This window comes from Bombus pyrosoma, linkage group LG2 (assembly GCF_014825855.1).
Source record: "Bombus pyrosoma isolate SC7728 linkage group LG2, ASM1482585v1, whole genome shotgun sequence".
NCBI lineage: Eukaryota > Metazoa > Arthropoda > Insecta > Hymenoptera > Apidae > Bombus > Bombus pyrosoma.
Window position 1 is genome coordinate 5,474,086 of NC_057771.1, and position 278,717 is coordinate 5,752,802.

Below are 278,717 nucleotides of genomic sequence, written 5' to 3' on the forward strand. Positions count from 1 at the left end.
TATTATACGAATAAATAAAACGCAAAGCGTAATTAAAAGATGGCCTGGTTCGGATGCGCGAATACTTTTCCTAGCCACCGTATATCGAAAGGAAACATAATACTGAGCAACGCTTTGATCGTTCTAATTTAAAATGGGAATTAGGGGTATCGGTTGAATTAGGTTTGACTGCAGACGAAGAGGTAATTGAAGCTAATATAGGTAAGTTGGTATAAGTAACGAGAGTGTAAACGATACTACGAGTAAAATGTCGAAGATAAATTGAAAAATGTATTTTTCACGACGTATTCGTATCTCTTCTTAAAATACGTACGAAAGATCGTATTTAAGGAAACGGCGCGAACGTCTCGTGGTAAGTAAAAAGAGGATCAAGTCATAGAAAACTCAAACTTAACAACGACTAATTATTGGAGGTAAACGTGAATATCGCAACGACGATTCGACAAAACGATAAAATTCCGATCGCTTTCGCGTTCTACTTTCACATTCCACGCAGAAGAACAAAGACGTCGACGAGAAATATGAACCGCGTCGAACGGGCTGCCCTTCCTCGTCTCCGCATTTGGAAGGGAAGATCGACGAAGGCCGGCGAAACGGCTTCGTTCGTTGGCGACGACAAAAAAATTCTGCGGGCGGCTGAACGAACGCCTAACGAACGCAGGTAGCCTTCAGAGGTCGAGACATTGCGTACGGAAAATCAACGAACTTCACCAAGGCTGACTACTTTGCCTATGTACGAGCATAAAAGGCTCCCACCTACTTTTATTTCGCGGATAAAAACGCTCACTTTGTCTTATACACAGCAAACGCGACAACACGAAACACGTACTGGCGAACATAAGCGTACTCCGCGACAGAACGCATAAATCATGGGGAAAAAAAATTGGCCAACTGACGTTACCAAAGTTTCGTTAATTCGCCGTCGTAAACGTTATCCGATGACACGTGTCGAAAGCTAGCCGTGGCGTTCGAAAATAACAGAAATCGGATATGTCTGTTTCTGAGAAAAAAGAAAAAAAGTTTCCTCAATACGACGACGCGTCATTTCGTTGACCAACGTCGAGTTGACGTTTGTCGCTTTTGCTTTACAAAGTGTCCGTCGTTATTTCTCTAACAAGAACGCCACATACAAAATATAAAATGTCATGCATTCGCTTCAACGGTTCCTTTGCCTGATTTAACGAGACGCCTAAACGCGATACGTTATTCTCCACAGACAGCAAATTCAAATGCCGAGATCCTGGACGAACGGCAAACAGCGGGAAATAATTCGACTTTGTTAGCTCGACTTCTCGATCGTTAGGAATATCGGGGCTGATGGTAGAGACGATGGAAACGAGAGAAAGAGAAGGGGACCGTCGTACTCGCGATATCGTTCTTCCGTCGCCGATCGAACACGTCGAGAACTACGTTCCAACGAAACTATGCACTTGGCTTTGAATCGAAGTCGCCTTCCTTCCGATAGAACACCGTCCTCGCTGTTCCACTTACATCGCCATACTAATATCACGCGATACGTCAATGAAGTATTCGACGGATGGAGAACGCCGTTACAATTGCGTCGTCGAATATTCGCAATCAAAACAGTTCCTCGCACGCTTCTTGCTCGAACGTAATCTTATCTGGTCGCGCGATCGAAAATCGTTACATCTTACGAGGTCGTTAACGGTAGCGCGTTCCCGCGATATCTGCGACGGCAACACACGTGCGTCGATAAAAGTCAGAAGAGTCGAAGATCGTGTTCCGTTTAATCGACCGGCAGGTAGAAAAATATTTACACGTATCTAGAACGAGAAACGAAAGCAAATAGCTGTCTTAGATCTTGCTCTGGCAAAAATTGTCAGGCAATCCTCAAAACTGATTGGTTTTGTCCCGTTTGCGCGAGTTTACGAAAAATCGGCGAAAAAGAAACGCGACTGAATATTTTCCGAATATAATTACACGCGTATTACATCGCGCGATAATTACCAATCGACCAACCAAATATTATTTCCAAGAAAAATGATAGGATTTCCTGGTGTTTGCAAGTTCGCCCGTAAATGTTCTACGATAGCCAACACCACGTACGCTTATCTATTACGCAATCAGACAACGACGAGCTAAATAAACGCGCGATAAGCAGCGATAGGAATAGAACGGAATCGAAGAAACTGGCGAATTGAAACGCAGACGCCGTCGTTTAAAGTCGTATTTACGGATATCGACGCAACTAATACGTATCCGATTAAATCAGAATACATTTGTACATTTAAGAATTAAATGTTTTCAGATTCTACTTGCTACGTCGTATTCTATCGTTTATTACGAGGATGAAACGCGTACAAAGTGGATCTTTAAAGACGCAATAACTCGAAAACGAGCGAAACTCGGTGATAAATCCTGCGAAGCAGATGCTTTCGTAGAGCAAGAAGAAAAGAAACGCGCAACTATAGATCAGACTACTTGGAATTCACGAATGCAATTCCTTCGAAAATCCCAATCGCGATAAGAACTAAGGAAGCAGATCAAACTATTCGCCAAGGGAATTCCTGTGGACGAAGAAAAAAGAGGTCCATATTGCTACGACGCACAAACGCGTGAAAATCCCGTGAAAATCTTACGTACTTGGATTCTAGTTTTCTACGTCACACATCGGACAGAGGAACATTTCTAAAGCTGTGTTCAGATTCAACGGTAACCGTGTCATCTCATTCAGAACGCCGATGTTTCACCGTCGTATCCCACCACTTTATCAACTTGTATGCGACGTTCGTTTTGGTCGTTGGTTGCCTAATGTTTATAACGGTCGTGGAAAAAACGTCGTTCTCTCTGTATCGATCGAGTGTCGATTTAGCGCGTTATCGCACGCGATGGTGTACGTGTTTCCAAAACTAGGAGTCGCGTGATTCATCGATCAACGAAACGCCCGACACGCGCGGATGGAACCAACTGTCGATGTTTCAACCGTCATCTCCGTGTTTCACACGGTCAATGAGAAACGGGGAATGTCGATGAAACGGACCAGGACACGCGATACGAAGAAGCTTCTTCGAACGCGCTACCAATTGACACAGAGCTTACCGAAAGAAGAGTTTCCGTTCTAAGAGACACCTGGCCGATATCCTCCTAAGATTCACAAGAAACGGTGCAACATCACTCGCTGATCACACGCAACCCCCGAGTTCCGGCGGAACTCTTGGAACTTAAACTTTTTCACAACTTTTGAAACCTTCTCGACGTTGCGTCGATGCCGATCGCGTTCAATCGACGATAACTGGAATCCGATTCGATCGGAACTTACGACGCAATCTCTTCTTTCAGGCTGGTTGCATCGTCGCGTGGTCAGCTTCGACGCTTGTCCGTTCGATAGACAAAATGTCAACGAGAAGAATGAACTTGGCCAAGGGCGGAAACTGCCACCTCGACGAAGCCGACACTTCCGACGCCGGTTAACGGATTTTCAGTTTGACGAATTTCAGTCTGACGAACGAAACTACGAGCCAGCAAGGAGACGAAGTTTGTTGGCCGTGCGTGTGGAAAATTGCGGTTCCTCGAGATGTCGGCGAGAATGTCACGGGGACGTTTGGTCCCATAAACCGGGAGACGCGCAACGTAAATAACCTGGTACGCGTAACCCTTGTGCAACTAGGAAGCGGATCGGAGCCTCGCTCGCTAACGAGCGTCACTGGTATCAGCGTGAGATAACGCGGTTTATTCGCGTCGAAAGCGTCGATAGCGACTATCTACATATCAAGACGAGCGACGATAACATCCGAGAAGCAGAAACACTATCGTGAGCACAGCCACAGATGAGGAACGTCGGCTGAGAGGACCGACGATTAATTTACTACGGATAGTCCTTCTTTGCGCGCTTGATAACCTCGCTGATCGAATAAGTCGGAATTACTTCTCAAGCCGGATCAAATAATCTTGTACTTGATATAAAAGAGACACGACCCTACACTCGCAACGGTATTGCCTGGGTCGGTGGAAAGTGGATTTCATCGCGTAATTCCCGGGATAAAAGGAAATAACGTAGTTTCGAATTGCATACGGTAAAATTAGTTGGAGCTCGGAAACTCTTACGAATTTCAATTTCAAGAGATCGAAGATGAGCGACGGATCGTATCGATGCGAAAGTTTCGCCGCCTTTTCCCCTCTATCTATCTCTCTGGAACGCGTGAACGCGCTATAGATTTCTACGAATCGAGCAACTTTAATAGATTTTCAACGATAGAAGAACGTCCATAGACTTTTATTTACAAATCTATTTTCATTAAGGCGGAATTACATCGGCAGAATTTCCGATCTAATCCGGTAAAACGAACGAACGTAGAAGAGAAATTCTCTAAATGATGATGAATAAAGATTTTAATAGAGAAGAGGGTTCGATGTTTCGTCAAGTAGCAAAGTAAATTCAAGATCCGACGTAATTTTAATTTCCTTTGATCCCGCAATTACAGACCTATCGAGACGTACTGTGCGTTACGACGTGCACTGTGAATACTCCAACGAACGAAGCATAACCGTGACGCGGCAATCGCTATCCGTTACAACGCAGAATGAGTTTCGCGTCGCAGGCGAAACAACCGAAAAGAGACGAAACCTTTTTATCAGAGTCGAATCAAATAGAACCGCACTCCACGAGAGCAATTTAGGCCTCTGAGTTTTCATTTCATCGATCGTAATTGCCACGCTAGACACCACCATTGCCTTCGAATTCCTTGATTTCCATCATCTATCCGACGATGAGTACCGAGAAACGAAAGAGGCAAAACGACGCGTTCGCTTTGGAACAAAGCAGCCTGCAATTATACGCGAGAAGTATAAATGGTACAAGCGTATTTCTGCGATTCTTTGTATCACATTACGATTCCCTGTGACGCAATATCGCGGCAATCGGCCGCCAAAGACAAAATAAAATACCAGAATACCAACGAACGATGAACAACTTTCGATATTAAGCGACAAAGAGACGCGTAAATCGTTGGAAACGCGGGGCAGGAAAATTGAAGATCTGAAAAGAAGAGAAGAAAAAAGAGGGGAAAAAAAGAAAGAACGCATTTAGTTAAAGCTGGCTTCTTTCAAAGCGTTTCATTCCACAACTTCGCTCTTCGTCTTCCGATCAGAATTTCTATGCTACGAACAATCGAACGTTTTACTTCGAACAATTATAAAATACTCGACGTTGGTCGCTAATAAAAAACTTGGCGTAACATCGGACAACTTTTTTTTAAACGACTTGTTGAATTTCACAAATTTAAGCTGATCGGACAGCCGAACGGAATTCTCAATGCCGATCGAACAACTCGAGCGTGATTTTGCGATTTCAAAAAATCGATACGAATTACCCGCGCAGTTTTACGTATTCCGTCCGACCGTGTTCCACTAGGCGAGCAGCAACGATCTATCGCGAACTCTGCAGAATTCGTAAGAATGTTCCCTACGCTGATTAGGAAAAAACGTGATTACGTGTTCCCTATCTAAAATTACAATATGCAAACAAAGAATCGACCAGACATCGCCGTTAATGTAAAACGGATATTACAGCAATAAATACGAAACGGAATTTTGATCGATAAATCAATACCGCGCACGGTTTACAAAGCTCCATATGAAAATAATCTGCGAGCACGTGATTTTAAAGAAATCTTTATACACTGCAAGTTATTTCCGAAGAATGGCACAACCGCCGCGTAACTACTGCCACGTTCGCCTTGTCTCGAACCAAATCGATCGTTAATAGCCCAATCGTAACGTTTACGAGCGTGGTTTGTCGTAGATGTACCACATGTGGTACACGCTTCGCTCTTCAAGATCATCGTTCTCTTTCGTTGCCTTCCCCTCTGGGCTTCTCCCTTTTTTTCTTTTTCCCCTTCCAAACAGCAATGCTTCTTCGTTCTACGTAGAATCAGTTTGCATATTATAACGGAATTTACTCGACTACTTTATCGAACTTCACTTGTGCGCGCAACAATCTCGCAACGTCGATGTTTCATATAAAAATATGAACGTTAAGCGTTTCTGATAGCGACTCTTACGAGCAGAACAAGTAACCTTCGAGGATCATCGTCGTATCTCTCCTCGTAGAAATATTTTGACATAATTATCGTCGATACAAAATACAAATCGATAGAACACGTAACGACGCAAAGGAAGATATCCTCCTATCGTATTACGTAAGGAATAAACTATAAAGGATAAACGGTAAGAAAGTTGGAATTTTAAAGACTGGCAAAAGATACGCAGATAGACGCGTGCTAATATCTCGTATATATAAATTACTATTGCAGCAGTTATTATTCGGTGGATTTAACAAGCTATAGAGCGCAAGACAAACACATCGATTTTCGAAGAAACGACAAAGGTAATATCAATTACCGTTGAGTTCGCTAGTTGATAAAACTACGATGATGGGAAAATTTCCAAGTCCATATATATTCGCCGACGTTCTATCGTAGCAGTTCAATATTATCGAGTACTCTCTTAACCTCTATATCCCCCTTCCTTCTTCGTTGATTCTCTTATTAAAACGTCGCAACAGTTTGTCTGTTACACGAAGAGGCAAGAACCAATGTGTCGGCTAAGAGAGAGAGAGTGTGTGTGTATGTGTGTGTGTGTTTGTGTGTGTGTGTGTGTGTTCGTTTCATGAATATTGAATTTATTAATTCGAAACTGCACCGTCTCCACCAAACCTGATATTTCATGCCAATATTGCCCCAAGCTCTTCAAAGAGATTTGCTTTTACCAATACTACCGTTATGGTGAAATATAAAAATACAAAAGTATCGGTGAACAGTTGATCGGTAGGTATTTTTACATTTATAAATATTTCACTGACACGTGCTCTGTCAAATTTTCCTTATGCCTCGATTCGAACGTTATTTCATATACTTAAACATCGAAATCCTTCCCTATTCTATGTAAAAACAAATAGCTTCGAAGATACTAACTGACGCGGATAAGCTGATCCCTTTGCTCATTAACACGGTGTATAAATCGTATAGAGAAAAATTGATAAGGGTCTTTATTCGACCGGGCCATGTTGAATATGAGATAGGATTTCGAGAAAATAATAATAATTGCTGCGGCGCTTGAATATTCTAACGTAAAAACAGATCGATGAAACAGGTCAAACCTTGTTTTAATTTTGGATACCCATAGGACACTGCGCTACCGGTTATAAAGACGTTGGCTTGCTATTTTTGAGATGCAAAGTCACCGTGAATATCCGAAATCCGTTTACCACGGTGATTCGGATATTGCCTTTCCGAAGAAACAACCACAACAAAGTAACATTATATCAGAAGACGAACGTTCGTAAAATAACACACATAGCAAAGAGGAACCTACTCTCGGAATTAATTTGCTGGGAAATGAAATTATTTGAAAATATCCGTTTGTTATTTTCGAGCGATCACGAGGTATTTTAACCCTCGACCGAAACCATCGCATGAGAAATGGCCACGTTAGCCTGACATTTATACAAAATTGTAGGACATTTCGTTCCAATTTGTATCATACTTTGATCATCGATCGACGCTGGTTCGATCGCTGACTATCTTTATCGCGTAAAATACAAAATACAAATTAAGATAAAGTATCCTAAAATTAATCCACCTCGCTGTGAATCATCTACGACCCAGCGATACCAATCGAAGACTAAGACATAAAATTATCCAATGCTAATCGTACCGATTACATTATACCGAGTTATAAGCCAGGCCACCGAGAACGCTACGATCATAGATACGTATAGAAACGTATCCAAAAACGAACTGCCACGATTCCGATCGTTATGAATTTCAAGAAATTCACTCGAGATATTTAAAGCGGCGATTAGATAAGTCGTCTTGTTCGATCCGATTCACTTCCTGCGCAGAATCTTAGCTGCAAGCAAAAACGTTGCGACTGTTCTGTTCTCTGTGCAACGATATTTTAATGGGCACCGAAGGCAAACCGTTACATGACAATGGATGAAACAATAAAATAACGCAATTGACCGCTTTCCATGAGCGGAATTGCACTTGATTTACGTTCAATAAATAATTAATTCCAATTCGAGAGCATACGGGTAACAGACGGAAAGTAACCATCGATACGCATGTACTATCAGTCAGAAGTTTAAGACCGCTTACAAGCCACGCTTAATAACAGCAAGTGACACCGGATATAATTGATTTTCAATCTTAAATTAAACAATAATACGATGTAACGTAACAGAAGTAAACAGCTTTGAAAAACGTATAATTAGAAAACAATCTTTCGATTACATGATTATCGAAACTGTGGGAAAAAACGTTCCCCTGTTCCAGGAAAATCAAATTAGATCTCGATCGATATAAGAAGGAATAAAAAAATATGTAACGAATTATATGAAATAAAGTAACATAAAAATCATTGCGCACAATGTTGTTTCATTTATACGAAATAATACGCGCCACCTCTTCTATCTCTTTCTTCAATTCATCTTCTTTTCGTTTTTCGTTTCTTTTCGGCTACGGAGTGGTCTGAAACTCGCAGACGTTAAAACATCTCTGTACATTCGAGCTTTTATAAGTAGAGTTATACTCTCTTATTTGCCAAATTATCCTCTCTATCGTCGATTAAGTGACTTTACAGAAGAGAGAAGAAAACAGGATTGCTTAGTGGTTAATAACGAGTTGTAAAATAGATGCTTGCGTTCATCGACGGGTACAATCGTGCAAAGAGATAGCAGACAAAAGGCAAACGTAAAGTACTAAACACAAAGCGGAACAAAGTGTTATTGCCGGAATGTATGCGTCTGTAACGCAGGCAATTTACCACTTACGATATGAACTTGAACGAGGATACTTTTCATACGATTACGTAAGTATTTACACGTGTGATTGTTTAAAATTTTATCGACACACGTGGGTCAACGATCGCGAAACGATTATTCAGAGGAGCAAGGGACCGTCTATTTACGAATAGAGCGATAGCGGCACGTATTGCACGTCGAGTGGAAGAAGAAAAAGTGGAAATGGATAAGGTTGACGAGTGCGATACGTAATTGAGAATCGACTTAACCAGAAAGAATCGCTTAACGCGGCAAAACTACGATAAACATAGCGGTATAACGTGGCTTTAAACGATCGCTTACAACTAATATTTACAAAAGGATCTTTGTACACTCGACGATCGTACGCGTTCTTCGAGATTTTCAAAATACAATGAGACTATCCCGTGTAACTTTTATTGCACAGATACGACTCGACGGTTATTATTCGCCGAAAATAAATATTGTTCGAATGCATTAACGCTACATTAAGATGCCGTGATCTACGACCATTCGTAGAGAAGTTACAACGCAGAAAATAATACGCGACGGTGAAAGAGGCCTTATCTGCTCAAATCCTCACGTTATGGCGATAAAGCTTAGACGATTGCCTCGTAGTTGTCCTAGGACAGTTACGAACAATCAATCGGATACAGAGGTCCGTGACAAGAAGCGTAGTATGAAACTCGTTCGTACGCGTAAGATTATCCGATTTATAGAGGTGCCACGATCGATTAAGAACCTTTCACAGCGTGCCGTCCTTACCGAACCGGAGAAACGTACGAGCAAACATCCTCGAGCTAAGATCGATAAAATATAAAAGCAATTGCTCTAAAAATTGATAGATCTGATCCTGCTCGTATGACTCGCAGTGTATCGAGCGATTCAATGTGCGCTAAATTTACAGCGTTCGACTATAGCTATATATGCGCATAGGTGAGATAACGCGGAACTTTTACGAGCAAAGTTCCAACGCGAATCATGGCGATTTGCTCCAACTTGGAGATTAGAATACCGAGCGAAATGAATTTGTGCCATTCAAACAACTTTACCGAGCCATAGGTTCACCTTTCTTTCTGAATACATATCGAGAGAAACGGTTTTTGTAAAATGCAGAAAAAAGACGAATTCGATACGCGTTAGAAGCGAAACCAGCGATCTAACGACTCTGCAAATTACAAATATCGAAGAACAGGAATAAACGACAAGCTAATCGCGATACTGGTGGTATAGTCGTGTCGCCGCGATCAACGTTTCATTGTATACATGTGTGTGTATGTGTGTGTGTGTATATGCGGACAGAATACCAGCCAAAATTGGACGATTTGAAAGCATAACCTGTCTCGATCGCGCAATTCCTTGCCAACAACTTCCGTGCTACTTTGTTCGAACCAAGCCTATTCTTGTTTTTATTTATTCAACGCTGCAGCATACGCGAGCGAACAATTGTACACGTGTATGCTCAAGGTAGGGAAGGAATATACATCCTAAAAGTCAGCAACGCGACAAAAAAAAGAACGTACATTCTTTTCTCTGTCCAGTTCTTTGTACTCGCGCGTTGCTATGACGCGCTCGTTTACCACAATAGAGAGAGAGAAGATTTCGCGTTTTCCAAACCGCGATCTTTAAACGTCAGTTTTTTCGTGGATCGATAACGTCGATCGATAAACCAGCTCGTTCGATTTAGAAAAACGAATACGTATGGTTGTTAATTACATTCTTGTTGAAAGAAACTCTATTCGAAAACGGACACGTATCTTTTACGTTATATACATATACATATATATGTACATATGTATTATATACATATATATATATATATAACTCTTATCGAGAATATTCAGATACGAGCACGTTCAAAGCACGCGGAAAAGTAAGCCTCGTTATAATTTGACTTGTTACCCGTTACGTTTCCCTTACTCCCCCCCGTTCTACCTGTTTTTGCTCAGTTGCAACTTTGATCGTTAAGTTTCGTCTCGTTTGCAAAGAGAACGAAACTGGACGAAGCTAGAGGAAACTGGAAACCGCAGTAATCGTATACTCGATGTTACCGCAACGTGGGCCACAGATTTATACGAATGTTTCGCATTCTCTATCCTTTTCTTATTACATATACGTAACAACGGTTAGCTGATTAACTAAAGCCTTGACCAATTCGCCGAAATCGGATGGATACGACGTCCCCGTAATTTAAATTACTTCGTGCCAACCTGATCAACCTTATAACTTTTCTTATCGCGTAATAATCGAACAGCCCTTTGAATTCGGATCAGAAGTGACAATCTTATGTCACGGCGAAACCATTCGCAGAAAGTTTCGTAATGTCTGTACATACGCGCACTGTGTGTGTCTATGTGTGTGTGTGTGTATGTGTGTGGCTTGGAACGAAGCTACGCGTGTGGCGGACCTTCTCGTGCGTGTTTCATTGTAAAATCGATTCTCATTATACGATCGACGCGTGTCCAATCGTCGACGCTCAGGGCTCGTTGGTGTTGGTGATTCTCTGATTCTCGCGTTCCTTATGTTAACTGGTCATTGAATTTCATTACCGCCGAGATACGACGCCGTAAAGTATCCCATATGCTCCATCTCGAAAGGAGGTGGTTTTAATGGATTAAAGAAAGAAAGAAAGAAAAAAAAAAAAAAAAATTAACGAACGCGTCTTTCAGCGATAATACTCTCGCTGTCATTGCTACTGCTGCTGTTCTTCGTTTCGTTATCGTGTCCCTTTGTTCTCCTTCGTTTACATTCCTTCGTTTGTTTTTGTCCCTGGTTTCGTCGTTCGTTTTATTTTTTTTTTTTTTTCTTTTCCTTTTGGACAGTCTTCTCGCGATTATGTTTCAACACGCTTCTGTATCCCGTTCAATGAAATTTTCACTCCACGTGTACGTAACACGCGCAATTTCCTTTGGCCATTTCGCGCGTGTGCATCGTTCGTTTCTCTTTCCTCTTGCACAAATACAGGATTGTCCATACGTTTACATTTCGTGCTAAAAGTGCAGCTCTATATAAAAGATAACGTTGCTTTTTTTGCATACAGCAACTTAAGGCGATATAATTATATACGAATACTCTTATAACGTATCTATGTACGAACGCCGGTGGTCCTCTATTAAAAACGTTCCAAAAATGAATCCTTATATTTTGCTCGTACTCCCGTCGATCGCATTTTCACAAATACTCTCACTTTCTCGCTCTTTCTCTCTCTCTCTCTCTCTTTCTCTCTGTCTTTCTTTCTCTCTCTCTCTCTCTCTCTGTCTTTCTTTCTCTCTCTCCCTCCCTCTCCCTTTCGTCTCTTCGTTCCTGTTTTTCCTGTATCATTTATGCAAGGTACAATATAATTCAACAACGAGCATCTGTAGCCAGTATATAACGAGTATTTTTTCATTTTTTTTTTTCTTTTAATAAGATTCATAATATGCTATAATAAAGGTCTACCTTTCTCTCTCTCTCTCTCTCTCTCCCCTGTTCTCCCCCGCCCTCTCGTTCTCCCCCTTCTCGATCGATGAAAAACGAGTCATATAAATATATTACTTCAGCAAAATAATCGTGTGACGACTAGCTATTATAAATACGGTTCGTATCGTGGCGAAAACTTTTCTCCCAACGAGAATGAAGAGAAAAATGCTCGTAGACAGATAGACAACAATGCACGACATGACAATTAATTGTTGGTGTATTTTATATCCATTTTCTCCCGTCAAGTCCCTTTTTATAAACTTTGTATGCGGTAAAAGAGGCAGGACGATGGAGTAGAGGGGCGTGGTGTAAAAGGGGATCGGGGAACATTCATAAAGATTACAGGGACAGATAGATGTATGTACAAAATAATCCCGGCAAAACCACGTTTTCCGATATTAATAGTACTTATCGAGAGCAATCTTTACACACGCCGCCTCTAGTAATCCGGATAATAAAGCCATCTTAGGGAACACACACATATACGTGTAAATATATACATATATATATATATATTTATATATAATAAATAGATAAATACATATATATATATATATCGTCATTCTCATACGTCAATAATGTCAGTTACTTGGCTGAAAAAAAAAAAAGATGTTTCTCTTGTAAAAAGTCGTAGTGGTGACAGTGACTATGAGTGTGAGCACACGCGTACGCGTATGTGTATGTGTGTGTTTATATATGATATCTGTGTATGCAATATATCGTAATTTCATCCAATATATTATATCTCTTTTATTTCTGTCAATCTCGATACGTTCAACGACGCCGATTACCGTGTTTCCTTCGTATACTCTTTCCGTTTCCGCTCTCCTCAGAAGTCCACGATCACAAAATAAAGCGCAAAATCTGCCATCAGCTTGTTACGTGCTCGTCCTTCTTAGCTTCCTTTCCCTTTCTCCGCTCTACTAAGCCACCTTCCTTCCTTCCTTCCTTCCTCTATAAAACTATTGCATCGAGCGTGCCCGCAAACGCACAGAATCATACACGCGCACGCACACACCTGTATACGCTTTCTTTCTATCTTGCATACATGTAATACATTCTCTCGTTTACACTACTCGCTCCCATCCTCCCGCTCTCTTACTTCATCTATATTCCTCGCCCGAAGAAAAGCGAGCAGCGAGCGACGAACCATCGTGTATGAATGTATACGCGATACGTGTGACCATCTTGAATCAATGCGGGAATTCAAAATTCGGCGAATTCCTTGGCACACTTCTCCGTCAACGAAATCCTCAGCGTCTCCTCCTCGTAGTCGTCGAAATTGCTCGTGTCTCCCGGCCCTTTGCATTTCGGTATGAACGGGGCCTCGATTTTCTTTTGGAAGACGGCTATCCAATCGGTACTGGCGAACCACTTGTGACCCTTGATATCGTTTACACCGGCCTTCAGATTACCGTACCTCTTGGTAAGATCGACTTGCAGCAAATTACGTAGTAAGTCTTTCAGATCGGATCCAAAGTGCGAGGGAAATCGTGGCTTTCCGCTCACGATTTTCTCGTAGATTTGGATTGGTTGATCAGCGAAAAATGGTGGATAACCGGCAGCCATCTCGTAGACGAGGACACCGAGCGCCCACCAGTCTACAGCTTTGTTGTATCCTTTGCTGAGAATTATTTCGGGCGCGAGATATTCCGGCGTGCCACATAAGGTCCATGTTCTACCCTGTACCCTTTTGGCAAAGCCGAAATCCGTGACTTTCAGATAGCCCTGTGAATCGATCAACAGATTCTCCGGCTTGAGGTCCCTATAGATTAAGTCGAGGTAGTGAAGGTACTCGAACGCTAATACGATTTGCGCCGCGTAAAAGCGCGAGTGTGGTTCCGAGAAGCGACCAACCTTTCGTAGATGGCTAAACATTTCCCCTCCTGGGACATATTCGAGGACCATGTAAAGATAAGAGTTATCCTTGAAGTGAAACCGTAATGAAACCAGGAACGGGAAGCTAATCGCCTGCAGTATCCTCTTTTCGTTAAGCGTGTGTTCCACTTGCTTAAGTTTCACGACCTTCTGCTTGTCGAGTATTTTCATGGCATAGTACTCTCCGGTCGGCTTGTGTTGCACTATCATCACACGGCCGAACGAACCGGTGCCCAGTGTCTTGATTCGTTCAAAATCGTCAAGGGCAGCAGTATTTGTAGGGTTTCTTTTCCATTTGTCCTCGAACTCTTTCTTCGCCTTGTCAAGAAACTCCTTGACGCTCTCGGCAGCGTCAACCTTTTTGTTTGCAGTCGCGGCATTGTTGCCCATCTTAGCAGCCGCGCTCGTACACGAGCCTGCCAGGGCTCTACACAGCTCGAGAAGTTCCAGAAGACCGCGTCTTCGTTTTCGTTTTCGTTTGCCCTCTTCCGTAGTCGAGCCTACCACGGCCCTGCCAATCTCCGCTCTCTTCAAAATTGTTACTACCTTCTACTACTTTCCTCCACTATCCGCGTACTCTCTCCTATCGTCACCGACGATTCCCAATGTTTCTATCCGATACTTGTCAATGCTGGCCCTACGAGACCTATAGACGTCCGAGAGAGCACTCACACTTACGCAAGAACAGGGCACACGCGCGCACTGCACGATGGATACACTCCTACCGATGGCGGACTATCCTTCCCTTTTTTCGCCAGTGTTCGATTCACTTAATAACAACCGTACGACTTCTCGCACTCGCTACGAACCTTTGTGGTCCCTTAATTGTATGACAAAGTGAGACCGAGCGATTTCGCGCGGAAAAATGGGTCAGCATTAATCCTCGTCCGCACCTTGCGCCATCTTTCCTGTCAATTGTACTAGCCCGTCGTTCTCGTCGTCTACTAGAGCTGTCTCAGTCTTTCCTTTCTTATCCTTCTCTCTTTATTTCTGCCTTAACTTGTCGCCGTACTCTCGTACACCGCAGCAACTTTCTTTGACGTGTTCTCGTCCCACTCGTTTGACAAATCAAAACACTAAACACTAGTCGGTTCTCACAGTAATAGTACCGAGTGGCTAAATCGCAACTCGAGAACGACAGTTTGAAACAAGGGTCGAACGGAACGAGAGAATGACGTCGGTTTCGATCGCTCTCAACCCTCGGAACGCTTGCGAAACGTCGTCTGCTCAACTTACACGACACGCACACCACAAACTTTGACTCGGACGTATTAAATGAACATCGCGAACAAACGTGTATCGCATCTTCTCGCGATAGAAAACAAAGTACGCGCTATCGCACTAAACACACGAATTCTTTTACTATAGTCGCGGACTGATTTTAAGCTCTCAAAGCGAAGCAGGCGGCGATAGCGGAGATAGTCGGTACCGTTCCTAAAGATGGCGACGCGGCTCGCTCCGCTCGTTCGTTCGGGATTTCGCACGGATGCGAAAATGACGAAGTGTCGCTCTACGAAGCGAGAGAGCTACTGTAATGCACAGATCGGATATTGCTTCCACTTATCGCCGATAGATGTAGCATTGGAAGGTTTAACGACTTCCTCGATCAGTGCTGCCACCAAACGAAAGCGTCAACGTACTTTCGATTCAAAGTAAACCCGTTCTTGCTTCCAAATCCTCAAGGTTTTCGTATATACTGAATCACGAAATGTTTCGGACAACTGCCTGTGTCGCTGTTTCAATGGGCAATGTGATTCTCTGAGTCATCGCGAAAAAAGTTACGATATCTTGTGAATTATCTGCCGGACATATAATCGAAGTTCATCCATTTAATAATACTAATTATTAGCTTTTAAATTCTTATATTAGCTCGGCTAGATTCTATGGTTACCATGTAAACTTAGGGTTCGTTCGTTGCACTAATACTTCAGTGGTGTCATCCTATATATTTTCTAAAATTTTTTATTATTTTTACAAACCACGTATATAGATAGTTTTATGATATTGATATTTGTAGTAAAGATAGAAGCCTGCTTGTCTTAATGTGTTAAGCTATTTTTACTCGCTCGGCATTGATATACGTATTTTTTAATAATCTAAAACAACTGCAAGATTATCACTACGTTTTTGTCATTGTATTTAGTGTATTTTACTTAACTAATATAATCTATATTATAGTTATTTTGCTATAAACTAATCTTACGTTGCGTTTACTATTAATTTGGTAGTCTCATGGTTATTAATAACAATCGACCTGCTTGTGGTATTGAACCGTGGTACGCACACGGAAGGTTGAACACTCGCTGACCTGTGATAATCCTTTGGCAATTAGTTTCTAACTGTAGGTAGGCATATAGGCACAATTTTAGAGCGGTAGATACGGTCGAGAAAGCTAGGTGGAGTCGGTGGGGGACGGGACGAACCGGTTACGATCGGAGTCAAAAAGGTACGACCAGGTCAGGCCTTTCGGATATATACAGTATTTTTGTGTGCAGCCCTGGTGCATTGCACATCAGACTAGACAGAGATGGCAAAAGACACGTCCATCGAGGTTGCAATCGGATGTGTTACTTATATTAACTTTAGTTTGCTTCTACCCTATGGGATGCGCGCGACCACGCGTTCTATTGATTCCATGACCCGAAGCTGAAAGTGGTGTGCCAATTTGTGGGAAGAAAGTAGAATCGACTCTGCTATTTCTTGAGTACTCTTTTCGAAAAATTCTATATACAGTATACTTTAGTAAATTTGAGCCCCAAATGACGTTAACCTGTTAAAAGATTGAATATTTAATACTAAAAAAAAAAAAAAAAGCACTGTCTACATATAAATTACAAAAATTGTGTATATATTGGTATAAAATATAAAAGAAGGCGTATATAAATAATTGTTACTTTCACATGTGTATATGTTTAATACTTTTGAAATGTCTCGTTTCCTTTATTCGTTTTGCTTCTCGACACTTTCTAATGCACAAAGAAAATAACGAAACAGACGTAATAGGCAAAATAGCATATAGCGTGGTGAGTAAGAACGCATCAAGAAAAGTGGGAATTTAGTCCAGCGAAATGAAAATTTAGATGCGTGGATGCTATCTTTAGTTTGACACTGCAAAGCCAGTGGAAATATAGGTTACTGTCATCGAAATAGCTTGTGGCTGAACACTTCCACTGACCCACTAAACGAAATTTAATTTTATCAAGTAATACTGCATGTCACCAGCTACATGGTTATTTTCGTTAATAAAACATCTTGAAACATTGAGAAAGTTCTACAATAGTTACCAATATATATATATATATATATATGCACGAAGAAATTTGCTTATTGAAATAACTTTGTTAGAAAGGACAAAAATGTATATATAAAGATAAACCCAGTTCACAACGTTTTGAACAAAGAAAAAAAGACGTATATATATATATATATATCGTTTCTTTCCTATGTAAATATCGTGCACTTATTTGTTCCATATGTATCATAAATAGAAGTGCACTTGAAACAGCGAGCACCTTACTTTTGGAAAGTTTCATTGAAAACCTAACTCAATCTGATATAAATGTGTCTTCAAGGTTTTACCGTGTAAAGGATATTCAAAAAGAAGCATCTGCTTTGCACGTCTTCACCTGCATCGTCTATAGCAGCTGCTTGGTGTTATCTTCGTGCTTACGTAGACCTCTGGCACGTGGCATGTTCGGTAGGACAAAAAATACATTTCTTAACAGACTAAACTAACACGTTTGCATGATTTTTGCAAATATGAAGATTGATAAATCATCGAATATTCGTTTTTATAGATAAGATTATCGAAAGAAAAACGGATCTTTACCGTCGTTTTCGAAATTATTACATTTCGATGTAACTATAGGATAGATTATTGTATTTAAACTTTGTACAGTGTGATGGAATAAATTTTGAAAACGAATTTATTATCTACCTCCTCTTCATTTATAGAAAAAATTAAAATATATTTATATATGTATATATAATCATATATAAAAGTATTAATTATATTTCCCTACTCTAGGTAATGAGATTTCGATATATATATATATATATATGTATGTATTAATTTTTATATGTGTATGTACATCTATATGTATACCAGCCTATACATAGTATCTAATGTATCCATATTATGTATCATAAGGGCATTTAGAGTGTCATCATGAGTTAAGTTACACCTCTGATAAAATGCCCGTAAGACTTTTAGAACTAACGTCGCAATAAAATAATACTGTAGCGAACAGGAAATGTGATCTTTTACTATTTTATGGCTAAAAGCAACCTGTAACATGGACGTAAATACAGCAGAGCCTTTTAGACGGGTGCGTGGATCAACCTGAAAGCATCGCGCACCTTTTAATATACACCGGAAATAGAACCATACGCGAAACTTCTAGAACTTTCTGCACCTTGCTTCCGTTTATATCTTGTATATTATTCATAGTATACATTAAATTTCATTAGAATCGAGCTAATATCTTAAATCATACATAAGATTTAATAGACATTATTTTGAAAGTGATGCGGGACAAAATACATGTTTCTCAAACAATACAACGCTAGCGCCGGAAGCACGGGGATTTTTTACGAGCTTCGTAAGACAGGATCCAATTGGCTAGTGTGTTATTTGGAGGGGCATTAACAATGCGGTAGTGGCGAAGCTACCACTACCATGAACCTAAAACCACATAATCATTGACAGATTTAGATAAATGTATTGTACTTCACATGTGTGGTATTTTTCATTTGAAAGAAAGTAAAACTAATACCGTAATTAATTACCTGCATTCCATATTTTCTATGATCTACAGGCATTTTTCTAAGAAACTTCATTGAACCATGATTCATGATTAAAATATAGCGGCAAATTATTTATACGTATTCTAAGGTCATATTCATCGGAAAATAAACTGAGATTAATAAGTACCATTGATAATATTATTTACTAAACATATTGCAGTAATTCTTTGCTCTTCTGTGAAAGAATTATATATTAACGATTTCTAGTCATTTTAAAATTATATTTACAACGAATAGTTTAATAAGTGACCGAATCGTGCGCCATCTGTAAACGAGCGGGAAAGAAAAGTGTTTGAAGGCCGCCGGCCTGCCGGCCGGACCGAGTAACTCGGGTCTTGGGCGAATCAGTGTGCGAGTCTCTCTGCCATTTGCGCGTCGGTACGCGACTACGCGGCAGTGGTGATACCAGAATTCTACGTCTGCTTACCGGTGCGTAAAAAACGCAGGCCTTATTAAGTGCGTTTTGTATCTAAGTGCTTTATCGATCACACGATTAAATTGATCAGCATGGCGGATACGGAAACTAAGTAAGTACTACAGATTTTTTTTATTGATCTATCGTAAGGAAATCACACGTTTTCACTGAATGCTTTTGTTATGTTTCTTTGCTGGATACAGTAACGGCGGGTCAACAATGCTTTATAATCCCCATTTTTTACTTAACTATTTTAAACGATTCAAGTTCGAAGTTGATTCTCTTGTTTTGATAACTTTATTTGTATCGCAATTGTTTGTGTACTTTTGAAAGCGTACGTAGTTTGTACAGTCACGAGAAAGGGACCACGGTGAAGGAAGAGGGGATGCTCTCTCTCTACGTGATATTCTCAGCTTGATTCGTAAGGCGCGTTACGTTCTCAGGATTACCTGCTTTTGCCATGACATGTGCTCTACTTGTAGAGCCGCTTTTCTGGCGGTATCGTTTACCCTTTTATTTTCCCCACTTGTAGCTTCAGTTATACGAGACACGCGATAAGAAACTACAACGCGTGTTCGTCTATTATTAATATTTATTTTATGAATATTTTAATCGTAAATACCCCAGTTATTTGTTGTCTATGAATCATTCGATATTTTTGCGAATATAATGGATAAACGTGACTGCAAATTAAAATAGAATATTTTATAATGCGTTAAATTGTAATTTTTCAACATTAACAATAGTTCGAACATTTTTATATAAGCACATAGAATGTTGATTACTCATGTATAAAAAGAACTCTCGCTCTCTGTAGAAATATTTTGCGGATGATTGTACACGTATCACCTTAAAAAGAAAATGGACAACGTATCGATCTGTTCTCCCTTACCGACTAAATGTCAGGAATACTCGCATTTTACTTTTTACTAAACATTTCTGAGAAAAAATACATGATATTTGTAATAATAAACATCAGTAATATTTAGGTTTATTTAAGTTCCGATAATATGGGAATAAAATACATATGTAGCATTGATGTATATATTACGGTCCACGAACATCCACGGTTTGCCGCGCCGAAACAGTCTGTATGTATTGCGTACGTATACGTGTGTAACGTTCTGTTGAAAGGAGTATTTTGCGGGAAGGGGAAGACGAAAGCAGGATAATATTAACATCGGTAGGTGCCGCTACGGTTGGCGTCCTATCTCTATTTCTTTTCCTTGTCATTCCATCTCTGTCTGTAGCTATAAAGTTTAGCCGCTCTAAAGAATCACGTATCATGATAGAAATAAGTATTTCATTCATACAAATATGAATGTCATGGGTATTTTCAGTACAGAATATATTACATATTATGTTTTACTCTGTATGAATTATTTGAAAATTAACGTAGGCACATAATATATCCCAATTTTTAGAGACACCAAAGTTGTTACAACCCCAGAAAAGAAAGTGGTGGAGGAAGAAAAGAAAACTGTCCAAGAAGTTGACGAAGATTCAAAAGCATCTGAAAATGGAGATGCCAAAGAAACCAAAGAAAATGGCTCAAACGAGGAAAAAGAGTTGGAGGAAAAAGAAGCAGAATCAACAGAGAATGGGGATTCTACAGGTAATATCATGAAAATTACAACAAAAAATTTTTTAATTTGTGATTAAACACTTAATATGTTCAATTGTATGCATATTAATAATTATACTAAGAGTAAACTATATAAGTAGTGATATATTATCGATTATAGAAAATTCCACTTACATTTATAAGAATAATATTAAAATGATCGATTCTATTCGTAGATGCTCCCATTGATAGTTGTTGTATAAAGAGGAAATCAACGACTTTGAGTGAAACAACAGAAGAAGCCGCCACTGATGGTGCCAGTCCTGAAAAAAAAACAAAACTTGATGAGAAGAGTGCTGAAACGGAAAGCAATGGAGAAGCAGAAGCTACGGCCTAATATTTTTTATGTTTACTGCAGATTTAATCTATAGATGCAATTTTAAGCTAACCGACAAGTCAGAACACCTGAAATTTGTTATCTATGCATCGTCATGGTAGACGAGCATTAAAAACGAAAATTTCAATATTGTATTAATGACTTTTTGTGTTCAGACATTTTATGTGTGTTTATTGCAACCATTTTTATGTCTTTGATTGGCAATAGTATATATCCATAACATCATTACAAATTACAATCTTAGATGACTACCATTCATGTTTCCTAAGTTCTCCATTGACGTCCATACATTACACGTATATACACACGCAGATTTAATCTTACAAAATGAGGAGATTACAGATAATATAAATAATATATTTCTGATACGTAATAGTAGATGATAGTGTGGTGCTTGAGAATGATATTTGTACGAAGATGTTCCATATATAATTCTCATTCTTTCTGATGCACAGACATATGTTAACACTTTATATCGAAGATGGAAGAAACAATATCTGTTTGCAAATCAAAATACATTCCTAAAATACCTTGAAACTCACCCAGTGTTCATTAGTATTTTTTGACGAAAGGTGTAAAACGAATCCTATTTGTAAATTCCTACAAATACTTGTTTCACACATGTATATACATATATAATTTAACGTTTACCAAACGTAAAACAAATTACACAAATTGTAAAATGTGTGAGTGCGTTGACATTAATACGATATATAGTTTAAATGATTTGCAATTAAAATTTAAACTACATTTAATAAAAAAGATATATATATATACTATTACTCAATCATCAGAATTATCGAAATACTTAATATATGTAATAACTTGTATGTACAAAAAAATACTGGTGAGCAAAAAACACGTAATGTTATTTGCAATAACAGCGACGGAAAATACAATACTAACAGTTTTACTTTAGTGAAAAGTTGCATATCAAAAGTTTGAAGTTTATGTGTGAATAAAATAATATAATAGCATACTTTTAAACGCAAAATTAAAAGCAATCTAGTGTATATGTACCAATATAACCAATTGATTAATAATGTTAAACACGAAGATGTTACTATATCATCATTAGTCTTCTTTAGTTACTATCTAGTACAAATTGTTCTCATATAAAGTATGATAAAATCAGAATAACTCTGTAATATTATTTCTTATATAATAAATATTACATGTGAATTGGCAAAACTGTATAAAATTATATTAAAACATATCCAGGGACAAGATAAAATTAATTAAAATGCAATGTTAGTATACTTGTGTTAGATTTCTATATTCTTATAATTTACACAGAATACGAGATGGTTGTTATTAATAAAACTATTTGTGTACAAAGTAATATATCTATCTTTGTATATAATATTGCAACTTATATATAATTCAATAAAAAGTTATTTACTGTTAGTTTACAGAATCTGAAAAATTTTAACATAATACATCGAAGAATCTTTTTATACTATTTGTATTTTTATTTCACATACATAATATACATATTCCTACACGCATGTATATACAATGTCATATATCGCTATTGATTTTAAATCTAAAGGAACTATATATAATTTCCATGTTTATCGTTTCATTTACTTTCGTACTATGTATTTATGTTATATCAACTGAAATATTATATTCATGTTTTCCTATACTAGGTCTTCAATTTTTTTTTATATATTGTTGGTCCAGTTTAGAATTGAAATAAAATTAAATAATTTGCTGAAATATATGTATGTGTGAGGGAATGAAATTGAAATTTCTGATTCGTTCAATTCAATTAAAAATAATTAAAAGTATTTCCTACCAAGTGGATTTTTTCCTACTGTTTATATAGCTGAATAATATAAAATATAATAATAATAAATATTCTTATAGTTAGAATTGTTTAAATATTTTCAAATCATATACAGGGTCACCTATAGGAAAACTACAGTTCAAAGGAATATGACAGGTGTGAGAAATATATATATATGTACTGCATTGTTCGTAAGTGTCGTTATTAATTCGAATGGCATAGAGGCAAGAAAAGTACTGCATTATATCGCTCATCGTCATGCGTTGCTATATTGCTTTATTTGTTATGTGACACTTTCGGCCAATACGCATGTTTATCTTTATGATTGTGTTGAGTCTATCGGAAATAACCAATTAGGTCGGCATTCCTTCCGTCTGTCAACGTACCAGTAACGCATTATGTGTATTTACTTACATATATATCGGGCGGTAAAATAGTTGTGTTTATTTGAATTGTGTGGTTATTATGTAAATATAAGAGTTTATAATCTGATGATATATTTGACAACTAATTTTATCTCGTTGTACTGTTTATATAATTATATAAAATGAATACAAAACCGACTTTTTCTAAACCTGGTAAGTACAATTGTTTTTGAACATATCCGTACAAACATGTAAAAGGATAATGTTTCCTCTTTCTTTATTTTTATTTCCCAATATTGTATTCTTCTTAATTACAACTGTTTTAAAAGTAGTATTATACGCTGACATTATCATATGTTGTAAAACTTATTCTTACATATACATACAGCAGTTGTATAACATAACCTATTGAATTTATGAATTTTGTACATATATGTACCTTATCTGCATATGTTTATATACATTATATCGAGAAAAATTTTATATTCATCTGATAATTTTTTTAATTACAGGTGATAGTATGTGGCAAGAGGATAAACCAGATACAGAAGCCCATTCGTCCACACAATTTGTATACAATGCGCATCATTCGCTTGCACTTAATATGCAACGTCAACGATTGCCTACATTTAAGTATAGAAGTCACATTATATACTTACTGGAAAAATATCAAACATTAGTCTTAATCGGTGAAACTGGATGTGGAAAGAGTACGCAGTTACCTCAGGTATGCCTCTATTTTGAAGGAATTATATTATAATATAAGGAGGTGAAATTTAAATAAATAACATTGTGATGATATGGATTTTATTGTATGTAGTAATATAATTCTACATAAATTTATGATATAAAATATAACGTAACATATACATATACATAACATATTTGCTATTGCCACTTATATAATCTTTTACAGTTATACATATTTCAAGCGTGCACTTATAAAAATTGCAATATTTTCAATGTGTCATAATTAAATTTTTCTTGCTTATTTTTTAAACTTTATATAACATTTAAAGTAGCTGTGTAATATTTTTGAGCGAGAGTTTTGATTTTTTTGATTGAGAATATGAATATACATGATTTTCCAAATAACTTAATTGATTGTTTTTCATATACATAAGATGACTCGTTTTGAATCTATAAACGTAAACTACTCGTACACCATTTGATGTAAATAAATAGTTTTTCACTGTATACGGACACATAAAGCTCATACGAAGATGACACGTTTTTGTATTATCTATATACCATATTACCTATATATTACCTATATACCACATTAGCCTATTTATATCGAAAAACCACTAGTTTAGCAGATATCTTAACTTTAATTTAGTCAAATTTAATGTATGAAAGACAAGGAAAGACGCGGAGCGGTATTCTTGTGTTTACGTTGTCCTTGGTTATGCGTCGTCTTTAAGAGAACTACTTACACCAGCTTATGGCCCTCTCGAAACCATTCACTTCTTATCTGAACTATTTTTTTGTACAATTGATACATTGTTGTATGAGTAATTTGCGTATATAAATTAAAATCGGTCACTCTGTATATACAGTGTTATTGAACTGGTAGTACAAACCGAAAGGAAGTGAATCTACATGAAAAAACAAGTCAAACACATGTAATAAAATCCTTTCATAAGAATTACATTCTTTTTTTTCCGAGAAAAATAAATTTGAAAATTTATTATGCGCGTGTACCAAGATAGCTCTTAACTAAACATATGCAAACTCTATTTTCTTGAAGACAAGGCTTGAAACAGAAAAATTTTATTTTAAAATGTATCATTTACGCATATTTAGTTCATAATTAAAGTTTAAGCATACTTGACAAATTTTTTAATTCAATTTTCTCGAAAACAATATGACAAAATTTTATTCTATATATTTTTAACTTTACTTTTCATGCATTTATTTTCTTTTGGTTTGTACCATCTGTTCAGTAACACCCTGTATATTAGATTTACTTATTTAGGTTTTTATCTATATGACATATATACAAATATCATAAAAATGTTATTTATATATAATATATATATATAATAGAAATGTTGAGTAATATATAAATTCGCGCACGCGCACAGATAAAGATCTTGTTGCATCGCCATTCTGTTGTGGTCAAACAAATTCGACAGTACATCATCATCTTTTCAAATTGTAATGTGTGTTAGTAAAATTTTTCGAGAACAACAATTTTCATAATAGTTATACCTAATAACTTAGTGAATAATAATGTGTCGTAAAAAGAAATATCATGGAATAACAATTTTTACAGTTCGCTATTTTGTTACCGAACTATTAAAAAAAGAAATTATCTGACAACAGTGCGATTGAAATATTATTATTATTATAAAAGAAACTCATGCTATTTTGATAAATAACGTAATAATGTATTAATTAAATAAGGTATTTGAAAAGTTTTCCAATCACTCGAATAAAATATACCGGCATGGTATCAGTTAATCGATCAAAATAGTATATTCAGAATCTGCAGATTTCATCTAACCATGTGCAGTCACGGCACACTGATCCGTGTCCCATGAATACGTCGTCCATGAATATTGCAACATTACTAACAACGGAGCAAAGTACTGTTAATTATAATGATAATTCCACTGTACTCGTAATCCTGCAAAAAAGTATGGTACAAAAATCATCGTAATCAAATTAGCCACGTGATGAGTTTAAAAGTTGAAAGACTGTATTTTTTATTTGCCATACACAATTCATTATATCGAAAAAGTGAATATCACAATAATATTATTGCTTCAAAATAATAAACGAACGTGTTTTTTTTATTCGTGTTATATTAAAGAAGTATTTATAACAAAATTACTGAGCAATGAATTTATTGCTAATATTTAATAGCAGTGTGCATTTACGTTAACTACATATCTCTAATATATTTGAATCTATTATAAAGAAAGAAAGTGATGATATAACATAAGGAACATGTTATAAAGATATAACGATATATTTATCAATTTATACAAACGTGCCAAATTTATATGCAAAATGTTTGGTTCAACAACTCTAGTAAGCAGGTCATTCCTAGCAATTTTGATATTAATGACATTATACTTCCTTGGAATGGATCTTCTATTGTATTCTAGAACACAAAATTATGATATAAGACCTACATCAAATGGTACACAATATGTTTCAATCATACCTTGTGATTTTAATCCATTGTGTACAGTGACTATAAAAGGATTAATGCTTGATCATCCAAACCATTTTCTCTTGAGTCCTCTCGCAGCTATCATGGATGATCTATTGCATATAAGCAGTTCTTGGATATGGGTGACACCAAACACAATCAGTTGTTTCCATGTATTAATAGCAGTGCTGGCTGGTAAATGTGTTTCCAGTGATTCGTTGTCTTATAGACGTTTAGGTGTAATACTGTTTCAAGCAAGAACATGGTTGGATGATTTGGATGGACATGTTGCTAGAAAAAGAGCAAATATTAATGGTGAACGATCAGACATTGGCTCATCTGGTTACATTATCGATGGTATTTGTGATGCTTTTGGATGTGTTGCTTTTATTATTGGCTTATATCAATTTCTTGCTCGTAACTCAAGTAGACGTGGAGGTTACGATAAGCTGCCACAACTTCCTGTATCTTCAGTTTTGGAACCTGGAAACGTAACTTTGAAAACTTCAAATGCAGCACTTCGTAACATATTACTTATAGCCGTCCATTTGTTCCTCAGCAGTGCCGCCTGGAATCGATATATATATTTATATCAAGATCTTCTTGAGACTGAATATAGAACAACACCGATTAGTAGAGAACATTTTTATGCTAGACAAACAGTTATATTTAGAAGTTTATCCTTTACAATAATAACCCTTTGTTGGAAATTTTTGAATTTTCATGCTATCATGGATTACTTGCTTTTGGCAATATTTTTTGATCGTATGCGGGAGTATATTAGACTTGTAAAGTGGTCTTTATATGTTGTTGTATTATTACTTGTTTATGTAACTGAATTTCATTATTTACGGGCCTATACATACATGCAAGATGTACCATCATTGATCGATGAAGAGATATCTTCATCTGACGTCTATACTCAGGGATGACAGTGTGAATCTTGGAAAACATTGTTTTCTACTATTTGTTACTGGTGATATAATGACTAAGATGACTATTGTACACTGAAATTTGCAAATTTGTCTACGAAAGCAATATGTTGATAAAACTTTTTGTATTTTCTATTTTTCTGCATGTATTTTATATACACAGCAGACTGATGTATGAAAAGATGTGTATAACCCCTTAAATGGCAATCTAATCATACTTTATTACGAATTAGCTTTACAAAATATATGGTATGTTAATGTTCTATTATAAACAGTAATTTTCAACAGTAATTTTCCCAAATTATTTGTAGATCATAATATGTATTAGTTCACGTGTTGCTCTTTTAGATAAACATAATTATTAGTAATAATTAATACTGATTTACATCACTAAATATTTAATAATACATTTGTCTTCCTAGTTAAGCATTTATATAATATGTCTTAATTTCATATTTATAGAATATGATTATTAAAATATATTGATTGATTGTCATAGATTATTGATTTTGGTGGTATTGCTGTGATGTTCGATATTATTGGGATACTTGAGGATAATGTTAATATCTACTTATACAATAATAAACAATAACTTACATATACTATTGAAAAATGGTATGACGGACCTTAGCGTAAATTTTCATAAAATGTTTCTAGTATGTTTTTTATACCTGTACTTCAAATTATTGCATATTTTGACTGTCATTATTATATACAATAATACTGTATATATGCAATAAAATTGTATTATATGCATAACATAAATATGTATTTATATTAAATATACGAGTTAAGTAATATATGTTGATACGTGATAATTATTAACACTAAGTGCATCAAAGTATACAATTTTGTATTTTTTATTTGTAATAATTAATAACTTCTTGCCTTTATTCGTATTTCTAGCGTGATGCAATGTCGCGAGTTACCTACTTAGAGTACTTGTAAGTTTGCTGAAGTCGAAGTAAACCGTTATAACAAGCTTTCAATAAAATCCGATATAAATATGACATTAAACCACAAAGACGTAATACATGTAATATTCCGCCGTTACCGATGTGCGCTAATGCAAGATTAAGGCTGATAGTAGATTTCAGAGAATAGAACTTTGCGTTGAACTTGAAAAACGATCAGTGCATTCAACAGTGTACTAATCAAGTTTGTGTGAAATATAACTTTTGCTTATCTGACATACGGTGTTACTTTACTTAGCCTTAGTCACTTTGCAATAAAAGTATCAATTGATTTTTATGTTAGGTAAAGTTTCATAACTATCGAATATTACGTAATAACACATCAATGTCTATTACAAAACCTTTTGCCTAAAATAAATGCAGAACAATAGTTTATTTATATTGAGGCAATTTACTTTTCATAGTTTTCGGAAAATGTATTTCGTATCTATTTGGTAGCTCCTCTCAAATATGAGTAGAATTACATAATTAGATAAGATAAAACCGTATTACTATTTTCAAGAATATAAATGCAATATTGGATTTTTTCAACATTCATTACATATTTCTTTATTATGCATTTTATCATTATTCGTATTATTCATATTATATCATTCATCATTTTATTATTATTATCATTATTATTTTAGAACGTTTCCAGTGTTAATAAGCGTTTATTTTATCTTTTACTGTTTCTTTTGTATTTATTATTAATAGTTGATATTTGTTTTATAAAAATTATTAGAAGCACTAAAATTTTGGTAAAAAATCAATAAGATTTCCAAACCATAAAATGTTTAGTATACTTTATAATATATTATATATATATATATATATATATATTTACTTATATATACGTATATTACTAATATAATATTCAATTAATTACAAATGTACATATATTTATTTTTATGAATTGCATACATAGGAAGCTTTATTTTCTAAAATGATTACAGTATCTTCTTGAAGCAGGATGGTGTACAGATGGGAAAATGATTGGCATCACGGAACCAAGAAGGGTTGCGGCTACATCTTTATCTAATCGTGTTGCTGATGAACGCAATTGTATTTTAGGCACCGAAGTTGGTTATTCTATACGTTTCGATAATTATACGGATGAAACGACAAAGATCAAGGTATTATTTTTAGACGTTAATTGAAGCAGTAAAGAAAATAATAAATTAAAATAATAGAGAATTTTAATTATCAGAAAACTAAAAAATAATAAAAGTTAAATGAAGCCAGTAATTATATAAAATTATATTATCGATAGTATATGACAGAGGGAATTCTGCTTCGTGAATTAATGAGCGATCCTTTGTTGACAAGTTATTCTGTAATCGTGGTGGATGAAGTACATGAAAGGACCCTTCTTACGGATATTATTATGGGACTTCTGAAAAAAATAATCCGGGTAATTGAACATTATAAAGCATTCATAAGCAATAAATTTAATTTAAGTCTAAGTAAAAGATATACTAATTATCATGAAAAATTTGTTTTATTTTAGAAACGAAAAAGTTTACGAATTGTCGTTTGTTCCGCTACGGTCGATGCAGAACAGCTTCGAGATTTTTTCAATACAAATACAACGAAGGATTCCGCAAAAGATACTGCAATTATACTTACCGTCGAAGGTAGACTTTATCCAGTGGATATTTTCTACATTATAGGTATATCTATATATATATATATACATATATAAATACATCACATCATTCTATAAATAATACGTTAGGTCAATTGATAAATAAAGCAATTGGTTTACAATTATTAATCATCAATATCTTCTTCTTGTTTTCTACAATGATTTCTTACTTGTTTCCTAATGTTCCAAATTTTTAAATCTGTTTTTTTATTTCCGTTTCGAGTTTTTGTAATACATATATTACCTATGCGACGTCTTACAACTATGTCATGAATATGTTCTCATTTTTGTATTTTATTTTAGAGCCAGTAGCTAATTACGTGACCAGTGTCATAGATACTGCTTTGAAGATTCACGAAAATGAAGAACCTGGTGATATTCTAGCGTTTCTTACGGGTTTGGACGAAGTAGACCAAGCAGTTTCTCTTTTATCAGAGCATGCAAAGCTCATAAAGGAAGGCAAGCGTGAGTAGAATACGGAATGATACCCTCGTCGTCATTGTCCTGTTATATAACTGTTCAAAGTTTAAGATAGATCTTATCAGTGCCTTCGTATTGTTCTTTTTCAGAGAAACTTTTACCTCTGGCTATGTACGGATCTCTTCCGAACTCAGAACAACTGAAAGTATTTTGGAGGGCTGCCAAAGACACTCGTAAAGTTATCGTAGCCACAAACATTGCAGAAACATCTATCACTATTCCAAATATTGTTTATGGTATGAACTTAATAAAACATTGATTTTGTTAGTTATATACTAAATAAAATATTCCTATTTTTTTTATTGTTATTGTTTAAGTATATATATATATAAGACCTTATATAAAAAAATTCAGTTTAAAAAAGATATTGAAATTTTTATCTAGTTATTGATTGTGGCTTTGTAAAAATTCCATGGTATGAGGCTGAAACTCAGACAAATTCTCTCGTAATTGTTCCTGTGTCCAAAGCATCCGCGAATCAACGTGCTGGTCGAGCGGGTCGTGTCCGAACAGGAAAAGCATACAGGTATGCAATACGTGTAAATGTTCAAATTGTTTAAAAATTCAATAAAGGATTTATTTGTTGGTTTATATTTTCATATTTTTCAAAGTTTCATCCAAAATCTAGATTGTACACAAAGGAAGCATACTCAGAACTATTTGAGGCAACGCCGCCAGAAATGCAACGCTCGGATTTAGCACCGGCGATCTTACAATTGAAAGCTTTAGGAATTGATAATGTATTAAGATTTAATTTTCCTTCTGCTCCACCAAGTAAAAATCTTCTTACTGGACTGGAATTACTTTATGCATTAGGAGCAATTGACAGTAATGGAGAATTAACGACACCATTGGGCGTAACAATGGCAGAAATGCCATTGGAGCCTGTTTTGGCAAAATCTCTTATAGTATCAGGTAAAGTTTAATGAACAGACTTAATTCCTCATAAATTTTTCATGTAAATCATCGAAAATTGTTTTAAATAATTTATTATGTAATTAGCTTCTACCCTACGCAGGTGAAATGGGATGTTCCGAAGAATTATCAACGATTTTAGCTATGCTTCAAGTACAAAATGTTTTTGTAAGACCTGCAGGAGGCCAAGCTGCTATAAAGGCAAGAATAGCGCATAGAAAATTCGAAGTTGAGGAGGGAGACTTATTAACGTTGCTCAATGTATATACCGCTTATGAGAAAAATAGAACACTTAGTTGGTGTCAAAAACAGTTTCTTAATAACAAAGCTTTACGCAGAGTTACGGAAATTCGAACGCAAATGCATTCTATGATGAAGAAATTAGATATACCGTTGGTTTCGGCTAATGGTAAATTAAACTAAATTTTATTGTTTTATATACAGTATGAATTATAAAAATTTTCTGATAATAGCTCATTTCCTTCAAGGAAATTTACAACAAATTCTAAAATGTATAACTGCTGGACTTTTTCCGAAAGCGGCGTACTTGCATTACACTGGAGTATATAAAACAGTACGTGGAAATAAGGATTTGTATATACATCCAAATAGCTGTTTATATACACTTCAGCAACCTCAATGGTTTGTACATCAACTTTAGTGTAACATCTTGTATATCTCTATAATAACGCATGTGTATATCATACTAAATTCTTGTTTTTTCTTTTTCAAGGCTACTATTTTACGAAGTTTTGCAAACAAACAAAACGTATATAAAGGACATAACTGTGATACAACCAGAGTGGTTATTAGAATTAGCGCCTCACTTTTATGAAAAAACATCTCTTGATCCTATTTAATATAATTTTTGTATGTATATACTTAAAATAATAATGTAGTATAAAAAAATAACAAAAGTTTATTCAATTCAAATACCTTTCTTTAATCTGAAAATTAGACCACTTAAAACAATGCTACAAACACAGAGCCACCTACTGATAAAGTAGTATAGTTATCATAACCAACACTAGACAAACTTCATGGTTTACGTTAGTTTTTGTTCCTACTGGTGCCAAAAAAGTTGCGTCTTTATACGACGCAATCTGATGAAACTCGCAGTTAAAATAAAAAAAAAAAGAAAACACGAGTTGGATAATTTTACACATCAAAATAGATAGTTAAAAATAAAAAGCCTAATAATCTCAATTTAGTTCAAAGTGGCAGATATTTTATATTTGAGAAGGCGTATGGCTACAATTCGAATGTGATATTAACCTTAATTTTGTGATATCTGCTCAGAATCTCGAAAACGAGCAGCATGGCTAAAATTGTTGAATCATTAAAAAGATTAAGTGTTGAACATGGTGCACGTAAGCATGATGACAACCGAACCGTCAAAAGAAAAAGCGAATTAATATCGTCGATTGAAGAAGCAGTGTCTCTTGATCATAATTATATTCTTGCTATCTGTGGAACTCAAAGGCAAATCTTATTTATCCTTATGGAGTATTTTACGTCAAATCTATTTTAGAAAAGTACGATGTTTAAAAAATTTTTTAAATTTTTAAGTGAATATTTATTATTATGCAGCGCTATGCAATTTTTCTCTTCATTTCATTTAGAACGTGCTGTTTAACAACTCCATAGGGAAATCAGTATTTTTAAAAATGTAATTTATTTAATATATAATAATTTTAAGAATTTATATTTAGGAATTAGTATTTTATCATAGTGAATGAAATGTTAATATTATAAATATATTTAATTTTTGAAGCATTTTAACATTTTTGCCTAATTTACAATACATCCAATTAAATGTGAAATTAAAAATACCATTTTTATAGTTACAGAAAATATATTTTCAAAGTATAGATATTAGATATTTAATATTAGACTTGGATTTGACGTGAATTGACTCATAATTATATATGTTTAAAAGATATCATCAAAATATCTGATGAATTAATGTTTATGTACAGTGATCCAGAATTTAGAATTGGTACAGCCTTATCCAACCATACATGTATAATATATTCTGTTGGGGAAAACTTAAACCAAACTGCCACACTAACTCATAATCAAACACCTATCGTCGGTATTAGGTTTAGCCCTACTTCTAGAAATATTTTATATACAGCTACAAACAGTGGAGAAATTACAGCATGCGACTTGAGAGCTAAAGGCAAAGTTGTTGCAAGGTTTAAGGGTATGTAATGATAAATTTTATAATTAAGTTTGTACATTTAATATACCCCTCTTTTATTCTTAGATATTACAGAAGATGGCAAAATGAAACCTCTCTGTAGTTTTGATGTCAGTTGTGATGAAAAGCTTATAGCAGGTGGTACTGAACATATTGGAGGAGATACATTTATTTTATTTTGGGATGCACGATATACCAGTTCAAAATTGGGTGACAAAAGTAATCTCCTTGGTGGATACTGGGAATCTCATGTGGAAGATGTAACCTCTTTGGCATTTCATTCTAGTAAGCAGGACGTCTTAGCATCTGGTAGTACAGATGGATTGATTAATGTCTTTGACCTTACACAGCCATCGGAAGATTCCGCATTAACTTATTCCTTAAACACTGAATCATCAGTGGTAAGTTAATATGCTTTATAAAATCTGAAATGTATTTATACTCTTAAAAAAAAAATTATAATCTATTTTAAACAAAAATATAGGATAGGATAGGTTGGTTAAATGATGACAATCTTTGGTGCACAACACATAATTCACTACAACTTTGGGACTATGATGGAGCAACACCATATGCTAAATTTGATCGTAGTAATTTAGTAGTTTCTCAGGTTAATAGGATATGTATAATTTATATTAATATTAATGTTTATAAAAATGATAAACTTTACATAATTTATATCATTCTTTTCAGAATGCTGATCCAGATGATTGTTACATAGTCAGATTTCATGCTTCAAATGCACTTGGGCAACCGTTTCTTCTTGCAGGTGCCAGTAATGTTAAAGGGTAAATTGCTATATAATTAAACAATTTAATAATGTCAGATAGCATAACATCAAAGTTAATGATATTCTTAACAATATTAATTAGAAACTTGAACATAAACAATTAGTTTTACATAAGTTTGACATTAGTTTGACAATATTTCTCATATATTCCTTATTAAAACATTTTAGGGAAAACTTGAGATGTTTAAATGTTATAAATGATCAATTAGAGACATGTTACAATATGATAGGGAATAAACAAATAGTACGTGATAGCTGGCTACATGAAAAGGTATAATTTTAATATAAATAAAGTTAAAATGAAATTCATATCATTTTAATTAATATTGTCTAATATCATTTACAGAGCGGTTCTTTGATAACAGTAGGTGAAGGTGGACTTATAAACATTTGGAGGACAACTGAAACTATACCCATTCAACAAAATTCTAGCCATAAATTGGTGGCGAAAATTGGCACTGGTAAAGTACGTGATCGCCAGCATAGAACCAAACCATATTAAAGTAAAAGTGATAGGATAAAAATTTGTAAATGCAAAGAAAGTTTTTGTAAGTAAATATAATAAACAGAAGAGAAATATTACGTGTAACATTAACATAATCGTACATTTCCCTCACGTTTTTCTTTATTACAATAACAGTTGTATGTACATTTATAATAAATAGATATTATTTCTTTATGCGGTTAATGATTTAACGGCGATTCATGTATCAATCGAAAAATGTAGCATATGTATATATATAAACGTTAAGGAATGTAAATCACATATCAGTATGTATATATTTGCATAGAATTGAAAGAGGAAGAAAAATATCGTAAATATTTGTTTACTCTTGCCAAGTAACAGATTAATTTCTATGGATATCGCCTTCCGGAAAAATCATTTCATTTCACAATATAAGGAGTTATTAAAATAAGAGTTTACGTGCATTTGTTATAGAATAGACGCATTTAGTGTATCGCGAATAAATGGTAATCTTGATGAAGTAATCAAGCAAATAACCAATAATAACAATTAATATTAGCATATAACCGACGTAACGGCCTTTAGTTTAATATCGTTAAACTCTAAGAGAATTAATTCTGATGTACCAAGTAAACGCGTCTTAAAACAAATACGCGTTTACTTATTAGGTATAATTTTATATTAACGTTTCCAAATACGATCGCAGCTGCGAGTATCACAATGATAACAATAATATATAGTTTTAGAGTAAAATAGTAGGTACAGAGTAAACGTACAAAAATACTTCCCATGAGCGTCCGGGACGTAAAGATTCACTAAAACGTGGAAAACCGCGTTACTAATAATTCTTTATATCCTCTCTTAAACTTATGCTATCCAGTGACCTCAAATATTTTAGATGCCACAAGACGCATGTAGGCCGCCGCACTACTCCTTAGTTGTTATTCCAATTTGATTCTTCGCGTTACCCTGAAGATGGTGTGCGACTTCATTGTATAAGGATAATATTTAATAACAATAAACTTTAATAGCATGAAGTTACATTTGACATGGTGCAACGTTCTTAATGTATATAAAGAATACATTCTTTAATATATATTAAATTATATATATATACATATATAATTATATGTATATATATACATGTATAGAATATATATATATTTGTAATATCTATTTGGAATGATTTCGTGGAATTACATTCCCAGTGTTAAAACTTACTTTTCGCATATGTTCTATGTTTTTTTCATAATGAGCATTATGATATTAAGAATATTCTAATTTGTGTTAAGTGTTTTTGAAATGAAGTCGTACACACATCCATGAAGGCTACTAACAGGTTAATACAATATTATTTGCGAGCTAATATATACTCGGCATTGTTTTAATAATAGATTTGTAAGAATTCAATTATATTTTTTTTTTCTCTCACGCTTTACATCTTATGGAAATACTTTTAAGAACTATTGTCATCACGATTGATTGAGACAAGTTGATAGCATTACTTACGTTTCTTCACGAAGATAAATTAATTAGTCACGTGTTTTATCATCGTGCCTCGACGACGCTGTCCTTTTATTCGATCATATTGCACGCTACAGCATCTTTTGAGGTAAATACGTGCGAAATTTAAACAAGACGTACGTATCAAAACAAATAATTTTTGACGTTATAACGACGATCTACATTATAGAGCCACATTTTCAAGATTACTTTTTATCTAACATCTTACAATTAGACGTGCAGTATGATCAATCTTTGTATAATACTTTCTCTGGAACATTTCCATCTTCACGAAATACTCAATAAGTCTTTTCATGAAAAAGTCTCGTATAAAGTATAAATAAAATAGTTTAAACGATCAAGAATTATCACTGATCTTACATAATGCAATAAATATGTTATTAAAAAAAAAAGGAGAAAAGAAAAAACGATTACAGATTAATGATAATGGCAGTGAATAATCTCGAAGAAAAGTATCAAATATAAAATATTGCTTGAATTGCTCTCGATTCAATTGAATTAAAAATGGTTTATACCCGTTACAGGAATGATGTTATGAAATTCAAATAATTAACGATTTCGATCTGTGGCTTGGCACACATAATAGCAATGCATTATTGTTAACAGTGGATCTTACCCGTCGTTTTAGCACGTATTAAAATACTTTTAAAGTTATGGTATAAGAATAGCTACCGCGCTCACACATTCATACACATACATGTACAAATACATATACACGTATACGTGCCGCAAAATGAAATTGTTACGTACGAACATTCAATACGTACATTCAATATTTCATTCATATGCACGATATACTTCCGCGAGTTTCATTCTCAACATACGTACACGTGATGTCATACATATGTCATGAAAAAGTATATATATATACACATCCACGTATATATGCCTGTATATGCAACCCTAATATAATGTATTTTCTCTATTTTGCATTTTCAGCAAACTGCAACAGATTTGCTTAAAATATCCGTCTAAAATCATGTTTCTAAAACTGTCAGTCGGCTTAATAACATAACGAGTAAGAATTTAACAAGATCGGCTGATCTATCTCGCTAAGCCGGCCATTTTAACATATTTCTTTTCGCAAATATTTCTGAGCACTAATCATTATCTCTTTATTTCTTCACATATTTTATAGTTATTCTCCCATTATGATAGGTTCTGTGAGAATTTGCATAAAAATGATATTATTGCCCTCAGTAGCAGTTGAAAAGTAACACTATCCTTTATCAATTCATTGAGAATAATATAGTATATTCCTTTTTTCATTTGACAATCACACTGTTATTATGGACACCATAAATGCATCACTTATATACTATGTTGCATTTCAATGTACAACACTAATAAAATTGTTAAGAAAAGGAAAGAGAAAATGAAGATACGGGCAAGTAAGAAGAAGAAGGAGCAAAGAAGAAGAAAAGAAGTGGTCAAGGAAGAGCTTATCATAAACATGATACGAACAAGGAAGAATTAAAGATAATAGTAATAATGAAGAGAACGTTAAAAATAATGTAAGTCTTACCGAGAAAATGTTGAAAGTCAAAATGACTTTACGCGACTTCTAGGTTGAGCATCTTTTGATTGGCTTCGAGAGGGAGTTAATGTAGAAGTCGGGGTAGCTTCGCCAGTTGCAGGACGAGAAGATCGAGAATGTTTCCGACCAAAACGAAAGAAACGTCAGAAAAAAATGACTTCTTCTTCCAATGGTTGCTGCTGTTCCGTTCTTTGATGCTGTTGCTGATGTGAATATTCCGGAGGAGATCGCGTAATTCTAAGTGAACGATTTGAGGAATGACTTTGACTTGTAGCGGCATGATTGTTTCCTAATTCTGGTGAAGAATACGTAGAGCCAGTTACGATTGCCGGGCTGCTTCCCGTTCGTGAATGCCGATCTGGACTATTATTACTCGTACTTCCACTTCTATATTTTTTATTAAATAAAAAATGTATATGCATGAAATATATTTCGTAATTTAAACACATAATTTCAAACTAATATTTATACTTGCCTAGTATTATTGTTGCTTCCACTAGCAAGTTTTAGAGGCAATTGTTGCTTGACTGGAAGATTACTTTGCACTTTTTGCTGATTAGTAGCACTAATTAAATTTAATGGTATTCTTTTAGCATCCGGCTGTGCTTTCCGCGTCTGCACAGTGGTATCAGTTCCTTGCGTCAAATGGGACAAGTGAATTGTAGAACTAGGTGCAGAACCTGTAACTACTGTCACTCCTTGCCGTTCTAATGCCTCGAGTCGTCGGTATAGCTGATCTCGTTGCTGCGTAACATCTCTCTGTTCTGCTGCTAATTGTTCACGTTGTCTTACCAATTCGGCTCGTTCTTCTTCTAGCTGCTTTTGTTCTTGTTGTGATGCGGCGCGAAACGCTGCTTTCTCTCGACTTAACTTGTCTTGTAAATTACGTAATTCCTCTAATTGGCGATTTGGGTTTGGTCTATTATTTGATTTGCCCATACTACCCTCTTTACACGCTGCTAATTGAGCCTGTAGACTATCAATTGTTGTCATCTGATTACTAATTATACAGACCAACCTATAGACATGATGAGACAGACGAATCGCTGCCCACTGTTGATCTTTATTTATTTCTGTATCTTGATTTCCTTTTTCTTCTAGACCTTCTTTTATAAATTCACTAACCTTTGGAAGAGAAATTACAGAATGAATTGCAGACTCTCGTAACGGATATTTTTCCTAAAAAAAGAACATAATATTATTATATTGATTTTAACTGCTATGTATGTATTGTGTATTTACCTTGTTATGATCAAAACCCGCAAATGTCTCAGCTCTTCGAGGAACACAAAGAGCAGACGGAACATAGGCCTCACTATGTCGCTCTCCCGCAGAACTCAAACTTCTCGAAAGAGTAGCGCCACCCGCAGTAAAAGATAATGAGCTAGCAAGTTTTGTTGCTTCTTGTACAGCAACAATCACCTACAAAAGGAATTACTTTTTCTTTAGTTTTCACTGTACTTATATGTACAGGATATTTAATTTAATTCTATACATATGATTAAGAATGAAATAAAAATGTTATATAAGTTTGAATAATATAAGTTATAATATCTTACAAAGCATATACAGAAATCTGTGAATACCCTTTATAGTTATAATTTAATTTGAAAACATATAAAGTAGTATATATAAAACATAGTAACCTCTTGCCGTAACTGTGTAGTATCTGTTCCTTCATTGTGAACTAATCTTGTATAATCTGCAATTTCTTTATCAGCTTTTTCTATTTTCTCATTATCACTACTTTCGTTCCCACTCCAAATATTAGCAGCATGTAAGAGTTGCATTTGTAAGCTGATTTTCTCTTCGAGTAGTAACGCCTGTTCTGCATCCTTTTTTCGCAGTTCACCTAATTATAATAATATAAAATGATTTAATAACATATTCACGTTTTTATTAAAATATATATATTTAATAATGAAATATCGCACGTACCGACTATCTTAAGAACATGTGACTCTTTAGTTTTAACTAAACGTTGTCTTTCTTCAACAGAAAGTAACGATATAGAAGAGGAACGTGTATCTCTTAATTCATTACTATTATTATTTTCAGTTAATATATCAGTTTCATTTTCAGATTCTTGTGGACAGGCTTCAACTGCCGATCTAATTGCTTGTATCCATAATTGTTTATCTTTCGGTTTTTGAATTTTTAACTCGAACATCTCAGGTTCAGCTGGATTACTACTTATTAAATAAATTCCTCTAGATTCTTGACCCGCTTTTTCACGAACTAGTAATTTCTGAAGTGATACTATACCAGCCTTATTGTCAGGCACAAAAAATGCATACTTCTGATCTCTCTCAGCCAAGAAAAATAATATGTCAGAAAGAACAACCACTACAATGGCAGTCATTTTTCCACGACCTTGCATTAAATATGCAGTACCTTCGAATTTTAAGATTCTATTGAATGCCATGATATCTGATTTTTTGAACTTGGCACCACGATATGTCGCAAAAGATTTTGCGTCGATCCTAATAAGAGAAATGTTATTAATAAGTATGAAAGCATTAAAAATATAATTTACAAAATATATAATTTTTTTTACTTGTTATAGATCTCTAATTTTCTATCTTCTCTTTCCTTGTCAGCAACACATGCATCTACATTTGCTAAAATTTCTTTAACAAGGACCAGGGCTTTGCGTAAATCTTCACCTTCTTCGTGTGCAATAACCGTTTTTATGAGTGGCTCAACGAGCAGTGGATACTTTGTTAAACGTTGAGTAACAAATAGAATGCACTCAGGAATTCCTTTCTTCTTCAGCAAAGGATGTGACTGTATAAACGTTAATTATATACATCTTCATGTTATTATACATGCAAATGAACAGAAGAATAAATACTCTACTATAGTTACCTGACATTGGAGTACGAATCGTGCAAATCGAGGGTCATGACGCAAATAATACTTATAAGCTTCAACAGCATCCCTGTGGCGGCTACAGAATTCTCCATAGGCACTCTTCATACGTTGCGCATTCTCTCCAGAGAATTGATCCACTAATATATCAGCAATTGTAGGAACAATAGAATTTGTGTTTTGCCTCTTACGTAACTTTTGCAGAAATCGTAAATGAATATCGATGAGATCGCGTAGTCTTGGGAACATGCGTTCCAGATTTGCTTGACCCAAACGAAAGTGACGTCGCAGACCTTCCGCGAAAATTCTTTCCATGGCGAGAAGTACTAAACAGTGATGTTTTTCCGTAAGTACAAATTCATAAATGTGTTCTTGTCTCTTCACTTTTCGTTCACAGTTATCAGCTAATCGTAATGCAACGTTATGTCCAATGGCAGCACTCCAAGAATCAGGTTCTTCTTTAGCTAGGCCTAATTCAGGATCCAAACCTTCCAGATCACCCACTGTGAATTGATAAGCGTCATCTCCAAAGTCAAATCCCTCTAATCCACTGCAATATTATTTTAAACAAAAAGCTCTTATAAATTAGATATTTTAAGATAAAGAAAATTTAATAATACACAAGTTTCTACAAACCTAGATATATCACGATGTTGTCCATCTCCATCTTTCTCCTCATTTATTGTTTGACTGAAAGAAAAATATAAGTCTATATTTTCAAATACTGCCTTCTATCATAAAGAAACAAATGTTGTGTTTGTTGTAGTATTCCATAATTAAAATTATACATTATAAAAGACAATTTTATTTTAATGCTGATTTGAAAATTAAACACTAGTGCCACATTTATCATAACTTGAAGTAATAAAGGGAATAGTGACACAAAATTATTAATGCAATTCTAATTAAACAAATCTATAAGGTCAATATGATGTCAGATATTTTGAACATGTTACAATTCTTTGATAGTTTATTTATCAGTTAGGGACAGATGTTTGTATATTAATTGGTCAGTACTGCGGGTACCCGAAATTAAAGTATGACCTGGTAACGAGATGATATTCAAGACATGAATTTTCATGTAGCCCAATATTTTCGGACTAATTTGGACCGATTCGTATCTCTAATTTTATGAATAACCGTGAGCTATTAACTTCGAGATTCAAAACCGATCATATCCAACCAAGTCGGATGACTTCTTTCTTTTAATCGACTTAAATCGGCTTGAGAGTGACAGGCTATCCGTTCATTCGTATGTCTTGGATATTTGTCCGAGTCTGTTCGACTCTTTTGAATCCGTAATCTCAGGTATCTGCAAAACTCGGATAAATTATATATAAAGAATTAGATACTTCTTGAATAAGATCTATTAGGTTGGCAACTAAGTGATTACGGATTTTGACATTAGGTGCTATTGACAAAATTCGCAATCACTTAGTGGCCAACCCAATGAAAATAAAGTGGCAGGTCTCATACCCGTCCCATATGTCATTTATACCTACCGAAGGGTTTCTTTAATGTCATTCAAATGAATATACAGAAGGGGAGTTGTGTCATATGATATGTCTCAACATAAATGTAGTCTATATTCACTTTATTTTCTGTTTAGTTGCGCTGCTAAACTTTGAATACTAAAGGAAAGGTTTAATATGGAGTTAATATGGAATGCGAGTAGTACGAACAACCGACCATAATAGCGAAGCATACAATCCGTTTACCTGAAATAAGGTGCACGTGTTGCACCGTCTTTAGAAGCTGAATCATTCAACATTTTCAAAAACTTCAACGGGGAAAGAGCTTATTTTTTAACTAAAATTTCAAGGAACATTTCATTACATCTTCTTAAACTTAAAAACGCACGATTTTCGGACAAATTAAAAGAATAGGAATATTTTAAATAACATTTTCAACATTACAATACGTCAAGTTCTGCGAATAGTTTGCGAAATAAAATTTTTTAAGTGTAACTCATTTTAATGAAAACAGGCAAAAATTGCAAATTTCGCAATATTTTTAAATAAATTAGAAATTAGCAAAATTATTACTTAAATCTCCCTTTCTCTGATTTCACGTGCACTACATCATATTTTATTTTGGAAAATACACATTACTAACATAAAGAAATAATTAATTTAACATGAAATCGCCTATCTGTGTATAATAATAGAATTTTCCCTAACTTGACACCTAGAATGTTTATTATTAATGTATTTCTACAAAAATTTTATGAGTGAACAATGCTGAATGTAGATTCTGAGATACATTTAGTAGCACGGGACAGATTGTAAAAAGAGCTACAAATTCATACTATGGAGGGAAAGTCAAAGTGCAGGGTAATAAAGAAATTTATATTAATTGGAAGCACGAGAGTACTAGATGTTCATTCTTGATGATGCTTGATAAAGAAATTACTTAGTTATTTAATAATTGTATGTTTATATTATAATGATTGGATGAAGTTACAAAGAGATGTATACACAAAATATATCATTGAATAATCAGAAATGATAGAAGCAAGCATATCAGAAGCATAGGCAGGGGCAAGGTGATGTCTCTGTCAATACAACACAAAGAGGCAATTCAATTGCCTTTTGAACAATGTGTGCAAGAAAAGAATCGAGAAACGATAGACGCGGGTCATCCTACTACTGTGTAGGATTTAATATACGAACAGAAACGTACGAACGCTTCGACAGAATAGGAGGAACACATCAGACTTCTGAGACTTACTTGACTCCGAGCTTAGTAGCAACTCGCCGCCAAGGACTGTAGCTTGTCACGGCTTTCTTGCTGTTAATTTCCCTTTAATCGTCGAACAATCGATCGGTTTGTCGTTGCACGAGAGGGAATGCACGGGGGAAGGAAAAAGCACACACTGCATTAGGGCAACCTTATTTTGCCTTTTGTTTCCCTTCCTTCTTCAGTTTTCTTACTCTATTACGTTTCTCAGTTTTTATATATCACTTGATAATACACGCTCTTTTACAGGTAAACATTACCTTTTCGAAAGCATACTTTAGTGCAATATAGAACATATAGATATGCATTTTTAAAAAGATTGTGTATACCCTTTTCGAATTGTAAACACTACCATTTTTCGTTAGTATCGTATCTATAATTTATGTTGAACTTGTAAAATCAATATCCGAAGAAGTTTGGGTATAGAAATTTGTATGTTAATTAACATGTATATGCAAATGTTTTTATCAGTTAATGTTAGAGACGCGAGGATAAACACGCTAAAGCTTGCCATACTATTTGGTTAAATTGCAAAATTAATTAGAAATAATAAGCTTTTGAGCCAGCCAAAGCTTTTGAATAATAAGCAGATACAATACCTCCTCTAGCATTTAGCCTATTCTATTTGTTTTTCATACAAAATGTAGAAATTCAGTAAGAGAGACTTCTCAGAGTAAAATGTGAAATATAATAGATTAACAGAAGTTTTAAATATATATAAATATTGATATATCAAAATTTTTTTGGCAATTAACTATATCAAATTATCAATTGATAAGTGGCAATTAACGAAGTTTAATTACTTCTCTCAGATGATACATTTTTATAAAAATCTAACGAGCAAAGAAAAGTAAAAAAAAGTTGCAAGTTTTTTGCTGTGCGCAAATATGTGTATGTATTCTTTAAGTTATACAGTACAGTAGAATCTCTAATATCCGAAGATCTATTCGCTATTAGAAATTTGTTTCTCCGATATTCGAAAATTTTCTCATCTAAACAATCATGCCTCCTTAATAATTCGGATGCTGGAAGTTCTCCTGTACTTTTGTTGAAAATAAAAAGAGTTTGTAATAAACTCCGAGTTTAGGCCTAGTCATGCCAATTGCGTGCGAATCTTGAACCACAGATACGCAGATCCAATGCAAGAAATCTATAATTCTAATAATAAAAGTTATTTACCTTCCACTTCCAGAGGACGCTGGTAGGGGTAACGATGCGGTAGATCCTCTCTTGACATTATAGCTATTCGAAGTTGTGGATATGCTTGATGTAGATTTGATGGAACTCTTATCCTGCAATTTCATTGTAATTTTTAGAATTATATTTTATCTATATACTTGAATCTTCTATATCGTAATTTTAATACCTTTTTTTTACGAAAAAAGATAGAACCTCGTTTTCTTCTAGTTTTTTCGGATTGATGATCGTCATATACAACTCCACTAAAAATAAATGTACATACATTTATTTATTATATCTACATATTATAATTAATATATGTATAAATGTAATTAATTGAAATAATTTACAATATAAAACAGTATAGTATGAAAATGATTAGCAGTAAATATTTACAAGCAGTACTATGGTGTATTTACACTAGTGATTACGATAAAAATAAATTATAAGTTATGACTAAATACGTACATTACTGAGCATTTGAATAAGAGAGTAAAATACACATAGAAAAATCTAAATAGTATTATAATCTGATTGTCATGTATACACGATATAAGAAAAAAATAATTAATGATAAAGCTGATACAAACCAGTTACTTTTTCCTTGTGCCTTGTTAGCAGAATATACTATATAAAGTGTTTGGTAACAAATGATACATAACTGGTTAGACAAACTAAAATAAGACGAAAATGCGGAATAAAAAAATCGTGTACACAATGTATCTCTTTTGTAATCATACAGACAAATTCGTGAATTAGAGGAGATGACAGTCTTTTCTACTTGGAAATTCCATAGGGTAGATTGATATTCTCTTATGGATTTTTGTGAGTAGGCAAGTTCTATGTTCAATCTATGATCTTTCTTAATAAAATGCATTATTTATGGTAGTAAATGTTATATATGTCTTGTCTTAATATTCCATATTATAGGGATATTGAAATTGATTTTTAAATGTCAATAACTAATAAAAAGAAGTTCAAACGTAATTTTCTTATTCTTCTCTTCTGTATTATATAATAGGAGCGCCCCTTAAATTGTTTTCTATCTGTTACCACACACCTTATATATATGTGAAAAACTGAAAATGTATAATACTCACTCCGTCAGTAACTCATCAAAGGATATCTGAGCATTTGGAGTGCCTTCTCTGTCTTCATGGAATTCATGGCTGTTTGGAGTGTGAAGATCCTCAGTTTCGGTTTCACTTCCACTACCCTTTTCGTTTCTTTCACGTCGGCTGTACCATGCAGGATGGTAGGAAATTATCAAGTACAAACACAAAGTATGCGACTATTGTGTAAAAGATGCAAATCAGATATTCTCGCGTGGTTTTCCACCGAAATAATAGTGCCACAAAGACGCAAAGTTAAACAGAGTATACAGAATATCATCTAAATGATTATTTAATGATTACTTAGATTATTCAACGTGAGATAAAAATTTTTGAAATAATTTTAGGAATCAAATATTATGAGGATGAAGTAATATTTTGACTTTAATATAGGTGCGATGTAGTCTTAAAAAATTGAAAATTGCTTAAGTATAGCAATAAATGGTGCAACCATGCTAAAATACTTTCATCTACAGGATGCAAGCATTCTTAAATGTAGGCAAATTTTGAAATCTTTTATAAAAGTATTAATAACCATGCAATTTGTTTTTACTATTAATTTAAAAATTACTTAAGTTAAAAGAAATATATGTATACACATATTTTATACTTCATATATACATAAAATATGTGTTACGTTATATGCTACTTGTATATGATATCTTAAAAAGATTGCAAGCTAGATCATAAAACATGAAGTATTTATAAACAGTTGTTAAAAATTGATGAAATTAATACAGAACTGAAAATAAAATCAAAATGTTATTAATATACTTCAATAACATTTCAAAATATAAGACTTACACTAATAACTTTATTACAAAAAATATTATTGCTATTTCTTAAAAGAAAATACAATAGTTTACAAATTTGCATCAGTACTGATCTAGCTGTACAATCTAAAAATATTTTTATTTAGCTTACTCTGTAAGTGACGGTGTTGTTCTAGTTACAGTTTCTGCCAAGTGAGCATTAACTTGAGGTGTAACAATTGAAGGCGTTGAAATAGATTTCTGAAGAGGTAAACGAGAACCTGTAAGACCAGGCATTAAACCACTGCTGTCTGCTAATCTTTGACTACCTTTGAATCGTTTTGTAACTATCTTCTGATATTCGCTCTGTTAAAGACAAATTTGCAACGTATTTCATTACAAATTAAACATATAAGAAACTTCTCAATATGAGCATCCATTACCTGTACAAGATCAGCTTCATTGAGAGAATGAGTACTTGCTTGCGATCTGCATGCTCGACTAGCAACTCCTACAGGTCTGGTACAAGATTTTCCATGTAATTCTATTTCCATTTCACTGTCTAAACTGCTTAAACTAATACTGCGTTGTCGCTGCAATTGTAATGGTTATACAATGAATATGATAATGGAAAGAATAGTCAAAACCTTTAACAAAACATATTAAAAAAAGCAATGAAGCTATTAAACTCATGCCACAAGTGTACAATGAATAATGTATTTCTTTAAAAATGTATCAGACAATATTAACCATGTTTTGTGCTTGTAGATGATTTTGCCCAGAATATCTGCGACGTCCACATCGAGTGTCTTCCAAGTCAGTCCAGCTGCGTCTTCTGTCTATACCTTGTGCATTCTGTGAACGAGGACCTACTGATGGAAAATGCGTAGGAGAGCTGTTGGTGGAACAGTTAGCAAGGAGATCAGGATCAGATCCAGTATCATTATTGCTTGAGCGTGGTGCAATTTCAGGTGAAATGAAAGGACATAAGGAAGGACATGATGAAGTTAACCGTTGAGGTACATCATTGTGGGATGTGCGATGATTATATCCCCAGTTGCTCAGCGTCAGATCTCTCATACGCTGAATACAATCATGGATTTCATGCAGATGCTGCAAGTTGTCCTCTGCAAGGAGGTGAACGAATTGTTAGCCACAAAAGCACATAAAATTTTGCAATGTCAAGTGATACTGAGATCAACGAAATGTAATGCATGGAGTTACATAAATCAAAAATCAAAAATATTTACCTAAAACTGGGTAGTTTTTAGCAAGACCAGGTGAATGAGGTGTAACACTAATAATTGGCACCAACGGATTAGTCTGAGCTTGACTATTAGTGCCAAGTGTAAGCAGTGAGTGCTGCTGTTGCTGTTCATCTCTTTCAGTCCCTTCAGACATTGTAATAGCCGTTTTCTCTGTATTGTCTTTGGTGTAGCCGGTCTCAGTAATTATATTTCCATGTAAATTTAAACTGCCAAGATCTCCATTGATAATAGGTATACGATCGCAATCAGAATGCGATGATCCCAGATAATCAGTTATTACATCTTCTTCACTATCCTCCCCACTATTTGGACATTCATCTATAAGCATATTAAGAACAAATCTTTTTTTATCATTTATGGCTATATAATACAGAGATGAAATATAACAAAATAATTATTATTTAAACGCATTCAGTGATCAGTTTAAGTAATAACAATACGTTATTGTATGGCACAATATAAATTACTCAAAAATTAGATTGTAAGATAATACTCTTTCACGAAAAAGACGGTACTGCAACAAGGAATATCGTACTTCATGAACTGCATCGAGATATGAGAAAACCGATATCCAAATGTCCTCGCGTCTATTGACTGCGAAGAGAACAAATAGGGGAACCGCTCGTGACAATTGCAGCAGCCTCCCGCTCTCATGTCAGTAATGTATAAAGATATGTTCAATGAAAACCAGGTCAAATTGTTGTATGGTATATATTTGTATTTTTAATTTTATAAACGTGTGAATATCAATGCGAATAATTTGCTCAGTTCTTTTATTAAAACAAACTTAATTGAAAATAGTAGCTATATTTTATTACATTAATATCGATCACAGATAATCCAAGGTCGTCTGTCAAATGTCACAATTCGGAAGCAAGTACGTCTTATTACATCGATTTAACGTTAATTGGTAATAAATAAATGTAAGACTATTATCTTGATCTTATCACTTCTACTGATAAAGCCAGTTTTCCTATTATATTTGATCGAACAGTTACATGTTCAATTTTATCAAAAAAAGAGAATCTAATATAGATGTTGATCACATGAATCACCCGGATAATGACACTCCTGATGAAAATATTCAATCAATTAACATATTCTATAGTACCTACATATTGATTTGATGAACTGTTTATTGTCATCCTAGTATCACGAATAAATAAAAGAGATTAAATCGTATCAAGTACTTTTCCGGGAAGCAAGGGGTAGACACACTGTTGCTTTTCCCCGTAGCTCCCAAGCGCGAATTGATCCGTTGGTCCGCGCGTGCCACCCCACCTCCATGCACCCCCGATCCTTAACCGACCTCCAACCTTCAACCTAATACTTTTATTACCACCCTTTTCAATAATTTTATCTTTTGTTTCCGTATTCATAATTCATATCTCGCGATTAAATATCGTTTACAAGAGTTATTAGGCTTTAATCAAAATATTTTTAAATCTAAATTGTATCTGTTTTGAGTCTCATCTTAAACTAACTAAATTATTATTTAATCCGAATAATGACGAATATTTTTTAATTTTTTGCATGTTTAATATTTTTTAAACGCTAAATAATTTTAACAAAAAAATTATCATATAAATTTGTTTTAATTTTTATATTTTTATTAGTAAAAATATTATACGCAAATTTCGAAATACTTTGATTATGACTTAGCTATGCTTGACTATAACTTATTTCAAATATTTTCTATTACACTTCTATATTATGAAGTATTGATAAAATGTATAATTTTAGAATGCCAGTATTGTATCAATTTTATACTCATGGAAGCATTGAATCCAATCATGTGAAAATTAAATATACATACATATATTCTCATCCTATAAATATAACAAATGACAAGTTTCTGTAGAAAATTGTTATTTTAGAAAATTTATTGCAACTAAAATATTAATTTAAACGAAACGTTACAGTTGTTGCAATTCGTTTTTAATTATTAAACAAAACCATAGTAATAACAGATTATTAAACAAAATAGCATATGTATAATATAATATTTATTCAATTTGAAGTCACAATTGGAGACTAAAGAGAATTAATAGCATTTTAATAAAAACAGTGAATTTTAAAAATTTATGAAAACAAGACACACATCTATACTACAACGTTAATTCTACTTTGAATTAATGTACATAACTGTATTTGTATATTAAGTCAATAACATTGAAGCAATATTGGCATATATATTCTATAACAAATATATAAAAAGTTATACATATCTAATATTTACATATAATATTTGTATGAAATATTAACAATAAACATTTATAATTTTTGCAGATGAAAGAAAGGCTTTAGTAAATAAAATATAGACAGGATATCAACTCTCTAAGAAATATTATGTTCCTTCTTTCAATATTTTATTGCATTACAGTGATGGTATCAATAAATGTATATAATATTGACAGACAGAGAGAAATTACTCATGTCTTTGTGTCAGTAGCAACTTACCAGAGGAAAACGGAGCCAATATTTCCTGTCGTTTTTCCATCTCTTTTATTTCCGACGATTAGCTGATTATTTAATTTTTCCGAAAGCGGATACTGAAACATTTGTAAATATTATAAATAGCGTTACATTAAGTTTATCGTTTCGAAAACATTTCATAAAAGCATATAAATTCGAGAATCTTTATATAGTTAATGAAAAAATTCGCAAATAAAAAGTATAACACAATTACGATATATTTTAGACTTATGAGTTAAGAAACATCAGTTATATATGCAATCTTTCACACTCTGATAAGGGCGACGTACACACTTTGCTGCCAAAAGAAGCCGTATTGACAGGTGAACGCTCGACTTAATTACTTTGCTTATTGAAAGATATCACTTAACATTAAAAATAATACACACCTGAAATGCAATAACCTTTATAAATCCATTAATATTACACGTAGTGTATTGTATCTAATTCCTTCATGAGGAAACAAAATGTTGTATCTACCAATCTGTATCATACAGTCAAGGCACGTCGACCATTTTGTACTAGCTGAACTATAGGTAGTAAGAAATCGTAGAGATGTGGTAACGCATGAATCGCTTGTTGGAAATAACAATATAGTATTAGGCGCGTACTTAAAATTTATGCGATGTAAATCTATTTATCGGAAGATGAAAATTATTTAAAGAACACAAGGGATACTGACAAATTAAAACGAAAACCTTATTTTTCAAAATATATTGCATTTTATTTTTACGTTGATATTCTCAAATATTTAACCAAAATATTCATTAATATCGAATTTTCGAAATATAAAACTTTCGAAATATATTTCGAATTAATACACATATTAGTTTCAATTATTAATAAATTCTGGATTCATTTGTTATTAGTTTTAAAATATATTATATTTATATTATAAGTTCCTAATTATAAATTCAATGCCATATTTTTATTAATCTGAATCAAGTATTTATTTAGAATATTTTATTGTTTTGTACAATTAAATTAGAAGAACAATTACAATATACGACCGCACTTGTTATATGTTTACACCCATTGTTGTGATAATAGAATTGTTTTACCGTCATTATAGTAAATATAATATACATACCTATGCGTACATATAAGAAATATGTGAAATTAAGATTGACTTTAAATTCTACAATAATATCAAAATAAATTAAAAATTTTTACATTCAACATCTTTTTATAAGTGGTATTATATACAATTCTTTATAAATTACATATATGAAATATTTTCAAAATTTCTGCAAATATTAGATTGCAGATTTGAAAAAAAGTACGAAATTGAGGAAGAGTAGATGGAGGAAACAGTAAGATGTCGTTAGGGTGGTTGATTCTTGTGGGGAAGGAAGGGATTGAATACTTTCAAACAAATTGCAAATAGGGAAATGTACTACTCAGTTGTACATAACCTCAATTGTTCTCGGGATTCGCTTCGCTTTGAGTTTCGTGTTTTCATAAATCTCTTGATTTATAATAATCACACATGTCCATTAATTAAATGTAAAGAAGAATAATGTTTGATACATAAAACAAGTTTACAAAGGTTGGTTTTGTTTAAAAGTCAATGTTCTAATATGACTTTGTACGATACCATTTGATCAAAGAATGAGCGATCGAAAGTATAAAGTATAATGAAATAGCTATGTTGCCTTCGACTGGTTATTTTAAAGCTATAAACTGTCCATTTTATGAAAATGGAGCGTGCGATAGACCTTACTGTCATTTCAAGCATTCGAAACGAGGTAAGTTCCTTTATTGTTCAGCTTTTCCTTTATCATAAATATATTACGCGTGATATTTTATATTGCTCGAGAAATTTATTTCGGTTTTATCTCAAAATTTTCTAGCATAAACAATTTATCTAAGAAATATAAGTTTATATATTGTTTCAGAAGATGTTGGAGTCACCACTGAGGCTGCAGAGACAGTGGAAAACCATTCCACGGGTCAAGTTGAAGACTCTAAAGCTGCTACAATGGTAACATCTGATTCAGGTGTTTTACAACAATTAGTAACAGAAGCTGTCAAAAAAGTCCTAGCTAATCGAAGTGTCACAGATGTAGATAATAAATTGTCTTGTCAGAATGTTGTTTCTCAGGTAGTTGAAGAATTAAAACCAACATTAACCACTGGATCATCTGGTACAGTAAACAATGTTAAGGCCACTATGGTGGAAGAAAGAACAAATGCACCAGCACCAGTTAATATGCAACCATGCGTTTATAATCCAACACCAATTGCAGAACTAAAGAAACGTCACATACCGATAGTATCCTATATGCCAACTAGGAAAAATACAGTAGCTGTGAAACGTAAATCTTCTCCAGATGAAATTAAACCTTGGTTAAATATGGGCAATGAATCTGCAGAACCTCAAAGTGTTGAAATTAAATACAAACCTACTGTGATAATCACACCTGAAGCTCGGGATACTATGCAGAGCTATATACCTACATGCAAATCGGACTCAGCTTCACTAAATTCATGTAAGGATGGTAGTTCAAATGAATATTTACTTAAACTCAGGGAGACCTATTATCCGAAGAGTAAAAAGAAAAGGGAAGAATATGTCCCAAAAAAAGTGAAAACTCGACTAAAAACGGGTGACGGATTAAATGAATCTGCACTAGATCATGTTGAAACAGATCTCAATATGATGGATAAAGTACTCACATGCTCTAAATTAACTTCTGATGTACAGTCTAGTGAAATATCTCCAGATTCTCCTATAGATATCGAACCAAAATTTTCTGACGATGAAGAAGAGAATAGTAATGATTGCGATAACACTGACGATCATGATGACACAAATAAAAATAATACTGCGCACATTGATCTTAAGACTTTAGAACAAAATGAATCTTATGCCGATATAAAAAAATCTGACTATGTGAACAATTTACAGGATACGTATTTTCCAAAGATAATAGATAGCACTGATAGAACTATTAACAAAGAAAATCATAATGAAAAAATATTGACATATAGCAATACTCTGAAACAAGAAACGTTCCCTAGTGATGAGAGTTCTAAATCCTCACAATGTGAGAAAGGAAATGTATCAGAGGTAGAGTCGAATAAAAGTACGGTTAAAGATGTAAAGGAATATAAAAGCAAGGATAGGAATAAAGACAAAAATCAAAGGGATCACAGTACATCTCATAAAAGGTACAAAGAGAAGCATGAGTCAAGTAAAAGGTCGCATTCCAGTTCGCATAGTAAAAGTAAAAATAAAAATCATTTGACACACAAAAGCAAAGAATCAAAAGATAAGAATCGTGATAAGGATAGGGGTAAATACAAACATCAGGAAAAGGACAAGACCCAAGATAAAGATGAGAGTAAACACAAATCTAAGAGCGATAGAAAGGACAATCATAGGTCTGGGAAACGTCATGGGCACTCCAAGAGTTCTTCGAAAGAGCACACTAAGAATAAAAGTGATAGAAGTAGCAAACATTTGAAAACGCATCGTAGATTCGATGATACAATAAACGAAAAATATATGGAGAGTAAGGAAAAAAAGAATTTAACCGAGAGATTCGGAAATTCTTTAGAAAGCGTTCGTCTGAATTCCATGAATGACAATGACGAAGAGAATGATGATCATCATAGTAGTATCATCGGTAATGATATTGATGTAACTTTCAGCATGTCTGATTCAGACCATGACGTACAAGAAGAGTGTTTAAAGATATTTCAGGTATGTGTAATAAATTGATCTTGTTAAAATTCTGGTGACTTAAAAATTGCAATACAGAATGTATCAATTGTGTATACTTATTTTTATTGGGAATGCTGTTACAAGGAATACCAAGTACCAGAACGATCAACGGTAACAGAACCATTGAAAGTCAGATCATCTGAATTGCATGAAAAAGAAAAGGAACAGGCAGAAGAGATTGGCAAGAAAAGAGTAGCACATCCTTCAGCAGCTGCATGTGTTATCAGGCAAGTTGGAGTTAATCAACAGGCGAGAAAATTTGTAAATCCACAACAGAAAATGTACGAAAGGTGGCGTTTGATGCGCGATACTGTAGCAGAAAAAACAATTTCTGCAAGTAGTAGTGCTCCCAAGGATGTACGTCGTAATTGTTCCGAAGCGATAGGTACAGCGAGTAACAGCGAATTGAAGTTAAATGGGAATGGTACGTAACTATTTTTTAAAGAAAGTATTTACATGAAGATATTTTAAAGTATAAATAGAAACTGTTAATAATTAATTACATATTCGACAGGTCGTGTCAGGATTGCACACGTACCGTATGCTAAATCCTTAGCACTAGAAAAAATAAAGGTAACAGAAAATGTAGGAAAGTCAGTGGAGCCGAAAGCCGCAGATAATTATAAAACAGCTGCACAAACGGCGAAGAGTGGTGTACGCATAGCTCACGTTCCACAAATGGTCTGTACTCCTTGTTTTTTAATTAATTATAAGCGTGCAGAGCTGTATAATGTCTTGGTTGTGTTTCAGGTTCCTCAGTTAATTCGTCCTGAACCATTACAAGTAACCACGCAGAAATTTCCTTTAAATGTTCGTCAGTATTATGTGAATATGATGCATGACGTATGTGTATTAATTTACACAAATTCCGAGGATGCAGCACAACGTGCGGTTAAAGAAGAATACGCCTGTCACGAAAGATGCAAAGCACTAGCTGTTTACAAAAGTTCCTGCATGCTTGCTACGCATAGATTGAGGAAAGAGGCTGATCAAAATTCATCTGTGGATAATAATGCAATAGTAATTCCAGGTAGCAGTACAGTTTCTCATGAAACAGTTCTGGCTGGGAAAACTAAAGGTTCGTGGAGTGTTCTTAAAACAAAAAGATCCGTTACGAAATTTAAAGGAGCAGCTTTATATGGTATGCTAAAAAAATGGATAATGACGGAGCAACAACTTCAAGATAACGGGTTTCCTCGTCCACATCCAGATGGTCAGAAGGTAAACCGAGTGGAAAAAGCTTTTGAGAAATACAGTAAAATATTCGTGAAAATATCGCTCAATTTCTTTCAATTGCAGGGTCGTGCCAAAGTCTATGTAACTAACACACGAAATCAAAGTGTTCTGTCAAAAGTGCCTAACGAAAGAATTTGTAGTCGTTGTGGTCAAACCTATATGATTGATAAACGAGGATTTGCTTCGCGATCACAGAACTGTATATATCATTGGGGCAGAAAGTTCACAATCAGAGGTGAAAGCAAATACAGTTGCTGTCAACAATATGGTTCTGCAACTGGTTGTTGTGACGCGAAGACGCACGTTTGGGATTATACAGACTACGAAAACCTACGTGGTTACGTGAGAACTTTACCGAAAGGTAATTTGTAAATGTTTATTTATCTCTATTTCCAACTCTAGTTTATATGTGTTCTATTATTTGTCCTCATTGTTATTGTTATTAAGATACGCCGGTAGAGGAACAAGGGGTGTATGCACTCGATTGTGAAATGTGTTATACAACTCAAGGATTGGAACTAACCAGGATAACAGTCATTGATGATGATTGCAGTGTAGTATATGAGACGTTAGTGAATCCTCAAAATCCTATAATCGATTATAATACAAGGTAAAAAATATTAAAATTTCTTCTTTCATTTTTTCCTGTTCCTTTCTCCTTTTTCTTTAAAAAAAGGTAATGCGTCAAATAAAAAGAAAAGTAATTTTTCATACAATGTTTATAAATAATCAAATCAATATTAAAATCGCGTATACAGGTTTTCTGGGATTACGGAGGAAAATATGAAAGACGTGACAACAACGTTATTAGATGTCCAAGCAACATTGTTAACAATGTTTTCAGATAAAACTATATTAGTGGGTCATAGTTTAGAAAGTGATTTCAAAGCTTTAAGGCTTTTACACGATACCGTCGTTGATACAAGCGTGATGTTCCCACACAAAAATGGCTATCCACAAAAGAGAGCATTGAAGAATCTTTGTTCTGAATATTTAAGAAAGATCATTCAAAATGACGGTTAGTTTAGAATCATATACTTTTTTGTTCTTTTTCTCATTCGCGGTATAGTTCAATAACGATATTTTATTTCGTGATTTCTTTGCACATTAAGGTTTGTGATGAATTAAAAACAATTCTTCTATAACTAATCTATTGTTTCATATTACAGTTGGTGGACACGACAGCAAAGAGGATGCTGTCGCTTGTATGGAGTTAATTCTTTGGAAAGCAAAGGAAGAAGCAAAATTACAATAAGCGAACGTACAAGCACTTTGTCAGACTGAATCGTGTACAGCTTATGGTTTTGTGGTTTATGAAGCGATGATAACTTTTTTTTTAAATTATCGTATGCGTTGTATTATAGTTTTTCATGTATAAATATGTGATATATATGTGCCCGGTTAATTCTACTATCGATTATTATATAATCACCGCTCATCTTCGAATTTCATTCATTATTCTAATTATGGTAGATACACGTTTGTTCTTTTGATTACGCGCAATTCATACTTTTATAAAATTCTACGGTAATTATTTACAAAGCAATTGACCGCTATCGATTTCAAGATATGGCCTTGAGATATGTTACCAAGCCAACGCGTTGAGTAGTTTTACTCTATCCACGTATAACTGTCAGTAGGCTTCAGTTCTAGATATAAAAGTGAAAGTATATAGATAAGCACAATACTGCGCGTAGAAGTAGTTGCAATCCGGAATCACATTTGGTTGCTCATCCGACAATGAGTAAGTATTTCGAGAATTCAAGTGACCGCAGCGGAAATAATAAGCGTTAGTGAGATATTGATACTTAACATGAACATACCATGTGTACATCGCTGACAACTCGATGTCATTATATGCACATTGAATTGTCTAAATGCATACTTTTTCACACCTGTCTCGGTGCAACATTGTTTCTATTTTTTTCAAAATCAGCTGCATTTACGATAATGGCGCGTTCGAAAAATATGTGTATATCCAATCAATACAGTATCATCGAATCTAAAATCAAGTGACGATTGTCTGGAATTACTCAGTCACTGAGCTTGACAATATATATTAAGGTCATATCGGTGAAGTATGTATTATTCTACATAATTCCAGATTAATGGTAATAATAATTTCATAAGAAATTATAATCATGTCTTTTATTTACTACCTAAATCGAACTTAATCCAGACTCAGCCAAATCCTTAGAAGACATGTAAAATAATAAAAGACGTAATGAGGTACATAGTATCGAAAGTACTTTTGCGAACATTTTGAAGGCTGATGCTGAACGGCGCCTGTATATATAGGCGATGTTACACAACATATTGACCTTGACGACATATCGCAAGGTCATTGAAACCAGCTGGATCAGGGTAATGGGCTTTGTAAATAATTACGTTTTCATTGTACTTTAAAGTGGTACCTGCGTTGCATCTGTCTCTTTAGTTGTTTTCGAAATTATACACGATATAAACTTATTTTTGGAGATTAAGAAACTTGCAATAAAGTAACGTCGATATTTTGTATGCGTTGAGGTTTTCAATTTCTTTTACTCTTCGATAATGTTTTAATATTTTGATAAGTGGAATAGAAAGATTAGGATAGGTAAAAAAATAATTTAAACGATAATGTAAAGAAGCACACTAGATTTTTTTTTTCATTTAATTTTATTATATAAAACTACTATCAATGTTTCATTCAAATGTGCGTTCAATCGCTTTGTACCAGCATGGCATCTCGATTTTAGTCTCACCATTAAAAAATGGTTAACGCTCCTTTTACTTGACTCGTTCGATCGAACTATGACATTTTAGAATGCGTATACTTTGACGAAGAACAGGTACCATGACGTGAATAAGCGAGCTCGTTTCGCCATTTACGTCTATAGTTCGTAGCAGCTCGCATGCGTTTTGCCGTCGTAAATCTACTTTCTTTTCAGTAGCACCGTATTAAAAAATAATTATGATTCCCTTTTCATCCTCTTGAAATTTATGTGTGTCCAAATTTAGTTTTGCCTCTATCTTCTCTCTTTCTCTTCCTCGTTTTTCCTCTGTTCGAATTTTGTTTTCTTTTCGTTCGAGTGTTAGGAGAGACTCGAAGGAAAATACTTCATCATTCGTATCATTATTGTTGGCACGTATGTAAATATATACATATCTGTTTGGGAAAAAAATTAAATTCACTTAAAAGATACCGGTTAAGCAATGAAGTATCTTCCTCCGAGTTTTCCTAGAACGGAACGTTTATCGTTCTCGTGAAATCTGTATCTATATTTGTAAAAGGAAGAGTTTTACTTTACACTTTTTGTTCGTGTTGGGTAAAAAATAGTCTATCTGCCTCCTTGAAACAAACATTATTGTCAAGATATATTTATAGCCTAATCTTTGGTGTGGTTTTCCTACTGGTTTTTACAATGTTTTTCAAATTTTAGGCATATGCTACGCTCGTGTACGCGTGTTAAGACAAAAAAGAGACAAAGTATATGTTTGTATTGTTTGCATTTCAACATGCGCATGTATCTATCGGCGACACTCCTAAAGAAACCTCCTATGACGAAACCTGACTCGTTTCGAGGTACATATTCAATATAATCTGTGTACATAGTGAAAATACATTTTGCAGTGTCGATAATCGTTTAGCTTCGGTGGAAGACTCGCGAAATTATGGACTATAGCAGATGTGTAACTATTATAGCGAAATATGAACTTCTACAATGCCGCACTGCGACAGATTTTATTGAGTGATCGAGAATGCGCTAATAGTTATTACAAGGAGGGTCGCTCAGTGTTCCGCCCCCTTAACTTCGTTAACAAGTTATTCAAAGCGTTCAAAAATAGTTCGTGTGGACATTACTCGATATTTAAATTACCTACTTAATTCCCATCGTATACGAAGGCAACTATTTGAAGACACGTACACATTGTATCGATGTTACAAATATTAGGTATGCGGATTTCGTTCAGTTCGTAACATATGCGATTTAACGATTGATCAACTAAAAATAAAATTCAGTGTAGTATCCAAGCTGAAATAATATCTCGAATATTCTTTTTTCTTAAACTCTTTCATATCCGGATTCTGGGATGCCTTTTCCTTCCTTTACTTATCTCTGATCACAATCTTCGCCAAAACGCGGATTGCCCATCGGTCTAAAATTATTTATAGCTAAAGACTATCATAAGACCTCGTGTACATACATAGTCCAATTATGATAAACTTAATTTCTTCACGACTAGATGAACAAGGAAAATAATATCGCGGAATCATTGTGGTACGGGACTAAGTAGTGAATCAAACCGAATCGAACTAAGTTGAATCGAGTCAACTGCATGCGAATTCGGTTTAATTCAAATGAAAATATTTCGGGCAACAAGGTATGCTCTATATTACTATACAATATATGTACCTCCGCAAAAGCACAGCCTTATTAGACATTGGCCTTCATTCAGTTACATATACATTTTTTCGATGTATTGCTTTCTTTCGTGCAAAAAAAGTATTACCTTTCCACATGGCGTACTAACAAAGCGAGTAACTAACTTGTAATTTTCCTTATACAAGGAAAAAAACATAGAATATTTAACGACGATAATAACCACGGAAACTATGGCGACGACGACGACGACGACGACGACGGCGACGGCGACTATGATGATGACGATGACGATGATGATGACGATGATGATAACGTTGATGATGATAATGAAAATAACAGCGACGACGACGACGACGACGACGACGATGGTGATGCCGGTGACGAAGACGATGTCAATGATTTTTCGAGAGAGGATATTTTGTACGACGCATCGATAACTATCGTCGCCTCACAGGAAATAATCGAGGAAATCTTTGCGATCTATTAGAATGCAATTTTTATGGAGCGATCGTCTGATCAGAATCCTGATCTCCAACGAGATAGAGGAATTGGAAAGCGATTGCCAATAAACTGATGCCTAATAGGTCCCCCATTGCCGTCAAGTACGGAATTGCTGAATTATCGGGATCGATTTTTCGCTTCCACATCCAATGTATCATTATGTAAGCAATGTACAGGAGAGCAGCAACCTGCAGCGTGGAGGCACACAAGTAAACAAAAACGAAGAGCGGCGTTAACGAAGTGTTGCCGTCCTTCATATAATTGATCAGGTAAATGAAAATGATGTGACCTGGTATAACCATCGCCATTAGGACTCTTGTTGTTCTCGCGTGCATACCTGAGAATCAAAGAAAGAGGAAGTAATTAATTCAGCCTTAGGTTGATATTAAGTGGAGACAGATGCATATACACCGTCGACAATGAGCATTGGGACAAAACCACGTGTTACGTTTACTGGGAAATTTTGCCGTGTTTCGCTTTACTATTTTATTAAAGGCTGGTATTTTTCTTAAAATACTGTTACAAGAAATTCCTTGTACTTCTCCAAATCACGGAAACATATCAAAGGTATAACTTAATTAATTATGAATTCGCATCACCATGGTTGTCGATTTGCCATACGATGACAATGAAACAACAGATTCATAATATAATAACAAGAAAATAAAAGCGGTAAATGGCAATCAATTTGTACTAAATATCGACAAGCGTCTTGATACTCGTGGTCGTCGGTGTAAGTCTCGAATCGTGAGTTTCCTTAATTACCTTTGCCAAAAAAGTTAGCGATAGGCGTAATGAAGATAACAGGATGTGTGTGACCCGGTGGAATTAGAAGCGTTCCCAGTTCAGCTTGCTTATGAAGGGCCGTCGATATCCTGCTTGCTTGCACAGCTACCAAATTTCCACCGACACCGTTGATCACCGGTTGGAAAACGGTCAGGTTTTCGAATCGCGACACCATGAATTCGAGTATTAGACCACCGCAACTGCTTGGTCAATAACAGCGGTCGTTCGTGTTCACTTTAATAGTTAGTTCGTGCCTTCTTTTTCTGTTTACTTTCCTGAGTCGTTCTTGGCACTTGCAATAATTTTAACGAAACGGAATATCGGTACTCACCTGCTGATCAACATAGCGATCATTACAGGAGTCCATCCGAAGTAAAGGACATCGTTGGTGTACTTGTTTCTCTTGGCGATCCATACCCAAAGTGGCGTGACAAGGATGTAACAAGCGATCACCAGTGGCGCGACCCAATCTTGTTTATTTATCGATTCGTAGAGAATCGTGGATATCCAAGAGAGCAGGGCTAAGGAAGTGATGTCACCGAGACTGGCGGCGATCGGTGTCGCGACGTTGTCCGGATTTATGTGACAATGACGGGAGAAAACAATCACACCTGCGGTGATCAATCCAAGGACGAAGGATGCCAGAGAGGCGGTAACTAGGCTGCTTGCACATAATAGGTATGCATGATCCAACGAGATGGTACCGTTTCGGAATGCTCCCATTACGATCGCCACCACAGAGCCCAGAAATCCAACCACTATCGCCTGGCACTGCCAACACGAACTGATCTTCTTTACACAAATATCACGCCAAACGGCAGAAATAACGGCTGTAGAAGATACATTACTGAAAAACTGTTGACCAGTTGAACGGGGACAAATAAAAGTGAAAATTACACGGGAAGAACACGATGAATCCATTTTTATCAACATTCTGAGCTTGATGTCGCTTGAAAAGGGGAATCTGGCAAATCTGGCAGCATCAAAATAGTCGATGAGCGTTGAAATTTTACAGAAAATCAATAAATGTTCTTAAAATGTCTTAAAATGTATTTGATCCGAAAACCAAAGAACAAAATGGTTTGACAGTGTAAGGTCGAGCGACGGTACAGCGAATTTGGAAACGAATCCTCTATAAAAACGTAACCTGTCATATTCTTCCCTTGTGGTCTTCGAATAGAGACGCGTTGCTCGCATTTTACCCATTTTCTGCATGATTTTCCGATTAAATATTCAAAGGATATATCGTGACTTTTACAAATATAGCAACGTTTCAAAGTATCAAGATAAGTCCGATAAATGATTAGAGAATCGTACAACATAGATATTTTTAATATTCTTCCAGTGAACTGCGAGTGTTTCCAAGATAAGGGATGTCCTGGTTAATAGGTTAATAAAAAATAAATATTGCAAATTAAAACGTGTGCATTTTGCGGCAAATGATCGCACGATCAGGTGAAAGAGCGCAAGTAACGTGACGTTTACACTTGAAGGTCGTTTACCGTTGACGCGTTGAACGTATAATCAAATAAAATTGTGGCGCCAATGATAAGGCACCTGCGAGTCGCGCGTCTTGTCAGTTCAGGTATCTGACATGGAATAATTTTTGTGGCCAATAACGGTAAATATCGTAAGATGTGTTGACAATTGCTAGAGTTTGTGGAAAAAGTCGTGGAATTAACGAGCACGGAAAAAACGAGATAAAGGAGACGACAAGATGCAATAAAGTAACAGACGACGCGAATAGAAAAATCGACAACGATGTGGAACGATCGCAAAAAGCGATAGGTAGGTGGAAGAGAGAATAGAGATAAAGAGAAAGGGAGAGTGCACTTGAGACAATATTTGCGGATAAAAAACAAGGAAAGATTAAAAATAGAATGTGAATCCGACTCACTTGAATCAAGACGAGATTTCCGACGATCATGTGCCACTGTTCTTTCGGCGCGTCCATGTGTCCGAGATTTGCTTGAGTCGAAAGACGAGATGCGAGAGTCATTTCCAAATTTCCTTTCAAACCCAACAGTGCTGGTACCAGAATGATAAGTTCGCTCACTTTCTCAAACACGACCCAATGCTGTGGAAAGCAGCGACGTGTAAAAAGGATGTTAGATCGGAAGCTGTATGGTATTAATCCGATTTCGATGGAAGAGATAGAGGACGATGAGGGAAAAAATGTTTTCATACTTGAACCAAATCTAGGACTAATCCAGCTCCAACCATGCCAAGGCCGGCAATAAGAAACGGTATAAAAACTTGAATAGTGATCGCTAGGTACGATTCGAGGGGTTCATCCCCGTTAACGCCGTAGATTTTACTCTCAGCGACGACGTCGGGGAGGCGGCCGCTATCGGTGGTTCCCTCGTCGAACATGGGTACCTCGACGCAATCTTCCTCGATGGATTTGTCGGTAGGATCGGTGGTAGTATTCACGCCGACAACGGTGTCCATCCATGCATTCGTATTCGTGCCCGTTCCCATAGCCGTCACCGCAACCATACTCGTGCCTGTGGCAGAAGTTGTGCCCATGATCGTGTTTCCGACTGTTGATTCTGAGATAGTGCGCGAACGAGCACGAACTGGCGTTACCCTGTGGGTAGTTTGTTTCTCGGAAAGCAAAGGTTCCTTACATTGATCACTGTCAACAGAAAGTTAATATAAAATGTATATATTCATAATATATATGTGTGAACGTTTGTAGCATATACATGTATTTATACTCGACGGTAGATAAACAGGTATTTTTATGAATGTGTAAACCGAATTCCAATGAAGAAGTATAATCGAGTCACAGATATGGCAAAACGTACGTCTTAATTCTATCAGCGATATCTCGTTCAAGATCATGGTTGTCAACTAGTCCGTAATTTATTTATTATCGTGTACGCTTCGAGGATGCACGAGCTGCGTATCAGATTTAAGATTGAAAATGAAATAATGTTAATCGTTGAACGTACTTTTCAATTTTGGCTCCTGTAACATCGATATGGGCGTGTTTGTCGGGAGGTAGTCGTACCGGATGTTGATGCACCTGGTCCTCTATCATCTTCTACTGAGGACCCCGTGTGACTCGCTGCCACGGATATATAGCCATTCTCCTTTCAGAATGATAACGCTTGTCTAAATGTTCGCTCGTTGTAGTTGTATTTCAGGACAAGAATCGAGCAAATTACGTAACCAGCGAGGGACGATATCTCTAGTCTGATTCGCTCGGAACCACTGTAAGGCACGTCGAAAATTAAAACACATCGACTTTTTAGCGTCGTAAGCAAGTCAGATTTGGTGTTACGAATTCTGCAAACTGTTCTTTTGCTCGTACCAAACTATCGATGATTCGATCGGTGCATTCATTATATTCGACACGTTGTCTATTGCCACTCGTTACTTTCGATATCACTGTTTTCTCTTTTCTATCCATTTTCACTAATCTGCATCTCTCATAATTTTTCATTGTCTCATTTATCTTTGTCACTAGTCACTTTATAAAAAAAGAAAAAATTAAACTTCGTTCTATCGAATCAACCTACATTTCGTTCGTGTTATATCACGTAAGAATATGATCGTCTTTAAAACGATTCTAATAGTCTAAAAGTATATTATAATTTTACGCGAAAATAGTTGAATATTATGGTTATTATATAAAATCCTAAAATACTTCTATAGTCGACGATCACAATTTTTATTCGAACGTAGTTTCTTCGGATAAAAATTGAGACAAAGATATCAAACGTTTGTTTTCTGGCTTGAAAAAGGTGTCAAACGAGAAAAAAGAAAAAGGAAGAGAGAAAGAGAGAGAAGGTGAACAACTCTAAAGTGTAGTTTGCGGATTATAAGATATCGATTAGCGTCCCTGCTGTTTACGTAACGAATACGTTTCGGTGAAGAAAGAAATATGAATTTTGGAAAGATGATGTTACATAAATATCATGCTTGGATTGTGCATCGATACTTTGACCATACCTGTACTTCTGTAAGGGAATCCTCGATGGTGTATCGAATCGTGGCCAGATTCATAGACTCGAAAAATCTGATTTTTAATGTTCTCAAAACTGTTGTATCGATTCTGATAAAAAAGAAAATCAACCGTCGTCACGCATCTGGTGGTGTAAGGCTGGTGGCCTGGTGCGAGGCCGTTTCACGCTATGGTTACATCGCGACTGATCTCGATCATGCATCACGTTTGTCTCCTTTAAACTCACTTAGGACTTTTACCGGGAACATACGGTAAACGGAGCAAGCGCGAATTTATCGATCGTCAGCCCAAGTAAACCTTGATTGTTCGTCTACCTTACCGTCTGTTATTCCTCGCCTATCTACCTGTCTGCTTTTCTGCTTTCTTGCTTGTCTGCCTAGCTGCCTACCTACCTGCCTGCCTTCCTATCTATCTGCTTGCTTGCATATCTCTCTTACTTTTCTGCCTTACTCTTCGTCTATTTACGTTTATCTGTTATTCTAATTGTCCGTTCACGCAATTAAATATCCATTCGCATGTTCGATTGATCATAGAATTATATTTCGTTCGCTCGACGAGGCTACTTTTTAAAACTTTTTTATCGGTTAAACCCTCTCTATGCCTCTTTCTTTCTCTCTCACCACCTTCCTCCCTTTTACCATCGCGTTATTTTGCTCGATCGACCTTCGCGCAAAGAATCGATACCTTAATCCGTTTCAGATGTAATCTCCTATCGAGATTCGATTTTCTGTCATATAATCGATCACTCGACGAATGTTCAATCACGATATACCGGGGACAGAATTTATTTGAATTTAGAATTGAACGTAGGTGCTTGTCTTGTTTCGGCTTCGAAACGCCGAATTTTACAATTTTTCTCGGTAAAAATCACGAACTCGATATTGATTTATCACACTTTGAAATCTCTAAATTTTAGATATTAATCAGTTCGCTGCATACATTACTAGATCGCCTATATTGAAACTTATTCATTCCGCGTTTATCATTTCGACGTAAGTTTCCACGACTGTATTACACGATTTAAGCCAGATTCCATCGCCACAATGTTTATTTACTATTTAATTGGATATCCTGCATGTGTACGTATTATTATATCTTTTATCGCACTATGTATTCTTATCTATTTCCTAAAAGACTGGTTATGTAAGATCTCTTACAATTAGCCGTCCATAAATCGAGTGATTCGCTATGACATTGAGTTTCAACTCCCGACTATGTCGTGATGCCACGACAATCTACGTTTCCCGTATTTTATTAACCCAATGTACTTTCCTCACTCACTAATTAAATCGACTTCCGTATTTTGTCTGCGAATTCTACTCTTTTTTTTCTCTCTCTCTCTCTCGATGAGTTCATTCAATTTTAATACAGTAACTCGGTTTAAACACATCTTGAATACGAATAATGTTGACGTCGGAATTAATCTCAAACACGTGGCATAGGGAACTAATCGCTGCAAGCATAAAATTACACTTGCATCTATGAAATGTGCGATCTTCGAAGGAAAAATTGTAGAATTTTCACATCGTTACGTATCCCACTTAGATATATCGTAATTTATAGATGTTAAAAATAATTAAAATAGTGTCGGTATTTCTTTCGATAGATTTAAACACTCTCGATAAAGTTCGAAACGAATTGATACAAATAACGTAAAAGAGATTGAAACGTATCGAGTAAAGTTTGAATAAGAATTAAAGATAGAATAATTGCGATTTATGGCACGAATATGCAAATGAGTAAATTTATAATGCAATGGAAAAATGGAGTGGAAAGAATGAAGAGGGTACAGAAGAAGGAAAAGAGAGAGGAATGCCGAGGGTGACTACTATTATCGTAATTGCGATACGTTATGATATCACGTGTACTTATAAGTGCGATATATCATTTTCGATCGTTCTACAGCCACGCGACATATTTCTTCAAATGTAAGTATATACTTGTTAAATCAATATCTAATAACCACAACGTTGTAATATTAATCGTAGACGTGTATCTGCAGATGAATGAAATAATAGAAATTGTCGATAAAAAGCGCTGTTCGTCTCATCATGTTATAAAGTCGGAAGGACGTTGGGTAATCAGAAGTATCTTAATTATAAAAATGAAATGATCGTATGCGGTCGGAAATCGAATATGTCCTGCAACATTCATGCATCGGGATTTGCAAACATTGCCGTTTAACGTTAACGGCGCGCGAGTACGAAGCACTTCCGTAACATATTCACAAATTGATAAATTACTCCACGTGTTTAAGTTCGACCATGAGGAGCAATAACTTAACATACGTTTTGATACTTGGTTCCCGTGACCCGTGAAGCGTGCATTCAATCGCATCTCTTTCGTTTATCACGGAAGGCCAAGAATTTCGTTCCTTCGTCCCTATAGTGCCCTCGTATCTCATGACAAAAGGGGTATAGTAGTTGTGTCGTAATTATACTTACACACGGTTGTATCGCGAGGCGGAACGGTAGTAAACAGCAAGGAAATACGTAAGAAGAAAATAGATCACGAAACAAAGATTCACGTTAAAACGTGCTTTACAATCGCATTTCTTCACACACCGTCAAATTGCTTTTTTCTTTCTATCCCAGTTAAAACTTAACGTGTTACGAAAATCAATGACTGGTATATAATTTTCTACTTTGATAGTTACTTTCGGTTCTGTATTTTATTTTGTCTTCTTTCTTTCATTCTTTCTTTTTCGTAATTGACGATGAGTAAACGAAGAATGAAGGACAGAGTACGAAAGACGTATGTATCTACAACGTACGAATGGGGGACGATAAAATACAAACGAAAAAGAATAACACGGATCCGAGACAAAAGTATAGTCGACTGTGCGGATTTTTATTTCTTCCGTTGCCCTTTCGTTATTACGTATTTAGTAGAAAAAGATAACCAAAAGAAATATAGAAACGGATATTCGATCGGTAACAATCGATCCAAGGTTCGCGACACTCTCTCCCTTTCTTCTTGAGAACTAGAAGCTACCGCGGCGGATGTAGGGAGGTCAGTACGAGAACAGTTTTAGAAAACGACTTAATCAAGCAACGCGATAGATAAAATCTAAAAGGCTCCGCCGAGAACGAGGCGATAGTTGGCACTGACAGATCTAACTATTTCATTGACGGAGACAGGCTGATCTGCTTCTCAACCACAGCTTGGTCGTTTCGTTTGTACGTTGTGCGTGTGCGAATCGTTGACTAATGTTGATGTGCACGTGCACGCATCATGATGTATATTCGTTGAACGCACACGCTCAGATGCTGCCTCGCTTATGCCATTACGCTTACAAACCTTTAAGCCCTATTCGTAACTCGATCGTACAATATCGTACGAAAGAAAGACACCACTGTTACTGTCCAAGTAGAATTGTGCTTAACTCGAACCATATTACAATTTGGCCTATCTGTGGCTGCACTCATAGCGTTCTTACCCCTGTGTATATCTTATCGTGAAGCCTCTATCTACTCATACTTCTCTTCTACTTTTCCTCACTTTTTTCTCCTTCTGCGTTTCCTCTTAATCCATTTCCCCTTTAACGTTCGTTCTGATTCTGGACTACGTGCTTTAATTTTTAAAGCAATTATAATACCGTACGTAATAAAAATATAACAGGGGGAAACCTGGAAATTGATGAGAAATAGTAAAGGTACAACGACGTATATATTTTAGTCGAATTTATTTCGACTAGTAAGTACAATATTTGGTACAAAATAGTTGAGCATGTTGCGTTATATACGATATGCTGGACGTGCTCATTTTAAAAATGGCAATTGAAATGAACGCTGTGTTCGTCAAATGTTATTAACGTTTGTACATACGTGTTTGCATGATGGTATAGAGAAATACAAACGATAAGTATGTATCTTTATACATTAATAACATACATGTAAAAATACGTAAATATTGATATTTAAGAATCGAACAATTCGATCACATATCGTGTAAACTTCACGAACGTATTGCCTATGAGATAACTGACTTTGAAACAATCCCAAGATTTGCTCCAAGATCAGATAACTTTCCTCCATCCATAATATTCATTATTTTTTACATTTGCATCAAAATCAAGGAAAAGTACTGTACAACGAAAAATGGCAAAGAAAGAAATAAGCTATAAGAAAATAGTAAAGAAAACAAAGGATAAAAGAAATAATAATATGACTTGTTACAGAATACAATATATAAAGATAGGAATTGCATGAAATATTTCAAGCTCAATTAAACATCACATAAAACCGTCAATGTTCTCCTCTCTATACGCATTCGGTATCTCACGCGAGCTCTGAATACAAAATCCAATCAGTCTCCAACATCAGAATCTCCATCTCCAATGGCATACAGTAGGTGAAACGCGATTCCTAGTAGTGCTGTTCCTATCAAATCACCTGCCGCAGTTAGATATGGTATTGCAGAACTATCTGGGTCCATTCCTCGTATCCACATCCATACAACCATCAATTGTGTGATGTATAACAATAATACTACCTAACGTTCAAACGAAAATACGAATGCAATGATCTAATTGTTCATTGCGTTTTTTGTTGATTATATAATACAAGCACTGATAAGAAATTAGCTGTATACCTGTACTAAAGCGGCAGTCAGATAAACAATGAGAAATATAGGCGTAAAGGAAGTATGGCCAGCTTGGAGGTAACTAATGGTATAACTAAATATCAAATGACCAGGTATTACCATTGTTAACAGAACTCTAGCAGTCCTTGCATGTCCGCCTGTAATACATTCCCGTTGTACCATATGGAAGACATCTTAAGTTTTGTTATAATTGACGTACCTTTGGTACAGAAAACGTAGAATGGGTTGAAACGAACGACAGGTGTTTCTTGATTATTAAATCGGCAATCCTTATGCAAAGACGTGGATATTCTACTAGCCTGAACAGCAGCTAGATTACCACCAACGCCGTTTATTACTAATTGAAATACTGCTATACCTTTGTAATTGGATACCGTATAATCCAGTATCAAACCACCCATACTAAAATTAATAGAAACATTGCTGTTAAGTGACCAATGTTGATTTAAAGTTGCATGCATTTCCAAAATGAAGAATATGTAAATACCTGCTAATTAACATTGCACATATCACAGGTGCCCAGCCATAATCTAATATTTCCTTGGTAAATGGATTTTTAGCTGCGATATAATACCAAAGTGGCGTAACAATGACATGAAATATTATTAATACGGGTGCTATCCATTGTGCATATTCTGAAATAATGTTGCGAATGTTTGGTTAGTGGAAAGTTATTCTACTTTTAAACAAATGTATACACTTTCGTGTTTACATATACATATATACAAATATACACATTTACCTGTTGCTTTGAATAGAAGAGATGCAATTCCTGAAAGAAGCATCAAAGTGGTTAAATCACCAAGGGAAGCTGCAATTGGTGTGGCTATATTATCTGGATCGATGTTTATCTGTTTGGATAATAATATAACTGCGACCATCACCAAGCTCAACAAAAAGCTTGCTATGGATGCAGTAACTAAGGCACTGGCGCATAACAAAAGCGCGTGGTAAATATCAAACTGTGCTTCTGGAATCCAACCAAGTATGATAGCAGCTAAAGAAGCCAATAAGCCTACTACGGTTGCTTGACATTGTATTAAAGCTAGATTTCCAACGATCAAAGTCCATTGCTGTTTCTTTGTATCCATGTGTCCAAGATTTGCATGAGTTGAAAATCGTGAAGCTAATGTCATTTCCAAGTTTCCTTTCAAGCCAAGCAATGCTGGCACCAATATATATACTTCGGATACTGTTTGATATACAGGCCAATGCTACAGGAAAGAAGGAAATCAACCGACGTGTGCGTTTAAACATTTTCTCAATGTTTTTATATTGCGCTCCTATCAAATTCGGTACCGTACGTACCTGCACAACATCCAGTAACATACTGGCAGCCACCATACCAAAACCAGCTAACAGAAAAGGCACAAACATTTGTATAGATATAGACCAAACATTCTCATCTCTGAATTGCCTAAATTGAGTGTCTCGTGTAACTGATTTTTTCGCATCATCGTTAATACATTGATGATCAATTGGCGATGGTATAAGTCGCTGTGTATGTTCTCCATCGCTTTCCGTTTCTTCATCAGTTTTAATTTCCACTTCCATGGTAATATCGGAAATATTCGATCGAAGTGATTCATCACTATCTAGTCCCACCATTCTGTTCGCGCGAAATTTCTTTTCTGATTTTCTCTGTCGTATGTCTGATAAATTACTTGCGTACACCTTCATTCCTACATTAGCATGGCTCATTCTTGATAAATCGCTTTCCAAGCAGTACTATCGAAAACTGTAACGAAAAAGATGATTGCTGCTATTCTTTTGAACTCGGACAAAGATTGCGAGTTTGCATCTTAATCAGAAGAATGTGAGTGTAATTGTTGTAACTGATGTGTAATTAACGAGCATTACTATTATTACTATTATTGTTATCATTATTGTTATTATTATTATCATCATCATCTACAGCATCAACGTCCTCATCCTCCTGTTCTTCATCATCGTCATTGCATTTATCATTATCATTTTCATTATCATCATCATAATCGTCATCGTCATCATTATCATTATCGTCATCATCATCGTCATCACCAACATCAATATCATCATTATCGTCATCATCATCGTCACCGTAAATGTCATCATGATCATCATCACTATCATCGTTTTCGTCATTACTACCACCATCGCTATTATCATCATTAACATTATTGGATTGCTCTAGAGTTTCCATCTTTGATATATTTTCTCTCTTCACCATATAATTAATAATAATTACAATGCTGTACAGTAAAAGAAAGATCTCTTTTCATTGCACATAGGACAGCTTATCTTTTTATTCTTGCTGTACAAAACTGTCAAACGAAAATTAGCATCGTATAAGAAAAAGCATGCATTCTGTACAGAAAAAAGTATTTATTGTGTGTTCATTTTGAAAGTACATAATATTTCCATATCTTACGCATCGGAATGACATTAGGCGTGAATTGACTAATTCTTAATGATCGATATCGATATTTGTATCCATTATCCATTTGGGATGAAGTCAAACGCATTGCTTTTTACCTGTTTCGTAATCGATCGTTTCGTAATCATGATCAAATGGAAAATTCGATGAAAACTATTCATAACGGAGTAACGAGAAAATGAAAGACAATGAAACACAATTTCATGGTCGCGCAGTTAATGATAGGATCAAGGTAATTGGCAAATATGATACGAGTAAAATTATGAAAGTCAAAAAATGGAAAATGACAGTGAAATTAATAGAATTCGTATAATGATACGTTTAGACATTTAATAGATATCTACCGATATAAAATTTTAGAAATAATAACATCCTGAGTAAATGGAGGTTCGTTATCTAAAAGATTGCCAAAAAATAGGAAATGGTTATAGCTTGAAATAAAAGTGTAATTGTTTATATCAATAATCTACCATGAAAAACGATATTATATTGTACAAAAAATTTGATCGAGATAGAGATGCTACAGGTTAAAATGCCATGTTTATGTGTAAAAAAGGTGTTTCCATTGTAATTGCATAATTGCGTAGCTTAATATTTTTGATTTTACGTACGAGATATTTAACATTGATACAGATATTCTGGCTGTTAGTGGTATTTTTATAAATAATCTTTTGGCAATAAAACAAGAAAATACTGTATTGCCAAATTGATGATGTTTCAACGTGGAAAACATAACCTCGATGCCGTATAACCTACCTTGAACGTATAATACGGCTCCATATTCGTTCGTCGTTCAACCACGTGGAGGCGTTCTCAGTTACCAGCGAAAAAGTATGAACAGCTGTAATACGAAACATTAGTAATCTAGTTATTGAACCGTGAATGATGTATACACTCTTTCATGGTACATATGTACGTGTTATATAATATTCACGCAATGTAATATGTATGTCGACGAGTTCAAGTTTGACGAGTTTAAAGTTGTAATTTCGAACTATTGAGTTAAAGATGTACCAAAGATACGCGAGATCATATAGATAAAAAACAGACAATTGGATAATAATTGGTTGATGATAAACGATATAACCGATTTTATTGTTTGTATGGAAGCGTAACGAAAAAAAGAAATTTACTTTACCGATACGTTTCAGTTTGTAAAAATGATAAAAAGCAAAACTAATCTGAGAACGAATTTTCTGAATGTTATGAAAATCTATAAAATAGGATTAGTATTTTATATCGCAAAGTTAACGCAGGTGGCGGTTGTCATGTACTCTTCCATAAATGAAATTGTTTCTTTCGTTAAATATAAGAAATTAAATTTACATAAAACAAACGGGAAATATATAACAGGAATATGCTGAACATATGTTTAGAATGCAAAAAGAAATTTTTATAAAGTGAATTGGAAAATTAAAGTAATAAACAAAAAATTATACAATTATTTATTTTCGTATATATTCTTTCACGTACGTACGACTAATGCAAGAGGAAGATACATGCTGAAAAAGAATGTAGTCTTGTGTTGAATAGTGGAATAAAGAATTTAACAAAAGCTTTGATGATTGTAAAATAATGCAAAAATATTGATTTAGGTGGAGAATTCAATAGGAAATCGAAGAAAGAGATAAAAAAGCACGCGGCTGCTTTGTAATAAATTCATCTTATTACAAACGAGGACTAATTAATTTAGATGCAAGTTACCCTGGGCATAAGGGGTATACACCGAGGAACGATGCTCGAAATACTTTATCTGGGCAATGGGCATAGTGCCCGTAAGAGAGTTCTGTCTAGACGATGCATGCGTATTATATGAGACTTCGACGAGTTAGTTTGCGTCCATTGTGCGCCCTTCTATTGTCAAATCGATCACACGTTATTTACGTGATATCGTTTGAAATAGAATCGGATAATTGTTTTTCTTTTTAATAATAATGAATTCATATACATCATAAATATTATTTCGTAGTTTGTTACTCTTATATTATCAAGATTTAGTGTAATATTACAAGGTAAGAGAGTTTCCTATTTATCGTTCGTGTTTAGTGAAAATTTTTAGTAAAAATTTTAATCTTCTTTTCTCGTATCCTCTGTTTTCTCTCTCTCTCTCTCTCTCCCCTCCCCGTGTATTCTTAATCGGATTCGGTTGCTCGTTCATTTGCATTTCTTCGTTACATGCTTTCGATCTAGATAAACTTAGATCCAACACTTGTATATAATAGATTGCATAATTAAGAAACACTTGAAAGCTCTTTGTTACATAATACATTCAATTAAAACAAAACCGAAACATTAAATATACAGCTACAAAACTGAAAAGGCGATCCTATTGATTTACCAATGTGATCATGATAATCGTATCACATTGTATGTACGTGCGAAATTTTTTGCATAACCCATATATTTAAAAACAGTTTCCATAAGGGTTCACATACCTTCGCGAGTGTTCGAACGTTTCCCACTATAGCTGATTAATATAATAAATATCAAATTATCGAAGAGAAAGAGAGAGAGAGAGAGAGAAAGGAAATAAGAGGAAAGAAGGGAATAAAACACGTCAGTATCGTAATTAATTTCAAATTTGAATAAAGTGACAGTGCACGAGCTTCGAAGAATCTGCGATGGGCCGCAGAAAACATCGGAGCAAAGGAAGCAAGTTACCACCGTTGAGATCGTCGAAGTGTAACGTCGCTTGTGAGAAATCAACGACTTGCGATGAAGCGAAAGCGAAGGAAGAGAGAGAAAGAAGAGGAACAACAGAGAAAACTATAACACCCGATGTTATGCGTTACCAGAAAGAAAGGACAGAGTGTTTTCACCAAACGAATGATCCAATCGGTGTACGTTCTCGATTAATGTATCCTTTGGTTCAACCGTCTCTATTTTTAATTAACTCATCGATATTATCAGAGGAGAATGAGAGCGTAGAGGACGAATGCATCGAATTAAAGGTAAAACCACGGTTCGTATTCGTGTCTAGCCTTTGTATGGTTTGCTCGAAGAAGTCTCGGTTATTCTGCGAGCGTTGCCAAATGGTGTCTTACTGCTCGATAATGCATCAAACGCAGGGACTGTCGCAGCATCGTGACTTGTGCGAAGCACTGACAGAGATTTATTCATCCATCGTCTTGACACTCTCTGATGGTTCGGGCGTGCAATTGGACGCGGACCAGTACCGTATTTATCGGCTAAAATTGCTGGCGATACTCGAGTCTGAGGTCAAAAGATCGTTGGATCTTTGGGAAAAGGAAATCATATTATATCCTAGAGTTTGTCGAGTTTGTCGTCGCTTTAGCGAAAAACTAATCTGCTGCGCGCACTGCGGGATGGAATTCTTTTGCGAGGAGCATGGCGACGAACATAAAAATTGGTGCGAAGAGTTCCGAGTTTATCAAAGAATTTTGCAGCTTCAACAGAAACACGGTTACGTTAATCCGAAAATTCCGAACGCTCATTTGGAAATGTTCGTCGCGCAGCCAGAATTCCATTTCGATGAATTAATGCATCGAATTTACGGGAGTTCCTTGTATTACCGTCAAATGGATTGTTATACGTACGCTCTATTATCGCATCTGTGCACGATTCCACTGACAGCCCTTTATTCCATGCAGATTTCTTGCCCCGAATGGCGAAATAGAACCGAATGGACTATTCATATACTTGGCGCGGAATTCCAATTCGAAGGTATACACTTAGACGTCTGGGAGAAACTGTTTCTTCATTTCTTACCGAACTTACAGAAGCTCCATTTGATCTTGATTGGACCAGAGTTACAATTACCGAAAGACGTGCCTCCTAGACTTTTATCCATGGTTCCAATTTGTAAGAAATGTAAATCCGCTGGTCGAGCTGTTATCGTTACGTTTAAACCGGAGAAGCTTTATCACTGCTTGGTGCGCGACCCATCGCAAACTCTTGCTACTCCTGATTTAATTTGTCTCTTCAATCCAGGTCTTTATCGGACGACTGGGTTTGCAGGGAAAGACACATGGCTGGAAACGATACGCGAGTTTTCCAAGACGTTAGCTCCAACCACCATCACGTCTTACACTGCGCAAGAAATGCTTTGGGAAATAAATCGAATAAATTCCGTCGCTGACGTCGAAGTTCTTTTACAACCGTGTAAAAATCCGTTTGCGTCGGTCAAGCCAGACCGAAACTTCGTTAGCGATAATACTAACCCTCTTATCTATAAGAATTACTACATTACCATTGTCAAAGGGAAATCCATTGTACTCTAGTCTTCCGTATCACACACGCGGATAAAGTATACACGCGCGCCTGTATACGCTCTTATCGTTGGGGCTATCAACGGCAAGGTGTATGCTTTTACGGCTTGAAAACTCGTCGGGTATACGTGAATTTGAGAAATTCCCAACTAGGTAGGTGCTGACGATTGGCAGCACATTATTTTTCATTCGAAAGTAGGTAAAAAATGTAGAGTAAAATATTTTCCACTTTGAAGAAAATAAAGTTGGAACTTGTATAATCGAGAATTAGTCTGATACTACGTGCGTGCTCGATGAATCGAAGGGCTCTTGACAAAATCGGCTCTAGCGTCTTTATGCATACTTATATGTACATTTTGTTACCGTTTTAATAAATTATCCTCACGAGACGCTTTTTCCTGTCTCCGTGTATTTTTGTATTCCCGATTTCCACATATTCGACGTCGATTCGTAGAACTTTTCAGAATTGACGTATCTGAGATGCTAGGACCGTGTTCTCGTTCCTCTTGCATTTCAGGATTTACGTTTAATTGCGTAGACGAATTAGTTGATTGAAATGTGTGTCAGGGGCATCGTTGATTCTTTTTAGAAAGGTCGAAGGGGGATCGGAGTGGAACGGAGGAGGAATCGACCAAGACGGACGAACGTTCTCGCCTAAGATCGAGTAAATGAAAACATATACGTGGCATTGAGCGCGAAAACGAGCTAAGCTACTTCTTTTCTAAATGCGAGTTTACAACATTATTTTACTCGCTTCTGCTCTCAATGTTTCGTATCGTCGTACATCGGAAACAGTTCTCCGTTCGATTTTTTTTTCGTTTGGTCAACTGTAAGCGAACCGCATACTTTTCAAAAACGAGTACAATTATAGTTATGGTTACGATTACCAGCTAATTTGCGTATATATCACAGATGAAACTGCATTAATTAAATAACTTACGTTGTCTGACACGCGCCTGCAAGGGCGTTAAGGCCCGTTCAGACGCGTTCGTTAGTTTGGTAGAACGACTTTGTCGAGAAGATCCGTTTTATTAGATTTTATTGCCATAATACTATGGATACGTTTGAAATACACGTACGTTCGAAACGGATCTTTCTACATCCATTAGAAGATCGACCAAATCGTTTCACTAAATTACTCGACTACACTTTCGTCCACACACGGTAAGTTACTAAAATTACTCGCCACTCGACTAAACCATTGAAACGTCTTACTAAACTACTCGACTAAATTATTAGACGCGTCTGAACGAGCCTTTACATTACGCACGCATACACGTACGCGAGTGTATAAATATACTATAGTAAGTTGAGCCAGACATTGAAATACAATATGAATCGTGAAAATTATATACAAAGGACAATTCGTATTGTCGATCATTGTATTCTAGATCAAACGTACCAGTAGTTATTTGCGAACATATTTGCCGCTTATGCGTATGTGTACACTACCGCTCATAAGCGTTCGAAACAACGCTTTAGTTGATTTGCAGCTTATAAAAATCCTTCTTATTTCATCTGTGTTTCAAAGGCGATAAAACCAACTTTATCGTGTCGTAAAAATAAAATAACAATAATACAGATCGCAGTCGTTATTTGTTAACACGTAACTTTGGCTCGTGATCCCGTAATTAAATTACATCCTGTGGCAAAAATAAGGAAAAGAAGTTCGAATACTTTCGAGCGGTGTACACGTGTGTCTTTTGTACTGCTTTCAAAATCGAAGAAAGAGATAGAGAAGAGAAAGAGGAATACAGAGGGGAAGTAACGAAAAATAGGAAAGGTATCAAACATATTTGACGCGTAAATTATAATTGGCTATGGAAGAATTCAACGATTGGTGAAGAAGATGGGATAGACGAGACCTAGGCAAAGGATATTTGAGCGAGAAAGAATAGCGAGGAAAACGCGGAAGTACGATCAGCAAGAAGAGGCATACTCGTCACGCGTGTTGTTCGTGTTTATGGTTAATACATACGATTAATCGAACTCGGTGACGATTAAAAACAGCACGGACGTCAAGAAAAACACAATAGGGGAACTAGTAGGTTGAGATACCGAGTTGTAAGAGTTATCACAGTGGGAAGGCCAGTTTTTGAGGCACGCCGCATACGCTACTACGTGAGCGATGTAATTTTGCTCGAAAGTGCCGCGAATCAAGTGGGAGTACGGACCTGAAAAATATTTAAGCGTTAATTATATTTCTTCAAGTAGAATATAGAGTCAGAAATTGAAGAATACAAGATTGATAAATATCGTAGAAATTGATAGCACAAAATTGTATCCTTTGTTTTATGTTTCAGAGTTATCGTAAAATATTATGACGCAATAAAGCTACTGGAAGTTAATCTGCAATAAATAAAATGGTATCTGTCAATGTCAAACATACAGCAATTTCGCCAGTTGAACAGTGCATTATGCAACGTTGATTGTCAAGTTATATAGATAAGATAGGGACGGTTTTTCAATTTGATGCGCTATCTTAATTAATTTTAGCGATATTATTTACAGCAGGCTAACTTCCACTTCATTCCACTTCATCATTCATATTCAATCGATAAGATTCTGAATAGACGATTTAAATTTCATACGACATAGTATCTGTTGATTTCATAAAAGCATAGTATTACTTTCGATCGCTGGTTCGTCGTTAATTTCCATATTTCGGTAACGTCGGTAGACGAAAGCAAGCAAGGGTAATATTATATTTTACCTATAGCGTAGACTCCAACGTCTTCGCCCCCGTGAGTTTCATCTTCCAAGTATATGCCAGCCATATGGGTGTAATATGGTTCACCGCGTTCCTTGTCTTGATCGACAGGTCTCCACGTTTCGTTAACGTTGTTGCTATCGTTTCGCCTATGATGATAGAATCCTGGACCATTGATGTAGCTGAGCGTCTCGTAGGACTGTATATTTGGCTTGTTTGGATCGTTGGCGAAACCAAGGATATCGTTTCCACGTTTCGGGTAACCATTGATGGTGAACGCGTGCGAGTGATCCGCAGTTACGATCACCAACGTTTCTTCCAGTTTAACTTCCTGCAGAGCGACTGATATCGCTTCTTCGAGTTCCGATAATTCCCTCAACGCTAGCTTCGCCCAGTTATGGTGATGCGCCATGTCTATTCTTCCACTCTCCACCTATGCCCGCAACGAATATTTTTAACCGTTTTGCCACGACATTGCTTCTTCACGCGAACAAACGATTTCGATAAAGTTCTGGCATCAAGTTGGATCTGTTTGATCATTCACTCACCATTAAGAGAAAACCTTTGTCATTTTTTTTAAGCAATCGAACAGCCTGCTGAGTCATCTCAGCTAAGCTCGGTGTTTGCTCCGTCTTCACAGCGTGGTAAGGCAGATGACTAGGAGCAAAAATTCCGAGAATTTTCGACGTATTAGCGATATCGACGGAGAGAAGCTGTTCGAGATTGGTCACCACTTTCCCGTCGGGATTATTCTCAGCCCATACATCCGCTAAATTTTGTCCATCTCCTCTGACACACGTATCGGGATCTATCGGCTTCATTGGTAAGCCCATATGTTGCGCTCCACCACCCATAATCACCTAACGTTAATTAAACGATCGTTAGACGAACGTTCGAAGCGGCAACGAATACGGATGGAAATGTGGTGGCTAGCGACAGTATCTGGACAACTCTGGATCGTGGAATATCTTTGCGAATATATTATTACGCGCGCTATATAAAACATTTTGAAGACGAGGGACGATCATCACGATTATAACGGTACAGAATTTGAAACGTACATATCGAAAATGTACATTGTACGATGAAAGTTACGACATCGTCATTGCGAACATGTACGCTTAACGTAAGTACGAATAGTAAATTACGTGTCCTAATACTTATGGCCAGCAGGGTACGCGAAATCAAGGGAAATGGCAAATACCCTTACCTTGAACTTGTTTCCTGGTTCGTCTTCGATTAGTTGTCTCGCGATATCCTTTACGCAACCTTTATATTGCGCCGGTATCGACGTATCGCATTCCCAGTCGCGGTTATTGGTATGAGCGTATAATCCACCCGGAGTAGCATGCGTGATCCGAGTTGTCGTGACAAACCCTGTATTTCGCCGAACGATCCAGCAAAAAAGGAAATGAGAAAATCATCCAAAATTTGTCAACGACCGAGTCGCTTTATCTTATTTTAACGCGTCTCTATCGTTTCATATTTGCGAGTTTATACTAGGAAAAAATATGTTTGTTCTCGCGTTTCCTTTATTCACTGACATATTGGAAAGTAATGGTGAAAAAGCGAGAGTTACGAGCGTTATGCCCTAGATAAAGCGGAAAGTTGGCTCGCGACCTTCTCTCTGCCGTGTCGTTTTCGAGCTCGTCCCGGCAAGGTCTATTCGATACTGATGTTTAATGTTTAACACCGGTAGCTGGCCGTGAGTAGGTCGTCGTTGCTAACGAGTCACGTTCGCGCCAGTCCCGGTTCTATCTATGCGTATCGACCATTCCATTCGGTCAATTATACGTATGTATAGTTACGCTTGATACGTGCATCTACATGTACCTATATATATGTATATATATACACACCACGCATACATACTAAATCTCATACATACTAAATGCAACGGATTATCAGCTCAACTCTTTCCCTATCATTTTCTTCTTTTCGCAAGGATAAGACGCGGCTTACCGGTATCCATGCCACTTTGTTGCGCCCAATCCGCGACAGTCGTAACTTTGCTCGCCTCGTTGGTTTCGTTGTTACATTGATTAAACGAAGCTTTCGTATCTAATCCAATAACCTTGTATCGGCATTTAACACCGGAAAATATCGCGGTAGCTGTTCCAGCTGAATCGGGTACTTGTTTATCGGTGTTGTATGTCTATAAAGAACAACTCGAATAGAAATTTGTTCGGCTACGAAACTTCTGCAAACCGTTGTACGTGTATACGCGTATAAGTACCTTGGCGAATCCAGTGTTAGGAAAATTTTCGAAAGCCAATTTGTATTCCTCGCCGGTGTTACCCTTGATTTGGCCTTTGTATATTCGACCAGCTGTGATCGTAGATATTCCCATGCCATCGCCGATAAAGATAATTACATTCTTCGCGCGATTTTCGTTGTTTCGATAAGCTAGAATTCTTCGAAGATTCTCTTGGCCGGATTTTAGCCAAAAGGACATATCTGTAAAGAGTAAAGAAACACGCTCGTTTGTAATATCATGGCGAATAACTACGAGATTACCGATGTTTACGTAAATTTGTATTTTTATCAGGGATCGTAACCGTTATGACCCAAATTTATGAAAGTCACGGAATACGAATTCGTATTTTATTTGGAACGATTTTGTCTAGGATTAACCATTAAACACGACTAGAACTTTCTTAGTTACCATTATCGATAAATATCATGGACGATACACGTTTTTATTGGTTATCGATAACTATTATCGATAGGAAAACTGTTCTTGTAGTAGATACCTGTAACGATCGCCGATAACGAAAAGTTATTTTTCTGCGTGCTTTCGATCATCGTCAATTTTTATCGAATTTGAACGAAAACCAATCATTTCGTTTCGAGTTACTCGAATTTAAATTGCCGGAATTCAGGAAACACGACCGATTTGGACGAAGCTCGAAGCGCGAGCATGCACACGTAGAAACGTGAACGGTGTTTAATAAGCGATTTAAAAGCGTGGAAAGTGGCGACCTTGGTAATGTCAGTTCACGAGTTCGTGAGTCTTGGATGCCACGTAATAGTCAATTCGAATAAGTATAAAGATAATCGATTCTTATCAACATGCCAGGACGTGTTTGTCGCAAAGAACGACAAATACCATTTTATCTAATATCCAAAATTTGCTTTTTGATAAAAGCCGAAATGGGTCGAATAATTTGGAAATATCAACAAACCTTCGTAATCGGTAGCATTTCGAGGTAGGGAATGTGCGAGCTCGAGAAATCCCAATAGAGAACACGCTAATACGGCCAGACACCTCATCTTCGTGGAATTTGTAGATCTGTAACAGATTTTATACCATGTTGAATCGTGTATCGTATCGTTGGCTCTTCGGTAACGCGACTTGTCGCGAAACGATCAGTTAAAGAATTTAAGTTATTTTCGTATATGTTACTTCCATATCGGTGGTCGATATATGATAATGCAACTGTCACAATAAATACAAAAGAACGGAAACAGAAGAACTTTTATGACTTATGAAAGATCCAATAATACGCGACAGAGGCAGAGAAAGAAAGAGATATAGAAACCAGAGGTGGTATTTACAACTACTGCATGATGGATTTCGTGGTCAATGACTGGCCGTTCTTCTAGGTATTTATATATATATAAAAGTGTATATATATATATATATATATATATATATATATATATATATATACATACACACATATATGTAACAGTAGTCGGCTATTGTAAGTTAATCGTGGCTGTTCGTTCATTAGTTATAATTTAAGGTTTCTTTGATTCGTGCATTGGCCGATTGAATAATAGGTGGCGAAAGAAAGATAGGAAGCGTTTTTTCTCGATGAGACGAGAACAATTGGTTTGGTGTTTGCGCGTATCGGACAGGTTGATAAAAAGGGAGAGGGATATGAGGTGAACGAGTAACAGGCAATGAAAAGGGGAGCTGGTATTCGGGTCAGTCAGCGGTGCAGCGAAAACGTGCCGATACACATCCTGACGTTCGTAACAAGGCTACTGTATAGGATGCGCGCGAAAAGATAGCAAAGATAGGAAGACGACTCGCGACCAGCGAATGACTATTGTCTTTAACCTATACAGCTACGATACACGATCACTGTGCATACCGACCGAGAATCGAGAATCGAAAGTCGATAGTCGAGAGTCGTTCGAATAGTCGTGCTCGATCGTAAAATCGTTGTCGTGCTTGACGGTTCAACGGTTTGAAGGTTTGGCGGTATTTTGCTGGCGCAATAAAGGGGAACGATACTCGTGAAAATTACCTACCCAAATAACTCGATCCGTAAATGGATCATGCTACGTGACAAACGTCTTCTTCCGCCCGTGTGGTACGTTATAGAATAGATTCTAGTTGTAGATCTCACGGCGTTTATTGTCGTCAGCAGGCACGTGTTTCGAGTGGGATCATCCTTCAATGGTTGACGAAAAGGATCACCGTGGACGAACGTGAGTTAGCAGTGAGAAGACGAATGGATTTGTCCGATTTGATTGAAATCGGTCGATCCTGTTCGATGGCGATGTCCCGAATTTTTACAAACACGAAGAGACAGCGATGAGAGCAGCAGCCAGCGATAGTAGCAACAGCAACGGTAACAGTCAATAGAAGAGTAACGGCGCGATGTCGATGATGCGAATTAAGAACTGTATCGTCGTTCGGTAGATTTTATCCGGCGATTATTACCTGACCGGAACGTGATGCCGTATTAACGCCAATACAGCGGCACCGAGGAAGTTTGTCACTTTATATAGCGTTTCAAAGGCCCTGGTAGATTGTGCACGAGGTGGAGAGCGTGCAAGGGATACTGAGAGTACAGATTCTCGAGGAGAGAAGTGGTTTGGGGAGAAGGGGAACCCCTCGTGTATTGCTAATCCGAGCGTAATTGAGCTGCTCGGTGCCATTATGTCTTATGTCCGCGAAAGATTAATTCGAACGCGGATCTCAAAGCATCTTGCGAGTCGCCAATTCTCCACTCTTGCTCTTCATCGCTCTTCATCGCTCTTCCTCGCTCTTCTTTAGCTTTGCCATCTTTTTTTCCCTTTCCTCCCGCCCCCTCTTCATCCAATTTTTCCTCTCAACGATTTTTCCACAACTGCTTTCGAGCCAATGTCGCCTTGATTTTCGTTCACGCCCTCCTCGCCCAAATTAATTTGTCGTATGAAAAACTGTAACAGCGATCGTTCGACGTTGCAGAAACTGATCATCGACCGATCGATCGACAGATCTTAACGATTGCCGATATCGAGTAGCGAATTCTCAATCGTCGCAAAGTGAAACGGCAAAGGAGAAAGAAACATGAAGCGAGGGGAACAGACACGATCGAGGAAAGAAAAAGACAAGAAGGGGAAAGAGAAGAAAGATTTTGTCTGCGATAAAAATCCCGATATTACATTATATGCTGGTATCCGTTTCCTTTTCTTCTTCTTTCATTTTTTGCTAGTTTTATCGCTTAATCTCACCTTGCAGCGACACATCCGACGCGAGATCAGGAAATGTCGCGAGCATGAGATCGATGTGCTCGCGCGTAATCCCACGAGTGCCGTGCGTCAAAAACAATGTAATTGTGACAGCAAAACGAAGAGGGATCCAGATCAGCCAATCACGATTTCCAAGTTGCCACGAGCCTTAAGAGGTGAGACGAAAGTTTGACGCTCGATTGGTTGGAGATAGGAACTCGCATGTTGGTTCGATGTCGATCTCCACGTTCTGTGCACGTGACGAGTACGAAATAAGCAACTTTCAAAGTTCTCACGACCAATGCGCGATCGGCGTTCACGTTTCACAAACACCGGCTCAGCATCGTGATCACTAGCTGATAGCGATAATCACGGGTATTGTCATCGTGCGTGTTAAAACTCTGTGCAGTTCTTCCTACTTAATCCGCTGCTTTTTTTCGTACCGCTATCTATCTTCTACGATATATCGTAGATTTCAGGGCACTTCGAATTTGTGACTCTTTCTACAACGCAAGATAGTTTATAACGTAAACCAGTTGACTTTTTTCTCTCGATAAGCTATCCAAATAGTTCACCGCAAGTCCAAATTGCTCAAAGATACATACATCTTTCTATTATCCGAAAGTAGTACTCCGTTTGTACGAATTTCATTAGCTGCAAGGAAATCGTAGTTGATGCCCGATTAAATAAGCTATCGTTGATCGGATTCGCTTACCTGAACGTGAATCGTTATTACGTAAACGAAAAATCATTGGTTGTGGGGATAATCAGAGGATTCTTGTTCTGTAAACTCCGATTATACCGTCGATTATACCAATATATTATCTTTGGTTCGGCAACTTTATATAAACGGAGTTCTACCATATATATCTGACTTGTGAAAAAGAGAGGAGATTAATTGATACGAGCACTTCCTACTTACTATTCGTTGTCGATGTCAGTACTGCATTTGGTATAATACTGGCATGGACAACGACTAAACTGAAAACTAAAACCATTACATGATCATCCATCCATGAAACGGTGAAGTCATAATTACGGCAACGGTTTCCATCAACACCTCATAATGCATCTATTATGCAACTTACGTTTTGCATCGTTTTTCACTAAATGTGATAAAAATCAAATAACATGCAAAGTTCAGTATTCTTTATAACTTCTTATATACGCATACTCTAATCCATTTTTCTTAATATATTATATAATAAAAATTGTAATTAATAACAGAGATACAATACTACGTATGCGGGATATATATTTTACGAATAGATAGTACTAACTTGTACGATACGGTTCGAGAGTAATCTTTACCTTCGTGTACATAAATAGAGTCGTATTGAAGAAAAATATACTATAAGCTTTATCGATACTTTGAGTTTCCAGTTAGCGAATTTCGATGAATTCTTACCTCTTTATTGCCTAATAATTTTATATCTTCTACTCATGATAAGGGAAATAACAACCAACTGCGATTCAAATATGATACAAGCAAGATTTCAAGCGACCGCGTATTCACGCGCGCTTCCGATCGTCAACATTCGGCCGTTTTCGGGCGATCTCGTTCGCCGATGAGAACTGCAGCACGCCTGCGCAGGAGTCGATGTAAGGACCGCGCGAAGTCGAAAAATGAACGCGATACTCAAATCGCAAATTATTTTAGACTATCCTGCAAATCACATTGAGATTCAAACTGTCGTTTATACATAAAAATTACAATGTTATTATATTATTTTATTGCGATACCGTGTTTCAGGGAAGTTCAGTATCTCGGCTCCAAGACCTTAACTTTTTAATAATAGACGATTAGTGTTTCATTGCTTATTATAAATAATATTATGCTATGGTGATCTTTACGCTAATAAGATTTTTCATTTGTATTTAAATACCAATATTTCATTCTAGATTGGTAGTAACTATAATATTTGGGTTGGATATACATAAATGGAAATAGAGAATTTGGAATGAATTGGCTAGTAAAACACAAGTCTTATATTTAAATTTTTATTCTGTTCAAAAATTCGTAAAAGTAATTAAGCGACATGAACGCTAGTAATGGAACTCTCACCATATTTCCAGTTTGCTGGAAGAACGCTCTTGAGTTTGTAATATCGAGCAAGTCGATGGATTCTAGGCTCCACAAGAATCAACATGCTGTTTTTGCCATCGTCGTCTCTTTCCAAACGTTTCCTAATGGCGACTGCATTTTTCTTTTTTTAATCAAATAATACGAATCTTTTGGTAAGTCTAGGTCAAAACCCAGCACACTTTTGACGATTCTGAGAATTTTATTCGCACTGCGGAAACGCATTTGAGCCACTTCATGAGAATCTCGAAGAATCACACCTAGATGATTTAATCACATTCTTAGTCATTGCTGCAATGATTATATATATTGTATTTTTCAACAAATAAATAAATTTAATAAATGTAGTATACGTTAACTTTTAACTGTTGGTGATTACCCATAATAGCATGACAAAATGTCATAACTATCTCAAAAATCATCATATTTTTAATATTGCAAACTATTGATAAGAATCAACGATAAAGCATTGAATCTTAATCAGTTTGCTTGAAAAAAATTAAATCCAAAAGAATTTTAAGAAACAAGGGGATGAAAATTCCTTTTTCAAAATTTTCACTAAATTAACTGTGTATCAAATAAAGTAAAAAATTACCTATTTGAGATGGATGCCCCTTTTTAGCTAGCTCAATTCTTCATAGCTTACTGGTATCAGTTTCAATCATGTTGGAACTTTGCGTCTGTAGAGTACAGCCGACTGGAACCTTTCTGTAATGTTATAAGCTTTTATTACTAAAATATATGGTTCTTTCAATAAAAATTATACAATCAATTATGTATAAACAAAGAGAAAAGTCACTTAGAAATATTAACTTAACTAAGGAAGACAAGTTGGAGTTATGCATAGAAAAGAAACAGAGATTATGACACATCTATAAACTACTAAGAATGTAGTTACATATCGGAACATAATTATCTTATATTGTTACTTCGAATAAAAAACACATGGCTACTAAGAAGAGACTGTTGTGATAACCTTTTATACTAGAAACTTATGAAATTGTACTACAATAATAGAAAAAATTCAGGCCATGCAAGACGAAAAATAACTTTTAAAGCTAAACATTATAATCTATGATGCTGGAATCTAATTAATTTTCCGACCTATACGACCTATCTCTTACATAATTTTTGTACATAACAGACGGCTAGTGGTCTTTCAATTCGTTCGGTAACTGGTAGAATTATAAAACAATTTTAAATTTGCCCGGGGAAATGAATATTCTAAAAATCATTACGCAGAAACGATCGGAAGGTATTGTAAGTGTAAAATATTGTGTACTAAACGAAAAGTATATGTTATTTTGGTTAAATTATTGACATAAATTTATCAGGTACTTGAGCCCATCGCTAAGATGCTAGGAAGAATATTGGGAATATATAAACAAAAGAAAAAGAAGAAAAGGAAAAGACAAAACGTGAAAAAATGATTAAACACTTTTTCTGTAACGTCTCTTTATATACTCTGTAGTTTCGCGCGGTCACCGTGAAGAATTATCACGAGATTCTCGCACGGTTTTCGCGGATAACAGTGAGCGAATAATACGCATTAACGAGGTAAAACGCGATAGTTACATATATTAAAAGGATCACAGAGCGACGGGAACAGCAATATTATTCGCGCGCACGAGACATCTCCATGGAATAAGAGCATACATTATTCACCAGTAACATTAATCACTTGCTGTTTCCGACGCAAAATACTTTAGAAAATATATATATTCTGTCGCAGGCTTTTCTCCTACGTAAGTTTTCGTCTTTCAATAAATCGTCTCCTCTTATCTTGTTTACAGCACTTGTTCAAGTTTTCCTTCGAGTTATCGAATCGTCTCTTTTCTAATTAATCGATTATCATCTTAGATCTACTTGTCAAGTTTAATTAGCCCGTACTCGCCATTATATATCTATATCTGAACGTACGTTCACTAATGTCTTTTTAAATCGAGAAATTTTATAGGAAGAAACGAACAATCATTAAAAATGGTCAACGAAATCGTTGCACGATGAAACACGCAGTTGATTCTCTTCGCGCATTACGAACAGCTAAGACAATGGGTAGCGAAGGAGAGTGACACAAAAAAAAATTAAAAGGCACTTGAACGAACCGGTTCGAGTATTGCAGTATGCTTTGCTCCTAATAATGCGATGAAACGCGACATAATGCAATACAGTGAAACGCTGACTGTAATCGAACTGGGAAAGAAAAAAATTAGAAATTAAAAGGAACATCCAAAGTATTTCTCGTAACTTTGGACAACTCCAAAAAGTATTTTAAAGTATATTTCAATTGTTTGTTTGTTCGTCAATGAACTCGCGACCTGCGCGAGCGCTTATTTATCGTAAAACTTCGGTGCTGATCGCATCCGTTATTCATTACGTATATCCCATAAGTATTTGAACTGTCCCTGTGAGGGATCGATGGTTGCCATCGAAAGCAACCATACGAATACGAGTTCGAGAACCTTTTTGCTTTTTGGAACTATTTGAATGCGTGAAAGTACGTGAATTTTCTGAAGAATTATTATACGATTATACTAAGTATCTTTTTACATAGACTTACGATTTATAATACGTATGTATGTAACGGCCAGCCGTTGAAAAAAAGGACAAGAACAACACATAACACGTATGTTGTTAATCAGACACAAGGATGCGACGTTCGCGAGTCGCTATTCGTCTATTGCATCGCTTAGTATCGATTATATTGCGTTTGTTACTTTCTTGTTACGATAAAATTCGAATGTCCTTCCGATTGAAAAATATATAAATTGATTATTCGGAGCGCTATTAACGCTCGGATCCTATTACGCGACGATGTCCATATCGGAGGAGGAATTCGGTGTGGTTGGCGCCAAACTACCAAGGGTATCTTCGTCTGGTAGGGCATGTTGACAGCCAGCCTGTGCCGGACTTAGTGGCGGTAAATGAGGCGAGGAGAGCATCGGGTCGCCGCTATGAATCGGACCGTTTCCATCGTCCTCCATCAGATCTTCGAGCTGCGACATGCTTAAGCTCGTTGCTTCTTCCGTAACCAATTCTGGAATCTGTTTAGTACACAAAAATAACATGTCTTTACAACGAACGATCTATCGTTTCTTTATTAAAACAAAATGAAGATCACACGAAGAAAGAACGATAAGTACATTCCTGTTTATTCTTTTGTATAAAATTCATAAGAATGGGAGGACCCTGCTATTAAAACAATATTATCTTTTAATTACGGAGGAGGTAGAAAGATACACACATGCTAAATGCCAAAATCAAATAAAACGACAATTTCGATAATGTGAGATTAGTTGAGACGATATTCTGTATTTTAAAACTGTTGTCTCGCGAAGGATGGAAAATGCGACTTATCGTGTCTTTCCATTGTAATCTTCGAGTGTGATAACCGAAGCTAATCGTCATGTAGTATCGAAATATTTTCAATTCACGCGAATGAACGATAGAAATGAATTGTACATGTATACACGGAGCATATTACTCGACACTTTCGTTCGATGTAATCGCGAACGAACAGCAGCGCGAGACGTTCGCTTTATTTCGTTGTTTGAACGTGCGATTCAAATTGCGCTTTTATCAACGTTCGCATTTCATCAGACCAACAAATCGCTTCTAGATATACCAACTAGATTTTATCTGCAACAATTCACCAATGTGTCGTTTCGATATCTGTATACGCGTTCGTGGAATAGTTCCGCCGTTTTCGTTTCGAAAATCTTCCCCTTCGCTTTTAAACTCGGCAGACTGACAGCCCGAACAACAAATTGACTCGTAGTCTTTTAAGACATTTACGACGAATCAACGAATTAGCTCGTTTGCGTGGTCAACAAGCGGATATTTAAGGAAAAAGCAATTAGATAAGAAAGAAAAAAAAATAGAATACCGAATGTAAAAATATACCTAATGTTTCCAAATCACGATAAGATAAGTCATTTCCGCAATTGGATAGTTCTGTAACGTAGGATTAGAATGCCTGATGTATGTGCTCGACGTGAATCCAAGAAACGCGATGTAAAGGACGAAGAGCGAAGCGATGCAGAGAGAGAAAGAGAGTAAAATATCGCAACCACAAAGAGAATGAAGAAAAGACAGACCGACAATAAGAATACGCGTGCAACGGAAGAACGAACGGAAACATGGTGCTTGGTGGAAACACCAGTAACAAGGGAGAAGAGGATGTGATATCGACGATAAAACTATTTATTTGTACACGCACACTCGTAAAAAAGGAGACAGAGAGATGGAGCGGGAGAGAGAGAGAGAGAGAGAAAGAGAGACAGACAGAGAGCAAGACGAGCGATTTCGTAGCTGGCAGTCTGATCGGAACACATGTGAATTATGAAACCAGTCTCGGGAACGAAGCGAGCGTTTATTCGGATCAAGGATCGTGAAACGATCAGCGGTACATATCGGTGTTGATCGGCATAACCTTGACGAAATTCATAGCAGCCGCGATATCGTGACAGTCGTCGTTGCGCGAGGATGCACACCATCGAGAATATGTACATATTCGCCTCGTTCCTGAGAGAAGACAAATGACGTTCGTGATAAAGCAAGAGAGAATAATACGGGCCGTCGAATTAGGACCACAAATAGGACAAAAATTGTAATTTCTTTTTATGCATACGCTTGTAAACTAGACTAAGAAGCAAAAGCGGTAGGAAATATTCAATTTTGTATTAAATATCAACGGATGTCCTAATTCTGTTATGACCGGCGGTATATATAGAAATTATCGATTACCTTGCGTTGTTCGAGCTTGTTTCGAGGAAAGGTGTTCAGCATGCTACCGGAAGTCGAAGCCCAGCTAAAATCAGTCACCGGAAGACCATGCGCCTTCGCTTGCAACTCCAACTCTTGAACTCGTAAAAGGAGTCGACGATTCTGATGTTCCAGTTGCTTGTGTCTCAGCTCGTTCTGTTTCATCCTTGTCAACTCGTTTTTCAACAATTTTATGTACTCGACCGAAGACTTCAGAATCGTTCCCTTGTTTGGCCTGACGTCTCGCACGATTTCATAATATCTGGAACAAGTGAAAATTAGTTGATTACGATGTTACGCCGTTCAAGTCGCGTTATTAAAGATTCGTCGTGTCTTCTTTTCTCGTGACATACATTCGATTAGACTTGCAATCCTTAAAAGCTATCGCGCAGGGAAATCTCGTTCGAACGAATAAAAATTTCGCTCCTCCTCCGAGTTATATTCCTATTTATTTTCGAATCCCGTTGATAAAGTTAGAGAAATGCGGTTCGATATTTTCCTATCGTTCCATGTTAGATGGAAAAGATAAAACAGTGCTGTAAAATTCGACTGCATAAAATCGAACACAATACGAGACGAAAGATACATACGTAATGCCAGCCAAGAGACATCGATCGGCGGTGAGAAAGAGAGAGAATTTTGGAAAACGGGGTCGTATCAGAATGTTTGCCATTGTACTTAGACTCGTTTCGTTATCGAGGTGAGACTCGAGACACGGTAACACGGTCTACACGCAGTTCCGTACATCTTTCTTTCGTACGATGCTAATCTTAGAAGGAGGCGATGCTTTGGTACTCGACCGTACCAAGTATCGCTCGTTATTTCGTTCTCCGGATATTTATTACGCAATGCAAGACGCAGGATACAGGTAGTCACGAAATCGAACGAATTTAGGTTCGACAAGTTGTTTCAAGAACGAAATTATCGTTCGTTTTTCGTTGCTCTTTCACCTTTCCATTCTCTGATCGATCTATTCTTAAGGTTTATAAGTTTAATATCGACTCATGACGAAGGAAGCGTAAGCTGAGAAAAGAAACGAGAGAACATGTCAAGAAGAATGACGTAAACGTCATTTTTGAGATACTCGGCCTACCGGCAATGAAAAACGAGCAGAGACTAAAGAAGACGATGAATAAGCGACCCTTTGATTAAATATTTCACGTCGAAAAATATTAACTACGTTCTCACTAGCAATTTGGTTTCCCAAAAAATTCTCCACGTACGTTTTTCGTCCGTGAACGATGTATTTTGCACGACGAGCAACGCTCCTCGTACATAATTCGTTTTACGAATCTTATCGAGCGTTTCGTTCTCTAAAAATTGCAAACGAGTTACGCGTGACATGCTCGTTGCTGTCTTACCGCTAGCGATACGTGGTAAACGATCATGAGATTGAAAAACGTACTTACGGGTCGTTAGTTTTAGGCAACAGAGTGCCGAGCTCTTTGATTCTATCGTTGATATTGAACCGTCGCCGTCTCTCGACTGAAAATCATAATAATAATATGAATTATAATTAGGATATCGCAGTTGCGTCTGAAAGTATTTTTACATATTTTCGTATCGAGTGCGGACGCGCGAAAGCTGGCGTTCAGATGGTAAGCAGCATCGACAGCAGCCGTGTTGATTAACGACAACCATGTCGGTTACTAATAATAAATGGACAAAATTATCTCCTACTCTAATTTTATAAAACTGCCATTCCTAGTTTCGCGTTATTCTGCAGATTTCCAATTCGCGCCTATACAACCTATCGTATTCTACGTTAGTATACTTTATATATTCGCCTACGTACGAACCAGTACACTGGCATAACAAAAAGAGTTATCTCGTTGAAGAAGCACGAATATCAGAAACGAAGCGCGTACGTTCCGCTCCATGGATATTTGACGTGGATATATCAGATTTTACGCGATCGCAGGAACAGGAATCCGTCTCTAATTCGTTTACAATTCAAATGACTGTTTCAGTTGTTTTAAGCGAACAACGAGCACCGAAATAGAGACGTACGAGTGTATTATGGTTTTTCGCATACTGCTAATAATTAATAGTAACAGGTTACCGTCACCGCATACGTATAGCCAATAGTCGATCGTATTTACTTACTCATATTATGATTATCTTTCTTTTGTCGATCTTTGGCAAGCGCGTGTATCTCAGCATCGGTAAGCAACAGAGGTTCGGGCTTGATTTGTAACTCTGGAATATTGGACAGACTTCCTGACTGGCTGTCTTTTAAATTATCGCCTAGGGAGTTGGCTTCGAACGACAAGATGTCGTCCAGAAGATCCTCCGCCTGTAATCATACAAATTTCATATGACCGAACGATTAAACTCGAAACATTCGGATCGTCTGTGTCGTCGGACGATAAATAAAAATTCCACCGCGATATGTGCTTTTACGCACGGCACAGGCTACACGATTCTATCGTATTTCAATCGTCTTCGAATGCCTTTTCAATTTACACTTTATCGATGTACCGATTGGAAGGAGGACTAGATGCAATTTTGCTTCGACGCGGGGTCAGCAAACGAGTTCACGTTAAAATCGCTGTCAGAGCTAATTGTCGTATCGCGTTTTCTCCGTAACATTTCCTTTTCGTGTTTTTCCTCTGTTGATTCATTCGCCGGGTATCTGATCCAACCTTTGAACGAAAGAAATATCATAGAGGATGTGATATTTTCGGAAAAACAATTTGATTATATCGCGCTTAGCCTGGCCTGTTAAGCGGATTTGATAACAGGAAGAACGTTCTCGCACCTATATCGTACACACTGCCGCGATTTTATCGAGTCTCGTCCACTTTATTCGCAATTCTTGATATTCTGTTCATTTACGATCGCCGATTCGAACGATCGTTGTCGATCGTTGTCAACGAATGTTTTAATGGGACAGTGGTAGATCAGGTTTGAAGAAACGAGAGTGAAATAGAGAGAGAGAGAGAGAGAAAGCGTTTAAGCCAAAAGAGAAAGACGACGAAGGCGATAAAAATGAAAGAAGAGAAACGTGATAGAGAGGTTGAACGGTTATGAAAAAGGAGGGCAGAGTGGTGCAAATTCAGAGGAAACGATATGAAACGGGTTGAGATCGCGAGCATTGATGCTCAGCGTACGGCGCTTATGGCTATTCAAGTTGCGTACGTGTAAGTTACGTAAATATTACGTAACAACAATAACCGATGTCTGTCCGTGGAAGAACGTGCCGATAGAACGTGTTGTGTCAGAAAGACAACGGTGGCAAAAGGCGGAGCCAAGGGATACATATAAGTTGTACGAGAGAAAGCGATCGAATAGATAAAAATATGAAAATGTCGAGAGAAAAGAAAGAAAGAAAAGGACGAGGTCGATTGACAAAGAGAATTAAGTAGGCGCCTTAATAAAGGGAACCTAGTTGATCGTTGGAATTTCATTTATGTTTCAGCTACCGATGATCTAACTGCGAGATTAAACGATAATATCAAAGATATCGGTAATTACAGATAGTCGGAGAAGCGCAATTGGAAAAAATGATCGAAATCGGTATTGTTTATGTCACGTCGGATAAAACAATTATCATAGTTGAAGTCGTGTCTGGTCTTACGTTCTAATGTTTCATCTCGTTTCGTCATATCGTGTTATATCTTTCGCTACGCAAGTGAAAAACGACGTTAGCATTGTATCGGATGCACAACGTTCTTTTTTTCATTCGTACGTTCGTTGAAAATACTGTACGCCTTAGTAGACCGCGAATATTTATGCAAATTCCTATCTTTACGAACGTAACTAAACAAATGGAATTCAACTAGAGCCGTAAAATATTATAGTCGATACTCTGCTCGAAATATTTTATACAATTCGCCTTATATATTTATGTATGCGCAATTCTGTACATTTTAGCGACATCGAGTTTCCCATAAATGCATAAAAATTCACAGAGTACTGGTTAGCTGCGATAGAAGTTATCCGTTGCGATCGGCTGAGAGCGATTAAACGAAAATGGTCGGAGGGCGGTTTCCGTAATAAATATGCTAACACGTTATACATATGTGCACTTCCATCACGACTGGCATCTTCTCGCTGATCCGCCGTCTATGTCTGCCTGTTCGTATTGGTATCGGTTATGTGTTCGCGTTTCTGACTTCGTATAAACGAAGTTGTTCGTTACGAAACGTAAGTATGGCATCGCTCACAAATATTAGCATCGCCCAGAATGTTCGTAGTATTTAGGTGTTTTTACCTAGATAAGCTGTTATCGAGGCGATTGTCGTTATCTTGAAAAGCGTTTTCAATCCTTGATCGAGAAAGATTTATATGCTCGCCCAAGCGGTCGGAAATGCTGACTCTTATCACGATTATCTTACGCATCCTCGCCGTGAATATACGTTGAATAGTAAAAGAGAACTAAAAATTCCAAATTATAGCGACAAAGTTTCGTAAGTTGAGAGGTCGCGATGTGCCGTTGCCAAAGATCTACCAGTTGGTGATTACGCGAACGACATCGATCGCTGCTGTGTATCCTATGTACATATATATATATAAAAGTATATGCATATAGGTATATGCATATGCAGAAAATACGAAATACAGGAAATTAAAGGTACGTTAAACAATAATCCATCGCCACTCGTGAATTTTTTTACATGTTACGCTTACGATGGTCTTTTGTTAAAACGATAAAGGATGCGATAAACGCCGATTACACCGACTTAATCGATATCGATCTTTGACAGTCGATTAGTTGGCAAATACGAATCGATTACACGTAAGCGTAAACGTATTAAATTTTCTTCGAATTCACGTTGCATCGTCTTGCCCTTCGCTTCGATCCCTTCAACGTCTCATCCGTCCGTCTACTCGTTTGCGTTGTGAAATGCAGCGCTGATAACGTAATAACGCGATAACGTGATAACGCGATAACACGAGTAACTAGATGCAATTAACGAAAACGAAGCGTGTAGAGATGCGCGTAAAATACGAGGAAAATCGGTGAACGAACGTATCTTGAGTCGCTTCGTTGCTAATAGTTTAACGAATCGAATGAAACTCACCTTACACCTTCGGGTTATTATATTGAACACTGGCATGTTGTCGTTGCTTGAAATGGATCCGATGAACGAAAAAGTAACAAGAACCGTATATTCGTGCGATCAAATACTACTAGAGACATGTGCGCACGTGTAGTACGCGTTCACGCACGTGGCTAGTAGCGCGCGATGGTGGCGTGGGGCCGCGTGGGTTCGAACTCACAGACGCAAAGAAGATTGGTAATTCAGTAAAATTCGCTTCTCCGCTGAATGTTAAAGAAGCGTATATACGGTGCGGTAATCATGCCAACCGTTAAAACTATCTTGAAGCGAAGCCGACGATGGAAATTAATTCCTCGCGATCTCAGATGAGTTTCAACGTCGTCGTCATCGTCGTTATCGTCGTCGTTAGCATCGTCACTATCGTCGTCAACGTCATTGCCACCACTTTCGACGTCATCGTGCTTCTTGTTCTCTTTCCTTTTCTGCTTCTCCGCCGCCCTCCGTCTGTTTTCTTCTTTGCAAAAGGAAGATCCTTGGCGTCGATCGTAACTCCTGATTAACGTTGCGTGTTCCGCTGACTATTCCCCGCTTCGTCCATCCATTTCCCGGAAATTTTGTCGTAAAATTGATCGTCGCTCTCCTCATGAATAATCGTTTTTCTCCGTTCGGTGGCTGGTACTCGAAACGTACACGCGCACGATAATCGAAACACCGAAACAACAGTACTCGCGAACGAGAACAGAAACGAATACGAGTAGGAGAAAAAGAAAGTGAACGTCTCTTAATCGATCGCGGTCGCGAAGGATACTCGAATATAATTGTAACTACAACCTTGATAACGGGGTGGATTGGCATTCAATAGGACAAACGATTCTTTCTGTGCGAGGAATACGTGTCAGAGTAACGGCGCTAGAACGAGCGCGAAAGCGAATACGAATGCGGATAACCGATCGAAGAACGAGTGCATTTTTCGGACTCGGGCTTGGACTCGAAGGTTTTGCCGATGCGACGACGTTGTTTCGCAGCAACCTTGCGTTTTCTCCTCGTACCGCCACTCCGTCGCGACTCGGCTACCTACGATTAAGCGTACCTCAAGGTTGCGGTTACCCAATAACGTATCTCACGATCTCGGCGAAGTGAAGTGGGATTCCGAGTTAAACGGGAACGGCGGGAGAGTTGGGAACAGGGAGCGGATGATAGATGACGAGCGACGAACAGGTGGAGTATACGCGAAGATAACTCGATATTAGTCGATAGTACGTCGAGTCGAAATACACGTATACGTCACGCTCTACAACGATCTATCGTCGAAAAGAGTCCTTATCGGCTGGAATTGGCGGCGATAAACTTAAAAATGATCAGCGTTGAACTCTATCCTTCTGCTTCGGTTCTAAATCGGATCTGTCGTAGCCAGAAAATCGCTTTTACCGTATCGATGGATGACAAGTTACGTGCTGGTCGTCGGCTTAAAGCGGATGCGAAACGAATATCGCGGCGACGTTGTTCTTAACCAGAGCGAGATCGTTCGGCGATTCATCGATCGCGGTTCTTCTCGTTGTGAAACATCGTTACCGGGTGTTGCCACTCGATGGACGCGTTGATCGCGTGGAAAATTTCCCCGTCGGATAATCTGTGGCGGGAAGATCTTTTCTCTTCCTTCTTCTTTCACCCCTCGTTGGCCCGTCGTGAAAACGTCGATCGCTCTGACCAATCGAAGAAACGAGACGACACGGAAGATCGCTTCGCGAAACAAACATCGAACCACCGTCGAGGTAAACGACGCTCCACGAAGGTTTGCTCTCGCGCGAACCCGAACCTCCACCGTCGATCGGCTCGTTTCGGTACTGCTCGCTACTGCTCGCTACTGCTCGCTACTGCTCGCTACTACTCGCTGTTGCTCGAATGCCCGCCACGCGCCACGAGCACCGCCATGCCCCACGCCCGCTGCGCTATCGGCTATCGTTAAGTTACCGCTTCTACCCATTATCCCCTACTATTAGGCTACAGCTATGGCACTACGGCCACATGGCAGCCGCGCATTTTCATTTCTATCATTCGTCATTTAAGCCTCGTTCAAATTAGTCCGGTTAAACCGAATTCAAACCGCTTGGATTCCAGTAACTCGAAACAGCTCGACTAGCGTGAACTTGGTGTTTATCCGATTTCAATGCAACATATCCTTTCAAATTTCTACGCTCATTGGTCCAGTCAACCGCGTCGACTCGTTGGAATTCAAACTTGACCAATCTAGACGAGGCTTCGGAGTAGGATATTCGCTTGATCCCTTTCGTCGTCATTTAGCCTTTCATCGTTTCAGCCTTTCGCGAGTCGCGCACGATATTTGTAAATATCTACCCGGCTACGCGAATTGCCAGCGATAACAAAATTTCTAGTTCAAGCTCGTCGCGAATATCTCGTGAACGACGTTCTAAGTTTTGGTTTTCGCCCCGGAGGTATTCGCTTCTCTGTGCGTCGTTTTTTTTTTTAGATTCTTCCTGTCTCCTCACCAACTCGCACTCGATACGTTCTTTGCTTAAATAATTTTACCACAGTTGTTGAACCTTGTGTCGCGACCAATTTCTCCTATCGTTCGGTACTATTATATATTCTACTCTCGCACTGGCCGTACGACGCGCCTTAGGTATTCTCCGTTAACCCAGTTGTGTTGCGGGATCGAAAAATATCGCATGCAACGACCTCGTGAGCATAGCTAAAAAATAGCAATGTAACAGGCTTCAACTGATAAAATTAACAGCAAATTACGAAGAGAGTTACGCGTTTACGTTCTTTGTTCGTTTCGACGGAGATACGTGTAACGTAATCCATTTCTGACGTAGACTCAATGCCAGTAGTGTTCGTTCCTCGCGTTATTCGTTTTTTAGAGCCTCGATAAAATGTTAAGTAAAAATTCCGGGAGGAAAATTGCCGATGTAATAAATAAAAAATAACTCAACGAATAAGATTTATGCATCTTATGAAAAGGAATCAATTGCAAATGAACCAGATATTCTCGCGGAGATATGACACGTGTCATCGTCGAGCAACTAATAAAAAGCATTATAATTTCCGTGCGACTTTCGATGCCGCACGAATAACAAAGAAAAAGAAAGTGAGCGAGCGAACGATCGATCGATCGATCGGTTCGACCTTCAAGCTGCCAAGTATGATCGCAACTATGATTTCCAGCCGTTTGATCGTTGTTACGTTTAACGAACGAAACAGGTGAAAGTACGTTCTACGATTTTGTTTTCGCTTTAAACAGCCAAAATACTGTTACGCTCTTATGTACGCGTACAAGGGCATTCGCATGATTCGGCAGATACGCGAAGGAAACAGAGCGACAGACGCCTGTGGCATCGATAGATTCTTTGCGGTTCGTCTCTGCTTCAATTTCCCTAAATCTCGTGTATTTCTATTACCGTTTTCCGATACTTTGTACGAACTGAGCGTCCTAGAGCGAAGCGAGATTATTCGTGTCGAGCTAAGCGATTGTAAGAAAATTGAATGGAAAAGATTGAAAATTGGATTGTAAGGAAAATGACTTTTGTCTTTTCAGATAACGGTACACTTTAGTAGCGACTCGAATTATCAAATAATCCTTTCTCTTATTCTTGCGCTTTGCAATCTTTTCTATTCCGATAGTTCCAACGGAATATTAAGTGTTGTACGAATTGAGAGCACGAATTTGATGACAATGATACATCGATAGGCAACAGGTAGACGTATTAAATTACCTCGGAGTTGCTGGTTGCGACACTGGAAAGTCCTGGTGACATGGCACCAGTCGCAGGATCTGGACTGGCCGCAAGCGGGTTAACGTGCGACAATACCGTGGGACCATGTGGATACGAGGCCAGGTGAGGATGCTGTGGCTTTGGATGGTGTACGGTTGGTCCCGGTGGTGCGCTCTGGACCACCATCGGCGCAGACGTCGGCACGGCTTCCACCGAGTTTCTTCCGAGAACGCTTTCGTCCCCAGTGGTACCATTGCCGCGAAACGACTCGTGAAGATACTGTCGCACTTGATTCTTCTGCTTCTGAACAACGTGATAACGCGTCGGATTTTCCAGTAGCGTTCGTACCTGTGAACAGAAAGTGGCGCGACTCGTTTAATCTATCGGCCCTCTTTCTCTTTCCTTAACCGCATTTCGTGTTTGTTTCTACTCGAAGAAACGACTACCAGTTTCGATTATTGTTACCAAGTGACACGTGTTTCTATTCTATTTCTGGTCTTATCGGCAGTGTTGGCTAAGGCTTGGAGAAGTATACAATAAGGTCGAATACTGTAGATTTCTTACGCTATTACTTGGAAAGTGCACCGGAATCGTATTAGTTCGTCTGTCTTTGTCGTGCCTTTAGCCAAGAAAGAGACAGTATTTTATGTTTCTTCCCCTCCTTCTGGCTTGAATTGTGCTACGCTGTGGAAACGTTAAAAGTTTGAATCATCTGTTTTTCTGAAACACGTGTTTGCACACACGTTGCATTGTTTCGCGTTCAAGCGAACACGAGCGCGTAACAAATATAAAAGAAAAGAGAAAAACGGGACGATACGTCGTATAAAAATAAATTGCACGTCGTACACAACGTCGAAGTAAAGTAGACGAAGGGCGAGGGTAGAATTGGAGTCGATGATAAGAAGATAAGAGAAACGATAAGAAGAATACATACATACATACCTGTAAGACTTGCGGTGGTACATCTACCCCGATAGTCGACAGCGTAGTAGTGGGTACGGGTCTAGGAGGGGCGGTAGTTGGTCTCTGTTGCTGCAAGTTCTGACGGAATTCAGCCTCTCGCCTCTCTTGCTCCTGCAGCTGCTCTCGCATCAGCTGGAGCTTCAGTTGCGTACGCGATGTGGGCGTCGCAGTTTTAAACGTCGGTGGACTGAAAGCCATCGCAAACAAATCGATTTTATGCATCAAATTTTAGCTTCCTTCTCCAAGCTGATGTACGAGCCGCTTATACGTTGGACACGATTAACGAATCTTCGTTAGAACCAGCTACTCGTTTTAGTACTTTGTTACTAGCAGCGACGACTAATCGATTTTCTTTCTCTTTTTCGTAGGTGTGAGAGGAAAGTGGCGGGGAAATGTCGAGGGAGCAGTACCTTCTCTGTCCCATGATCGTTTCGTAGTTTGCTCCACGCGTCTATTCTATTATCCTCGATTAAAATCAAGAACGAAATATGGAAATATTTGAAACGATGTCGCAAATCGCAGCAACACGCGCGCGATACAACCGTCGAAATGTAAAAAATAAATCAAAGAATGCGCGTATCAAGAATCAAGGCGTGGTTCATTAACATCAAAATCTACGACATATCGTCGAAACGATTTCCTTTTGCCGTTATTTCCGTAACTTGGCGCGATCGTGTTCGTGCTAATATTTATAATATCCGAACAAAAGTAAAGAGACTAATTCGGTCGATCTGATCGACTTGCATCTAGATTGTAATTGATACGAGGATCGGTAAATGACAAATGTGTAGAAATCTATGCCCGTTTACAGAGCAGGGTTCCATGCAAAAAATAGACGCGCAGAAATCGCATGGCGAATCGACGGTTTATCAAGAGGAGGTGGCACCAGTCGCCTAAAAGGTATTCCCGGTTTGGGAACACTGCCAAATTATAGCCATAAGAAAACCAAAATAGAGATATTGTGCAATTTGGATCGAGATGCGATTCTTGTCCTCCGAGTGGCGATCTCCTCTTCCGAACAATACATTGAAAGCGTAACGCGGTTCTGTCGCTGCTTTCTGTCTCGAAGCGATCGGGATCCCGTTCATTTCGCATGTTTGTCGCAACTGCGTTACGTAATCATCTTCGGCGAAAACTAACCGAGTTGCTCTATATCTATTCGTTGCTTCTCTTTCTTCCCCCTCCCTCTCTCTCTCTCTCTCTCTTTCTAATTGTAAGTCGTTCTTACGCTTTTGTGCCTTTCCTCTCTATCTCGCTTTTGTCGCGTCGTATTTTCATTTCTATTCATCTAGCCTTTACCATAGAGGGAAAATACCGACGAACGTTGTTCTTCTTCTGGGATTTTTATACACTTGTGAGAAATTGAAATGGTGAAAGATGTATACAATTTCTAAGGTAAACCTTCCATTACAATATTTAAAAAACGACAGAAATCTTACTCTTGGATTGCTTCTCTTTAGCTATAAAAGTATGAATTTGCATAAAAATCCGCAGTCTACTAAACGCATGTATTGAGAAATAACTTGACAGAGATACGCTTGGTGACAGTGAACAGATTTCGGAGAAGAAACAAGCAGGGATAAACGTAACGTAACGTGTACAATATATAACGAACGAACTGCGCACACGTAAAACGAAATTTACGATTTACCGGCCAACGATATCGAGTCGCTATAGCCACTGTCGCACTTCCTTTTGAGAAAGGAACATTGTTTTCCTTCGTCTGCGACAGGATACAGCGATCGAATCTTCTGTGTGTTTAGAATGAAACTGAAAAACAGGAAAAATATCGGAGACGAAGGGCACAGACGCAAGGAAACGACGAGACTCGTGTGCACGATACTTGCGGTACACCGCCAGGTTCACGAAACACATCTACGTGTAAGAACCAAGGACGCATTTATATTTAGATGCAATGTTTACAGTCGAGAAGAATGTAGACGTAGCGGTAAACGGAAATGGACACACATGTTCGGCGAGAAGAACGATCTTACGAGGAAGATCTCGCTATTTGGCGAGCAAGGTTGAACAAGCAAAAGCCAGAACGAATAAAAGATTTAGATAGATAGATAGATAGATAGATAGATAGATAGATAGATAGATAGATAGTAATGAGCAGACGAGCAAGCGCGGGAGCGAGATAGAGACGGCATGAGAGAGTGGGAGTAGAAGGCGTAACGGTAACTGGGCAGGAGGAGAGTAGCTGAAAAAAACGAAAGGACGTAACGTAATTGAAAAATCAGGTTGAACACGGATATGATAGGAAATGAAAAGATGCAAAGCGTTGAATGAAACTCGAACCGTTTTTAACAGTTCTGTACCAGCCTTGTGGGCGAGTAGATCGTAATGGTCGGGCAAACGCAACGTGACCGTTGTTCCGAGAATTGCCGTGCAACGGAGACGAAGTCAGCGTTCCGTCAACGATCGACGGATCCATTTCGAGGATCATGCGCAGATCCTCGTCGATACCGATGTTCACGCGCACGCGTTGCTCTTGCTCACGTTGTCCAACCTTCCCGTCTTTCCGTCGACGATCCAAGGTAGACGAGAAATTGAACGCTCGATCAACGACGGACTTTACGGCAGATTCGATGTCCGAATGCGCGGACGACGATAACGACAATGGAATCGGGCTAAACGATGGTGATTGCTGTTTGCTCGCAAACTCTACCGATGCCGACGTCGACGTTGGCGCCGACGCCGGCACAGGCACCGTACCCAATTTTGATACCGATTCCGATTCAAATTCAGGCACTGATCCCGGAGCTACATAACGCGGACCTAGCAACGAGCCAGTATTGCTCGTCCAATTGGACAACGACTTTGTCGTCGTTAACGTCGTTCTCGTTAACGTAGCCGTTATAGTTGTTGTTGGTAGTGTAATTGTGGTCCCGATTCTTCCTTCGATAACGGAACGGTTATTGGTCAACGGACGTCCAACGTCGTTTATTCGATTCAATCGCGACACTAAATCCTCGAATTCGACGATTTGCCGCACTGTCTCGGATATTTCTTGCATGTCCTCCGAAGGAGGTGAAGACGCTTTACGGCCAAACTAGCCGACGCGACGAGCCGCGACGCTACTAAGCCAGATGTCTTATTTTGTTATCTTCGGCATCGTCGACGACCACCACGCTGTTAGCTATGAAAAAACCAACGATCGTTGCTCTAAACCTGGATCCGTTACTCTTATCTCTTTTCCACCCTTTCGATTTCGCTCGCGCATCTCGCCACTGTCGCGCATTCGCGTATCCGCGCCAAATCTCGTTCGTCGCCTAAACACCAACTATCAACTAGATGTCAACACCGCCGATTTGAAGAATGCAAAACGCGGCAATTAAATTACCCGACCACCCACCTAAGGCGTTTCTTTTTAGGGATTTTTAGGTTTGTAGGGAATTATTTCGGAAGATGATTTGATCGACGAGCACGTATTATTTTCAATATCGACACGTGCCCATGTGTCAGTCACACGAACCAATTTTCCACGGGATCAAACATTTGCAAATGTTTTGGCAATAGAGATTTGAATCCTACGGAACGTCAGAGGTACGGATTATTCCAGAATCGAGAGATTTTTCTTCCGAGATCGAAATTAAGATCGAAAGTGCGAGAGCGGCGGTAGACGGACGAATCAAGCCGAATCGAAACCGAGTCGACTCGATGTACGACGAACCGGGCCGACTCGAGCCGAAGCAAGAAACGAGCGCACAGATGACGGAGACGAGTAAAGAATGTAACTTCAAGAAGTTGCAAACGGTGAATTGATATCGTGAAACTGTTCGGATTAAGAAACAATTTGAACCTTGACCCGTATAACCGTGCTCGTGTATCGTGATCATAAGTTTGAAGCAACGTACCTGTCGATATTCGGCGCTCGACTTTTTAATTCGTAGTACATGATGTCTTGCAGTGGTGTCGAGAGAAAAGATAGAGCTTGCTCCCAATCGTCGTGGTTGTTTCTATGCCCATTGTCTTGTTTATTAGCGCAATCCGATTCATCGATACCAATTATTCCATTCTGTTTCTCCTGACATAGACGATCGCAGAGATCCGCTTCGCGATGTTCCAAATCAGCGGTAATAGCTGCCAGATCGAAACCCATGTCGATTCCAGATTCGTCCATTCTTGTACTTTTACTACTAGCGGATAATAAAAAAAAGCCGCGACGCGACGCGACGCGTCGCGGTCAATAGCGTCGCGACGCCTCTTGCCGCGAACAAACTACGATCTTCGATACTTTTCTCGGTGAAACGATTGCGATTACGAGACAACGATGTTCCCGAGTTTTGCTTTCTAGCGTGGCGCCTCCCCACTGGTAGAAGCTAGGACGCGCGTGTCGAGCGATAATCGGACCAAGAGAGAGACGAGAGAGACAGTAGTCGCGAGTCGTGCGAGAACTTTTAACCGATCGGAGACGAGCGGGGGTCGCGTTCGTTACTCTCGCCTATCCACGCTACTCGATGCTCGATGCTCGATGCTCGATGCTCGATGCCCAATGCCCAATGCTTTCGATGTTCCATGTCCGATCTCGGCTCGATGCCCAACTATCTACGCAACGAGGGGATAAGAGACGAGCAGATCACGAGTTTCTCGCCAACATCCGCGATCTTTCTTCCTCCCCTCTCTCATTGTCTTCGCCATTCTCTCTATCCCGTCCCGCGCAACTACATCACCAACCACTATCACTGCTAATATGTATTGCAAGCGAAAGCGAATGAGAAGCGGCTAATAGATTTAGCTGGCGACCATGCATGCATGCGCGCGCGTGTACGCGCTCAAATAATTCAACCCTGCAAAAAAAATTTAATTCGTAAATTGGAAGAAATTAGATATGTCAGCGCAGAGAACGTAGAAACGCAAACTGTAAGCGAAATGTACAGTACAAGCGGTCGGTTATGCGCAAACGGTACGCGAGTTAATGAATTAATCGTCGGTCAATGCATGAGTGTGTGTGCCTCGAATTCCTTATTTCTAAAAGTTGCGCGACTTCTGCAAGTACAGCCATCTCACGACGAATTTCTCAATCTTTCCTGTCGAACGCTATTCACGATCTTACGAACTCTGTTTGAGTATTTGTTAGCTTTGCTTCTCGCGTTTCAATATCACTCGACGGTACAAGCTTAATTTCTCTGAAGAATATAGCTGATAATAGTCGAGTTTTCATGCAAGCTATATCTATACAGAAAAGCCTGCTCCAAGGAAAAGTGCAGGAAAGGTTGTGAAAGCAGATCTGTCATTTGCTCTTTGACCCATTTGCGGTGGAAACGATGTTCGTTCGTATCATATTGTAGAGGCATCGAATCGGCCACCGCAGATATTATTCTGCAGGCTGCTGGTAAATATACTTACATATATTGCACTTGAGATGACGCAAGTTTTACGGTTCAACTTCCCCCGTGCTTACGTACGTACGAAATTTGTAAAATTGCTGACACTGTAGTTACCAATTGGATGTCAAATGAGAACAGCCGTAAGGTCAAACTGCATTCGAATCGAAATAACGAACGCTTGAGTCAGTTGATCGAACTGCAGAAAAAACAACGATTCGCGTGTTATCGAGCCGATTTTTAATACGGTTGCATTCGCGATGTCTCTTCGTCTTTGTGTCCTTTTAGTTCTCCTTTTAGCTATATGGGGTATCCATGGCATCCAAGCGTTTGACAAACAAAATCGTTTTCCTCAAGAAGTATCGGAACGGCTAGATGAATATTGGAACTTGTACAAGGTACTATAAGCGTCTTATTTGAATATCTTCGATCAATATTGCAATTAGGCTGGATTGTAATGGAAATTAGTATGCTTACGAATATACATAAAAGAAGTGGACAATATAAATAAAGATCCGATTCGTTTATTAAATATTACGAGGACGTTATTGAATTATTAAATGTTTCAGCAAAATTTTGTACTCCATCGTACGTATCGTATGTTATAATACTTATAATACTCTAAGATATTACTGTTGCCGCAGACTCGTTACAATAAAAGTTACTCTGGAAATGTCGAGACTAACCGAAGGATAGCTTGGGAAGAAAATCTAATAACGATTTATAAGCACAATATGATGGCAGCTGCGGGTCATCACAGCTATACGTTGAGAGACAATCACATTGCCGATCTCGGAACTAGGCAATATATTCGAGAAATGGTTCGTATTCTAAGAGAGCTATCGTAAAACGGATATTATTATTGGGTAATAAATAAATTCTGACTAGAGATTTGTTTCATTTCCTAATCATACTATAGCCAACAGTATAAACTATCATCTATCTAGCGAAGATATTCCCCATATTTTTTCATATTATGCGCATTTTCACAAATTTCAAATTTCCACAAACATTCAGTTGCGAGAAAAATTGAGAGAAAACTCTTCTTTGTTGTATAACGGTTTGGCTTTTTCTTTTCTTTATTCTCTAGGTAAAACTAATTCCTAGTCGTAAGCGACGTGTATCGAATGAACCGATAGTTGGAGCGGTTTTGCACGATCCTCGAAGAATTCCACCACAGCTTGATTGGCGCGAAATGGGATTTAAAACGCCGGCAGAAAATCAAAGAGACTGCGGAAGTTGTTACGCGTACTCGATAGCCACCAGCATTCAAGGACAAATCTTCAAAAAAACAGGAATGTTGATTCCATTGAGCGAACAACAGTTGATCGATTGCAGTACGTCTACTGGAAATTTAGGTTGTTCAGGAGGTTCTCTGAGAAACACACTGAGATATCTCGAAAAGGCAAAAGGTCTAATGCCTCAAAGCCGTTATTCGTATACAGCGAAAGTACGTTCCTTTCTATTTTTCCTCTTCTTTGTCATTTTTTTTTTTAAGATAACACTGACATACGAAATATTGGAACAAAACGCGGACTGTTCTAAATCCTGATAATGCTATATTCGGAAAGACGTTCTTTATTTTATTCCATTATACTTCGACTATAACGTACAGCGGTTAGAAAAAGTGTTCGCACGACGTTATGTTTATGAATTATACGTGCAAATGCTTCTCGTAGCCACTGTAGGTAAGTTCGTTCGTAGACTATTGGTATCGAGATTTCCGTTATTCCGTTATCCCTCGTGTTTCATAATATAGCTTATCTCCAAATGCTGATTTAAGTATACGCTCGCGGCTGAAGTAACAAATATATTTTTAAACAAAATGTATACATTAGGAATTCGCGAATGTCAACAAACATGAGGCAATGAAATCAATATAGAAGAAAGTCCAAACGATATCGAATTACGCTCGGATTATGTGTTTTATGTATCGTAGATTAGTATGTATACATGTATATGTATAGGAGGCAAAGATAATTATCCACCAATGATATGTTTGCTTTTGGAGGATAGCAAGGTCCGTGTCGTTTTGTAGAAGACTTGAGCGTAGTTAACATCACTTCATGGGCAGTTTTACCAGCACGTGACGAAAAAGCTTTGGAAGCTGCCGTAGCGACCATAGGTCCAATAGCCGCTTCGGTAAATGCCAGTCCAAAAACGTTTCAACTTTATCAGTGAGTATTTTTTATTCCTTGGAAGCCAAGATTATCGGGGCTGTTAGGGCAAACAATATCGTGGCATTGCAGGTGATAGAAAAACGAAAATGGGGTTTGCAAGGGAGTGGAGAATTAAATAGAGCTGTTGTATGAAAAAAAAAAAAAAAAAAGGGCGTAGGAAGGAAACGGACAAAGCGCTTTTGACACGCGACCGATCCGTGTTTAATGAATGTTTACGCGAAAGATGAAAGTACGAAAACTCGTATCATCCCCCTCTGACAGATGTTCAAAGAAATTGGTCCACTCGTACGATAACCTTTGATGCATCGTTTATGCGATGACCCTGAAACGACAACGAACCGAAGTCATTGAACTGTCGTTTACGAATTAAAAAGAGGCGCGGAAGTTTTTACATACTCGCAAAAAATACTCGTTGTCATAAGTTTTTACGATTGGCTCTATCGAAATCTTAGTACGCTGTCTTCTGTACCTTCCATCCTCGCATTTCCTTTCTTGTAATTTCGTTTTATTTATTTATTTTCTTTTTTTTTTTTTTGTTCTTCTGTTCTTTCCTAGTTACAAAGGTAAGAAAATTTTGTTTCGCAGCACAGGAGTCTACGATGACGAAGTTTGTAGCTCGGACATGGTGAATCACGCTATGGTGATCGTTGGATACACGCCAACCGAATGGATTCTGAAGAACTGGTGGGGTAACGGATGGGGTGAAAATGGATATATGCGTCTGGCTAAAAACAAAAATCGATGCGGCATAGCCAATTATGCGGCGTATGCAAAAGTTTAACTCAATATGAATCGGAGAACGAACCCATTAAAAGATATTTATTAAAATCTATCATTTTTAAATTAACGACGATACCATTGTACATCTCTTCGTGTTACTATCGGTCATTAAAGGAAGAACGTATAGCGGCATGAACGTATAGATCGGCGTGTATGGGTGTGGATGATCCGAAAACACGATTAGGTCAAGGCTCGCCAATTCCTTCAAGACACCGAAGGGATTTACGTACTTTCACGATGTTTCCCACCTCCGAAAGAACAAGATAGTATAATAAGTATAAAACGGCAAGAGTTTGATCGCTCTCGGAAGCGATAGTTTAATCGGCCTTGAATTCAGCTACAGATTGCTCATTTTCTCGACGATTAATTTTTTTTTTTTTTTTGTTACTTCTTCTTATCTGGTAGACACTTGAAATAAAATTTCAACAAGGGGTAACCGTTTATCGAAAAGAGTAACGTACGCATGGGCAATCGTGTGCGAGGTCGGATGCGATCGTGGATCGAGAAAATTTTGTCGACGAAATTCCACGACGTTCCACGAATTCGTCCAGTGGGCATATCGTAGTGCGTATAACGCGTTTATGGAAAATAGACGACGGGCGCTTTCGCTTCACCTACCAAACGTTCTAGTAATTTCAAAATCTTTCTTACAAAGCCGAACACATAATTAAGAATTTAGGTGAAAAAGATGAAAAAACGGACTACAAAGACGACGAAGCACAAAGCATGTTCGTGGCGCGTGTTTCCCCCGACGATATCAGTACGATTCGTCTCCGTCCAATCCGCTGTATCCCCCGCTGATGGAGCAAAGTTCAGACTGTACCAAGAGCCGATGCGTGACTAAATAATGATTTAACGAAGTGTCTTCAGTCTTCGCGGGTAAGTTGCATGTGTAGTTGGATCAGCGAAAACGACCGAATCAATCGAAAGGTAGAACCATAGCGAATTATTGATTATTGCGTGGATCGAATAATAATTTTCGCTCGTTTATCGTTCAAGCGTTCTGCGTCGAGCCTGAGGACGATATAGTGATAAAAAAACAACGAAGAAAATAAAGAAGGAAGAAGAGAAAGAAGGAAGCGAGGTTGAGAGAAAGGGGGTAGAAAGGGGCAGAATGGGAGGAACCTGAGGAAGGAAGAAAGCTCGGTAACAAGAAAGGGAACTAAGGAGGAAAGGAAAGAAGGAAGAGGGAAAATAAAAATGTGGATTAATCGAAGAAAAATATTTTTCAAAACACAGTCGAATTCGAGCTAGTAGAATTACTGACGATTTTATTAGCGGTCCATGCATTCGATAGCTACCGATAGCGAGATAAAAAGAAGAGAAAGGAGATCGATGTGCGACTTAATGGAAAATCAGTGGGTATTCCTCGATCGATGAGATTCTTCGAAACAATGTTAAAGGGGTAAACGAACGAAAGAAAAATATCTGTTGGAAAACACGTGTGAGTGGGATATTCATACCCGATGCGAAATATCGACACGATGCGACTAATTCAACAGCTGGTATTACTTTCTATTCTGTTGTTGGATAATCAGGTCGAAGTCACCTGGCCCAAGGCCGCAAATCCTTTGCCTTACCTTCGGTGGGCATCTAATTTACGATCAAGCAGTTCGACCTCAGCGAGTTCTTCTTCCTCTTCCTCGTTTTCTTTATCGACCTCATTCGAGGAAGAGAATTGCGCCGAATGTACACAAAATAAGGTTGGCATACTAACCGTTACCGATCCGATTTTAACAGAGCTAAGAGTCGAGTATGTCAAACAACAAATACTGAAGAAGTTGCGACTTTCCAAGCCACCCGAGATATCGATGCCGCTGTCGACCTTGCCGAAGCCTCTGATAAATGGTCGTGTACTCGAACTTCAACCCGGAGCACCACTCGAACCGGAAAAATCAGCTGACAGTTTTTATGGAAAAACAGACCAAATTGTTGTTTTTCCGAACGAAGGTCAGTCCCCGTGAAATTGAACGATCCGTTTCACGAGACGCGTGTATCTCTATGAAATTAAAACGAAGGCGAAAAAAATCGAAGGAAGATACATCTGATCTTACGTTTAACGAATATAAATTTTCAAGCAACTATTTACGCAAGTTGGTATTTTTACGACAATACCACAACTAAATACCATTGTTTCGAATATTTCAGCGCGTTACGTCTATCTCGCGGATTTCTGCGTATCAAAGTTTACTTTAAATGCATAAACATCTGCAGTCTGCGAATTACTCGATCACTTCAAATTTCTACATTTAATTAAACGTTAATTAAAAATTTCGCATTTAAATTCCATCGATAAGATGTTTACGCGCGGCGATTAACTGACATTAGACCTTCTCTTCCGTATTTCGCTACTGTAAGCATCTTGTCGTCTTTATTCCATCGTTAACATGTTCGAATCGGACAGAGACCACTTTGCGTTTCTTAGTAACGGCGAACCGAATACGAAAATAAATGGCAAACGTTTCAGGTATTGCCGATTCGAAAAAGTGTCAACAGAAATCGAACCATCTGACGGGCTTTAATCCGGCAGCCTGCTTCACCTTTTATCTACCCAACGAAATGCAATTCGTGGATGTGACCTCGGCGCAACTTTGGTTTTACAAGGAATACGACGAAAATGACTATCTAAATCAAACTTTCGTGCTGTCTGAGCTCGATCATTGGGATTTGAACGGGCATTTCGAGAAAAACACGATTATGGCTATCTTTGAAACCGATATCGGAGGTAGGTAAATCGAGATACTTTCTTTTCATAGATAATCGCGCACAGGTCTCCGCGTAAAAGCTTCGTCTACTTCTCGTTCTTTCGTACATCTTTCGTGTTTTCATTTCTCTTAGACGCGGGATATACGACGTTATCGTAGAAATACCGAACCGGGTGAAATCGACCGCTTCTCTTGCTGCCTCTGCCCCGTTACATGTCATCGTTACAGCAAATCCATTTGCCATGTCGCAATTTTGTCGCGTTTACATCTGTCGACACAGTTTATCGTTTTATAAATGAACGCTTTAAGCTTGAAGATTGAACAACGGTTTAGAGTAACAACGTGGATACTTCGATCTCTTTTCTCATAAGATTGTAGAATTTCAGCGGAAGACATAGCGACGAGAGAGAAATTTAAGCGAATCCTTGGAATTCCCCTTCCTAGTCACGATGCTAATAAAAAAGGGAATCGATCGAAAAGAAATTGTCAATGATTGATCCTTAATGGGATAAACTGTTTAACCGAGTCGTCCTTTAATCGGAAACTTCTACAATTACCAAATCAAAATTGAGCAAAAGCAGATCGATTTCGGTCAATCTTTAGTCCTTGCTGATATAACTATGTATTATCTAATTTATTTTCGACAGAATGGAACGATAGATAAAAAGGAAGGTCGGAGATTTCTAAACAAATAAATGATTCCTCCGAACAGACTTACGACCTAAATAATCGGTTAATTCGACTTCCTCCAGGTAACAGATTAAAACGTTGGAAATGTTGGACCAAAGTCCATACACCGAAAGTACGCGACAAATGCTAATCTTAAAGCATATTTTAATGGATTTAGTTAATGGAAAAATTATAGGAATATGAGAGCGAAAGAAAGAAGATGAGAGAGATAGGATACACGAAAGGAATCGGCGAAACTGAGCGCAAAACTATGCAAAGATATTTGTTGACAGTTGGTAAGGACTTTAGACCGTGAAGTGGTGTGTCAGCAAAAAAATTCAACGCTCTCACGGTATAAAGTCACTTCATGCTGTATTGCTGCAAGATCGCGATTACGAATCGACCAATTTACAGGAATCGAACGCGAAATTAAGTCGGTCGCATCACGGAGCTTTCGAACGGTCGTGCGGTTGTTCGATCGAATTGGGAGGGGCGAGTGTCAAACTGGAAAGAACAATGGCAGCGTAGTCAAATCTTGTACCTCCCCTCTTCTCTCGTGCCACATGTACCATCGCCACCACCCTCCACCTTCCCACGCTTCTAGTCATTCGAAATGCAATTGTGCATTTAGAATCGCGATCGCATTGAACAAAAAAATGAAAAAAAAAAGAAAAGAAAAGAAAGGAAATATACGGAATATAGAGATAGTAATGGACAAAATATCGATGCTCGCAGATACAGCAACATTGTCGGTTGTGCGAACGAACAACGAAGTAGTCGAATCGAAACGATAAGAATAAGAATAAGCGAAATGGAAAGGAGAGGCGAGGCGAGTCGAGGCTAGGCGAAGAGAGGAGAAGAGGGACGAGGCGTGGCGCGACGATACGAAGCGATCACAGGTTAAAACGATCAGGACGATCGCTGTTTCAGAGGGATGGGTGAAGACCGACGTAACTTTCACGCTGAAGAAATGGGTGGAAGAGCTTCGATTGAATCACGCGATACAGATAGCTTGTAGCACCTGTTCGATAGATCGAGACACAGCGCCTGTATCCGTCGAACAAACATTAAAACCGTTCCTCGTGATACACACGTCGCCGTTACTGCAGAAAAACAGGCCCAAGAGGAACTCAAATTGTCTGCCGGAAATGAAGGAGTGCTGCAGGGACGAGCTCTATATTAATTTCAAAGACATCGGTTGGAGCGATTGGATTCTTCATCCGAGCGGATATCACGCGTATTTCTGTCGTGGATCGTGTTCTTCCGCAGCTTCGTTGACCATCAGTGGATCTCCCTACAATAACGTGATCAGAGTAGGCATCCTCTTTTATCTTCTCTTTTGCTCTTGGTGCTTGAATTTATGATTGGATTTATTGGATTTATTGCTTGGTTGAATTTATTACACAACGTAATGCTCTCAAACCTGACTTATTTTACGATCTCGCAGTATCCTTACCCGCCAAATAATCACAACAGAGACTATCGCCAACGATTGTATAGGGTGCAGCCGAATAACACGTGAGAAGTAAGATAAAAGATATAGAATACAATTTTTTCTCCTATGACGCTTCGTTTACAAGAGAATCAAGTTTGAACATTTTTCAGCTATACTTTACCCGCTGATAAGCCGACTGGATACGAGTCAAATATCGATAGAAGGTTATTTCATTCTAGATGCGAAGATAAGTCAAAAATGAGAAAAAAGTTTTTTCGTTGAATGCGTTTCATCTTGAAGAAAACAGAGTTTGAACATGTTTAGTTGATTGCTTACTCCTGCTCGGTCCACGAGTCAGAGTCCGTGTTCAAGTATACTTGATCGAATTTCAAACTCGATTTTCTCGAAAACGAAGCATCGTACGAACAAATTTTATTTTATATTTTCGTCTTACTTTTTCGTAGGGAATCGCCCGATGCCCGCTTGTGCGTGTTATTCGACCACACCCTATATGGAACTCCTTCGGAGCATTAATTTCTCTCTCTTTTATTGTTTCAGAGGTTATTGGCCAAGAATGGTAGCACAACGCGTCGTAAAAACGAGATCATTCCATGTTGTTCACCTACGCAGTTGTCGCCGATTCAACTGCTCTACGTTGATTCGAATAATACGATCACGCAAAAAACACTGCCAAATATGGTAGTGGAAGCCTGCGGTTGCATGTGATTTGCGAAAGTCGCCGAAATTCTCCCACGATTCCCCCGAAAATACCCTACGTCGGCTCGATCGATTCGAATTCGAGGTCCTATCGCACCTGATTCGATCGTTTCCAAAGCGACGAGAGTTTGATCCCCTTCGTTACCTGAAACAAGTTCCTTTTGAATAAATTTGCACATCCAACCTCTTCGTATCCTGAATTTCAAACGAGTAAAACTATATACTAAAGTGTATAGAACTCTCGAATGTTCGCCGTTTCGTCGAGAATTTATCGAAACATTATCGCGGAGAAACGTGATACTTCTGTCGAATCGAATGGACTTCACGCGTAGTTTCATGGTTCGCAGTGAAGAGACTAGGAAAACGTTTAAAGTTTAAACGTTGTGGACTGCAAATGCTCTCAGAAAGCCCGTGGAAAGCACGAATACAGAGTCGAGAAAGAATGTACACGGACGAGTCGCCTTTGATTTTAGTTTCCATGTCGAATACAGTTGTTTATACCTTCGCGTACAGAGGCTGAAGAAAGTATTTAAACAGTTACAGTAACTTCATATTACACAGAACATTTTGAAATATTATTAACACCACTGTCACAATTGGTAAAATTTGAAACGAATTTGAAAATCTATATATATATATATATATAGAAGTTAAAATATTTGAACAGTCAGTTATTCGTTGTATTAATGTGCCACGATATTTAATGAGATCATTTTTAGCACTAATTATACGTTTAACACGACTATTCATGCTGTATACATACTAATTTTTTAACATGTGGATCGATATATGTACAGTAGCGTTCGGATATATGGCCACGAATTTGTCCGCTCGTATGGCCACAAGTTATCCCCACCAATTCCTGGAACTGCTGGCGCGAGGCAGGCCTCTGCGTTATCTATGATCCGCATCGATGTAATTCAAATCGGAAGAAGAAAAATACAATGTTTTTTATTTTTTTATTGTATCGTTAGGAGATAGCCTCAGTCGGATTATTGAGATTTGTACAAACACGACTATATCTGATCAACAATTGTTAACTAAACTAATGAAATATGTAATATACGACTAGGAGTAAAAAATGATCTGATTCTACAGTATCTTATTACACTCTACCTATTCTGTCTCACTCGCATTGTTTACTTCTCCCTCTGGCCTTTCATGCACGGACAGCGAAGTGAGCAGGAGTCAGATAATGTGGGCAAATTCTCGGAAAGTAAACTCCCAGGATATATGGCCAAACGGGTCTCGATCGGTGGCCATGCATCCGATTTTCGTATTGGTTTCAAATTTTACTAAAATAATGACGACGATTATGTCTCGTTACTAATAAAATTTTAAAAAATTTGGTACAATGTACATAATACATTCATCAAAACTTTTCATTTGTGTTCAAATACTTGTGTTCGAATACTTTTGTGAGCAAGTGCACGTACAGCATCCATCTTTGTACACATATGTATACACAAAAATAGACCGCCTCTTAATTTTTCACGTGAGAACGGTGCTCATTAATAAGTTAAATAGAAAGTTGCGTAATGCCGATAAGAACGAACATTATTTGCACGTTAAGTCATGCGAATAATTGAAACAGTATTCGTTTTCTAGCTTTACTTACCGCTAGCGTGAAAATCGCGCGCACCACGTGCGTTTAAATTAATCGTTCCATATTTAATCCAAACGTAATTGCGTAATCACGCACATTGCTAGAATATATTTATTATTAAGTCAAATCAATTATATGTATATTCGAACAGACAAACAACCATCGAGGCGAGCGGTAAAGCTTGCTTCTTCCCTTAGTCAATTCAGTTAATACGCTTATTCACCTCAATGTCTCTATATTTACTGAGAGAATTACGATCAATATCCTCGCCATTGTTTATTGAATGCAAGAACCAAATAGTCGAATGATCGAATTGGATCCAATATACGTAGAATATTAACCACTGGCTAAGTTTAGGATAGATCTTACATCTTAAGGGACTTCGTGACTCGTAACAAATGTTCTGAAATGCAAAACATGTAAAAAATCAGAGGTCTCGCTGTACCCTCTGCGATTTAAAACGATGAGTGTAGAGCGATTATATTGAAACTATAAACAAGTTTCAATAGAAACTAACATTACGGTAACGAATGAAATAGACCTGACATCTTACGGGATTTGATATCCACAAGTTCTGAAATACCGACCGTTTAACTTAACTTAGAGTTCAGAGTTTAGGATAATAAATGTAGAAATTACATTTATAAACGCAGGAGAGGTACCTGATGAATTTTTAATGATTCGTATAACAAAACTAAATTTTACTATGAAATTATAAATAATATACAAGCAATGATATCTTACAATTGCAGTCCGAATACGTCTACAATATTCGTTTATCTTAACACAGAATTAAATGTAGAATTTAATACGTTGTACTTTACTCAACAACTATCAGTTAAAAATCTATGCTTGCATAGAAATCAGCGAAACTACTTAGTAAATATTCTAACTACATAACACAATCAACCAAGCAGCTCATGTTATTTGCTATACAATTCATAATTGTATCATGTATAGTGGTGTCTGTAGTTGCCTTTAGATGGGAATAGGAAAGAAAAAATATTATGGGAGTAAAGCAAAGTCAGCGTAAATAAAGTGATCTTCACAATCAATCAATGATCCGTGCAAAAGAAATTATAGTGCAAACTACTGGCGATTTTGACAATTAAGTAAGAGACCAATGAAATGCGAACAAGATGAGTTCGAGAAACTATTTAACTTCGATATAGCATTATATAAGAAACTATTAAATAAACATATATTCGTTAAACAAACCTGGTAGTAGTTTATAAGGGGCGAAGAATTACTACGTTATTGAAATCACGCACTTTTAAACAGGATAACACGCGTAGAGTGTAGATATCATGCTTTCAGACATGAAAGTGGTGCTTTGTCCTGCCAAATGCTCGCCTAATTGATCGCTAATTGGCTGAGGCCGCGCAGATTCTTATCAATTAAAACCGACTCGAGAAACTGAAATATTGCACTAAACAATTCTTTAACGAACTATGACATTTTTAGACCAGATAGGTGTAAGGAATTTTTAACGTTTAGCTTTCTGATTGATAATTAAGGAGCTCGTGTACATGCTAAGTGGACGATTCTTTGAGACAACGTTGAATGATATGAAAGAAAGAAAAAGAAAAGGGGAGAAAGAAGAAAGAAGCTAAGAGAGAGAGATTATCAGGAGTGAATAAAATAAAATATAATGACAAGAAAGAGGAGGGAACAAAAAAAGTCGAGAGGAGTAAAGATGGTAAGAAATGGGAAAGAAAATGGAATAAAAAAAGAGACCAAGGAAAAATGAAAAGAGAAATGATATGAAGAGTAAGGAAAATAAATTATACGTACTTTGTCTATAATTATAACACAGAATGGATTAGCTTACAATGCACATAATCTAACATGACACATTTTCTAACCTAACCTTATTCTACATTGAATCGATAACGTCGGAAGTGACATAAAGATGGTAAAGGAATTCTAACCCAGACGAGTAGTAAACACAGATCTGTATGAATACATAGACTACAGAATAGGCATATATTACCATTAATGAATTATCGTCTGTAGTTTTTAGGATGTATATATTATCCTTAATTAGCATATATCTCATTTATGGAAGAAGACGTTAAACGCAATCGATGATATAAATACGACACACCTAAAAGCTGAAAATGTACGTGATGTCTTGAATCGATGTGTGGCTAAGCCCATTTACGGGCCTATTTTTAAAGTGTGAAATTAAAAGACACTGTATCTTCGTGATGTTGTCAGAAGTCGATGTATTTATCAGTAATTATACTCTTGTCGATCCTGAGATATATCAGCTTTGGGTCGATGGCCATTCATGTAAGTTCGTTAAATACAGTTGTATAAAAATAGAACTCTTTGTTAAATAAAATTACTAGTCTACTTGGATTGCCGAGTATAGATATAAGTGAAAATTCACAGGAATTTTTCTTATCCGTTTAGCGAGCGAAGCAGTAAATATCTTACATCAACGAGGAATATGTCAACAAACGAATGCCTCGATCGAATTAATAGCTTCTGACATCCTCGATCACTATCGGACTTACGCACTTCTAGAAAAATTACTTCACACGCCTACTAAACTGGCGAGCGAACAGCTCGCGTTTCAAATAGAACCACAAACAAGTCAAATGCTTATTGAAATGTAACCAGACCTTTTTATTAACAATGTTACTTATGTATCTATATCTCTTTTTAAAACGCGTATTCTCTCGATTACAATTCGCAGGTACTATGAATTCGATGACGTTGTTATTAGAGAATTATTAGGTAAAAAATTAACGTCAAAAAGTAGAAAAGATATGGATGAGGTGTCAGAAAAAACAGGCATAACATTAAAGAGTTGTCGTCGACAATATGATAATGTGAAAAGAGTCTTCAAAGTTGTTGAAGATCTGCCAGGTTCTTTGGCTGCTAATATCGAACAACATTTCTTGCTCTCAGAAGATCTTGCCAAGTACAATATAAAATTATTACTTTGCATTGTTCTTCCATATACATGTAAAATTTGTCTTAGCAACTACATTTTTATTATCCATCAGGCGATATGCTGCTGTGGTGTTCATAGCGTGTCTTAGATTTGAGATGAACAAGAGAAAGCTTCAGTTCTTAACGTTTCCTGATTTATATCATTGTGCCAACAGTATGATGTCATCGTGGACATACCGTTGTGTTGGATCAGAATATTTTGACACTGATTTAGATAGAGAATTCTTGTTAGAGTTAGCAGAATGTAGGGTGCTTCTAGAAAATGATAAACATCATAAACAGTAAGATCTTTTTTGTTGGATATATAGGACACGTTGTGTTTAGTTTCTACTATATTCCTTTACAGTTTGGTGTGCATCAAGCTTAAACCTATGCTTTTAGAACGTTCGTTTCAAGAAATAGATACTAACTTTCGTTCATATACAAGAGCTATCCTAGGGATAGGATGTAATCTCCATCGCACCAGAGATTTACGATTTTTTTTTTTGGAACTAGTAGAAAGATGTATAGAACCATGGCGTCAAGTGAACTGGACACACGCTGACCTCAGAAATTTCATGTCAGTTTATACTCAATGTGCGCTAGATATGGATGTACTTAGGTAAAGGCCAAATAGATTACTATAAGAAGTAAAATAATTTTTTGGAGATATTTTACTGTGTCTAATTTCAATATTTTATTTTTCAGGGATAATGAACTAAGAGACGCGTTTGAACGTTATATGACTGTTGTTACATGCTGTTTATTGCGCATGTATCATACATGACCATTAACAGATGAGGAAAATGGAATACAAAAAATTAATATGATTGGGAATGATGACAAATGAGCCACAGAAAATGAATGGAATGGAGAAAATTGTAGTCATATTGGAATTTATTAAGTTTTCATAATAAATAATTAATAAACAAATGCGGCATGTTTATTCGTTCATTTCATACACGTTAAGAATTTACAATTTTGCCTATCTATGTAATACATTTGAAAATTACCTTTAAAGTTAATTTAAAGTGAGAGATTAACTCATAGTAGCATTTAATAAGATATGGCAGTATTTCAATGACTTATCTTTCATGTACAAAGAAGGACATTCTGGTATTGTTCCAGAAGCAGTAACGTTAATTTGTTTTAGTAAATAGTTATACTATTTCGAATCGACATGTACAAGTATACAAGCTTGTACGCACTAACGTCACACATTCACACACACGCATCACTTAATTATGTGTAGATCTGTGGATATAGTGTACAAGTCCTGCGAATTGAACTCTTTTTCTATCAGTAAAACAACTTTCTACCATCTTATTATCGTTAAACTTTGTACTTACTTTCTACCTCATGAGGAACCTACTAGAGGCCGTAACGTGAAATGATACAAAGACCATGTGAAATTCAAAGAAGAAACAAACAGCATTTTTTCATTTTACCTAGAGATCTATATAAATAATTACTCCAATCCCAATACTTTATTTACTGCGAACACAATATCATTTGTTTGCGGCAGACATGCGATTTCCAATGATTTGGCATAGGGCATAGGCGCGTCAACACCCGTGACACGAATTACCGGTGCGTCAAGATGATAGAAAGCCTCGCCTGAAAGCGAATGTGAAACGTGAATAAAAATTACACGCGATGATTAAGTTGCTTATATATAAATTGAATTAGGAAAACTTACTTTCTGAAATTTTAGCACTAATCTCCGCTCCGATACCACAATGTGGCCAACCTTGTTCCACAGTTAAACAATGATTTGTTTTCACTATTGACTGTACAATGGTGTCTATATCTAATGGTCTTAAAGATCTAAGATTTATTACTTCTGCTTCTATTCCTTTCCCCGCAAGCTCATTTGCTGCTTCAAGAGCTTGCTCTACTGCTTTGGAATGTGCCACTAATGTAACATGTTTTCCAACACGTTCAATCTTTGCTTTACCAATTGGTAAGACGAAGTCTTTCGATAAAGCCTCATCAGACATAGGATACTGAACACCATATAATATTTCATTTTCTAATACAACAACCGGGTCAGGATCTCGAATGGCAGCTTTTAGCAATCCTTTTGCATCTTCGCTAGTATAAGGTGATACTACTTTTAAACCAGGACAATGACTATACCAAGCACCAAAGCATTGAGAATGTTGTGCAGCCACTCCAGCTGCTGCACCATTAGGTCCACGAAAAACAACTGGTACGTTTACTCTTCCAGCAGACATGTAAAACGTTTTGGCAGCAGAATTGATAATTTGATCAATAGCTTGCATTGAGAAATTGAATGTCATAAATTCACATACAGGACGTAAACCAGCCTAAAACGTTTAATTAAACGAAGGGCATTAATTAAGAAAACAAGAAATTATAAGTTTTCAGAAAAATGGAAGAAATATTATACGAGAGGAAGTAGGAACATACCATAGCTGCTCCAACAGCTATACCAGCAAATCCTGCTTCTGTAATAGGAGTATCAATGACACGTTTGTCTCCATATTTTTTCCAGAGGCCCCTAGACACTTTGTATGCTCCATCGTACAGTGCCACTTCTTCGCCCATCAAAAACACTTTTTCGTCTCTTTCCATTTCTTCATCCAGGGCTGAGTTCAAAGCATCTCGAACCGTCATCTACATCGTAATTGTGAAATCAGTAATGAGAAAAAATACGTTAAAATTTAATGTTACCTCTTTTCGATAACGGTAGAATCATTGCGAACAACGTATAGTAAAATCTGTTATCATAAATTTAAACGCTTAAATCATAATCAAATAATTGACATCGGAAATAGATGACCTTTGTCGTCCTTCAGCATGTAACAACCAGATCGTATGATTTATGAAACGAACAATATAAAGCAAATAAAATCCATCAAATAGAGAGAAACGAAGAGCCTTACTTTAAGAAGGCTATTTTTATTAAGCGACAAGAAGGTCACACACAGGTACAATCTTGTCAAAGTAGAAAGAGGTTATGTCCGAACAAATGATAGAGAAAAAGAATAGTTGTACAATGTACAACAATAATTTTTACCTGCTGTGCGCCACTCCATTTTGATGTTGAAAACGATCGTCGAACAACCCTCCTTACCGCCGACTAAAAATAATGAATAATGAAAAGTATGAGTTTTTCATTTTTTCTTAAACTAACAATGTCATATGTTCCATAACATTTAAACTCGAAGTTGGTTTTTATAAGAACATATATTTACCGAGAACATTGTAGGCCGTTAATTGTTTTTAATAATCTTAAAATTTTGGATCGTTTCGATCGTTTTAATCGGTTCAATTGCTCCTACTCGTTATTCACGTGTGTCGCCAGGGCCTCTGGTTCGTGAATTTGTCTTTAGTCTTTACCATAGATCAAAATGCTGAACCAGAACAATTCAAGGTCAGTAGGCAAGCTCTTATGAAACATTTTTACTATAATTTATATCTTTACATTATGATTTTTAATAAATGACCAAAAAACGAATTATTAGCCATCTAACCTATCGCTTTTTTAAACATTCATATGATATTTTTTTATTTTACATAGAGTTTTAAGAAATTACACATAAACGTAATATATCATTTGATTCTCATAATAATGATGACGATAAATAGAAAGCGCCACTTTTTCAAGCCAATGATAGTTAACCGAGTTCATGATCTAACCAATCACGGCAGGATTTAATGAGTCGGTCTCTTTTTATTAATGCGTTCGAGCAAGATTAGCGGTTAGTCCTGCGTATGATGAACGCACGTGGTACAGCACGTAACAACATAGTAAAAACGGTCCAATTAAAAACATGCGAACTATTCAAACAAGAGAATTAATTTATTCCTCTTAATTTATATTTTAATCTCAGATTCTTATATTTTGTTTTACATATTTAAAACGATGGTTACATATATACTTACACGAAAACCACAACAGTGTGTATTATATTATCCACTTTGCAGTTATTTATTGTCGATCTCGATTATGCAAGGGAAATAAAAAAGAGAGAAATAGGGAAAATGATTTAATAATTCGTTCATCAAAAACTGTATTATATCATATAACGTATCGTTTAAGCATCTGCGGATGTATGCGAATGTACATGTATACATATACGTGTTGTCTGTATATTATACAATATGAATGAATGAAACAAGATCATAGAATTTAGGCAGTTTCGTGAATGATGGCGACGTGAACTGAACGTATCGATTAGGAAGCGAAAATAAATACAAAAATATCGTAATGTCGTATTGACGTATCGAAGTTATCGCGTAAAAAATATATCAATGGTATTATTTGGATGTATCGGTCGATAAGGAGTCCGCGTCAATCAAATCCGTGATTCGATCGATGATATATTTGAACGGAACGAAATTGGCTTACGAATCCTTAGATCAAGGAGACAAAGTACCAACATTAGCATATTGTTTATTTACAAAAAGTATTCGCTCATGGTACAATGACAATGCTATGTGAAAATGCGTGTTGCGTGCGTGCATGAGGATTGCTTTTATAGAAAATGCATACGTTGTTAACAATCATACAAGAACAATGTATGCGAAGACATTGTTTGCATCGTGACTGTGTTTAGGATCTTGTTTCGAGTATACGTACAGATTCTCAATAAATCGGCGAAAAGAATGCTCGATGAAACGTACTACATGAACGAATGACAATGAAACATCTCCGTGCATCGATATCTCGAGAAGGAAATTCAGTTTGGGTATACGTTCTAGACCGTAATAGCTTTTTTTCTTTGTCGGACTTTTTATTAACGAGAGAACAACAATTGCATAGAAGTTTAATCGAGTAAAACACTAGCTAGAGTAAAAGGTCTTCTGTTTAGTCTGTAATTAAAATTATGATAACACAATCGAGGTCAAGTGAGATAAGAGAACGAAGAGAAGGCCCAAAAATATGGGACTTGTATATATGTCTACTAACTGTTAGGTACTTGTTCTTTCTTTTGTGTATTTGTATCGATCTGTGTATGTATGTATATACGTGTATGCGTTTACGTGTATGCGTGTATGTGTCTGCGCGCAGATACGTCGCTTATGGCTATAAGAAGGCATAAAATGAATTAAAATAAAAGAAAGATACAAAAAGTAAATAAAAATAAGATCGAAAAGAGAGGTAGAAATAGTGGTTGATGTAAGAAGAATACTGCCGTCGGAGCAAAAAGAGATCCTTTCTTGATCATCCTAATCTAATTAGCCGTAGATTGCAGAAGAATCGTCGATAGTAAGAATGATAATGATCATAATAATTGTAGTACCGTTAGCATCGGCTGTAAGTACACTACAACGATTTAACTTCAGTTTTGATAACGTCCACTACTCTCGGTTGTACGTTTGTTCTTCCAATGTGCCCGAGTACCGAGATAAATGCCCATCTCGTTGCACATCTTGTCGTCGAATAAATGCTGGCACAATATTTTTCTGATTAAATCATAAACTTAACTCGTTCGATGGCATCAGAATCGTTTAATCGTTTTTCGCGCGTTTACTTCACGTTGATCGTTGTGTACCCGCGACAAACGATCGCAACGAATGCAAGCAAACCACATTCCAAGGAGGATCAAATTTTCCAGTGATTTTGACCGTGATTTAATCTAGGTATACATACTTAATAATTCGACGAGAGCTTGTCAAATTGCTCCGTGCCAATTGATCGCAAAACGCGTAACAATCTACGAGTACAGATGCATGTATACCGAGAGTACGAAAGGCATCTGTGATAAGAAATAACAAGGCATAACTGACACGTGTTTACGCGTCGAGAGAATCTGTCGAAAGAATAATCTAGGAAATTTTTTACACGAGTCGAATCGAACAATAGAGTTCCTGGCTAATCAGCGACACGTTGAAGCGCGCGAATGCGGGCACGGGCGCAGGCGTAAATGCGCGCGCAGACACAAGTTCAGGCGCAAGCGCAGTAGCAGACGCCAGGCCGGAATCGGCGCACGTGTCATACGATTGGACGCGTAAACATCATTTCAACGCGCTAATTTACACGATATAAAAATCTCCTTTCCTTTGTATCATTTTTCGCTAATGTATGTACAAATAAACGGCTACCGATAACTCTTTTCGAATGCAGCGCGCATTCTCTTCGAACAAAGTATTTTTAAATAGAGTTGTCGCATTTCGTTCGTCAACGTTGCTCTATTTATTTAATGACAAGCGTCTGTTTTAGTCTAAGAGTTGGCTATATAAATTTCAACGTTACTCGTCGTGATTCGCATCATGCAGCCGTGATCTCTACATGGAAAGGTTGGACTACCGTGGTCAGTAATAAAACCTACCAGGTAGAAGTTGGTGCGCAAAAGATGGACAAATGCTAGTGGTCGAACGTGTGAATTTTCAAAGGTCGTCAACGTTACGCAGTCTTGAAAATACGCGTAAATACAGTAAATAATAATACAAACGTGGAGAAGTATCGGCGGAAGTCTAGGAAAATAGATAAAATGCCGGCAGATGTCGCCAAGGTTGCTGAAAATTCGGCAAAGTCAATGATCGTACAAGAACAGAACGAGTACACGAAGCACTGTCAAAATCGATAGCGGCTAATCAATTACCGCTCTCGTTTTGTTCGAGCATTGGATTCCAAGATCTCATGTCCGTTGTTCAACCCAATCTTACATCGCGTAAAGAAGAAGCGATTAAAAGAAAGTTAGTTGTTTTAAAAGCATCGACCGAACAAAAAATAAAAGACCACGAAACGATTCGCAGTATGCGCACACTGTATACGCCGCGCTCATTATTAACCTCATTAACAACGATAATCCAATCTATTCAAGTAGAAATGACCGCGCCGAGTAACGTTAAAATTTATTATGTAGCCAACTCTTGGTCTATTTCCTTGTACGTTGAATGGGAACAAAACGATTAAACGTACGTGTATGTATTTGTTTCACGCACACTGAGATGGCCAAAGTACATGTCGATCGGAAGATACATCGAAATCTTGTTATACTTTTGGCACTACCCTTGTTTGTTCGTACGTTCGTTCGTTCGTTCGTTCGTTTCGTTCGTTTCGTTCATTTGTTCGTTTCTTCGACGATTCGGTGTGTTTCTTATTTCTTACGTAGGCTGAAATTTTCCGTGGCGTCCAGGTTACTTATACACGGACAATTTGAGGTAGTCAAAATATTCGAAGAGCTCGACGGTCAATGCGATGTTACCAATCGTTTAAAATTATCCATCATTTCGTGTTGATACGAGAAGAAACGCGATCGTCTATTAAATCATTACTACACACAGGTTGAGCCCTTTTGAACTGTCGCGTCGTTGAACGCTTATTCGTACCAAAAATAATATAGCTTTCGTTGACAAATCTTTGTTTTTTTGAAAACAATATCTATGTATATCGTAAACATGATTATCAAACAACGTTAGACATTTTTACGATAGTGGCATTAGTATGAGTAAAGTAGGGATTTGCAGAGAAACAGAGATGTGAAGAATAAAGAGCGAAGATAGAAACAGGAAGAAACACGAAAATATGGCAACAAATAGCTGTAACATAGACATGATTAGTGGATTTACAGATCGGTTTCTCTCGCAATGCGAACACCTATTTGAAATATTCATCCAACAGCAACAGCAACTGTATAGGATCGTTTAGAATATAAATACACAGTCGATCGGCGCGTTTCCTATATGTATAAATGAGAAACGTGAAACCTATAAAAGTTTTGAACGAAAGAAACGTTTATCGATGCACAGATGGTAGAGAAAGATAAAAGAGAAGACCTTTCGACCTTACAGCGGTCGCGTTCGCCAGTAGTTCTCGTTCGAGCAAGTGTATCAAATCGGTAACGATTCGAAAAAAGATGCGTCGCATTCTCTTTGGACGAACGGCCGAACGTAATCGAACAACGAAACGAAGTTTTGTCGAAAAGCCTGTAGAATCCATGAAAACTAACACAAACATACACGTCTGTGCGATAACGATAACGGTTATCTTTTCGATCGATTGTACCGAATAGTGATTCTTCTTCGAAGAATGCTTCGTTCGAACAAATTTCTAAAGTGTACTATGGACAATCTTGTCGTCGAAACTCTCGTTTTGTATGTACATATGTATAGACAAAACAATCTATTCGTTCAATGTAAAGTTGCCGACTGAATATTAGAAGTAATAGTAGCTACAATAATAATGAAAGTAAAGTGATAACGATAGTAAAAAAGAAAGGTATTAATAATCCGAACTGACGGTAATTATCATCGTCGTAATTGCTACTCAACAATAATAACAACGATACTGATGATCATAATGACAGAAAAGATAAGCAAAGTATGGAGGAAAAAAGAAGAAACAGAAGGAGAAATTAAGATAAGCAATAATACTAGAGGTAATAAGAAGAATGATCAAAACCAGCTAGGTCCGCCAAACTTCGTCGAAAGTCCACCAATGCCCTTGCCAAACATGCTTCCAACTTTTTCGACAACGTTCGAAGTAACGTTGCTGATTAGATTCGCGTCTTCGCTGTTGACCGTTTCGACGACCGTTACTTTTGGCTTTGGTCGTTCTACCTCGTCGTCGTTACCGTTCTCCGAAAGACCTCTAAATAATAAGGGAGAACAAGATTTTTACAATTCTGTCGTATCGCTTTCGTTTACTATAGGTATCATCGTTCGATCAAATTACGGGTACTCACTCTTCGTTCTGAACGCTCGTTAAGGCACAAGTCGCTTCTTCCGTTTGCATCCTCTTAAATATAGTCTGATATGTTGTCGAGTTGAGTTTCTCCTCTATGACACCTTGCAGCTCGAAGTCCGAGTAAATCTTTTTTACGATGTGGGCCAAACAGGTACACTGATAAAGATGTAGGCTGTGATCGAGTCTTTCCGAAAGCCATGTGCACAGCATTTGAATTTGCGCCGTATACCATTGCTAAAGGGAGGAAGAACGAGTAGAAAATAGTTTTACAGAGAAGAAAAGTTTGATCAAGCTATCTGTATGCATACCTCGAAGAACGTTAAAATCCATAATTCGTCCAAGACTTTTCCACGAATTTGGTCCATACAGTTTCTCGTAAAGCTCACATAGGCCTGTCCCATTTCTTTTCCGCTTCCCGATACCTTCTAAAAAGGAGTTTCGTAAATAGCTCGCGAACGAACGTGTTAATTTCTATCTGTATCGATTATCGGATTTTCATGATTTAAGAAAAAGATAATAAAGTACCGTTAAACTGAGAATGGAACCTATGAAAGATCCCTCGTCGTAACGAGATAGTTTGGATAAGGTAGTCTCTAGAACCGTGACCAGCTTGTTGATCATTCCTTGGGTCATGGAGGCCAACATTTTTTCTATCAAATCGTCGATATTGCCATGATATTGGTGCTGAAAGGAAATCACAATGACAGTCACTGTAGCAAAGGTTAATACAGTCGGATACGACTCGACGAGGAAACACACTGCGCCTCGTAACAACAAATCCAAACGTAACATTCACTTACACCGGTACGAGGTACAAGATACAAAATGTCGAAATCTGATTAGAGACGTACAAAACTTAACGAATAACTCGAAGTTGTTGCTACTATTTCATCTGCAATTGCATTCCGAGTTTCGTGTTAGCATAAACAAAATATTCTGCTATACTGGTTCTATGTTTACGAAACGAGAATATAATGTATCTTTTTTGCAGAAGGAAAAGACAAATTGCCTTTGAACATGATTCCTAACACGGCACACCTTGTTCTTTATCAGTGGTGTATTTTAGATAAATAAAGAACTTACCACGTCGACACCATCGATGGTGCACAATTCGAAGCTTTGGTTTTTTGCATCGAGAATAACGTTCACCATCGCGCACATTTCCGATGGTATGATGTAATCAGTCGAAATAAAGGTTACACCTTTCTTCAACCACTGTTGAAACGCGGCATCTGTTCGTTGCATGCAAGTTTCGATCATGTCGCATGCCATCAACGTTAATCTCTGTTCTAGATGCTGCCGAAATTCTTGGTCCGGCCAATGAAGGTCACGAATAAAAGATTGAAGCGCATCGAGTTTCCAGAACAATTCGCCGGACGTAGCGCATCCATTCCCTTTTATCTCCCAACGTTCCTTCTCGAAACCTTTTAAAACCGATTGTGCAATGGAGGTTTCCATCAAATCCACGTAACGCACCACCATCGGAGAGAAAGTATCGCGAAGATGCTGATGAAATCTTCCATTCTTCAAATTATCTACGAATCGAGATAAAGAAAGTTAGCCTTGATCGAAAGTTGACGGCGGTGACGACGACGATTAGAAGGGGAACAAAAAACAAGAAGAAAATGACAACGATAAATAAGAAAAAAGAGCTATGAATTTGTAATAAAAGAAAAAGAGAAAACAAGTTGTCGAAGTAGAGAATACAGCCGCTCGTTATTTATTTTTCATGTTTTCTGTACGTATCGATGAGAAAATCTAGGAAAGTCTCGTCAAAATTCGCATAATAAATATGACTATATTTTTATGTAATAGAAATAATAAAAGTGAAACGTTTTGGCTGTAAATTGATCAGAAAAGGAATAAAGAGTATGGAGGAACAACAAAAGCACACGTACCATCTTCCCTCAAGTAGTCGTTTAAGATTTTGAAGAGCGGAAAGCTGTCCCATGTGTCGCGCGGTTGTTCGGCAAGCACCTTGTCCATGTCGTCGGCGAACAAGGACCAGAAGATCTCGGCGTGCTCCACCATAAGATCGCTAAACCAGGCGAACGCCTGCGGTACAGTGTAGTAGGAGCGGCTCGTGAAAATATTGGACGTCACACATACATACGGCGGGTATGAGTAGTATGAAACTCAGGGCGATGGGACTTTCGCCCTGAGGAAAGAATCCTCGAGTATACGTAGATACCATAAGGCCTATTTGTCGTGATACGATCTTGTATATGTATTATGCATTTTGCCTACCGATTCTAAATAATCCAGGTGGCTCGAGGAATTTATGGAAAAACAGCAAGCTACGACTTAGTGTTTGTTGGACTTTTTGAAACATGCAGCAACAACAGGCAAATAAAAAAATTCTCGTTGTTGCTTCAGCGAGGACGTAGTCTGAGCGTGAACGCGATTCGTATGAAGATGAACGTGATCGTGATTACCAATACTGTTTGCCTTTTCCTTCTCGTCAATGATCTTACTTCTCGAGGATCCAGAAAAGATGACATTCAGTTGTAGAAACCCAACTAATACCTTCGAATAGTGCTCCCCGTTTTGTTGAAGCAGATCCACGCACATTTCGGCCAGATGAATGAGATCCTCGAGCTTCTTGCTAGGCGAGGCACAAACCTCACCGCTGAAGTCATCTTCGATCTTAGCTTCGGCAGAAAGTTTCGTATAATTAACAAGAGCAGCTTTCTCGAGGCAACTCTTGATCAAAGCCTTCACTTCCTCGGGAGGTACGGAACTCACGCCATCCTTCATCATTACTCGTTCCAAAAGAGACAGAGTAGCTTTCAATGCGCCCTCCGGCCGACCGAAAGGGAAACTGTATCTATGTATTTCGACAAGAATTCGATTTTTTATCGCTTCAGCAAAAGAACGAAAGGAGGAAAGAAAGAGAAAGACAAAAGAAACACGGAGTAATTGCTATTGACTACAGTCTCTTACCTAAAATTAGTAATTTGTTCCTCGAGGATTTGCCTGAGCCTTTCTTTCACCTCTTGAAATTTCTCCTTCTCCTCGTGAGTGATAGAACCGACTCTGTCTGTGCGGCTGCCGTAGACGTGGCTGGCGCAAAAGGCGAAACTGAAGTGAATCAGAGTCGGATCGATCATGAGTCCGCGATCGATTCTGTCCAGTAGATCGTTCAAGTAGCACAAATGTCGAAAACAGCCTCGTACTCCGTATCTGCGAAGGCAAGCGGACGAGAGCGCAAGTTCAGAACGTTCTGTTTCAGGTACGGGCAGATCTTTTCTCGCATCTCGTTACCTAGCGCAATATTCGTCCAGAACGAATAATTGACCAGGTGAAAACCAGCCAAGGGAACAGTATGGATCGTTCAATCGATAATCCAGAATCAAGTTTTGTAAAAACTTGAAGAGAACGTGGTGATCGAACTTGCAAGGATCCGCGCTAATGTAATCTTCCATCCCGTGCTTTTTCGCTCGATCGGCATCGCCCTGTATCTTGCTGATGGTGGAATTTTTGTCCGCGGAAACTGGTGGAGTGGGTTTGTGGGATTGGCCAGTTGCCCTGTACATGACCATCACCCAGGTCTGGCACTCGTTCTCATCGTCCGTAGCGAACACTATGCTGTCCCCTTCGCGAACGGCATTAAAATAAAATCTGCAAAAAGATGATGCGTGGTATTTATCACTTTACGCTCACTGTCGGTCCAGTTATTCCATCATTTCTGTATTTCTTTGTTCCGTCTATACGCGTCTCTTCGTTTGACTGAACTTTTTGAAACAAATTCTAACCCGTAACCGACATGTTTAGAAATTTACAAATGGTGGTATTTTTCAGATTAATACATGCACCGATAATCATTCAATTGTCCGTTGAAGAATATACTGTAACACCCGACAACGTGTACTTCCCGAATCAACACGAAAATCGAAATTCTTAAGGCTTCATAAACACATCGCAAGTCGAGTAACTACACGCAGATACTTGTAATCGTCGCGATTGCAATCGCGAGTATTGCCACGACCGTTCGTGTATTCAACTGTATCTGATCGTACATCGATCGTAATTCGCTTGAAATGTACAGATACAGTGGAGTGTACCGGAACGAATGTAATTGATTCAGGAATACATATAGCATATACCGAGATATCTGTGTGTATTTTGTTGTACCAAACTGATTCTCTTGATAAACCCTGGTCATGCGTGCTAGCTAGCATACGTTCGTTCCGATAACATACTCCACTGTACATGTACACAGGTGATATCTACCTTCCGTCATCTAGATCCATGCCAACCATAAGATTAGCAGAGGCAGGTTCGATATAGTCAACCGTATAACCATCTAGCTGCATCATCTCTGAGGGTTCGCTTCTCCTCTCTTTGTACGAGCACATTGCGAACGTGTACTGAGAAACTTGAACTAGCACGTGGTATCGTTTCTTCCACTTTTTCCACACAGACTTGCCCATTGCGTAAAGGTAGCCGCAGTGTTTCATGTTGAAGGGTTTGTCCATTCGGCAACCAACTTTGATGAGGAGATCCTGATCGGGACAGTTCTTCGGGACGGACATTCGATACCATTCCGGATGTTTGCAGGAGAACGGTGTAGGTCGCAGATGTACCTTGGCTAGCTCCTTATCCTCGAGCGCGAGCATCGCCGAATTTTCAGTGTAGAGTCGAACCTTGACCAGTGGCAGCGGTTGCATGGTTGTAAAGTCGCCCTGTGTATCCCACCTGTAAATCGACGCGGCCAAAGAGAGAAAGAGAAAAAACAGAGAAGAAACGATGTAAGGGCGAGTCAGTGCAATATGCCAAAACTTGGATGCAAAAAAAGAAAAGAAAAAAAAAAAATAAATCGAACTTTCGATTTAGCTCCGCAGAATTTAGCTCTATAGGTGGTCTACTTAATGCTCAGGCTACTACTCACATAGGTTTCGAAGCCTCGGCGTGATCGGTTTGCAGCTTTTTGCCACGATCGACTTCCATCGTGCAATAAACTATCTTGTTCGGCGGCAAACTCTTCAAGCCCCTGACCTCTACAACTACCACAGCCAGCTGGAAGGTCAGGCCTACGTCCATTTTGGTTAACTGCGGTTCCGAGTCAGCGGAGTCGCTCTCCAATTTAACGAGAGAACCCTGACCGCGGCAGCGGGAGCGCTCACGTCGATGGTTGCAGCGCTTCAGCTTCTGCAGGCCGTATTTGCTGTCTGTCGAACCTTTCGAGACCGGTAATGACTCTAAATTAGCCATCAACAGGTTGATAGACGACTTGAGTTCCTCGATGTAGAGCGACTCCATTTCTTTTAGAAGGAACTTGGGCATAAGCTTGCGGTTCTATCGAACAAGAGGAAAACAGCGATCGTAACGATCGTGCGTATGTGCGGAGTAGAATCTCGTTTATCCGAAGCTGAACATTAACTTGTTCCTATAAACGAATCGCGAATAAACGAGGTACTACCGTACTTGGAAACATATCAAACAAACGCAAACAGACGAATGCATGCAACGAAAAGCGTTACCTTTTCCATGTCATTAACCCTTTGGAGGCGACCATCCAGCTCCCTCCTGATGGCGGCAGCCTGTTCGTCGGCTGAGTCCAACAGGAGGGCGTTGAACAGAAGCTGATGCTCGAACTTCTTGATGCCAAGAATTTGCTGAAACATGTCGTACAGCTGCTCCTTCGGCAGAATCATCTCCGAGATCAAAGACTGCTGTTGCATCCTGGAGGGCCTCTTGGTCTCCTCGTCTCCCGAACCTTTCATGATACAATCGAATTTGGCCAACCAGGACGTAAGTACAGTCTCTTTGCTCAATCCGTCGATTTCCGGGAAGCGTAGAACACGTATCTTTATGTTCTCCTTGAACACCTCGCGGAAGTCGAGTTGTGAGCAAGCACCGCTTTGCACCATTTGCAGCACTCGATCCGACGTCAGAAATACGTCGTAATAATTCTGTATGGCATTGCGGAACGCTTCATCCGCCATTATCTGCGTTTCTCCCTTTAGAAAGCTCTGTAAATCATAACAAAGCATATGAGTCTTTCCTTCACCCTCTCCTTTCTTTCTCCCCGTCTCTTTTTCTACAGATTACGAAGTCGAGACGGATCGACTCGCGTCAATCGATCTCCTTCTATCAGCCACTCGAAGGTGAAGGTTACTCGTTTGCGACGAATTCGTGCATAAAACGACAGTATACGGCTTCTTTCATCGCGTTACATCTTCTTAGACGGGTTTCTTTCGTTCGCCCTTTGATCTTTCGATCGTTTATACGTATACTCGCTGGAAACGATATAGTATGATCGTTAATCGAAGCTTTAAAAGGAGACAGCCGTTGACATAGCCGTACGCAGGACGATAGAAGCAATTATCTTATTTAATCTTACTTGTTATCTTAAAATGCAAAAGTTATTTGTAAATGAATATTCTGCTCGCGATCTTTCGTTAATCTTTCAAAATTGATCCGTAATCGGCGAAGATTGAGACGTGTGCTTTCGAAGAAGACACGAAGAAACGGTCCTGAGTCGACATTCGCACGACTCTGAACGACCGAGTTATATCGTACGAGGATGGGCAGAGACAACGTGCGTATATCTGCATATACAACGGAGAACGGGAAAGAAACGAACAAAGATGGAATATCTGTCGGTTGATCGTTCGCGGAGAAGTCGATGAGAAGAAGAAACATCGATGATTACCTGAAAACGAGAACATATCGTTTCGAGTTGCTGCTTGGTCACTTTTAGCGAACGTTTCGTCATATCCAGTGGTTGTTTGGCGTTAAACGGATACGAAATGCATCTCGATACGAACACGTACAACTGTATCCTAGTCTTCCTTTCCTCTTCTTCCCGCTCTTGTTTATCCTACGCAGAGCAAGATCACGCTTCAACGTAAAAATCTTTCGAGCAAAGGACAAAGTGTAAATGAAAGAGACAAAGGGTATATAGATAGATACTTGGAGATCCGCTTCGGTCTTCTCGCTGGCGACGGAGGGCGAAGGGCTGGTAGGTCTCTGAGCGTAACTTGCCGCATCCTGGGCGGTAGACATCGACGGCGACAACGAGCTTCTCGCTGTGGTGTAACTAGATGCATCCAATGTGCCATCCTGGCTGGTAGCCGTGCCAGCACGAGGTGTCCCGACCGGTCCGTGGATCGATCCTCCTGGTGAGGCCAACGAGCTCACGCTACCCGATACGGGACCGCTCGCGCCACCAAGGCTAGCCCCAGGTCCGATCTGTCGCCGGGATCCGTACGAGCTACCGCTCCCTGTGCGAACTCCACCACTACCTCCGCCACCTCCGCCGCCGCTAACACTCCCGACATGCTGCGAACTTTGATCCTCTTCGCTTTCCGACTCCGACGAGCTCGGGTCGATCATTCTGTTTCCTCAGGATATACTTCCCGTATGGTCCAGGAAGCCTAACCTAACCCCTCTCAGTTACGGATCCGTTCTTCCTCCGCTTCTTCTTCTCCACCACACCTACGATCGAACCAGTTTCTTTTCATTTTCATATACCGTATATACATGCTCTATCTATCTCCGATTTTCGTCTACTTTTGTATTCTTTCTTATTTCCATTTCTTATTTACGCGAGACTTGAGAGAGAGAGAGAGAGAGAGAGAGAGAGAGCAAGTACATGCACGTAAATTCTAACGAGAGAGCATTAAAAGAGATAAAGCAACAACAAACGTTTGCCGGTTCAGATGCAACGAATATCGATTGTCCGCCGTTTGTTCGTCTTCGTTCGACTCTATTCTCTTTGTTGCTCTTTCGTGTCACTCCACTTCCTTTTCGATCAAGGATTGACTTGCGCGCGTGCTCGCGCGTCAGACACGCGACACGGAACGCAACGAGAAACCCGGCGACAGATTCTGATCAAGCAACGCGCCGATCATCGATCCTCTCGCATACTCGAGTATCGAAGAGGCGATACGGCACGACGCGAGATTCGGCGCCAGCACGGTAAAGAAGATTCACGAGTTCGTTATAATCACCCGTATATGGGTCTTAATTACATACAGATATGTAAATATTTCTGGCGCAACGGCGATAACCGGTGTCACAGTCCCAGCACGAGTTTAGATTCGAGTCGAATAGAATGTTTCGTATTCACACACATCTTTTTCACGACACTTTCGTTTCTCCTCCTTTTCAACGTTTTACCCACGTGTTCCACTTTTTTACGTTCCCGATTTTTACGTTTTCACAGATTTGCCATTCTACGAATAACGTGTTTCGAACGAAAGAAAAACTTCCTCCTCGATGCGTTTCATATCGATTCTTTTTATTCTTAGTGCATCTAGCGTTTACACGGATCGTTTCTCTTCGCCCGGCGTTCCTCGTTACTGCCTTTCACGCGCGTCAAAACCACGAAGTAAACGTTGCGTTTAATTAACTAAGGATCTCTTTTAACGTTCGAGAATTCGACGCAGGAAAGAGAAATACGAAATCAAGCCTATCTATGACCAAACGTTGCTAGGTTCGCGTTGCTCCTTCGATATTTTTTATCCAGGGTAAGTCGAGATAACAATGTGAACCAACGAACGCTCGTTTCGAGAAAGTAATCTGCATCGATACAGGGTAATACGCTTATACTATACTACAGGATATACTAGTTACCGACACTCCTCGACGAACAGAAACGCGCGCAACTACCGGCAGCGATATGCTTCGTTATCGCCACGTATCCTTTGCCTGCATATCCTTCCGTCGATTCAGATGTTTATCGTCGTTGTTAACTGCGTTCCTGCTACGTTCTATCAAAACCTGTTTTAACATTCGTGTACCGTATAGACGACCGCGAGCTAAACCAAGTTGAAGTCAGACGTTTCGGCGCGAACGTTATCTATTGATTTAATGCGAAACACGAAAACGAATTGGAAGAATGTACCGTCGTTCGGTGGTCGTTGGGTGTGTCACGGTACATAGAGGACTTTGGAAACGAATCTACTTGTTGGGGTGATTTTTTCTCTCTATGTATACCTATATATCCACCTATCTAGCTATGTATTTATCTCTTTTCCTGTTTCGCTTACTGGCGCACAAGCTCGCTCGTGTTCGTATTCTCGTTTGCTCTTTCGCACTCTCGTTCTCTTTCGTGCATGCGCACGTGTCACAGCTTTCGCGATCGTTATTGCGAACCCACTGAAACTAACCTTTTTTTTTTTTTTCAAGCAATACGCGGCCACAATGACCCTGAATATCGGCAGATCATCCTGCGTTCATGCTATCACGTTGCAGTCCACTCCGGGGTCTTCCTTTGTGTCGCGAATATATATTGGATCAATTTTCGTAATGCGTACCCGTAACGCGACACTGCGATCTATTGGCAAGAGAAAAAGGAAGGATAGCTGATTTCCTTTAATACACCGGCTACCGTACAAACATCGGCCGATATCTACAAGCGTGAACGAAGGTTAAAGAGAGTGAACGGAACGAATTCTCAACGAACGTGACGTACCTCAACGTACTCGACCGCCTTCGTTCGTCTACTAACTAACCACCGAGATCATAGCGCCGACGCCGATACTGACACCGACGCCGACGCCGACGCCGACGCCGACGCGGCTGTCCACACCATTATGGAAACACTCCGAAAGATAAAGACAAACTGTCGTAAAGCAGACGAAACAACGGATTGATACAAAAAAAAAAAGAGATATAAATACCCAGAAGTATGTGAAACTAAAAATGAAATGTGTTGCAAGCAAAATATTCAAAAGTATAAAAAACTAACGATGAAAGTAAGTACTAAATGGATTGCTATGCGTAACAAGGTGTTACACGTCTTCCTCTAATAAAAATGCCAAAAAAGATAAGGAAGTATGATTGTGAAGACAAACGAACGTATTTTAAAAATCAAATTTGAGGTAAAGAAGATAAGAAGGAAGAACAGTTTTTTATGAAAATAATTAAACGAAGTAAGGCGATAAAGATGAAGTGGAAGCATAAACTACATCGAGTCTGAGAACGGCAGGACAAAATGGAGAATGGGGTGTGTCGAAGAAGAGGGTTAAAAAGAGAGGTAAAGAGAAAGTAAGAAAGACAGGCTGTAGGCAGAAACGAGTGGCAGTGGGCCATCGATTGGGTGCGCGCGATTGTCAATGTTGCCGGCCATCCGGCGTTACTACCTTCGTTCTTCTCTTTTCATATCAATACTTTATATCTGCGCTTAAACATACTCTAATACGTAGTTAATTCTTCCTTCTTATTCTACCTTCTCGTTAACGTTTTGTAATTCTCACCTCGCCTTCGATTTTTTAAATTATTCGCTCATCGATTACTAGGCTAGATTGTCAAGCAGTATGTGAAGCAATAGCTTCATATTTTTGTTCTTAAGGAACCCTCCGTTTTGCAAAGAAACAAAAGTTTCACGTAATTTTAATGAAGAAACATTCTGTTCAACCACTTGCTAACGACCAGCTCGCTTGCTGGGTTTTTAAGGTCAAGTGACTTCTCTTTAGAATCTAGAGTCTAGAGGCTAGTATCCAGAATCTAGATGCTTAGAAATACTTTAAATTCGAGATAGAAACGACGCGTCTGTTTACGACACGTTATGAGACAATATATCCTAGCTCTATCCTAATCTAATATATTTCGCGTAAATGAACGTAAAACGCTTACATTGCAAACTCGTCTTTCGAACAATTGTCGTTGTCAACCGAAATGAAACTGTGTTGGACTAGAAACGTACCAAAGAAAATAATATTTTGTTCAAATAATGCAATAATATACACTACGATTAAACATACGTATACATGGTTGTCACTAGCTTCGCTTCTACTTCTGGTAGGAACGCATACGTATATGCAGATTATTGTAGATCGATAGTTAATCAAGTAAATTTGAAGTACTGTAATAACTTAGTTACAGCGGAACAATTCAACGATTCTGCCGAGGTCTCGTTATTAATTTCGCTGGTCCAGTAAACATGAAAACATTCGTGACCTAGGATGAAGTTACGCCATTTGCCTTCTCAGAGTCAGCGTATTCACTTGAAATCTGGCACTCTGCCAACTATGGAAAAATAGGTTATCGATCAATCGCTCGTATTTCGCACTAGCTGCGATTTTAAATTCGTAAAGAAACATTGCAAGATATTTTATTTTATATTTATTTTAATCTATCTTTGAATTTCATTCTTTTTTAGTTCATTATTTCCGCTTTTTATCTGTCTTACCTTTCACTCTCTCATTTCCTAATACCTCGTAATACCTCGTGATATTATGGTTATCCTTTACTTTACCAACACGACTACATCTAACTTCAAACGATCGGTCGATTTCTCAAATTTACCATATCAAACCGTACGAATGAAAATCGGTACTCGGAAGATTATTATCCGATTGATTTATCATTTTCCCGCTTTTCGACGAACGAACGATTGAATGAAAGTGCGTGAGTGACAACAACGACATCTCAAAGGAGAAAAAGGAAATACGACTATTCGATAGGTGTACTATTCGAGAAACGAATTTTACGATTTTCGATAGTATGTCAATTATAATTAATGATCGAAAATCCGATGTGATCGATATGACAAATATCGATATAATAATAACGAAGATGAAAGAAATACGATACGACGGTCAGAACCATAAAAAAGTACATAAACTATGAACAAAAAATATAAATTAGGTTTGGGTTAGGTGTCATTTGATCCGTCACGGACGCACAATTATAGGCAGAATTCACTGATTGGTACCGACAGTTTTTTTTTGCAAATATTTCGAAAACTAAGACCGAGCGGCAGAATAAGAAAAAATTGCTCAGAATCGTGCACCAACGATATATTCAAAAATCATCGGTATCAGTGCAATAAGGACAAACTGCTGTAATAGCAATAATAATAATATTAATAATAATTATCAGAAACTAATTACGCCTCCCTTGAAACCATTCAACTTCTATCTGAAATATTTTTCATTGAAATCGTTATTTATGTAGTAATCCAAGTGGTTTCAGATCGTTCTTAAATAAAGTAAGAAAAACTGCTATCGTTAAATCATTGAATATTCTAAGATGCAATGTAATATATACGTACATATTGTATGTACATATATCATCCCTGGTGTAATCGTCTAATCACGTGTACCGTGTAACCAGAGGGGTATTTTTATCACTTTATCACTTTAACACTTGTCTGTGACTTTACCAGCTTTAGTAATTGTATTGAATGTGATTCCTACACTTACCGCTGTAAATCGCAGAGGACGTAAGAAACAGTCCGATTTTTACACGATCGGTATTTCAGAACATGGGACATGATTCACGAAGCGCCATAAGATGAGAGGTCTGTGCTGCATACTCGTCTGGACAGGACCGTGTATTTACTTGGATCTTGGATCGGAACCACAGACTTCTATAGTATATAGAACATTCAGAACTTCGGAATAGTAGTCAGACTTTCATGTGCTCAAAACGATTCCTTCGTCCGGTGAATATGAAAGTTACGTAAATTCCTCTGTGTAAATATACTTGTCTATTTTTTGCTGGATTGTATTAAAAAAACTGTGCGTATTAATACATGGTAACGCATCGGAAATTGACGTACCTTAGTTAAAGAATGGTTTAAGGACATGAAGATTACAAAGGAGATTCGAACTGTTGTTGTACCGACCATCTGTTCTAAACATGTTTAGTACCATAAAAGAAAACTCGGAGGAAGATCGACATGTTACTCTTATAATAATTTCAAACGAAACAATATGAGGATAATCTATTTATCTAAATACTTGTCAACTTGTTTCGCTGAACTCGCCACTACGATGGAAAATTTCTGACGAACGAATTATTGTTTGTAGCGGATTGAATATCACGACGATGTAGATGAAGAAGAGGGATTCGTTTTAAAGAAAACAAGCGGAATAAACGGGGAATAAAAATGATCGCCATGTGTCAATTACTACATCTTCGTAGTCGCTCTTTGCGAACCCTTATTCTAGGATTGATCTGTTTGACTTTCTACGCGTATTATCGTACGACTCTCTACGATGTTCCTCAGTATACTGTACCACGAAACATTTGTAAGTATTGTTTCTTTGCTAATATTAAATAATATTTCGCTCACATACGATTACGAAATGATTTTAACATTTATTGCTATTGATAATAGTTGCATCAACTATTGATAATCGTTGGATAACAGTTGAATATGCGTCTACGTGTTTTAAGAAATTTTATATTCTATTCAGGTCGACCTGCATCTCTGGAGATTTACAAGCAACGATCAAACACCAGCATAGAGATTCATACAGGAGCTTTGTCCAAAAATGACTCTCCAGAATTATCTGTCATTGATCCTTACAGTGTACAAAATGCTAATCTTTCGAATGCTCTGATTACTACGCAGTCAACATCTTCTAGTTCTCAAACCGCGAACGTATCAATCGTTGTTTCCAAGCAAAGCAGCGAAAAACCACCTACGCAAATGGACAAGGTTATCAACGAGATGAAAGCAGTTTCTGTGCTTCCCAATGAATACTCTGCACGTGCTATTTATGAAGCTGGCCATATGGTACCAATACCGGAGAAATGTCCAAATTTTGGTAAAGAAATGGATCTGGTAATAATAATAATGTCTGCACCAACTCATCTAGAAGCTAGAATGGCAATACGACAAACATGGGGTCATTTTGGTCAGAGAAGCGATATTAGTATCTTGTTTATGTTAGGTGCAACTATGGACTCCAAAGTGGAAACAATTTTGAGAAAGGAACAAAAAACTTACAACGACGTAATACGCGGAAAATTTCTAGATTCGTATTCTAATTTGACGCTTAAAACAATTTCTACCCTCGAATGGGTAGATAGTTATTGTTCCAAGGTTAAATTTCTTTTAAAGACTGATGACGACATGTTTATTAATGTTCCACGTTTGCAAGCTTTCACGATGAAACATGCAAAAGAGAAGAATGTAATATTCGGCAGACTAGCCAAAAAATGGAAACCAATTAGGAACAAAAAAAGCAAGTATTATGTATCTCAAGCACAGTTTAAACATACAATCTTCCCGGACTTCACCACCGGACCAGCGTATCTTTTATCCAGTGATATCATACGTAAGCTGTATGATGCTGCGTTAGACCAAACATATCTTAAACTTGAAGATGTTTTTGTGACTGGTATAGTTGCAAATAAACTGGGTATCAAAAGGACGCATGCTAATGAATTTTTAAATAAAAAAATATCGTATAGTGCGTGTAATGTTCAACGAGGTATAAGTATTCACATGGTCAAGTACAGCGAGCAATTTGATCTTTGGAAAAAATTACTCGACGGCAAAAGCAAATGTAAATGATAGATATCTGATAAGATAGTAGATATTATATCATTGATTTTTTTCATTTTGCAACACGATTACTCCGAAAAAATCAATAATATGAAATCTTATCACTATGAAAGCTTGAAATCTACAGTAGATGTTTGAGGTTTCCAAGTCACACGACAAATAATGTTAGTCATTTATTGCAATATGAAATCTGTTAGACTGTGTTAAATCAATTTGTAACATTTATTTCTCTCCTTTTTTTCTTTTTCTTTTCCCTTTCCAAATCAATTAAGAACAGAAATCATGATTTCATATTGCATACTTGATACGTAATGTACTTTTGCGCCTCGTCATAGAAAACTGTCTCTCTAAATAATTGTACGTGAATGAATGACTCGTAGTTTCATGCATGAACTATCTAATATTTATAATATTCAAACATCATCACAATCAAACAACAGTACTCATAATATACTTAATATTTTAACATTTATGAATGTACGAGAAATAGAAGCTTCCTACATGCACAATTGCGCGATCATTTCGAGTAACATCTAAGTATTTATCATAAGAAGATCGAGAATTTAAAACTATTTTCTCCGATCAAATACTTTTCACAAAGCTCTCTGTTTGGATATAACGCGGAATGATTTAATGCGATTACGTAATCTATCATTTCGTTACGCAGTGGTATATATGTGAAGAAGATTTTTCCTTTCCCACGATGTAAAACGAACAATCAAATAATTAACAGCGTACCATTCAAACATGTATTGATATCGATACGCTATCGACGGTAGACATGTGAAAATAATGTTTCGACAGGAATCGTCATCGAGTAAACAGCGCGTTTAATTACTAAAGTACGTGATTCAGTTCATATCAACGATTTTTTTTTCTGTCTAAAAGAAAAACAAAGCAGAAAATAGCTGTACTTAAGATGCGTTTCAGAAAGAAATAAAGTAAAATAATTAGAATTCGAAGGTGTATACGAAAAAGCGCGTTTATCGTATTAAATATATGTACTCTGTATAAATCTGAGATTTATCGAATTTAAATTTTTATATAACTGGGGAAATGGTATTTTAAAAATCGTATGCGCAGTGTATTATTTAAAACAATTCATTTTTTTCTATAAAGAAAAGACATGAATGAAGTAATGACATTACTCAGATGAATGAAACGTACAATATAGAAATATTGTACATGCCAGTATTATAAACTATTATAATACGCGATACAATGAACAATGACTTAACGATTATGACATGCCTTCCGGGATGACCAATATCGTTTTATACCAACGATTGTGAACGTATGTACGGTCATGAGATACCTACATTCCATACTTTTGCTGACATAGTTACTATCCATGAACAATTTGCATTTTATTTTTATACGATTCTATTGCAAATATATTCTGTGAAATTATACTATAATATGTGTAATTGTTACGCGAACGATCCGTATACCGATTTTTCGACAAAATAATTGTTATTACTTCACAATAATTTTATTCTGAAAAGAAATACAAATCTAAATTTAAAATTAATATCAAAGAAACAGGTACCAGTGTGCTATCATTTTACAAAACGTAAATATATCTAATTTTCTAACGATATCTGTTCATTGATTTTTACAAAACATTATCAACCCTTAATTAAGTTCATAACTCGTCTATTAGAATCGCAGATCATCACATAATTGAATCGTGATTAATTATGTTGGTACATAGAATCAAGTACTACATGTATCATATGTTATATATATATAAGCCATGCTAATACAACTAATCATGTAATTTGGAATGAATTCGTCGGTGTAATAGAAAATTTGAACACGAAAGCAAAATATTATTCATTTTATTTATTTATGTTTCGATCTAGTAACATGTCCACGAGTAAATTAAATATTATAATCAATGGAAGAAATATAGGACGCCAGAAATAATATGTTCGTACAAATTATCAGAAACTTGAGAAAATTGGAAAACCAATACTCAGTCAGGGCCACATTAAGATATACAAATATCATGAACATAGGCAATGGCAAATATACATATGTACATATATATATACATATATTTTAATTTTGATTTCTATTGGAAAATTTCTACTGTCTGCGATTATAGGTCTCATTACAATTAATCAATACTGTTATTTGATTGTATAACGTTTACATCTCCAAGCTGTATTTCTCCCATTGTATGTACCCTACCACCAACCAATAAACAGGTTTCGACACTCAGGAAAATCATCCAAAAATTGAATCGTAAAAAATCAACATGAAAAACGAAAGTTGATTTTCATGACTCAATTTTCGGACGGTTTTCTCAAAGTTTCGGTATGCGAATATTGAGATCTGTTTAAATGATCATGGTATATATATATTTAATAAATACGTAAATACAATGTACATATGTATAGTGAGGAAAATTTGATTGGAGTTTACAATATTAGAAAGCGGGCGATTTATGCCTTGGCAATATTCTTTCCCATGGTAAAGGAAGTAAATACGAAATTTGTGAGCGATCACACTTGTTACTGACAAATAATTTTGACATTTAATTAATAAATTTGTTAAATAATTTCTATTCGTTGCCTCGGATACGCTGTTGCATCATACAGGATATTCACGCTAAAGAGAGCCTTCAGATCTAGGGACGAAAAAGTTGAAAATTGTGATGGCAGGTTTGGGCAACGTTCTAATCCCGCAGCCAACTTCAGGTTTATTGGCTATTTCTTGGCATGTACAATGTACAAGGTGGAACGCAAGTAGTATCAGTGGATAGAAAATGGCGACATCGAAAAGTCAGCGTTGGATGGTAGATTCGGGGATTCTGCGTAAAAAAAATGGAGAAGAGGAACCGCAGGAGCTGTTGGTGTTTGGATATAGCTGCAAATTATTTCGAGATGATGACAAGGCGAAAATGATTGATCAAGGAAAGCATTTGATACCATGGATGGGCGATAGCACATTGAAAATAGACAGGTCCGTTTCCCTAACCTAGACAAATTTATCATCTAGGATATTTATTCTTGCATAAATGCACCGTACATGTAACCTTTAGAAGAATGATATCAATCGAAACTAAGCAAAGTGCAGCAGTTGGAAAAATTCAACTATAAACGGTTAACGTACGGATAAGCAATCTGGAGACTGTTTAAGGTTTCTGCAGGTGTCTTGGCTGTGAACAGGCGGTGTGGAAGCGCGATATATACGCGCTTTGCACGGCCGTAGAGCAACGTGGTCTCATCACGTTGGTGTTTTGTGGCTGACCGACGGCGCAGCAGCAAGGTGAGACACAGCGTAGAGAGACAAACGGCAGCTGACGATTGTAGGTACTATAATCGTTCAGCATGGTATGTATTTTAGCGTTCTAGAATCAAGTGTATCTACCTACATAGACGCACAACGCGGTTCCTGTTGTTCGCCTCTGCTTCTGGATCTGTACAAGATCGAATTGAACGATGCTCAATGCAAACGATTATACATTCGCGAAACAAGAGAAACTCTAGTGTAATGTCATTCGTTGTCCGGTAATAATAAGTAAAAAAGAGTAATACCTCTTGCACAACTTTTTAGATTGATTACGGAAGTTTCCGCGATGTCTATAAATAGTAACAAATAGTCCGAATGAATAGAGCATTTGAAATCGAATTGTTATCGTTGTTATTATATCGTTGTCGTTATTATTTTGTAAAGTGATATAAACGGGACGTGTGTGGTATAACTATATTCTATTTCAGAGAAATTTTGAGGTTGACTGAAACAGGGTTTGCTTCGTGACACAATTTTCAGATGCCGCAATCGAGCAAATTGCTATCTGAAACACATAACATCTCTTCTACGTTTAAATCGATTTATGTATGTGTATAGGTACGATGGACGAGGTGCTCTGGGGGACTTACGGATATACGAACCACCGACAGGTGGTTTCGATCATCGAACGATCCTGACCGAGGATGAACTGAAAGTGGAGCAATTATGCGACGAAGAGCGGTATCGGTCTCTCTACAATAATGAAATGGAAGATGCTGTACATCATGGTAAATGGATCGCGTATATGGTACACTCGTATTTACTATCAATGCATGAAATCAACAACAAAATATATATGGTCGTCTTTCAGAGGAAGAAATAAAGAGGCTACATCAAGCTCTGGATTCAGAGAACACATACACTCAAGTAGCATATGATTACAACGAGGAAGGGAACGGATCGAAAATCGCGTGCGATGATTCACAAAGTCCAAAACAGTCTGAGGGTTCCCAGGAGGAGGATCAAACTTTTGTCCCACCGCCTGATTTGGAAATTCCAGAGGGTATTTCACTGGTTGGTAAACAAGCAACAATAGATGTGTTTATATATATAATTCATGTTTCTGTTCATCATGCTTAGTTATTGTTGTTATTGTTGTTGCTTCTTAACAGCCAGAAACACAAAAATTGAATGCCATCATAACGAAAACGGCGCTATTTATAAGTCGTCAAGGCGGCCAAATGGAGATTCTAATTAAAGCGAAGCAGGCGAATAATCCACAATTTTCCTTCTTGTCGATAGACGGACGGCTTCATCAATATTATAGATATATACTGGATGCGATCAAGACTGGAAAGTATAATCCTGAAAAGCAGCCGGAGAAAGAAGAATCCGGTACGCATATTGTTTTATTTAAGAGACCATCTTATCGCAACATTCTCGAATGTTGACATCATTATGTCGTGTTAAAATAATCCAAGAGATTTAAAGCAGGATTTATTTACCCACATCTACTTTGATTCTACTTAGCTTTTCCATCTGTAAGTATTTCTATGTTACATTTGTTAATCCATGTTAATCTCTGTAACTCATAGGAAGTATTAGTAAGCCGGTATACAACTGAACGTTTTATTAACTTGTATTCTTTTTAATGATAGAACACGAAGAAGGATCATCCGATCAAGACGATGAACCGTATCTTCATCCGAGCTTGGCGTCGTCCTTAACTAAGATAGAAGCGGTATGTAACTTGCAGTTAATGCGTGCAGTTCTCGTAAACTTGGCTCGAATACAAATCAATCTCGAATTCGTCGTTGTTTGCAGGCTCCCAGTATTCCAAGTATACAGTATAAACCATCAGCGGACTGTGCTTATTCGATGCTTGTAAATAAAATAACCGGAAAACCACCGCCTTCGAAAGCACCGCCGCTACATCGCGAAACCACGGTTCAATCAACAACTAGCACAGGATATTATCATCCTGTGCCAGGACAAGTAAGAGATTCGGATCACAAAATATGACAAACAGAAACATGGTTAAAGCGGAACGCAATGTAACGAGCACCCTCTGTTATTCTTTATAGAATTATAACCCTTATTCAACTTCGGTTACTGCGATGACTGCAACGGCTACAACGGCTGCCACACCTGTACAATACTCTCATGGCCCAGTAATATACGGACCAAACGGGCAGATACAATCACCATTACAAATGACTGTACCGAACTTATTAACTTCTACGAATGAAATGTCGACGACACAAATTACAACGAATGAGTCACAGCCGCAATTGGTACCGTACGGATCCACATCTCAGAAGCAATTAAGTAGACCTTCATTTATCGTTCCACCAGCGGATGTACAAATAATTATAGATAAAATGGCGAGTTACGTGGCAAAGAACGGTAGAGATTTCGAAGCAATCGTGAAAAATAAAGGAGATCCGAGATTCAATTTTCTCGAATTATCGCATCAGTACCACGGTTATTATGCGCATAAATTGACAATATACGAAGGTGCAGTAAACCCGAAAGTATTGACAGAGGAAGAGCTATTACAGAAACAAGAGCCACAAGAAGAAAAGCAGAAGAAGCTGGAGGAATTGCAGAAGAAGCAACAAAGAATGGAGGAAGTGCAGAAGAGAGTGAAGATGATACAAGCGAAAAAGAAGTGCGAGCCAAGGATGAAAGAAACAACTATGACGTCGTCGACGACGACGACGACGACGACGGCGTCGAACACTGAAGGAGTGAAACAAGTGACGACAGTTTCGTTTTCGATAAAAAAGCCAAAGGACGGGGATACCGGGGTGATCGAAAAGCGAAACGCACTGCCACTGGAAGAGAGTGACGATGAAATGGAAGCCGAGAGCAAAGATGGAAATTCAAAACCAAGCTCGCCACAAGATTCGAACGAACAGAATTCGCTAATCGGTGTCGGGATTTCAGTTGACAGAGATGGCAGTGGAGCGTGGAAGTCGGAAAAAAAATGGAAGAACGAGGAAAAGGAGTTGGTGGACCTTACGGACGAGATTCTGGAAGACTGTCAAAAGGAGATTAGGCACAAGCAGGCCGAAGATAGGATCAAGGATAAGCTAGTTGCTGCAGCACGTGACAAACTGGCTGCTACTTCGAGAGAGAGGCAGCTTCAATTGGAAAGGAAAAAGAAAGCGGCAGCGTTTTTAAGTCAAATACAGAGCTCCGGTTTACCGAAAGGTAGTGGAACCGTAGCGACTGTCGCGAATCAAGTAGGAACGAGAAAAGACGACTCGGACGAAGTGCACTCCGTCCCGTCGCCATCCCCCTCGCCGTTGTTGGAGGACGCAAAGTCCTCTTGCGACTTAAGGACCACAGGTGGAAACTCTTTGATGGACAGGCTCAAGAGCGCAGACTTGACCGGCAAAAGATCTAGACCGCGATCGAGGAGTCCGAGTGGAAGTCGAAGTTACACAGATAGACAAAAATTTCACAAGAAACACAAAAAGAAGAAAAGTTCTCACAGAAGGTACGCGACTTTTTCGATCGATTATCACGTCTAATACTGCGTACAACGTAGTGACAGTTTATCTATGCCTATTCGTAAATACAGCCAAAACCGCCGCTTCGATTATCCGTAATCGATCTCTTTTCTTCGCTCTCTCTTTTATACTCTCTTCCTCTGTTTCTCTCGCAATCGTTTCTTTGTCACAGCAACCACGACAGTCCGAGCAGTTCTCGATCGCATAGATCCAAGAAGAGCAAGAAGTCTTCGTCCAAGCATAGGTCACCGTCGCAAACATCATCTCGAAGACATCATCACAGTGCGCGACGAAAGGGAAGCAACTCCTCGTACTCGGATTCGTGCTCATCCTGAAAACGTGTTGTCCTTATATTCGCGTATCATCGATAAGCGGAAATATATACCTTACAAGTGTACATTTACATACGCGTATATATAGGTACACGCATACGAGATGTAAATATGCGAGTACACATGTATACGTAGTTTCGTGCGTATATCGGTAATTAAAGTGTCGGTGATAATTTTAATATGACGACTGTCCAAGGAAGAAACGAAAATAAGGAAAGATTGAAGAATAAAAAGGTTTTGCCAAGATTGTATATGACCAGCCGTAATTTATTTATTGCTTTTCCTTTGCCCGATTACTCGTAAATCAAATTACACTCGAATATTTTGGAGCTGGTTACGATAAAAATTGTAAACAAGAACAAATTTCCGTATCGAGGATACGGAAATGCATCGAATGTCGTTCGAAACGAGCTAAATTTGTTTTACATCAATTTCCGTAGATTATAAAAAGAGTGGGAAAGAGGGCGGATGGAGAAAGAACGTAGTTGCTAAGAGCAAAATAAAACTGATTATATAATAAGAGTTTGCCATTATACGAAAGAATGTCAAAGTAGATACCACCGTCATCACGGCAAACAGTCGACTGCCGTCACAGTTTCATCAGTCTGATGTAAGGAAAAGCGGAAACACTGTTGGCAACTCGCTTCTTATTTTCTTTTTTTTTTTCGTTTCTAGATATTTGAACGGAAAATATTTCACTTTGAAAACGTATCCTTTGCGTAATACCAAAGGTTATCAATTTAAAATATTCCATGATTCGGCATACGCGCGGCATCAATCGATTCAGTATCAATACGAAAGAAGCATTCACAGATATCAAACAGTAATCTATTCCGAGTTCTTTCCACTCTTTGTCTTCTCCTTCTTCCATTTGCTCGCCGCTTCCCTGCATAGTCGTTGAACGTTTCTATCGGCTAAATAAGTAAGCCAGTCGTTCTTCCTCGATAATTTGTGGTATGAAAATAGCATCGATGTGTTATGCATTTAACACCGATCGCATATAAACTGCCCCGAGGATTTATTTCCTTTTGCGCCAAATCAATCGTCGTCTAATTGAGTTTAATAAATCGAGAACGCGTCGCTTGAACTGCGTCCGCAGAAGGCACGTGTGCCGTCGCAACAAACAAAGAATAAAATACCAACAAACACCTGTTTAACGATGCTGTCGCATAACTGTACCAACTGTACTCGTTCGAAATGCAATTTTCGTTGAATTCTCTGCAAAAGTCAACAACGTAGTGCGACAGCAACAACGTCGTTACTTTTAATCCTGCTGCGGCTCTCAAACTTTTATATTTCAATTTCGATTTCGACAAATATCAAAGGCTTTTGATATTTTGAAGAAAATGTTTAGCAGGAAATCACGTATCAGTAAGGACTTTCTTCGTATTTTCTTCGAACTCGAGATATTTTCCAATGTTAGAAAAATACGAGTGGATCGAAGATGACTGAAAGTACCTGATAATTCGTAGATGCACAAATTCGATCGAAAGTAGAAACGTGTGCCACGAGGTAAATCGTTCAGTACTAATTTGTAATCCAATAGTGTTAAGCAACAATTTCCTCTCTTCAATTTCCAGTGAAAAGAATTCAGGGTCTATATCGTTACAGGCTAACAGAGTAACCTCTGTTTTTCTCCTCTTCTTCCTCCTCTTCATCCTCTTCCTCTTCCTTCTGATCCTCCTTCTCATCCTTGTAATTTCAACAAGGAGTTAATCGTTGATGAAATAGACTGTCTTTTCACTAGCTAATAAAAAAATACCGTTGCGCGAAACTTTTTCGTACCGTTCCTGGTACAGCTCGAAACATCTTTCTCATAGTATAAAGAATGTCATTCATGAGCCAGCACGATATCTCTATGCGTCGCTTTTCACGCGATTACGTCCAATTGTATGCTTTGTTAATTATATAACGTTGTGGATCGGTTCAAGTCGCGGAATACATTTTTATTTTCGTCCAAAATAATGCTCCTTTGATCAGATGACCGCCAATAAAAAGAGAAGGAAAAGTGTATTAAAGTAAAATAGTATAAGAAAATAGCGTCCCTTTGATAAAAAGACTTGCTTACGAAAAAAAAAAACAAAAAAATGGAGGAGAGAGAATTAAAAGAAGGAAAGAAAAACGCAAATGTTTGTTTTCATCCAAAATAATGTCTCTTTGGTAACAAGAACTCGAACGAGAAAGAGAGAATAATGGGATAAAAGGAAGGAAACTACACTTTTATTTTCATCCGAAATAGTATCTTTAGTGTCATCGCGAAACGAATTCCAGCAAAAAGGGAAAGATACGGGCAAAAGGGGAAAAAGAACGTTAAGAAAAAATGACGACAAAACATCGGTTGATCCAGCGAATCGATTATCAATGGCACCGGAATATTACGCGAGCCAAGTTAAAAACTTTCCAGGCTGGAACACTGACGATGAAAGAACCGTAAAAGAAAATATTATTCGCGAGGCATGGAGAGCAGAAGAAGGGAATGTGAGAGAGAGAGAGACAGACAGACAGAAAGATGAATCGGTACTGTGAACGGTACGGAAGAGATAGATAGATTGATTGGACGAGGAGTTCGAAATGGGGAGATCCGTAGAATGCATTACTGCTAAATTGCTAAATTCCACGAAATGCTTTTTATTTCGTGGGTTCGTCTGTTTAGAAACATACACGAATGTATTGGATCGAGATAACGCGTATCGAACATTACACACGTGACCATACTTTGATGATGCAGAGGTCAAGGGTTGAATTGCCTCAGATTTATAAGTTAACTCGGTCGCATGGGACTAGTTAGTCGGTGTTGCATACTCAATACCAGTTGGAATATAGCCGTATAGACAGATGTCGGTTAAAACGCTCGTAAGTATTAACAGGAGACGATGAATCGAGTAGTAACGATGATCGTTAGCTTGTTCGATCGAATTTGCCTCGATGATCGATCGTCTTGATCTTTAATCGTCGCCACGGTAATCGGACGCAATTTTCCATTTCTCTTTTTCCGAGACGTCTCCTTTTCGACTTCCGTGTCGTTCGTTGCGGTACAAAACTTTTCGCTTGTCGATGTACGGTGTACGGTATACAAAGGTAGATAAACCCTACGAAAAAAAAGGACAATATCGATAAACACGATCGACTTTCGCGCAATTTGGAGGCAAACGTGTTTGTCCTTTGCTCTAAATTTGAATTATGAGTCTTCCTTTCAACGGAGTCCTCTGACATCGATCGGAACGTAGGCAACGACCTCGGTATTTACTGTTTTTGAAATCACTGGACAAATAGGGGAAAGCGATGCAAAAACAAAAAATATTAAGTGTATTAATATGTGACGACAGGCACAGCCGCAAAGGCAAACCATCCTGGACCCTTCGGACAAGTATCGACCAGAGACTGTTTACGCGGGAAAACTGGAGAGCAACTTCAGGGATTACTCCGAGGACCCGACCGATCCGGTAAAGGAGCGGGTTCGAAAGACCTACGAAAAAATGCATGCTAATCAAACGGTCGAGTTTGTAAAGTGTGAGTAATACATCGTAATGTACATGTATGTACGTGCACTGACGTGAATATCAGGACACCTGTTCGTTACGTACAATGGAAAATCCTATGCAGTTTTACTTTATCTTATTTGGTTTAGCATTTTAGACTATAAATTACACGCGATACGAATGAAATAATTGATTTATAATAAAATAAACGTAGTAGGTAATTTAATTACCAAGCAAAAAATACTTGTACATTAACGGGTGTCCTAATATTTATAATCGGTATCGGGAGTGCGCCTAAGCTTTGCTTTCATGTCGCGTGTTTCCCGATTAAGTTTTCAATTACGAGCTACACCGAAATAAGTAGCGAATAAATAACGAACAAGTAGTTTTGAATAACGGGAACGAAGAGAAGGCAATGATCATCCGGTGAATCGTACTCGTAATCTTACGACTCTTACATTTCAGCTCGCATGAAAGAATGGCTGCGATTCGACAAGGCCAAGATGACTATAAAGGACTCGTTGATCAAGTTGAACGACTTGGTGGACGAGAGCGATCCGGACACCAGTTTGCCAAATATCGTTCACGCTTTCCAAACTGCAGAATCTATCAGAAAGGAACATCCTGACATGGATTGGTACCACTTGACCGGTTTGATTCACGACTTGGGCAAGGTAACGTATTCTGTAGCTTCTCTGGATCAGAAACCATCCTAAAAAATGGCAAGGAATTAGTTATTTCGTGCTTGAGATCGTATTCTTTAAATAAAATACTTCTCTTTCAAAGTAAATGCCAAGTTCCTCTGATCTAGATAATGGCGTTCTACGGGGAACCACAATGGGCGGTTGTGGGTGACACGTTTCCCGTGGGATGCGCTTGGGCCGATTCTATCGTCTACAGGGCAACTAGCTTCGAAGATAATCCGGACGGTAAAGACCCTCGATACAAGTAAGTACCGAAGAGGGCTGGTTCGCTCCTGGAAGAAAGACCGTGGTAAAACATTTTTCACGTTTCGCTTCAGCACGAAATACGGTATGTACAAACCAAAGTGCGGCATCGACAAGTTACTGATGTCCTGGGGTCACGACGAATACCTGTATCGCGTCCTGGTGCACAACAATACCAAACTACCGAAGCAGGCATTAGCCATGATTCGCTATCATTCGTTTTATCCATGGCACGCGGGTGGCGACTACATGCACTTTTGCACCACCGAGGATATGGAGATGCTGAAGTGGATCAACGACTTTAAGCGAGTATCCATATTCAATCACCGCGTTTCTCTTCTTCCTTCAAAAAGGCTAAAAATAATGAAAAAAAAAGAAACAAAAAAAAGAAAACAAAAAAGAAATAAGAAGGAAAAAATGGTGGAATATAATATACGCGGAATGTTAATATCAGTTTCTCGAATAATTTAGTGTCTTTGATAAATACGTATCGGGCAACCGTCGATTTTATCGTCTTCCAAAATATATATAAAAAGAAGAAAGATGAACGATACGCCTTGACTAACCGTTTGACCGTTTGCGTTTCAGTAAATACGATCTGTACACCAAGAGCGGCGAAGTCCCGGACATCGAGAAATTGTGGCCGTATTACGAGAAATTGATCGACAAGTACATCCCAGGTGTATTAGAATGGTGAAAATGGAAATCGTAGATTCTTGGGCCGTGCGTGTAACGCACCGATTACTGGCTATCGTTTACCTGCTTCCAACCATCGGGCATCGTGCGATCGACGAGCATTCCTATCTGCGATAACGATAGTACAATGGATCGGACGATACTGTACTTATCCTTTAGTCGCTAGCTTGATACGCAATCCGTTTCGCTTTTGTCCGTTGCCGACGAAACTCGACTGGAAGAAAGCGCGATGAAAGAGAAATAGTCGAGTCGAGTCGTAGAGAACGAAATCGGTTGAGCAAAGCGGTGGAAGAACGGAGAAAATTATAGCGTGCAGGAGCGAATGAATAACGGGGAATAACGATGAGCGACGTGTTTGCGTTTCGTTCCTTTTCATCGATTATACGACTCGTGACTTTCAAGTTTCGAATTTCGAAGAAAGTTCGCGGTATAATCGATAGGATCAGGGATCGGCGCGAAAGTAGGACTAATGTCGATTGAATAGAAAATCCAGCGACCGTGAGTTCCGAGAAAAGAGCTGACTAAGACAGGGAAAAAGAGGGAAAAGTTGGGACAAGCTGGAAATTGTCGTATCGACCGGAACACTCATAAAATTCTTACGTTTACTGCGCGTTTCTTTTCTTTCTCTCGTTTTTGTTTCCTTTTGCTCGATTTCTAGCACGCGCCCTCGTTTTACCCTTAGCTCTCGCCGCGTATATGTTTAGCCATTTCTTTGCTTCGATTCGCTCGATCGAGTATCGCTCTTTACCGTTTCGTATTCCAAAGGAACGGAGAGTCGTCAGCGCGAGACTCGGTGGTCGATATAATATAATAATTTATGCATTCTTTGCGACTAGTCTTTGTTTAATATTCGTCTAATAAAGAATTCTTGTTATACAATCGCAGAATCTCTCTTTGTTTTACGATCTTGGCAGATACTACTATTAGCGATGACGAATTAACCCTAAATGCTCGATCCACTATGGGCCGTTCACGTCAACGCCTGATACTCTCATCGTCATAGTCTTTCACACAATTCCCATTGAAGTTTTAAACATTGCGCTATCGATTTCTAAGTAGAACGTTCGAAACACCGTTTTGAAGAAATTCCAGAGTGAATGACGATACTTTACAAAGCAAAGATTTCGAGTCGAGGGAGAATTCCTTGGTGTACCCCGTGCTGCGACGCAGCCGTATCCTTGGTGCACGAAAGATAGTATGGGAAGCTCTAGAAACCACGGGTATGCGTGGTAATCGAAAACGCATCGACTTTCGAGAAGACCCATCGTGCACCATCAAACGGTGGTATTCGCTTAACCCGCCCGTCGCGTTCTTTCGTTCCCACGTGGTGCGATTAGCCTTCGCTAACTTGGTGCGCTTTTCAGACATTCACATGTTTCCCGCTACTGAACGTCAGATTGAAACGACTCGATTCGAAGATTCGGTCAAAGACTGGACCAGGAGAAGAGGGAGAGGAAGAGGGAGAGGGAGAGAGAGAGAGAGAGAGAGAGAGAAAAAAAGAGCCGGTTAAAACGAGAGAGATCGTTAAAACGGATTCCTACGTCTTTTACACGCTACGATGACATAGCGGCAAAGAATTTGGTTGAGAAAAATCCGGAAGTACGGTTTCGAAGGTTATTCGCGGGACATTCGCTCGTTTGGTCTTGGGAACGGTTGGTGTCTCGAGCCGCGTCGTCTCTCAAGTTCGTTGGACGCGAACGGGAAACACCAGTATGGGGCTTCTTTATTTTTAACGCGCGATTCATCGGCGCTCTCGTGTCGGCTGAGGATATCCGAGCGGAGGCGGTAACGTTCGTGTCGGTATCGGTGCCAATGCCAATGCCATTGTCGATTCTGATGATGGATATCGATACCGATGACGTGATGAACACCGACGATGATCACGACAGTGATCAAGTACGATACCATCTGGAAGGATTTGTCAGTGACGAAGAACGAACAATATCGCAGGCAACTCGTAACGAATAGCGCGTAACGGTGCCGAGAATCGGCGTTATGTAGTTCAGGATTTCCCATCGGCAGAGATTCCTCGAAAATAGCGCGAATCCTTCGTAACTCGCAACGATGCGCGTTACAACGATGGTGCGCGTAGGTTGCCTGTTGTCGAAGGAACTCTGCTCGCGAAATTGGCTTAGTCACCGACGTATTACGGGATATTACGGGGTATTAGCGGGAACAGCCGCAACGACCGGCAACGACCACGACTTTCTAGGCGGACGTGCACGAGGGGCGTGCAGGAAGGACTGGCCGTCCCCGGTACTCGTGAATCATGCTCTACCTTGCAAGTCCGCCGGTCGCCGTTTCCAAGAACAAACAACGCGACGCGATGTGACGCGAGGTAAACCGAAGAGGTAGGAGCATTTAGCGAGGCGCAACGAGGCAAGGCGGGGTAAGAATCAGCAAGCGTACCGCGCCGTGCGAGGTAGAACGAAGCGAAACACGAAGCGACGTGACGGAGCGAGGCGCGGCATCGTGCGACGCGGTTGCGGTATGTCGCGTTAAACAGGACAAACTAAATACCATTCTCGTACAAACTATGTATGTAGTTACGTATCACTCGTCCTTTCTCTCTCTCTCTCTCTCTCTCTCTCTCTCTCTCTCTCTCTCTCCCTTTCTGTATGTAGTGTCTCGTCAAAGTATTTCAGCTTATCGTGCGTTTTGTACGAAATATTTTAAAATTTCATTAGCGCTGTAGCGACATCCGACTATCACGATAACGTCGATAAAACCGAGGCTGGTCCGATAGGAGTTTGGAAAAGTGTGCGTACATTCGCGAGTAATTTTATCTGTTTCTCCGTCTTCTTTTCCATTCGGCCGCGTAAACTTTCTCTCGCGTTGGTTCGTCGATTTGGATGGACGGAGGGCTGAAACGTTGTTCCGACGAGCAACGAGATCCCTCGGATGACGCGTCCACTGCCACGAAAATGCGACGTGGTCGTTGCGTCGCGGTCACGCGAACTTTTCATTCCACGAAAAAACGTGCGAGCCCGGGGGACACGAACGCGCGCCTCTAGCGCGAATTCGTTTCACCGATCAATCGATTCCCCGAAATCGAGCAGCGTTTAACTCTACGAAGGGTAGTCTCCCGTACTCTCGAGGTCGCGTGCGTAACCGGTTAGCAGTTGCGTCAATGTTGCGAATCGCAGTTTCGTCTGCAAACCGTTGCCTGCGTCGAGATACGTATTTCGTTGATTGGATGGCTTGAAAAAAGGATATCAACCGTTTCGCGACCGAATATCTCGCGTCACAAAAACGAACAGGCACTCGTCGTTTGAAGGCGACTTTTGACCTCGCGAGCGATTATTCCAATCTCTTGGCTGACCGTCTCTCGATTTCCTCGTTGACGTTGTCCTATTTAACGGTCCTTCCGGTGATAAAGAAGCACGGACTAAGCGCCGCCTTTGCTTCCGTCACACGGACGCGTTTGTCGCGTAAAACTTTGATGGTTACCGACAAGAGCCGCCACTCGACAGGAATTCCTGTACTCCTCGTATAATCCTGTTCGTCCTAATTCCACGCAATTTGCAGAATCTCCATTCTGGCGAATACATATAGCGCACGGCGTTGATATATTCGCGCGTAACATCGAAACGAGACTCCATGTAAGATACGATCGACAATGTGTGGAAATAAAGTACCTCCGTATCTCTGTTACTTTTAAGCTGTTCTACCCTTTTATTCGCGCAGTAGATCAATTTTTCACTAGATAAAGAATATTTTCTGATTTGTATAGCTATGCATGTTCAGATTAGTTTCGAATATGATCGGCGTAATCGTCACGGCCGCGTCTCTTTACAGCGTTAACGATACTATAAAACGTTTTACGTGACACCCGTAACATATACATGAAAGATTTTAACGATAAGAAACGGGAAACTTTGGTGAACCATCGCGTGCTTCATTTTGTCAGATTCCATCGAGGAAAGATCGGTGCTTGGAAACGATAGACGACGAACACGAGACAATGTGGTCAACGGGGGCTACGACGACAGCAAGGATAGCAGCAGCGGCAGCAGCAGCAGCGGTGGTTACGACGTCGAACTGGACGCCGAGAGATTGGAAGCGCGATCAGCCGGCCGGCGCGCCGGCGGGGAGTAGTAAACGGGATATATACGCGAGTGCGTGTTGCCGAGTACGGTATTCGGCAGTCGACGCGCGACGTCCGAACGGAGCGGGTCGTATTTTCTCGTCCCGTTCTGTCTGAACCTGGCCGTGTCCAATAAGAAGTTCCTCGTGTCATTCGATATTTAATATTTCCGACGAATCAACGAAGAAGAGGGAGACAGGGAGCAAAGGGCGCCTAGAATCATTGAAAATCAGTCGACAATCGTAAATGTTCGACCAGCCTGTGTTTTAAGATGACCGCCTCGGCACTGTCTCCTTTACCTTCCTCTCGCTTTCTTCGATCCTTCTCCGCGTTCGGTTTTATTCCGTCCACGTCAACGTCGTCGTCGTCGTCGTTGTCGTCGTCGTCGTCGTCGTCGTCGTCGTCGTCGTCGTCGTCGTCATCGTCGTCGTCGTCGTCGTCGTCGTCGTCGTCGTCGTGGTCGTTGTCGCAGTCACCGTTACCGTCGCGTAGGAAGAAGAAACCAAACGAGCGGACGATCCATCGTGGTCGGCATTGTTTGACATTACGCGTTAAGAGGAGCGGATGAATCGTCGCGTGGCAGAGCAACAGTGGAAGAAAGTGAAAGAATCGAATACGGTTCGAATAGCGGTCGGACACTGTCGTAGTATTTGGAAATCTCGCAGACCTTTGCGTACTCGTTTCCAAGTCGATCGCCAAACACCGTTTTCTCCGATTCGTTGAGATTCGCGCGTGTCTCGGCTGACACGTTGGTCGGCGCGTTTAATGGTTGACAAAAGAGTAAAAGTTAAAGGTAAGAAAAGCGAGGTAAAGAAGATAATAACGGTAGAGACGAGAAAGATAGAAAGAAAGAAGGAAAGGAAAGGAGGTGAAAGAAGAGAGGCGTAGGAAATTAAATACAGAATCGGTGCACGATAGCGACGAGGTGCTTCCCAGGGTGGAGGTACCCCGGTGGATCGTGCTTAAACTCGTGGATCAGGAGCCGGCTATGGGAAAGCTGGCAACGGCTGGTCGACTCGTGACCCGTGACAACGAGCAGCAAGAGGCATCGGTGTGGTTGCTCGAGCGAAGCGGCGCCAGTTCCGGCCGCGCTCTCGTCGCGGTCCCTATCGGCGGGGTCGCAGTCTGTGGCGTGATCGTCCCGCAAGTTGAATCGGAAGCACCGATCGAGGTGACCGGCCGAAACGCGTTTACCGGCACTGCGTCCAGTTGCTTGGAGAACGGTGCTCGAAAGAGGAAGGAGGATCGCCGAACAATAGCCCTGGTTGGGATTTGTCGGACCAGACACCAGACGCTGATCGACGATCCAGACTCTCGATACTTGGTCGAAACGGCAACCGGCGGCGACGACGACGGTGCCGGAAGAGATGACGCGGTGGTTCGCCTCGAAGGTTCGTCGTTCGAGTCTTCTCTAGGTCGGAAATCCGGATGGTGGTTCGACGACATCGTTAAGCAGAATACAAAGGAGAAGAGAAGAGACACCGTTCAGGAATACCGTCCGAGAATTTCCAACGAATGGCGACAAGTGGCGCGTAAAGAGTCGTTAGATCGGCGAACGATCGTCGAGGGAAGGGCATGCGAACGATGTCGTCGACGTCGGTGGCTGAACGGAAGCAACGAATCTTCTCGTCTGTTTGGAATAGCGACGACGATCGTGGCGGTTGTGGTGGCAGTAGCGGCGGCGGCGCTTTGCGTGCCGGCCGCGTCGGCCGTGCCGATGCTGCCGCGGGAGAGTCCGCTCTCTCGAACCGGTCCTCGACACGACCTCGACCGCTCGACCGGTCTCGAGGACGTCTACGAGGACGCTTTCCGAGAAGAGGATCGACCGACGACGAGGACCGTTCTCGACGAGACTGAGCTGGATATTATCAGAAGGAGCATCGCGCGAGGTCTCGGCCTCAAGAGGATACCCGACCCTTCCAAGGTGAGTAGTCTTTCGCTTCTCCCTCTTCCTCCCTTTTTCCTCCCTTCCTCAGTTCGCTTTTGCTTCCCTCGTCTCTCGTCCTGTTCCACTCGATATCGATGCGGATACGGAAACGGCCACAGATATGCATATCCATGTCGATGTTTCACGTGACAACGTCACACGTCCGTTAGAACACGTTAGTTGCGTGATCCATCTCGAGTTTTGCCGATTAGAGAGTCGATTTTTGGCCTGTAAAAAATTCAGATAGCAACGTAATGTCAACGAGAAAGTTTCTTGAGCGAAGATAATTATTACTATTATTATTATTGTTGTTGTTGTTGTTGTTACGAGATTCTATTTATTTAATAGGCGGGATAAGCGAGAAGAACTCGCGTTCCCTTTTATATATTTTATACCAATCTTCTGCACGCTAATGGAAATTTATTCCCGTCTATGGAATGAGTAATAACAATAATAATAATAAATAGTAGGAGAAAAATAGTACGGGAAAAGCGGTTGGAAAGTGAAAAGAAAATGTGAAGGGAAGCCGGAACTCTACGTGGAAATAGAAGAATGCTGGACGTAAAGAAGGCAGAGAGTAGCGATGGTGGCGGTAGGCGGTAATGGCGGCGGTCGAGTTTCGCAGAGGGTAACGAACAATGAACGAAAAGGAAGAAAGGACTAAAAAGATAGAGAGGTTGCAGAGAAGGGGAACAGATGGCGAGAGAAGGGAATGCAAGAGAAAGGAAAGAAAGGGAACGGAAGGGAATCGAATCGAAAGGAGCAACCCGACGGCGAAAGGGTATTATGTGTATACCGTAGAAATCGCGGGAACGACATGGTGCAAGCGGCAAGTAGTACGTAAACAACGGCGAGTCGAAGACGAGGAACGTGGGTGGTCTGCGTTGCCCCACTTTCGCTACGTATGCACGAGCACGTGCGCATTCCTGCTGGTATGCAGAACCGGCTGTCCACGTGCGTACGACGACAACGCCGCCGCTGCCATGCTCTGTTCCTTTCTACTCTATTCAACTCTTCTTCTCCCCTCGTTCCTCTTCGCTTTTTTTCATCTGGTCCCTCGCTTTCTGCTACTAATGAAGATGCAGCACGTTGCCTATGATGAAACTGCCGGACCTGCCGGGGTCGTTGGACTATCGGTACGATCGGGACAGGTTACGTCGCATCGAATCGACTAATTCGTGTTGCGAAAGCAAGCGACGTCTCGTTTGGATCAATCAAGTTACGCGAATTCGAATTAAGTAATTCTACCGATAAAAATAAGTATAAGTTGTGATATAAAAACTCGACGGCCGCGGGATGATTTAGTTGGCGACGAATCGAGATCGACGGACGGTTAGCACGAGATGCAGAGTGATTTTAGACGTACGGCGTTTCCATCTAAATTAGGAGCGTTACGTGAACGTTGGCATCGATCGTTCGGAAATTCCCAAGCGATCCGAGACGATCGGTGAAATCGGAGGAACTTGGACTGGGGATTTCGGTATGAAAGTGGAAGGAAGGTAGGAACGGCGATTTAGTCGATGACGATGATCGAAAGAGGTCTCGTTCCGGATCTTGAAAAGGACAGGAGCGGGAGAAGAGGTGGCGGGAGCGAAGACGTCGCAAAAGAACACCTGTTGTCGCAGCCTCTATAGCCGGTAGGTTCGCCGTTATGCGCGCACGCGATAACGAACGTCGATTCTTGGCCGTCCTCGAAACTCGAGGACATCCTCGACAAGTGTGAGAGAGAGAGAGAGAGTACGCGTGTCTCGAACGCAAGCACCTACATATATACATACATGTAGGTATGTAGCTCTAATGCCAAAGGGAAGATAGAACCAGTTATCTTTCTGGTTTTCTAGTTTTCAGGTCTTCTCGTTGCGTGCGCGCGCAGGCATACATTCTTCTTTTACCTCGTTCGATGATCCGCCGCACTTAACGCGTACCCACCCATGTCCATCGTCGACATTTATATCCAGCTTCGTTGGTTTTTAACAAGACGAAAGAGTGGATCCGAGACGAGAAGAGACGAGGAGACGACGATAGGACGACGACGGGACGACGAGACAAGAACCGGCGACGTCGAGAACATAGAATATGTCCAATTAACTTTCTTTCGCACTCGTCGCAATCGATTTCCAACAACTTCGTCGTACTGATCAGAGATAATTTCAACACGATTGTAAGCAAATTACATATTGCGCTGTCCGCTGATCACTTCTGTAATGTCGCAAATATAGAACATTGTATTAGACTTTTCCTTCGGTTCTAGTAACGTGAATTTCTATTTTATACTCGTGCGATTTCTATGTACACTTTATACTTTTTGTACACTGATGACAGATAATTCGGTATACGAAGGAAACGTTGATTCCGTTTGCAAACGAAAGTAACTAGTTACGAAGCAGAAAAGTGGCGATCGTCTAAATTTATCCAACGGACTCGGATGATTCGCGGTTCGCGATTCGCAACGAACATTCTACTCGATGAACAATGAAATCGAGCGAACTTAACGATCTCGAAAGATGAAAATCGCAAATAGATATTTGTCTGCTTAACTTTCCGCGACTTTCACCGCGTTAGACCATCTCGACCTCGAGAAAGGATGGTACAGCGAGATTCACGGTCGTTATGGTTGATACCGGAGAGAAAGCTATGGGAGAAGAGCGTGATGGCATTGGGTCGCGATCGAACGTGTTACAAACGCGCACTCGACATCGAACGAAATCGAGTTCGATGAAAAACGTTCGAATCTCAAACACGATGACGCGCATTCCCGCCGCGTGTTTCGTCGAGCCCTCGAGCCTCGAGGCAGAGGGGCGAGGGTTACGCGAAGAATGCGGCCTGACTCGTCCGTCGATACACCTAGACGCGATGTGCGTTGCTTGCGAAAGATCTTTCTTCGAGACGTAGGCGTGGGAGGCAAACGAGCGAACGTGGTTGCGCGAACGTTTCTTCAAGGTCGTCCGCATTCGCTACAACGTCACCTATGCCCTCGTTGCGCGCTTACATACACTTGTTTCCAGATTTCTTTCCCCAAATATGTTATATCTCGCGAACGGATCGTGCAGTCGTTCGGTCATCGCACTGCACCGACCACGCGATTACACTCATTCGCGAATATTGAAGTTACGTCGAAGATACTATTTTCAAAGTGAATCGCTAAAACCAAGAATGACAAAGTTGCGTTGGATTCATTAATTTTCTCGGAAACGGACTTTGATTTTTCAGTCGTCCTAACTCCATTTGTACTAACTACGAATTTAGGCCCGCGGCGTACAAAAGATAAGTTTGGTCGACCGTTAACATCGTTCAAAGAACGTTAAGATTCATAATTCATGCAATATCTTACAACGAATCTGGTCCATACCGTTTCTCATAAAGCCTGCACAGGCCTATCTTATTTCCTTAGCGACGGTGTATTTTTCCAAGAAAATAATACAAGACTATCGATGAAAGTGATACGCGGCGTGGTTGCGTTTAGATTCTGTTCCTTTTGAATCCCGGCGCACGGTCAACGCTCGTTCGAGCAACATGTACATACGTACGTACTATGTATCGGAATCTTTCTACAATTTCGTTCGTGTTCGAAGTTCGCGCAGTCATACCGTGTCTACATCTTCTTACCCCTCCTCGCACATCCTCTCTTTACCCCGGATTCCCTCTCCTCTCCTCTCTTCTTTTCCTTACATTCTCCTACCTCTTTGCAAGTAGAAACATCTTCGAGTTTCGTGATAGCCATTGAGCAAGCGTGCGCCAGTCGAGTCTAGCTACAAACCAAGACGAAAGACCAACGAACACGACATCGATGACCGACACTGACCGACCTTTCGAACCAGTCAAGCGGTTGGACACGAGTCAACTCGCTTGGGGTCGGCAAACGACGTCTCGGTTTCAATCCGCAACGAGCGAAAACGCGTGTCTCAATCGATTTACGATTCGCCACACGAGTCCTTTTGACGGACTAACGATCTTGTGTCGTACATTCCGGTCGACGAGGGTTATCTTCCCCTCGAAGTATGCAACTTCGAAACCTTGGCGAATACTTGACGCACGAGTGACGCGACGACGGACCACCGTCTCGACAAACCGGAACTCGCTCGAATCCACTAACTAGCCGACTTTAAAGAAAACAGCCAGTTAAACGAGTCCATACTTATTCGACGTATTGCGGAGGCGTCCGTGTGTCTCCGTTTCACACGGCTCACGGCTCTGATAGCCCGCTGAGTCATCCTTAACGACACGATCCTTCAGTACTCGTGGTGTCCTCCTTCCTTTCAACCTCACGATCTGTGAAATTCATTTCATTTATATTTATTAAACGTCTTTTCACTTATTAATCGTTGCGTTGCGTTGCGTTGCGTTATGTTGGTCGGCTCGTGCGTTATCCCGCGTACCGCGGCTAGCTAGAGCCGCGCGAACCGGCTAATTTTACCGGAAACGTCTAGCGTGTCTGGACTTTCTCACCATGGAAATTATATACCAACACGAGTGACGGCGAGGGTAAAGTAGCGAGGGACGTGTTTCGAGTGGATCTCGAAAATTGCAACGATGCTCGAGAACGACAAAGGGATTTGAAGAATAGGAAAAAAAGTACAAAGGAGGACCGGCGAGCAACGGGGAAAGAAGGCGGATGACGAGTGGCGAGGAAAGAGAGAGGCAAAGCGAAGAAAGGTTGTTGAGCCGCGACGTTGGGAAGATGGCAGACACTATATCTGTGCCTCGTCCGCAAACTAATTATCCCGCTTGAAGATCGATTTCAGTGAAACGTAAAAGCGTACGATTCGGTGAATTTTTCCACAGGTCACCGGAATTTTGCTTTACGTGTCCAACAGAGATTCTATCGCGCTTTTCACGCAATCCCTCCGATATTCAACAACTTTATTTCCCTTTCCAAATTGATTCATGGAAGTACGCTGTCCACAACTCCTTAAACTAATTATGTAACTCTTGCGTGTTAGTAACACCCTTGTGATCCTCATAACCATTTCACCCGTATCCTTATTTTCCAATAAAGCGATATCGTATCAAATTCTACGTTCTATTTTCATAGCTTCAAATTTCTGTAGAATTTCCATTCCATTTCCATTCTCCATAACATGACTTTCGCTACGCTTACACATCTTTTTATGCATTTTACGCTAATTTCTTGTATGCTAATAAAATTTTATCCTGCATATGAAATAAATAAAACCATCATACCTACCACTGTGCTTTCATGAGCTGGTCGATAAGTCATCCTCACATATTTCCTTTTTTCTTTCAGGCAAACGTCAGTCAAGCCGAATACGAAAGAGCACACAGAGAGTACCTGATGAGAATGCAGTCGCCATTCGACGAGCGAACTTTTGAAAGCAAGAAGTTTCTACATGTGTTTCCCGCTACAGGTAACCAACGATAATTGATGATGATTGATTGATCGTGTATTGAGACATTCTTCTTCGTTCTCGAATCACTGATAATTTAGTATCGGTTCAACAGAACCGGCGATCTTTGGAAACGCGAAATATCTTACGATCTTTCTGAAAAAATATACATACCCACGCTATAATTACTACTTGTGTAAACATCGAGCATCCTAGTTTCCGCCAGTTCGGCAACGTCGACGAGATTTTACCAGGCGTATCTGGAATCGATGCGTATCGAACCAACCGCGATTATCGATCTTTCGCATTAACCTATAAACTGAGAAAGACAAGTCAATTTTTTACTTTGTTTGTTAATATCATGATAATTTTTATTATTTATGCATCTTCTGTTTTTTTTTACATGTCGTTTGTTTAAAATAAATTAAAAGAACGTAAAAGGAAAGTTACTTAAACTTGAAAATTTCATTGTAATTGTGAATAAATAATGTATCATCTGCTTTTCCCTAAATATTTAACTATTTCACTTTCTTCGTCCTTTTTTATTCTGTTACCACTTTAAGATTCGCTATTTTGTTAAATTTCTTATAGCTTGTTCATTTTACAACTATATTGTTGTTTAGATCCTGTAGTGATCAAAATAAACGAACATCTGTCGGTACTAAGTTTAGAGGATAGAGCGAATAACGCAACAATTTCCAATTACATCATTTTAAATAGTTTATCCAATGTTTTCTACGTGTGCTACTAATCATTCTCATAGTAAAACAAACCTACTTTCTGATTCATTGGTATTAATCTTTTTTATATTGATGTTATTTGCGATGTTTCTAATAATTAATTATAAATTTCGGTAGCTACGTATTTACCGTTTCAGTTTATCGTAGAAATTCAAAGTGCAAAGCATGACTGACATTACTTATGGAATGACACGGTATAAAGCGAATGAGTTTACAAATAAAACGCTTCGTTTCGCTTAACGTAATTCCACTTCGGTTTATCTCGATTCGATCAGATACCATCAACTCGTATATTCGCTCTATTTTCTCCTTTTCCGTTTTCGCGTTATTCCGCTTGAGAGACCTCGCCAGAAGCATCTGCGTTATTATGAAAGAGAAATTCCGATCGCCACGGAATGCCGAGTAACGAGTTTCCGAATGCAATAAGAACGAATCGTCGAGAAAGATCAATTTTTCGACGACTCTCACGCGTGACTCTCGACAATCGATTGCAGATCGCCGGTAATTTATACCGAACCGACCCTTACTGTTTCTCGTCACGAGCCCAGACTCTAGACTCTAGACGAATGGAGGCGTACCGATTCTACGAAAACTAAGCCAAAAATATCGTAAAATACTATTTATAAAAGATATACCCACAGACTAAAATATTTTAGATAGCAGTGTGGTGCAAGGTAAGCTATAATTGGTGCGAGTCAAATATTCAGAGAAACCGTAGAATTTCCATTCAGTGACGGAAGCATATAGGCTTGCTCGATTATTCACACAAACTGAAATATCGAAATATCACCAATTCCTGAATTTCACTTCGTTTCGAGTTACTTCACAGTTTGAATTTTCATGATTGATTTCTGTTATTGATATATACTTACTACGATAATCATGGCGAGACCATTTCTTTAGCAATAAATCGACTCAAAGATCTTTTTCAAACATTCCAAGAAAAATAGAAACATTACCGAATATATCTCGAATCGTTTGTTATACATGTACATAGTATGGACTGTTTCGAGACATCGAGTCGAGATAACGTTCGAGTCGAACCGTTGCGCGTTGTATATCGTTGCCGACATACGACGCATACCCAGATAACTTTCTCAATCTGTTTCGTCGTATTTTTACGATTATTCCTGACAGATTTATTTCCTAGGATCCGTAACGCGAGCTTCGTATTACACGATGTTTTACGACTGCTACCGAACGAGCCGATCTAAGTGACGCGACGCTAATCCGTCGGTGTTGTGTTACAAGAATGCCACCGTGTTTTCTCTTACCAAACCCAACATCTATTTTACAATTGGAGAGATCGAATATAGATCGAATATATCGAAATAATTTAACGAATAAGTTGCATCGTAACTGTAAGTATCAATTTTCTTCGAGATCGTTGCGTGCTTCAATATGAAGGTGACTGCGAACAATCAATAATATTCTCAATATTGTTAAGTACTTATCCACGAAAATTTAGATATGTAAATGCGATATAACACAACTTAGAACTTATTATATATTGATAATAATATTGAACCATCCCGTAAATAATGCGGTTTTTCTGAAAGTTAAGTTCAAAACAAAAGACAAGTTGTTACTATCGGACTTGTGTAAAATTGCAAAGGAAAATATAATATATCGTGAACGATATTGATCGTGTACGGGCCACATTACGCGGAAAGAGATCGAAGATCCGATACGCCCGCGAAGCGGAGAAAAAGCGAATAGGGACTCGTGCGTACGTGTACCAACGAATTACCCCTGAATTTAATAATTCCACTAATTAACCGATGAAAATGGAACGGACGAGAGTTGCCGTTCTCGTGATCTCTAGCCGGATACGCGTGAACACGTCCATTCTCATAGGTCATAGGCGGTTCTAACGATATTTTCGCGTCCACTGTCAAATCTCTTAACGTGCGTGTGGTTAAGTTGATAATCGCGACGGGAAAAATGAGAAGGTGAAAGATAAAAGACAGGTAGTTGAGAATGCAGAAATCGTGGATTCCATTTAGCGTCGACATACCAACAGGAGGAGAGAGAACGAGGAAGGAATGTAGCGATAGAAGATCGAAGACAATTCAAGGTTTTCACTTACGTAACGTTACGCGTTACGCGTATCAATTGTTCATGTTTATTCGTTCATGATTGTTACAGCGTATCCTGGAAACGAATCGAGTCGACTGGATGGAACGAGCGAAAAGGAAAAACCCTATCGTCACTGGTTGTTCTTTCCCGTGGAAATTCCTCAGAAGGATCTGGATCAAACGTCGGTGGATCACGCGACGCTGCGACTGCTGCTTCACGGGCCGACGACAGATTACTACACCGAACGTTCCGAGCTGGAGGTGTTGTTCTATCTCCGAATTTCGTCATTTCGTCGCTCGAGAAAGTTAATCGGTCGTAGAAAAATTCAGCTGCAGGACTCCCGAAATCCAAGATGGCTCGAACTCGACGTGACTCAGGCCGCTTCCTCGTGGATCGAGACGCCGCTCGAGAACCTAGGAGTCGAACTGGAATTTATGGTAGACAGCGAACCGGTGACACGTACCTTTTCCTTGCCGGTTCTCAACGTGTTCACCACGACGTATTCGGGCAGTGCCAGAGTAAAACGTTCTTCACCCAAAGATGTGATGTCTCTGCACAAAGGTCGTAGGACAAAGTGCAAAGGCGAGAGTAAAAAGTGTTGCAGACACGAGCTTACCGTCATGTTTAAAGACCTGAAAGGTTTCGAATTTATCGTTTACCCGAAAACTTTCGACGCTGGATACTGTAAAGGGCGATGCCCGCCTAGATACAATCCAGCTCATCATCACGCCCTTCTGCAAAGTCTGCTGTGGAAGGAAGATAGAAAAAAAGTGCCTAAACCATGCTGCGCGCCGAGTAAGCTCGACGAGTTGATGATCGTTTATTTCGACGAGAACGATGCTACTCAGTTGAAAAACTCGTACTGGAAGAACATTCAAGTACTCGAATGCGCTTGTTCCTAAAAATACATTGTCCTTTCTTCCCGAATGGACGAATCGGCTAAATGACCGACTGAGCAACAGAGGTAGAGAACTAAAGTCGTGTTTATAGTGGAAACTTATTCGAACGAACTCGAGTTCTAACGAATGAAACATCTGAAGACTGCAATGCATATAAATATACTCATAAAAATCTATATACATATTTGATTAGGCGGATGTATCTTCGTCAGAATGTCAATTTGTTCGAATACCCATCCACTGTAACCACAGTATAATTCAATCAACTAATTAGTATATGTACATGTGAACGAACAAACGAGTGGATGGGAGCGAACGATAGAATATATATGTACACGTTCGATCGAAACGACACGATGATACGGACCGGTAAATGCTGCGATTAAAAACGTTGGTTACAGAATGACGAAAGGACAAGGGTTTTCATAGTCGCAGACGACTCACCAAAGAATCGTCCGAATACTGTTCGGTTGTGTCACTTTTTCGTCGTTACTCGCGACATACCGAAAACACTTGCTGTTAACGTATCACGCACGCGAAACTTTCCTTTTCCGCTTGACCCCTTGTCCGCTTGACATGTGCATTTTTGAACGTTTCGATCGATAAAAGTTATTCCGTAAAACGAATGACGAAAGATTTAATCGTATCGCTGATAAACGTTCGATTCGGTTCGACTCGAGGCATCATCGAAAGTCCAGGCTCTTGATCCAGGCTTTCGCATTGACTGTGATACTAAAAGATATCTGGCGTTTCTGCTTGTAGTAATCGTATTTCACACTTTCATCCTCTTTTGCCTTATTCCCTCTTTTCTATCTTATTTTCTCGACTATTTTCTATATTCTCTCCTCCTCTTTCTTTTTCTATTTTGATATTGAAGAACCATTAAGTGTATAGAGTTATTGACAACGAGAAGAAAGAAACACCTCGACAGCAATGTTTCGATTATTTGGTTAGTGTCACTCTTAAATGAAGTCTTAACCGGAACAATTTAATTGCTTATAATTTATTGTTCGATCAAATATCGAGCGATGAAAACTGTTATATCTTTTTATATACTAAAATATTATCGAACGAATCTTCGAGAGATTGTGCGTATTTTTACCAATGAAATTATGTTAACGTTGTATAGAGGATTTAATCGAAACTTGGAACCATAACCGAAGTTTGTGCACGGCGGAAACCTCGCGAATGCTCCTGCAACTATATATATATATATATATATGTCTAACATTTATGGACTATCACCCAGAAGACTCCCCTGTTTCGCCTTCGTTGTAAATGTACAAACGCATAACCGCAATTATAATGGCCCCGCTGCACCCCGATCAAAAGTTTAAATGCGTTCTCATGTCGTGACGCGATCATGTATAGTTCGCCGAGTCAATTTCGATCACGCACCATAATCGTAACCTCGCGTTACATGTATTTGTCTAAACGACTAAGATCGATGATGTAAAATAAAATTTTATTCCTTATTTATAACCAAATAACCCATAACTGATCTTGATTGAACAAAATGTTTCATCCAACAGCCGGCATAAAGAGTTACGCGGTTTTCTAACGGAACAATGATATGAAGCAACAGTAAGCATTGCACAATATGACATATTCGATATAGGTTACACAGGAAGGAATACGAATCTACCAATAAGGCAAACTTTTCAATACCGTAGCATGTAAAAGGTTATCACCGTACGACAGCAATAAACTTTCGTTGAATGCAATGTTTTTTACTCTACGTACGAAGCCAAAGGTCGCTTTACTGGCACTAAATTATGCAATCTAAGACAATTCATTCACATTGTTTCGTTATCTTTCAACGAGTTTAACTAACCTTTTACGGATACTATCGTAATTACGAAGCAACGTCGATTTATTCACGCAATACATGGGAAATGAATCATCGATACAATGAAAATTTTGAAAAGATTTTAGAAAATAACAATTTCGAAATGTTACTATCTTCTGTCTGCTTTTCCAACACCTCGTTTCCCTGAAAATAAATGTTTTGGCATTTTCGTGCCGATGAATCGATCTGCTTCTCCTTTCAATCCCTTTTTCGCGATTTTTTTTTTAATGGCTCTATGGGCGATGTAATTCAACTTATTCTTCATTGTCGAATTCTTCACGCCCATTTCATCGCGAGCAGGTTTAGAGCTACTTCTTGATCGAGGTTCGGACTGTAGTCTCATACGTTTCCTAGCTGGTTGCGATAGAGACCTTGCACGTCCTCTGGTCTTGGTAAAGTGCGCCTGTTGGAATTTAAATAAATAATCATATACGCGAATCTTATACACATTTCGTTCCGTTACATATCGTTATTATTGGTATTTATTTTGATTATATTTCGATGCGTCACTCACATTTTCTGTATCTTCAATATCGATACCAAGATCTCCCATTTCTTGTTTCAATTTCGATACCGATCGGTATCGCAATTTCGCCGTAGCTGTGCGCGGCATTACAGGCTTTGTAGAAGCCTTCAATATCCGGCCTTCGTCTTTCATAATGGCCTTCTTTTCTCGAATTTGTTTTGCCATTTGTGCAATTTCTTGCATCGTATTGGACAACTCACCCCCTTCATAATCATATATTCCAGCATCTACGCGATGCTGCTCCTCTTTCTCCAGGTCATTTAATTTCTACCATAAAGAATAAAACTAAAGTTCTATCCAAGCAAAATGTCATACGCGTGTTTAAAATGAATAAATATTGTACAAACATTAAATATTTCTGGATCGATGTAATCAGCGATATTGTGTCCTTCCCAAATCTCTGGAATAACATCATATTTTTGATCGCCCTCGATGTCATAATTCTTCTTCAAATTAACAACGTAATCGTCTCCCATTTCTTTCTCTATTTCTCGCTCTAATTTTCCTCTTAACTTTATTCCATCCTTCCTCTTTCTTAAAACGGTCTCAGGAATACAAGGAGCGCGAATTTTATCATCTCTCGGCACAGGTTGTGCAACGTGTAAACGATTAAGCAGTCCCTCTACCTGCAGTCATAAACGTTCAAGAACTTGAACCAGTGTTTCAACGCCTTTTACATTACTACAAAGCAACGCAAAAGGTGTTTAAAAAATATTTAACTTACCTTTTTCGTTCTTATCTTCTGATCAACACGGAAAGCTAACAAACGTTCACACGCTTGTACTTTCACGTCCATTACACCAAAATCAGTAATTGTACTCATTTCCAACACTGGGACATCTTTATCCTCCAACGACTTTAAAAGAGCTCGTTTTTCGGGCGGAAGTTCATCCAGACGCAAAACATCCACTTTATTTGCCACAACTGTCAAAGGTTTGTTAGCAAACAAAGGTTTAATGGATTCAAATAATTTCACCTAGAAGATAAGAATGTTGAATCTCACTTGAATAAAATGTACACTTTGGTTAGCTATGGAGCCAATACTTTACCTGCTCGTCTAAACTGTGTCCACATTGTTCGGAGATATCGCAAAAGTAAAGAACAGCTGCTCGTAAATGCGCGAGTGCTGTTATTGCCTGCATTTCTATTACGTTTCTTTCTTCAAGTGGATGATCTAGAATTCCAGGTGTATCAACCACTTGCCATCTTAAATATTTGTAATCCGTATGACCAACGTATAACGATTTTGTAGTAAATGCGTATGGTTGCACTTCAACATCAGCGCGAGTTATCTGAATAGAATAATTAGCACAGTTCATAATGTTCCTTGGGCATAATGTGCATACATAATTTGTTAGTAATTATTAAAATTAAATTACCTTGTTAATGAAACTGCTTTTACCCACATTTGGGAAGCCACATATTATTATAGTGCGTGTATAGGGATCTATACTAGGTAATCGGGCTAAATGCTGACGAACTTGCTCCAAATATGCCAAATTTGCTGCTTGCCTCTTCATAATTGTTGCCATACGACCTAAAGCAGCTTTTTTCAACTCTTTACATCGGTAAAGAGAATCTCCGTATTTCATTAAACGGGCATAATCCTTGGCTACACTATTTTGACCATATATGTGAATTTCATTGAGAAACAGTGATAATTGAAAAAATACTATTTCAATATACTTACTTGTCGATTAAATTTCTTGCTACATTTATTTGACCAAGAGCTAGTTTATAGTGGTCTTTATCATAAAGGACGTTCATTAAATCGGCATAAAATGGATGAACATCATCTAGCTTAGGAAATTCCTGTATAATTTGAGATAATCTCTCATGAAAGTTTTGTTGCGTAAATTTCACTTTACGCAAATAAAATGCACGTATTCGTGCAATTTTATAATTTTTGTGTATAACGGTCGGAGTTTTGCGTTGAGTTTTTGATAATATTATATCAATAAAGTCCTAGACAAAAGGGAATATTCATTAAACGAAATTTGAACTACAATTGAATTAATTACCAAATAGAAGATTAAAAACAAAGTTGCTAACCTTTGCGGTGGGTACAACCGTGATTTTCTTGAAATTGTACAACGCCATTATTAAGTTGTTCTTTCNTTCTATTAAAATCTTACACTTGAATAGTTTGTAAAAACTGTTCAATGACCAAGTTTAAGAGTAAAATAAGTAAAAAATTCAGAAAGCGTATGCAATCACATGTACAAACCGAAATTTTATATCATTCACAATATGAACACAACTTTAGTTGCGATATCAGCGCTCTGGCGGCAAACGTAAGAGACTAATGGTACTCTCAGGTGCTAGTTACATGTTACATCAAATTACACTAGAAAGGTTACATTTACACCAAACATTTCTTAAATCACTAGTCCCTCGCTAACATAATTTAAGAATCTGAATGTAAAATTAATATTGAATTTCTTGGTTCTTCTTTGGACTTGCGTAAAAGCTAGTATATAATTTTTCAATTTACTGTGCTCTTCCAAACTTACGTGTACATAATGTATAGGTATGAGACTCGCATATATATTAAAAACATACTTATTTATATACGTACAGCTTAAATATTTAACATAAAATTTATTCAGCTAATAACTTTTATTAAAGAGAAAAATTGAAAAGTGGTGTTATATTCCTTCGTTAATTTTGTTTAGATATAAAATACTGTACGATTAAATAAATAACATAAATTTTGAATTTACGAATCGTTCGCGTAGCTCATTGAACGATAGTGGAAAAATATTTGACGAGTTTATTATTAACAAATATTTAGAATTAGCTGGAATGACCGTAGCCAAAACCTCGGTCATATGAACAGGTCTGAACATCTCTATACCGAAAGCATGGACGAAACTGTCTGCTTTTTGAGTCGAAAAAAGTCAAGTTGAAGGGTAAGAAAAGGTCTCGTTCTATGTACATGCAACATGTATATACATACATGCGTACATATATACGTGTACATATATAAATTCTATGAATGCTCAGACAGAGACAGACACTCCACTCATTTTATCTGTCTTGCAGAACGAGACCTTCTCGTGTCCCCCATCTTGAACATTTTTCACTCAAAAGACGGACGGTTTTCCCTAGCGAATGTGACTGTTTATATGATCGCGATCAGAAACGATAGAGAGGAAGAACAACCACCGATGAATGGGGAATTTCAATAATTTCAAAATCTTCCTAAATCAATTATCGGTATTTTTGTGTTAAGTAAGAAAACGTTGTACATGTTGATGTGGCATTATTAGTAAAAAGAAAAATTGAAATAACAAGAAAGTAAAATAGAACCCAAGAAGGAATGCGTCATGTGAGAAGTAAAATAATTTACGAACGATCATTAGCCACCGAGAATTAAGCTGATTCGTTCCGCCATCTTGAACTATACCGTGCTTTATCCTGGCAAAATATTCTGTTCAAGGAGGGAACCACGCAAGGAACTGTCAGTACATGTATACATACATCTGTAAATTCGTATTACGACGCGTGCCTTTCCACTTTCGTACCTCAATCGAACGAGGTACAGACTAGTTTTATAATTCAGATGTCATTTTTACCACTTACACCACATCTGCCGATTTAAATAGTAAATTAACTTTTACAAAAGTACACGTAGGTTACACATTTAAATCCGTATTCGTCTTAAGCTTTTTTCAAATTTTAACTAATATTACAAGGTTAATGCGAGATGTATCTTCACTATAGTAGTTTTATCTTACAATTATTCGATAGCCTGGTTATTGTGCAACTTATATATTAGATTGCATACAAATTGTAATTTACAAATCAGTGATCAGGAAGATTTTTAATCGTGTGGAATATCACTTTGAAAATAGGGAGGAAGAAAGATCTTTCGATCGTCTGAAAAGGTATATGATTGCTAGCTGCAAATTTGTATTCTTTGTTTAAAAACCTAATTAATTTTTTATATCTCTTAACATGTATATTGTATTCATTTTATTTGGTTTTCATTCTTATGATATATTTCATTAAAATCTAACTTTCATCTATATTTGATTATAACTAGATATTAATGAAATATAAACGAGACAAGTTGATCCATGTAATGCTTCATGTTATTTACTTTCTAGTTTTTACAATTTGTAATTGTCAGCAGTACGCATACAAAATTGTTCAGTACTTTATGTATGAACAAAATTTTGAACAGTACATATAATTACATCAATTTGTTTCTTGACTTTGTGAATAAATCTTAATTATAAATAAGAGTATTTTATGTTCATCACTTTTTTCCATTGCTATTTTAGTTCACAAAATAGATAACATCTGTAGCCTTCAAGACAATGTTTTTGTATGCAGAATAAGCAGAAATGGAAAACAGCTTTATAACGGAAAATGTACCTTAAGTGAAAATAATGTAGATAGCTTTGAAAACATGAAATACTCAATGTTGCAAGAACAAGAATACGGGGTAGGTTTACCTCAAAATCTGGTGTCCAGTGAAATGAACCAATGTGTGATGGTCGATACAGATCCTATGGAAGTAGAAAGCAGCTCTTTGGAGGAAGCTTCTGTGGTATCTAATCTTCCTCTTTTATTTGCCAATGGACATCCAACGTCATTGGAAAAAATTACTGTGGTAAGAATATTACTTTTTATACTTATACACTTAGAATGAATTTTAAGTAATTGTGTGATAATGAAACTTATATTTTGTAGTAAATTATTAGTAGTGTAAATATTATAAAAAATGTTTGATTTTAGACACAATTAGAACGTTTTGTTACATTCATGGTTAAATGCTCCTTGGGTCATGATACTAACGAAGTGATCAGTGAGCCCAGGTGGTGGCCAAAAGAAGTTAAATTTTCAAATCCTTTAACAAGACCTAAAAGAGTAAACGATGTAAGTTAATTATCTCAGTAAAAATATAATGATATAAGTAATTGTTTCCTCAATGGTAAGGTATTTAACTTTTAAAATGTACATTATATTTTAGAATTGGATGGCCAATTTAAAAAAATTAGTATTCAGATGTTATACATACCATAGAAGTGAATATCTCTTACGTTTTTGCTCATATCTTGCACGGTACTCGCAAGAAGATCTACAATATGTTAATAATTGGGACTCCACAACAAGTTTGTATCACAAAAGTACTGGCAAGCTATTAGTGACATTTCGCAATGAAAATATGGTTTGTTCTTCTATTCACATCTTACTTTGCTTTGTAGAATACTAAAAACTTTATAAAAAATAAATAAGGAAATTTTATTTCAATTACAGAATTATGATAGAACTTGTGAAAGTTCACGAAAGAAGTTGTTATCTTGTAAAGGAGTAATTTCCTCCTATACGAAACAGCAACAGCATTCCGTTATGATGAATCATACACCAACAGGAGATATTTATCTATGTGATAATTGTGATGCGGAATTTATAGGCCTAGAGAAAATGAAGGTACACACATCAAATGCGTGTGTTTATATGAATTCTAATAAAAAAGATAAATGAAGTTAATAGTAATTTTGTATATTATAGGAACATGAAAGTGTATGTTATGAACAAGAACATAACGGAAGTAATTCTCGATCTACAACTCCGGACTTGTCGATTGTAGAGCCTGAATTAAGGCAAAACCAGTTCTTGGAATATTTTCACTTGTGTTCAGTGAAATCGAAATCAGAAGCGAAATCAGAATCGAAATCGGTTGAAATTCACAATGATGCTACAGTTAATAATAACAATAATATCATTAGCCGAACTTCCCGCCGTGTTCGAGGGTTTGTAAATTTTACAAGATGTCCGACTATTCCTTTTTCTTCTCCTGCTGGTATATTATTAGCTAAAAGATCCAAGGCAATGACAGAAGAAACGCAACAAGAAAGGCTAGAAAGGATAGAAAGACACCTCATTGCTCCTGTCTTAAACAGCTCGTCTAAACCAAAGTGGTTGGAAGCGGACGTTGATAACGATAAATGGAGTGTTACATATAAACCAAATCGAGATAAACTGGCATGCGATTATGTGCACCAATATAAATTTATAAACTCTGTTAAAAAGAAACCAAGTAAGTGCGTAATCTTTGGGGGAGTTTCATAGAGTTTCGTTTTCCTTATTTCTACGTTTTTTAAATGTTATTATAATATGTTTTTTATGATATATATAAGAACTGTTCTTTTCCTTTTTAGTGTTGAGCATACAATCACAGTTATTGTATGTTGTTTGTCGACCTGTTTTTGTTATTCTAAATCGACTGACCCAGGAACAAATACATGATTTTAAACAAAATCAACCAAAATATCAATGTCTTATTCAAAATGTTTCTATCGTAAGCAAGAAAACGATAACACATAATGAAGGAAAAACAAGACCAAACGTTCCTTCAAAACGTAAAGCTCCAAGTGATGAAAGTGACATAAACACGATGAAAGAAAACGTAGAAAAGGTAGTTGGCAATGAAATTATCAATGTAGAATTAATTGATTTTGGATGTAAAAGTTCTTCTGGCGAAAATAATACGGCTACCATTCATTCAATTAAAGAGATCGCATCGTGTATAAGACCATCGGAAGCGATTGCAGTAATTGATCTATGCTCTTCGGATGAGGAAGAAAATACATGTATTCCTGCATCTTCGAACGAAAATAAAGATTCAATAAGTTGTTTATCTCGTGATGTCAAAGATGTAACAGAATCATTCTTAGAAAAATTTTCTTCAACTAAATTTCAGTTAAAACATGAAAAATGCGAGTGGCTATCGGATAATATTTTAAATAACGATGTTGAAAATTATACAGACAAGTACCATAGTACAATGTTAAATACATTTACAAATTTATCCCCAATCCTTAGACCAGCACCATAAAATAATGATTATTTAGTATATAGTATTCATTGTATGCGTGTTACATTTATTACAATATTTATTATTTCACTTTTGTATGATTTTAAAATGCGTAAAATAATGTTACATCATAATGTTTTATTATTTGCAGTAGACTGTTAATCATTACAAGGAACTCTCAACTGTAAAGTAACAAACTCGGTATTTTCATTAAAGGGAAATGTCAAATAATATTTGTTATATAATAAAAAATAAGCCTACGCATTTTGATATATTATATACTATAGAGAAAGAGAAGAAGTTAAGGAAAAGATAAATAAAATGGAGATGAATTGTTAATTTTCTTTATGATCAACTTCGTTAATGTACCTCATTGCAAGATGATTGTATTTGTATTTCGTTTCCATTTATATTTTGACAAAAATTTTTGTCTCACTTAAAAATGCATATATATTTAAAACCAAATAATAAATTACACTTTTCATTCTTGTTTCTTTTTTGATTTAACGATCTTTTTCATTAAAAACGATAATAATTTTTCCTTCCAATCCATTTCAACACGTTTTAAAACTAATCTTTTAGTTGAAATGTTATGAAGTGGACCAAATGCTAAGGCAATTGCTGTACAGGCTAAACAAATTACATTGTACGGCATACTAAAATCAGGCGTTGGTAAACTAACTAGTAAAGATTCAGTTCTTAGCTGAACCAGATAGCCTTCTCTTGAAGCATTGAAACTGAAAATTTAATTATGCTTTAGCAAAACTTGAGTGTTAAATATTATACATGTGTATTATTAATTACTAATGTAGACATTTTTAACCTTGATGTTATGGTACTTCCATCGAGTGGTAACGCAGTATAATTTCTTGCAATTGGAAGTAATGCAGTGATTATAGCAGGACCCATGTAAAACCCATGATTTGCATCTGGCGGGTATTCTTGCCACTTAAGAAATGAATAATCCATTTCTATAGAAAATTTAGTTACTGATTGCGGTGGCAAACGTAAAATAAGTTCCAAATAGTAAGGACTTTTTCGTTCCTTGCCTGGTAGATAACGCTGTGTCACTATATACAAAATTTCAACAGATCAAGACAACAAAGAAAAGCTCACAGAAACAAAAAAAAATACAAATAATTACAATGAATATATCACTGCCCATGATGAATACAATGATATATGATATATGTGAATACAACTACTCACATGGTATAATATTTTTTGCCCCACAAGTTATTTTGACAGAATGTAAATATACTGGCAAATACCATGGAATACTTTCTAATAAAATAATATCGAGTGTTTGCCAGTAATTATTGTAAATTTTTGTTACTAAACTACCTCTTTCTTGTCCATATCCTGTAGAAAAGAATTTTTATTTTGCTATTTCTCCCTACATATGTACCTATTATAATTTAAGTAGTATTACAAACCAATGACATATCTATTTGCATATAGAATTGAAGGATAATTTAAACCAGCTGTACGAGTAGTATTATATACAACTTCAATATTAAATATTCCTTTTGAAGAAAGCGATCTAATGTCATAAACGGCTATTTCATTTAATTGTCCTCCTCGAAGACTAACGATCTTCGCTCTTGGAGGAGGTATTAACTCATAAACTTGATTAGTATTATTATTAGATATGTCAATATATACATTGCTTAATGTAGCAAGAGGGCATGCCCCTCTAATACCCATTCCAAAAAATTTTCGAACTGACCAATTCTGAAGGAAAATTCATATGAATACTACAAATTTCTTATAACATACAAAATTTTGTTAAAGTTTTACCTGTGATACATCGGTTATTGTGTCATATATCAATGAAACAGACTGACGTAACTCTAATGATGTTTTAGTACAGATTGTGTTTGAGCATATAACTCGAAAATGTACTCCAATGGAATGATAGTTCGTGTTGTGAATATAAGCAGAGTTTAATAAGGTTGCCAAGCCTTTCTATTAAAACATTATATATATCAGTATCTGTTACACAAAATAAATACAAGTCTCTGTTTTTCACATATACCTTAGAATTACATGGCAATAATTTTTTAAATGGTGTTAAATTTTCAGTGCAAACTATTTCTTTTGGTAATGATGAATAGCGTAAATGACTAGAATTGATACTGTGATCTACAACCCCTGTAGGACGGAATGTAAATTCTGGAGACATACTGTTTGCAGGATTAACAAAATTCAAGGAAGCGCAAAATAAGCCAGCTAGTGCATTTGTTAAACCTTTCCACTCATCATCAACACTATAACAATAAAAAATAATTTTGTTATTAATATCATTCATACAATTTTTAGAGTAATACATTGTGTTTATTAAGTTCAAAGTGATATTCTACTTATTAACATCTTTGTGGAACCATGAATATATTTCAGCACCAGGACCAGCATCATGATAAGGATATCCCCATTTTTGATAATTCCATAATCCTTTGGTTAATGTAAGATGTAATTCATTTACATTGTGACGACTTATAATTTCACCGAGTCCTCTTGGAAATAAATGAGAATGTTGAACTGAAATATTAACTTCCACTTGCATAAAAAAGAATTTTATATTTGGTAACTTATGTCTTGTAACTTACATGTTGTTATGTCTTTTGTGGTTTCCCATACAGTAGTAAATTGAAAATATGCATAGACATGATTGCTTGGTAATGGTTTTAACATTAGTTCTTCATCAAAGAAATCATTTTGCGGATACACGCATTTCATAAGGGTGACAAGGATAAAAAATGATGGTATTTTAAAATGCATCATCATCAAATGATTTTGATATAGTTCAATTTAATATTGCTTTAACTATAAAGTAATTTTCAAACATTTTATATCTGTTATAACAGAGAAAAATAAAGATTTAGATAAATAAGTAACATCTGCCTTTTAGTACATTGAATAAATCATATTTAATTCAGTTATGAGTAAATGTGAAAATAATATAAACATGAGATCACATATTATGGTACATTATACCAAATGCTATTAAATCTTTCTTAATTTTCAGTCAACTAATCGGTTAACCGGTTTCAGTCAAATATTGGTTGTTCAATACTCACAAATGACAACAGAGAGCATATAGCTATGAATTAACTAATCTGAAAATTCGTATTTATATCAATATGATATCGACGAATATAATTTTTCGTTTAAAGGCGAGTTTTCATTATTACAGAGGATTAAGATAATATACCGTAATTCTAATGAAAAGTTTTTGAAACAGTTGTATAATTATTTCTTTATTTAAATTTATTTCTTAAATTTTAGGAGAAATTTGTTTCAGAAGAACTATCGTTTTAGTGGAAACGTCCTTTAAGGATCGATAATAGTGACAGTATTATTCCATTATATCACTTGTGACGTACGTCAAATAAAAGGGACGTTTGTTTTATTATAAAGGACTGGAAAAATATATTGTTTTTTAAACATGGAATCAGAGGAAGGGGAAACATATCCGAAACAAGGAACGACAATACGTAGTGAAAAGAATGCAGCTATCGACTACGATGAAGACAGAGTAAGGTTAGAGTTAATGAATCCTGTGTAAAAAACTGTTATTTATATTTGCAAAATGTGATTGATCGAAAAGGACAATACTAGGGACATTAACTATAATTATTTCAGCTACATGAGATGACAGCATCATATTCGGAAATATCATTCGATTCACAATCATCTCCACCCGTTTCGGAGTTAAGATCGCTGATCGATTCACCAGATATTGATGGAACAAAATTTTTAGATGGTAGCCTAGAGAAAATGAACGGAATTGGTGGTAGACCAGACCAGCTAAATTTAAGGAATAGAGGATCTAGTCCAATAGAGGACGACGATATAGATCCCCCAAGTTATCACAAAGCCATGGGATATTTGCAACTTGAGGGGACAGTAATGCAAGATGGTGATATGGTACTGTTTGTTGCGGAAGATTTAGAAAACAAAATTAAACTGTCAAGTCCTGTAACAAAAAAGGGAGAAACTCCATCTTTTCCGGGTTCTCGCAGTTCCACTCCCTGTTTGTATAGGCAAGCCTTAACGCCTCAGGTGCCTCTTCTTGATCATAATGTGTTAAATGAATTAGAGATGGAAGCGAGAAAAGTGGCCACCTCTGTTGATGCATTAACAGAAAATTTGGCAGCCATTTTGCATAGTGTAAATTATCTTTTCCAATTATATTTCTTCTTTTTTGCTTTGTGAAAATTTTTCCTTTCATTAAGTTTTCAAAGGGTTTTGCATCAAAGTTACTTTTAGGCATCTGCACTCACCGTAGGCTGTTTAGAAACATATAGGGATGCTGTTTGTAAAACGTGCGATGCAGTGGATCACAATATTAAATCGATGTATCAGCTAATGGCAAAATGTGAAGAATTATCGAAATCAATGGGACCTGTATATAAGCTAGCAGAACAAATGCGAGTATTAGAGTATCTGTCTTTACATTTGTATTATGTATTCCATTTCTGTAATCATACTAACATTTATCCGTTTTCTCAACTTTTAGTAAAGAGATGAAAAGGATGTTGGAGCTATTTGAGAGTGCAATGAATCTGTAATTTATAAAGGGAAAAGATTTTAAGCTTTTACTCTAATATGTTTATGCGATTAAAGCTCTTGTCTGTTATAGATCATTTTGGAAGTTGTCTCACTTTTTAAATTGTTTAGTTTGAAAAAACATATATTTGCTGAAATTCAACATTTGTTCCCTTTACACAAATATTATTACGTTGAATATATCGTCACAAATGGAACGCAGGAGTATTTATTTGATACAAATAAAAAGCTAGACAAATATGTTTATTTAATTATGATTTTGAGTGCCAGAGGCGTCTTTGATAACTTCCATTATCTACAATTGATACTTGAATAACTATGAGAATCAACAACATGGTCCTGACTGCCTGCCAAATCCCTTGTGATTTTCAAATTATCTTGCATCCCAACTTAACCTTGATCAAATCCCGAGGATTCCAAATGACACGATTTTATCAATCATTTTTATGAATCATAAAAAGACTTAAAATCATATTCGTATGATATCTTTTTTTTGGACAAATGGTTTTGGAAAAAATTACTTCTGGGAAGTGAATGATGCGAATGTATCCTAACAATCTTTTCACTCGATATACTCGTCGAAAAATAAGAAAATAAATTCCCTTGATATATAGTCCTGTATATAGTATAGTAAAAGATATATAGTCCTTATTTTGAAGAGAAATACTGACTTTCAACAATAATGTTTTTTCATAATCTTGCATGTATCATAAAAACATTTATTACAACGGATTTTATTATCCTAATGTACATAATTTAATTAAATGTTGGCAATGTTAATCAACCCTTTAAAACATGTATTTTTTAACCTTTAAATATTAATTGATATTTCGAATATGATATGCGCATAGTAGTCTTGCAATTATCACATAGTACGAGATCGCAGTGATATAGTATTCGATAATGGTCCGAAAAGGAATATCCAGTGTTTTGTTTTTATGCTTTATACGTATTCAGTGAGCGCTTCTTCTTTTTCAACGTGACGAATAAAATTTATTACCACACGTCGCATTTTATATCTCTTTTATTTCTTAACGTTATATACAATGTAGGGAGGAAGTAATTCGCGTGGATTGCGAGGTTCACTGGCGATCTATTGTAAATCAGAGCTGTAAATAACATTATCAAAAAGCAACAGTGGTAAATACGTCGCGACGCGCGCCTCATTTAACATATTCGGTCGGTATAATTATTAAAGGCAGAATGATTTTAATCCGGCTTGGAAAAAGAGTGGTGATAGCGGACAAACACCTCGTTAATTTATTCTCCTGGCCCGACGCCTATTGAGATTGCGGATAGGTGTGTATGTGTATCACTCTCGTACCACTCTCTACAAACGTGTTCACGTGTTCGCTCTTTTGCACGTTTTGAATTCCCGTCGATGAACACCGATTCCTCCTCCTCCTCCTCTTCCTTTTCCTCTTTCTCAATCCTCTTCCCTATTTCACATTTCCACGCGGCCTCAATGAAAGGGAGCACGTTCCTTAGACTATAAACGAAACGCTTGAATTACCAGTATATTTTCGATGTCATTACATGCCGTCGTGTATCAGTCACAGGTATTGCATTGTTGGTTTCCTCTTCTTTCAAAGAAGAAAGGAGACCTAGATCATATATCGTGCATTGATCATTAATATATCTCGATCATTAAAGAAAAAGATATTACATATTTTGTTCCGTCGATTGTATATCGCGATTGCGACGATTTAAAGTTATTTCATTTGTATTTACATCTACATATCTATACATTAATATAATTTACGTTATATTATATACACAAATAATTTATTTTTATGCTCTCAAGTATTATTTCGATAGAATTATGTATTCTTTATCGAGAATGCAGTTCGATTTGTTTATCGTGGTTAGGTTGGATATTATCGTTTACGTTGTATACTATGTATGTTCTAATTGTAAGATTAGAGACATAACGAATTATATTTCATCCTTCTTCTGTTTCTTTCTTAAGAAAAAAGAACTAAATGCTTGGGAAAAATGCTTGGCAGATTACAGACAGCCTAATTAAAAGGCTCGCTGTCACGCAGAATTTTCTTTCTTTCGTTTCAACGAGAGCAGCTAACGGTGAAATCTCAGGAAGCCGACATCTCTCTTCCCTTTTGTCCTGTCTTTAACCCTGTCTCGCATACGTATCTATGAACATCCGTTCGTGGTTGCTTGGTAATGAGTCGGAGGTATCTTCTTTCGAAACGTTGTTGCCCTTTCTTACAGAAATGAAGATAAAAGAAGACATACGTATATCTACACTCATATGTACGTATGTATATTATATGTATACTAATGCGCAAAAGTATGCACATTGCACACACAATATATAGATTTGAGATGCTTCGATATTTGCCTACATATATATCGTGCTGTTTGTAATTTGTTTTAACTATTATATCTATGCTGTAACTATCTATGTTGTTCGGTATAACCTATTCTTTTTGTTACAGGCTGGTAACCAATTTTTAATAATTCCCTTTCTTCTTGAAAACTAACTTTTCTTTCATGAAAAAATATCTTTTTTTTCCTATGTTTTATAGCATTTGCTTTCAATCATACAAATCGGTTTGTTCGTTTACGCAACCACTGTGTTGTTTTCGGGAATGAACTAAACCGAACCATCGTAAAATCCTACTCCGTGAAAGACAAAGTTTAAAGAACCTTCAAGAACTGGCCAATTAAATTGCGATTCGCAAATTAACTTTGGTAATTATGAGTGGGCTTCGAGAGCAGTACGGTGAGGAAGGGTTGGAGAGTTGGGATTACAAACGAGACGGCGCCGCGGGAACTTGGTAACTTTTCAGTCGCTTTTTATACAACTTTTCTTGTTAAGATCGTGATTATGAATTTTCTATTTGATCACCTCTTCATAAGCTAGCGACGTATTTATTTTGTCTCTTGTCAATACTACGCGCGAATTTGTGATTGACCGAAAACGTGACAATATTATAGATTAGAGAAGGGAGAATAGAAAGCGCACAGAGTTGTACCACTGAGGTATATTTATCGTACAAACAGTAAACGAATGAACAAAAATTAATAAAAGTAAAATTAAAAATACGTTATGAGGGATTTTGTTTTCATTTATATTTTGAAAATGGAATGTATTAGCGCGGACATTTATATTTTTGTGAATGCAAAGATATAGAATCTTCTCAAAGATTTGTTGCGTTCATTAAATATCACGAGCAGTATCATATTTCGAACATTTTACTATTTTTATATCTCCCTTACATTTTGTGCATTTTAAAATTTTTTATAAATGCGTAAACATCCATTAAATATAATACGACGATGATTTTTATCACGTAACTTCTATGTATCCACAAGATCGCTTATCGAGGTTCCGTGTTTCTAGTTGCAACTAATCAAAAAGCGTTGCATTGAAAAAATTGAAACGGAAGTTGATTAAACGAAAGAAACACTAGTACGAATCGTGATAAGTCGATTGTAAGATTCGATGGAATGGAACGGACACATAAGAAGAAACACGAAGCACACGATAGGTATCGTTAAAGGGAAGAGCTATCGGTGTCCGTGCATACCTACGCTATCGCAACGGTAGCGTTGCAAACGGTAGTTTTGGATAATCAGCATTTGTGTAACTCTCTTTTGCTCTTTGTGTCATTCGTCCGTTTTCACGAGTCGAGGTATGTATTTTATTTCATTCCATTCCATTCCATTCCATTCCATTCCGTTCCGTTCAATCCCGTCGCGTCCGTTTCTCCTGAAACCATTTCTCTCCTTTTCTCTTCACTCCATTTCGCCGCGCTCCGCTCTGCTCCACTCCACTTCACTCCACTCCACTCCACTCCACTCCTCTGCACGCCGTTCAACTCCCTCTAACAGTTGCAACCAGTGTGACTATGGTCTCCGACGGTCGGTCGCGGCGGTCGCTCATCCTTTTATCCGTCTCTGTCTAACGCAATGAAAACTATTCTCCCCTCTGCCTCGCACTTTCTTCATCCCTTCTCCGTCGCGATAGTATACCTCGGTCTCTTTTCATCGTACACTCGAGACACGCCTCCCACTCGTGGCGCGCGACTGCCGTTGAATTCAGTCGACGCCAAGCCGGCACGCGTGTTGGCTGAATATTTTTCTCGCGTGTTACAACGTTGCACCGCGCCGTTTGCCTTCTTTTACCTCGCCTCGTCTCGCCTCGTCTCGCCTCGTCTCGTTGTACCTCATCTCATCTCGTCTCGTCTCGTCTCGTCTCGTCTCGTCTCGTCTCGTCTCGTCCCGTCTCGTCTCGTCTCGTCTCGCTTCGTCTCGCTTTGCCTTGCCTTGCTTTGCCTCGCCTCGCCTCGCCTCGTCGCTTTTCGTTTTTTCTCGCGTCCAGTTGTGAGTTCTCGAGTCTGTCTGTTTCTCTTTCTTTCTCTCTCGCTCACTCTTTTTTTTTGTCAACATATAAATGCAAAAGTTGCATTCGATGCAATGCGAGTAATCGGTCCGTTTGCATTTGTGGCGTGGAATCGCGAGGAGGCGTGCTACGACGATGCTAGATCATCGAAGTAAGGACGATCTAGCCGCCTCGTGCCGTGTGTGAGTGCCAACGTCGATATTCCTCGTTGTTTCGAACAAGTGGAAAGAAGTGTCGAGTGGGAGATTCGCCACCGTAATTGCTTTCGTTCGGTTTCCGTTTGATTCTATCTGATCCTTCTTTCAAGCTCTTCGTTGTTCATCTCTGGTACACCAAACCAAACACGTCCCGACCAACCTTGGTTTCAACGTTCGCATCTGCCATCGCTTTTCTTTGTAAAACGTCATTAGCACGCTTCGTCATCAACTCCAGTCCTGCGAAACATGGATTTTGTCATTTTAAAGGTAAGCACAATTTTCTGTGATCCATTTCGTCTATTTTTCGTTATTTATATGTTCGATTTTAAGATTCGCGGTACACTACACATTTGGCGAGTTTCATAGGGGTGACTTACAACGTTGTGTCCAAAGGACATATGCACACAGTTAATTCGAAATTGTTACACGGAGGTACACTCCATTCGAGTATGATCTCAAAAACGGCGCACGTCAGTAAGTAATGGCAAATATGGTACAGCGATTGTTAACGAATAATAATAATAAACTTTCATAATTGTCGTTGAGGAAAGATGATTTATTGCGAATAAGATAATACAAACTATTGGCTTGAGAAAGTGAAAAAGGGGAGATAGAGAAGAGTGGAGTTCATAGAATAAGACGATTTAGCATTCGCGAATAAAAGATCAACTCCGCGTGTTATTTTCTCTTTTATTTTATATTGCGTGCGTGAGTATTCTATCGAGTGTGCTTTCATGGATAATTGCTGTTGTCGAGCGACACAGTTATTGAATGTACGTGTGTATTTCGAACATCTCTGTACAATAACATAGTATACATCGTAGTATCGAATTTTAATGCTTTGGATTGTTATCGATCGAGTAACAGGTTTTTATCGTTGGAAAATTTCCAAACGTTTAAAAACTCAAAAATCAGTTACAAAAATTGTAACGCGAGAAAGAATTGTTATTGACAATATTTGGTTGATTTCTTTCTTGTTTGAATCCTATACTAAAGATTTTCATAAAATATTAAGAAACTATTTTTCGATTGAAACTAAAGAGAGATATGAAGAATTCTGTGGCCATATCAGAGTTAAGCGAAGACAATCGACGAAGATAACGATAATTTTTATTCCCATATTTTTGATAATGTGGCATTTTACAATAGACAAGGTTTATGGGAGGGAATACGTACCAAGGTGTCTGAAAAGTATTATTACGTAATTGTAGTTTCAGTTATTGTTTTAGTATTCAAAAGAATGTACGTTATGTTCTGATGTACAATCACGAAGGAATGTAAGATAAAATAGAAACACAATTATGGATCCTCTGACGAAGTGTATCTTTGGTCATACCTGGACGCGCTTACCTTTTATTCTTATCGTATTCGAACTAGTGAAGCAAGTACGCTTTAAATAAACACGACGATAAAGAAATTTCCAAGAAACACAGTGGCCCGAGGTCTGTTTACCAACGTTCGTCGTTTATCGAAGTTGCTAGCCCTGCCGTACATATACGTTTGTATGCGTTCCGTTTAATTTTAGCGCTCACGTTGCGATCTAGGGGATGCTGTATTATTTTTCTTCTTTCTTTCGTTCTTGCGTTCCTCTCTGTTACACGCAATTTCGAATGATCCAAGTTACAAACGTTCTATCGAATCGGTTTTAAAAATTCGATAAAACGATAAATACGTCGTTGAACGATAGTTAGATCGTTATCGTTACGAGCGTTGAACATTCTGCCTTATAGCTATAACGCGAACAACTGAATAAAAGGGCTTCTTATTTCTATCGTATCCGATTTCTCATTTCAATTCTATGTCTAAAGATTCTACGAGGATATCGAGCCTTCTTTTTTACTCGTTAAAGTAAAGGCAAGATTGAAATATACAAATTTGAGAATGGCAACAGAGTTAGCTGCAGGCGTTGCTTTCTGTACTTACTGTAAAGCGAGAATCGGAGCTCTCACCTTTCCGGATGTATGGATTTGATCGGCGAAGGAAACGGGCGTATCGCGCTTTAATATCGGAACTTAAATTAAATGCATATCGTGCGACACGATGCAACTTCTGCGTGCTTCTCTCTCGTCTACCTAGTCGGGAGAATGGACGCATTATCAGACGAGAATAGCCTCTCTGTAAAAGGATGAAAAGGATCGCGCTTCGTCTTTCGATTTTGCAAGATATTTTGAAAATTTCACTTTACCCTTCGATGTTATCGGCAATGAAGTATCCCAGACGGGAGCGTCTATTACTTGTAAAAGTTTTACCTTTCGTATGGATCTAACTATATATAGCACTTATTGTTCGAAGAGTTCGATCTTTTCTTTCGCTTGAATGCGTTCGCGAACTTCGTTAATGTTCAAAGTTGTTACGTAAGTGGGTATGAGCGATTGACGAGAATTCGTGTGTTCGGCACACGAATTTTAGGATACAATTACTTGCAAAAGTATTCAGGCAGTGATGATTAAGGCGATATAATAACGTATCTGGGTTAAGCGAAGGACGTGGGGAAAAGATCCAGCAAGTACATACATTTTCTTAGTAGAAAAAATAGCGTAGTTAAAAACAAACTTCAATCAAAAAGGAAACGTAGCTTGTTTCAGTCACGTGAATCACTCTTTACAGTTAAATCTTGTTATAGTCGTTGTTAGCATATAGTTAGTAAGTTATTGGACTAAGTACTTCTCGGAGTAACTGTAAGTAATCGGCGTATGGGAAAGGGAAGAGAAATTGTCTCGTTGTGGAACGGTGTCGCGAGACTCGCAAGATTTCCAATTAGTTTGCTAGTAGACGCATGTTATAACGACCCGATTGCGTCGATGAAACGCGTAAAGTGTTCGTTACAGAATAGCGATGAGGAGGGACGAGTAGAGGGGAACGGAGAGTAGAGGATGAAATTGCAAAAATTACTTGACAGCTGGGAACGGTGGAAATATTTTAATTCTTTCCTTCGAACACTCCTCGTACTCCAGATAATTGCCATTTGCGCCAATAAAGTCGGAATCTCGGCAGTTCCTCCTACCTACCTACTCCTCGCGCTCGTCACCGTTGTTTTCTCCCCTTTTCCCCTTCTCCTCCCTACCTCCCACCCCCACGTTGTTTCTATTCCTCGCTTTCGTTCTTTCATTCGTTCCTTATTCTGTGTACGTGTGCGAGAGCGTGTGTAGCATGGTAACGGACAAGGGACACAAAGGAAGAAAAATGTAATCTTATTAACGGAAGGTATTTTCATTATAACGATTTCTTTATTTACTTGAGATGTCGCTAATGTCTGCCTGTCCTAATTCAAAATATCCAACGAGGTAATAATTCTTCGAGGTTAGTAATTTCCTAATAATATTTGAGGTTAATTTCATTCTCCATCGCGATACTTATGATCGATGGTGAATATCGACTATTTCTAGTTTCACATTGATCAAGATATTCGGATGAAAAGCGGTCCGGTAGTCGCGTGTATCGAAAAGGGTCGAAACAGAGGACGAAATATCGAACGCCGAATTATCGCTGGCGATCAAGTATTTGCTTGTCGTGGCATTGTTTACAGCATGCATGAAAACATGGTCGTTATTCGATATATCGATACAGCATGCAGTTCGATCGTGCGTGTATTTTTATCGATCTGTTGGACACTGGACACACGTGCGGTGCATGTTGGTACCGTAATAACACCGTTACCACCGTAAGTTCGTCGGGACATTTTAATTAAACGGCCACCAGTATTGGTAACAGTGCTATCGCCGATACAACCAATACAACCACAACCTCCACCACTGGCAACAGCGGCAGCAGCAGCTTCCTATCACGATTATTAGTCGCGAAATTTTGAAATTGCCGATGAATATCGAATTGGATACCGAAGCGACGATTTAAAGCGACACGCTTCCTCGTTGTTTCTCTCCGTTTCCTTTTATTCCGGAATTTTTCCTCTTCCTCCAGCCGCGTCAATCCCATTTCCGGACATTTTAACATCGACTCGCCGGACAATCGAGCGATATATAGTAAGCACAATCGATATACTGCAATTTTAACGTTACAACTTGTTCTATCCGTTACATTTTCTCGAAATATTCGAGACGCAGAAGTGTCTTTCATTTTCTTTGCCTAATCTTTGTTCCTTCTTCGTTCGATTAGAAATATTCAGTCGTTATTTTACAATAGCCTATCGAGGATCTTAAGAAAGAAGAATCTGTTTCTTTTAGCGGGAGACAAATTTCTGTAAATATGCAGGAACCGATTCTAAATTTCCAATACATTTACGAACTGTAATTACTGAACGATTTTACGTGCTCACTGTATCGTTCTCGCCTACTATACAGGAAAATTATTGGTATGATGCACCTTATCGATCCAGTCGCGTTCGATGCTGTCGCACATGGAACAATCGCTTGACTAAGGTCGACGTTGATTAGATCTCGAAGCGTTAGCGCGATAAAGGGTGAGTGATGCACAGTTAGAACCAAACAGACAGACAGACAGCCAGGCAGACAGACGGATAGGATAGATAGATAAAGGCGGACACAAGCTTCGAAGGACAAAGGGTTGCAGATGACCGAAGGAGTAGCGAAACAGCAGCGAAAATCTGCTACTAGTCGAATACTGTATTTCAGAGTAATCGATAATTATGATAACTAGACGAGATCTTTTGCACGCGTGTCAACGAAGTCTTGTACCATCATCGAAGAAAAGCACCGTGAACGTGTCACAGATAGTAGAAAATGATGTTTTTATTGGAAAAGTTTGACAAAGGGACGGCGCGACGTATACGCACAAAGTGTCTTGTAACTGACGATAACGAGCAGAAAGGGGATGATTCCACATGGAAATGTAAATTAAAGACAAAGAATAGAATATTTTCGTACGAATGCAGCGCTTTCGAGAAAACTTCCGTTCAGTATATTTGTTTGGAGTCTGTGGACTTTTTATCGCGTAATTGAGCTAATATCAGCAGTGGAATTTTATGAGCCGCGAGTGAAATTATGGATAATAGACGAGCGATAAATATTCTTGCAGCAACTTTGCTAAAAACAATCAAATGAGATTATTCGATTATCCTATTCGCAAAATTGGGAAATTATGAAAGAGGATGCGTAAGCTACGACCTGTAACGAAGGAAATTTAATTCCATAGATATTTAATAGGAAGATGAAGAATCAAGCATCTATTTGGCAGAACGTGAAACGTTTTATGTAATTTCTGCCGCGATTATACCCATCCCTGCGAAATTTCCGGTTTCGTTGCATGTTCTCCGGTATACAATACGCAAACATGGTAGAGGTGTTTGTTCAACATTAGTTAACATTCGCTCTCGTAAAGTATTTAACATCTCTTGCCCTCGACTTATTAATTAACGAGAGAATTTATGAAAGAAAATTTACATTTGTTACGATTAAAAGATTTGCCGATCGTCCGAGTCCGTATCGTTATCCTTCCAGGTATTTAACGTTTCACCATTTCCTCCGGAAACCTGATGCTTCAAAGATTTACATAGGCTGATCACGCGCGAATATTTTTAATAGGAAACGTTTAAAATAAGAAGGCAGATATAAGGAGATATCTTTGAAGGTTTGTACTTAATACGTAATAAGATTAAAACTGTAGTAAAATCCCTTTTTTTTCCTACTTTCCTTATTAGTAACAAGTCACCCTGTAGACATATGTAGGTACATACTAGGTCGTTCGAAAAGTTTCTTTCTTTCAACGTTTTTCGTTTTATATTACTCTGTCGAATTACGTATGATCCATTTTGTTCTATTAAAATAAAGATCGCAACGTTCGACAGATTGGGTTTCATGTTTGTATACAGATGCATCGTTGTAGAAGATGTGTCTGTAAAAGAAAGACACTTTTCGGACAACCTAATACTTAACTACACATGTATCGAGACTCTCGAATCGATCTAGAATCGACCAAAGAACGATGCAGCGTCGAACGATTTTCGTTCTGCTTCTCGGATTACGTGGATACTCTCCGAAATATGGGCTGCGTGCAGCTGGCAAAACCGAGAGAGTCGAGAGCGTGGAGAGTGGGCCGATATCAGCACTAGAGAAATAGAAGGGAAACTTTTCGGCCGAAAGAGTGTATCGTATGACCACAGATCTGTGTATAAACCTACGTTTACCCCGGGCTTGTCGTTACTTTCCCGTATCTCGGATTTCATCCCATGGAACCGAGTGTGCGTACTTTTTCAACTCACCGTCGTGCTTTCCAATTTCCGAAGGTTAATGTGCGCGCAATATCCATCGCATGCTAATGTTTGCATCGTTGACACCTACCATCAGCTTCCTCCTAGTCATCCTCTCACAATGCGTTATCGACTCTACCGACATCGCCATGTCCCTTCTTTGTGCTTCCCCTTCCACCTTCCCTTTCCCTTTCCTTTTCGCCTCGCTCTCTGTCAGTCGTCGGTGCAGCAGCATATTTGTACATATGTAGTTTACAACAGACTGCAACCGGATATTTTTGGGGCTGCAGCTCCGGTGTCGAAGGTCCATGATTTTTGGGGGGACAGATCGACGGCTCTGCGAGACAACAGGAGGTGTCCTTTAACCTCGCTGCGGTTCTCAAATGTTCACGCTTCGATCGAACTTCTGTTTCGAGCGACTACTTTGGTTTAGAATGTCACTGTTTAGATGTTTTTCTAGCAAGCCACGACTTCTTTTTGTCCTTCTTTTTCACGTATACATTACACATGGATACTTATCGATTGCCAACAAATTTAGCGGAAACGTAGGCCATCGACGACCACCGTGGCAGGGTTTAATCTCGCCTCCGATTGAAATCGAGCTTTATTTCTCCGAGCGGGAACACTCGGCGATACAAAGGATGGAGTACGTAACCTGTTTTGAGTCAAACGACGGACGGTAGTCTAGCGAGTAGTCTAATTTTGAATGTAATAGCGGGAAAAAGTGTGAGCGAGATTACTCGTTTATTCGTTTTTACAGGGTAAGACGAGCGAAACGTTGAACTGCTCGTTGCGATTCGCTCCGATCCGATCCTACGTACGATTAATTACTTTTCTCGAGCTTCTCGATCGTTCGACGAGAGACATCATTAACCGGATATCGATCTTGCGAGCAACCGCGTTCAGTGTTTATCGAAAGTGGATTCGTCGTGGTTGGAGCTCGTTAGCGTGCTAAAACTCGTTTAGTAGCGATAATAATGCGTGTCAAGCAGCGCAAAAAATCGTTGGCTTAAAAAAAAAAGAAAAGAAAGAAATAGGTGAAAGGCGAAGAACGGAGAAAGAAAAGAAGAGAGGATTTAGCATGTATTTCCGAGAATCGGCTCTATTCGACTCGGAATCGGTCTAACGATCGTTCTTCGTTCACTGGTCCGCTCGTTCGTTCGTTCGTTCGTTCGTTCGCCCGTTCCTCCGACAATTCAGGTATAAATGACGCGTTTAGCAACGAAAAGGACGAATGAAAATGAAGAATAAAAAATGCAAAAGAGAAAATAACTCGATGGTCGGTTTAATCGCGTGGAATAGAACCCGGACTCGGTATTCCGTATCGTGGCACATTTTTTACTCTTAGCACGTAAAGTTCTATAAGTAAGTTAAAATCCTGTAGCGAAAATTCTATAGAAACCTGTGGTGTTTCGTTAATTTAGAATGAAAAAGGGGTGAGAAGCGTATACAAAGCTGAATCTGTACGCGTCTCGCTCACTACCAACGAGCTATTTTTAAAAGACTCGTACCATTGAATCTAAGGCCGTGATTATACAGAGAGCGTGGAGGGGGTAAACGATAGGTGGAAAAATTGGCATTTCCAGCAGTGATATTGGGCCGTGCTATCGCTCGATTTGCCTATTTTGCCTATCGCTTGTATCGCAAATTTTGTACAAATCTACGAGTTTGATTTATTTTCTGCCGCTTGTCCCTCTCCGCGTAATCGCGACCAAACGGGTCGTTCTTCTTTTCAATTATGTCGCATTAAAATCCTCCCGTTTAATCGCGAAGCGACGTAAAAACCAGAAGATCGATAAAAACGTATTTATCGGGCTTTTCTTCTACGATCTTCGGTTTATTGTTTTCTTCTTTTTCTTTACTAGTCTCGTTACATTCTCGCCGTACCGCGTGCATCGTGTTGTATTTAATAATAAAACCGACGGACTACCTTGCGGCGATAGATCTTCTTTTTTTCTTCCTTTTAAGCGCCTCTCCCTTTCTCCCTTTTGTTTTCCTTTTTAACGAAGAATCGAACGATCCGCAGCGAGAAATAGGTCGATTCAATTGCTAAAACGAGACGTCTAGCCGGCGGCGGAAGAGCGAACGAGATAACAGACAGAACACGAGCGTTTGCGCGCGCAGATGCATTTATCGTCTTTATTACGAGCGTCGAGAATCACGAGTAAGCGGTTATTCAGTAACTATATTCGAACACGAAATCATTAAATAAAGTGGGCTTAACGAATGCACAAGTGCATAATCGTTGCGCCACCCGCGCTACATTTGCACGCGTTTTCTCGTTTACTTCCCCCGCGTGACAGCCTCGAATCTCGCCAAATTAATTTCGTCGACCGTCTCTGCCTTCCATTATCGCGTATATTCCCACGGAACTAGAGAACGCGCGAGCGAACAAGACAACCGGCAGAAAGCTATTCCCCGAGCCATTTTCACTCCTCGATTACATCTCACGCATCGACGATCTTCGTTACTCTTTCCGATCGTTCTCTGTCCTCTATTCCTTCTTTCTTATTCCTAGTTGCCCATTTTTCATCTGCGAGCCCTGCGCGATCTGCAGCGATCGATTTGTCGGATCATTTTTTACAGCCTCGCTTCTATCACGTTACGCACGTAGAGCCGAAGAATCGTAAAATTTGACGCGGATCGTTTTTCTTACGAACCCTTCGACTTTCCATCCGATCGAATTATCCTGCAAACAGACCGCTTCCTCGTCCGCTTTAGTAAAATCGAGGTGTAAACGACTATTCTTCGAAAAATCCTAGAAAATCGCAGATGCTGGAAAAGCAGCTTTACTGAACGTCGTAAATGAGATTACGAACTCGTGATTGCTCGATGACCCTTTTGCCCTGGTTCTGTGTTCTTTTGTTCTAAACTCTCCTGAAAGTGTATCGTCGTGCGTTGGAAAAGTTGTATAACTCGGAAGGTTAATCGGCTCGACGACCCAGTTCAACGCGTGAGACGAATCAACGTAATGAACGAATCCTCTTTCTTTCTCGAGATGCGCGGTGAAGCATCGTTGAAACTCGTCAGAGATATTAGGAAACGCCGGTTTAATGGCAACCAGGAAACAGGTGTACGTGGAAAGAAGAAACACGCCGAGGAATATGAAGAGGTCGACTAATCGGATCACGGGACGGTGTACGCGACGTTTCGAGTACGCGACGCTGCTCGAAACTTGGAAAGTACTTGGACGCCTGCCTCGAGAGCATAATTTACGTACATAGTTTGCAAATCGCTTTGTAATCGCGTTAACGTTCCGGACCATGTTTCCACGTATTTCGGCATGACGCCTAAAGCGATCTCCAAAGTACGTATCAAATTTTTAGTATCGGGCAAGGTACAGTCCGACGTTTCTCCAGCACTGCGGCTATACACACGTTTTCATCAGAGATCAAACGGCCCTCGATATTCTTCGAGTTCTTCCTCAAGTTCTTCCTCGAGTTCTTCCTCGAGTTCTTCCTCGAATTCTTCTTCGACGTCTTCTTCGAGTTCTTGTTCGAGGACGTGGCTTACACCTCGATTTGAAAGATTTTGCGAATATACTAAACAACGTGCAAATTTCTGACGCTCGAAGTGTTTCGCTCGATATATCGATTCGCGGGAATTTTAACACGTTGAATGCCACGGGGGTCATCGGTGATCAGCACTCAACTTGTCGGTAGCGCCGTGGGGGCGACAGGTAATCGGCGCGCCAAGGTTAGTAGAAATACGTAATTTGAAGAAATGTAAATAGTTATAAATTTTTCATTATTACCGTTGTTATTTCTGTATTTAGAGGTAGGATCATAACAGTTATTAGTTTATTCTTCGGATAAACCTATCACACCGTTCTGAGCCGAAAAACCTTTATCGCGCTTTCTTACATGTACTAGGGATAAAAACAAAGGAACATCCTGAACCTGTCGATTAAATCTATCGATTGTATCTAGAACTATATTCTAGTTACTATTTATTGTAACTAGCGCATCTGCATATAGATGGCGAGCGCGAACTCACGTTGTCATTTTCAACAATTACATCGTTACTACAACGTGTGACGAAATTAACGCAGTATAAAACATATAAGAATAGTTTTATTTATGCACGAAATATAGACGTATTATGTGCGTATATTACGATGTGTCGCGAAACATCATGGCGTCATGGGCAATCCCTGTAAAACTAGCATGGCGTTCAACGTGTTAAACAAGGAGAGATAATTTTGGGCAGACGAATAGAGTGGATAGTTGGTTACGAGCTCGGGAAACGCGAAACGACGATGATGCACAGGCATTGTTGGAGGAACCGTAGAAAAAGAAACTAGGCTGGGGTTTGTAGCAAGTGGAAAGAATATAGCAAAGTGAGCGTAGGTTATAAATGAAAGCTGTAAGAAGGGACCCTCGTTAATGAAGCTTCATCCAGGACCGTGCGCGTTTTCTCAAGGCAATCAAAATCTCGTACTGTAGAAATTATTAGTACGTCTATGTTCTATCTATCTAATCTTTTATCACGCGTATATGATTTTAAGTCCGTGTCTTGTCCTCTTAAGTAACAATTGTCGTATCATTGAAGATTAACTGGTAGTCGTTAAAGATTAGGACTAGTATTCTCGAAAGAGGCAGAAAGAAACAACTTTGACTGGACGTCGTTCGATCTTGAAAAGCACCCGGGACCCTTGCCCCTCCAAATGGGTTTTCAGTTACGTATTAATACGTTTCGTCATTAGAAACGCGTAAATTTTAGCCGTCCGTGGATTTCGCGTACGATACGTAGATCGTATCGATGTAAAAAGAACAGAAATAAATGTTCTCGGAGCTAAATAAGGTAAAACTGTATTTTCGATTGGTCATTAACGATTAACCGAGTGAAGCGATTAAAAGACGACGCGACGACGTAATTTATTCTGCTCGTCGCTGACTGGTAGTTGGCAGATCGAAGATAGGCGTCTGATTGTAAGGTATAGACGAAAGGCTGGGTATACTCGCGAGAGCTTGAGCTGCAGCTTTACGCCGACTGTCCGCTGGCGCGTTGAATGTGATGCATTCATAGAGGAAAGGTTCGTGGTTCTGCGGAGACCAAGCAAGAAAAACGAAAAGATAGCATCGCTGTTTGAAACGGTTTAAAAGCAAGCAAGAAACGACACGTCGGTCTCTACCCTTCTCGCACGCGAGATCGTGTTCGATATGTTTGACGCGTGGCGTGAAATTAATCCAAATTTTCGATCCGTTTCACGCCGTTTGTTCGTCCCTCTGTGTCCAACCGCACCTACCGTTCTCCCTTTTCGCTCGCAATAACGCAACCGATGATCGGTCGAGCGTGTAAAATATTCATCACGATTGCAGATTGATCGTTACAATGGTAAACGCAATTGGTATAATTAAAATAAATTCAAAGCGCGGAATAGCCGACAAATATTTGCTCTTTCTCTTTCTTTGTCTATCTCTTCCTTCCGACGTTTATTTGATAATTCTTTACCGGTTAACAACAGCACGCGATTGCGCTACGCGTCTATCGATCGCGGACCGATACGACCGATGGTCGAATCTCGCGAATTATCGTCCTTTCGGCTTTTCGATCGACGCCGAAACGTATTAGCCTTTGATCTCGCCGGTATAATTGGAAGAATAAGATTAAAAGGAAAACGAAGTTGTACGCCCGCGTGTACATAGCAGCGCGATTGATGACAGAAAAGTTTTTTCCGATCCACCTTGGTTAAGGCGTCCTATCTGCCATTTCAGGACAAGAAAAAGAAAATAAAAGAAAAGGAAACGAGACTAACTTCTTGCGCCACTTTCTTCGTTTCTTCCTATCTTTGTTTCCCTTCGTTCGATGCAAATTAGATATTTTTGTATTTTTACCTTTATATTCGTTAGAAAGAAAGGAACGAGACTTTCCTTTGTACGATTGTTTCGATAGAAACCGCCCATGCTGTGGTGACACGACTCTGGTGCGTATTGTACGCGACTCTTAATCTTTCCAACGAAATGCGTCCAATGAACGCGTATCGAATAAAATACGCGAGACCGAGCAGTGTTCCGCGGTTTATGCGTTTCGTAGCGGTGGGACGCAACCGCGGTGAGCTGGACTGACGTTGTAAAGCGGTTCGGTGATTTCAGTGAATAGGGAAAGAGGGAAAAACAAGGGGTCAAACTGGCTGAACAGAGGACACAGGGAATACGGGACCTGGTTTGAATTAAACGAATAGCCTGTCGACGCGTTAGCGGACCAAGCGACATTCGCAGGGCAATTCGCGCGCAGTCGATTAAAAGGTGCATCCCTTTTTCATTGCACGCGCATATTACACTCTAATGTCAACTTAGAATACGAGCTATCGAGCGCTTTTTGTCGCTTTTCGTTTTCATCCCTTTCCCTTTTCCGTCTTTCTGCTTTCAAAGTTACGAGGTACGTTGAGCATCGTCCGATCGCAATTATCAGGAAAATAGTTGTCCCGTTTGGTAACGATCGAGTTTAATTTTCCGATGTCCTCTGTTCTGTGCTTCTTAGCGCTTCCGTCTTCCAAGCTCGATTTCTCTTTATTCTCCGCTGTACTTTGTCGCTGTTCTCTCATTTATCGACTCGAATCGTCAACGACCCTGTTTGTTGTAACTTCGCTGCTACGAATCACTTTTACAAACGGAAATTTACAATCAAAATCGAGCTACGTACGCTCTGATTAACCCGGCTACATGGAAACCTGACAGATATTCGTACCATGCCCCGGCAGTAATTCGAGAGGGGCTCCGGGACACTCCTGCCAAACGTCGGGATGGCCACCGTGGGGTTTTGGTCGGATTTCCCAACGTAAAAAAAAAAGAAAGAAAAAAGAAAAAAGATATTCGTACCATTTTGTTACGACCGGTGACTCTTTACGTTCGAGGCGGCCACCAGCTGTGCACATAGAATTAAGCGGATCGCAATAATCCTAAGGAACTGTCATAAAACGAGGCTTTTTGATTTACCGTTAAGGCCGTCAATTGGCATAAAACATCGAGTCAAGAGGTTCCTTATGGTAATTGCTCCATGAGGTAAAAATTGGGGAAACGTAGGTTTTCCAATGTTTCCCGGGATTCCAGCCGCAAGGGACCAGTGGTGAGGTGATCACCACCGAGCAAGAGTTTTCCTTTGCAACAGCATCGTCACCGGACTTCACCTGGATCTACGACTTTAAAACAGTCAACATCTCTTTACCGGGTTTCCATCCTTCAATCATTCACCTACTTAACCTATACTTTACGCACCAGCGTAACTATCTTTTCTACGAAGTTGTTGAAAATATATAATATCCTTGAACTGTTAATCAAGTATTTGTAGCGGTATTCGACACCAACTGGTGGCAGCGCAGTGGTTAGCGCCTTAGGTTAGGAAGGGTTAGGTTCGGGACCCGGGTTCAAATCCCGGCGACCGTAGACCGATTTTTCTTCCGCGACATCTAAATGAGAAGAAATGCATCAGTACCCCTCAGCGCCATCTGCACCAGCAGTAGCACTACCATCACAACACTACACAACTAACAAACTACTAACACTTTACACCTCATATTCTACTCATTAAACCATCTCTATTATCCTAACAGAAATAAGGTAATCGATCAGTTTGTGGCGTCGATTATCTAATCGTAACGGGAATTTACGACTCCCGTTGACGCGCTTCCTCGGAATCGCGTCTCTCCGCGAACGGTCGAAAAAACACATAGAATTGCTAGAATATTCTGGATCGTGAATGTTGCGATTGAACTTGTCCTTTAAAATTTGTCATTTACGTCGCGATAGCCACAAATCATATGCGTATCTTCCGTACTAAATGCTGTTAAGCGAAACGACGTTAAACGCAAAGTAGCGAGCGAACGAAGATTCGGCTGTGCCGTCGGCGCGTTCGGTGGCCAAAGCGATCGTCGAATATTCCTAGTACTACTACGGATCTGTTAAAGCGACAATTGCGACGGTATATGCGAAGCGAGGGGGGTATTCGGTTTTAGAGTAGGCTGGCGACAACCGGGATAGAGAGAACCGCCTGGAGAAGAGAACGTTTGACTCTGCGAATGCGTATTATAGGTATACAAATACAGTCTCAGGAGACCAGTTCAAAATGTAGCGTATATCCCACTGGCCACGCTATTCTACGCGTACAAAGCGCCCTCAGTGCCGCTTCGTTCAGTCCCATTCCGTTACATTCTCTGTCTCTTGACTAGCTTGCATTTGCGCGAGTCGCTCCCTCTCGTCGCTGTTTCCATTTCCATGCGAAATCGTTGATACATTTGTCATTTTATCGCCAAAGCATATCTGTATAAGTACACAGTCTTCATATGCTTTATCTTGATCCAGTGTCCAGTTCTCTTTTCTTTTTGGTCTCGAGACGTCACACTGCGCTTTGTCTCGTTTCTCGACTTCGTACACGAGACATTTTTCATATCGTTCGATCTTCGCACGTTCTACCACGGGAATAGAGAATATATCAGGTAATCCAAAAGTTTCTTTCGTTTTATAAGGAAATGATGGACGCACAACATTCTCCGTTTTATATTATTTTATCGAATTACGTATGATCCATTTTGTTCTATCAAAGTAAAGATCGCGACGTTCGACAGGTTAAGTTTCATGTTTGTACAAATATGCGATGTTGTAAAAGACGTGTCCGTAAAAGAAAGACACTTTTCGGACAATCTAATACATTTGGTTAATTCTCAAACGGTGTTTCGACGTTTTCTTAAAAAGTATATTCCTCGGCTAAACCTAACAGAACATCGAAAGAATTATACGCGGCGTCCGTAGAAACGTAATTTTTTAAAAGCAGCAAGTTGATTACGTCAGGCGTAACAGGATACGAGACGGTCGTTGGCGATTCGAGCCGAGTCGCGTTCGCAGATCGCAAGCTGGACGAAAGAAAAAGGGCGACGACGTCTAAACAGAGGCGATGGTCTCTCTTGCGTGTTGTCGTGACAAAGGGAAACACGCGGACGAATATCGAGGTCGTTCTATTCCCTGTAGAAGGAGCAATCTCTTTTTGTGTAAAGTTGGACAATCGCGACGCTCTGTAGAACGTGACGTGACAACGTGCAAAGATTTCTTTTTCTCAAACGGAAGAAAGGCACCTCGGTTGAAAGTAAGAATCTCGGTCGAGTTATTTGTATTGAAAAAATGTATATTCGTAGCGCACTTATGGCAAGGCATTTGCTCGAAACGTGTACTCGCTGAAACAATTATATATCGCGATTTCTGCTGATTCTTGCGACAGAAACAAAGACGCGTTTCGATATAGACATCGATAACGGATGACGAGCTTTGCCAAGAGACGAAGAGAGGGCAAGTACGGTAGTACAGAGAGAAAGTGGAGCATATTGCAACGATGGTTGCATCCATTGTCCGTCGTAGTCAGGAGAATCAGACCCCTTTTGCTCGTTCTCTCGTCTTCGGTTTCTCGTTGCTTCCTCTCACTGCGATTTCGACTCGCTTTGCACTCGTATCTCAACGTTCCTCGCGCGTTTCCTCGCGCTCCCTTCTTTTCCGCCTCGATCCACGCGTCTCTCCCGTTCTTTTCTCCTTCGTTTTTCCTATTTATCTCTAGTTTGCTCTAGACGTTCTTGTCGCTGCCGGCAACTACACCGTCGTTCAAAATTCCCGCGCCTGCCTATTTCTCACACGATGTATCTTCATCGTAAAATTGCGGAACAAGTACGGGACGAGAGAAGCTTGAACAAATTTGAACACGTAACAGAAGGAAAAACGTTTTGATTTATTTGATCGTTAACACGTTCACTGGCAGACGAATTTTCCATGGTTTGCCCAAGGCGCCGACGTGAACTTTTCATTATGCGATGCATATTACGTTGAAATATTATTTGCAGCAAATAAAATGAGTTATAAAATCATGCTCGAAGCATTTTTCGTGGCGAGGGCCAGCGGTCACCCCCACGGCGTTGTAGACAATTATTACGATTGCCCTTCTTTCAAAAAATCGTGCTATGTACTTTTGATATTTGCCGCGCCGCCGGTCACCGGTGGCCCCCACGGTGCTATAGCCAAATCGAGTGCCGGTCACCGGTGACCCCCATGGCAGTGAACGTGTTAAAATCATCAAAACGCTTTCATTTATTCCCTAACCAATTCGAAATGATACCACGAGCGCACAAGTCGATGGAAATAACACGGGCAATTTCTCGAACAGCGACGTAAAAATGGTACGAAACGAAGCGAACGATGAACTCGTAACTGGCTGGTAACAATAAATCAAAAATCTGGCGATTTTGTACGGGCTTCGTATACTTGTGAAAGGTGGTGTACATCGACGCCTGCACCGAAGAACCGCGTCCCCTACCTTTTAAACGCGGATGGCTCGATCTCTCGTTCTCATTTCCCTAGTTGCTTTTCTCTCGCTGACCCATTCGGGCTGTTTTTCTTCCGCCTTCGAGCGAGAACTTTGCAGCAAAGACACTAGCAGTTTTCAATTACTGTTGCAACTGCGCGCCGGTGGATATGTACGCAACTGTGTCGCTGAGAATGACCGACAGGCCTACGGCGATGATGAGACGAGAACGAATGGATGGATGGATTCGAAACGCGTATTTGGGTTACTGCGAACAACCATCTCCGAAAGCTTCTACGCTGATTCGAGTGCGCGATATTACTTCGCGATAGTCGAATCGGAAGCTGGACCGGTGCTCCATTTCCGACCTTTCATTCCGTCGAGGAAAAATCGGTTACGTATATCCTCCCAATGGTATTGGATTCGACGGTTGTGGAATCTTCTTGCTACGTTCGTTTTCATCGAATTCCGATGCTTTTCTTTCGTTCACTTTTCCGAGCGGACGCGTTCCTTACGCTGTTACTTCGCTTCGCCGATTCTCTTCCCTTCTCTACCTTTGCATAATTTTTCTGACACGTTCCCGTCACAAATGGTAAATGTGCTCGATATTTGTAAATTTCGCGAATCTGGCGATTTTGCGTCAATAAAGGTTCTACAACTGCAATATACATTCTTAACTTTGCAGTTTGCTGCGAAATTTTCCAATCCGATCGCGATACTCGTATCTCGTTAATGAAATTTCAAAAGCTTGGCGCGATACATTCGTAAGAATTGTCCATGGTGAGCGTTGAAATACTTTCGCGAATAAATGAGTGTATTTTGGCATAAACGCAACGTAATAAACATAGGTCGCAGGTAAATACGACGCCAGTTAAATACCGTTGAAGGTACATACATACGTAAATACACGTGGTTTGATCGATCGTGTTTAAGCTACGTACCTTACGTATTGTCAGAGCTTTGCTTTCGTTTGGAATCGCGTCTGGTCACGAACGAGCAGAGCTTCGATATCCGGAAATGCAATTAAGAAAGTTTCGTGGCATATTAAAGCCTAATTTTTCCCTTCTACAGGGAAGAGAGGCGCGGTTGGGTATTCTCTGGTTTTATACAGCCGTTGCCGCATTCAACCCTTGTCCACTGGCAATGCACATTGTTCGGGCGATACGAATCCGCGTCTATTGACGTTGCCGTTTGTCGAATGCTCCGCCAGTCTCTTTCCCTCCCTTTCTCTCTCTCTCTCTCTCTCTCTCTCTCTGTTCCTCTCTGTACGTGTCTTTTTTTCGTTTCTCTTTTATAACGTAACGTTCCTTCCTACCACTTACTCTGTCTCCCTCTTTCTTTCTCTGCTTCTATGCGGCGGGTGAACGCGTAGCCCCGCGCACTGTCGGCACCCTTCCTCACCCTATTCTATTTCTCTGTCTCCTTTTAGCGCCGTAACACGGCAGCAAGCGCGACTTTATTAGAATTTTATTGGATCGCTGTGGCCGCTTTCATTAAGCTGGATGTAGCTAATTGAGTCGAGGCTTTACTTCCGCTACTCTTTCTCTCAGTGTCCCACGAACCACTCCATCTCGTCGACGTAGGTCGATACAAAACTCGTTGTAGCTTACAGCTCGACGAAGCACCGGAACTCGAACGGTTTCTACGAACCGCCGTCGCATCGCGTCGCGTCGCGTCGTCTCGATTCCGCCCCCGTCTATCTATTTCCTTTTTATCCTTCCACCCCGACTCTACCCCAACCCCGTGCCACGCAACACAATCACCCTCCTCTCCGCTCCTTTCTGCCGCTCGCCGTGAAATTTTTTTTTTTTCGTTTCCTTCGTTCCCTTCGTTTCTTTCTTTCCTTTCGCTTCGCTCTCTGTCCTCGGTCTGGACAAGAACGCGGGGGCGCGGGCGTTTAACCTTCGGGAAAGATGAATGCGTCGGATGACTGGCACGAAGCTCGCAAAAGGGCACACCCTTTATGTCGACGATAATCCTCGCGACCGCTCGCGCTCCTTGTTTCGCGCCCCATCCTGTCCCGCGTTGTCTCCACGCATTCACCACCGTTTCCATCCTCTTGCCGTCGCGCCTTTCTTACCGAGACCAGTTCCTCTTCCTTCCGCCGAGCAAACTACCACTACCCTACTTCGTTCTGTACCCTCTTCGTCCCAGTGTCTTTCTAATATCCGCGCGGTTTTCCATCGACGCGTAAACCACAAGACGTTCCTGCCTCGCGTTATTCCATTTCCCGCGATTTTCCACCAGACACGCACGTTTCTGTTCACAAGTATCAAGACACGGAATTTACGTATGCGCGCTCGATACAGCGACAAGCGTGCGACGGAGTTGAATTTCCGATTCGGCGAACGATCGCCAAACTTTCGTCTGTACGTTTTTCGTAAAACGAGGGAAGGACGACCATATGCGTTCGCTTGGTCGAAACGCACCGTTAATCCTTTCGTTTCGAGCGCCGCTTATCACGTTGACTGCCACTCGTGTTTTCACTGAAATCTCCGTCAGGCCACGCGTGCCGCAATACCAAGCGTTCTCTGCTTGCCCTGCTCCCATCGATATTTTAGTAATGCGAGTAAATAACTTTTTTAATAAACCATTTTCGTATTACTTTTGTAACAATTCAATAGTTTTATTACATGGTAGCACTTGACAGCAATTATTGTCGGATAGCGCAGTGGTTAGCGCCTTAGGTTACGAACGTTCGGAACTCGGGATCGAATCCCGGCGACCGAAGTCCGATTTTTCTTCCGCGATTCTTAAATAGGAACCTAACCCCAACCTTATAACCCCCCAGCAGCAGCGACATCTATAGCCAGCTACAACTAATATCACGGACAACAGTTTTATTATGTGGTGGCACTCGACAGCAATTATTGTCGGACAGCGCAGTGGTTAAGCGCCTTAGGTTTTACGAACGTACGGGACTCGGGTTCAAATCCCAGCGACAGTAGGTCCGATTTTTCTTTCCACGGCATCTGATTAAGAAGAAAGCAGTAGTTAGTACCCCATCAGCGACATCTACAGCGAGCAGTAGTAGCACTATCAGCCACAACTAACAAAATAGTTACACCTGAATTATTTCCTCTGGAATATCTGAGGTGGACGTCGGTGAAGGTGGCCACAAGAAATGCTCTTGATTTTCAACAATAACTTTTATTGTACCCTTAACAATTAACAACAAATAACGATTAACAACGATTAATAATTAATAACAATTAATAACTGAACATAACCTTTCGCACTTCGCAGCTTGGGGCCGAATGAATCTTTCGTTTCAGGACAAACAAATCCTTCCCGTGGTTGCCCGTCGATATCCCCACTAGCACGCGTTTATTAGATGTACCGCGGCGGTTGCCGCGTATGTGTTCTTCCGAGAATTCAGCGAAAGACGCGTGGGGATATCGATGGTACATTGGGCACGCCGATGTTGCGCTTTGACGGCATAGCGCTTTGTATCGCGAAGTCGACGGGAAGTCTCGTGGCGGGTGCCGCCACATATCTTTTCAAACACCTATGACGATCCTTCGCAAGTAGTCGAATAAGCGCCACTCGAATACGGGTGACGCGGCCCTATCGGAAACTTTGCTGTCACCCGAATACGGATGTCGTGGCAGTCAACGTATTTTAAAGGCGGCACCCGCGAGATGACCTGTGGCTACGAGCGCCGCATATAGGTGGCGATCACGCGACGAATCCTAAGTCACAAATGATGTATATGTAGAGGACTTATAGAGGATCGATAGTTAGACTAACGAGAACTTGCTGTTGCAACCCGTCAAATATATCTAAATTAAATAAATAAATAAATATAAATATTGAGACGTTCGTACAAATGTATTTGCTAAGACAGTGTATAATCGCTGATTAGATCGCTGATAGATACTCGATAAAAACTCGTATAACTGATTCGCTTACGATCGCGTCCGTTTATTTCTACTGGTCGGGGGAGAGCCGGAAAATTCAAATTCGTGTTCGTTCGACGGTTGCACGTAGCGGCGATATTGTTTTGTTCAGAATTTATTTATTTTTACATTACGAGTATCCTAACGATCTTTATACTCCGAGGCAAAACAATAATGTGATTTGAATTGTCCTGTAACTCATGTGCCGCTACATATACAAGTGTTACCTGCAGTCAATAATATATTTTTTCGTTATCGGCAGAACATTTTCTGTTGATTTTATTGACCTATTGGATCAATCACTTCTTAAAGTTACCCATTGTCGAAACATCAAAACGTTTCGCGTAATATGTTTCAAACATCCAAACGATCGTATGCTGTTTCATGCTAAAAGATCTATTAAATCCATTGACAGTGAAACGACATTTCATATACGGTTCTTACAAGAATTATTGTTATTTAAGACTTAGGAAAACGTATATACATCAACCATGCACACTGTGCGTATTTCTGGCGCGCGTTTCCATTCAGTGACGGTACTTCGGTGGACTGGACTGCCGAAGCGAAAGGGTTAAGGGTCCAAGGACAAAGAAAGTTCTCCGCTCTTGGTGAAGATTCCGTTAGGGGGAGTAAGTATCTTTGATCGTATTACGCATCTTGCTACATTCGATGTTAGTAGGATAGTGCGTGTACCGAGGGTTGGAACGTGACGTTACCCGGTTTGTGTACCATCGATGGTACACGATCGGGAGTAGAATCGGCCACGCGTGCCTCTATCGGCAGAAAGTACACATGTAAGTACGAAGCAGCAGGTCTCCTCCGCGATAAGATCTTCGTACAACGAATCTAACGACTTCCTTGAAAATCGCCTGGTAAATATTGGCTCAGCTATTGTTGCGCTCGAGTATTCTACCGCATAACGGTCGAGTCGATCGCAAACCGATTGCAAGAGGTTTTTCTGACTTTATGAAATTGCCAATCGCGTTCGGTGTACCTAGCGTTCTTTCTATTTGCAAATGTAACTGCTTAAAAAGGATCGACATCGACTTCTTTTGTCTCGCAATCTTTTTTACAGGATATAGTTAAATAGTTGATCGTATTTTCTCTTCTATCTTTTTTCCTGTATGTTATAAAAGCTCGGAATTTAGCGCGGGATCCATTAAACATAGATAGAGCGTACTAAATCGATCAACGTACGATAAAACTAATTTATCAAGGCCAAGCTTCGTGTAAGCGAATAAAAATTAATCGTACGAGCGAATAAGAATTAATGTACATACTAGGGACACAGTTTCATCATTTTTGACGTATAGCAGCTGTTTAATTTATCGAGTTTAGTGTTAGCCTGTATCATGGAGCATGCCCGTATTCTCATAATCGGGCAACTAGGCTGATTAGAGTGTCGTTGAAAATTTTTTTTATTATCACTGTAGCGACACATGAGTCAATGGAAGATTTGAATGGGCAGAGGCTCATATTATTATGCCTTGGAATACCAACGTTCTTTTGGTTTGCCAGGTTCAAAGGTAAACGAACTTCAGACAAAATATTATCGTCAATGTAATCGTCAACCGGAGTTACATTTGGTCTTTTTATCATAACACGTGGTCTCTAGGACAGAGATTATAACGAGTCAGCATAGCGAGTTATACGGTCGAATAGCGACGATTACGACCGGCATACACTATCTTTGTATGTTACGTTCGAGACGACCACCAACTGTACACATAGAATTAAGCGGACCGCAATAATCCTAAGGAACTGTCATAAAACGAAGCTTTTTGATTTACCGTTAAAGGCCGTCAATTGGCATGAAACATCTTCGAGTCAAGAGGTTCTTTATGGTTATTGCTCCACCAGGCCAAAATTGGGGAAACGTGGGTTTTCCTATGTTTCCCGGGATTCTACCCGCACGCGACCAGTGGTGGGGCGATCACCACCGAGTAAGTGTTTTCCTTTGCAACAGCATCATCACCGGACTTCACTGGTTCATCTTTACAACAGTCAACATGTCTTTACGGTGTTTCCACCCTTCAATCATTCACCTACTTAACTTACACCTTACGCAACAGCGTAACTATCTTTTCTACAAAGTTGTTGGAAATATATAATATCTTTGAACTGTTAATCAAGTGTTATACTAATTAAACCATCTCTATTGTCCTAATCGAAATAGGGGATCGTAACTGGAATTTACGACACCCGTTGACGCGCTTCCTAGCGATCGCGTCTCTGCGCGACTGATCGAAGAAACACTGTACTTGTACCTATAGTGATTTTAATATACACTGACTATTACAATTTTATCATTTATTATTATTTATCATTTAATAAACAAACTAAAACATTTAATATCCACCTTATTACGTATTATACCACGTTACGTTCGGTTATTTCGAAAACAAAAATTCAGAATGTTCGAAAACATATGAAAATAACGAGCGCATGTTAGCAAGGACGTAAACCGTAACGAAACCAATACAGGTACAGGTTTATAAATCTAGTCGATAGATGGAGCATGCTATCGGAATTTGTTCTGTCAATTTGACTAGAAACGCGAAAAGTACGGAAACGTTTCAACGATCCTAACTCGATGAACATGTACGTCGGATAAGAAATCCGAATACCAAGGAGGATAAAATTGGTGCACGGATACGAGAACGTGATTTCGACCGGTGGTAGTTTGCATTGGAGGAAGAAAGGGACGAGGTTTGAGGGAGCGAAGACGAAGTTGAAAGAAACCGGCGAAGGAGATCGTGGTCGTGAACGCGGATGAAACCGATCGTAAATTATTCCGCGCGTTTAGGGGGTTAAGCGACTCGCGTCCCTTTCAGCCACTAGCAGTCTCGTTGCTTTTGGTCGAGAAACTCACCCATTGACCATCCTTTTCCAACGTAGCTCGCGAAGAAATGCGAATGCAAGAGGTAAATGGAGGGTAGAAATCTATGGCGCCATCAGTACGATCCTTCCTTTCCATTTTTACCTATTCCATTTCTCAAATTTTCCGTTTGTCCAGTTATTTCCAGACTGTCGTAAACAACCGCAGTAGCTCGCCGAAGTATTCGAAATCTTGAATCTTCGTTTTGGTACCGAAACGTTTTCCGCTTGACTATAGACGGCGTACAACGAAAACAATTGTGGTGGACGGTGTGTGTTGTTGGTTAAATCAATAATGAGACGAGTTAATTTAATCAACTATATTTACAAATATTTTAAAATGTAGAATACGAAGTGTTGAAAATGACAACGTGATTTCGCGCTCGCCATACATATGCAGATGCACTAGTTACACACTGATACATGTCTAGATGGCAAGATGCGCTAGATGGCAAGACGAAAGCCAAGGAACCGTTAACTAACGTTTATCGACGCTTGTGTTTTTCTCTGTAAGGGAGACGTTCTGACATCTCGCGTTTCTTTGTCTTCCAGCATTATATTAATAACTATTTCGAAAGAGAGATGGCACTTAAATTCTATACCGCGGTATCCTCTCGTCGATACGTGGAACGTTTTCCAATAGAAATGTTGAAAATGGCAACGTGAGTTTACATTCGCCATCTATATTCAGATGCGCTAGTTACAATAAATAATAACTAGAATATAGTTCTAAATACAATCGATAGATTTAATCGATAGGTTCAAGATGTTCTTTTGTTTTTATCCCTAGTCCATGTAAGAAAGTGCGATAAAGATTTTTCGGCTCAGAACAGTGTGATAGATTTATCCAAAGAATAAAATAATAGCTAATATGATCCTATCGCTGAATACAGAAATAACAACACAAAGTTAATCGCAAGCGTTGCTCGCTTGGTGGTATTCATTATAAGATTGCGCGATACTGTGGTACTGATACTAATTGTTATGTTGATTCGTTACACTGATTCGTACTACTGACTGTGTCTGGGGGACATGGCCGTCTATTTATACTGGTCGAGGGGGATATCGAAAGGTTTGAACTTGTCGCAGGTTGTAGGTTGCACGTAGCAGCGAAATTGCTTTGTCCAGAGTTTGTTTATTACATTATATGCGTCGTACAGTGTTAATCCTCTGTGGCAAAACAACTATGTGAGGCATCTTCGTATCGAGACGTCCTAAGACGCATATGCCGCTACACGATGTTATTGTATTTTTTTCACGCCAGTCGAACAGATTGTATGTAACAACGTTTCGATGTGGTCAACCATAACGATGGTTCCCGTGTTGCTAATTTGCTTACGAGGCGTATCTATCCACGTAACGTCGATCAACGTACTCAAAAGTTTGCATCGCTCATCCAGACGTCATCGCTGGCGACTACATTACTGGAAACCAACTTTTCTCCCTTTTTCTACCTTTCTCCTTCTGCCCCTTCCAACCTTTCTCTTTTATTCGCGGATCACTGGCACTTAATCGTCGCGCTTGTATCCTTTTCCTCGAGCAATTAGATTCACTGGACCTGTTTGAAAAAAGCGCGTAGTCCAGCGAAAGCTGCGAGGCACGATAAACGCGTTTTCATGAAAGCGTAACCGGTAGTCGAGGTTGCTTTCATTTATAACTACTGCTTCAAGACTTTGACTCGACCGAGAAGTAGTACCTCATTATCCTACATACTGACTCGTTTATGCTCCATGTTTTTAAGCTCGTACTTCAGCTTTTACTCCGAATCTGTCTAACGTTTCTTTCGCTCTCTCTCTCTCTCTCTCTCTTCAACTTCTCCTTTCACATTGTCCTTACTTTTTCCCCTTATCTTCTAATTTGTATTTAGTTTACTTCTCGTAGTAACTCGAGTAAATTCAATTGAAAACGTTTTCGCGGCGTTTCCGCCGTTCAAATAAAAATCTTCCGTTTGGCGATGTTCGATAGTCAACACTGGCGATGTTTGGTCGTGTTTCAGACAATTTTCTGCGTTTAGTTTACTCTTCGAGGTTTGAAAGAATACAGAAAGGGAAGAAAAGGAAAAGAGAAAGCTAATACGGGTAGGACAAAGGTAGTTACAAAAGAACTGGAACGGTAAGTGGAATTGTTGGAAACGATGGACCCGGGCCAAGATATAACGAAGTCGTGAAACGAGTCAAAGTAATCACGTTGCGTGTATCGGGAACAATGGGATTATAACAGAGAAATATGGCGATTTAGTGACCCGAAACGAACCCTCGGCCAGTGCTCTACGTACGAAGAAATATCTAGTCCAGCATTCCGGCTTGTTCAGTTATATTCCGGATTCTCAACCCGTGAGTCGTAACCTCTACGAAGCCTTCAAGTATGTTCCACGCTCTAAAGAATTCTGCTTATTAACACTAGAACTACCACAGTAGTCAAAATGATTGGTTCTACAATTTTATAAATGTGTCAACCCTGGTTTAGGGATGATGGTCCCAGGTGGATTAATAATACCAAAAATGCACTACATAACATGGAATTGCTTCTGTAAGAAAGTAATAAATCAATAAATATAAAAATATTCTATTATTACGTATTTTTTAAAGACATTTCACTGGTTTCATTTTCAAGTCATTTTCACTGGTTTTGGTAGAAATAGCTTCGTGTTAACTATCTATCGTAGTTCTAGTGTTAAAGATTTCTATTTAACCTATTCAATGTAACACAGCTACGTAGTATCGCTTTCTTGATAATCTAAATTAACCGTCACGTTTCCTGCGAAATCAGTAGATGTTGCGATACTGTTAGGGGAATGTACGGCTTTAACCGTGAAAGGGTTGATACAGAATGCCACGTATTAAGTTGTTCGAAAAGTTTCTTTCGTTTTATAATGAAATAATAGACGTTATTTCTTGTTTTGTATTAGTTCATTGAATTATGCGCGAACATAATAATAGATTGAATTATATAATATAATATATTGGATAATAATGGATTATACCTAATTCAATAAAATAATATAAAACAGAAATTGTTGTTCATCTGTTATCATCTTATGAAACGAAAGAAACTTTTTGGACAACGTAATGCAATCCAGGACGTGATCGCACAAATCGATGTCAATTCTGAAGGATCACATAAACCGATTTGTGGTGAACGGTGAGTCGTGTTGTTGGTTAAATTAATAACTAGACGAGTTAATTTAATTAACTATATTTACAGATATCTTAAAATGTAGAATACAAAGTGTTGAAAATGACAACGTGAGTTCGCGCTCGCCATCTATATGCAGATGCGCTAGTTACAATAAATAGTAACTAGAAGATAGTTCTAGATACAATCGATAGATTTAATCGATAGGTTCAAGATGTTCTTTTGTTTTTATCCCTAGTCCATGTAAGAAAGTACGATAAAGGTTTTTCGGCTCAGAACAGTGTGATAGATTTATCCAAAGAATAAAATAATAGCTAATATGATCCTATCTCTGAATACAGAAATAACAACACAAAGTTAATCGCAAGCGATGCTCGCTTGATGGTATTCGTTATGAGATTGCGCGATACTGCGGTACTGATACTAATTGTTATGCTGATTCGCTACACTGATTCGTTATACTTATTCGCACTATTACTGACTGTGTCTGAGGGACATGGCCGTCTATTTATACTGGTCGAGAGGGTATCGAAAGTTTTGAACTTGTCGCAGGTTGTAGGTTGCACGTAGCAGCAAAGTTGCTTTGTTCAGAGTTTGTTTATTACATTATATGCGTCGTACAGTGTTAATCCTCTGTGGCAAAACAACTATGTGAGGCATCTTCGTATCGAAACGTCCTAAGACACATATGCCGTTACAGATTACTAAAATTCTGCGTCACACCAAAAGTATATTATACTTGGTCCGGGACAGAACATTCGCACTGAACAGTTCTCGTTGTCTTTGTTCGACAATCCATGAGAAAAGAGGTCAATTCTGCCGACTAATTACTCAGGTGAAAAAGTTCTCGCGGTTGAAAATCGCTGGTCTGAACTATTGGCTTGGTAACAAAGAAATCGCGGATTTTGTCAATACCACCTAGTGACAAAATCCGCAATCACTTAGTTACCCAACCCAATATAAGATCGTTCGTCGATATCGGCGAGCAGAATCGCTGCCTTTCAAAGTATCACGTTTCGTTGGAGGGGCGAACGTTGGGCGCTGCGAATCGTTGACGCTTTCCAACGCGCGATCGTGAGTCGCAAACGAGTCGGAAAATGAGAGAAAGGGCGAATCGGGATCGAATCGAAGTTTGCTCGCGGGGCGAACGAGACGAAACGAATCGCAGCAAAACGGGACGGTACGGTACGGAATGGGACGAGTTACTTTTGTCGAGGTTTGCAGGTACGATGGAAGCTTAGCACTCGGTACTTGGTCGTAAAAGCTTTCGCAGACAGTGTCGGGGAGGAGGTCAACCGATCCCGATGCACGTACGCCTAAGTGCTCTGAAGTTGTATGCGTTCGCCATAGCGCGTTTTGTCTCGCCGCGGCGCGACGAGCATTTTCACGACGCGCGTTGTGCCGTGCCTTGTCACCGCGTTACGTTATACGATTACCGGCAATGAATCTGCAATTTGCAAATTTTACCGAGTTGCAAGAAGCGAAGGAAAACAGAAGCCAAGTATGAAAGCAACGAAATACTGGTTTTTAGCCGCGAAAGATTCTTTGGAACAAGTTTCGTTCGAGCGGCGAACAACTAACTTTCGGAATTTACGTCAGACGAACGACGCGACTGTCTCCCTTGACGATATTTCGTATTGTCGAAGTACGCGGGCTACATCGCTCTGATTACTTTGCTTGTAGCAGTTTGCATGAATTTTTCTTGTACGACGCCGTCGAAAGTTCGTGCACGATATGGTTTTATGGGAGAGCTCGCCTCTGATGGAAACATGATCGCAGGATACGATAGGTTTTACAGCTAGTTAATTATACAGAGAAGCGCGATACGGGCAGAATTAAAATGTTCGTTAGCATCGAATTGAATTACGTAAAGCGGAAGATACGGTGATTCACGCGGCTAATTTGAATATTTATAGGAGCTTGCTGCGAATTTATTACGAAATTCCGAGAATCCGGATTATAAGATCGTTCACAGCCTGTGTGGGATCGCATAATGAAAAGTTATAGTTAATAATTAGATCGCGGATGCTTACGCATTTATGAAAGAACGTTAAGGATGTACGTAATTTACCGGAGTAGTTGTAAAAAAAATATTCCAATTAGAGTAATTCTTGTAATATTTACGATTAATATTTGTAAAACATCTCGATTTAGTTTCGATCTTTTCAGTTACGTTCGTAAAACAACGAATTTGCAAGAACATCCACGATGTAATAATAATCGCCCGAATATTTAAATCGATCGAGATAATGATTTTTCAATGTGCCCGATCATTTCTAAAAGGCGTAAGCGCGACGAAAAGTAAGAAAAGTAAGAAAGAAGCAAAAGTTCGCCTACTTTCTTTCCAAGCCCACCCAACGATCGATCGAATAAATTTCCCAGGTTTTTCGAAGCAACCGCATCATGCGGCTAGGGTCAATGTCGTCATTGATACCGCGCTCACATCTCATCCAATTGTACGTTGTCGCGATCCAATCTCAATTCCAATCTCGATTCGGGAGCTAGTCTCGGGAACTCGCTTTACAGTCCCTATTCGTGATATTTCCTTCCCTCGACCAACCGCTTTTTTCTCCCTTTTTCCCCCTTTTCCCTTCTTCCTTTTTTCCCTCTCGAAGATACACGCGAATCCGGGCGCGGTCCGGGCGTGGGCGCTTTTCTTTTTTCTCTTCCTGCCTCGGTCTTCGTCGTCTTTCTTTTTCCGCTTCTGTCATCTGGAATATCCGCGAGTAATCGACGGTTCTCGCATCGTCCGTGCCGTATCCCATGTCGCACTTCCCCTCCCTCCATTCTTCGTTTTCGAATTTCGTGATTCTGAAACTTCCTCAAACTCTTTCCAGTTTATCGAAAATGAAAACAGCGCGCTTGTACGTTACTCTAAAATAAACTCTGTTTTTTTTTCTTTTTTTTCTTTTCTTAGAGGAAGAGTAACTTATTCGTCGAATTAACACGTTGACTGTTACCTACGCGTCCATCTTGCTGCCGCGATACATCGAAGTACATGTAACGTCAACAAATGTCTACAACCGACTCAGGAAATCTGAACCGCTTTGCACGCGACACCAACCGCCAAACCAAAGAAATAAGGATTCGGCACTTAGGCATAATATAAGCAAACCTCTAGAAGGGCTGTGTCTTGGTCGAGGCTTCAGTCTTTTCGTAACAGTCTAACCTATAAACTTGTACTCGTATTATAGAATAAAGGTATCTCGAACTCTGGTTCAACAACCCAGCATTTTTTTTTTTATTATTTTCCTCTCATTTTTACGTGACATATACTTTGCCATAACGTTTAATCTTCGCAAAATATCATACGATATTCGCGTAAATTCTTCCGACGATGTTTATCTAAATTGCTCGCATCGTTGAAAATTGATTAGTCCAGCAACTCGATCTTCTTTCGATCGTTCTAAATGAATTGTAAAACGTCCTTTGGCACGATCATCGCGGACGATCTACGTGTTAACCGATCCGCGTACAAATAAGACCACTAGGCATCAGGTGACGGTAAACGAGCTACGATGACACTCCTCTTACACCTATACTCTGCCGAATGACATATTCCGATCGACGAACGGCACACACTCGCTTGCTCGGCCACTGCAGCCTTCGATATCGCGCGATGCTTTTTACTTTTCTCGAATCGATGCAACGTCGCGTTGATACCGACGCCACGGTGTATACACCGCGGTGCGCCGCGGTGTTCGCGCACAAAAGAGAAGGAGAGAAAGCGTCTGAGTGCTGTTGATAGCCGATAAGCTGGAAAAAATACCTCGTTAATTCGCACCCTCGATGAAGATGGAGGGGAAGCGATAAATCGACGCAGGCGAAAGATGCTTAGGGAGACGGATAATGTTTCTCAGAGCGTGTTCGTTAATTGCGCCAATGTCGTGGACCGCTGCGTTAATTGCTCGAGAATTATTCGGCGACGTTTGCCCTTCGCCAAGAAGAAGACGCAAGGGGGGTCGCGATCGATAGTTTGGTCGATCTTTGGATCGACGCTTTGCCTCGGGTAGCGAGCTTTTATTCCTGAAATCCGATCGGAACTATGGAAAGGGAAGGTGGAACGCGAGGAAATTAGTTTATCCCCCGATGGCTACCGATCGAATTGTCAGATATATCCGAGGGTTTCGCTTCGTGGAACGGTCCTTTAATCGAATTCTCGATACAAAGACGGGACGTCGATACGTCGTCGCCTCGTGAGTGCAAAGCGATCGATCCGCGAGGTTCTTGCGAAAAGTATACGACGGCGAGGTCGTATAATCAATCGACTTTCGGACTACGTATATGAGTTTTAATCGGCGGAATAAAAAATTGCATTTGTCAACGTCGATTCGCAGATGGTTCCTTTCTTGATGTATTTTTTACTCAGCTCTGGGACTCTTCTCGCGCGGTACTCTTCTTACGCGGTTTTTTAACACGTTTTATGGTTTCAACGCGAACGACATATTTCCAGCGTCTTACGCCAGTTCAAAGGGACTTGAGTTTGTTTGTACAAATTTTAAGCAAATGTTTCTCTCTTTACCAACTTTTTCTTGGGAATAAAGCATACTTCGTCGTGATTGCTATAAGACGATCGAACGAAGGACATGTAGAGAATGGTAAATGATGGTTGTTGAAATAACGATGTAACTATTTGTTGGAACCGTCAAGTATATTTAAAATAACAAATAAATTAATAAATACAGGTAATGTCGTTAAGACGCTCGTACTAACGAATTCGCTAACACAATGTATAATCGCTCGCCGATAACTCGTTGGTAACCCCGACGTGAGTTGAACACGGCCAGACAGTCTCCACAGACATTTCGGGCGATGAAAGCCGATTTTGGAAAAGAGGTACTTTTTCGATTTTCCTTTACGTATTGCGGTTTTACTCTTTTTTCCGCGTGTCTGTCGAACGAAATGTCATTATCTATATTTTAAATTACTTTTTCCCATCGTTCGCTTCAGTTTAGCGCAAGTTTTATACTTCGCCGCGAATCGATTTTCTCGCAGTTCTTTTTTTGCCTGGCTTTTTTTTAAACGCTACTCATCGATCGTGTGAAAAGAGTGCCGCGTGTATTTTTAATCTGTAGTTTAATCCCACAGAGTATGTACATGCATTTACGAAACACACTGTATATGGTGTATACGTGTACGCAGTTAACGTGATCGTCGCTAATAGCCGCAAAGTTGACACGGCTTTGTGATAAATAAATAAATAAATAAATAACAAAGCAACGATGAGAGCTTCGCCCGCGAGTGTTTTCGTTCCGATACAGCGACGCGTCAGCAACAGCGGTCTACTAGGAGAGTTCTCTTTCTCTCTTTCGCTCTCTCATTTGCATCTGCATTTGCATCTACATCTGCATCTGCATTTGCATTTGAACGGGAAGGTTTGGATCGTGGAAGCGGTTTCGAAAGTGCGAGGAGATAACGGCGGAAGCGTGGAATCGGTAGTGGCACGCCGCGCTCGCTGAAAGAGTCAGTCTGTAGCTTGGTGGAATGGTGGTTTCGCGCGTACACCTTGAAACGTTCGCGGGTTTCACGATGGTTTAGATCCCTAGAGCGCGATAATATTGTGTGTCGAAGCCAGTATTTGCCGAGGGGACCGTCCGAGCTCGGTCAACCGTGCTCAGAGTTCTCCTTGTGGTCGGTATCACTAGCAAGAACCTTTAGAAACACGGAAACTTGTTTCATTGCTGCCACTCTCTCTCTCTCTTTAGGTTGCTCCTCTTTTTCTCGACGCGAGATCATCCTCGCACTCTTCTTTCAGCGAAGCAGAAATTCCACGCTGCGAGTTTCTATCCAATTCGTTCTACGTCTTGCGTTTCTGATTTTCTCGGGATTCGCAGCTACGATCGATCCTGTCGATCTTACTTTTCTCTGATTCGTTCGCTTTTACTCTATTTCGAATTGATTACTTTAACGAATCGATCTTACGAAGGAAATTTTCGAAGAAGAAGAGAAGAATTTTCAAAACGAGATCGTGGCATTTACACACGTAACACAGTTCGAGATTGGAGAAGAAAATTGAGAAATAAACGCGTCGTGTTTCTCGCGCAACGTCGACGATGCGATGACGACGCTGGTGACTTCACTCCGGTGAATAACTGTTTCAGAGTCGTGCAAATCCACCGATGAATACGAAAAGTGATTCGCGATTGATACGCGATACGCCGAATATACCGAAAGAGATGTTTCGCGACCGATTGAACGCGATCGTAAAACGCAAAATGGAATCAAAGTAGAAACTCGATCGACGTTTCATTGGATATCCGGTCGAATAAATAGGCAGCGGCAAAAGCGATGAGGTAAACGTCATTCGGTGATTAAACTGTCTATTGCGAATAGCGCTATATACCGAATTAGATATCACGTTGCAATACGTATCGCTGTGCGTCCATCTATTTCACGGCGTTTACTGTCTCTTCCTAGCGAGGTTGTAAAACGAAACGTCAAGTAAAGTTATCGATCGATCGATGTAGTCGTAGCTATAACAGAGGGAGCTACGGGAGATCGAAGCGTTGGATTCCTGTTGACGAAACCAGTTACAACGCTGTACGTACAATCGTTAGAAGTAGTTTTATTCGAGAAACGAGCGTGTTTGATGTGTCGAGAGTCGCGGAAGTTACGACGTCTTGTATTTTCTATGGTTTTTACGATTCGTATATACATACGTATGACGTCAGTTTGGCAAAATAACGGTCAATTTTTCGACTTTGCTCTTTCCGTTACTTGTTTCTTTCCTTGTCCACTAGACTGAAAATTTTCACTGCAGAATTTCCAGCCGATATTCAGCCCCATGATGGAACGATGTATGATATATCAGGCGCGTTTGGTGTGTCGAGAGTCGCGGAGGAAACGACGTCTTGTTTTTTCTATGGTTTTTACGATTGGTATATACGAACGTATAACGTAATTGTGGCAAAATAACGGTGAATTTTTCGACTTTGTTCTTTGCGTTTCTACTAAGTGTTACTCGTCCGTTTCCGTGTCCAGTGATCCAGTGGACTGAAAATTTTCACTGCAGAATTTCCAGCCGATATTTAGCCCCATGATGGAACGATGTATGTTATATCAGGCGCGTTATCCCGATATCGACCAAGGGCCGGTAGCCTACCGCATCACCGCAACGTAATGAACCGCCAGGTATTCGCAATCGGTAGGACCGGTAATTACAGAGCTATTAGATAGGACCTTTGCGGACATCATCGCGCGCTTCTATCAGCCCTCCATACGAGAATCGAATTCGAATTAATTTACAGAATCCGCTGCAAATCTAGTGAAACGTTCGGCTTTGAAAATTTTTCCTTCGTACAAGCTTACATAGGATTAATATAGGCTGATATAGGAAATTTGCACGTTAACGGCTTATTAGCGCGTTACATGAAAATGATTCACGGAAGGAAAAGCTCGAATAGCGGTCAGGCTGTGTGCGAAGAAAATTGAAAACGGCTGTGTACGGACGCATCGTGTGGATACGTTGAATCGCGGCAGGTCAAGCCAGGTCAGCATAGGCATTCTGCGTGAAATTCGCCGAAAATATGAGCGACAGAAAGAGAGAGAGAGAGATAACTTGTCTGGGGAGGATAAAATAGAGATGTAGGAAGAGACGGTGGCAAAGTCTGAGGATCGATGGGTCGGCCAGATCGCTCCATTATAGAAGGATTTGCTCTCGGCGACGTTGATGGGATTTAGGGAGGAGAAGGACCTCGTTCGTCCGGCTGGTAACGCTTTAACTACGACCATGATTACGAAGACCAGATCGTGACGCGAGCTTTCTATTCACAGGATCTTTCGAAAATCGGCAGATAAGCCGATATATATATTATATAGTTTTCTACTTTTTTCTTTTTTGTTGTTTGACACGACAACAAATTTTCAGTTACCTACGATATTCGTTCGTAACACGTCACAGATCTGCAACTATCGAGTCTGTTCTTTTCGATCGTCGGTACGATCGTATCGCTTTTTTATCTTCTAACCGATTGGTCGCGACTTCGTTATTGCCGGCTTGTAAATATCACGAAACGACTCTGAGAAATCCACAGATCGGAAGGAACGACGTTGTCGACACCGATCGACGAGACCGAACTACACGGCAGAAACCCTAGCTTGGCAGTGAAATTCTCACATGGCCGATCATTTCGGCTGGCAACGCTCGAATTCCTGCTCGACGTCGTCGTTTACGTGTCGACGATTACCTTCCGCGTTCGCTCGATCGAAATCCTCTCTCGAGCGTGAAAACCGAGGGATTAACGGTTACTGTCGTGGAACGAGTTAAACGGGTGTCGTTTGCCTTTGGACTCTACTCGAACATTCTGGAATTTGTACCGCGCGATTCTTTGCTCCGGACGAGCCGCGTACGCCGTGCCGACGAATAATTTCTAAGCGGAATCAAAACTGTCGAAGAAAATTCGATTATTACGTAGAATGTGATACATCTCGCGGTTTCAATGGTTTTGAAATGTATTCGTGTATTGATTACGAGATATATTTGAAATATATTTTCCTGTATGAAATATAGTTGGAATATATCGACTCCGTTGGAAATTTATGGGAAATTTCAAGCTGCAACAACGCACTATAAACATGTATAAAATATCGATATCGTAGCACTCGATGATACTGTGAATTTGCATAAATATCCGCGGTCTGTTTGCAAGGATCAACAGATATCCGACTGAATCTAAATTCTGACCGACGTTCATTCACGCCGCTATGATTTTCAGCCTGCCACATAATTGTCGAAGGTTGATCGAACGCGCCGTGTCGCGTCGCATTCGAGCAGACGTTCGTTTTCCGAATGCGAGGGAAATGTGGCTTCCGCTTGCTTCCGTGGAAAAACTTTTCTCGGTTGCCGAAGAAGCGGGAAGATTCGGAGAAGGCAAAGAAGGGAAATAATTGCGAGAGAGGGTAGTTTCGACGAGTTCTCGGTCGAGCTAATTCGCAATCTCCCTGCGACAACGCAACGGTAGTATCCTTAGCCCATGGCCCTCGAATCTTTCGTTCCTTCCACCGAGTCCAAATTCAAACTTTTCTCCCTTGAGAAAATTATTAGGAAGTCGCTTTCGCGACAAGGTCGGCCGATCTTCGGAAAGTCGCGAGCAGCTCCCCACCGAATAACTCTTTCCACCATTCACGTTCCTTCAACGCTATCTATACGCCGTGAGCCTAAATTCGTGATATAAGCGAAGTCAGGAAGATCTTGTCGCTGGAAACAAGAACGACGAAATTGCTTTGGAAGTTTCGTTTACGATGGAGCTTGTTAACTTGTTAAGATGTTTATCTCATCGATCGAATAAATCCTGTACGTGCCTTCTGGTTGTATAGAAAATTCAACGTTTCGTACATTTAGATAGATGGCACAGCTGAAAGTCAAGGAACCGTTAACTAACGTTTATCGACACTTGTGTTTTTCTGCGTAGAGGCAACGTTCTGACATCTCGCGTTTCTTTGTCTTCCAGTATTATATTAATAACTATTTCGAAAGAGAGATGGCACAATGTTTTCCAATAGAAGTGTTGAAAATGACAACGTGAGTTCGCGCTCGCCATCTATATGCAGATGCGCTAGTTACAATAAATAGTAACTAGAAGATAGTTCTAGATACAATCGATAGATTTAATCGATAGGTTCAAGATGTTCTTTTGTTTTTATCCCTAGTCCATGTAAGAAAGTGTGATAAAGGTTTTTCGGCTCAGAACAGTGTGATCGATTTATCCAAAGAATATAATAATAGCTATTGTGATTCTACCTCTGAATACAGAAATAACAACAAGAAAGTTGAAATCTTTCAATTTTTCCACTGACAGCATGTTTCTTCGACCTTTCGCGGAGGGACGCGTCTCTTCTTCTCAAGGAAGCGCGTCAACGGGAGTCGTAAATTCCTGTTATGATTTTACAATCGACGCCACGAAACTGATCGATTCCCTATTTCGATTAAGATAATAGAGGTAGCTGAATTAATTATAACGTTGAGGTAACAGGTTATAATGTATTCTTTGTTCCAATAACAATTGTAGACAATATGATTAATCTCGTTGCGTATATATATATGTTAACTAGATATATGTGTCTGAGTTAAAGCAGTGAACCCAGTGCAAAGATGTTGACTGATCTGTAGTCGTAAATCCAGTAAAGTACGGTGACGATGCTGTCGCAGAGGAAAACATTTGCTGGGTGTTGGTCGCCCCACCACCGGTCGCTTGCGGGTGAAAATTCCGGGAAACGTGGATTTCCCACTTTTTATCTGATGGAGCAATAACCATAATGAACATTTTGACTCGAAGGTGTTTTATACCACTTGACGGTCTTAACGATCAAATCGAGCTGCTTAGTTTTACGACAGTTCCTTATAATTATTAGGGTCCAATTACTTATGTTGACGTAGCAAGTAGCAGCCTCGACCCAGGGATAGATTCCGGGCTACGCAAAGAGTCACACACGAAACACAGCGTTTTCTACGAGCGCTCTTCGATTCTCGATCAGATAGGAGCGAATCCGTTTATTTGCTTTCAATAAAATAGAATGAAAATTTTAGTAGGTTTTACAGAATCGTCTGAAAGAAAAAAAGAAAGGAAGACGACGATTCTTCTGATGAATTCGTGATCATGATACCACAGAAGCTTGATTGTCGTCGGATATTCGTTAATTATTAAAAACTATTTTCCCTCTCGCCCTTTTGCTTTTTTTTCACCAGGCAGGAGAAAGCGGAAAGCGTAGCGACAGCAAAGAGGCGACTGAAAAGACGCGACGATTCGAATTAATCCGATTTCGCGTTCACGACTGGAACGAAACGTGGAGAGACGCGTTGTTGCGATTCGCGGCAGAGCTTCGACGCGTGAAATTCATGTGGCCCGCGCGCCACGATTTCCTCTCCCTCGCACCTTTGTCCAATTTATTCCTCGCCATATCGAATTAGGATCGCTCAAAGCTTTCCACGCTCGCCACTGTTTTAATGAAATTTACAGACCTGCACGGATTCTAATAGCAGAGATTATTAATCATTCAGCTGTTATATGCGCGATACACGGGCTGTCTGCCGAATGTTCCAAGTTTAACGATCTTCCGAACGTCTCTTCGTTCTTTAACACTTTACCGACCGATAGTCGATTAATCGGTTTTTGCCGCCGACGCTTACCGACAGATAGCCCATTAATCGGCTTTTTGTCGCCGACAATCTTTTTCATTATTTGAACAGTAATTTGTTATTTAGTACTTTAGTACGAATCTTTGAACAAACTCGTCGCATCCTTAAAAAGAGAAACATCGAACGGTTCGCAAAGATTTCCTATTTCCGTGTAAAATTCTTATACGAAGTCGCAGAAACGTGCTTCTAAAAGGTTTTCGACTATGGCGTTCGTATGGGGCACGTGTTTGACGCGTTTATAGGAAATTCCGCGTTCTCACAATTTTATTTCATTTTCAAAACTCTCTTAATTTAAGCGGCGCGCTGATTTCCGGTTCACTAGGTCCATTCCTTTTGCTCTCTTCACGCTGCACCGTGTGGAAATGGAATTGGAACAAGTTTGCGAAGCCCGGAGTATTCGCGCGAGGAAAAAATAAAATTTCTCGTAGAGAAATTCACTCGTTTGACGTAGAGCGCACGAAAGATGGCGAACAGTAGACGTCGGATGACGGCAGCGGTACAACGTTCCGTTCGAAGCATAGATCGATCGGTTAAGTTGGCGCTAATTACGGTTCCGTTGTGCAAAGGTTTCAATGGCGATCGACGAAGAGAGGAAGGAACGCGAAGTTACAAAGGCTACGAACGGGAAAGAGTTGGCCAAAGACTATGTCGGTACGGAATTTGCGATGCAATGGTAGAATGGCGAGGGTGGGTGAATGCGACCAAACACGGGACAATGGTCGCGAGCCTTTGTCTCCGCCACTTACGCGTCTTCCCCGCTTCTTGGGAAACGACGGTTATCGTCGGACGAATATCGCGCTATATGGAAACCGTGAGGCGCGAGGAGAAATCGATTCCAGTGTTTTCATGCTGAACGTTCCCCGCAAAGGATTGGGAAAAAAGGAAACGTCGCGTCTCGTGGGTCATAAAGTTTGTCGGTCGACAAAGTTACCAGCTCGCCGAGTGTCGAACGCGCACCAGTCGCCCCTCCAACGGATTAGTCGTTCTCGTTTTTTAAAATTCAAAATCTAGACAAAGTTTAGCTGCCCGTCGTACAGTTAAGAATCACGGCAATCCTCTCTGTATCGCCTCTCCGCAAATAAGGAGAACGTATAGGTACGACACTCTTAAAAATTACGTGCGAGAAGCTCTTTTTCCGATGGTCGGTTCACCTGCGTGCAGAAACATCCGCTTGCGTCGCCACGTAAAGCTGTCACGGAGTTTCTGCTCGCCACAGAACTATCGCATCGTCGGTGTATTCCGAGAAATATTTTATTAACCGCAACATGATGGAAATCGATATTAGGAAAAACGATCCGCGTATATCTTCGCTTATCTCGATAAAAATAAAATTTAGAATTTTTAATTACAAAACCCCTTCCGAAATTTAACAACGGTTGCGCTCGCGAGGATTACGTTATCCGGTGAGTATTTCTGTTAGAAAGATGGAGACGTGTTAAAGGAAAACTAAAGACGCCAGAGCATCCTTTTGCTTCGTTTATATCACAAGCTGTTTTATCGACGTTTTTAACGTTTGCCATGCAAACTGCAGCAGATTCTTGGGAATCGCAGAAACGATAAGAGTGGATTCCAAAAACCATACCGAACCCGATGTATTCGTTGCCGATTGAGAGCGGTGCAGTGGCGCGGCCGGACGAAAAGCGCGGACACGCTTCCGGCGTTTCAATGGATTTTCGAAAGGAGCGTGAACAATGGTGGGTAGCGCGAAACGATCGGGACGGCCCCTCTCGTTTGGACGAAATTGGATCGCGTCTGAATACTCGGCCGATAAAAAGCGAATCGCTTGCACACCGGACATTCGAAAGAGAAAACAGCAACAAGGGGAGTCGCTGGCATTCGTAAAAAGGATGACTCGCGTCCGTCCAACGATCCTTCCGCTTTTTGTGTGTTTGCCTTCTCATTCTCGCCTTTTTTCTCCTCACCCTTCCTCTCCTTCTCTCTCCCTTTATCCTCCATCGCTATAGCAGGAAAATTGGCCGGACGCTTTGTCGACGCGTAGTTTCGCCCGGCGTTTGATTCGTTTCCGTTTGCGCTTCTTTCGTTCAACGATCTCGCGATCCGACTTGCGCACCTACGCAATCGATCGTAAGTAGATTGACGGATGTTCGTTGGATCTTTTCTAAAAGCTCGTATTTACAAATCGATACTAACTCACCGTAGCCTGTATTTTTTAACTTTCTACGAATCACTGGCTTTATCTGTCGACAATGAGAAAGTCCGAAAGACGCGTCCTCCTTCTGTCCTTGGCAAACGTCGAGAAAGTTAAATTTCCTTCAGCTTGGACGATTATTCGTAACCAATCGAGGAACAAGTTGACCGATCGGTACTCCGTTGCGCGCACGATTTTTCAGGGTGAAACGGTGGGGGAGAAGGGTGAAGGTGACCAAGCGGAGGGAAAAGAAGGGTGGCACAGGGAAAGAAGTAGCGTGAGGGGGAAAAGGGAAGGATCGGTCGCCGCAGGGGACGTAAAGCATAAGCCGTGGATTCTCTCAGCTGCTTGCTAAACGAGAATGTTTACGCAAAGTGGCACTAACAACGCTATCATTAAGAAAATCTTGCTCCTCTCCCTTCGAAACAAACTCCGTGCACACGCTTAAGCTTACCACTTTTCTTCCCTGCTTCTCCTCTTCTCCTTCTTCCCTCTCGTGTCACCGTACATGATTTTAGCAACTGCTTTCACCTCTCGACTGGTATTCGTTTCGTTTTCCTCGAAATGGCAGCGATGATGGCTTCGCGAGAAACTCGAAACCTTCCTGGCCATGGTATATCGTTCAACTATCCGTGAGTCTGTATAGTAGTAGATGGAAACGATACAGCGTAGTTAGAAACTGTTGAAATAATTACTTCGAGAAAAACTCTACATCTTTATTTATGTATATTCCATTTGCATGATGGTCCTATTTAAGAGGACAGTTGAAGGAATTACTCTAAGATCCTTAACCTTTTAACCTACGATTTACGTTCGAGAATTTTAGGCCGAAAAGGTAAACAAGCTCGCGCAGCCTTCAAGCCATTCGCACGACTTGTGTAGTACGATAATCGGGACAATCGTAAAGTTCCCTTACATCTACCAGAATGTTTCGAATTGTATCACACCATTGCAGATTATTAATTGTGTATTAGTGATTTTTGTAAAAATTTTTGTAGTGCTTGCATCTACCGCAATTATTGCATGAGGTTGTAATTACTTAGCAAATATTCCACAAATATTTATAACTTTAAGAGGGCGCCGCCGCTGATATTTATATTTGGCCCGATCATCGTACTACGGGCTATGCCCGTAATATTTACGTTTGGTTGGTGGTTTGGCGGCGACCACGCGACGATCGGCACCCCATATATGAGGCATACACCAGTGCCACCTGTAGTCAATAATATATTTTTTCGTTACCGACAGAACATTTTCTGTTGATTTTATTGATATATTGGATTAATCGCTTCTTAAAAGTTACTCATTGTTGAAACAACATCAAAACATTTCAGGCAATATATTCCATATATCCAAACGTTCGTATAGTGTTTCATGCGCCTCCGTACAGGGAGAGCACTTAGGCGGACTGGAGTGCCAAAGCGAAAGGGTTAAAGGACGAGATTGCTCGTTGTTGAAACCGTCGAATATATTTAAAATAATAAATTAATGTACAGCTGTATACGTGAGTCGTTAGTTCAAAGTATAAATCGCAAAATAAAATCGCGGAATAAATACTCGTAAATGCTCGTCGCGTAACTCGATAGATACTCGTGAGATAGTCGAAGATACTCGGAGATACTGTAGATACTGTTAGATACTCGGTATGTACTCTGTATGTACTCGGAAATACTGTGTCGCGCGACTAACCGATAACTGATTGATAACTGGTTGCTAACTGATAGATACTCCATATGTTCTCTCTCTTGCTCGCGATCGCGTCCGTTTATTTATACTGGTCGGGGGAAGTCGAAAAATTTGAATTCGTCTTCATTCGACGGTTGCATGTAGCGGCGACATTGTTTTGCTCGGAGTTTATTTGTCGTTATGTTTCATGAGTCAAGGCTGTGTCAATGCCCCGAGGCAAAACAACAACATGAGTCGCTCTCAATTCGCGTCGTCCTTTGACTCTTGCGCTGCTACACTTTTGCACGCGGTTTCATGGTCAATCGGGTCGCGCACCTCGTCAGTTGTCTGTTTATGCGTTTGAATCGTAACGCTATATCCGACAGAGATGGAAACATTGCTCGAAGAATCGCTCTTTGCGTTCACTCAAATTGATATCAAAGAGAATCTGTTAGGTCGTCCGAAAAGTTTCTTTCGTTTCATAAGGAAATAATGGACGCACAACATTTTTCGTTTTATATTATTGTATCGAATTACGTGTGATCAATTTTGTTCTATCAAAATAAAGATAGCAACGTTCGACAGATTATCTTTCATATTTGTATAATGTTGCATCGCTGTAAAAGACGTGTCCGTAAAAGAAAGACACTTTCCGGACAACCTAATACGTCGTGAACGAGACATCTGTTCGTCGTCGATACCGAGCACGAGTCACGTCGAAGAGTCTAGGCGATTCCATCGTCGATCGAGTAACGTTCCTCGTGAGACATCTCGCGCGTGGTCGATCACTGAGAAATTTGCTCGGTGGAAGGAAACTGCGAAGCGGAACGAATAGGGTTCCATTGGTTTCCTCGAATGGACATCGTGAAACCGTAGGTAGGTGGTTTATCGACCAACTACGCTTCGTTAAATCGCCGTGTCGTTGGAATGAATTTTTCACGCGGAGATTGGCAGAAGTTTCGGCGAGCAATCGGCAGCGGCAATTAGGTGGGTTCGAGCGGTTCGAGGAGCAACAACCGGAGGTTAATGGACTGTGATAGAGGGCTTAATCGCATTTAAGTTCGCGCACGGAATTAGTCGCGCGCACTGGAAACTGCAATCGCGGAAACGCGTTATCGAACTGGTAGACTCGTATCGGATTAGAGGCGTTCGGCCCTCAGAGGGTTGTACCGTTGATATCGTCGTTGGCCAACTACTCTTCTATTAGCAGTGATTCGCTTTCACGGCAGGTGGCGCATGATTTCGGCTACCAGCGATTATATCGGTGTCACGAAGTAGCGGCACGAAGATTATCGTAAAATGGAACGGGCGTTCGAGCAACGTTGCGCAACGTCGAGTAAAACTAGAGATACGAATTTTAAGGAAACGCGAGACAGTTCCACGGCTGCAATAAGACGATTTTATATACGTTACATCGATCGTGTGAGGTTAGGTTGGGAAGTAAGACGACCTTAGACATTTAAGCCCTTAGCCGCGGTGTAATTCACTCGGAACTAAGCCGAGTAAAGTCCCTAAGCTGCGTCGCTTACCTGCTTAACCGTTTATGAATCATAGCTAAGAGCGCGAGATATTAGTCATCCAACGATTCGTCACCCTGGTTCCTAACTATCCATCTGCATCTTTCAAAAACACGTAATCGACCGATTCGCGCTTGTTATAATAATTTATGTTTATTATTATTTAGTCCGTGCCTTTCGACTTTGGACGAACTTTCGGTTTTACATCTCTTACACTTATTTCGCCTCTTATGTATCTACCTCCCCTCTTATCTACTCTATTGTATTGCACTCCCTTAAATTATTCTATCTCTAAAAGCTAAAAACTAATGACTAAAACTATTGCCACTTTTGGACTTTTGCCTCCTTGCTACCTTCTGGTTGTTCCTCCCCGTCTTGTATCGCCCTTCTCTTCTCTATTATTGCTTTTAATACTGTTAGTCCTTCTCCAGTCTCATTCAGTGTTTTTTCCATTTCTTTTGGTCCTCCCGTTATTTCACATGTCTCAGGTGTTCTTCTTTCCTTTTACATAGTCTGCCTCCTTTTTCTCCCTCTTCTTTCCAGTATTCTCTTGCTTTGGTCTCGTTTCCACATCTGAATCTAAAATTTTTCTGCCCTTCCACTTCATCCTGCCTTTTAAGTACTTTAGTAGCTCTTCTTTGGCTATTTTTCTGTAACGTCTGTTATATTTGGATTCCCTTATCCTTTTCCCCCTCTCTCCTGTTTCTCTCTTCCTTCTTCCTTCTATAATTTGGTCTGCTGTCATCCTTTCTTGCTCTTCTCTTGCTTCCATCTGTGTCCCTCCATTTTTCACCTCTCCTAGTCCCTTCGTTCTCTTTCTTGCTCTTTTCCCTTCTTGGCCATTTCTTATTATTTTATGCACTCCTTTACCAGTTCCTTTTTTGATTCGAAGGTTTTCTCTTCATAGTTATAGTAATTTACATAATTATTTATTCCCTTGGTATAAATAGAAATTCGCGACGATACGACGAAAATTCTACTTGGAAGGCAACGAACGTTCGGTTGCTTTAGGTCCCATAACTGCAGTTTCTCAGGTTACAGAGCGACAGAGACAGAACAAACAGCGGCCAATCGTCCAAGACGTCAGATTTTCCGGGAAATTTGAACGACCGCGAATATCAAGCCGCTCTATCAACGAAAATCGACCGGACGCGTTTCTGCGAAATCAAATAATCCAGATGCGAAAGTAATTGTACGCCACATCGCGAAATACATTATGCAGCGCGCTAGCTTTTTTATCTTTGTAAAAACCGGATGCGCAGTAACGGAACGAGGGGAATTAAAATTCCGCTTACGGCCGTTGGTTGGGTGGCGCACTGGCGTGTAAAGCACGGGTCTCGAACAGTATCACGACCTTTTCGTTCTCTCTACAGGCCGACAACGAACCAGAGGAGAGAAAGGGAAGATCGTAAAAACCATCCGATGCAAACTCACTCACCGATAAAAGGCTCGATGTAGCTTTGTCGCGCGAACGTTTCACGCGCGTTTTAACAGTACATTGGATTACACATGGAAAAATACGTACGTACGGCCGTGTAAGCCGCCATGTCTCTCGCGTTCATAACGGATAAAAAATTGACGCGCGTCTACGATTCCCTACATTTCTCTGCATCGCACATCGGTTAATCGCCAATAACCAATCGAATAATCCGCTTTCGAACGCGCGTCCTTTAAAAATCGTTCGCAAGCGAATTCCTCGAGTTACCAGAGAAACTACTCGACTGGTTCTCAACGAGTGACTCTGCGTTACCCTACGCGTATAGAGCAACGCGCGCCAGACTTACGCGCGAGAGAACACGTTCGCCTGTATCGAGCCGGAGCGCGTAGCGTCAGGTTTTCGAGACAAAGGAAAACGTAGAAGCGAGAACAGCGGCTGGCGACGTAATCCGGGATGACGTGTTCCGTGACCGGTCGTTAGACTGTCACGTCGCGAGTCTAACGGCTCGCGGGTCGCGGTCCTTTCCTTTCCTCGTCACGGTGTCTGCACGCGGTGCGCGTATACGTTTGGTGGGTTTGGAACGCGCTGGAGAATAGCGTGGAAGACGATTGCGGGTACCGGGACGAGGAAACGAATCCAGAGAAGGAGAGTACGCGCGCTCCAGACGGAATAAATTAATCGAGAACGAAGAGCTGGCAGACCTCCAGTTAGTCGCGTTTCCGTGGGAGTCGCCGACCGTCTCTGTCCCTCGACCGTGACGCATCGCGGTCACCGGTTGTTTCGAACGAGGCGCACGTTCCTTGGACGCGAGCGAAAATACCGAGACGCGACGACCATCGCGATCACGATCGCTGGAAGGTCGGTGAAGCGAAGCGAAGCGGAGCTCGTCCACGCGTGCCGCCGGCCGTTGCGCAGTGCAGCGACGAGGTCGAGCAACGTCGAACCGACCGGCACGCGCGTTACTTGTCTGCGATCGCGCTCGATTGCTCTCGCACGGATGATGGAGCGGAAAAGCATAGTTATCCGCTCGGAGAAGCTGCGAGACACGGCGAACGAAACCGCGATCGTTGAAACGCGTTCGTCGTTGCAGAAATTCTACAGGGCGTTGCAAAACACGCGGCGAATATTTAGGGACAGCCAGAGACCAATCGCGCGAGTCTTAACACTGGAACTACCGATAGTTAATACGAAGCTATTTCTACCAAAAGCAGTGAAAATGACTGGTCTTTAAAAAATACGTTATGATAGAATATTTTTATATTTATCGATTTATTACTTTCTTACAGAAACAATTCCATGTTATGTAGTGCATTTTTGGTATTATTAGTCCATCTGGGACCATTATCCCTAAACGAGGGTTGACACGTTTATAAAATTGTAGAACTAGTCATTTTCACTGCTGTGGTATTGCTAGCGTTAGCATCTAGCGATCTAGCGATCTATCCGGAATTTTCCTGACAACTGATATCATTATATCGAATGATACGTAAAAATTTGAAAAACGTGTGGCAAGTTGTAGAGAACGAGGAAACTGGTTAATTGGGCTTCGATAAACAGATTGCAGGATCCTTTTACACTTTGACAAGTACCAGTCATTTTCACTGCTGTTGGTATAAGTAGCCTTGATACGAAATTACTTTCAGTTTGAATACATAAAAAGTAAAATAAAATTCATTATATTATTCTTTTGGTTATCGTTGCAAAACTCGTTACATCATTGCGGAAAAAAATATAACACGAAGTAGGGATTTTAAAATAAAATTGTAAAACCAGTGAATTTGACTGGTGTGGTAGTTCTAGTGTTAACCTGCGCTTTAACTCGGATAAAAAAGGACTTCGGTGGAGGAAACGGTTTTATGCTATCGTTATGATACTGTGACGGCATTCTACTGCACAAATATTTTGACACTAACTAAAACCGGACGACGGCAGCGTGGTGGTTAGCGCCTTAGGTTACGAACGTTCGGGTCCCGGATTCGAATCCCGGCGATCGAATTCCGATTTTTCTTCCACGATTCTTAAATAGGAAGAAAGTACAGCAGTAGTACACCCCAGTAGCGACACCTTACAGCCAGCAGCACACAGCTATCACCTATATCCACATACACCTCAAAAATACGATCGCGTTATAAAGATCGTATTTTAACGACTAAATTGCATATATTGTACGAATTGCTTTTAGCAAAAAGTGGTTTACACCGATTGACTTCTGAACCCTAATATCGAAACGAGACACTAAACGTTTGACGAAGAAAAGCGTCGTTTGACGCGGTATATAGAAATATGAATTAATAGGAAAGAAAGGGAATATCGGTAAGTGCGTCGTAGGTAAGTCGATCTCGTACGACGCCCATCTTTGTAAAACTCGCGTACTCGCTTTTGACTCTCACTGTACGCTCGCAAGCTGGCGCAACCTTCTTCTTTATAAAGCGTGGTCAGATACGCGATCTTCTCCTTTAAATTATAGGTTTTCCGTTTGATTATGAGCAAAGACCACACGCAGGGAATGCGATCGGTGTACAAAAGGGGACGGCCGAAGTGTCCACTTGGACGACGTAATCCGTTCGTCCTTTGCTCTTCACCTCATTTTGTTCCACCCTTGTCTCGTACGCCTTTCCACCCTAAATCGCGCAGAAGCGGAGAATCGCGAGGGTTGTCTCGCGTCGTGTCCGCTGAGAAGCAACGATGCACGTATCGACAGCCTGGGACAGCTGCAGACTTTCACGATGAATTCGACAAAAAGCGAGTACAAATCACGCGTAGCAGTACGTCGATTCTGTTTCTTATCGTCCGACAGACGGCAGAACTGAAAAAGAGCAACGGTCGATCGTTGGAAGAGTTTTAAAAAGGAAAGAAAGCGCGACATACGCCAAGGCAAAAAAGCCAGCAGTGCGCAGTTCCTTAAATCATCGATCTAGCAACGGTATCGGTAGATTTTTGGCGCATTTTTCTGCGCTTTTGAGAAATCTGCGGACACACGAATGCAACGATATATGAAATATTCAAGATGAAACGAATCTCTAGAGTCTGATTCTATTTTTACTCTTTTTCTTTTTTAGTTATATTCGTAAAAATACGAAATCGCATAAAAATCCACGTTTCAGCGACGAAACGAGTTTAGACAACCAAGTCGCGCGTTCGCGTAACTCTGGCCAGTTCTTTCGCAAACCGGAAGATCCCCTGTGTCGCTTTCGTTTTCTCAACGGGCCGTTTTTAAATACGGAACAGAACGATGGGAAGAAGGATGAGCGAGACGAAGCGAAGCGAGACTGGATGAGAGACGAAGGGTCGTTGGACGGTCTCGTCTCGCGCGACGCTTCACTCGTCTGTCTGTTCTCGGCCTATTCTATCGGCTACGGAACGTCGAACGTCGATTCCCTCGGCGATACCGCCCAAAATACGTGGAATCTCGTTACCGTTTGCCCCGAGGGTTTCTCGGCTCGGCTCCTCCCCGCGTCGATTTTACGATCTGCGGTTATCGCGAGAAAGCGATCGAGAAAATTCGATAACGACAGAAATTCGAAATAGGACCTTCCGGGATAGATCGCTGCTGGATTTTAGATTTTAGTCGCAGGGAATTCGGCCAGAAGATCGTTGGAATCCCCGTGTGACGGCGCAGTGGGTTCACCAACGAAACGTTTGTTGATTTTGACAACGAAGTTTACAGTTGTACCGTACAGTACCGTTTGTACAGCGATCGACTGACTTTCGGCTTTGATGAACTCGTTCAAGCCTCTCGGATGTGAACCCGATTAAAAAATCTCACTCTTCCTCGTTATCTTAGCTTCGTTAAGTGATTACTTAGTTAGCAAACGAACGAACCATTTGTCTTCGTAAGTTTGTTCGTCTTGTCGCGACGACACGAACAACGGAAGACTTAAGACACAACGTTTCTTAACGTCGTCGGTTCTCTGTATTTCTCGATATACAAAGTCGATAACTTTTGAACGATTTGTACGTACGTACAGAAGGTAAGAGCGTCGTAGAAAGGAACGCATTGCAAAAGAGACAGCGATTCGAAGATCGTAAGCAATTAAAATATCTCGTTGAGTTTCTTGTTGAGCTCGAACGAGATCCGACTGGTTCGAACGAGGCGTTAGTCACCGAAGGAACTTTGAGAGAAGCGAAGATCGTCGGCCGACGAAGGGATAGAAACGAAATAGGTTGGCATGAAACGAGACGAAGCTAGGACGATAACGGTAAAAGCGGTAAAAGTTTAAGGTTCGAACGAGAACAGGGTGTAGGTAACGAGCCCTTCCGAAGAAGAGGCACTTGGCTCGTCACAGCGGAAAGGGAGCGACTTAAAACGTTTCGCTTGCGTACCGAACTACGCTCTTCTTCTCGCTCGGCACTTGTTATTATTTGCCGAGCAGAAAAGAAAGAGAACGAGGAAAATCAAATCGGCGTTGTCTCGTTCGCACCGAAGCTGTGCTTTTTCCCTCGGCTTGCCTGGCGAGGATATAAGGGATGAGAGGGAAGGTAGATGAAAAGTAGGAGAAAGAGGCAAGGGGAGAAGGAGGAAAAGAGAGAAGAGCGGAAACGGGGGTTTTCCCGTTAATCCGAGTCTAGAGTCGGGTCGGCGTATAGACGAGCGCGAGATCTGCCGACGTTTTCATGGCTCTCGGCCTATGCCAGCACGCATTTTCCCTGTTCGTTCAATTTTCTCACTCGCGTTTCGCTGTGGGCGCGGTTATTTTCGTCGTCCCTCTCTATCTATCCATATCGGTGGCTATCGGTGAAATTATCGACGTCTTTCTCTCCCAAGAATCGACGTATCGAAGTATCGATCGTAAAAGCCCACTGAACTGTTCATCTGGCCGTGTACTAATAAGCGTGTATTACCGTAAAATAAAAAAAGAAAAACCAGCGAAACGAAGAGAAGGGAAGAGGTAAAGTGAACGAGAGGCAGAGAGTAATTACGAGAAACAAGGACAAAAAACGACGGCAGAGAGAAGAAGGATGATACGAGGACTCGAGATCGGCAGGCTCGAGTATCGTGCTTTTACGGTTTTTACTTACGGGGATAAACGCGAAATACGGTTTTTATACGCCGATACACGGGTCTGCACGGGTTTGTCCGCGTAAAATTAGCTTTGCGTTTCCACGAATCTATCTACGCGTCGCGAACGTCTCGTAAGCGCATTCGAAAATCGCGCGCGTTCAACGATTTTCAATGCGCCGTCCGGAAAAACACGGTGGCGATATCAGCAAAGGGAAAAAGGTACGCGCTTTTCTGTATCTTCCTCTGTGAGGTCCGACTAGGGGCCGAATTCTCGTGGTCGTAATTGTGCCGCTGATCGAGCACCTTGGCAAGCGTCTATGCGAGAACGGCGAGAAACAGCGAAGCCCCTTCTTTTCCTCGTTGATCCGCCATTGTGTGATTCGGTTCCGACGGTTTCGAGCAACGGAACGAATCGAAACGTTTCTTCGCGCGACGTTGCTCGCTCGGAATTGCGCGCAGACAGGAAATTAAAGAGGGAAGCTCGAGCGAGGAGAGCAAATAGCGATAACGTTGCCTTTACGCGGCAACGATCGATATCGAGGCTTTCCGCGTACCAATTAAAAACGCACCCCGCCACCCACGCCGCGGCCGTTCGCTCCAATCGAACTCACGATCGATCGCTGTGATCCATTCTTGCTTCTTTTCATCGCTAGTTGCCAAATATCGGTGACTCTGAAGGAGAGGAATTCAAATTCGCAACAATCGCCTCGTAGCTTTGCCGGTTTGTACTTTACGCGAGTACCTCTCGTTGACCAACCACTTTTATCGACCTTTCTGTTCGACCCAACCTACCGCTGCACATTCTACGCCGAAATAGTCTATTTTCGCGAGGTTGCAAGGCCAGGATTGGTCCGAGCTAGTCATCGACGCTGTTGTCACGACCGGCACACTTTTAAATCCGATGGACTGATGACGGAGATAAAGATGTGGCGACACTCGGCAACAATGTATATCGCCGAAGTGCCTAATGAGCCATCGATATCCCAACGGTCCTTCTGTTGAATATTCGAGAAGAAGGCGTGCGTGGTAACGGTCGCGGACGACTAACAAACGCGTGGATAGTGGGGATATTGAGGGATGACAAAAGATCCCATAAAAGTCAAATTGTAAGAGCTTCAGTCTTGGAAAGCCACGCCTAGAGGTCGGAAGTAAAATTGTGGACTGTGTTAGAAAAAAATAAAGTTTCTTTTTTATTTTTCTATTTTTTTGTTTGTGTGTGTTATTTTACGTGACATTGTCGAAGCTCGCAAACGAACAAAGGTCGTAGAGGAATTGACGACGCGAGTGTCAGAATCGAGCGCACAGATTTTTATCGCTATGTCGAGTCACGGTTTCTTCGTTTTAACCGGACGAGTCGCAGCGATCGCGGTGTTTAGATTTTGCGTCGAAAAGTCCCAGTACGTTCGAGCGCTACGGACGACCGACGGTATTTTGTATTTCATTGTTATTGGTGATTGTATTGGTGAAGGTGCCCACTACACATACTCTTGATGTTCAACAAAAAAGGTTTATTAAACTATTAACAATCAACAGTCAACGATCAACGATTAACAATCAAGAGTTAACAATCACGTATCTCGAATGTGTTTGTTTTGCTATGACGCTAGACCTTTCGCACTTCGCAGCTCGGGGTAGAATGAATCTTTTGTTCGAAATTAAACGGATTCTTTTCTTTGTTGTCCCTCGATATCCCCCCCCCCTATGCACGCGTTTTGTTAGATGTCGCGACAGTTGCCGCGTATGCATTCTGTCGAATATTCGGCGAAAGAACCGTAGGGATATCGATGGTATATTAGGATGTCGGCCTTACGCTTTCAAGGTATAGCGCTTTGTGTCGCGATCCCACCGGAAAGTTCCGTGGTCGAGTGCCGCCACAGTTATCTTCTCAATAATGTTTATCGGACAAAACTTAAAATATTTATAAACTAATAGTACGCATATATAATAATACAGATGTATTTCATAAAATAACAAATATGAGGAGCGCTATTGCGCCGCTTGTTTCTCTTCGCTATCGCGCTGTTCGACATTTTTCGATTTTGTTTTTTTCAAAGACCCCTGAGACTCAAACGGTTAACGCTTTACCGACCGATAGCTTGTCAATCGGCTTTTTGTCGCCGACAATCTTTCTCATTATTTGAGCAGTATTTTGATATTTAGTACTAAGATACCTTGCTCAGTTGCGTGAGTTGCGTTGCTTTGTAAGCTGCCACAGTTTTAGACCAATTTGAAAAACACCGTTCGCGATGAATGAAAAGAATGATATCGGAGAGTCTAAACCGAAACAGAGTTGTTGAATCGCTAGCGGTCAGTAAAGTGTTAAGATTCCGTAGCCTCTGAGTAAACCAACAGATGGCCGTAAATCTCTGCGCGAAATTAGCCTAAAGATCGGTTCCAACGTCGTTTCGTCTGAAAATTCGATTCGCGGTTTGGAGAAACGGATGGACGAAACCAAGAGGGAAAGTTGCTTTCACGGCGTATAAATAACGATCCGGAGGATCAAGGGAACCGCGAAGGAACGAAGGGCGAAAGTGAAGAACTGTAGGATGGGTGCGAGGGTAAGCGTCGCCGAGATAAGGCGGAAGTGCGATTTTAAATTATCCCTCGTCCGTCTCTGTCCGCGTCCGGTTAGCGGCGTCTGATCGCGATTATCGCGTTTCCCCTGCGAAACCTCCCCTTCATCCTGTTTACGCCAACTCCATCGAATCCGTGGAAACGAAACAACTTTTACCGACGCGAGAACGCGAAATCGCGCAAGTTGCAAAGTTCGTTCCGCAACGGCGCCGATCAGCGTCACCGCGATTTACGATTTATTTCCGTCTTGACGAGAATCCTTATCGACGTTGAAATCTCGGTAGGCGCGTCGAGATTCGACGGACGAAGCTAATTATCTTCGCCTAATTTCGACGATGTGGTTCTGCGCGTTCCAAACGTACGACTCTGAATACGATTCGCGGAGCCTGCACAAGTATTAAATGATAATAAATACCAAGCTGCGTACGCAACGACGAACGAAATTATCGATACAGAGCGAACTGTCCTCTAAGAAATCCGTGAAATATAGGTAGGATTCTTTGCGAGACGTAACGTTAAGAGACGTGGCGTAGGTTCGCGGTAATCCGTAATTTTCCGAGGCGAAAGCGAGTAGACGCAGCACGTATTTCCCATAAGCGTCAGAGATCCGCGTCTGTACGCGTTCGGTGCAACACAACCACAGAGATTTCCTATCGATGTTAGATGCTTGGCTGCAATACGTGTACGACATCTTCCGCTACGAAACACGCTTTCAAATGGTTTTCAGCTGTTGCGTTCGCGTGAAACGTACACGTCCCACGCAAATACACGGAACCTCACCTTAACGTATTTAAGCGTAGCAGCTCGGTTGCTGCTCCGTCGGTCGGTGAGTCAGTGACTCGTAGTCGTCCGACGTGCAAGAGCTACAAAAACCTTACCCTCGACGGTGTCGATGAACAGGGGTGGGACCGAGTCGACGCGATATCACGAAGAAGGAGAAGGTTCAAATTTACGATTCCTATTAATACTTTGGAAGATTTCGGGGCGATGTTGGCGCGTGCCATGCCGCCACGCCAGCCAAAACGAAACAGAACGCGTAGTCGCTGGTCGGCCGGTTTTGTATATTACGTCCGCTTGAAACGAGGAAAACGCGCGATACGGAAAAACCTTAAATTTAAACGAGTACAAATTTTCCAGTGATTTCGACTACGGCAATTGCGATCGTCTTGAACGTTTGTCGTGGTCGTAGCGGTCGTCGTCGTCGTCGTCGTCGTCGTCGTCGTCACCGTTCGGTAGTCGTTGGTGTTCAAAGCCCGACTACTTCAGACTTCCGTGTTTACGGAACGCCAGCGACAGCTTGACGGCTCCCTTTTTTCTTCCTTGTACGCGATTCCTTCACCCTGCACTTCCCTCACCACCTGCCTCACAATCCGCGCTTTGCCGACAGAAATGCCAGCTTGTTCGCCTCTTCCCGCGCCTTGGTGCTCGCCCCTGCTTTACCTTCTCTTACGCCCTTACCTTTGCCCTCTGTCGCTTCTCTCTTCTCTCAATCTCCTTTTTTCTCTCCTCCCGTACCTTTGCCGCCTCGTCCCTTTTCGCTTTTCCCATTCCCGTTTCCGATTCCATTCTTTCTCTCTTTCTCTCTCCTTTCTCCTTTCCCCGGTTTCCCCCTCGCTTTCGTCATCTCGCTCTAATCACCTCGCGAGCACGAACGATATTTTTTTCGCGCGGGACATATCGCGCGAAATATATTTCGCGAGTTTGAAATACTCTCTCGTTGTTTGCGTGTTAAGAAGCGAGAGAGAAAGAGAGAGAGAGAGAGAGAGAGAGAAAGGGGAGAAAGTAACGACCAACGGGGAACGCGGCGCATCGTGATAAGTCTGTTTGCGGGACAGCGACGTAGCTCGCTCCAAGAGGGAAGATTTACGCAATTCGCGAACGTTTACTCTGCGTTTTAGCCGCGCGAAAGCGTTCCTCTTGCTTGGATAGGATTGTTTCCCCGGGGCGCGTGGAAATTCTTGATTTTTCACCGACAAACGTTCCAAAGTATTCGGCCGTTTTTTGCTTTTTTCGCGGATTTCAGGTATTAGAATCGAGCGGAACGCTTTCAACATTCGACGACGAGGTTCGTTCGAACAAGTACGTCGCAAGGTTCTACGATCATTTGAGTTCTGTATCCGAGTGGGCGTCGAGTAAAGTAGGAAGTTCCGAATTACTTTAATATTTTAATAATCTCTCCCTCTCTCTCTGTTATGGTTCTCGGCACACATATTCTTTCTTCTCATCGAATAAAGCTAAAAGAAAATTGCTATTCCGATTCCGCACGCGAGAATAGAAACGTTGGTTTCAACGACCGATCATCTTTCGATTTGGATCGCTTTCGGATAGAATTACCGTAACCAAGACGCGGTTAACGACGCGTCTCTGGTAACGATTCGACGAAACGCAGACGCGTCGATCGTTTCCTCGACGAAGAATAAAAACGGCGGGGGGGCTCTCGAGTGTTCTCCGTAAAACGGTCGAAAGCATCCTTCGGTCGTGACTAATGGAACGAAAGGACGAGCGACTGGGTAGTCGAGTGAACCAACGAACGAACAAGCGAGTAAACTATCGATCGAGAAATTACAAAGACTGACTTCTTCGCGTCGAAACGGCTCCGTCCCCCGTCCGTTTTTCCTTTGCTTTTCTCTGGCAATTATTCGCCGATTAGGAGGTATTATTATCCGTGACGACTGCCGCTGTTGCCCTCTACTCCAGAGAAAAATCCATCGAATCGGTCCGATGATCCATGTTTTGTATCGATTTTACCGTCAGAGTAGTCTGTAACTTAACGCGTGTCTTCCGTTTTAACACTTTACCGACCGATAGCCGATTAATCGGTTTTTGTCGTCGACAATCTTTCTCATTATTTGAGCAGTAATTTGTTATTTAGTACGAAGGTACCTTGCTCAGTTGCGTCAGTTGCGTTGCTTCGTAAGCTACCACAGTTTTAGACCAATTTGAAAAACGTAACGTTCGCGATGAACGAAAAGAAAGGTATTGGAAAGTGTAAACCGAAACAGAGCCGGCGCCAGGGAGAATTTGCGCCTGAGCTGCCGGTCGGTAAAGTGTTAAGACGAGTTATTGGCAACGATACGTCGAACCGCGACGACTATGACAAACGACTATGTCGGAGAAACGAGGAAACTCGCGTTCTTCGGCGAGAATATAGAGGATGGTCTCGTAATCGATGGTACAACCGAGAAAGGGGTGATGCTACGTGAGGAAATATAAGGCGGAATGGAATTATAGAGCAACGAATTACGGACGATTCTTTCGTATGCAGCTCTGTTTGCGGAAAAATGAATCGTTAACGTTGCCTGGTATACATTGTCTGTGTATATCTCGGCCGAAAGAGCCTGCTTATAGATGGCGACATCGTTGTGCAGATACTCGCGATTTGGGACAAGCGAACGAAGAAAAGAACTTGACTCGAACTTAAGAAAAAGAGACAACGGAAACGAAGACGAAATTTCATAAAATAGCGAGTAACGAGACCTCTTGATTTCGCGTAAAGCCGCTCACTGGGTCACCGCTGAAATTCTCAAGCACCGTGACGGCTCTCGTTGCCAACCGGAAGAGATAAAAACGCGATGAATATCCGTAATTTCGTTAATGAATCGTACAGAAAATTCGTCCTCGAACGTCGTTATAAAGGACCGTGCGCCGTGCTGCACCGTCATCCTCCTCTGTCTCGCATTTAAACGACTCTGAAGAAGCTCTTTCCACTCCACGCTCTCTCCGCTCTCTTGCCAATTGACCTCGTCGCGCCTATTGATATTTGCCAACCGTGAGAGGAGGAACCGAGTTCCTCCTCTATCGCGTTACTCTTCTCGATATTCGCGATCAGACGCAGACCCGATTTAGCACGCGGGATAAAGTTAGTTCTAGTTAATGTGCAGTTTGCTCGCTTTGTTGCAGGTAAATGGCCAAGATGTATCGAACTCGAGTCACGAAGACGCGGTGCGTTGCTTTCAATCGGCCCAAGAACCGATCATCGTCGAGGTATTGCGACGACAGCCAACTCAACAGCAACAACAGCAACAGCATAGTCAGCGAATCGGATGGAAGGAACAGGAGAGTCGAAGCACAGAACCGGAGAAAGAATGGGAGAGAATGGCCGAAGGTGGCAACAAACGCGATCAACACGCGATTAACATCTGTTCGAATCTGGTGTCGACCGCGGTGCAGACCGACTGGGCTGGACTTCTCGAGACCGAGGAGGAAGAACTGCTGCCGGTCGTCGACGAGCAGCCAAACGATAGCTTCGAGGACTTTCTCGCGCACGACATCGATTTCGAGGTATGTTAGGTGAAAATGATACGCACTATCATCAGACGACATAGCAACTATCCGAACGACATGGAGGTCGATGAACGTTTCTTAAATAATTTTAATTTAACGCGTGTACATCTCCGTTCCTAAGTACGTAGAACACCGTGAACATTCTGACCTATTCTTATCAACAATGGCCGATCGTTGCTAGCGATATTAGGAATCGACGAATCTTTCTACTTATAATTTGACAAGACGAGTAAGCGTCCGTAGATTTTCGAGCAGGGGGTGTACGTATCGATTAACGCTTTACCGACCGATGGTTGATAATCGGTTTTTGTTAGTGACGCTTACCGACCGATAGCCTATTAATCGGCTTTTTGTCGACAATATTCTTTCTCATTATTCGAACAGTAATTTGTTATTTAATACTAAGGTACCTTGCTCAGTTGCGTCAGTTGCGTTGCTTTGTAAGCTGCTACAGTTTTAGACCAATTTAAAAAACGTACCATACAAAAAGAACGGTATTGGAGAGTCTAAACGGAAACAGAGCCGGCGCCAGGGAGAATCTGCGCCTGAGATGCCGGTCGGACGTGCGTATGCTGTTGAATTATTGACGGTCGGTAAAGTGTTAATTTATTACGACCATTTAAATTTCTCATCGTTCGATTACGAAAATGAAACGTACGTAGAATCGGATAAAGAGAAAAAGAAAGAAAAAGACAGTCGATCGGAGAAGAAGAGTACGTGGAAATATTTTTTCTTTTCAACGTTCGCGTTTGAACGACAAGAATTTGTAACGAACGCACAATTACAGGAGGTGACGTTGCGGAAGGCGGGCAGCGCCGAGAAGCTAGGACTCACGGTGTGTTACAGTTCCGGATCCGGCAGCGAAGACGCCGACACCGAGGTCTACATCTCGGAAATAGTTCCTGAAAGTCTGGCAGCGCGCGATGGCCGATTGCGAGAAGGCGACCAAATCTTGAGGGTAAATCGCGAAGACCGCGGACTACGACGAATCGAAGCGGTTGATTCGATTACGGGAGAACCAGCCGGACGAGCTCATCGCGTTTTCTCCTCGCGATTTCCTTCCAATCTGCTACCCTTCTAATCTCGTTAAGCGGATCGTAATCGCGGAACAAAGACTTTGCGCTTCGCTCGAGGGAAATCGGATGGAAGAACGACCCACCGTGTCACGGATTTCTTCCCTCGATTTTCCACGTTTCCGCGAATCCGTCGAGCAACGTCGTTGCGGCAGAAAAATTCTCTTACAGTTCGCGAGGCTCCAGAAGAACCAGGCTACGATCGCGCTGAATACGAGATTTCCGCGAACAACCAAACGAATGAATTCTAATTATTCCGCCGTTCTTCGTCGAAATTTCTTCGTTCTTATACATCGACGAGCGATCGAACTCGTTTCAACAGCGACGAAACTTCGCCACGAAAACACGTTGCGACTATCGTTTCCGCACCAAACCTCGTTACTCGTGTTACAGGTGAACGGAAAGGACGTGGCGAACAAAGAACAAACGGAGAACCTGTTCGCCGAAACGAAAAACGCCGTGACCATTCTCGTCAGTCGATGTCTTTATCAGGTAAGATCTCTTTGTGGGCTACTGAACCACGAGGCTAAGAAAATCAAAGTATGGTAAAGTATGCTACAACGAACGCCTTCAAAACGAACTCGAAGAGACGAACATCGTAACGAGCAACTTTTCCGAGTAAAGTCAAATTGCTGAGTCAGATACGAAAAAATATTCATAGAAGATGCCTTCTTCCTTTCTAACGCGGTTTACGATCGATATAGTCGCAAGTTGAAAGGAAGCAACCAGTCTCGTACGTAATTCGTTCTAACGTACTCCACCGGGTAGCCGATCCTTTTATCAGACTTTGATCTTTCGAAAACCGTTTCTTTCCTCTTTTCCTCTCGTAGGAGGACGATTACAAGGAGAGGCGCGTGTACTCTCGGGTGAGTAGGGACGATCGTCCTCCGTGTTTGCGATACTCGTTACGAATTCATAGATCCTCCTGGTCTCTGTGCAGGGCTCGCCGCTGCTTTCGCCGGACCATCTACCTTCCTACCAGAACAGCCTGATCGAGCAGTTGATTCGGCAGCAGCAACAGCAGACGGAGGAACGGACCAAAGACACGGAAGAGGACGGTTCGACGTTGAGGCCGCCGCCGCCACCGCCTCCACCGGTGCCCTGTCACACGCTTGGACACCAAGCAAACAACAACACCCCTTCCTCGAGCTGTTCTTCCCAAACGTCGCAAAAATCTTCCGGTAGAAACGCTGCGTCGCCTGCGCGACACGCGGATCACGATCGCAAACAGTGGATGCAGGAGACGTTGAAGGATTGCTCGAAGAAGATGGAGGGTCTCTGTGTGCGCGGTCAATCGCAAACAGGTTGCGGAGGCGGAGGCGGAGGAGGAGGAGGAGGAATGATCGCGGTTAGGTTGGCAGACGCTTACTCGAATCACGTGTGGAGCGAAACAGAACACATCTACGAGACTATACCGGAGTCTGACAGCGAACCGATCTACTCGTCGCCGTATGAACATCACAGACGTTGGCATCATGCGAATCATACTCCTAGCGTCGTCGCTACTGCACAACCAACCATCACCACCGTCCCTCCGCCACCGACGACCATCGTTTCTACCATCGCGATCGCCATCACGACTACTGCAAATACCACCACGTCGAACGCGCTGATTCAATACTCGCAGAACCAAGCGAATCAGAGTGGAAGATGGTACTGTTCGTCGAAGAGCAACAGCTCGGGCGAGGAGAAGGATAGCTCGAGCGCGTACAACACTGGAGAATCCTGCAACAGCAATCCGCTCACGTTAGAATTGCAACGCGGTGAAAGGGATCATCACAAGAGTACGCTGGTGCTTTGCCCCCCGAAAGCGTTGGCTGTACAGCAACAACAGCAGCAGCAACAACAGAGGCTCGGTTGCACGTGCCCCGCGTTCACCAACAGACATACAAAGAACCAGTCGAACAAAAGAGGCTCGAGTTCTCATTATTACAGAGATCGTGCGACGGATCCAACCAACTTGCCCGCGGATACTATGTACACGAACATTGCTAACCTTCAGCAAACGATGCTTCTGCAGCAGCAGCTGTTCAAGCAGGCTCTCGACCGTAGAAACTCGACCATCGGTGGATCTAGAGAGAGCAGCAGCGTTACCGCGGTCGCTGCCGGTGGCACTGCGAAAAAGTCCAGGTCTCATGGTAATTTTCAAGCACCGAACTTGACTCGGTACCAGTTTGTCGGCAGTCAACAGGTGTGCGCGTCCAGTTCCTGGATACCACCGGAGGACAAAGCGAACGACGTGCAGATGGAGTGGAAAGTGAAGAGGAGGGCGGACGGAACCAGGTACATCGCTCGGAGGCCAGTCAGGAATCGCATTCTGAGAAATAGGGCGATCAAAATATCGGAAGAGCGAGCCGGTCACAGCACGGAAGACGACACCATGTCGGAAGTGAAGGTGACAGCATCGAATTCAGGCCAACCTTTTATCTCTCTTCTCTCTTCCTCTCTTTTCCATAAGCATGCACACGCACCGCTGTAATTGTTATCTGTTCGCTCGTATTTCAGGTTGGCAGATACTGGACCAAGGAAGAACGTAAGAGACAGCTGGAACGTGCTCGCGAACGCAAACAGAGACAACAAGAACTTCAGCTGCAGCAACAGCAACAGCAACAACTTCAGCAACAGCAGCAACAACAGCAACAACAGCTTCAAATGCAGCAGACCAACGAATTGTTAACGTGCGAGCATGGCGAGCACGAGAAGCTTCCGAAGAAACCGTTGAATATCGTAGAACTGAGTCACAAAAAAATGGCTCGTAAAAAGAACACCCTGGACGATTTCACTACCGTTCAGGAGATGTTGGTTCATGGAAACAGAATCGGTAGCGCGGGAGGTCCCGGTACCGGTGGCAAACTGATGGGTCTTCTTTCGGTAACGACCGTTTGAACCGTATGACCCGCGATATTCAAGGAAACGACGAAAAGCAATTTTTTCCTTGTTCCTGCGTGCTTCCTTTTGGCGCGTTATATTTGTCTTGCCACGGATGATCTCGTCACTGTTCGATCGTTTTTCAGGTTCCGTAATTATAATCAAACTTTTGTAATTACATATTTGATCCACGCGTTATCCTATCCCCGCTCCACGAGTTTCCATTGCTCTTTCTTTGCGCGTCGATCTCGTCGTTTCATTTTCGTGTTATAGGGCTACGAAAACCATGACCGAGCTTTATCTCGTTTTCAATTCGCAGCAACTGAAGCAAGTCGTGTAATGCTCGTGTCGTCGAAGTAGCGTAAATACGAACAAGGTTGTACATATTTTTCGTATAACGATATAATAAATGTATGTAGATTATTTTACACGAGCTGAAACTTTTCCAGACAAAGAAAATAGAACGAGTACGCTTTTGTAGATATGTACAATAAACGTAACGATGGTATGAATAAATCGCGGGTGAAAATCGTGAATCATGGCCCTGCGACCTACTGTGAGAGAAGGATAAAAGGAAAAGAATGTTTGCATCGCTTCGTGCCATCTTTCTTTGCACGCGAATCGTCGATCGGACGATGCGAAACGTCGAGTTGCCACGCGAACAATGTAAAACAGGTAAAATGTGCCGTAACAAAAATATATATATAATATATATACGTATATATATACATACACATATATATACGAAGAATCACATATTTTATTACGAAATTCGAAACTCCTCATTATCGACATATGTATCTCTTCATGCATCTATTTAACCATCTTATTTATCCATCTATCTATTGCATGAACGATGCGTTGATGTTTAAACTGCTTAAAACCTTTCGTTCCGGAATATTTAGATGCTGAATGTATACCGGAAAACAATGGTGAGTCGAAAAATTTAATAGAAAGTCTTGCAAATATTGACTCAGATTCAAGTGATAGATGGAATCTTGAAGTAAATCCGGATCGTCCTCGTCTTCCTCAGTTTCGGGCATAGTTTCTCCAAGTACTAATTCATAAAACGATAATTTGTCGTGTGTTAAATAACGAAAATATATTATAACGTTAACGTTAGCGAGAAAGATTAATGAATCAAGATGTGCCGGAAACACCACGGAGTCGTACCCCACTTACTTATCATATTTTCGTAGCCCGGATCTAAGTAGGTGACCTCATCTTCGTCGCCGTCGTCGTTGTATGAATCCTGCGCGTTAAAGACTGATTAGTTCGACCCGCGAAACAAAGATAAAATATCAAAAATATTATTCTTTATTATCACTAACGTCCGTTTCATGACCAGCGGCGACCGCTTCGATGTCGTTCGATAGCTCGTTGATTATCAGCTTGAATATTTTCACCAAAACAGGTATAGTGGTCCACTGATAAGGCTGTGATTCGGCTTTACTCCTAGTCCTCACGCCTTCTTCGTTTCCTATGTATTCTCGAATTTTAATTAGACAGTCGCTCTTTTGGGATAAATGTTTTATCGACATCTTGTACTAATTAATGAAATTAATGAATTGAAAATAAACATTCGAAAAGATTAACAAAGAAAGAAACAACGATCAAAATGTTTTCCCTGTGTGTACGCTCGTAATGCGTTTAATTCGCCCGAACGTTTCCGTTATCAAATTCTCTACGATGCTTCAAATACGAACCTGGGAATATTTGGTCTCCCCTGACTATGATCTCGTTCAATCGACTATCGTCGTGAGTAACGCCGTACTCCAATATCTTGCAAAGCGCGACCGTTGCTACCTTTCGGTCATATTTACCGAAAAACAGGTGTTGCCTTGTGACCCATTCGGAGAGCACGAAAGTGAGAGCGCTTTGTCCTGTCGGACCGGGTACGGTTGACAGAAAATTTAGGACAGCGTCAAACTCTGTGTTTATAAGATGAGCGTATACCATGAGCAAACTCTGTACCACAGTCAACGTCTGAGCTCGCTGCATTTTGCTCAACACAGCCTTCAACAATAGATCGAGATTTTCGCCCAATGTGTTCCCCGCTTTCCTAATCAACGTCGTCACCAATCGTCCGACAAAAGTCGCTGTAAACTCGCTCGACTACAAATGCCACGCGCCTCGTTAAAAAATCAATTCGTTTATAATATAGATTATGTGTCGATCATCTGGTGGAATAAATCAACAGAGGCGGATCTAACCGTTGAGTCAGGATTGTCAAGTTACCTGCGGGTTCAATAGCTGAGCAATGATCTGCAGTATGTATTGTAAACCTGTTTGACCGTCATTGTCGCGATGCACCGTCACCTGCCGAGCCGCGACCGCTAGGTAAGCTCGTATCACTTCCCCGCCACTTTGCAACGTTTCGTTGTCTTCCGAATTCAGAATACAGTGGCACGCAGCAGGAAACGCAGTTTCGACTAACGCGCTGCTCAAGGGTTTAGGAGAGTACTGCACCAATACTTGTAAAACATCTAGAGCTACGTTCCGACATCTCTCTATTGTACAAACAATCGGAACGAATTAATTACAAATTTTCATGTTATGTTACTGCCTGTGTCCAAGTACGTCTAATTTTTAATAAGACTTACCGTCTTTTAATTTATCCATAGGCGACACGGCCATCATACTGGTTAACGTTGGTATCAAACGTGTTTGTAATGGTCCTATACAGTCAGGATTTTGTGTCAAACTTTTGAATATGTCTTGACACAGGTCCAAAATTTCATGATCGCTATAGAACTTCAAAAATGCAGCGATAGTTAAGGGGCAAATTTTATTTTCCACTGAAGCGGTAAATGCTTTGTCCAACTGTGAAAACAAGCAAAACCTGATGCAACGAAGATGGACAAAGGCAAAGAAAGATGATAACTCGAACATTACCGAAACCAACACTTGAAAAGTTTCCATTACTAGCGTAAAAATTTCCGTGGATGTTTGATTAGCTAGATTGAAAAGTCCTTGAAATATGTTCGGCAAATGCGATCGTATAATATTGCCGAGAGTACTGTTATTCTCCGCCACGGAAGCTTTGCAAAACCAGTAAATAGCTTTTACTGCACTGATGCGGATACACGAAGGCTGATTCTCCTGTAAACCATTAACAGTTGCCTCTAGGAAACGTGAACTCATTTCTGGTGGCATTATTTCAGCGTATTTGCCACCAATACACAAACAACGGCCAAGAAGTAACGGCGGTGAACCTAAAAATTGCCGGTGCGATACGAAACGACAAACGAATGAATACCAAAGTAGAAACAATTGTCATTTTATTGAATATCGGATACCTGAATCCTTTAAAGTAGCTAAAACGATCGTATCTAAAAATCTAATAATATCGAATTGAAGCATTCCAGCTTTCTGCCTCTCCACAACGACATCTTTTATTTTACTTAAGGCTAAAATAGACGATTCCCGTAATTTCCAACACGTTTCACTGTTTCCGCTTCCATTATTTGCAGTCTGTAATCTACTTGTTGCTTCGATGTGACGCGTTACAACCTCGCAAAGTGCATTCACTGCTTTTTCCTCAGAATAATTTACTAAAGCCTGCATTCGAACAAATTAATTACAGAGAAAAGAAATTCAGTTTAAACGTTCTATTATTATCGACAAAACTAACCAATCCAATTGTTCCCTAGAAAACATATATTTACCGTTAAAAGCTCTTGCGCTGAAATACGAACGTTGTAAGTCAGTACGTCGTCTTCCTCCACAAACTGGTTGGGGCTAGTAGTCCATAATTCGATTTGATCGTCAGTTATTTGCATAAAAATTATTAAATAATACATTACTTCTTGCAGGAAACTATCCAAAAGATTTGAGAATCGTTTACGATCCACAATAGAATGAACAAACTCGAATATGGCAATGATCAAATTATTAAAATTAATTATTTCACCTGCAAAAGTCAAAGCAAATTGAAAACAGATTAATCCTCAACGATTACAAATTAAGACTGCAAATGCAAAGTTTACCATCTGAATCGACTTCCTTCTCGTTCGTATCTCCTTCGCCATTTACAGATCCTTCCTGATAAAGCTTCGCGCTTTGCACTAAAGTTTCCCAAAAGGGTGGTAGCATTTGAGGTAAAAAAGTTGCGATGTATTTAGGTAATCTGGTAACTAGGCAATTTATAGCTTTGATAACATCAGTTTTAAGACCACTATCGCAAGTTGAACCATCAGGCAGTCGTAAACAGTACACAAATTTTTCACAAAACATGGGTATAACGGGCTGTAAATATCGCTCCGCAAATCCTTTTTGGAACAGTTCCGTAACAGCAACTAATGACGTAATCGTCGTAAAAATTTCAACGGCACGACTACGAATTCTAATAGAATATTGCTAAAGGCACAAATAATCATCGTCATTATTATTATTATTGTCAGAACCAGTGCTTGATAAAATAATTAACTTACATTTTCACTTTGAAATATTCTATACATTTCTTGAAGGATTACTGGTCCCACATTAGGCAACTGGTTATCGGTAAGGTCTGAAGTAAATTCTGTTAAAACCCTCATGGCTCCGTGAACAGCATACTCGCTTTCCCCGCTTAAACAACTGACAAGTATATCAAACAAACCGGGCCAATTTTCTGGCCAGTCCCAATGTGCAATCGCTGATATCGCATAAGCTACTGCTGCACGTACCTGAAATAAGTAATGAAATAAAACATTTTCACTTGTAATGTGTACAGCGTGTATACATATACATAATTATAAATGGATTACCTTACTAATGGATTCACGGAGTCCTATTGGCAGTAATTCTTTGATTCTTTCCTTTGTTGCATACTTTATTTCAGGAGGCCGAAATTTCTCAGCCACGGAAGACCAATGAGTTTCAACATATTGCTTTAACAATACAGAAGCTAACTGTCTAATAGGTAAATGCCCATTTGGATCTACTACAAATTCCGTTAAATGTATACCAAATTCTTCTGTCACTTCTAATGCTTGAATTCTCTGTTCTGCTGCTTGACGTGTCTCTGTATGAGGAGACAAAATACCACTTAAGGTTTCATACAAAGCTTCTCTCAGCGAACCTTGAACGTCCATCGTAATTGTGCTTATTGTAAAAATTTCTGCTTCCTTATTTTTTATTCCTTAAATGCTTCTTTTTACAATATAATTAGAATCTATATTTTTAATTTTACATTCAATTTATATGATATTCATTTACCTGAGCACATGTCCTTGGTAAATTGTTATTGTTCTATTGTTAGTACAAGTGCTTCTTAACATTACCGATCATCTTAATCTCTCAAAAATAATTTCTCTGTAAATAATAGAACAACTGTTATAAATATAACAAAAAGGTAGAGGAAATTTCATATGAAGATAAGTAAGAAATCAAATGACAAAAGTAAGTACATTGTTGCTAATTAATAGTTATACAACCTAAAAGAGATCAACGTGTATATAATTTGTGTTAGAGCAAACCACTTGTACCTAATGAAACGAATCACTTTTAAAATACATAAAGTTGGAAAGAAATTTAGATGACAAATAATTTACTTCATTTTCCGTATGCTGACTTGCGGACAAAGCCGGCTTAATCGAATGACACAAAAGGTTAAACCATATCTGAGATAATATAAAGATAGAAAGTAAATGCTTCTCACTCTTAATATTATGTGAACAAAACGTTTATACGTGTAATTTATTTAATTCGAAATTCCTTTGTAGCAGCAAATGCGTACTATCGATAACTTTATAAGTTTCTATAATTGAAATCATACGTACGCGATTGAATTATAACAGTACAAAACGACATATCGAACATCAATGTATTTGTGCACGCGTGTCCTGCAATTCAGAAATTAATTCTTACATATCCGGTGGATATTACCCTTACATGTACGTATACATATACATGATGGCCCAACTAAACGAGATCATTTTTCAAATACCTATCTTATTTATTATTGTATGAAAAAATTTCTCAGAACGAAGTTATACGACTATTGTATAAAAGGTCACAAATATATATATCCATATGATGGTGGATATAGTTTTCTTCCATGATCATCTTTTTTACGAAATTTCTAGGTTCTCAGTATTTTTTAAAATAACATCGTAAATTTACTTCCCGATATGGTATGTAGAACGTGAAAAATCAAATTCACCGGCCTTAATAACGATATCGTTCTCATTATTTAATTTTGAAATATTTATCTGATAATATAAGTTAATTATATTCAATCGACAAGTAGCAAAATTAAAAAATTCAAATTTTTCGGCTCTTAGGTAGGTTTTCTTAACTTTCGGGGCTCAAATGAAAATTTAGAATCAAACAATTATTTAAAATTTGTTTTGTCTAAATATTCCCCCAGTTTCTTAGTAATAAGATGTTATAAGTTCAAAAAGTTGTCCAATAACCACCTAGTGGTGAAATAGTGGAACTAATATCTTCAGGAAGAAATTGAAAAGTGAAATTTCGTCTGCAGGGCGACTTCCAGATCAGTTCAGGAATCAAATCAAAGTTTTATCCCCCAGAAATCGTTTCTGTATAATATTATTCAGATTTTTTCCTAATTAATTAATTACATACCATTAGTTGGTATCCTGTTCTTGACATAGTGGTGCCATTTGCAGGTGATTCCATGAAACTTAATAAGAAGCAACATTTTTGAGTGGTGCTCAACTAATAACTGTATAAATAAAATTAGTAACTATTTTTTAAACAGTGCCACCTTCTGCAAGATTATATTCTCCTGATACAAAATCAAGATTTTGACGAAAAATTTCTTCGAAAACTCGAAAACTCCAAATTCGAAAAATTCCCAGAATATGAATGATATCGTTTCCAAGAATTGCCGGAGTCATGCCACTTACTGATACAAAATTGTAAAACCGGCCGAAATATTTCTCGACGAGTAAAAAATTTCGGGGTTTCGAGAAATTCTTGGAATTGCACGACATTTACAAAAATCGCTGGAAGTGTGTAATTTCTTCCTTTATCGTGTTCTTGTAATCCAAAACTGCAAAACCGACCGAGAAATTTCTTGTTTGTACGGTAAATTTTTTGCTCTCGGATTTCCGAAAAAATGACATCATCTCCACGAATTTTCAAAAGTTTCAAATACCTCTTACTCTCTTGATATCTTATTCTATTCTCTTGATACTCAGTAATCCTTACCAATATTCTTGAATCCTTTCATCGTTTTTTACAACATAATCTGTTATCTGTCATAATAAAATTATTATATGACAACCAGGAAAAATATGTTAAATAAAATAATGTAAAAGGCAGAATTATAAGTCAATCACTTTTGTAACAAGTCTAATCAGCAATAAATTACTTTTATTTCCATTTCGCCCCCTTCTTATATTCTGTTTCATTTACAATTTATTAAACACTGCAAATACAACATGTGTAATGGAGAACGTATACATATAAACAATAGTGATTTCTATTCCCACCAATTAAACTGTCGCATTATACTATTGATACAAATTCGCTAATATCTTTTACAATTAAAATAATTGAAATTAAAAAAAGTCATTCAATCTTTAAATCTTTCTCTAGATCTTTTCAATAAATTATAATATATTCACTAGATACTTAATAAATATCATCATCAAAGATGGTACTTTTTAATTAATATCATTAAAGATATTCGTTGATATGTAAAAACCAGCAAAAAATATACACGATGTAAATATTCTATACAATAGAAAAAAACTCGATAACATTAGACGTGAATTCTAGAAGTTATTAGTTCCAAAATGAGCATTAAAGATCATTAACAACTTATTACATAAAAATAAATCTTTAACAAAAAATTAATAGTGCCCGAATCTGCAATAGTTTGATGCTATTGGTAGTAATGAATTCTCTCTCGCAGAAAACTTATCTTTCAGGTACTATTATACTAAAATATCTTCGGCCTTCCTTCCAGTCAATTTCATTAAATCGGAATGGATCCTAAACTGTAATCTGGATTCCAACAGATATCCAGCGAATGTTTTTCTGCAACGAATAAGAATTAACAACTGAATAGCAAATGTTATGTGAACGTCTAAAATGAATCATATAGAAATTACTTGACGTCCTCTAAATATCCAATAGCGAGTTGAATATTTCCTTGATCTTGTGCCAGCAAAGCTAATTCTACTGTCGCATAGGGAAGTAAATAAGTATCCTCTTTGATCGATTTGTCCAACTCGAGAACGCGTTTTAAACAATTTTCAGCTAACAAAGGATGTTTCATTTGTCGTAAGCAAGCACCCTTTAGAAGCAATAAGAGGGCTTCATTATCCGTGTGATATTCTGTTTTCCTGTAAAATATTTAAAATTTTTGTATACTACCAGATAAATATTCTAAATTAGATTAGGAATGAAATCGATCGAAAGACTTACGAAGCTTTCGCAAGTTCCTTTTCAGCTTCTTCGATTACTTTAAACATGTTTAGCGTCAAATCTTGTCGTTTGCCTACTATGCGAAACAAATTCCACACATACATAAGTTCAAATATAGGAAGGACCAGGTTTTTTTTTTGAGCAAAGTACCGTTCAGTTTTTTTTACTATAAATTTTTCCATTGGTAATGACTTCCCTGCAATACGTTGTTTATAGGTAGACGCTTGCATCATTAGAGTATCTATCATTTGCTTCTCTTCGCTTTGTACCGGTGGTTTCCGCATCATAAGTATCGCAGCTCTTTGATACAAATAAATTGTACGTGACCAATGTGATTCTTTGGCTAAAGCATCTGCAAACGTTGCAGCTTCATCCCATTGCTGCAGCGAACAATGTGCCCACATTAATTCCCAGAAACAAATATGATGAAAGTGAGGCCATAGATCTTGACTTTTCCAAGACTTTGTATACCATTCTAAAGATTTCTCAAAATTTCCTCTCGTTAGTTCTAGTCTGCCTTTAAAAAACAAAAACCATATACCGTTTGGATAAAGACTCAGTTCTTCTTCCAAAACTTTTTCACACCAGTATAGATCACCGTCTGTATGACTCAGAACAAATGATATTATTAAATTGTAAGATAAAAGAAACATCGCGCACAACACGTGCCTTAATCCTCTTCTTTCTCCGTATCCCGCTTCTAATTCCGACAAACCATATTCCTATTGATGAAAATAATATGTCGTCATCATAAGATGGAAAGATTTATACAAAGATTTTTTATAGTAAAAGATATTTTAGTACCTTATCACCCGAAAATCCAATAAACTCCAACAGTTTGATAATTTTCGCAGGTAATAGGGAAATCATCTAAAAAATTCTCAAAAATAGTTATTGCAACTTATTTTATACAGTAAATATTGTTAATACCACATACCAAATTAAATGCACCAATACCAGTGCGGACACCGCTCTCAAAGTGTATCTTATGAGCATTGTTTTCCCATTTACGATTATTTAAGATTGATAAACATTCTCTGAAAAAAAAATAATGTACATGAATAATATACTATTTTTTCATTGACGTAACATCTACATAGATAATTCACACTATGATTCGTTTACTTATACGACAGAAAGCAGGTACGAATTTTCAATCCAGCTTTAACAAAGCTGACCAAAGTCTCGTCCTCCACAAACGTGAGCATCGATTTTAAAAAAAGTGACTCGGCATAACAGAGTTCCGCATGCACTTCCTCTGCAATAGTAATTCGATATCATTCCTTCCATGCTTAATGATCTAGTAATATCAGCGCCACAACATGTTATAATATATGGGTAATTTAATTATTAAAAATGGAAAACTTGTTTGTTAGTAAATAAATTCGTACATCAAAATACTTCGCGTTAGATAATAGACTATGACTATTGAATTATCCAGATTGATATATATATATATATATAGAACAAATATAATAAAATGTCCTGACAATATTCCATAATTTTGCTACAAAGAGGAGATTTAAATACCTAAATTAGTACAAGTTACTGGTAGTGAAATGTTATCTGTTAATTTAAAAACTGACATACATATAAAGTATTACATGCTTTCCAGGAAATTTTGTGTTGACAATGCATTATAGACAAAATTAATATGACTAGCTTGATAAGACATGATGGTACAGATCAATCTGGTATAAGTGTATACATTACCAATTGTATAAGCATCGTAGTTAGTCTTCTTCACCATTTTGCCAATATTTTGTGTTAGTGTAACATGTTTACGTTGTTTCAAGCACACAGTCATGCATTGTTTTACAGCTCCAACCGCCTTTTCAATGCATTTCTAAGCAATACACATTACAATGTATTATTGAAAGACATATTTTCCGAATATCACAATTTACTGTGGTTTAATACTTGTTCAGATGTAAGAATAGCCTCGAGGAATGCAAATATACTTGTTCCTAAAGAATGATACATGCTACTGCCTGCCCAGGGCTCCATAATCTTTCTTGCTTCTTCAAAATCATTATTAAAAAAATAGTGTATCGCTTTTTTTGCCTCCATTATTGCTGTATCCAAATCCATAGAAGTAGGCCTTCAAACAAAATATAATTAATTTAAAATATATAATGTACATATGTACAGGTATATCAATAGAATACTTACTGTGGTAAAGATTCTTGAGCATCTTGAAACTAAAATCATGGAAATGAAAATTTAAATAAGATACTGCCAATTATCACTAATAATGAAACAACCTTACTTATGCATACATACCTCATCTTCTTCGATGTCTGACATTTTGAATTAATATTTGAATATATTTGATATTTGAATTAATATGCTAAAGAGATAAAATATTGTATATTACTATTTAATTTATTGACACTTAATTTCTATATGGAATTTGTATAAAAATAAAATAGTCTCACAGTCAATAAATATTCAGCATAGAGATCTTATATTTTGTAAGATGATCCTTTTATGCACCAGATATGTTAATTATTAGAGATGAAAGATATATTCCTTAAGACAGATTTCTCAACTGTGCTTTTATCTTTAATTTTAGGTCGTTATTTCTCTTGTTCCATCATAAAAATTACATTTTGTAATTTGTAAATATAGCTATTAAAAATAAACTACAACAAAAAAATAAAAGCAATTTCTTACTATAACATATCCTTACTTTTATAATTTATCTATGTATTTTGATATATAAAATTGATTATGATAACCATACAAATATCAAAGAGATTTATAGATTAACATATATTGGTAGAAAAGATATATTGATGATAAGATAAAATATATTTTTCAGAGCAAAATTATCATTTCTTTAAAGATCGTATTGATAAAAATGACTTAATTTTTAATGAACAGTGTCAAATGTTTACCTTGAATGATATAGATATATACTTTTATCATGGAATTTTCTTCTTATTATATTCCTAGCTTTGCAGAAAGCTCTGTTTTCTTCAGATATATCCAGGTGGAAGGTGATAGTAGAGTGATAATGCTAGAAATAAAAATTATAGATAGTAAATATACATATAGACAATATATACATGTACGTATAAAAACAAAAACCAATTACTTACTGACTCTTTTTGATATATGGGAACTATATGTAATTTATATATGTATTTAATTGGAATTTAAAATATTGTAAAGTGAAGAAAATATTATCATATTAAATAAACATAAATACATATTGTAATCATAACTGTCATTAAAAGTGTAACAACCACAATCGCAATCTTATTACTAGAATTCTTTCTGTTCTACAAAATAAACTGGCAACTACGAGACATGAACCCGGAAGCGATCTAAAGTAGAATGTTACAAAGAAAGTAGTATAACTGAATTACCGCGATGGTACCGATAGACCTAGATCGCTCATATAAATTCACGATGAAATCATGGCAATCGATAAATTGAATACATTACAATTAATCAATGCCTATAAATTAACAAAATCTGATCCTTTTATAATCTGTAACTTCTAACAATAATATAAATTACTGTATGTAAACGTTTCAACGTAACTTACCATGAATCCATAAAATGTCAAAACGTAGCAGATCTGATTCACAAGGAAAATAAGGAAACTAATACTTATTTAATAACATTTCTAAGTTAATATAATCAGATTCTAATACGTGCATATGTTACAATGTAAAAAATTGTAAGTAGACGTTTTTACATCTTTGTTCAAGATTTGCAAGAATTCCTGCAACACGCCGCTACAAACATAACGGTGTAAAACATACGCGACCGACTGACAGTACACTGATTATGTTGGTATCGGTCAGATCACATACGATGCAATTGTACACGTGACACTAACTCTACATAGTATAATGGTGCTATATATATATATATATATATACATATATATATATAACATCGAAATCACGGTTTTTAAAAGAAAGATTTGTTAGGAACTTCTTTCGAGATCATCAACATATAATCAGCACGATGATAATTTTGTTTAATGCTTGTTCTTCATAACAAATAATCAATTGTATTTTTATAAAGGTGACAAATTTAATTATTAAAAATTTCAAGAGTCACTGATAGTCACGTGTAATCTTTCTAGATTTCGAATCTATGAAATTCTGTACCTTAATTATACATGTATATTAATATTTATGTAATCTATCACATATCTAATCCTTCTCAAGATTAAGAAATAACAACATAAGTATTAGAATGGTATATACAATTTAAAGAAATATTTTCAATTAAAACATTTCTTCTAATTCGTAGGTTCATAGGATATATTTATTTTATAAGGACATATACAAATGATTCTATATAGATTTTACTTTCAAATGAGATTTTAAAGTTTTATGTTTTTTTAAACCAAATGTTTAAAGTTTAAGTTACATAAAGAAAGTTGATATATGTATTGATGTACACTAAAATTTTCTAAATATTGAGAATCGCTGATTTCCTAGCAGACTGCTTTCTCTACCGCGAAATTTCATTTAGTCGAGAAACTGTTACTGTTTTATATTTATTTATTGTTTGCTATTATTAAAAACCATTTTTCATAACACTATTGTGCTTTATAACATTAATGTTTTTATTTATAAGTTTCGTGTTAGTTGAATTGATATCAAGAAAAGGATATTTTTTCAGACAAGACGTTTCAAAATTACTAGTCTTAACAGGAAAAGAATATTGTACTTACGTATATAGTATGTAAAAAGGTGATGTAGTGAAGCGAATAGTATTGCACATATGCTGATATACCTGTGCAAAATTTAATTTAGCCATTTCTTTGATGGCAGCACCAGCAAAGACGTGTCATACGTCAAAAGCAGTGAGTGTATATGCATCAAACAAAATTTTGTATCATGTTTTATTTCTTGTACATTTGGTAAATTTTTAAAAAGTCATTTAATGTTATATAGTTTATAGTGCACTTGTTTTAACATCTTGATTGAAATGTTGAGTGCACTAAAACAAGAAATCAAAACTAATTTGCCTTATACGCACAGTGTCCCATACTTTAAACCCTACTTAATGATAAATGCTTTTTTAGTTTGTTCATTGTTGACGTAACTACGCTATTGCATAAAGATTTTTAAATATAATGGTATTATCTCCATTTTTCCTAGTCACTCGCTGCGGTCAAAATATTTGTACAGTGTAACCTAACCTGTTCATAATTAAAAATAATATGAAGATTTGATGTTACAGTATTTTTGTTTTTCTATATCTTTTAGAGATAGCTTGTTATTATTACTTATAATTTTTAATATAATTTTTATATATATACCAAATAAATGTTTTTTTTATCCTATATAAAATAGCTATATGTCATTCTTAACTATTGATATATTTATCATAAGATGAACAATAAGTTGGATAAACTTATGTATTAAAATCTATATAATATAAAGTAACATGAATTAGAAAAAATAACAATTACATAAGTTCACTAATGTCTGTTATTTTTGGCGCTTGTATATGAAATGATATGATCTCTGTAATTTTGTATATTCAGTATAACAATGATAATAACCCAAAAACTGTAATAAGACTGTGTAAGACAATGTAACAATAATAATAACAAACACTATCATCAAAATTTGTTTTAGTAAACTTTTCTAAGGGAATGAGGACTTTGTACCATTTTTTTAATTATTTGGGAAAGGTGACAGGTGCTAGTTAACATAATTTCTAATAATTATGGAAAATCAAAGTCACCAAGGCGAAGCCTACCAAACGTATCAGTCTTTTTGGAAAAAGAATACTCGTGCTGTTCCAGGCAGGTATGTATAGTAACATTATGCTTCTAATAATGGTAAAAATAAAGTTATAATTAATCTTTAGTATTGATTATTGAGAATAATATAATTTTTTATATTTTACATGCATAATAAAAGACCAAGTCCTAAACAAGATGGTAAGCTTGGTAAAATAGGTAGTACTACACTGATGTCTGGCAGTTCAGTTAATATAATATCTACAAGTGGTGGAGTTATATCAGGAAGTAGTGGAGGCTCTACATCATTTCAAGATTTTCAAGAGAGTGTAGATGATGCATGGGATTCGGGAGATGATGAGTTTTGCACAGTCTCAGATGTAAAAATATCAAAACGAGTTAGCCAGTCTGCTGCTATCAGTGTCATTAATAGTCATAGGTCAGGAAAAACATGCATAGATTCAGGGACAAATGTAAAATCTACGCATCGCGTTCAAGAAATTATTCCGGAGGAAAAACGGGCGGAAGCTCTCCAAAGATTAGCCGTGCAACCGTTGCATTTGCGAAATGCTAATTTGTCTACGCATTCTCAAGTGAATAACAGTCAACATTCCACAGAAGATGTGGGTGTAAAGTACGGTGCTTCCCCACAACATAAACCAACGCAATTCCCAGGCAGGCCGCAACCGCTAAGACAAACAACCGCGCCTACTAAATTTTTTGTACCTTCTAAAGAACAAGGTGCTTATGGAACAATTTTTTACATCCATTTATCTGTAATGTATCCTTAGTTTTGATTTGTTAATAATTGTAGATGGGGAAAGTAAAGTAGATAAATTTCAGTCCCTTCTGGAAGCTTCTGTATTAAACTTAGACGAACTGAGGCAGTTGTCGTGGTCGGGTATACCTGCAAGACTGCGTTCTGTTACATGGAGGTTATTGTCTGTAAGTAATAAAGGTAAACTGTATCATATGTTTTATGCATAATGATCAAATTTCTTAAAAAATTTTTAATTTTGTTTTTTGTCATCCAGGAGTATTTACCAGCTAATTTAGAGCGAAGGCAACACGTATTAGAACGAAAACGATTGGATTATTGGAATTTAGTGAAACAGTATTACGATACTGAAAGAGATGAAGGATTTCAAGATACATATCGTCAAATACACATTGATATTCCAAGAATGTCACCGCTTATTTCGTTGTTTCAACAAACAACAGTGCAATTCATCTTTGAAAGAATACTCTATATTTGGGCGATTCGACATCCCGCTTCTGGTTACGTTCAAGTATGTTTACGTCCGTTGTTCTACCTTTAATTGTCATCTTCAAATTGTTTTTATTTTCATTTCTTTCCCTTGCAATATTCTTTGTTTTTAGGGAATGAATGATCTAGTGACACCTTTCTTTCTCGTGTTCTTGCAAGAAGCAGTGCCTGTGTCAGCGTGGCAAGATTTAGAAAATTATGATGTTGCATCATTACAAAAAGAACAACGAGATATTATAGAAGCAGATAGCTTTTGGTGTTTGTCCAAGTTTCTCGATGGTATTCAAGATAATTATATCTTTGCTCAATTAGGCATTCAGCACAAAGTAAATCAGTTGAAAGAACTGATACAAAGAATTGATGGTTTGTAAATCAGTCGTTTGGAACATTCTGTTTTTCTTTCTTTCCATTGTACCTTGTTTTTGGATAATCACAGATGTAATTCATTCCTTTAGTACCTTTGCATCAGCATCTACACCAACATGGCGTGGATTATTTACAGTTTTCTTTCCGATGGATGAATAATCTGTTAACAAGAGAAATCCCTCTACATTGTACCATTCGTCTATGGGACACTTATTTAGCAGAATCTGATCGATTTGCTTCGTTCCAACTTTATGTATGCGCCGCGTTTCTTCTTCGTTGGAGACGTCATCTTTTATTGCAGCCTGATTTTCAAGTAAGTTTAGACCATAGCACTAGTGCAAACTATAATTCGATGTAAAGCTTTCTTTCAATTATTAAGTAAAGAAAGATGGAGATAGTTTATTATTACTGTTTAGGGGCTAATGTTAATGCTACAAAACCTGCCTACTCAAAATTGGACAGATTCAGAAATAGGAATATTAGTAGCAGAAGCATACAAATTAAAATTCACATTCGCAGATGCTCCCAATCACTTGCAAGCTCATGATACCAGGTGACCACTTTGCAATGTGTTTAGATAACGATATGAGAATTGCGGCCACGAACATTGACACAAATGATTTTGTGCTAAATTGATACGCCTGTTTTTATAGTCATCGCTCATATTATATAATATATCGATGACTCTCAGGACCAGTTTAAATTGTTTTCTAGCTGATTCAAGTTATTAATTTTAAGTCGCTTTGTTCTGTAGTTCAAAAAGGAAGCTCTGTTTTCGTTATGTTTTTCAAAGACTCAAAGTCTTTACAAATTTTATTACTATATTATATGATATATTTTATTATTATTATTATTATTATTATTACAATTTCTATCATTATTACTAATAATATTATAGCAATTATTTTTAGAAGTTACTGGATGTTAATCTATGAACAATAAGTTTGCTCGCCATTTCTCAATTTGTGAAAAATATATTTAGATGCATCCTGAAATATGAAGATGTAATGCGGATCGACCGCCACTCATGGTTCGTATTACATTTGTACAATATATTTAAAATTATTATATACATCGGTAACAAATAAGCGAAAGATTTTATAAACCAGTTGCAATTATATGACTGCTATTTTACGTAGCGATTACAAGTTTTCTTCTACTCGTATAAATTTTCAGTTTGTGCCCGATTTCATTTAAACAAGTTAGTATATGTAATTTACAATATACAAAACATGTAAAAAAAAAGTAGCACATGTATTATGATAGTATTTATTTCCATTTCTGTCAGTTTTTCTTACTTCAGAATACCTTTAAAAAGAGAACAGGCTATTGTTCGGAATTTAGAATCTCGTGTCAGGAGATTTCGATGCAAATCTTTGCCATGTTTATTCATTGCCATAATACAAATATTACAGAGAGAGCTTCTATCTTTAAATTATCTGTACGTTATTCTTAGTTATCTATAAACATCTTACAAAATAATTAGAATGTATGATATTTTGTCCTTGGTCAGTGATTCAGTTGACTTTTGAACGAATGAAACGAATTGCGTTTATATACACACAAGAGTTTAAATAGAACGTAAAAGTATCGAAAGATACTTGCCTGATAATTTGCATGTCGAGAAAGACTAATCGAAAGTTGTATAAAAAGGAAAAAGATATAAAAAATGCGTATTTCATAAGATGAATTGTACTCTTAACATATGGCACGTATTATTATTATTATTTACTCGATGTTGTTATGTTCTTTGTCGATTAAATTTAAAATAGCGTAATGTTTTTTGATTCTTCGATTCCAATTTTTTGATCGGAAACTTGTACACACGAAGCGTGTAGCGTCGTCGATTAATAAACGAGACTGTCTCTTTCTTACTTATGTATCTATATAAATATAATATTCCTTTCAAAGTATCTCGAAGTAAAAATAGGACTGAATATAACTTTATAAATACATGAAATTATTTACTAAACGTATGGTATTATTATGATATTCTTAAGTTCAGAATACGTCTTGAATACTCATTGTCGAAAGATGCATGGCATATACATTGGTAAAAGTTTTTTAAAATTAACAATACCTACAAAATAAGTAAGAAAAAGGAGGGACGCGTGTGCCCATTTAGTGCTTCTTCAGCTGTCATCAATATCGATTTGATCATAATCGATGTTCAGTGACTGTAGAGATGCCAAAGAATCGTTCAAATTAAACGTTTCCTGTAAAAAAAAATAAACCTCATTATATTCTTACATTGATATAAAGACAGAAATACAGATGGAAATGGCAAGAAGAAACTTACGTAATCAACAGAAACCAGAGTTGGATAGATGCAAGGTATACATTCCATACGTGTGACGCCATTATTATCAGCGGTGCATTCGCAGTTTTGGCAAGGATTAGGTTGCGCCGTTAAAGCTACCCTCTTGGAGAAAACACTGGCGAATTTTTTGATCGAAGTCAGCTTATCGAAACGTAATTTGTTACCGCTAAATATTGTTCCATTAATCTCCAAAGACAAAGGCGTGCAATAACCTAACGCACTTTTTGAAAGTTTCACTTGTCTCCGTAGGTCGATATCACCGATCAACGTTCTGGAATCTTTTTTCGTATACGATTTCGTCGCGTCCAGACCATAGAAGATCTTATTCAGTTTCTCTTTTTCGAATTCGAAATCACCATCCATCAATATGTGAAGCGTAATATCGTGTTCCAATAATACTTCGTGTACCACCGCGTAGTCAAGCTAAGAGAGGAAATTTGTTTAATAAAATTAAGGAAACCGATTGATTGAACGATTCGAATCGAATTGTAGTTCTGAAAAGTACAGGTGCCATTCAGAAGAATATCGTCGAATCACTTACCGTCTGATTTTCCGGCTCGCAATGCGAGCATGGCATTAAGATGAAAGTTTTTGATACGCCGGTTCTGAACACGAGTTTCGAGGCAAACGCGATTGCCGCGAAAATATCGCCGCTTCCATCGCCGATCGGTACGTGATCGAAGTAATCGACAAATCGCGCCACGTTCTTAGTAAAGATTTGTCCATCGAAGACGACGCTTCTCGGATGATCAAACACTCCGTCCGCTCCAAAGGTAACCAGAGACCATCGATTATCCGTCAGACCTTGATCGTTGAGCTCCTTGTTCAATTGAGTGACTAACTGTTCGATGCTACGATTTTCTTTCACACCGTGGTTACATTCTTTCCCCTCGACGATGAACACTACGTCGGTCGAGCCTGGTACTCGATCACCTTCTAATTTAATGAACTGGCCTTCCGCAACTTGACTACCGTCTATCATACTGCAACTACTACATACGTCCGGTATTCTGAGATACGTGTCATGGAACATACAAATCTGCATGTAGGATAACGCCACGGTGCAGGCTTCCGATCTGCTCTCGCTCGCAGTACATATTTTTAAGTATTCCTCCGGCTCTATTACGTGGAAGCAGCTAAGGAATTCGGAACTTTTGTTCACGAACAAATCATTACAGAATTCTATGACCACCGAATCCGCTTCTGATTTTGTTCTTGGATCGGAATTATTTGTCGGACACTTATCTTCGGTTTCTTGTTCGATCGACCAACTTTCGGCAAATACCCTCACGTTTTTCGTTACGATACCATTCGATGCGATGGTATCGTCCATTGGCTCGTAATTCATAGTTCCGAGAATACCGGCGGTTTTGCCGTGATACCAGCCGGATAATTCTAACGTACACAGATTGAATTTCAAATTGCATTCGAGTCGGAACTGATTTTGCTTGCGCTCCACGGTAACCACGCTTTCTGCCTGATAGACATACGTCGTTCCATTCTCGAGTTCGATCGGAAGCACGAGATTGTTCGCTGTACTCGACGATTGTCCGGAGATGAGTTTGATACTCTGCGCAAAGGTAAATATATCATTAATCGATTGCTATTTTACGAGGGAAAAAATTTGAGCATATCGCTAATTATTGCTATTGTTCTTATTATTATTATTGTTGTTATTGTTACTAACATCGTTGAAGAAGTTGAGTTCGAGAGCATCCTTTCCAAGTAACACGATAATCTTGTGCGTAACTCGATCGGATTGTTGCTGATACTCAAGGAGAATGGCAAAGGTGTCATGCACGAAATCGCGTGCTAACAGGTACGTACAAGAACCAATGAACTCTATGTGTCTTCCATCGAAGGTAATAAAATCTTGCAAACCAACGATCATTGCTTGTGCTGAAATTAGATGGATTGAAATTAGATCGGCGTGAAATTAACAGAATGAAAGAGACACCGAAGACTCGATCATGTGATTACCTCTGAACGGTGGAAGCCAATTAGACGGATCCATGTACGGTCTGTACCGGTATAAACTCCAGAAAGTCACGTCTGAGGACGCGAAGTAGGAACTTGCGTCAGAAATGGCTCTGATTTCAGGTATCTCGTGAAATTCTGGCGTTTGATTGAACGAGTGCCAAGACATGGGAAGCTTTTGCTCCAGACACATCAAGCCCTGTCTAGGATCGAAGATGAATTTCGTTTTGGCTACCCGGTATCTACTTTCAGCCTGCAGAGCTGTCTGACTTATATCGATTAATTTCAAGTGAATTAATCGTATGGCACTTTCTATTTTCGCTTGTATCTCGAAGTAATCGTAAGCATAGCACACCCTATCGTACACTTGTTGCATCTTCTCTAAAGCGTAACGTATAGACGGCAATTTTTGTAATTCCTTTAGCTCGTTCACGATCTCGTCGATGACATCCTTCAATTCTTTTCCAAATGGTACGAAGGTGAAGTATCTATCTTTCAAGAATTGTATTATCAAACTCGAGTATTTCTGAATGTTGGTGATGATATCGTTGCCCTTGATGTCTCGGTAAAACTTGTCGATATCTTGAGTGAAATTGGAGAAATGATCGAAATAAGGAGAAGACATGAGGTCGTTTCTTCGATCGTAGAGGAAGTCAAGGAATTCTTTGCTCGTCTTCCAGACCACGGTTTCCAAATAGTGAATGAAACGAATGAACATCGGCTCTATAAGCAGTAAAAATCGATTCCATTGCTGCGAGATCGACTGAGAAATCTGTCCCCAAAGATTTCCTATGTACTTGATGAACGATACGTGAAGATCTTTCATGAACTTGTCGTATTTTTCGAGCAGCTGATCGATTGTGCTTGCCACTTGAGAGATCATGTCACCCCTTAGAATCGCTGCAGTGATCTCGGGGATTTTGTTTAACGCGCTCTTTATCGTTTCAATGATCCAGAGTAACGAGTTCCTGATCGCTTCCCCAGATTCGCCCATTATTTCCCATATTTCGTTCAGGATATTTGGCAGGGATTCTATGTGACTTCGTAACGATAGCTCATCTATTATATATCCTCCATAAAGAACGATATCTTTAATGTAAAAATCGTTTGCGTTGTAAGAATCATTTAAATAGTTCTTCAACTCCTCTAGGTCTGTCTGAACTTCCTTTAGATTGCTGTAACATAAACAAGCGATGGCATGACTATGACTATCGTGGCTATCGTTCGAATCGTCAAATACTAGAAAGATTAAAATCATCGCAGTCTAATTCGTTCGTAATTTTATAATTACAAAACATCTTGTCAAGAATAAGTGTCCGAATACTTCTGAGCGATAATGTACGTAAGATAGATTTTGCTACTTTAGTGGTAATTTATACAAATATAAATTTACATAGATATCTGCAGTCTATTGATACTAAACAATAAAACGATGAAAGTTACTCACTTCCAGTCATCGATAAATTCTCGAAGATCTAATTGAGCGTCATCCCAAACATCCGAAATTACGTTCACGGTTTCGATTTTAATATATTGCTTCCAATAATATATATCGTTGTTTATACCATCGTATGCATCCATTGCCGTATTTTTCAAAAGAGCCTAAAATTAAGAGCACATATATTTATTTTCTCTCTTCGTCTTCTTCGAAAACTCGTCTATTTTGAAGTGAAATTTGAATGAGAAAGGATAGCGTGAGAAATGGTTGCGTACAATAATATCGGCCTTGAGCTCGGGTCTCCAGCGCAGGGTGGAAGTAATCAGTCGGGAATGATTGAGCTTTAAGTAGAAAGAGACGTCTGACACGGTAAAATCTTCCTCGTAAGTTCTCCAAATATCGAACACAGCATTCCGTGCGTCAGGAATTCTACCATACATTCGTAAACTCTCCACGGCATCTGTTAAAGAATTTTTGTTAAATTTGTTAAATTCATTAAAATAAGTTGACATTAGAAAGAAGCAAGATTCGAATCCAAATAATTATTGAAACAATGTTTCTCTTTTTAGCTCGTGCGCTAACCTGGAGTGTAGTTGACCATCATCCACGTCAATTTTTCAGTCGGATCGAGAAAGAAGTAACCAGTAGCGTTTAGATTCGGTGTACTTATTATACTACCGTTCAAAACGTATTTGCGGTCAAACGGATAATACCGAGCGTTTAAAAACTTGATCGCATCGTTATACTCTCGCTGGTAAAATATCTCGTTGCGAATGAGATCCAATCGTGCATTTAGTTTCCCAGTATCTCGGGTTATGAATCCACGTTTGTAATGTCCGTTGTTCGTCATTCCGAACAGCCTGCTATTCTGTTCGTATACGAATCCTTCGGCGCCTAGATCGAATTTCGTACTTGGATGCTTACCCACTATTTGGTAAGAATATTTTTTAGAAATCGGTGGATCACTTTCATTTCTAAACGACGCTGAAAGCTCTAACCACTTGTTCGGATCGATGGAGTAATTAGCGACGAGAAGAACATTCATGGAGTCTCTGGAATTGCTATGTTTTACTTCGCCTATCAGAGCGGCTTGTTTCAGGAAACTCGGATGAATCAAAGCGAAGGTTGCTCGGTGATGCATGCCAGCCTTATCCTCCGAAGAAAGTTTCGTCCAGTTGAACAACGCTCCTATGGTTCTAGGTCTGGTCGTTTTTTGATCCCAAGCGAGTTTCACCGCAGACCTCAACTCTTCGCTGCTGATCCAGTAAGAGCCGTCGAGGCTGAAATTTCTACGAGGATAAGAGACGTTCAGAACTAAGAATTGATTATCCACTTCCTCGGTAGTTTTGTTCAAAATGTTGATACTGTAAGATGCCCAAACGTCGTCGCCCAAACTGAGCCAGCTGGTTTGCTCGAATTCGCCTGGTAAAACTTGATAATCGGTCTTCAATTGCACAGTCTTGTTCAAATGTATCGCCTTCAAATGGATATCCTGGCCTGTGTGCGACGTTTTAATCCTAGATTCGCCGACTACGTTGAACGCCGTCTTGTTATCCAATCGGTACAAATTAACTTGTTTAAATTCGACAGTCGGATAATTGGTCCCTTCGTTTCCTGCGCTGTACTCAAATTGGTTTATGTAAAGAATACCTATCGGCTTATACGCGTTCTCAATCGTGATTTGAGTGTGATCTTTCTCGAAGCCAGCTCTCGACTCGCTCTTCGAATTATATTGACCGTGAAGAACTTCCTGACCGTTGTACGTCAGTTTGGAGTAACCGCTGGTCATTTGTGGTCGTTTCTTGTAACCGTAAGTCAAGTGGCCGATGTGACGTGTATTCAGAGGAACTTCAGCGTGCAGAATTCCTTCTAGATCCGAATTCAATTTCTCGCTCCGGTAATTGTAATCTGAATCCACGACCGCGGTGTTCTGTGGCCAGTAAAATTTCACGTATCTCTTGTTTCGTTGCCTGCAACAGTTACCAATTCGTTGTACTAACCCAGATGTACCTTCGACGTAACATAATTGAAAAGAAATATGGCCTACTATGTGTAAAGACAAAGATATAGATCTGTGAACGCATAAATGACGCGATTTACTTACAAAGTAGTGAGAACTGTGAACTGACATCCTAACGACGAGATATTCGCCATAGGTAAGATGGTGTTGATGGTTCCGTTCACGTTCTCCAGACTTTCGAACGATACATTTGCCGAAGCTAATCGCGTGTTAGCTGGATAATAAATTTCAGCGTCTATGGAGCCCTGCGTAGCGCCGTAATCGAGCAAGAAAACTAACGTTTCTTGTTGCTGAAACTTTGGACTGTACAGCGAGTACTTCAGTTTGAACTCTTTGTCGATGCTTATGTTCAGGAGATTATTCACGGATTGAACCGGTAGCGTTCCCCAGGAGCCGCGAAGATGTCCATTGATGTCTTTCTCGTCTATGTGTATCTGTGGTAAAACCGAAATGAATTTTACAGACTGTTTTGCTTCTCTTGTATTCGTTAATATGTTGTAGCCTTGCCAATAGAAAAAATTATGTCAGAACAAAGTTAGTTAGTCGATTCGAAACGATGAAGAGATCTGCAACGGGTGTCTACGTTCTAGACGATAACGTGTACAGGCAACGACGGTAAAAATATTAAAATAAAATCTAAATATTTAAGGATATAACGTGAAAAAATGTGTAAAGACAAACCGAGCCATCGGAAGCGTAGTTAGTTTTCGCACGCAGACAGTTGTACCCGATCACGTAAGATACGTCCTTGAAGCCTCCGTTGGCGTGATAGCTAATAAGAAGACGATGATCATCGTTATCAGGAGGTGGTAGCCTAACGGTAAACACACCATCGATGTTCTCATGGTTGCGGAATCCAACGGTAGCGTTCGCCGCAAATTTCCATTTTTCACGATCCACGTCCAAATCGAAACCTACGTCAACGTTTTTGAATGCTTGACGAGGATTCTTGAAGAATAGCCGGGTATCGACAAGCCTGTTGTCAAGATCGGTTGGTCCTTCATATCCGATCAAAACCCTCCCGTACATGTCTGCCATATAGATCAACTTCCATTGAAGAATCGCATATCGAGTGTACTCGTTCAGCCAACCATTTGCTCGAATATCACCGGTATTGTTGGACATCAGCATGCTTCCGGTAAGTGTGACGTTGCGAATATCCGGTAACGGTGTTTCCGCATGAACATACAGCGTCGTGTTGCCGTTCACTTGAACGTTCATAAACGTGATAAATTGCACCTGACCTTCCACGGTCGATGTTTTGTCAAAATTCGCTCGCGCTCTCACATCCCAGTTCAGAGGGTTGACGAAATTCGCGTCCAACGATCCGTTTATCGGGTGACCGATTAACGCAGCGTTTAATCCATACTTCTCCTTCTTCAGTTTCAGAACTAAAGTGTCGTTCTGACCGATTTCGGCTTCCTTTGGCTGGATCGTTACCTCGACAGCGTGCAAAGAGCCATTCTGCGTCAGCTCGATGGTACCGAAAACAGTAGACACCTTTGAAGTCATGTGATTTCGTAACTCGCCGTTCAATTTGTGTATGGAATCGCTTTCTTTCATCGTGTTGCCGTGAAACTGGAGATGCGGTTTCCCGTTCGAGGCAGGCGTATAGAACTCAGACTCGATCGTGTCACCGCTATAGTTGCCCAATAGTGTGTATTGTCGTTCGAGAAGTTTCGCTAAAACTTCTAGATTCGCGGTACCGTTGTTCGTGGTTGTGTTTGGATGATACAAGACATGGACCTTGATGTTCTTTAACGACTCTATCCGAGAGTTGAAGAGAACGAAAGCTTTAACTTCATCTTTCGTCGCGTGCCAGCTCGACACGAAGGAAAGTCCGACAGGTTCGGCAACGTTACAACTTATCTGCGCGTACCTTGTCTCCACGGTAAATTCTCGTTTCGCGGTAATAGTAGATTTCGGTATGTTCAGCAATGGTGTATCGACCTTGATAACGATCGACGTGTCCATCAACGATTCTTTCGTTTCCAGAAAGCCGTTCACATCGATGGCACTGTCCGGTGCACGAACAGTGAACTTAGGCCTGTAAAGGCTGCCAGAGACTCGCAGGCTGCTGTTAATGTTAATGAATTTCAGAGACTCTATCGGAGTTTTTATGTTCAACTCTAGCAATTGCTCTCCGCTTTCTCGATAGGTGTAAATAGCGAGTACTCCGGTTTCGTACCAAGTCACATTTTTTTTAACTTCCACGGTTGCTTCCATCCTGTAGATGAGTTTTTCTAGGTCCACGATAAACGCATTCGAGCAAACTATCTCATTGACGGAACCAAACGGAACGACCAAGTTTAATTTGTTCCGCATATTGAAAAGATCCTCCATCCAAAATGTATCGTGCAACAAGATTCTCTTGTCGTCGAAACTGCCCAGAACAGCGGCGACCTTGTAAGTCGGTCCTTCGTTGTCTATGTCTAGTTCTCCTACAATAGGTTCGATAATTATAAGACACACTTCGAATTCACCGTGCCAATGAAGGCTACTTTGCTCCTCGTAATCCTCGAACTGGTCCAGCTCGTCTTTCTCGACGTTATCCTCGTTCTCTGTCAACTCCTTGCTACCGTCGTTCTTCGCTTCCTCGATGTTCGTCCGGTTACCCGTGATAATAATCGGTATAGTAATCGGCGCAGGTTTCGGACCGGCTTTAGCTCTGACACCGATTTTCACGTCTGTGTATTTTTTGTCAGACATTCTTATGGAGAATTCCGTATCGATGTCGACAGACTCGTTCTTATCGCGTGCTACGATTAACTTGGCAACGATTCCGTTCTCCTCGAAACCTTCGACAGGCGTGAACAGTACGTAACTGTAATGAAAATCAGTAATATTGCGATAATGCCAAATACCCTGGAAGCCAGCGAGTATACGGTTGTAGCCAACACGGAAGTCGGCCTCTCGATTGTTCAGCTTAGCGACCAAAAGTAGCCTTTGAAGTACTTCCAATGGCGTCGCGAGTGACAGTCGAACGTTGAAGTCGTAGATCGGCGTGATGAACTGACAGAGTATCTCGAAACCGATAACACTAGCTGGAGTGGCCACTTCCGCGACGATGTGTCTATTGCTTTCCGACAGACCGAATCTTCCACGAACCAAAGAAAATTTTTCCAACGGGGTGGTAACGTTGAATTCCACCATGGATTCCTTCAAACGATGAAGATCGCCGATCAGTTTGCCAGTATAGGTTTTTACATCCAAATCCAAGTTAGCCGCCCCTAAGAATTTCCAGTTTGGTAACACTTGCAGCTGACATCTCATGTCGCTCACTTTGTAGCGAGTCACCGGCGACTCGAGATGCAGATTGCCAGTTAGATTGAAAACGTCATCGGACTTCTTGTCCAAGTGCCAAATACTCCAAGCGTTGATCACCTTATCCGGGTGATATTTAACTAATAAACGAGTGTCCGCGGTTTCCCAACCGATAACTTTATGAGTAACATTGACGGTGGTGGACAAAATGTCATGAATGGAGCTACTTATTCCACAGTTGGCTCTCCATTCTTTAACGTTATCATGCTCTTCCGTACTGCCGTCCAATTCCGCCATCAATCGTTGCGAATCCTTCCAGTGAACATTACCGCTCAATTTTATCTTGTTTTGTTCTTGCTCGTACCTGTAACCCAGTTCGAACGAACAAATTAATCGAGCCAAATTGACTCATACGTTCCTGTATTAGACTTATATATTACTTAAATAAAATACTTGAGAAATGATTCGTTAAAAGATACGTCTTCCAGATTCCATCTGGATAGACGTTGCTTTAAGATAATTCAAAGATAACCGAAAGAATTTTCGTTACTTGCCTGGCGCCCAAGGCCGTTTTCCTCCAATTTTCGAATGGCATGAGCAACCGAGTATCCAGGCTGATCGATTTTATCCACGGTTTTACGTTATATTCCGTCGCGATGAACAATTTTATCGCTTCTTCTGGATTCCAATCGATCGCAGCATCCACGATGTAATTGTAGTATCCACGCGCGGTCACGTGGCAGGAGCAGGCTAGTAAGCGACCAGGATAGGTCAGAGTGAGCATTGTGCTAATATTTCGTTCAGTTAATTGTTCCTCCGCGCTCGAAAGGGCGGGCAATTGAGCCGTTTGACAATCTAATGAGAAGAACAACGCTAGCTTCAACGCAGGATCTCGATTTGCGTCCCATTTCACTTCCGCCCCGAATCTCTTTTCATTTTTCTCGTTCATGCTAATAAACGCTAAATGAACGTCTCGCCATTTGTCCAAATGTATCTGCATTCGAATCTCTCGTTGCGTGTCAACTTCTGTCATCACCGAATACACGTTTCCTTTGTACCTTCCTTCCACGTACGATATGATGTTTGTCGGTGATGCTACCGTGTGATTTAAGATGAAGGCGTATCTATCGTGTTCCAGCTGCTCTACGTGCAGAGCGATTCTAACGTCGCTGTAATTTCGATACACCTTGCAATTCACCAGGAAGTCGTTGACGAAACTCGGAGATTTCAAAATCAGCTTCAAGCTGTGACTAAATACGGTCGCCACGGATCTGTCCGAGTAAGTGCCACGTGCTGTTATGTTGTGCCCGCTGAACCAAGTGCCAGCAAGATCCAAGTCGTACGTTCGCTTCATTCTCTCTGTGATTCGCACGTTGACCAGCATCGAATTAAAGTTCGGAATCGTCAAGTTTACGCGACTCTCCATGATGAACGCCAAACCGCGAGGCATTATCAAGTTCACTATTAGGTTAATCTCTTTTCCTAAACACAAAGAAATTGAGATTAGAAGATGAGGTAAGGGTTTCATCCTACGTCAGGAATTGAGTTATTATATACGAGGCTGAATCAATATCGAAAGAATCACAACTGGAAATAGTTGAATTTTGCGTTAGAAGAACATCGGAGGAGTGATTTCAGGGACCAGGGATGAGAAATTTCATTTGACCGTTGTTTTCCAGAGCGTTCTTTCCCCCCTCAATATTGTGCATTTGATAAATATTCTAACCTGGAGCGTATCTTATCAACAAATCCGTCTTCGATTCCGGTCCCATAGCATAGTGAATAATTCCAACTTTGATGTCCAAATTCTGAATGGGTTTTGTTATGGCGAACAACGCGTTTACTTTCGTATCTTGATTTTGAAAATACATTTTCGAATAAAAGATGCTCAATAACGCTGTAAGCTTGTGACGATCGTCCTTAAGATGTGGACTCGAATTCACTTCCGCGCGTAACTCCAACTGACCGAGCGCTTGTTTATACGATCCTTTGATCTCCGTGTTCAATTGAGGATACGCGCTAGATTGTAACTTTAGATCGACCGTTTTGTGCGTCACAGGTTTCAACGAACGATTGTAAGCTGACAGCTCGAATATAAGACTTTCCTTCTTGGGCATCTTTTGTATCTGATACTCCAATTGAAAGGCGCTGGTCAAGCTCACGTTTCTTCGAACGATGTATCCCGTGAATTTGCTCCATACCCTTTTCGTTTGGAAAGTCAGGTCTATATCGCACTGAGAAACATTGCTTTTCCAAACGTTTCGGATTTTACCTTTAATAAAATCGAACCTTTGGTTAAACAAATCGAATTAAACCAAGTAATTGATGATAGGCGAATCGATAGAGTTAAACCTGAAAGAGCCGCAACCCGTTCGTTGTTCACGATTAAGTGCATTTGTGGGTTGAACGTGTATCCATAGGGAAACTTCTTGATCGCGTAACCTAAGCTTGCGTCCAAGTGTTTGGTACCATTTATGTCGAAGCCAATGTCCACGAATGTCTCGTTTTCCGTGCTTTTATAGGTACCTGAAAGGAATGAAGTTAATCACGAACGCGAATGAGTCTACTCGTGGTTTTGCTAACGTACGGGCTCACCTTCAGCCACCAGAGAATTTCCAGCAGATTTTAATAAAACCGTTACGTTGTGAGTCTTCGTATCGAACGCTACCATTGCGCTTAACTCTCTATTAACCAACGATCCAGGTGTATCGAATGCGACTCTAAAAATATTTCTCTCCTAAAATCAGACAAACGAAAATACTGGATACTGATGTACGCTACGTCTCTCATAATTACAAAATCATCGTAAAATTGTTTATTCCTATGCAGATACGAAGTACGCGTAAATTTAGCGGTTTTTGTAAGACGAAAATAAAGGAGACGATACCATTGTCTTCTCCCATGTATACTTCAGCAAGTAGTTCTTGGCGGTCGGATCAGCTTTGATCAAAGAGATTTTGAAAAGCGTCGGTCCGTTCAAAACGAAGTAAGGCGCGTTCGGATCTTTCGTTGCGTTGGATAGCTGATAATTAACGCACATCTTTAAACCAATTAATCTATCGAGCGCGGCCCAAGTGCAGCTCGTGTTGCTAATCACATTTTTCGGGATTGGTATCAAAGCTCGATCGTTGCTGTTTTGGTCGGCGATTAAAATACCTAGTGGCTTTTCCACTAATTCGGCGCCGTTGCCTCTTGTTAAAAGGATGTCCGTGCCAACGGAAAATACCTCCATTTGTTTATTCGGCAGGCCCAAACTCAATTTCACCGACTGTACTCCTTTCACCTCCAGATGAATTTGAACTGCTCCGGAGGAGTACACGTTCGTTCGTAATTTAGTTCCAGCAGACTTGTAAAAGGCGTCTACGGTCATGCTACCGATCAAGTCGGCGCTCATGCTGTTCACACATACAGATATTAGTTTCATACGTTATAATATCATAATGCCGAAGAGAAAAAAGACAACAAGAGAAATAAAACAAGGAAGATGAGAACAGAGACGATGCATTTAATTATACCTAGGTGCAATATTACTGATGAGTTCGATCTCTTTCTTAGAAATCCTCTTGGTGTCCAATAACCCTGACATTTTGAAATTGCAAGCCGCAGAGCCAGCAAAATCCAAGCGTACAGGTAGCCCCGATGTCATCGGGGCCACATATGTGGAATCCAAGAACATTATCGCATTTTCGTAGCGAATCTCCTTTCCAGAAGCGATTTCATTAAGCTTCTGCCATGGATTAATACGCGTTAAGGCTTCTCTAATTTCACGATCGCTGTTATACATAGAATATCTCAAGTCGCTGCCGAAGATCTGCAAACGGAGGGAAAAATCATCGTTTCGTACAACGCGCAAATAGACGAATAACGAACATTGAAATAACATTCATAGGAATTCATCGCTATGCGTGATCATTAACTGGTCACGTTCTCTCTCTCACCTTATAACTAAAGCTGATTCTGGGTTCGTTGAAATTATTCTC

At 39.2% G+C, this 278,717-nt stretch overlaps 29 protein-coding genes and 1 pseudogene across 131 annotated transcripts in view; 16 read left to right on the forward strand and 14 right to left on the reverse strand.

The window, feature by feature from the left end:
* The window catches only part of LOC122577014 (cAMP-dependent protein kinase catalytic subunit 1), a 31,497-nt gene extending 15,832 nt beyond the window's left edge, over positions 1–15,665 (reverse strand). Inside the window, exon 1 of the mRNA XM_043748036.1 lies at positions 1–15,665. This exon is cut by the window's left edge and continues 15,832 nt beyond it. Within this exon, the coding sequence (XP_043603971.1) occupies positions 13,445–14,506 (1,062 nt within the window). The 5' untranslated portion in view covers positions 14,507–15,665 and the 3' untranslated portion in view covers positions 1–13,444.
* Positions 15,666–19,262: 3,597 nt separating this feature from the next.
* Positions 19,263–22,640, forward strand: LOC122577019. The gene is made up of 3 exons (XM_043748047.1): positions 19,263–19,449; positions 20,762–20,952; positions 21,138–22,640. Exons 1-3 carry the CDS (start codon positions 19,430–19,432, stop codon positions 21,296–21,298), a joined length of 372 nt encoding a protein of 123 aa, XP_043603982.1. The 5' UTR covers positions 19,263–19,429; the 3' UTR covers positions 21,299–22,640.
* A 645-nt stretch (positions 22,641–23,285) lies between these two features.
* LOC122576981 (probable ATP-dependent RNA helicase DHX35) lies at positions 23,286–32,457 on the forward strand. 6 transcript variants are annotated; one of them, XM_043747969.1, is made up of 12 exons: positions 23,286–23,668; positions 23,968–24,182; positions 29,460–29,639; positions 29,777–29,917; positions 30,014–30,176; positions 30,455–30,616; positions 30,721–30,867; positions 31,016–31,157; positions 31,260–31,546; positions 31,650–31,955; positions 32,035–32,188; positions 32,280–32,457. In XM_043747969.1, exons 1-12 carry the CDS (start codon positions 23,638–23,640, stop codon positions 32,404–32,406), a joined length of 2,055 nt encoding a protein of 684 aa, XP_043603904.1. In that variant the 5' UTR covers positions 23,286–23,637; the 3' UTR covers positions 32,407–32,457. The 6 variants fall into 6 exon arrangements, with proteins under 6 accessions (XP_043603904.1, XP_043603913.1, XP_043603921.1 ...); XM_043747978.1 differs by lacking the exons at positions 23,286–23,668; positions 23,968–24,182 and adding an exon at positions 24,227–25,624; XM_043747986.1 differs by lacking the exons at positions 23,286–23,668; positions 23,968–24,182 and adding an exon at positions 24,228–26,046.
* Positions 26,044–28,742, forward strand: LOC122577005 (ceramide phosphoethanolamine synthase). Its single transcript, XM_043748023.1, has one exon. The coding sequence runs from the start codon at positions 26,474–26,476 to the stop codon at positions 27,548–27,550; it is 1,077 nt and encodes a 358-aa protein (XP_043603958.1). The 5' UTR covers positions 26,044–26,473; the 3' UTR covers positions 27,551–28,742.
* A 138-nt stretch (positions 32,458–32,595) lies between the features above and the next one.
* Positions 32,596–35,128, forward strand: LOC122577003 (WD repeat-containing protein 89). The gene is made up of 7 exons (XM_043748020.1): positions 32,596–33,028; positions 33,526–33,752; positions 33,816–34,150; positions 34,234–34,359; positions 34,443–34,537; positions 34,708–34,810; positions 34,886–35,128. Exons 1-7 carry the CDS (start codon positions 32,865–32,867, stop codon positions 35,039–35,041), a joined length of 1,206 nt encoding a protein of 401 aa, XP_043603955.1. The 5' UTR covers positions 32,596–32,864; the 3' UTR covers positions 35,042–35,128.
* On the reverse strand, positions 35,083–51,000 carry LOC122576966 (rho guanine nucleotide exchange factor 18). Of its 4 annotated transcripts, XM_043747927.1 has the most exons (18): positions 50,852–51,000; positions 50,448–50,539; positions 47,970–48,305; positions 47,470–47,846; positions 47,163–47,312; positions 46,892–47,085; positions 45,956–46,093; positions 45,043–45,118; positions 44,856–44,968; positions 43,668–43,739; positions 41,574–41,627; positions 40,935–41,487; positions 40,624–40,853; positions 40,005–40,549; positions 39,713–39,918; positions 39,309–39,488; positions 38,542–39,245; positions 35,083–38,453 (listed from the first exon to the last, which is right to left on the reverse strand). In XM_043747927.1, exons 2-18 carry the CDS (start codon positions 50,485–50,487, stop codon positions 38,210–38,212), a joined length of 4,212 nt encoding a protein of 1,403 aa, XP_043603862.1. In that variant the 5' UTR covers positions 50,488–50,539; positions 50,852–51,000; the 3' UTR covers positions 35,083–38,209. The 4 variants fall into 4 exon arrangements, with proteins under 4 accessions (XP_043603862.1, XP_043603880.1, XP_043603870.1 ...); XM_043747945.1 differs by lacking the exon at positions 45,956–46,093; XM_043747935.1 differs by lacking the exon at positions 43,668–43,739.
* Positions 51,001–51,530: 530 nt separating this feature from the next.
* On the forward strand, positions 51,531–56,833 carry LOC122575084 (RNA exonuclease 1 homolog). Of its 3 annotated transcripts, none has more exons than XM_043743533.1 (9): positions 51,532–52,210; positions 52,364–54,171; positions 54,277–54,616; positions 54,707–54,873; positions 54,943–55,413; positions 55,492–55,789; positions 55,876–56,038; positions 56,187–56,446; positions 56,598–56,833. In XM_043743533.1, the coding sequence occupies exons 1-9, from the start codon at positions 52,111–52,113 to the stop codon at positions 56,681–56,683; spliced, it is 3,693 nt and encodes a 1,230-aa protein (XP_043599468.1). In that variant the 5' UTR covers positions 51,532–52,110; the 3' UTR covers positions 56,684–56,833. The 3 variants fall into 3 exon arrangements, with proteins under 3 accessions (XP_043599477.1, XP_043599468.1, XP_043599459.1); XM_043743524.1 differs by having other exon boundaries at positions 51,533–52,210; positions 52,361–54,171; XM_043743542.1 differs by lacking the exon at positions 56,598–56,833 and having other exon boundaries at positions 51,531–52,210; positions 52,361–54,171; positions 56,273–56,392.
* A 1,924-nt stretch (positions 56,834–58,757) lies between these two features.
* LOC122575268 (solute carrier family 41 member 1-like) lies at positions 58,758–68,169 on the reverse strand. 11 transcript variants are annotated; one of them, XM_043744009.1, is made up of 9 exons: positions 67,500–67,640; positions 65,043–65,145; positions 64,402–64,560; positions 64,040–64,301; positions 63,270–63,720; positions 62,980–63,159; positions 61,414–61,853; positions 61,062–61,282; positions 58,758–60,633 (listed from the first exon to the last, which is right to left on the reverse strand). In XM_043744009.1, the coding sequence occupies exons 4-9, from the start codon at positions 64,126–64,128 to the stop codon at positions 60,293–60,295; spliced, it is 1,722 nt and encodes a 573-aa protein (XP_043599944.1). In that variant the 5' UTR covers positions 64,129–64,301; positions 64,402–64,560; positions 65,043–65,145; positions 67,500–67,640; the 3' UTR covers positions 58,758–60,292. The 11 variants fall into 11 exon arrangements, with proteins under 11 accessions (XP_043599944.1, XP_043599977.1, XP_043599970.1 ...); XM_043744042.1 differs by lacking the exons at positions 65,043–65,145; positions 67,500–67,640 and adding an exon at positions 67,829–68,169; XM_043744035.1 differs by lacking the exons at positions 65,043–65,145; positions 67,500–67,640 and adding an exon at positions 67,712–68,169.
* A 536-nt stretch (positions 68,170–68,705) lies between these two features.
* On the reverse strand, positions 68,706–72,966 carry LOC122575344 (solute carrier family 41 member 1-like). Its single transcript, XM_043744140.1, has 7 exons — positions 72,833–72,966; positions 70,969–71,398; positions 70,403–70,874; positions 70,148–70,295; positions 69,860–70,062; positions 69,649–69,797; positions 68,706–69,549 (listed from the first exon to the last, which is right to left on the reverse strand). The coding sequence occupies exons 2-7, from the start codon at positions 71,359–71,361 to the stop codon at positions 69,364–69,366; spliced, it is 1,551 nt and encodes a 516-aa protein (XP_043600075.1). The 5' UTR covers positions 71,362–71,398; positions 72,833–72,966; the 3' UTR covers positions 68,706–69,363.
* Positions 72,967–73,664: 698 nt separating this feature from the next.
* On the forward strand, positions 73,665–76,700 carry LOC122575315 (putative protein MSS51 homolog, mitochondrial). Of its 5 annotated transcripts, XM_043744129.1 has the most exons (4): positions 73,665–74,088; positions 74,668–75,038; positions 75,688–75,760; positions 75,817–76,700. In XM_043744129.1, exons 2-4 carry the CDS (start codon positions 74,698–74,700, stop codon positions 76,315–76,317), a joined length of 915 nt encoding a protein of 304 aa, XP_043600064.1. In that variant the 5' UTR covers positions 73,665–74,088; positions 74,668–74,697; the 3' UTR covers positions 76,318–76,700. The 5 variants fall into 5 exon arrangements, with proteins under 5 accessions (XP_043600064.1, XP_043600047.1, XP_043600056.1 ...); XM_043744112.1 differs by having other exon boundaries at positions 73,668–74,088; positions 74,668–75,907; positions 76,028–76,700; XM_043744121.1 differs by having other exon boundaries at positions 73,671–74,088; positions 74,668–75,027; positions 75,688–76,700.
* Positions 76,701–77,086: 386 nt separating this feature from the next.
* Positions 77,087–83,824, reverse strand: LOC122575256 (alkaline phosphatase 4-like). 2 transcript variants are annotated; one of them, XM_043743961.1, is made up of 8 exons: positions 83,694–83,824; positions 82,201–82,307; positions 81,252–81,472; positions 80,978–81,170; positions 80,226–80,392; positions 79,564–79,875; positions 79,019–79,448; positions 77,087–78,479 (listed from the first exon to the last, which is right to left on the reverse strand). In XM_043743961.1, the coding sequence occupies exons 2-8, from the start codon at positions 82,286–82,288 to the stop codon at positions 78,286–78,288; spliced, it is 1,605 nt and encodes a 534-aa protein (XP_043599896.1). In that variant the 5' UTR covers positions 82,289–82,307; positions 83,694–83,824; the 3' UTR covers positions 77,087–78,285. The 2 variants fall into 2 exon arrangements, with proteins under 2 accessions (XP_043599896.1, XP_043599905.1); XM_043743970.1 differs by having other exon boundaries at positions 83,279–83,798.
* Positions 83,825–86,449: 2,625 nt separating this feature from the next.
* LOC122573708 lies at positions 86,450–87,897 on the reverse strand (annotated as a pseudogene).
* Positions 87,898–87,987: 90 nt separating this feature from the next.
* On the reverse strand, positions 87,988–105,513 carry LOC122575203 (microphthalmia-associated transcription factor). Of its 11 annotated transcripts, XM_043743850.1 has the most exons (8): positions 103,338–104,734; positions 100,996–101,203; positions 100,054–100,401; positions 93,420–93,609; positions 92,723–92,798; positions 91,296–91,575; positions 90,982–91,073; positions 89,457–89,593 (listed from the first exon to the last, which is right to left on the reverse strand). In XM_043743850.1, the coding sequence occupies exons 1-7, from the start codon at positions 104,033–104,035 to the stop codon at positions 90,993–90,995; spliced, it is 1,881 nt and encodes a 626-aa protein (XP_043599785.1). In that variant the 5' UTR covers positions 104,036–104,734; the 3' UTR covers positions 89,457–89,593; positions 90,982–90,992. The 11 variants fall into 11 exon arrangements, 10 of the variants coding, with proteins under 10 accessions (XP_043599802.1, XP_043599774.1, XP_043599834.1 ...); XM_043743867.1 differs by lacking the exons at positions 90,982–91,073; positions 103,338–104,734 and adding an exon at positions 104,877–105,513 and having other exon boundaries at positions 87,988–89,593; XM_043743839.1 differs by lacking the exon at positions 90,982–91,073 and having other exon boundaries at positions 87,988–89,593; positions 103,338–104,378.
* A 357-nt stretch (positions 105,514–105,870) lies between these two features.
* On the forward strand, positions 105,871–115,927 carry LOC122575350 (procathepsin L-like). 14 transcript variants are annotated; one of them, XM_043744186.1, is made up of 7 exons: positions 105,871–106,354; positions 106,460–106,744; positions 106,991–107,167; positions 107,437–107,796; positions 108,363–108,523; positions 109,112–110,185; positions 110,306–110,765. In XM_043744186.1, exons 2-6 carry the CDS (start codon positions 106,607–106,609, stop codon positions 109,305–109,307), a joined length of 1,032 nt encoding a protein of 343 aa, XP_043600121.1. In that variant the 5' UTR covers positions 105,871–106,354; positions 106,460–106,606; the 3' UTR covers positions 109,308–110,185; positions 110,306–110,765. The 14 variants fall into 14 exon arrangements, with proteins under 14 accessions (XP_043600121.1, XP_043600139.1, XP_043600131.1 ...); XM_043744259.1 differs by having other exon boundaries at positions 106,172–106,354; positions 106,635–106,744; XM_043744264.1 differs by having other exon boundaries at positions 106,172–106,354; positions 106,647–106,744.
* A 1,959-nt stretch (positions 115,928–117,886) lies between these two features.
* Positions 117,887–120,314, forward strand: LOC122575413 (acidic fibroblast growth factor intracellular-binding protein). Of its 2 annotated transcripts, XM_043744287.1 has the most exons (7): positions 117,926–118,353; positions 118,455–118,733; positions 118,857–119,058; positions 119,143–119,370; positions 119,456–119,683; positions 119,749–120,003; positions 120,090–120,314. In XM_043744287.1, exons 2-7 carry the CDS (start codon positions 118,649–118,651, stop codon positions 120,166–120,168), a joined length of 1,077 nt encoding a protein of 358 aa, XP_043600222.1. In that variant the 5' UTR covers positions 117,926–118,353; positions 118,455–118,648; the 3' UTR covers positions 120,169–120,314. The 2 variants fall into 2 exon arrangements, with proteins under 2 accessions (XP_043600232.1, XP_043600222.1); XM_043744297.1 differs by lacking the exon at positions 120,090–120,314 and having other exon boundaries at positions 117,887–118,733; positions 119,784–119,964.
* LOC122575422 (pyruvate dehydrogenase E1 component subunit beta, mitochondrial) lies at positions 120,303–122,828 on the reverse strand. Of its 3 annotated transcripts, XR_006319432.1 has the most exons (6): positions 122,603–122,828; positions 122,425–122,487; positions 121,815–122,021; positions 121,081–121,711; positions 120,731–120,998; positions 120,303–120,657 (listed from the first exon to the last, which is right to left on the reverse strand). XR_006319432.1 is itself a non-coding variant. In XM_043744311.1 (5 exons), exons 1-5 carry the CDS (start codon positions 122,609–122,611, stop codon positions 120,850–120,852), a joined length of 1,059 nt encoding a protein of 352 aa, XP_043600246.1. In that variant the 5' UTR covers positions 122,612–122,828; the 3' UTR covers positions 120,303–120,849. The 3 variants fall into 3 exon arrangements, 2 of the variants coding, with proteins under 2 accessions (XP_043600246.1, XP_043600256.1); XM_043744311.1 differs by having other exon boundaries at positions 120,303–120,998; XM_043744321.1 differs by lacking the exon at positions 122,603–122,828 and adding an exon at positions 122,079–122,125 and having other exon boundaries at positions 120,303–120,998; positions 122,425–122,493.
* Positions 122,829–123,404: 576 nt separating this feature from the next.
* LOC122575035 (calcium-dependent secretion activator) lies at positions 123,405–140,337 on the reverse strand. 15 transcript variants are annotated; one of them, XM_043743387.1, is made up of 17 exons: positions 139,187–139,926; positions 138,878–139,023; positions 137,163–137,329; positions 134,962–135,486; positions 134,702–134,869; positions 133,527–134,018; positions 132,935–133,341; positions 132,277–132,741; positions 131,308–131,664; positions 130,987–131,226; positions 130,568–130,870; positions 129,942–130,108; positions 129,127–129,578; positions 128,569–128,727; positions 128,352–128,468; positions 128,042–128,277; positions 123,405–127,947 (listed from the first exon to the last, which is right to left on the reverse strand). In XM_043743387.1, exons 4-17 carry the CDS (start codon positions 135,382–135,384, stop codon positions 127,752–127,754), a joined length of 4,182 nt encoding a protein of 1,393 aa, XP_043599322.1. In that variant the 5' UTR covers positions 135,385–135,486; positions 137,163–137,329; positions 138,878–139,023; positions 139,187–139,926; the 3' UTR covers positions 123,405–127,751. The 15 variants fall into 15 exon arrangements, with proteins under 15 accessions (XP_043599322.1, XP_043599342.1, XP_043599351.1 ...); XM_043743407.1 differs by lacking the exons at positions 138,878–139,023; positions 139,187–139,926 and adding an exon at positions 140,202–140,337; XM_043743416.1 differs by lacking the exons at positions 138,878–139,023; positions 139,187–139,926 and adding an exon at positions 140,051–140,172.
* LOC122575408 (beta-1,3-galactosyltransferase 5-like) lies at positions 140,310–143,712 on the forward strand. The gene is made up of 2 exons (XM_043744275.1): positions 140,310–141,032; positions 141,201–143,712. Exons 1-2 carry the CDS (start codon positions 140,891–140,893, stop codon positions 142,304–142,306), a joined length of 1,248 nt encoding a protein of 415 aa, XP_043600210.1. The 5' UTR covers positions 140,310–140,890; the 3' UTR covers positions 142,307–143,712.
* Positions 143,713–144,036: 324 nt separating this feature from the next.
* Positions 144,037–149,638, forward strand: LOC122575154 (splicing factor, suppressor of white-apricot homolog). 2 transcript variants are annotated; one of them, XM_043743725.1, is made up of 8 exons: positions 144,037–145,267; positions 146,156–146,325; positions 146,409–146,611; positions 146,710–146,932; positions 147,196–147,278; positions 147,362–147,532; positions 147,622–149,042; positions 149,228–149,638. In XM_043743725.1, the coding sequence occupies exons 1-8, from the start codon at positions 145,071–145,073 to the stop codon at positions 149,388–149,390; spliced, it is 2,631 nt and encodes an 876-aa protein (XP_043599660.1). In that variant the 5' UTR covers positions 144,037–145,070; the 3' UTR covers positions 149,391–149,638. The 2 variants fall into 2 exon arrangements, with proteins under 2 accessions (XP_043599660.1, XP_043599670.1); XM_043743735.1 differs by having other exon boundaries at positions 145,125–145,573.
* A 2,446-nt stretch (positions 149,639–152,084) lies between these two features.
* On the forward strand, positions 152,085–155,393 carry LOC122575436 (inositol oxygenase). Of its 2 annotated transcripts, none has more exons than XM_043744334.1 (6): positions 152,085–152,240; positions 152,714–152,897; positions 153,332–153,540; positions 153,678–153,814; positions 153,888–154,118; positions 154,402–155,393. In XM_043744334.1, the coding sequence occupies exons 1-6, from the start codon at positions 152,223–152,225 to the stop codon at positions 154,508–154,510; spliced, it is 888 nt and encodes a 295-aa protein (XP_043600269.1). In that variant the 5' UTR covers positions 152,085–152,222; the 3' UTR covers positions 154,511–155,393. The 2 variants fall into 2 exon arrangements, with proteins under 2 accessions (XP_043600269.1, XP_043600279.1); XM_043744344.1 differs by lacking the exon at positions 152,085–152,240 and adding an exon at positions 152,375–152,626.
* Positions 155,394–155,540: 147 nt separating this feature from the next.
* On the forward strand, positions 155,541–171,076 carry LOC122575245 (bone morphogenetic protein 2-A). Its single transcript, XM_043743952.1, has 3 exons — positions 155,541–160,520; positions 165,769–165,889; positions 168,757–171,076. The coding sequence occupies exons 1-3, from the start codon at positions 159,585–159,587 to the stop codon at positions 169,587–169,589; spliced, it is 1,890 nt and encodes a 629-aa protein (XP_043599887.1). The 5' UTR covers positions 155,541–159,584; the 3' UTR covers positions 169,590–171,076.
* Positions 171,077–171,441: 365 nt separating this feature from the next.
* On the reverse strand, positions 171,442–174,072 carry LOC122575237 (nucleolar GTP-binding protein 1-like). The gene is made up of 8 exons (XM_043743941.1): positions 174,014–174,072; positions 173,652–173,926; positions 173,341–173,578; positions 173,011–173,253; positions 172,686–172,937; positions 172,309–172,587; positions 171,950–172,228; positions 171,442–171,838 (listed from the first exon to the last, which is right to left on the reverse strand). Exons 1-8 carry the CDS (start codon positions 174,059–174,061, stop codon positions 171,545–171,547), a joined length of 1,908 nt encoding a protein of 635 aa, XP_043599876.1. The 5' UTR covers positions 174,062–174,072; the 3' UTR covers positions 171,442–171,544.
* Positions 174,073–174,468: 396 nt separating this feature from the next.
* LOC122575163 lies at positions 174,469–179,129 on the forward strand. Of its 11 annotated transcripts, none has more exons than XM_043743821.1 (10): positions 174,818–175,292; positions 175,404–175,502; positions 175,715–175,851; positions 176,303–176,582; positions 176,708–176,848; positions 176,943–177,140; positions 177,230–177,403; positions 177,485–178,013; positions 178,135–178,391; positions 178,942–179,129. In XM_043743821.1, the coding sequence occupies exons 1-10, from the start codon at positions 175,284–175,286 to the stop codon at positions 178,942–178,944; spliced, it is 1,827 nt and encodes a 608-aa protein (XP_043599756.1). In that variant the 5' UTR covers positions 174,818–175,283; the 3' UTR covers positions 178,945–179,129. The 11 variants fall into 11 exon arrangements, with proteins under 11 accessions (XP_043599703.1, XP_043599684.1, XP_043599756.1 ...); XM_043743812.1 differs by lacking the exon at positions 178,942–179,129 and adding an exon at positions 178,489–178,642; XM_043743749.1 differs by having other exon boundaries at positions 174,817–175,292; positions 178,135–179,129.
* A 21-nt stretch (positions 179,130–179,150) lies between these two features.
* LOC122575302 (GPI transamidase component PIG-T) lies at positions 179,151–181,995 on the reverse strand. 2 transcript variants are annotated; one of them, XM_043744080.1, is made up of 9 exons: positions 181,871–181,995; positions 181,400–181,645; positions 181,154–181,331; positions 180,829–181,060; positions 180,591–180,758; positions 180,227–180,524; positions 180,000–180,152; positions 179,614–179,860; positions 179,151–179,527 (listed from the first exon to the last, which is right to left on the reverse strand). In XM_043744080.1, exons 2-9 carry the CDS (start codon positions 181,575–181,577, stop codon positions 179,272–179,274), a joined length of 1,710 nt encoding a protein of 569 aa, XP_043600015.1. In that variant the 5' UTR covers positions 181,578–181,645; positions 181,871–181,995; the 3' UTR covers positions 179,151–179,271. The 2 variants fall into 2 exon arrangements, with proteins under 2 accessions (XP_043600015.1, XP_043600022.1); XM_043744087.1 differs by lacking the exon at positions 181,871–181,995 and having other exon boundaries at positions 181,154–181,306; positions 181,400–181,573.
* Positions 181,996–182,104: 109 nt separating this feature from the next.
* LOC122575440 (BLOC-1-related complex subunit 6) lies at positions 182,105–183,602 on the forward strand. Of its 2 annotated transcripts, none has more exons than XM_043744359.1 (4): positions 182,105–182,328; positions 182,436–182,963; positions 183,063–183,223; positions 183,313–183,602. In XM_043744359.1, exons 1-4 carry the CDS (start codon positions 182,239–182,241, stop codon positions 183,362–183,364), a joined length of 831 nt encoding a protein of 276 aa, XP_043600294.1. In that variant the 5' UTR covers positions 182,105–182,238; the 3' UTR covers positions 183,365–183,602. The 2 variants fall into 2 exon arrangements, with proteins under 2 accessions (XP_043600294.1, XP_043600302.1); XM_043744367.1 differs by having other exon boundaries at positions 182,173–182,333.
* A 3,160-nt stretch (positions 183,603–186,762) lies between these two features.
* LOC122575121 (PDZ domain-containing protein 4) lies at positions 186,763–248,587 on the forward strand. Of its 9 annotated transcripts, XR_006319326.1 has the most exons (8): positions 238,617–239,001; positions 243,657–244,037; positions 244,828–244,998; positions 245,507–245,605; positions 245,944–245,979; positions 246,054–247,508; positions 247,619–248,357; positions 248,431–248,587. XR_006319326.1 is itself a non-coding variant. In XM_043743686.1 (7 exons), the coding sequence occupies exons 1-7, from the start codon at positions 188,172–188,174 to the stop codon at positions 247,997–247,999; spliced, it is 2,544 nt and encodes an 847-aa protein (XP_043599621.1). In that variant the 5' UTR covers positions 186,763–188,171; the 3' UTR covers positions 248,000–248,587. The 9 variants fall into 9 exon arrangements, 8 of the variants coding, with proteins under 8 accessions (XP_043599621.1, XP_043599638.1, XP_043599607.1 ...); XM_043743686.1 differs by lacking the exon at positions 238,617–239,001 and adding an exon at positions 186,763–188,192 and having other exon boundaries at positions 247,619–248,587; XM_043743703.1 differs by lacking the exon at positions 238,617–239,001 and adding an exon at positions 213,139–213,504 and having other exon boundaries at positions 247,619–248,587.
* A 136-nt stretch (positions 248,588–248,723) lies between these two features.
* On the reverse strand, positions 248,724–254,002 carry LOC122575096 (importin-9). 10 transcript variants are annotated; one of them, XM_043743558.1, is made up of 15 exons: positions 253,911–254,002; positions 253,744–253,806; positions 253,181–253,276; positions 252,730–253,114; positions 252,415–252,648; positions 251,971–252,340; positions 251,650–251,894; positions 251,281–251,542; positions 250,877–251,196; positions 250,585–250,804; positions 250,220–250,491; positions 249,688–250,096; positions 249,313–249,461; positions 249,164–249,233; positions 248,724–249,038 (listed from the first exon to the last, which is right to left on the reverse strand). In XM_043743558.1, exons 4-15 carry the CDS (start codon positions 253,054–253,056, stop codon positions 248,824–248,826), a joined length of 3,093 nt encoding a protein of 1,030 aa, XP_043599493.1. In that variant the 5' UTR covers positions 253,057–253,114; positions 253,181–253,276; positions 253,744–253,806; positions 253,911–254,002; the 3' UTR covers positions 248,724–248,823. The 10 variants fall into 10 exon arrangements, with proteins under 10 accessions (XP_043599493.1, XP_043599539.1, XP_043599485.1 ...); XM_043743604.1 differs by lacking the exon at positions 253,911–254,002 and having other exon boundaries at positions 252,730–253,043; positions 253,744–253,881; XM_043743550.1 differs by lacking the exon at positions 253,911–254,002 and having other exon boundaries at positions 252,730–253,111; positions 253,744–253,881.
* Positions 254,003–255,270: 1,268 nt separating this feature from the next.
* On the reverse strand, positions 255,271–261,204 carry LOC122577842 (tetratricopeptide repeat protein 39B-like). 3 transcript variants are annotated; one of them, XM_043749535.1, is made up of 13 exons: positions 261,066–261,204; positions 259,264–259,385; positions 258,802–259,008; positions 258,647–258,713; positions 258,536–258,564; positions 258,284–258,464; positions 258,077–258,209; positions 257,489–257,621; positions 257,301–257,400; positions 257,168–257,233; positions 256,364–257,085; positions 256,048–256,281; positions 255,271–255,973 (listed from the first exon to the last, which is right to left on the reverse strand). In XM_043749535.1, exons 4-13 carry the CDS (start codon positions 258,668–258,670, stop codon positions 255,871–255,873), a joined length of 1,725 nt encoding a protein of 574 aa, XP_043605470.1. In that variant the 5' UTR covers positions 258,671–258,713; positions 258,802–259,008; positions 259,264–259,385; positions 261,066–261,204; the 3' UTR covers positions 255,271–255,870. The 3 variants fall into 3 exon arrangements, with proteins under 3 accessions (XP_043605470.1, XP_043605469.1, XP_043605471.1); XM_043749534.1 differs by lacking the exon at positions 261,066–261,204 and adding an exon at positions 259,920–260,167; XM_043749536.1 differs by lacking the exon at positions 261,066–261,204 and adding an exon at positions 259,468–259,892.
* Positions 261,079–265,592, forward strand: LOC122577843 (TBC1 domain family member 22B). Of its 4 annotated transcripts, none has more exons than XM_043749540.1 (9): positions 261,079–261,197; positions 261,979–262,152; positions 262,267–262,826; positions 262,900–263,030; positions 263,120–263,374; positions 263,466–263,715; positions 263,808–264,031; positions 264,135–264,271; positions 264,630–265,592. In XM_043749540.1, exons 2-9 carry the CDS (start codon positions 262,070–262,072, stop codon positions 264,658–264,660), a joined length of 1,671 nt encoding a protein of 556 aa, XP_043605475.1. In that variant the 5' UTR covers positions 261,079–261,197; positions 261,979–262,069; the 3' UTR covers positions 264,661–265,592. The 4 variants fall into 4 exon arrangements, with proteins under 4 accessions (XP_043605475.1, XP_043605472.1, XP_043605474.1 ...); XM_043749537.1 differs by having other exon boundaries at positions 261,168–261,254; XM_043749539.1 differs by lacking the exon at positions 261,079–261,197 and adding an exon at positions 261,335–261,473.
* LOC122577834 overlaps positions 264,750–278,717 on the reverse strand; it is an 18,993-nt gene continuing 5,025 nt past the window's right edge. For both annotated transcript variants that reach the window (XM_043749502.1, XM_043749501.1), the window contains 17 exons: positions 278,676–278,717; positions 278,253–278,548; positions 277,625–278,132; positions 277,333–277,474; positions 277,090–277,263; positions 276,464–277,009; positions 275,292–276,219; positions 272,155–275,101; positions 271,558–271,907; positions 270,036–271,423; positions 269,729–269,913; positions 269,463–269,617; positions 268,019–269,190; positions 267,726–267,937; positions 266,580–267,608; positions 266,018–266,461; positions 264,750–265,934 (listed from right to left, as the gene is read on the reverse strand). The exon at positions 278,676–278,717 is cut by the window's right edge and continues 461 nt beyond it. In XM_043749502.1, coding sequence (XP_043605437.1) covers positions 265,851–265,934; positions 266,018–266,461; positions 266,580–267,608; positions 267,726–267,937; positions 268,019–269,190; positions 269,463–269,617; positions 269,729–269,913; positions 270,036–271,423; positions 271,558–271,907; positions 272,155–275,101; positions 275,292–276,219; positions 276,464–277,009; positions 277,090–277,263; positions 277,333–277,474; positions 277,625–278,132; positions 278,253–278,548; positions 278,676–278,717 — 10,602 coding nt within the window. In that variant the 3' untranslated portion in view covers positions 264,750–265,850. The remainder of the gene's footprint in view (positions 265,935–266,017; positions 266,462–266,579; positions 267,609–267,725; positions 267,938–268,018; positions 269,191–269,462; positions 269,618–269,728; positions 269,914–270,035; positions 271,424–271,557; positions 271,908–272,154; positions 275,102–275,291; positions 276,220–276,463; positions 277,010–277,089; positions 277,264–277,332; positions 277,475–277,624; positions 278,133–278,252; positions 278,549–278,675) is intronic.

What these genes read in the sequence shown, in the direction of transcription:
- LOC122577019 (XM_043748047.1), top strand. Translation starts at nt 19,430, where the DNA reads ATGGCGGATACGGAAACTAA. An exon ending in ATGGCGGATACGGAAACTAA is followed by an intron (nt 19,450 to 20,761) that starts GTAAGTACTACA and finishes CCCAATTTTTAG; the next exon opens with AGACACCAAAGTTGTTACAA. An exon ending in AGAGAATGGGGATTCTACAG is followed by an intron (nt 20,953 to 21,137) that starts GTAATATCATGA and finishes TTCTATTCGTAG; the next exon opens with ATGCTCCCATTGATAGTTGT.
- LOC122576981 (XM_043747969.1), top strand. Translation starts at nt 23,638, where the DNA reads ATGAATACAAAACCGACTTTTTCTAAACCTG. An exon ending in ACCGACTTTTTCTAAACCTG is followed by an intron (nt 23,669 to 23,967) that starts GTAAGTACAATT and finishes TTTTAATTACAG; the next exon opens with GTGATAGTATGTGGCAAGAG. An exon ending in ACCGTTGGTTTCGGCTAATG is followed by an intron (nt 31,956 to 32,034) that starts GTAAATTAAACT and finishes ATTTCCTTCAAG; the next exon opens with GAAATTTACAACAAATTCTA.
- LOC122577005 (XM_043748023.1), top strand. Translation starts at nt 26,474, where the DNA reads ATGTTTGGTTCAACAACTCTAGTAAGCAGGTCATTCCTAGCAATTTTG.
- LOC122577003 (XM_043748020.1), top strand. Translation starts at nt 32,865, where the DNA reads ATGGCTAAAATTGTTGAATCATTAAAAAGATTAAGTGTTGAACATGGT. An exon ending in AGTTGTTGCAAGGTTTAAGG is followed by an intron (nt 33,753 to 33,815) that starts GTATGTAATGAT and finishes TTTTATTCTTAG; the next exon opens with ATATTACAGAAGATGGCAAA. An exon ending in TAAACACTGAATCATCAGTG is followed by an intron (nt 34,151 to 34,233) that starts GTAAGTTAATAT and finishes ACAAAAATATAG; the next exon opens with GATAGGATAGGTTGGTTAAA.
- LOC122576966 (XM_043747927.1), bottom strand. Translation starts at nt 50,487, where the DNA reads ATGGAAAAACGACAGGAAATATTGGCTCCGTTTTCCTCTG. An exon ending in ATCTACAAGCACAAAACATG is followed by an intron (nt 47,313 to 47,469) that starts GTTAATATTGTC and finishes TTACAATTGCAG; the next exon opens with CGACAACGCAGTATTAGTTT. An exon ending in CAACATCGTGATATATCTAG is followed by an intron (nt 41,488 to 41,573) that starts GTTTGTAGAAAC and finishes ATAATATTGCAG; the next exon opens with TGGATTAGAGGGATTTGACT.
- LOC122575084 (XM_043743524.1), top strand. Translation starts at nt 52,111, where the DNA reads ATGTTGCCTTCGACTGGTTATTTTAAAGCTATAAACTGTCCATTTTAT. An exon ending in CACATCCAGATGGTCAGAAG is followed by an intron (nt 55,414 to 55,491) that starts GTAAACCGAGTG and finishes TTTCAATTGCAG; the next exon opens with GGTCGTGCCAAAGTCTATGT. An exon ending in AAAGATCATTCAAAATGACG is followed by an intron (nt 56,447 to 56,597) that starts GTTAGTTTAGAA and finishes TTCATATTACAG; the next exon opens with TTGGTGGACACGACAGCAAA.
- LOC122575268 (XM_043744042.1), bottom strand. Translation starts at nt 64,128, where the DNA reads ATGATAGAGGACCAGGTGCATCAACATCCGGTACGACTACCTCCCGAC. An exon ending in GAAATCTCGTCTTGATTCAA is followed by an intron (nt 61,854 to 62,979) that starts GTGAGTCGGATT and finishes TCGTGTTGGCAG; the next exon opens with TGCCAGGCGATAGTGGTTGG. An exon ending in ATCGCTATGTTGATCAGCAG is followed by an intron (nt 61,283 to 61,413) that starts GTGAGTACCGAT and finishes TTGACCAAGCAG; the next exon opens with TTGCGGTGGTCTAATACTCG.
- LOC122575344 (XM_043744140.1), bottom strand. Translation starts at nt 71,361, where the DNA reads ATGAGCCATGCTAATGTAGGAATGAAGGTGTACGCAAGTAATTTATCA. An exon ending in TGTTACTGGATGTTGTGCAG is followed by an intron (nt 70,875 to 70,968) that starts GTACGTACGGTA and finishes TCTTTCCTGTAG; the next exon opens with CATTGGCCTGTATATCAAAC. An exon ending in TGTGCAATGTTAATTAGCAG is followed by an intron (nt 70,063 to 70,147) that starts GTATTTACATAT and finishes TATTAATTTTAG; the next exon opens with TATGGGTGGTTTGATACTGG.
- LOC122575315 (XM_043744102.1), top strand. Translation starts at nt 74,698, where the DNA reads ATGGGCCGCAGAAAACATCGGAGCAAAGGAAGCAAGTTACCACCGTTG.
- LOC122575256 (XM_043743970.1), bottom strand. Translation starts at nt 83,307, where the DNA reads ATGATCCATTTACGGATCGAGTTATTTGG. An exon ending in AACCAGGAAACAAGTTCAAG is followed by an intron (nt 79,876 to 80,225) that starts GTAAGGGTATTT and finishes AATTAACGTTAG; the next exon opens with GTGATTATGGGTGGTGGAGC. An exon ending in ACAAAGGTTTTCTCTTAATG is followed by an intron (nt 79,449 to 79,563) that starts GTGAGTGAATGA and finishes TTGCGGGCATAG; the next exon opens with GTGGAGAGTGGAAGAATAGA.
- LOC122575203 (XM_043743839.1), bottom strand. Translation starts at nt 104,035, where the DNA reads ATGCAAGAAATATCCGAGACAGTGCGGCAAATCGTCGAATTCGAGGAT. An exon ending in GAAAGATAATCATAATATGA is followed by an intron (nt 92,799 to 93,419) that starts GTAAGTAAATAC and finishes TATGATTTTCAG; the next exon opens with TCGAGAGACGGCGACGGTTC. An exon ending in TTGCCTAAAACTAACGACCC is followed by an intron (nt 91,576 to 92,722) that starts GTAAGTACGTTT and finishes CACTTGTTCCAG; the next exon opens with ATATTATGAAATCGTGCGAG.
- LOC122575350 (XM_043744161.1), top strand. Translation starts at nt 110,773, where the DNA reads ATGCGAAATATCGACACGATGCGACTAATTCAACAGCTGGTATTACTT. An exon ending in TGTTGTTTTTCCGAACGAAG is followed by an intron (nt 111,257 to 111,773) that starts GTCAGTCCCCGT and finishes CAAACGTTTCAG; the next exon opens with GTATTGCCGATTCGAAAAAG. An exon ending in CTTTGAAACCGATATCGGAG is followed by an intron (nt 112,032 to 113,610) that starts GTAGGTAAATCG and finishes TCGCTGTTTCAG; the next exon opens with AGGGATGGGTGAAGACCGAC.
- LOC122575413 (XM_043744287.1), top strand. Translation starts at nt 118,649, where the DNA reads ATGTTGTCAGAAGTCGATGTATTTATCAGTAATTATACTCTTGTCGAT. An exon ending in TTGGGTCGATGGCCATTCAT is followed by an intron (nt 118,734 to 118,856) that starts GTAAGTTCGTTA and finishes TTATCCGTTTAG; the next exon opens with CGAGCGAAGCAGTAAATATC. An exon ending in AGTCAAATGCTTATTGAAAT is followed by an intron (nt 119,059 to 119,142) that starts GTAACCAGACCT and finishes TACAATTCGCAG; the next exon opens with GTACTATGAATTCGATGACG.
- LOC122575422 (XM_043744311.1), bottom strand. An exon ending in AATGGAGTGGCGCACAGCAG is followed by an intron (nt 122,022 to 122,424) that starts GTAAAAATTATT and finishes ATTACGATGTAG; the next exon opens with ATGACGGTTCGAGATGCTTT. An exon ending in TAGCTGTTGGAGCAGCTATG is followed by an intron (nt 121,712 to 121,814) that starts GTATGTTCCTAC and finishes TAAACGTTTTAG; the next exon opens with GCTGGTTTACGTCCTGTATG.
- LOC122575035 (XM_043743407.1), bottom strand. Translation starts at nt 135,384, where the DNA reads ATGATCGACCCGAGCTCGTCGGAGTCGGAAAGCGAAGAGGATCAAAGT. An exon ending in CTGGACGAATATTGCGCTAG is followed by an intron (nt 131,227 to 131,307) that starts GTAACGAGATGC and finishes TTGCCTTCGCAG; the next exon opens with ATACGGAGTACGAGGCTGTT. An exon ending in GAACAAATTACTAATTTTAG is followed by an intron (nt 130,871 to 130,986) that starts GTAAGAGACTGT and finishes CGAAATACATAG; the next exon opens with ATACAGTTTCCCTTTCGGTC.
- LOC122575408 (XM_043744275.1), top strand. Translation starts at nt 140,891, where the DNA reads ATGATCGCCATGTGTCAATTACTACATCTTCGTAGTCGCTCTTTGCGA. An exon ending in TACTGTACCACGAAACATTT is followed by an intron (nt 141,033 to 141,200) that starts GTAAGTATTGTT and finishes TATTCTATTCAG; the next exon opens with GTCGACCTGCATCTCTGGAG.
- LOC122575154 (XM_043743725.1), top strand. Translation starts at nt 145,071, where the DNA reads ATGGCGACATCGAAAAGTCAGCGTTGGATGGTAGATTCGGGGATTCTG. An exon ending in GCCGGAGAAAGAAGAATCCG is followed by an intron (nt 146,933 to 147,195) that starts GTACGCATATTG and finishes TTTTAATGATAG; the next exon opens with AACACGAAGAAGGATCATCC. An exon ending in ATCATCCTGTGCCAGGACAA is followed by an intron (nt 147,533 to 147,621) that starts GTAAGAGATTCG and finishes TATTCTTTATAG; the next exon opens with AATTATAACCCTTATTCAAC.
- LOC122575436 (XM_043744334.1), top strand. An exon ending in AACGGTCGAGTTTGTAAAGT is followed by an intron (nt 152,898 to 153,331) that starts GTGAGTAATACA and finishes CTTACATTTCAG; the next exon opens with CTCGCATGAAAGAATGGCTG. An exon ending in AAGTGGATCAACGACTTTAA is followed by an intron (nt 154,119 to 154,401) that starts GCGAGTATCCAT and finishes TTTGCGTTTCAG; the next exon opens with TAAATACGATCTGTACACCA.
- LOC122575245 (XM_043743952.1), top strand. Translation starts at nt 159,585, where the DNA reads ATGGGAAAGCTGGCAACGGCTGGTCGACTCGTGACCCGTGACAACGAG. An exon ending in GGATACCCGACCCTTCCAAG is followed by an intron (nt 160,521 to 165,768) that starts GTGAGTAGTCTT and finishes TTTTTCTTTCAG; the next exon opens with GCAAACGTCAGTCAAGCCGA. An exon ending in ACATGTGTTTCCCGCTACAG is followed by an intron (nt 165,890 to 168,756) that starts GTAACCAACGAT and finishes TGATTGTTACAG; the next exon opens with CGTATCCTGGAAACGAATCG.
- LOC122575237 (XM_043743941.1), bottom strand. Translation starts at nt 174,061, where the DNA reads ATGGCGTTGTACAATTTCAAGAAAATCACGGTTGTACCCACCGCAAAG. An exon ending in CGGTTGTACCCACCGCAAAG is followed by an intron (nt 173,927 to 174,013) that starts GTTAGCAACTTT and finishes CCTTTTGTCTAG; the next exon opens with GACTTTATTGATATAATATT. An exon ending in ATATTGAAGATACAGAAAAT is followed by an intron (nt 171,839 to 171,949) that starts GTGAGTGACGCA and finishes AAATTCCAACAG; the next exon opens with GCGCACTTTACCAAGACCAG.
- LOC122575163 (XM_043743749.1), top strand. An exon ending in CATTGGAAAAAATTACTGTG is followed by an intron (nt 176,583 to 176,707) that starts GTAAGAATATTA and finishes GTTTGATTTTAG; the next exon opens with ACACAATTAGAACGTTTTGT. An exon ending in TAGGCCTAGAGAAAATGAAG is followed by an intron (nt 177,404 to 177,484) that starts GTACACACATCA and finishes TGTATATTATAG; the next exon opens with GAACATGAAAGTGTATGTTA.
- LOC122575302 (XM_043744080.1), bottom strand. Translation starts at nt 181,577, where the DNA reads ATGATGATGCATTTTAAAATACCATCATTTTTTATCCTTGTCACCCTT. An exon ending in CACAAAAGACATAACAACAT is followed by an intron (nt 181,332 to 181,399) that starts GTAAGTTACAAG and finishes TTAATATTTCAG; the next exon opens with TTCAACATTCTCATTTATTT. An exon ending in TGCAAATAGATATGTCATTG is followed by an intron (nt 180,153 to 180,226) that starts GTTTGTAATACT and finishes TCTTTTCTACAG; the next exon opens with GATATGGACAAGAAAGAGGT.
- LOC122575440 (XM_043744359.1), top strand. Translation starts at nt 182,239, where the DNA reads ATGGAATCAGAGGAAGGGGAAACATATCCGAAACAAGGAACGACAATA. An exon ending in TGGCAGCCATTTTGCATAGT is followed by an intron (nt 182,964 to 183,062) that starts GTAAATTATCTT and finishes AGTTACTTTTAG; the next exon opens with GCATCTGCACTCACCGTAGG. An exon ending in TATAAGCTAGCAGAACAAAT is followed by an intron (nt 183,224 to 183,312) that starts GCGAGTATTAGA and finishes CTCAACTTTTAG; the next exon opens with TAAAGAGATGAAAAGGATGT.
- LOC122575121 (XM_043743650.1), top strand. Translation starts at nt 238,780, where the DNA reads ATGACGCTAGACCTTTCGCACTTCGCAGCTCGGGGTAGAATGAATCTT. An exon ending in AAGGCGACCAAATCTTGAGG is followed by an intron (nt 244,999 to 245,506) that starts GTAAATCGCGAA and finishes CTCGTGTTACAG; the next exon opens with GTGAACGGAAAGGACGTGGC. An exon ending in ACACCATGTCGGAAGTGAAG is followed by an intron (nt 247,509 to 247,618) that starts GTGACAGCATCG and finishes CTCGTATTTCAG; the next exon opens with GTTGGCAGATACTGGACCAA.
- LOC122575096 (XM_043743558.1), bottom strand. Translation starts at nt 253,056, where the DNA reads ATGGACGTTCAAGGTTCGCTGAGAGAAGCTTTGTATGAAACCTTAAGT. An exon ending in GAATATTTCAAAGTGAAAAT is followed by an intron (nt 252,341 to 252,414) that starts GTAAGTTAATTA and finishes TTGTGCCTTTAG; the next exon opens with CAATATTCTATTAGAATTCG. An exon ending in GGGCTACGAAAATATGATAA is followed by an intron (nt 249,039 to 249,163) that starts GTAAGTGGGGTA and finishes TTTATGAATTAG; the next exon opens with TACTTGGAGAAACTATGCCC.
- LOC122577842 (XM_043749535.1), bottom strand. Translation starts at nt 258,670, where the DNA reads ATGTCAGACATCGAAGAAGATGAG. An exon ending in CTATTCTTACATCTGAACAA is followed by an intron (nt 258,210 to 258,283) that starts GTATTAAACCAC and finishes TGTATTGCTTAG; the next exon opens with AAATGCATTGAAAAGGCGGT. An exon ending in TTGGATTTTCGGGTGATAAG is followed by an intron (nt 257,086 to 257,167) that starts GTACTAAAATAT and finishes TTTCATCAATAG; the next exon opens with GAATATGGTTTGTCGGAATT.
- LOC122577843 (XM_043749540.1), top strand. Translation starts at nt 262,070, where the DNA reads ATGGAAAATCAAAGTCACCAAGGCGAAGCCTACCAAACGTATCAGTCT. An exon ending in TGTACCTTCTAAAGAACAAG is followed by an intron (nt 262,827 to 262,899) that starts GTGCTTATGGAA and finishes TAATAATTGTAG; the next exon opens with ATGGGGAAAGTAAAGTAGAT. An exon ending in ACTGATACAAAGAATTGATG is followed by an intron (nt 263,716 to 263,807) that starts GTTTGTAAATCA and finishes TCATTCCTTTAG; the next exon opens with TACCTTTGCATCAGCATCTA.